Source organism: Lissotriton helveticus, chromosome 1_1 (assembly GCF_964261635.1).
Source record: "Lissotriton helveticus chromosome 1_1, aLisHel1.1, whole genome shotgun sequence".
Lineage (NCBI taxonomy): Eukaryota > Metazoa > Chordata > Amphibia > Caudata > Salamandridae > Lissotriton > Lissotriton helveticus.
The window spans coordinates 85,617,764-85,906,121 of record NC_136057.1 but is presented as its reverse complement, the minus strand read 5'-3'; the positions used below and the strand labels follow the sequence as shown (position 1 = coordinate 85,906,121).

The 288,358-nt window shown below is 46.7% G+C and overlaps 1 protein-coding gene across 5 annotated transcripts; it reads right to left on the bottom strand.

Annotated features, from left to right (window-relative positions):
• Positions 1–54,175: 54,175 nt before the first annotated feature.
• LOC144752729 (uncharacterized) lies at positions 54,176–189,391 on the bottom strand. 5 transcript variants are annotated; one of them, XR_013594154.1, is made up of 8 exons: positions 189,234–189,370; positions 176,955–177,089; positions 141,491–141,545; positions 138,770–138,903; positions 132,491–132,545; positions 110,616–110,786; positions 64,573–64,664; positions 54,176–54,565 (listed from the first exon to the last, which is right to left on the bottom strand). XR_013594154.1 is itself a non-coding variant. In XM_078640615.1 (6 exons), exon 6 carries the CDS (start codon positions 109,397–109,399, stop codon positions 108,110–108,112), a length of 1,290 nt encoding a protein of 429 aa, XP_078496741.1. In that variant the 5' UTR covers positions 109,400–110,786; positions 132,491–132,545; positions 138,770–138,903; positions 141,491–141,545; positions 176,955–177,089; positions 189,234–189,391; the 3' UTR covers positions 102,524–108,109. The 5 variants fall into 5 exon arrangements, 3 of the variants coding, with proteins under 3 accessions (XP_078496741.1, XP_078496837.1, XP_078496792.1); XR_013594162.1 differs by having other exon boundaries at positions 54,176–54,524; XM_078640615.1 differs by lacking the exons at positions 54,176–54,565; positions 64,573–64,664 and having other exon boundaries at positions 102,524–110,786; positions 189,234–189,391.
• Between the last annotated feature and the right edge of the window lie 98,967 nt (positions 189,392–288,358).

Sequence of the window (288,358 nt, the reverse complement as noted above, 5' to 3'; positions counted from 1 at the left end):
GCCTTTCCTCCTCTGCACCCCTGGACAGGCCTCACGTCCTCTGCACCCATGGACAGGCCTCTCCTCATCTACACCGCTGAACAGGCCTCTCCTCCTCAGCACCCCTGGACAGGCCTCTCCTCCTCTGCACCCCAGGACAGGCCTCTCCTCCTCAGCAACCCTGGACAGGCCTCTCCTCATCTGCACCCCTGGACAGGCCTCCCCTCCTCTGCACCCATGGACAGGCCTCTCCTCCTCTGCACCCCTTGACAGGCCTCACCTCCTCTGCACCCCTGGACAGGCCTCACCTCCTCTGCACCCCTGGACAGGCCTCTCCTTCTCTGCACCCCTGGACAGGCCTCTCCTCCTCTGCACCCCTTGACAGGCCTCACCTGCTCTGCACCCCTGGACAGGCCTCTACTCCTCCGCACCCCTCGACAGGCCTCTCTTCCTCTGCACCCCTTGACAGGCCTCACCTGCTCTGCACCCCTGGACAGGCCACACCTCCTCTGCACCCCAGGACAGGCCTCACCTCTTCTGTCCCTGGACAGGACTCTCCTCCTCTGCACCCCTGGACAGGCCTCACCTCCTCTGCACCCCTGGACAGGGCTCACCTCCTCTGCACCCCTGGACAGACCTCTCCTCCTCTACACCCCTGGACAGGCCTCACCTCCTCTGCCCCTGGACAGGCCTCTCCTCCTCGGCACCCCTGGACAGGCCTCTCCTCCTCTGCACCCCTGGACGGGCCTCTCCTCCTCTGCACCCCTGGTCAGCCCTCTCCTACTCTGCACCCCTGGACAGGCCTCTCCTCCTCTGCACCCCTGGACAGGCCTCACGTCCTCTGCACCCATGGACAGGCCTCACCTCATCTACACCGCTGGACAGGCCTCTCCTCCTCAGCATCCCTGGACAGGCCTCTCCTCCTCTGTACCCCTGGACAGGCCTCTCCTCCTCTGCACCTCTGGACAGGCCTCTCCTCCTCTGCTCCCCTGGACAGGCCTCACCTCCTCTGCACCCCTGGACAGGCCTCTCCTCCGCTCCACCCCTGGACAGGCCTCACCTCCTCTCCACCTCTGGACAGGCCTCTCCTCCTCTGCACCTATGGATAGGCCTCTCCTCCTCTGCACCCCCTGGACAGGCCTCTCCTCCTCTCCATCCCGGGACAGGCCTCTCCTCCTCTGCACCTCTGGACAGGCCTCTCCTCCTTTGCACTCCTGGACAGGCCTCACCTCCTCTGCACCCCTGGACAGGCCTCACCTCCTCTGCACCCCTGGACAGGCCTCACCTCCTCTGCACCCCTGAACAGGTCTCACCTCCTCTGCACCCCTGGACAGATCTCACCTCCTCTGCACCCCTGGACAGGCTTCCACTCTGCTGCACCCCTGGACAGGCCTCTCCTCCTCTGTACCCCTGGACAGGCCTCACCTCTTCTGCCCCCCTGGACAGGCCTCACCTCCTCTGCACCCCTGGACAGGCATCACCTCTTCTGCCCCCCTGGACAGGCCCCTCTTCCGCTGCACCCCTGGACAGGCCTCACCTCCTCTGCACCCCTGGACAGACCTCGCCTCCTCTGCACCCCTGGACAGACCTCTCCTCCTCTGCACCCCTGGACAGGCCTCACCTCCTCTGCCCCTGGACAGGCCTCTCTTCCTCGGCACCCCTGGACATGCTTCTCCTCCTCTGCACCCCTGGACGTGCCTCTCCTCCTCTGCACCCCTGGTCAGCCCTCTCCTCCTCTGCACCCCTGGACAGGCCTCTCCTCCTCTGCACCCCTGGACAGTCCTCACCTCCTCTGCACCCATGGACAGGCCTCTCTTCATCTACACCGCTGGACAGGCCTCTCCTCCTCAGCACCCCTGGACAGGCCTCACCTCCTCTGCACCCCTGGACAGGCCTCACCTCCTCTCCACCTCTGGACAGGCCTCTCCTCCTCTGCTCCCCTAGACAGGCCTCACCTCCTCTGCACCCCTGGACAGGCCTCTCCTCATCTGCACCCCTTGACAGGCCTCACCTCCTCTGCACCTATGGACAGGCCTCTCCTCCTGTGCACCCCCTGGACAGGCCTCTCCTCCTCTGCCCCCCTGGACAGGCCTCACCTCCTCTGCACCCCTGGACAGGCCTCACCTCCTCTGCACCCCTCCTCCTCTGCTCCCCTAGACAGGCCTCACCTCCTCTGCACCCCTGGACAGGCCTCACCTCCTCTGCACCCCTGGACAGGCCTCTCCTCCTCTGCACCCCTGGACAGGCCTCACCTCCTCTCCACCTCTGGACACACCTCACCTTCACTGCACCCACCTGGACAGGCCTTTCCTCCTCTGCACCCCTGGACAGGCCTCACCTCCTCTGCACCCCTGAACAGGTCTCACCTCCTCTGCACCCCTGGACAGATCTCACCTCCTCTGCACCCCTGGACAGGCTTCCACTCTGCTGCACCCCTGGACAGGCCTCTCCTCCTCTGTACCCCTGGACAGGCCTCACCTCTTCTGCCCCCCTGGACAGGCCTCACCTCCTCTGCACCCCTGGACAGGCCTCACCTCTTCTGCCCCCCTGGACAGGCCCCTCTTCCGCTGCACCCCTGGACAGGCCTCACCTCCTCTGCACCCCTGGACAGACCTCGCCTCCTCTGCACCCCTGGACAGACCTCTCCTCCTCTGCACCCCTGGACAGGCCTCACCTCCTCTGCCCCTGGACAGGCCTCTCTTCCTCGGCACCCCTGGACATGCTTCTCCTCCTCTGCACCCCTGGACGTGCCTCTCCTCCTCTGCACCCCTGGTCAGCCCTCTCCTCCTCTGCACCCCTGGACAGGCCTCTCCTCCTCTGCACCCCTGCACAGGCCTCACCTCCTCTGCACCCATGGACAGGCCTCTCTTCATCTACACCGCTGGACAGGCCTCTCCTCCTCAGCACCCCTGGACAGGCCTCACCTCCTCTGCACCCCTGGACAGGCCTCACCTCCTCTCCACCTCTGGACAGGCCTCTCCTCCTCTGCTCCCCTAGACAGGCCTCACCTCCTCTGCACCCCTGGACAGGCCTCTCCTCCTCTGCACCCCTTGACAGGCCTCACCTCCTCTGCACCTATGGACAGGCCTCTCCTCCTGTGCACCCCCTGGACAGGCCTCTCCTCCTCTGCCCCCCTGGACAGGCCTCACCTCCTCTGCACCCCTGGACAGGCCTCACCTCCTCTCCACCTCTGGACACACCTCACCTTCACTGCACCCACCTGGACAGGCCTTTCCTCCTCTGCACCCCTGGACAGGCCTCACGTCCTCTGCACCCATGGATAGGCCTCTCCTCATCTACACCGCTGAACAGGCCTCTCCTCCTCAGCACCCCTGGACAGGCCTCTCCTCCTCTGCACCCCAGGACAGGCCTCTCCTCCTCAGCAACCCTGGACAGGCCTCTCCTCATCTGCACCCCTGGACAGGCCTCCCCTCCTCTGCACCCATGGACAGGCCTCTCCTCCTCTGCACCCCTTGACAGGCCTCACCTCCTCTGCACCCCTGGACAGGCCTCACCTCCTCTGCACCCCTGGACAGGCCTCTCCTTCTCTGCACCCCTGGACAGGCCTCTCCTCCTCTGCACCCCTTGACAGGCCTCACCTGCTCTGCACCCCTGGACAGGCCTCTCCTCCTCCGCACCCCTCGACAGGCCTCTCTTCCTCTGCACCCCTTGACAGGCCTCACCTGCTCTGCACCCCTGGACAGGCCACACCTCCTCTGCACCCCAGGACAGGCCTCACCTCTTCTGTCCCTGGACAGGACTCTCCTCCTCTGCACCCCTGGACAGGCCTCACCTCCTCTGCACCCCTGGACAGGGCTCACCTCCTCTGCACCCCTGGACAGACCTCTCCTCCTCTACACCCCTGGACAGGCCTCACCTCCTCTGCCCCTGGACAGGCCTCTCCTCCTCGGCACCCCTGGACAGGCCTCTCCTCCTCTGCACCCCTGGACGGGCCTCTCCTCCTCTGCACCCCTGGTCAGCCCTCTCCTACTCTGCACCCCTGGACAGGCCTCTCCTCCTCTGCACCCCTGGACAGGCCTCACGTCCTCTGCACCCATGGACAGGCCTCACCTCATCTACACCGCTGGACAGGCCCCTCCTCCTCAGCATCCCTGGACAGGCCTCTCCTCCTCTGTACCCCTGGACAGGCCTCTCCTCCTCTGCACCTCTGGACAGGCCTCTCCTCCTCTGCTCCCCTGGACAGGCCTCACCTCCTCTGCACCCCTGGACAGGCCTCTCCTCCGCTACACCCCTGGACAGGCCTCACCTCCTCTCCACCTATGGACAGGCCTCTCCTCCTCTGCACCTATGAATAGGCCTCTCCTCCTCTGCACCCCCTGGACAGGCCTCTCCTCCTCTCCATCCCGGGACAGGCCTCTCCTCCTCAGCATCCCTGGACAGGCCTCTCCTCCTCTGTACCCCTGGACAGGCCTCTCCTCCTCTGCACCTCTGGACAGGCCTCTCCTCCTCTGCTCCCCTGGACAGGCTTCCACTCTGCTGCACCCCTGGACAGGCCTCTCCTCCTCTGTACCCCTGGACAGGCCTCACCTCTTCTGCCCCCCTGGACAGGCCTCACCTCCTCTGCACCCCTGGACAGGCCTCACCTCTTCTGCCCCCCTGGACAGGCCCCTCTTCCGCTGCACCCCTGGACAGGCCTCACCTCCTCTGCAGCCCTGGACAGGCCTCACCTCCACTGCACCCCTGGACAGGCCTTACCTCCTCTGCACCTCTGGACAGGGCTCACCTCTTCTGCATCCCCCTGGACAGGCCTCACCTCCTCTGCACCCCTGGACAGGCCTCACCTCCTCTGCACCCCTGGACAGGGCTCCTTCCTCCTCTGCAGCAGGCTGGTCACACCAGGAGAGGGAGCAAGTGATGTCACCACCGCTGCTGGTGCTGGCTCTGCCACCACTGACCCAGAAGAGGAAACTCTTCTACCTTTCATACAACATGCAGCTCCGTGGGATTCATCAGCAGGCGAGGATCGCCCTCTGGTGGTCGCTGTCGGAACCACCGCTTCTAGGCTCACACAAACAAGCACTGGTGCTTGTAAAGACCTGGGATTTCAGAAGTCACAGATGTGAATGTTTTTAAGGGTCAGACAGTTCAAGTACATGGCCTCACACTTGGCTGCTGCTGTAAAAAAGTATTTATAGCTTCTCTTCAGATTGCATCTTCCAAACACTGACGTAAGGGACTTAAGAGTATTTACAGAAAGGTGACAACTGGAAGTGGCAGTCTGAATTTCAATGAATATATCGGTATTTCAATGAATATATCTGTATTTCAATGAATATATCTGTATTTCAAAGATTATATCAGAATATCAGTCAGTTTTCCAATTAAACTGGGCATCTTATTTATTCTTTTAAATAATGTATTCATATCCACAATGTCCTAGATAGCAAAGTAAACAGAGGTAGATACCATGGAGTTTTAAACACCAGATCAGTGACAATGCGGCATAGGTCATATGTCAAAGCGACAATTGAAGGAACAGCTTATTTATAATTTTCCTGTGTCTATGGCTTATTCCTTATTTTTAATTCGGTTTTATATCCTCGAGCAAGACTGAATTGTAGGTTCTATTTAGGTTTTGAGTTTCTGGTTTAAGAGCACAACTGTCTCCTAAAATATTAAGATAGCGGTCTCTTCCAGGCTTTGTTGTTTTGTTTACAGTAACCACCATCCTCTCTCAACAAAGATTCACTGACACAAAATAAAGCAATTTATCTTTGAAACAATTAATTTCTAAGATAGGGCAACCAAGTATGAACCAGAAATGCCGCACACAGTTTACATTGTATCATAAAAATGAGTGGGTATTACTGGTCTGAGGAACAGGGGAGGGGCATTTCACTACTCTAAAATATTGTACTCCTTCACATAGGCCCCTATATCATAGTACGCTCGTCATCAGTACACCGCTGATTAGTGAGTGCATCAACTCTTTGTAGCATTGTCATGCAAGCAATCTTGAGTGCCTCGACAGTGACATTAGTTCGGACGTGCATATATCAGAGCCTTCAAGCGTCACTCATCACGAGTAACACTAACACATTTGGAGGTCGTGCTGAGGTCTCACACAAACCTGGCCCATTCTTCCAAACTATGGGGATTAACTAGAACTTCACACATGACTATTCGGCACAGAGCAGACCCTCTGTCCCATATTTTGGTAGCAAAACCTTTCCCATATTTCACCATGAGTACTGCACACAGTTCAGTAGAATGTTAAATTGAATGTCTATTTTAGTGAGACTTGGTTGTTAATTTTATCACTTTACATGTGTGCTTATCAGGTCTATAAATTCAGTAATGTCTCTTTCATTGGTATTGTCAAAGTCAAATGTTAAGTGACAGTACTCCCTGTGTCTTTTGTAAATTCCTCAATTCTTTATTGATTTTTCATATAAAATGAGCATATAACAGGTATGAAAGTTTATCGATTCAGCAGAGTCCAAGATACTGTGTAAACTAGAACTTGTGAGAAGACATTGAAAACAGGAAAAACAATAAATAAAATAACCCCTCCAGATAGAGTTGATGTGGCCCAGAAGATCCCGCAGATTATCAAGGAAGGAGGACGAGGGGGAACACGAGGTGAAGGGACATGGGAACAGGAGAGAAAAGTCAGTGTGCCAGGCCCCATGGTCACCCCCCAAAAAGCCAACTCCCATTACGAAGGCCGTATCCAGATAACTCTTACAATGGTGTGTTAAATCCTAGAATATTGACATTTTGTGAAGCAAGGTCAGACGGGTCATCAATTGTTGTGCCAGACCTAGATTAGTCATCAAAATATCCTAAACAGAGCCCCAGTAGCACAAAGTACTGTACAGTCTACAGGAAATGCAAAATGTCATAGGCGAGTGCGCCACACTGTCAACACATCCAGCACTTGGAATCGTCTGTGTATGTGCTTTATAGATCCACTCCAACGTCCAGTGCTAGTTGTGTAGGAACTTGAAATAACTGAATTTCAACCTGACCTCCTGGGGGAAACTGCCATGGTCTTTCCAAAGGTTGTGCCAGTCCTCTTCGGAGAGTGAGAGGCACAGTCTCTGCTCCACAAACAGCATAAATTGTGGGCAGTGGTGCTCGAAAAAAGGCTGTCAGCAGCTGTAACATACAACCTCACCATAGTGTCCTTGTATCCTTTCAGCATCAGGATATAATGAAACATTGGGTCAGTATTAGACCTGGCACCTTTGGCGTGGGTTGTCCTTCCATTTTTCGCTTTTGTCTCCTCTGTGTTTGCTGGTGTTAGATGCTCTGGACGCTGTGTCACTGCCATAAAGTGCCACAGCGCGAATGCTCCCTATTGTAAATTGCCTGTATGAATTAGTATAATCCTAATTGACCCAAGGAACATGATAAGAAAGTCGAATTTAGTATGCCTGAGCTCCGAATATTAAAGTGCATCTTTTAGTGATGATTATCTTTATATTCTGTGATTGAGAATACCACTTTTAGGAAGACGGTAATTTCTTGCCTAAACCTTCCAGTGTGCTCTGCTGTTATGTGTATTGGCTGTCTGGTTTTGGAGGGTCAGGGCAGGCTGATCCCGACCTGGATTGAATAGAGATATATGCAGTTGGAGTATGGGGAGGGGTGACCCTTTGATCTGAGCAGGGCTGTGCCTGGCAAGGTGAATGATGGCTCCACCTCCCACTGTGCGTCTGATAGCAGACCCCCTCTTCCTAAAAGGCAGTATGTTATGTTATGTTATATGTAAAAGAAAGCTTGTATCGCGCACTAATACTCTAGAGTGTCCTGGCGCGGAAGTGAACTGGGGCGGAACAGATGGAAACCAATTAAGGGAGCTGACTAAACAGGTGTGTCTTTAGGCGTTTTTAAAAAAGTTGGAAGTCTTGAGTATCTGAAGATCTGCAGGGAGAAAATTCCAAGCCACTGCTGTTTACACAGAAAGAGACTGGCCTCCCAAGGGAGCTCTGCGGAAACGCAGCATTATCATCCGGCTTAATGAGGCAGACCGCAGAGATCGATTGGGTACATTCAGGGCGAAGAGCCTCCTTAGATACAAAGGACCACGTCCATGAAGGGCCCTGTGCGCGAGAGTGAGAGCTTTGAATTGTACTCGCTGGGCCACAGGCAGCCAGTGCAGATCCCGCAAATGCTGTTGAACACTAGATCTCCTAGAGATGTTAAAAAGGAGTCTAGCTATTGCATTCTGTATAGATTACAGTTTTTTCAGAAAATACCCGGGAATGCCAATGAACAAGGCATTGGCATAATCAGGACGGAAGAGAATCAAAGCATGGGCTACCGTCTCTTTGGCCTCTCTAGGGAGCAGGGGAAAGAACTTTCTAAGTGCCTTGAGGGTGCCAAAAAAGACACCAGTCAGTTTTTTTAAAATGGTCAGCGAACCGAAGATCCTCACTAAACCATACCCCTAAGTTCTTTGTTGGGGCTCCCACAGAGCTAGGACACAGGAAATCAGGGGGCCACAGAGATTGTCTAAAGGCCAGAGGGAACTGACCATACAAGAGGACCTCCGATTTTCCCTCATTGCGCTTCAGAGAGGCATGGGCAAGCCAGCGAAATACGGACGCTAGGCATGTCTGGGCGATGTTGTTGTCCAGATCCGAGCCCCTCCAGGTAAATAACAACTGGGTGTCGTCGCATACACTATGATTTTAGCCCCAACCTCCTCTGACAGATAAATCCAAGGGGTCCGATAAACATTGAAAAGCAGAGGGCTCAGAGTAGAGCCCTGTGGCACCCCCGTAGCGAGTTTCCTGACAGAGGATATCAGCAGACCTGCTGCGTGCGAGCATTCAAAAAATATTAAATCCACTCCCAAGCCAGGCCCGTAATGCCAATAGAAGAGAGCTGGGCAAGAAGCATCTGGTGAGGCACCGTATCGAAGGCGGCAGAGAGGTCAAGTAAAATCAGGGCCACCCTGCCGCCCCCGTCCAGGCACTCCCTGATCGCCTCTGACATCTCCACCAAAGCGGTCTCCATGCTGTAGGTAGTTCTAAACCCGGACTGGGCTGTGTAGAAAGCACCCAAGAATTCGACAAAAGTCCCAAGCTGCCGAAAAACAACCTTCTCGCAAACTTTGGCTAAGGCAGGTAAAAGAGAAATGGGCCGATAATTAGCTGGCACCAAAGGGTCCAGCGAAAGTTTCTTGAGCAGGGGTAACAGTTTGGCCTTTTTCCATCTCACAGGAACTGTGGCCGTCTGAAGGAAGAGATTGGCAATCGCCACTACTTCGGGACAAACCTCCTTGGCAACCCCAGCAAGTACACGTGCTGGACATGGATCAGTGGGTGAGCCAGACTTCAGAGATCTGAGGATGGCCAAAATGTCGGACTCGCCGGAAGACAAGAATGATGTGAACCGAGGGATAGATAGGGAAGGATGCAGCCTTGTAAACAAATTGCTCCAGGACGACACCAAACTGGTTCTGGCTGGGTTCAGTGATTTGTGACTTTTTGAGAACAAAGACTTTTGGGGTATAAAGATCTGTGCAAAAACCCCTACACGATGTCAAGACAAACCCCTGTCCGTATAACGAGAGGGAAAGGACTTTGAAACTTTCACCCATCTTGCTGAAACAACTACCCGAGGGCCTGATTTGAGATTGCCTCCTGCCAAAGTCTCAAGGACATTAGACTTCACCCATCAGCAGTCCGGGATTCCTATTTGAGGGAAGATTCTACTCGCAGGTGAGGCCTCTTTTGAGAATTCCAGAGCCTCTGGTTCTACTGCGGGGAATGCGGGCTGAAAGTCATTGCATCACTATTGTGGGCCGCAGCAGCTGAGGAGCTGTTGCCGCTGAGAACCCGCATTTGCCTGTGTTACCAAAGTCATTGTGATGGCTGTTGTGGGCCTCCGCAGCTGAGGAGCTGTTGCCGCTGAGAGCCCGCGTTTGCTTCCTTTCCCAAAGTCATTGTGATCGCTATTGTGGGCCGCCGCAGCTGAGGAGCTGTTGCTGCTGAGAGACCGCATTTGCCTGTGTTACCAAAATCATCACAATCACTATTGTGGGCAGCTGCAGCTGAGGAGCTGTGCTGCTGGGTGCCCGCATTTTCCGTCCTACGAGAATCATCGCAATCGCTATTGTGGGCCACTACAGCTGAGGAGCTGTGCTGCTGAGTGCCCGCATTTGCCGACCTACGAGAATCATCGAAATCGCTATTGCGGGAAGCTGCAGCTGAGGAGCTGTGCTGCAGAGTGCCCGCATTAGTCCCCACTTTGAGGGTCTTGTTACCACCTGCGTGTGTTACTGGGTGCCCGCCTTTAAGCCCCGTCACAGGATTATTGTGAGTGCATGCCGCGGACCGCTACAGCTGGGAGCTGTGGCCGCTGCGAGTCCGCCTGTCATCACCGCAACTTCGTTGTGAGACTGCATGCTGTGCCCCTTTAAATCTCAGGTACATTGTGCACCACCGGGTCGCGTGGACCCCGGCCTCGAACCAAGTTCGTTCCACATGCTTTTTGAGTGCCTTTATTGCTTTTGAAGTGAATCTGTAATTATGTGCATTGTGGCTCCTTGAGCGCTTTAATGCCCCGTGTTCAGTCTATATAAAGATAACTATTTTTCTATAACTGCTTGTGGTGTCTGTTTGTAGCATCTTCCCTGCGTTATTGTGTATGGTCATCAATGCTTCACACACTGCCTCTGAGATAGGCCTGTCTGCTCGTGCTACGTTACCACAGGGTTGAGCAGGGGTTATCAAAGGGTATAGCCCCCCTACTCTGGTTTAGGAAGAAGGGTCCCTATTTGGACCTCGGTGCCAGCCGCTGACAACTAGAGATCCCCATTTCTAACAGTCAGTCTCTGGATCGTAAGGGGGAGCACCCAGCATGTGCCGCAGGCTCTGCATGAGCTGTCGGTACTGTCAGTGCTGCGATTGTGGCAGCCAATCATCAAGCGTGAAGGGTGTTCAGCCTGCGCCGTTTCAACTCAAGGTATATTTCTTAGCTTAAGGCTATTCAAAATATGTATACCTAAACCATAGATAGACCACCGGGTGGTTGTACATTCTTTAGCACCCACTATTGCCGAACTTGATCTCTCCTTCTGATCATTTTTTATTTTCTTGTCTAGACCTTTTTTCTTTATTATCAGATGAATGCATGTTGTTCGACCTTAGGGATTCCAGTTCTTTATGACCCTATTGGGCTTGTCGTTTATCAGAAAGGGCATTGTTTTGAAAATGCCTTGAATCATATTATGTTATGCATTGCTTTGAACTCGCTGAAATTCTCTCTGTGAACTGAACAATATTTGTTTACAATATGACTGCAATCATGATAACTACGGAGTAATGTGACTTGATTCTTAATACAAATAGCATAATATGTATACAACAGTGCCATCCTGATGGAAAGATGAAAAGGAAAAAGAAAATGCAATTGTATAATGTGATTCTAAAACGTGTTTCTTTTGTTCATCACAGAGCTGTCAAGGCTGCAAAATTGTGTTGCCCCCGTTGTGCACCCCTCTTGTACATGCCCTGATGAAGGTGCCGCCGTAGATCGGGCCTGGCACCGAAACGCGCGTTGGCGTGGTGAACATCTGTTCTGCTAATAACATCATATCTCTACCCAGCAAGTTGCTGAGAGGAGACCGCATAACTACCTCAGTGTATTTGTCGGCGATAGGTTTTGAGGTTTTTTGATTGTGTTAATGTGAATGAATGGACCGAATGTGTGAGTTTTGTTTAGTGGAATGAGTCTGTAAATTTGAATGAAAGATGAGAAGGTGCCCAGGGGTTGTGTATTTTCCTTGATTGTGATTATATTATTGTGTTATGTATATATTTAAACGATGATGTTTTTGCACACCTTTTTCATCACTTTTATATCTTGAAAAATGAAAATAAAATATATTTATTCTGAAGTTGTGTGGAAAATTTAAATGTGTAGGCTGTGACAAGTGAGCTCAAAGCTGTGCATGTTAATATTGTAGGACTCTGTATGAGCCTTTAAATTGAAACATATAGGGCAGAAGTACCGATTTCTGTTTTGGAGCCAATCATCAAGCATAAGAGTAGCAAAGGGGGCCAACTCACCATCCCCTACTATATCGTCCACAGAGCGTATCCCTCTGGCCCTCCACTGTGTAATGAGAGTTAAGATAATACTTGGCCCCAAGCAGCTCCTTGAGAAGAGCAGGTGTCAGCAGTGCGTTATACGTCTGAGCCAGGTGAAACGTGGGGTCAGTCAACCAACACTATTATGCCTCACAGCGGCACTTATAGGCAGCCAAATCATTCATCAAATTGCCTCTCAGAGGCAATCCTGCCCTCTCACAGCACCTGTGCACAGGAGATGGAGCCAACGTTCTCCTCCAAGTACTTGCTCAGATATTGGCACCGTCCGTGCTTGTCTTCAGGGGCTTTTTTACCGTGCTGTATGCATACACCAACGGGCCTGAGGGGTTTGCAACAATCAAAGATTATGGTCGGTTTGGGAGGATCAAGGCATAAACGTTTGCAATGGACGCAGGAGGTGAAAGTATAGTCCGCGTCCCTTAGGTGCGTCAATCACCATGGATCCATCAAGGCATGATCATCAATAATGTCAGAGAAGATGAACCGGTCTCGAGTCTGCCTGGTCGTATTGTTTCTGGACTTGTCAAGGTGCCATATTCCAGCACCCCCCCCATGAATACCCTGGCTGTCCCAAAAAAGAACAGGAGTTTGGTCAGCCGCCGGGGCATAGATAGACCCACACACAAAGACTCATTGAGCATCTGAACCGTGGCAAAAATATATCTGCCCTGGGGGTCCCGCCATGTCCGCAGTGTGCAAACCTCCAGGAATTTGTAAAATAAGATGCCCAACCCACTCTCCCTGTGTTCCAAAGGAGTAGATGGCTGTGTAAGGGTATTCTGGATCCCATGGCATGTAGTACCGTACTCATCCAATCCCTTCTGAGTTTATCATGTTCAATAGGTGACAGGTGTGTGTCCTGGAGCAATGCTACATCAACGCGGTGCATATTCTGAGATTAGAGGATTTTCTGCCTCTTGATAAAATGGGTCAGGCTGTTGTCATTAAGGGGCATATTTACAAGGAAGTGGTGGAGCACGGCGTTGGCCTCCTTGGCTTAATGCCACACTCTCCACTTCTGAAATGCAGGGCTACACCGTATTTACAAGAATACGGTGCAGCCTTGCATTTCTCCCTGTGCTGGTGCTGAATTTAGCTGCCTAGCGCCAAAGCAGGCAGCCTTGCACCATACTGCAAGGGTGCCTGCATTGAGGGGAGCAGGCCTGACAAGTATCATGCATCAGGGGTTAAAGTAACACATGTCAATGTGGTGGTCCGCATCACCGTACTGAAATGCAAAGTCACACATTTTTATGGCTTCCTGAGCCGTCAAGTGCTGGAGCGATGCTATAATAATTAGAAGTCAAACTGAGCAAAGCTGGCAGCGCACATTTAGGGGTTCTCGTTTAGCTACATTCAGGCAGGGCACTCCTATCTGTCACGTGGGACATCCTGTGATTCTGGACAAATCATTCAATATCTCCGTGCCTAACAAAAATGAATGTGTCCATCTGTAACGCAACTGGGGCTCATATACAGCACTATGATCCCCGATACCTCTGGGTCGAGTGCGAGCTTAATAAAACTCCAAAACAAATGCAGGGGAAATTCTTATTTCAACTCTAATGCTAACCCTATGAAACACCCTACATCTTTAGGGCTACTTACACAAAGACGGACTGTAATCCAAGTCACAGTTTCAAACCCACTACTTCCTGAAGTAAGCCTAAAGGAGGTTCTGGCAGTGCCCTACCAAAAGATCCAGTGGATGCGAAGTAGCATGAAGTTTCGGTGGTTTTCTAGGGTCAGCTCAAACTGCAGCGGTTTAGGGAACGTGACTCTTCCCTCATCAAGAGTTTGACACCAGCCGCTCTACTAGTGCTGTGTGTACTGTCTAATTATTTTAAGGGACTGTGCAACCCCTGGTCATGAGCACTGAATGCCCATGCTCTTCCAGAACAAGGGCTGCCTGTCCCCTGTCAACACTCAGCATTTCTGTAAGGAACCGGTTACGTTTCAGCCCCACACAGGACCAAACTAGTCCTCGTGGATCTCTAGGACCAAACACTCTGGTCCTGTGATCTTGGTTGATCAGCAGCCCTAGTTTTGTTGTTTTTGCCTGAAGTGCTCCCCCCTATGTCTGCTAGAGGTGGGTTTATGAGAGAGAGAGTTTAGTGTTCACTTACCAGCCGCCCACAGGTGCAGCTGGAGAGGGTCTAGAATCGGTTGGGTTTGCAGGTATGATGAGGGACGGCTGACCTTGGCCATGGAGCGGCGCTGTTAGCAGATAAATGTACACACTCTCGCTAGCAGTTCTAACGGTGTCACACAGGGCTTGGCATCACCATCATCGTTCATTTGTAAAGTTTACATGTTTCTATTACTTTCATGTTTTACATCTCAAACCTTGATTTCCAAACCTGTGCTGAATATACTCGGCCAGCAGCCCATCTGGACATGGGAGGAGGGGGCCTGATCCAGTCACTTTTTGCAATTGGGAGGATGATTAAGTGGTGATAAACAGGTTTGACATTGAAATCCATCGGCTTTGAGTCTCTGTGCCCTCCCCTTTAAGATTTGACTAACCAACAGTGTTACATCAGGCCCCTCACACCTCTCCGATGAGGAACACCCTAGACCAGTGGTCTTAAAACCTTTTAATGCCATGCCCCCAACCCAACAGCGATCGTCGGGCACCCCTCAGAAGTTTTCACAATTATTCTATTCAATTGACAATGTTTAAATATGTCTAGACTTATTTAAACATTGCAGTTAAGTACTGTTTTAAGAATGCAATCAAATACATGATTGGCAAACATACTATTCTGGTCAGGCAGGCTTTAATATAGCCTTATGGCCCGCTGACGAGGGCATGCGTCTCGGGCCTGTAATAGGTTCAGGGCCTTTAACGACTGGTATATCCAGAGGCAGAAGGGCTATAAGGCAATCAGAAGATTCCACCCACTAAGGGTAGATTGTTCTAAATTAAAAAGAGAAAAACATGAAGACAAACATTGGAATGTCGGAGCTCCGGACTTATGCCAGCAATTACAAGCCATTTAAGGGCTTTCATACAGTGAAAATGTATCTCAATACATAACTGTTGGCTAATTGCCACTTTGTTATCATTTTATCCTCCCCTCCAGAGTCAGCAACTAGGTGTTTCAGAAATGTATGACCTTTTTATTCTGTACACTGCAGTAAAAGCTAGGGACAGCTGTCTTGTTCATCAACCAAACTACCTTTTAAATTAGTTTGAGTGCCCTCCGCCAGGCTTGAGAAGCCAGTTCTCGGTGAACACCCACCATGTCATACAGGACAGGTAGCCAAGTCGATAGGGAATCATCTTTCTTTACTTGAATATCTTTGGTTCACAAATCCTTCCATACCAAAAGTGCCATGGTGGACGGAAGTCTGGTTCTGTGGATGTGCTATTCTCTTTCTGGCATTTTACGGTAACTAAAGGTTTCATTTGCAAGTTCTGAAAGTGACCTCGTCCTAGTCTACTGGACATTGACCTAGTGTGCTAGCTTAATAGGCTTATCGGCTAGCACCTGTTTTAAAGAGAACCAGGGGCAGAAAAAGGTTTATACAATCAAAAGAACAAAATACAATCAATTTCATATCACCATTTTTTGTGTCCATTGTTTTGGTTCTCTTAAATTTCCAAATGACTCAGCCTCACTAGTATATATATTCAATTGTATGAATATTTAGATATGGTGTCCTGGCTTTAGAAGTACTGGAGTGAATATGTGCACAAAATGAGGACATTTTAACACAATTCCATACACAGATTTGAGCTGGATAAACTGTGTGATGACAGCGATCCTTGTGCCAATCATCTACACTCGAGCTCGTTAGGTAATAAAGACAATCATCAGTACAGGCTACTTACGTATCCCTATCTTGGCTAAGTCCAGGAGGGCTTTCAGTTCCATTATAGTCAATTATACATTTAAAGTTAAGCTTCCGTAGGACTATGGAATTATTATTCCCCAGAGGAACCCACAGAATTCTCTTTTACAAGTTACATACAACAACAGCTCAAGCAGGTACTGCTCAGTAACACCAGCGGAGGGCTTCATAGATTGCTTTTGCTCAAACTTTAGCACTGTATGTTCTTACAGGGGCTTTAAGGAACAGCTCACCTCCCATACTAAGAAAAAGCTTAAAACACTCAGTTAGTCCTGGACACAGGAAGACCGACATTCTGGATATGATTGTGGCACACAGATTTTAAAATAAAAGCCAACCTTTAAATAAGCTTAGCTTTATAACTGATCAAAAACAACAAGGGCGCCCAAACGAGTCAGCACAGGACCTCGGGGAACATATTTCTCAAACAACAATGGTTCCATGCATAATTGAATTCAAAGGAAAATAAATATAGACAATATGTTTTGATTATCTAATTATATAGTAAAGATGTGTGATCCCTGTCCGGCTGGACAAATAACCTTACTTAATATAGGTCCACTGTGTCTATATTTATTTTCCTTTGAATTCAATTATGCATGGGACCATTGTTGTTTGAGAAATAGCTTTATAACTGTTCACCCTTTGAAGGTGCTCACAGCTTTCTGAGAAACTCTTTGTACTCGGCTCCTTTATTCCACGTCCATCACAGACACCGTTGTTCTAGATATAGCACAATCTAACACCCAGTATATAAAGTTGCACTAAATAAGAACCTTAAAAAAAGTCTCTTTGGAATATGACAAATCTATGTCTACATCCCTCTTGTAGCCGAATATTACAAGTACTGACAATTTATGGCATTTTTATGGATTATTAACAAGGGGAGTGCCAAGCCACAGACACATTTTTAGCTTTCCATAGAAATGATACATTGGTTGGACAAAAATGACTGAATTAAAAGAAGTGCATCCCAGGTCTTCATATCACAAGTAGCACTTCTCTCTCCATCAACACAGGAGAGCTAGTCCCATCTCAAAGAAACCTTGTCAGTCATGTGAACGCCGAAAGCAGAGCCATTCTGAGAACAGTCACACTGTCGAGACAGGACCCCCTCAAATGCCACCTGTGCCAGACTCCCTGCTGACAGCAGTCACACTGTCGAGACAGGACCCCCTTCTAATGCCACCTCTACTAGACTACCTGCTAAGAGCAGTCACACTGTCGAGACAGGACCCCCTTTGAACGCCACCTCTGCCAGACTACCTGCTGAGAGCAGTCACACTGTCGAGACAGGACCCCCTTCTAATGCCACCTCTAACAGACTCCCTACTGACAGCAGTCACATTGACAAGACAGGACCCCCTTCTAACGCCACCTCTGCCAGACTCCCTGGTGACAGCAGTCACACTGTCGAGACGTGAACCCCTTCTAAAGTCACCTCTGCCAGACTACCTGCTGACAACAGTCATAATGTCGAGACAGGACCCCCCTCTAATGTCACCTCTGCCAGCCTCTGCTGACAGCAGTCACACTGTCGAGACAGGACCCTCTTCTAATGCCGCCTGTGCCAGACTACCTGCTGACAGCAGTCACACTGTCGAGACGTGAACCCATTCTAATGCCACCTCTGCCAGACTACCTGCTGACAACAGTCACACTGTCGAGACAGGACCCCCCTCTAATGCCACCTCTGCCAGACTCTGCTGACAGCAGTTACACTGTTGAGACAGGACCCCCCTCTAATGCCACCTCTGCCAGACTCAGTGCTGACAGCAGTCACACTGTCGAGACAGGACCCCCTTCTAACGCCACCTCTGCCAGACACCGGCTGACAGCAGTCACACAATTGAGACAGGACCCCCTTCTAATGCCACCCCAGGGGTGTACACACGAAGCCTCCTATTCCAGCTCGTGGGATCGCGTCTCATTGTTGACGTTCGATCCAATCCCCATTGCGGGCTTTAAACACGGATTACTGCGGTCCCCTCGGGTAAGCTTTGGGCTGCCCTGAAGTGTTGGGGTGTACACACGAAGCCTCCTATTCTGGCTCGTGGGATCGCGTCTCATTGTTGACGTTCGATCCAATCCCCATTGCGGGCTTTAAACACGGATTACTGCGGTCCCCTCGGGTAAGCTTTGGGCTGCCCTGAAGTGTTGGTGCCTTCCAAACAACCCCCCTTGCGGACCCATTCCTCCTTTGCCGCGCTCCAAACGGAGCAGTCCTGTTCCTTCGTGATTCTGCGACCCTCAGTTTTTACTTCATCCGAACCCTGGCACCTACAATACAGCATCCCACTGTGGTTGATGCCGTGAAGTAATTCTCTCACCCTGCTCTACGTGACCACCACTTCTACCAGGCTATTGTGTCCAACACCCTTTAGGCAAAATCTTTGTCCTGATGATGATCCCATGAATTTTGTAAAAGGGATCGAAACGCCGTTGATTTGTTGAAACACCATATATCTAAATGTATACCAAATGTGATATGCGTATAATGGTGTAATGGAATTTCTGTCATTTTTTCACTTTCAGAAATCGTTCACTCTTTGCCTAAAAAACTCTTCCCTCTGTCTCTTTACTACCCTATCACTTTGCCAATCTGTAAGCGTGAGGGCAGGGTGTACACACGAAGCCTCCTATTCCGGCTCGTGGGATCGCGTCTCATTGTTGACGTTCGATCCAATCCCCATTGCGTGCTTTAAACACGGATTACTGCGGTCCCCTCGGGTAAGCTTTGGGCTGCCCTGAAGTGTTGGTGCCTTCCAAACAACCCCCCTTGCGGCCCCTTTCCTCCTTTGCCGCGCTCAAAACGGAGCAGTCCTGATCCTTCGTGATTCTGCGACCCTCAGTTTTTACTTCATCCGAACCCTGGCACCTACAATACGGCGACCCACTGTGGTTGATGCCGTGAAGTAATTCTCTCACCCTGCTCTACGTGACCACCACTTCTACCAGGCTATTGTGTCCAACACCCTTTAGGCAAAATCTTTGTCCTGATGATGATCCCATGAATTTTGTAAAAGGGATCGAAACGCCGTTGACTTGTTGAAACACCATATATCTAAATGTATACCAAATGTGATATGCGTATAATGGTGTAATGGAATTTCTGTCATTTTTTCACTTTCAGAAATCGTTCACTCTTTGCCTAAAAAACTCTTCCCTCTGTCTCTTTACTACCCTATCACTTTGCCAATCTGTAAGCGTGAGGGCACAGGCTTGTGTCTCACTCTAATGAATGTAAGGTATTGTTTTGATTATCTAATTATATAGTAAAGATTTGTGATCCCTGTCCGGCTGGACAAATAACCTTACTTAATATAGGTCCACTGTGTCTATATTTATTTTCCTTTGAATTCAATTATGCATGGGACCATTGTTGTTTGAGAAATAGCTTTATAACTGTTCACCCTTTGAAGGTGCTCACAGCTTTCTGAGAAACTCTTTGTACTCGGCTCCTTTATTCCACGTCCATCACAGACACCGTTGTTCTAGATATAGCACAATCTAACACCCAGTATATAAAGTTGCACTAAATAAGAACCTTAAAAAAAGTCTCTTTGGAATATGACAAATCTATGTCTACATCCCTCTTGTAGCAGAATACATACAAGTACTGACAATTTATGGCATTTTTATGGATTATTAACAAGGGGAGTGCCAAGCCACAGACACATTTTTAGCTTTCCATAGAAATGATACATTGGTTGGACAAAAATGACTGAATTAAAAGAAGTGCATCCCAGGTCTTCATATCACAAGTAGCACTTCTCTCTCCATCAACACAGGAGAGCTAGTCCCATCTCAAAGAAACCTTGTCAGTCATGTGAACGCCGAAAGCAGAGCCATTCTGAGAACAGTCACACTGTCGAGACAGGACCCCCTCAAATGCCACCTGTGCCAGACTCCCTGCTGACAGCAGTCACACTGTCGAGACAGGACCCCCTTCTAATGCCACCTTGTGAGAAGTTGGCCTGATAGGTGATGTTTCCAATTCTGGAACCACCTATTATCAGACCAAACAATCCCTTATGGTGTCAGGTTGTAAGTCAACCTTATTAGACAAGCTATCCTAGGGGTAGCATGGACTAAGCAGCCTAAAGGCTTAACTTAAGAGGTCGTGTTAAGCAAGCTGTTTTACCACATACAATCCTGTAATATCAAATGAAAGGACACCACACAAGTATATATTATAAAAATATATGTGTTTATTACTAAAAACAATCCCCAGTATTCTTTATGAATAAAGGGGCACAAGCGTTAAATCAAAAGCACAGTTTAAACATACAAAGTTGCACAATTATGGATGAGGGCGGGTGGCCACTCAAACCATATACTAAACAAGTGGTATAAGAGATACCAATCGAACAGTGGTTAGGCCTAGGGCCTAGGGAATCGCTGGGAGCAGTCAGGACAAGCAGTGCTGAAGTCGGGAGAGGCCCACGGGATTCGGGAGCAGTGCGGAAAGCGCACGCATGCACCAATGTTAACCAATGGTGCGTAAAAGTTGTAAAGTTAAAGTTTAAGGACACTTCCGCTGAACCTAGAGGAACAAAACTTAAGACACAGACCCTAGTGATGTGTACCAGTGTGGGAACACCGGCGGAGCAAAGTTACCTCACCCACAGGAAGCGGGTGCACAGGGTCGAAGTTGAGTCAGGTTTCGTCACGCAGGCTCTTGGTGCTTGAAGCTGAAAGGGCTGCAGGCGGGGTGAAAGAGAAGTGTCCGGTGGAGTCCAAGGGTGGACTCGAGTCGAAAAGTACCTGAAAGCAGAGGGGACAGAGTCTGGGTCACTCAGCAGTGACCAGGGTGGAACCAGGACGGAACCAGGCAATGTTGGGCGCAATCAGGTCGCTGTCGAGGAGCTTCTCTCCGCTGTCACGTGGGCTCTGGGGCATCTACGACGTCCAGGAGCGGGTCACGATCTGTCCCACGCAGGCTCTCGCCGTCGGCGCTGTCGGCTTCAAGATTGGAGCAAACAACACTTGGCAAAAGCAATCCACGCGGAACCGGGAGATTGCTTCTCACTCGAACCAGGAGGGTCAGAGTGGGGGCTCCTTTTCAGGGGAGCTGGTGCAGATCTGGAGCAACTAGATTCGCAGGTCGATTTCAAGTTTTCTTTGGCACAGGGGCCACTAGCCGGCTGGCAAGTGACCGGGCCAATGCGTTGAGCCAAAAGTAGCAGAAGGGCCCCACGCAGCACTCGATGAGTGTAGAGGGGTGAACTTAGGTGCAAGAGTGGCTCAGGGTTGGGGCTTCTCAAACCCCGGTGTACAGCTTCGAGGGTCACTCGTGGGCTGCATGGTCAGCGTCTCGTGGTCAATTCAAGATGGCGTGCCCCACGCTTCCGGTCGCCTCCACGGGTCTCAGCTCTGCAGGGACTGTGGATCGGGCTGTTGGAAAGCAGGCAGGCTTGATCTCGTTGATCTCTGTCGCTCGAGTTCCGGCGGGAACTGCAACAAAGTAGACGTCGATAGCTGGATGGTGCCTGTTTGCACGGGGTGGTCACTCCTTGACCACAAGGGAGATTATTCGGGCTTCTACGTCGAGTAGGATGTCGAAGGGTCCAGAATTCGTTTCTTATGTTTCTTCAGGATAATCTGAAGTGCATTGGCACTGCTCCCAGTCTTATACTAATGTTGGGGGCTGGATTACCTGCTAGGTCCCCTCCTATGGGTGGGACCCAGGAAGTGGGTGGATACACCCCCTTCCTTTGATCCAGGCCGCCCTGGCATGAGGGCTGGAGTGCCCCAGAACCGGTTTGGCCGGATTATGCAAGGGGCAGCCTTGTGCGCCCCAGGCAGTGTCTGGTTTCTTTCAGACCTCCCTGCTACAATCCACTATCTCCTGTCTGGAGGGTGGTAACACCCTCCTGCGACAGGAAACCCTTTGTCCAGGCCCCATTTGGCTGAGTTTCGGTCAGCTTCAGGGGGTCAGACTCTTGTCTGTGGCAGAGGCATCCATTTTGTGGATCTAAGGCCCTTTTAGAAATTAACCGCATTTAAGTAAAGTAACATGTCTTACCCCTCTAGAGGGGTGGAATGCTATCCCCGTCGCCAGAACTGGCGAGGGGATAGTATTCCAAATCGTATGACACCTTACACGACATGTTTTGATAAAGCCAAACCAAAGTTGCTATATAACCGCGAGGATTATAAGGCACTTAAGAGTATATGGTATGGCATTATCCTGAAACAGCTTAGGGAGTTGTTCCCGACAGCTGCAGACAGGCTCAGCTCATGCTAGAGCTCTATCTCACATGAAACCACGCACTCTGCCTCCAGGATTGATGAGGCCTCCCATAGGAGTGGCTCACAGGTTAATATGTGTCCAGATATAGGTTTAGATATAGGTATACTATATCTAAGCAAGGGGTGATTACACCACCTTACCCCAGCTGAGTGATCAGCCAGTTGTGTCAATTTAAGAACCAGCCAGGGGTGGCAAAAGATATGCTGCAGCCTCTGGTAGGCCTTGGTGGCCCCTATGCCCTGGGCACCTATAGTGCATTATACAGGGGCTGACAAGGAGTCCATTTCCAATTGTGGTATGTACCTAGGGTACATGGAATCCATTTTACAGAGAGAGCAGATGGCCTGGGGCCCTGATTAGCAGGGAACCAGGTCAACTAAGTCAAAAAACCAGCTAAACACAGGCAAAAAATCTGGGGTAACCATAGTCAGGTAGCCACCTTCCTACATAACCCCCCCCCCCCCCCCAAACGAAAGGAGATAAGGCTATCCTTGGCCAGGTAAGCCTATATTGCCTGAGTGGCCATATAAGGAAGTACCTGCACTAGCATGGGTACCCCCTGTCTCATGGTCCACTAAGCAGTCCCTCACCCTTTGGGTATTAGAGGGTCTCCACCATAGGGAATCACTACCTTGGGTGTGTTTATGCAAAGTTAAAGGCTGGTTTGGATATGGAGTATTGAAGTCAGGCTCTACTAAGTTAGGGCTTGGCTTCCTCCAATTATCTTCCACCATGTGTGCCTTTCTTTCTTTAACTGAGTTGCACTGTGCTCTCAGGGTCAACCTCTGGCTACCTAAAGCTGGAGGCTGGGTCCCTCTGTTTGGCTTGCTGGAGGGACAGTTCAGGTTTGGGCCCTTTGGGTCCCAGGTTTGGCTGTGCCCAACAGAATCCATCTGTGGGAGGTCCCTAACTGTTTTTAAGGGGGCTCCCTCAGGAGTTTTTAAAGTTTTCACCTCACTAGGGCTACTAGTTTTGGTGCCCCTAATCTGTTGATGGGGGTGCTTTATTTGACAAGGGGCCCTCTGGGTCTCACTGTCCTTCTTGTCCTCTGCAGCCCTGGGCTGGCTAAGGCAAGGGAGAGAGGGGCAGGTTACCTGCTCCAGACTGGGTCCCACCTGAGAAGGGTCCACCGCCATCAGAGGCTCTGTCAGGCCAGGCCTAACAACCTCTGGGGCAGTTCCTTCATCAGGGGTAAGATCAGTTCCCTGAGGAGGCTGATCCTGTCCTAAAGTCTGGTGAGGGGGAGATTTCTCTTCCTCCTCCATGCTCTCAGTTTGTGTGGAGTTATCCATCATTTCAGGCTTCACAACACACATATCAGTTTGAGTTTGGGCTGTGGCCATCACAGCCCCACCAACCTTTTCAGGAGGAGACTCAGTTTGGGTTTCTGCTGTTATCATAACAGCTTTGCTATTCTGTTCAGGAAGAGCTTTTGCTAAAGATGGGGCAGAGAGTTTCTCAGCCCTACCAACCTTTTCAGGAAGGACATCTTGAATTGGGGCTGTAGCCATTACAGCCCCACTAACCTTTCCATTGGAATTTACCATTCTAGAATGGATTTCCTGTTCAACCTCAGCCCAGGCTGAGATTTCCAAATCATTACCAAGTAGGCAGTCTACAGGCAAGTTTGATGACACTGCCACTCTCTTTGGGCCAATGACACCTCCCCAGCTGAGACTTACTACTGCCATGGGATGATTTGTTTTGATGCCATCAATGTTTGTTACCTGGTATGTGGCACCAGGTAAAAGTTGCTTAGAGGGGACTATACAGTCAGCCACCATGGTGATGCTAGCCCCTGTGTCTCTAAAAGCTTCAACTTTCAAACCATTGATGATGGGTTCTTGTCTATATTTGCTCAAAGTATTTGGGCAATCAGAGAAGTTGGTAAACCCCCTGCCAGTCTCATAAACAAGATCATTTGGGGATGGGGACCTGGTTAGGCCAGGGTCCTCCTGGGCTCCAAAAGTAAACCCACCCAGATTCCTGGGTGTGCTCCCACTTCCTGGGGGATTACTGCTGACAGTAACAGGAGGTGTTAGAGCTGGCTTTGGAGGTATATTCTCTTTATTGTTATTCTTGGGACAACAGTTGTCTGTTTTGTAATGCCCAACCTGTTTACAGGCATAACAATAAGGCTTTTTCTCAGTTGAAGAAGTGTCTTGGGACCCACCCCCATTCTTGGAGTTTTGAGGCCCTGGGGAAGTCTTTTCTTTATTTTTATCCCCACCCTTATCTTGAGGCTTGGTAGACTCCTTCTTCTGGTTACTGTCCTGATTCTTAGGCCTAATCCTGGTTCTGACCCACTTGTCTGCCTTCTTTCCCAATTCTTGGGGAGAGGTCAGATCAGAGTCCACCAGGTGCTGGTGTAAGAGCTGGTTCTGACAATTACTTAGGATCTGCTCCCTCATAATCAAATTATACAATCCTGTAAAGTCATGTACTTTGCTGCCATGTAGCCAACCCTCCAGAGCCTTAGTAGCACAATCTACAAAATCAGTCCAGTCCTGTGTCTGTGTCTTCTGGGTGTCTCTGAACTTCAACCTGTACTGTTCAGTGGTTAAGCCAAACCCATCTATTAGGACACTCTTCAGGACTTTGTAATTGTTTGCATCCTCATGTCTGACAGTGAGGAGCTTATCTCTCCCTTTCTCTGAAAAGGAGTACCATAAGATTGCTGCCCACTGTTCCTCAGGAACCTGCTGTACCATGCAGGCTCTCTCAAGAGCAGTTATCCACTTGTGGATGTCATCCCCTTCCTTGTAGGGGGGCACAATCTTTGTCAGGTTTCTACTATCATAGGACCTGGGTTTCTCTTTAGGAATATTGCTGCCACCAGTGGCATCTAAGCCACACAATGTTTGCTCTCTTGCCAAGGCAAGTCTAGCTTGAGCCAAGGCTACCTCCTCCCTCTCTATTTGGAGTTTGACAGCCCTCATTCTGGCCTTATGCTCTAGCTTTTGAGAAGCAGTCATGCCTCTCTGAGATTCTCTTGAGGCACTAGAAATATGAGAGTCCCCTGAGGGAGATCTCACTCTTCTGTTGCCTGGGAGAATGATATGGTGGGATCTGGGGAGGTGCTGGCCCTCTCCATTTCCCAGTAGGTCTAAGTTGGCCTGGTTAAGCCTGGCAACTAGGACCTGGCTACCCCTCTGATCCTGATCTTCTGGGTCCTCTACATCTGAGTCCTCTTCCCCCTCCTCTCCTTCTTCTCCTTCTTCCTCCTGAGGGGTACCAGTTACAGGGGGGTTCACTCCATCTCCTGACTCTAAGGTAACTTCATTCACCTTCTCTAAGTCATCCTGCTCTAGAATGGCTATCAGGATAGGACAGGTGGGACTTCTGCCCCTTTTTAACCCTCTTGATATGCACAAGGCAATCAAGTCCTTTCGGGTTAGTTTGTCATAGCTGGAAGTTGCCTTGGTAAGGTCAACTGTCACAGGAGCAGACCCTGAGGCTTTTCCTGTGTCAGACATGACTGCCAGTGAGGTGTAAGTGGTGCACTTACCTACACTAAGTGTTTTCCTACTGTACCTTGCTAGTGAGTTGTAGTCAGGGTGTGCTAATCCCTTTAATCTACAACTACTAAGTTCAGTAGAACTTAATATGCTAAGCTTTTGATTTTATATGTACCTAGAGGTACTTGATGTGATCTTTCAATTTGATAAAAGATTGCAATGGTAAAACAACAGCAAGCTCAAATCCGCACCGCTGCTCACCAATGTGAGAAGTTGGCCTGATAGGTGATGTTTCCAATTCTGGAACCACCTATTATCAGACCAAACAATCCCTTATGGTGTCAGGTTGTAAGTCAACCTTATTAGACAAGCTATCCTAGGGATAGCATGGACTAAGCAGCCTAAAGGCTTAACTTAAGAGGTCGTGTTAAGCGAGCTGTTTTACCACATACAATCCTGTAATATCAAATGAAAGGACACCACACAAGTATATATTATAAAAATATATGTGTTTATTACTAAAAACAATCCCCAGTATTCTTTATGAATAAAGGGGCACAAGCGTTAAATCAAAAGCACAGTTTAAACATACAAAGTTGCACAATTATGGATGAGGGCGGGTGGCCACTCAAACCATATACTAAACAAGTGGTATAAGAGATACCAATCGAACAGTGGTTAGGCCTAGGGAATCGCTGGGAGCAGTCAGGACAAGCAGTGCTGAGCTCGGGAGAGGCCCACGGGATTCGGGAGCAGTGCGGAAAGCGCACGCATGCACCAATGTTAACCAATGGTGCGTAAAAGTTGTAAAGTTAAAGTTTAAGGACACTTCCGCTGAACCTAGAGGAACAAAACTTAAGACACAGACCCTAGTGATGTGTACCAGTGTGGGAACACCGGCGGAGCAAAGTTACCTCACCCACAGGAAGCGGGTGCACAGGGTCGAAGTTGAGTCGGGTTTCGTCACGCAGGCTCTTGGTGCTTGAAGCTGAAAGGGCTGCAGGCGGGGTGAAAGAGAAGTGTCCGGTGGAGTCCAAGGGTGGACTCGAGTTGAAAAGTACCTGAAAGCAGAGGGGACAGAGTCTGGGTCACTCAGCAGTGACCAGGGTGGAACCAGGACGGAACCAGGCAATGTCGGGCGCAATCAGGTCGCTGTCAAGGAGCTTCTCTCCGCTGTCACGTGGGCTCTGGGGCATCTACGACGTCCAGGAGTGGGTCACGATCTGTCCCACGCAGGCTCTCGCCGTCGGCGCTGTCGGCTTCAAGATTGGAGCAAACAACACTTGGCAAAAGCAATCCATGCGGAACCGGGAGATTGCTTCTCACTCGAACCAGGAGGGTCATAGTGGGGGCTCCTTTTCAGGGGAGCTGGTGCAGATCTGGAGCAACCAGATTCGCAGGTCGATTTCAAGTTTTCGTTGGCACAGGGGCCACTAGCCGGCTGGCAAGTGACCGGGCCAACGCATTGAGCCAAAAGTAGCAGAAGGGCCCCACGCAGCACTCGATGAGTGTAGAGGGGTGAGCTTCGGTGCAAGAGTGGCTCAGGGTTGGGGCTTCTCAAACCCCGGTGTACAGCTTCGAGGGTCACTCGTGGGCTGCATGGTCAGCGTCTCGTGGTCAATTCAAGATGGCGTGCCCCACGCTTCCGGTCGCCTCCACGGGTCTCAGCTCTGCAGGGACTGTGGATCGGGCTGTTGGAAAGCAGGCAGGCTTGATCTCCTCGATCTCTGTCGCTCGAGTTCCGACGGGAACTGCAACAAAGTAGACGTCGATAGCTGGATGGTGCCTGTTTGCACAGGGTGGTCACTCCTTGACCACAAGGGAGATTCTTCGGGCTTCTACGTCGAGTAGGATGTGGAAGGGTCCAGAATTCGTTTCTTATGTTTCTTCAGGATAATCTGAAGTGCATTGGCACTGCTCCCAGTCTTATACTAATTTTGGGGGCTGGATTACCTGCTAGGTCCCCTCCTATGGGTGGGACCCAGGAAGTGGGTGGATACACCCCCTTCCTTTGATCCAGGACGCCCTGGCACGAGGGCTGGAGTGCCCCAGAACCGGTTTTAGCCGGATTATGCAAGGGGCAGCCTTGTGCGCCCCAGGCAGTGTCTGGTTTCTTTCAGACCTCCCTGCTACAATCCACTATCTCCTGTCTGGAGGGTGGTAACACCCTCCTGCGACAGGAAACCCTTTGTCCAGGCCCCATTTGGCTGAGTTTCGGTCAGCTTCAGGGGGTCAGACTCTTGTCTGTGGCAGAGGCATCCATTTTGTGGATCTAAGGCCCTTTTAGAAATTAACCGCATTTAAGTAAAGTAACATGTCTTACCCCTCTAGAGGGGTGGAATGCTATCCCCGTCGCCAGAACTGGCGAGGGGATAGTATTCCAAATCGTATGACACCTTACACGACATGTTTTGATAAAGCCAAACCAAAGTTGCTATATAACCGCGAGGATTATAAGGCACTTAAGAGTATATGGTATGGCATTATCCTGAAACAGCTCAGGGAGTTGTTCCCGACAGCTGCAGACAGGCTCAGCTCATGCTAGAGCTCCATCTCACATGAAACCACACACTCTGCCTCCAGGATTGATGAGGCCTCCCATAGGAGTGGCTCACAGGTTAATATGTGTCCAGATATAGGTTTAGATATAGGTATACTATATCTAAGCAAAGGGTGATTACACCACCTTACCCCAGCTGAGTGATCAGCCAGTTGTGTCAATTTAAGAACCAGCCAGGGGTGGCAAAAGATATGCTGCAGCCCCTGGTAGGCCTTGGTGGCCCCTATGCCCTGGGCACCTATAGTGCATTATACAGGGGCTGACAAGGAGTCCATTTCCAATTGTGGTATGTACCTAGGGTACATGGAATCCATTTTACAGTGAGAGCAGATGGCCTGGGGCCCTGATTAGCAGGGAACCAGGTCAACTAAGTCAAAAAACCAGCTAAACACAGGCAAAAAATCTGGGGTAACCATAGTCAGGTAGCCACCTTCCTACATACGATTGGTATCTCTTATACCACTTGTTTAGTATATGGTTTGAGTGGCCACCCGCCCTCATCCATAATTGTGCAACTTTGTATGTTTAAACTGTGCTTTTGATTTAACGCTTGTGCCCCTTTATTCATAAAGAATACTGGGGATTGTTTTTAGTAATAAACACATATATTTTTATAATATATACTTGTGTGGTGTCCTTTCATTTGATATTACAGGATTGTATGTGGTAAAACAGCTCGCTTAACATGACCTCTTAAGTTAAGCCTTTAGGCTGCTTAGTCCATGCTACCCCTAGGATAGCTTGTCTAACAAGGTTGACTTACAACCTGACACCATAAGGGATTGTTTGGTCTGATAATAGGTGGTTCCAGAATTGGAAACATCACCTATCAGGCCAACTTCTCACACACCTCTACTAGACTACCTGCTAAGAGCAGTCACACTGTCGAGACAGGACCCCCTTTGAACGCCACCTCTGCCAGACTACCTGCTGAGAGCAGTCACACTGTCGAGACAGGACCCCTTTCTAATGCCACCTCTAACAGACTCCCTACTGACAGCAGTCACATTGACAAGACCGGACCCCCTTCTAATGCCACCTCTGCCAGACTCCCTGGTGACAGCAGTCACACTGTCGAGACGTGAACCCCTTCTAAAGTCACCTCTGCCAGACTACCTGCTGAATGTGGAAAAGTAAATTTTGCCATGTTCTGTGTCCCTACGCCTCCTCCATCATATGTTATGTGTGCATGATTAATATGCATATGTATTCCCCATGTTCGATTCAAGACGCAATTATAGTTGTGTCCACCTCTAGTATGCCAGTTTCCAGTTCTCGTGAATACTACGAATATCAGGTCTATGTAAAGCTACGTTGCCACGTTTCTCAGTGTGCACGTTATTCCATTATAAAGTCCCCGTTTCTAGGCCTCAAAAGGGCCTGGACACCAGATTCAGCTCCTGTCTCTTGAAACTTCGCTGAGGAGCGATACAGCCCCCACCTGTATCCTCGACCCTTCACTTACTTCCTGCCACGCCGTGCCCGGTTCAGCCTGGCTCTGCCTCTGAGTCTGCCAAAAGTATGTTATAGTTCCAGTTATCAGTTCAGTCCTCCTTCTCTGCATTCCTAAGCTACTGAACCGCATCAATAGTTTCCGTCATTGTCTAGCCTTTCCGGCTCCATATAAGAGAAATACTGTATTTAATGGTCATTTCATATTCTTCATCACGCACTATATGTAGAATAATGCATGGTCCAGTCTTAGAATCAAGTTAGCCTTTCCCCTCCTGACTTCTAGTTTATATCAACATGTTCTCTAAACATCAGATACTAGATACTGCTTAGGTACATGTCGCCCTGACTCTCCAGACTTCAGTCTCTGCTCCTAGCACAGAGTTCATAGCCCCCAGCTTCTCCTAGTAACACGTCATTGCCAGTTTGCGCGCACCATCAGGTTAGAGGTCCCGGCTCCTCAGGTAGCCCCCTCCATGGTTTCCGCCCCATTCATGACATATTCTGTTACGTTTGCATCACATGTCTATGTATACGCCCCGTTACACCTCTTTTCACCCTTATCTTTCGCGACTGCTACACGTCACGCCTTTTTGCTCCACCCACTGCTACGCCTATTGCAATGTAATGCTATGTGTTTGCGTTATGTATATATGCTCATGCACTGTTATTAAAAAAGTCATCCTTTCCCTTGTCCCGATCCTGACACCAGCAGCGCTGCTGGGCCCTGCCATCCTATTCCTATGCAGGTTGTCCTGTTCCTGTCCTTTATGCTGTAATAAACCTGCGAAACTCCTACTACCTCGAATTTTGACTCTTATTTATTGAGCTATCTGTTATTCATTTATACATTCAAAAATAGGGTATTATTTATTTATTTACCACATAATGGCGCCCGAACAGGGACTTGCCCTTTCCCCACGCGTCGGTGAAGCCACGCCGACCCCCTGACCCTCTGCAGTCGTGACGGAACTCTTCTGCGCACCGGCAGATATTTCTGCTTCAAGTATCCCTCAGGCCCACGGAGGAGACGGAGGAGGCGGTCCAGCATCCAAACGAGACGGTGGAGGAACGCGGCGAGTCCCGACCAGAGCCCAAGCCGAGAGTCCAAGGTCCGAGGTATCCGGAGGTCCACCCGTAACTGAAGTCCGAAGTTCGCCCGTCCGGCGTCCAAGCAGTCCCGTCCAGTCTGAGGCCTTCCGTTCTTGCTGCCCGGTGAGTACCGTTACTGGGGTAGTATCTAGACAGGGTCAATTTAATTGACTCTGGTCCGTGGGTTGGTGGTACACAGACCCACAAACGAAGTGTCCACTTCGGTGGATGCGGGTCCTGACGTGTCTCTTTATGAGACCGGTAAGTTTCGTACTGTTTCAGCAGTGCATCTAGTTCCTGTTCTAGTCAGTTCTGTTCTCGAGAAAATTCATGTATTCTGTGTTCCGTATTCCAGGTAGTATTCTGTTCGAACTGTTATTTTAAATGTTCTTCATGTATTTTAATGTCGTGGTATGAATGGGAATAAGTATCGTGTTCATTGTGTATTGTATTGTGTCTAGATTATAGTTCAGTCATGCCGCTCTTTTCGAAATTACGTCAGTTAAAAACTAGAAAGGGTCTGCTGGAAGCAGCAGTTCCAGTTCCGCCTAGGGACAGTCCAGGTCATTTTATGTATCAGAAGCATGGCATAAGCGCCATATTGTATCTAGATTTATGGGTAGAGTATACCAAACAGTTAGAAGAAAAGTATAGATGGCCCGTATCGGGCACATGGGATGCCGAGTGCATCATGCGAGTAGAAGAGGCATTATGGAAAAAGAAAGCCAGACAGTCACAGAAAGATGCCATCGAGTTATGGCGCAAAGAAGCTCATAAAAGAACTGAAAAGGAAATCAGAAAGTCAGAATTAAGTAGAGAATCCTTAGAACGAGCACAAGAAAAAGAACTAATCGAGATAGGTGAACAAGTCAAAGCCGAACAGTCAGACAGACAGAGGCATGCCCTTATTAGGGGTATGTATCCTCTCCTTGCCGAGGGCTTGCCAAAAGCGACCCCAGAGGCATCCAGTAATTTCCCGCCACCATTAGTTCCGACCAAGCTACGTCACAAACAGACCGCAGCTGATATTTTTATTTCGTCCTATTTGGACGACACAGTCCCAGAATATGCAAATCCTGTTCGCGCTCCGCCAGTCCCTGTAAATCAGGCACTTCCCGCTCCTCCAGACACCGGAGTACCTGTTACGGTACCCCCGGTCCAGCCCGCCATACAAGTCCAACCTACATTTCCATTTCCCACTCTGCCAGGACGAAGAGCCTCAGTAGACGACTCTAGTTTAGGGGCCGCAGGGGGAGGTACTCCTCAAACCCCGCCGCCACACAAGCGTTTAACGACAGCCGAATTACATGCACAAGCGTCACAGCGTACGCCCAGACATCAGACTGTAGCAGAAATAAGAAAATCCCTTGCCGAATGCGGCTATGATCCAGTCCCAGGCGAGGATAATATGGTTTTATATTCATTCCGCGTAAGAAAGGTGGCCGAGTATCTAGTCACCTTACCGAATATGAAAGAAGATCTAGACAGAATATATCGTTTCATCCGTACAGGGGATGATCCAGAAAGCATTAGCGAGGCCATGTCTCAAAGGAAAGCCGAGATCCAGCTCATGATATTAAAGTTTCTGATTAACTGTCTAATAAGAGAACAAGATTACCCGTCTAAAGATCAAGCCGAAATGAGAACCCTGACAAGGTGGAGTGATAATATAGCCGAGGGTAAGCACAAGACCGTCGGTGCTATGGAGAGTATGTACAAGAAAATCCGTAAAGAAATAATAAAGTTACACGAACAGCGTAAAGCAGCACAAGTAAGCGAGAAAGAAAGTAACTCTGATCCTGAAGAGTTAGACGACGAGAATTCCGACAGAATAGCGTATGTAGGAAAATCTAGATTTCCAGATCGCCATTTACGCCTAGAACACAAGTCTATTTTTCATTCTCCAGCACCAGAACAAGGTTCACTAGAACAAGTGTTTCAAGCTACCGATCACATTCTGAAATCACGAATCGGTTACGGTGAGTTAAGTACCATGCATGAACAAGAACTAGCCCGATCAGCAGTCCGATGGATTACTGATTCTACCACTTTTCCAGACGAAATAGTGGCACAGATGTTTCTGAAACTGCCCCCAGCCGAGCAACGACTGGTGGGTATGTATATGATCCAGCACCTCATTACATTGTATGAAGGTCAACACTCTGATCCAGGCCCGTTACATGATATCCTGGACGAGTTACTCCAGTATAGATGGAAAGGTCTAGGTACCGATTTAATTAGTGTCATTCTAGAACAGCGTCACAAATATAGAACGTTTCTGAACCCGCATTTTGTTCATGTCTCACCCCCAGAAGGTAAACCATTTTACATGGAGAGACAGAATCCGTTACGAGAAGTCCACCCAGTTAGAGGAGTGTTTACACTCCGATTACAAAGATGGAACTCCTCGAGATGAAGAAATTAATTCCCTGTCATGACAAAGATCCAGCAGGGTTCCATAGAGAATTAAAAGACATGCTCCGTATGGGAGAATACACGTATCCAGATATAATTAAAATGTTAAAAGTTCTGCTGCCCGCAGGGGTGTATGAAAAGCTCAAGGAAAAAGAATGGGAGGTGGGAGAGAAAAAGATCGATTGGGCAGTTCTAGAAGCTGAAGATAAGGCATGAGTACCAGGTACCGGTCTTGGAGCAAAATGTAAAGAATTACCAGAATTATTAATACAAGTTTTACCTAGATTATTGACAACTAGAAAAGAAGACTGGGATGCAATCTCAGCCTGTAAACAGAAACAAGACGAAGATATTAGTGATTTTTATTCTAGATTCGAGAAATGTTTTAGCATCAACAGTGGCCTCAAGACAAGTAGTGAGTCATACCCTCACCTTTTTGTTACTAAATTAGTCGAGAATTCAAGCCCACAAATTAAAAATCGAGTTCTGAAAGTCGAAAGTACCTGGCAAGCTAATACCCCGTCCCAGATGTTGCAGATGCTCCAATACCACCAGAATAGAATCAGGGAAGAGCAAGAACACGAGAGAAAACGTATGAAAGACACGAAAATGAAAGTACTAGTTGCACAATCTGTTCCTCAAGACAGTCAGAAGAGGGGTCCAAATCAAGCCAGTCATCCTGCAGCTCCCGTTAAAGGGAACTGCAATTATTGTAAACAACCAGGTCATTTTATAAATGAGTGTGCAGTTCTGAAACACAACATAGCTACCGGTAAGACTAAAGAAAGACCACGTCCGCCTAGACAAGAACAAGTTTCACAGATTCCTCAGCCACAGAATGCACCACAGACAGTTACAGCACCGCAGCCTATTGCTGCAACACAGCACGTCACACAGCAGATGTACCAGTATGCACAGTCTGAGTATCCAGAGTACCAACAGTATTCATGAAACAGCCTAGAGAGGGAGGTAGGCTTGCCTCTCATCGAGATACCTGTAGATCAAGAAGGTCCCTATGTTCATAGTCAAGTATTAGGGAAAGACAGAAAGTTTTTGATCGATACGGGGGCAAGTAGGACCACAATTAGTCACGCCGAAGTTCCAGGGGCTCCGCTCTCAGGCTCAAGAAATGTTTCCCTTGGATTTTCAGGAAAGCCTATCGTAAATGAGATTTCAAAGCCAGTTACTCTAGAAGTAGGTCCATTGTCCCGCACTACTGATCTGTTACTTACTAAGTCATGTCCAGAAAACCTACTAGGCATTAAGACACTGAAAGAGTTAGGTGCAGTTATATGCTGTTCCCCAGAGGGAATACGATTGTTCCTACGTGACTTCAAGGGTCACTATGTATTACGAGATTTTGATTCAAGACTGTCTAATGTTCCGCAGCACTTATGGGCGCAAGGTCCAACTGATGTAGGTTACATGCAAATCACACCCCATCGTGTGACTCTCAAGCCAGGTGTAGTGTTACCACGAATCAGACAGTACAGATTGCCACCTGAGGCTGTAGCAGCCTTATCCAAAATTATTGACGAGCTCATGGCTCAAGGAGTGGTTGTAGAAACTGACTCCAATATATGTAATTCTCCGATCATTCCAGTCATGAAACGTACTGATCCAAATGCACCCCCAGTATATCGATTAGTGATTGACCTACGAGAACTTAATAAATGTATTATTCCTCAGTACCCAGTCGTTCCAGATATCTCTTCCCTATTGACAGCCATTGATTCCGAAGCCACGTTCTTTACTGTAATCGACCTCAAGAACGCGTTTTTCAGTGTCCCTATTCATCCAGACAGCCAGTTCCTTTTCGGATTTTGTTTAAATGGAAGGAGCTATAAATTCACACGAGCTCCTCAAGGTTTCACAGAAAGTCCTAGTATTTACAGTCAAGCACTCAAGAGACAACTAGACAATATTCACATGCCAACTGACACTGCCCTGCTCCAGTATGTCGATGATCTCCTGATCACAGCCCGTTCTGAACGTGCTTGCGAGCAAGCATCCCTTACAGTCTTGTATTTCCTAGCCGAGATGGGGCACAAGGTGTCCCCTTCTAAGCTTCAATTCTGTGTACAGCAAGTGGTCTACTTAGGACACTTACTGTCCAAGAGGGGTAGGCAGTTGACACCAGACCGTATCCAGTTAATAGCGAGTCTTCCTCAGCCCAAGACCCAGAAGGAGGTACATGCTTTTATCGGCCTCACTTCTTACTGTAGACAATGGATTCCTCAGTATGCATTTCTAGCCAAGCCACTGATACAGTTAACGACACAGGAGGCAGCCGTATCGACTGTCCTCCCTTGGACATCTGAACATACACTTAGTTTCAATGAGTTAAAGAAAGCCCTATGCCAAGCTCCAGTTCTAGCGACACCGAACTACAGTAAGCCTTTTACACTTTTCGTCACTGAACGTGAAGGTACAGCATTATCTGTTATCACACAAGATCAAGCAGGACAATACAAGCCCTGTGCTTATTTTTCGAGCACGTTAGATCCTGTAGCCCAGGCTCTGCCTGCGTGCCTCAAGTCAGTTGCAGCCACAGCACTAGCTATCAGGCAAAGTGATTCCATAGTCTTAGGACATACCTTGACAGTACAAGTTCCACATTCCGTGGAAGTTCTTTTAAACCGAACACAAACTCAGCACTTGACAATTGCACGTTTAACAGGTTATGAATTGACACTGTTCCAGCCACACATAGAAATCAGACGCTGCAACATCCTGAACCCTGCTACACTGTTACCATCAGTTAATTCAAATCCAGCCACACATGATTGCGTGGAAGTAGTTAACATTACGACAAAGCCAAGACAAGATCTGACAGATAATCCGTTACCAGACCCCGACCTGACACTTTATGTGGATGGTTCATGTATGAGAACAAGTACAGGAGAACTAGTCGCCGCGTATGCAGTGACTACTGACACCGAAGTTATTGAAACACACCGTATTGACACCCTGTCCGCTCAAGCAGCAGAGCTAGTTGCTCTGACACAAGCCTGCATACACGCCAAGAACTTGAAAGTTAATGTTTACACAGATTCACGTTACGCATTTGGAGTTGTACACGACTTCGGAGTGCTCTGGCAGGAGAGAGGTTTCCTGACTTCTCATGGAACCAAGATTCAGCATGGTCTCCTTATTCAAGCTCTGTTAGATGCCATACATTTACCGACATCTATCGCTATCATGAAGTGCAAAGCACATACGAAAGTTACTGACATTATTTCCCAAGGTAACGATCTAGCAGATCGCACAGCCAAGCTTACAGCACAGACTCCAGACATTCCAGTTAACATGACACATACTCCAGATCCGACTACATGTATGACAGTTAAGGACCCTACACAAGATGTCATAGACATACAGTTACACGCTACTCCCGAAGAAATCAAGAAATGGTCCGAACAAGGAGGGGTCCAGACAGATCAAGGATGGTTAACGAAGGGTAGAGCCACATGGTTTCTCCCCGACTCTATGGTTCAAGTCATTATTAATACCGCACATAGTCCAGCACATTTAGGAGAAAAAGCTATGTTAGACAGTATCCAGAATATCTGGTTCAACAAACATTTACGAGCTGCAGCCAAGCAGAAAGTCCGTACCTGTATGATATGTTGTCAGTTTAATCCAGGTAAAAGTGTCCCGGTGGAACAAGGTGGATTCCAGCCCCCTGACCACCCTTTTGAAGTCCTCCAGATGGATTATATTCAGATGGAGCGATGTCGAGGTTTCAAGTATGTCCTTGTAGTTGTATGCGCTTTGTCCAGGTGGACAGAAGCATATCCAGTCCCAGATTACACAGCCGCGACCACTGCCAAGCAGTTGGTTCGTGAGTTTTTCCCTCGTTATGGACTCCCTAGAGTCGTATATTCTGATAACGGTCAGCCATTCTCATCTGAACTCATGAAGCATGTTTCCCTTTTGTTGGGGTACCAGTGGAAGTTTCATTGTGTACGCCATCCTGAAGCAGCCGGTCTCGTAGAGAGACATAACCAGACTCTGAAAATCCGAATCGCCAAAGTATGTAAAGAGAAAGGTGTGGACTGGCTGGTAGCTCTACCAGTCGCTTTATTTTATATGCGCATGGTCGCACATTCCAGATCAGGTCTGTCCCCGTATGAGGTCGTTTTCGGCCGCCCCCCTAACATGTGGGGTACTCCTAGACCCCGAAGTATTACCGATGTTTCAAGTAATATGCTGACAGATTACCTAGCTTCCTTGATGTCTGCCCTCAACTCATGTCGTTCACAGGTTGCCGCCGCATTTCCAGACAATACCGAGGTGGCACCGCATGAAATCGTTCCAGGATCCATGGTGATGTTGAGGAATTTTGACAGATCAAGTCCGCTGGAGCCTCGCTGGAAAGAGCCCCGACAGGTCCTCCTCACCACCCGTACAGCCGTGAAGTTGGAAGGTCGCAAAGGCTGGGTGCACCTTTCTCATGTAAAACAGTTTAATAGACTGAAACCCGTTTTAAAGAACATTTCCCAGGATTTGAAGGATTGCCAAAATATTGTTCTCAAGGACTGTCCCGCAAAAGACATTGCTACAAACCCTCCCCTGTTAGAGAAAACTCCGCAACAGGAGTATAAACTCAAGTTAAGGTCTAGTAAAATAAGTCAGCCAGTTTGATTGTCTAAGTCCTCCCCTAGGTGAAACGGTTAGACTGTTTCTGACATGTATAAAATAGACCCCCATAGTGAGAGAGTTAGTCAGAACTCAATCCGATGTATCATTTTTCTATGTTTCATATTATTTCTCAGCATTATGGTTTCCTGCACCAGTTATGCATTTTACCTGTATCTTCCAGTTCCTCATGTAAATATGTCTTCTAATGCTACAGTAGAGCATATGTTTAGTGATCTGCCTCCTCATGAACTCTCTTACCGCCTCGCTATGCGAAATAATTCCTTTATCCGCATGTTACATTACTCACATCAGACCAGCAATGCCACTAATTGTTGGGTGTGTGGTCGACTCCCCCCTTTCCAGATACCGAAGGGAGTTCTGCCACTTTTTCCTTATCCATTTTCACATAATGGTTCGTGTGGAGCATGGTCCACGTTAACGTCATCCTCAACAGATATGTCTTTTCTTAACAGTACATGTTTCCCAGACAAGCAAGGTCTCCCCCACAGAACAGGTTTAGATCTAGAAAATGAAGTGTATAATTTAGGTAATTATTCGTCGAATTTCATGGTCCTGAATGTCCAGTCTGATTCTACTCCAGACCTACCTGCTATTTCAGTACTACCAGTCAAAGGCGAATTATGTGTCCGAAATAATGGTTCCATACATGTAGGACATAGTGATTGTACTACTATTGTCAAGTATAGTGACAGTGGGAAATCTATCTTCAAAGCCTCACGTCATTCTTATTTTATTTGTGGTCAAACTGCATATGTTCGTCTGCCCCTCGATTGGGAGGGAACCTGTTACATTGCCTTCCTACTGCCACCAGTTTTCCTAGCCCCACCTGATTATCATAGAAATACACATCTAGTACACATTAGACATAGAAGGGAGTCCCCCATTGTCGATTATACTGAAACTGCCCTAGAACAGTATACAGATTTCAATAGAGGTTTCTTCTTCTTTATAGGACCTATCCAGAATAGTAAGCTAATCCGTAGGTTAACAAGAACTCTCGAAGCTGTGGTAAATGAGACTGCCTCTGCTCTAGGTAACTTAACAGAAGAGCAATCTGCTATGAGATTTGTCGTTTTACAGAATCGTCTCGTCCTTGACGTCATACTGGCCGATAGGGGCGGGGCCTGTAGAGTCATCGGATCTAGTTGCTGCATTTTCATTCCAAATAACGCGCCGTCTGTTTATTCAGCTATAACCAGACTCCATAAAATTGCCCATCTGATACACCAAGATCCAGGCACCTGGACATGGTCCGGTTGGTTCTGGAATATAATTTCCGCCTGGGGATGGAAAGTCTTGTCCTTTCTAGGTATTGCAGTAGCGATCATATTCAGCTGCTGCCTCTGTATACAATGTGGCCCTGCGATTTGCGGCATTTGTGCTACCTCTTGTATTCCTAGTCCCAAGCCCCGTTCTAAATCCCGTTCCAGGATAATTCGAGATGAGCAAATGATACTGTATGAAATGATAGATGGTATCATGAATATTGATGTTTCCTGATGGAAACGTAGTGACAAGGAGGGAATGTGGAAAAGTAAATTTTGCCATGTTCTGTGTCCCTACGCCTCCTCCATCATATGTTATGTGTGCATGATTAATATGCATATGTATTCCCCATGTTCGATTCAAGACGCAATTATAGTTGTGTCCACCTCTAGTATGCCAGTTTCCAGTTCTCGTGAATACTACGAATATCAGGTCTATGTAAAGCTACGTTGCCACGTTTCTCAGTGTGCACGTTATTCCATTATAAAGTCCCCGTTTCTAGGCCTCAAAAGGGCCTGGACACCAGATTCAGCTCCTGTCTCTTGAAACTTCGCTGAGGAGCGATACAGCCCCCACCTGTATCCTCGACCCTTCACTTACTTCCTGCCACGCCGTGCCCGGTTCAGCCTGGCTCTGCCTCTGAGTCTGCCAAAAGTATGTTATAGTTCCAGTTATCAGTTCAGTCCTCCTTCTCTGCATTCCTAAGCTACTGAACCGCATCAATAGTTTCCGTCATTGTCTAGCCTTTCCGGCTCCATATAAGAGAAATAAAGTATTTAATGGTCATTTCATATTCTTCATCACGCACTATATGTAGAATAATGCATGGTCCAGTCTTAGAATCAAGTTAGCCTTTCCCCTCCTGACTTCTAGTTTATATCAACATGTTCTCTAAACATCAGATACTAGATACTGCTTAGGTACATGTCGCCCTGACTCTCCAGACTTCAGTCTCTGCTCCTAGCACAGAGTTCATAGCCCCCAGCTTCTCCTAGTAACACGTCATTGCCAGTTTGCGCGCACCATCAGGTTAGAGGTCCCGGCTCCTCAGGTAGCCCCCTCCATGGTTTCCGCCCCATTCATGACATATTCTGTTACGTTTGCATCACATGTCTATGTATACGCCCCGTTACACCTCTTTTCACCCTTATCTTTCGCGACTGCTACACGTCACGCCTTTTTGCTCCACCCACTGCTACGCCTATTGCAATGTAATGCTATGTGTTTGCGTTATGTATATATGCTCATGCACTGTTATTAAAAAAGTCATCCTTTCCCTTGTCCCGATCCTGACACCAGCAGCGCTGCTGGGCCCTGCCATCCTATTCCTATGCAGGTTGTCCTGTTCCTGTCCTTTATGCTGTAATAAACCTGCGAAACTCCTACTACCTCGAATTTTGACTCTTATTTATTGAGCTATCTGTTATTCATTTATACATTAAAAAATAGGGTATTATTTATTTATTTACCACATGACAACAGTCATAATGTCGAGACAGGACCCCCCTCTAATGCCACCTCTGCCAGCCTCTGCTGACAGCAGTCACACTGTCGAGACAGGACCCTCTTCTAATGCCGCCTGTGCCAGACTACCTGCTGACAGCAGTCACACTGTCGAGACGTGAACCCATTCTAATGCCACCTCTGCCAGACTACCTGCTGACAACAGTCACACTGTCGAGACAGGACCCCCCTCTAATGCCACCTCTGCCAGACTCTGCTGACAGCAGTCACACTGTCGAGACAGGACCCCCTTCTAACGCCACCTCTGCCAGACACCGGCTGACAGCAGTCACACAATTGAACCAGGACCCCCTTCTAATGCCACCTGTGCCACACTCCCTGCTGACAGTAGTCACACTGTCGAGATGGGACCCCCTTCTAACGCCACCTCTGCCAGACCACCTGCTGACAGCAGTCACACTGTCGAAACAGGACCCCCATCTAATGCCGCCTGTGCCAGACTCCCTGCTGACAGCACAAATTATCTTGAGTTTAAGGGCGCAATATCATTTCTTTACAATCAGCAGTAAAATGCCAAAATCCAAATCATTTTTTATTCTATTACATATCTTAAAAACATGCCTTTCTTTTTAATATGTAAAACTTAGTCATTATTGTGTACATTTTATAGCATCGTGATTGGTTCTACCTTTATATTATTTTTATACAATCAATCTTTTTTTTAATTTCTTTTGTGGAACAATCATGTCAAAATCCAGCTCCATTAGCCATCAAAAAATCGTCGTCCAAGAATGTAAAATGGTGATTTTGCTTAACTATCACACAGTTAGTGTCAACTATCAGTGACTTTTATAAATGATTCCTCACTCTCCTGAAGAGAAGCCGCGTGCTCACCCTGTCTATCACACAGCATGCAGGTTGGAGACTTTCATTAATAATCTGTATCTGGTGAACAGACACTGTGTGCTCAGCCTGGATATCACACAGCTGCAGCTCTGCGACCTTCATTATTGATCCTGGACGTTTCTGAAGTGTGGTCTACCTGCCTATCACACAGCTGCAGCTCTGTGACCTTCATTATTGATTCTGCACTCTTCTGAAGTGTGCTCGACATGGCTATCACACAGCAGCAGCTCTGAGACCTTCAGTATTGAACCTGCACTCTCTGAAGTGAAGCCTTGTGCTCGGCCAGGCAATCACACAGCTGCAGCTCTGTGACCTTCATTATTGATCCTGCATTCTTCTGAAGTGTGCTCGGCCTGGCTGTCACACAGCTGCAGCTCCGTGACCTTCATTATTGATCCTGCACTCTTCTAAAGTGTGCTCGGCCTGGCTATCACACAGCTGCAGCTCTGTGACTTTCATTATTGATCCTGCAGTCTTCTGAAGTGTACTCGGCCTGGCTATCACACAGCTGCAGCTCTGTGACCTTCATTATTGATCCTGCACTCTTCTGAAGTGTGCTTGGCCTGGCTATCACACAGCTGCAGCTCTGTGACCTTCATTATTGATCCTGCACTCTTCTGAAGTGTGCTCGGCCTGGCTATCACACAGCTGCAGCTTGTGACCTTCATTATTGATCATGCACTCTTCTAAAGTGTGCTCGGCCTGGCTATCACGCAGCTGCAGCTCTGTGACTTTCATTATTGATCCTGCAGTCTTCTGAAGTGAGCTTGGCCTGGCTATCACACAGCTGTAGCTCTGTGACCTTCATTATTGATCCTGCACTCTTCTAAAGTGTGATCGGCCTAGCTATCACACAGCTGCAGCTCTGTGACCTTCATTATTGATCCTGCACTCTTCTGAAGTGTGCTCGGCCTGGCTGTCACACAGTTGCAGGTCTGTGACCCTCATTATTGATCCTGCACTCTTCTGAAGTGTGCTCGGCCTGGCTATCACACAGCTGCACCTCTGAGACCTTCATTATTGATCCTGCACGCTTCTGAAGTGAAGCTGCGTGCTCGCCCTGGCGATCACACAGCTGCTGCTCTGTGACCTTCATTATTGATCCTGCACTCTTCTGAAGTGTGCGCGGCCTGGCTATCACACAGCTGCAGCTCTGTGACTATCATTATTGATCCTGCACTCTTCTAAAGAGAGGCTGACGTCTTTGTAGCTTTGAAAGTTGACAAAAGATCTTCACACATTAACTGCAATGACATGGCTTTTCACGCGTGTGTTTGCTGGCCAGTACTTAATATTGAATATACATAACATCTAGTTCAACATTCACTGCACTGGAATGATTCCTGTGTGTGTTTGCTGATGCCTTTTTTGACCTGATATATATATATATATGTATGTATATATATCCATTGTCACATTCCTTGCACTTGAATGGTTTTTACAGTGTGAATTCGCTGATATTTTCTTAATGTTAATGATTCACTAAAACTACTTTTACATTCATAGCAATGATATGGTTTTTCCCCTGTGTGTGTTCTCTGATGCTGTTTTAGTTGTGATAATCGACTAAACCTCTTCAAACATTCTCTGCAATTATATGGTTTTTCTCCTGTGTGTGTTCGCAGATGTTTTCTTAATGTTGATGAATCACTAAAACTTCTTCCACATTCACTGCACTGGAATGGTTTTCCCCCAGTGTGTATTCGCTGATGCTGTTTTAGGTGTGATAAATGATTAAACCTCTTCACACATTCAGTGCAATTATATGGTTTTTCTCCTGTGTGTTCTCAGTAAGGGTGGGCGGCCAGCTACGCTCCGTGCACGGAGTGCACGTAGTGCCGTCTCCTACGCATTTTGCGTAGCGGGCGTAGCCAGGCGGCACTACGCGCGCTCCGCAGACGGTGCGTAGCCGGCCGCCACCCGCCTCCCTCCCGCCCTCCCTAAATACTTAAATAAAAGGATAGAAAGCTTTTAAAAACACTTACCTTGTCTGCCGCGTCCCCGGGGCTCCCTCTCGCCGTCCCGCGATTCGCGCCGCCATTTCAGATACTAATGCGCATGCGCGGGCGGCCGCGCATGCACATTTCTCATGAGAAATGCGCATGCGCGGGTGCCCGCGCATGCGCATTAGTATCTGAATCAGTGGCGGCGCGAATCGCGGGACGGCGAGAGGGAGCCCCGGGGACGCAGCAGACAAGGTAAGTGTTTTTAAAAGCTTTCTATCCTTTTAATTAAGTATTTAGGGAGGGCGGGAGGGAGGCGGGCGGCGCATAGTGGGGCTACGCGGAGTGCGCGGGTGGGCGTAGTTCTGTGCCCACTTCGCGTAGCTCCGCGGAGCCCCACTCCGCACACTACGCCCAGGGTTAGTTCTCAGATGGTATTTTAGGTCTGATAATCGACTAAAGCTCTTAAACATTTACTGCACTTGAACGGTTTTTCCCCTGTGTGGGTTCTCGGATGAATCCTTAATGTTGATGAATTACTAAAACTTCTTTCACATTCACTGCACTGGAATGGTTTTTCCCCAGTGTGTGTTCGCTGATGCTGTTTTAGGTGTGATAAATGATTAAACCTCTTCACACATTCAGTGCAATTATATGGTTTTTCTCCTGTGTGTGTTCTCAGATGGTATTCTAGGTCTGATAATCGACTAAAGCTCTTCAAACATTCACTGCACTTGAATGGTTTTTCCCCTGTGTGTGTTCACTGATGAATCCTTAATGTTGAAGATTCACTAAAACTACTTTCACATTCACTGCACTAGAATCGTTTTCCCCCTGTGTGTGTTCGCAGATGTTTCCTTAATGCTGATGAATCGCTAAAACTTCTTCCACAATCACTGCACTGGAATGGTTTTTCCCCAGTGTGTGTTCGCAGATGTTTCCTTAATGCGGATGAATAACTAAAACTTCTTCCACATTCACTGCACTGGAATGGTTTTTCCCCAGTGTGTGTTCGCAGATGTTTCCTTAATGCTGATGAATCACTAAAACTTCTTCCACATTCACTGCACTGGAATGGTTTTTCCCCAGTGTGTGTTCGCAGATGTTTCCTTAATGCGGATGAATAACTAAAACTTCTTCCACATTCACTGCACTGGAATGGTTTTTCCCCAGTGTGTGTTCGCAGATGTTTCCTTAATGCTGATGAATCACTAAAACTTCTTCCACATTCACTGCACTGGAATGGTTTTTCCCCAGTGTGTATTCGCTGATGCTGTTTTAGGTGTGATAATTGATTAAACCTCTTCACACATCCACTGCACTTGAATGGTTTTTCCCCTGTGTGTGTTCGCTGATGCTGTTTTAGGCCTGATAACTGAATAAAGCTCTTTACACATTCAGTGCATTTGAATAGTTTTTTTCCCTGTGTGTGCTTGCTGATGGGGTTTTAATATTGATGACAAACTAAAGCCCTCACTGCATGTGTCTGAGACTTCTCTCTTGGTTAGCGTCTCTGGCTCTGGTATATACTTGTTTACATCCATTGACTGTACTTCCTGAAGGGCCAACATGACTGATAAAGCACTTGTGTTATTCTTGCATTCCCTGTATGAGTCATATTTTGCACGTTTGTTTTCCGATTAAAGAATAAAGTGCAATGGTCACCAACTACTTTCCAATCTCATAACGTGTGTAAGGCTTCTTCGTGGGTGATTGTGTCTTTTGACTGGATAATGGTTCTGCATGCTTGCGGGTAAAGATTCATTGTCCTTCTGGCCGGGCACACTGGGACAGTGCTCTGTATTTTAGACAGCAGAACCCCTATTTCTTTTAACCTTCAGTTGTCTGACTCCACTCCGTTGCGCTTTTCAATGCTTGCTGTGGATTGGTCTGAAACAGTTTGCAATACACCTCTAGCACAGAATGGTGGCCTGGTATTTTAGGAAGCAGAGCACTGCTGTAACCACCTCATACCGACCTCATGATCAAAGCTGTTATTGGACATGTTTACACAAGAGGAGGTTTATCAGTGTTGTCTTCATTTTCTAGAGGTTATTTCTTCGTTTTGAGGCATGGAGGTGCACAGCTGAGACTCGTGGAATCACTGAATTTCTCGTGTCCCTTGTCCCTTCTTTCAGGATGTCTCAGTTTATGTTCGGGTTTGCTGGCTCTGACGGCACTTATGTTTTCCTGAATACTGGAACTCAATATTTCAGGCTTCGTCTTTGCAGATTTACAGTGTTATCTTCCTTATTTTGAAACATTTCGTACAATCAAAGATTGTTTTCTGTCAGATGTAAAAAGATTTAAAATTACTTAAAGGGAAACATAACGGAATGTGCACACACAATTTTTAATTGATTGTATAAATATATCTTGATTACCATTTCTGAAACTTATGAAGGCATATTTAACCATACACAGAAATTTACATAAAAGTTGCTTTGACTTTCACATCTTACTTATTTCAGCAAAGGTGTTCATGAGTAAGTTAGTAAAAAAAAGGGCGCTCGCATAGCACTCATACACTAGTTACAGCTTTAGGTAGTGGCATATGGTCAAGGTTTTGTAAAACAAGAACAGCTCTTTGAGTAAGAGATGTGAGATGGATCAGGAAGACTCGAGACAGAAGGGTGGACATCAGGATGTTGCGCCATGAATCAAATATTGCTGCTCGCAGAGGTGCCTGGCTTCATCCACTACACCCACAATATGCAGTAGAGCAGCAGTTTCATGATTGTATTTACTTTGTGGTTTTACTTCTCTCAAATATTTTTAAGTTTGTCAGTATTATCCACGTGGGTGGGAATTCCCAGCTGGACGAGGAGATTGAGCTGGGCTGCTCTGTTGTTTAGTTGCCCCACCTCTAGCTTTAGAGCTTGAGATAGCACACCAGCCTGGCGGCCTGCTAGTAGACAACTGTGGTGCATCAGCGTAGCAAGAGCACAGATGGTGCACCAAAGCCAAAGCCTGTTAGCACCCTTTCACCTCTGGATCTTGCTCAGCACCTGAAATAATCTTAAAAACATCTCTTAAGTCAAACTGCTCTGTCCATATCTCCTACATCTCTGCTGCCCTCCACACAAGGAAGGGCCTGTTCTCAAATGTATTCACCTGCACCTCACATGCATAGACCTGCTTTCAACATTCCTTTTCCAGCCCAAAACCTGCAAACAACATTTTCTAACCATGTAATTCCCATGACTTTTCATGGATCCCTCCTCCTTTTGTTTTGTAAATATAGTTTTTATTGGCATTTTTCATCAAAGGGAACATCTTGTACCACAGTACAGTTATGCTCATCAGTCCCATAATACAACATAATCAATGATAGTCATGCCGTTTATGCAACAAATTCTTCATACCCACCCCCCAACGGCCCTCCCCACCCCTGACAGTATGCCCCGTTCAACTCATACAAATGCAACAACCATGAGTACCCTCCTTCGAACAATGTGCTCCATCGTATCCAATAGTATTAGGGGGACAACGTCCGTGTATGCCCACCAGTCCTGCGCTAAGAACCAGTCCGCTGCAAAAGCGGGCTATCCATCCAGTCCCCAGCTCTATAGCACTTCCTCCTCTTCATCACTCGAACTATCCACCGGCCGCTGCAGCTCTGTCACCAACGCCTCCCATGCCCTTGCCACCTCCATTGCCTTGTCGTTATCTAGTCGCCTGGCCTGTTGCAGCCGGAGAGAGCTCTCAGTACGCGCCCAGCGCAGGAAGCCCGCCTTCCATCGCGCATAAGTGGGGCCACGGCACGATTTCCAATGTAAGGTGAGTTCTCGTTTGGCTAGAATTAAGCCCAAATCACAAAACTTACTAGTGACTTTTGTCCGGGGGGTGTGCGGAAACCAGAGCAACAAGCAAGCGCCCATGTCTACCTCTATCCGCCGATCCGTGACAGCGTTCAAACAAGCTACCACCGCGATCCAATAATCCGCTAGCGTTGCGCATGACCAGAACATGTGGGTGAAGTCAGCCCCGTCCGTACCGCATCTTGGGCAGAGGGACGTGGTGCCCCCAAAGTATTGTGAAATCTTGACCGGTGTCAGATACGCTCTGTGAAGCGTGAAAAACTGGACCAATTGGAACCTGGTGTTCCGCGTGCCCTTCCAGGCGCGCCAAACCAGTTGAGGCCACGTTGTCTCAGGGATGGGCCTCCCAAGATCCAGCTCCCATCTGCCACGCAGCCCGTCCAAAGGTAACATGGCCTCTGTCGAAAGCCTCCGGTAGAGACAGGTAACGGCTTTGAATGGATCCCTCCTCCTACTCATGCAATTCAACATCACCTGTACAAACCACTGTGGCCACATTTAATGGAACAATACTGAGGTGCGCTCAGTCTTTCCACAAGATGGAGAATGCACCAGAACAGCACACACTGCACATACGATAAAGATAAAGTGCCTTCTGCGACTCTCACACATGCCTGGCAATGACACAGTCCCTACACAGCTTTCACAAAGGGCCACAAGCTTAGCACTGCTTTTCAAATACACACAAAATGCCATAGGCACAGTGTGAAATGCACCGCCAAATGATCCAAAGCGTGCTGCATGCCACCAAGGTTCTTTACTATCTCAACTGCGTTATGCAGCAGTAAAGTTTGCTGTCACCAAAGTGTTCTTCCTTTGAAAAAGGTGCTATGCATGTGGTGTTTGTACAGCACAAACCTAACCAAAAAGAAGCTGAGCTCCCTACCAATCCAAGGCAGGGACAGAGTCAACGAGTGATAGGTGAGGCGGCGGGATAGTGGATTGTTACTGCATTGTGATGGAAGATCCTGAAACTTGCAGCTTGTGTGATAATTCCTAAGAAGCTTTCCCTCTATAACATGTAGAGCGGGACCAGGCCAAGATCAGACAGACATAAAACATTTATAGCTCAGTAATATTCAGAGATATAGAAGCGGACAGTAGGATGCTGGCTTCCAATAACACAGCACTGAGCACTCCGCCTCAGCCAATCTTTAACGATTGTTTGAAGAACAGAGCAACAGGAAGGTGTTTTAAATGCCGACCATCGACCTTTCACCAGCTGCACACGGGGGACTGCAATGGCTAGATGAACGCTGTGCTCCCGCAACCGCTCAAGTCATGCATACAGGTGCTACAACATGTTAGACAAGTGTCCTGGAACCCTCGATTCCAATTCACTCAATTTAACTACACACATTACAGTTAACTCTACCCCCACCGTATCAAGAGCGCGTTTCCTGATTCGACACCAGAGTGTCCGTGCTGTAAACTGGCTGATGCTGGTTTCTAACATATGGTATGGGAATGCCCACCACTACAGGTGTCATGGCTCGAGGTTACAGCCACCATAGCGGAACTCACAGACCATACACTGTCAACTATCCCTGAATCCTGCCTGCTAGGCCTTCACCCTAAAGCAAAGAGGGGGCAAACACTTTCACAGGTTCATAGACCTTGCATACATATTTTTCAAGTGACAAATAGCAATGTCTTGGAAAGCGGCCTCTGTGCCGGACACTAAGAGGTGGCTGCATACTCCCCAGTACTGTGCACGAGCAGAGGACAACACACTACACATGCTACTCTCTAGAGGAGTGGGGAGAAGGGGTGGAGGTGTGGGAAAGTAGGATCTGCTTTCATGGTTACCCCCACTTTTTGCTGGTGTCATACTGTATTTCTGACGAGTCTGACTGAGATCCTGCTGCTCAGTGCCTCAGTCACTGTGCTTCCTTCCTAAATTGGCTATGGTGAGTACCTTGTTACATTCCTAATTGGTTGCTGGTGTACCCTTGTGCGTCCCTAGTATATGGTACTAGGTACCTAGGGCCTAGGTACTCCAGGGGACCCCCATAGGCTGCACGATGTGTTATGCCACCCATAAGGGTCCCTCCTAACTCTGACTACAGGCATGCCATTGCAGCCTGTGTGAGTTGGTGCATGTACAATTGTACCCAAGTATGATGTATACCCTCCTGTTCATGTGATCTCTGGTCCCCTGTGGACAGTGGGGCCGGGAGCCGCGCTGGCAGATTGCGTGGATTAGACATTATGTTGATCTACACTTAAGTGTTCCCGGCAGCCTCCTCCATGCATCCTACTTCCTTATAATGTATTGTTTTATTGACGCACTGTCTGCTATTAGGATTGGCATGTTTCATAGTCCTCACCATCCTCCTTGCCCTGTGGTCACCCTTTACCTTAGCCCCCTCGCTGCCAGGCCTTTTGTCCCCCTGTTCCACTCCCTTTTTTGGTTAAAATCACGATCTTCCCAGCTTTCACGAACAGGCAAATATTTGTCAGAAAACCAAAATGTTCTACAAGGTTTTGGCATTTTATTAGGAAATAAGCTATTTTCCTATTTTTTGTGCTTTCAACCGCCTTCCAGTTAGTGGTAGAAATGGGTGTAAAACCAATAATGGATTCCGGAAAGCAATAGATTTATGAAAAAAGACATAATTCTGAATTTAGCAAAGGGTCAAATTGTGTAGATCCTTCAAGGTTTTCCTACAGAAAGTAATAGTTGAAATAAAAAAAATATTGAAAATGAGTTCAAAACAACAGTCATTTATGCCTACATTTAACTTCTTCCAACTATGCTAGATTTTTTAAAGCAATATACCGTTATGTTTGCAGGACCCTTCTGTTAGCAGGGATATATCGAGATACCCAAAGCCAATAACTGAGCTGCGCCTTGCAATGGTTATTCATTGTGTACCGGGGAAACAGCAATTCATTTGGTAAAATATAAAGAGTGAAAAATAGGTATCAAGGAAACCTACGTATTTCTCATATTGGGAACAAGATAAGGAGTTTTGAAGCAGTGGTTATTTGCACATCTCGGAATTTGTGGATAGCCATACCAGCATGTGTTTTCAAAATGTCTTCTTTTTTACACACTGTCTTACATTTGGAAGACAGAAATGCTTAGAAAAACAACTGGTAATAACACGGGTTCTACTCTTCTGGGTTCCCCTAAGTCTACTGATAAAAACGGTACCTCACTTGTGTGGGTACGTTTAGTGCCCGTGACAGGTAATGGGTTAAAACGCAACATGGGCATTTTTTGAAAACTAGACACCCAGGGGAATCCAGGATGGGGGCACTTGTGTGGCTCTCACCAGGTTCTGTTACCCAGAAACCCTTGCAAACTTTGTAAAACAAAAAATATTTTCCTCACATTTCTGGGATGGAAAGTTGTGGAATCTGTGGGGAGTCACAACATTCCAACCACCCAGCATTCCGCTAAGTCTCTTGATAAAATTGGTACCCACTTTTGTGGGTAGGTTTAGAGCCTGCAACAGGAAACAGTCCAAAATAAAAGAAATGTGGTCACATAATTTTTTACAAGGAAAATGGACCCTTCTTTCGCAACGTGCCTACCTGTGGATTTTAGACCCTAGTTCAGCCGGCACGAAGGGAAACATAGCAACAGGAAATTGCCCAAAATGTACTGTGGACACTTCAAAATTATTGATCACAAAAAAACATGGTTTTGCGAGGGAGTCACCTGTGCTTTTGGTCACAGGCTTGGCAGCCATCTAGGGAAACCTACCAAACCCAGACATTTCTAAAAAATAGACACCTGGGAGAGTCCAGGGAGGTGTGGCTTGCATGGATTTCCCAATGTTTTCTTACCAAGAATCCCCTACAAACCTCAAATTTTGCTAATCAAAATTATATTATCTTCACATTTCTGTTTGAGATCACCATGCCGGCACAAATTTCCTACCACCCAGAGTGCCCCTTAAAAAATAAAAATGACACCTCACTTGTTTGGGTGTCCAATGCAGAATCGCCTAAAAAAAATAAAAATAAATAGGGTGCTTAGACCTTTCTGTGCTATTTTCTCAGTCTCTACGTTTTTGGCCTTTCCCAGTCGCAGACCCTTGGCCACCCAAACAAGTGAAGCATCATTTTTATTGGGAGACCGAGAGGAATGCCGGGTGGTAGGAAATTTGTGCCAGCATGGTGCACCCACACAGAACTGTGAGAAAAATTTAATTGTTTAGCTAAATTTGAGATTTGCAGGGAATTCTGGGTAAGGCAACTTTGGGGAACCCATGCAAACCACACATCCTTGGACTCCCTAGGTGTCTAGTTTTCAGAAATGTCTGAGTTTGGTAGGTTTCCCTAAATAGCCACAGAGCCAGGGACCAAAAATGCAGATGCCCACATTGCAAAACAAGGTAATTTTGTGATAAATAATTCTGATGTCTTCACAATGTGTTTTGGGACCCTCCCTGTTGCAGGCCCTTAGCCTTCCCACACAAGTGAGGGAGCATTTTTATCAGGAGAGCTGGGAGAACTTTGGGTGGTAGGAAATGTGTGAGTGCTTGGTAACAAAATTCCCTTCGCAAAAATAGGTTGTTTTGTGATAGATTGGGAGCACCTGCGTTTTTGGGCCCTGGCTTGCATGCCATCAATGGAAACCTACTAAACATAGACATTTCTGAAAACTAGACACCTGGTGGAGTCCAGGGATGTGTGGCATGCATGGATCTCCCAAAGTTTTCTTATCCAGAATCCCCTGCAAAGCTCAAATTTAGCTAAAAGGTCACATTTTCCTCTCATTTCTGTGTGCCAAGTTTGTGAGATCACTGCCCGGCACACATTTCCCACCACCCATTGTCTCCTCAGTCTCCTGATAAAAATGATACCTCACTTGTGTGGGTGCCCAAAGCAGAGTCAGCCTAATAACTTATATAAAAAACTGCCCTTTTGGACCCTCTTTGGTCCCCATCAGTGTTTCATTTTATACGTTTTTAAGTTCTCTGTTTTGGGCAGCGACACAATTGAGGTATCATTTTTATCAGGAAACTGAGGAGTACGCTGGGCGGTGGGAAATTTGTGCCGGCACGATGATCCCACAACTTTTCCACACAGAAATGTGAGGAAAGTGTGACTTTTTATCTAAATTGACATTTTGCAGGAGCTTCTGGGTAGCAAAATGCTGGAGGTTTCACGCAACCCACACCACCAGCCAAGCACCATCCATGCATACCACCAGCCAAGCACAATCCATGCACACCACCAGCCAAGGACCATCCATGCACACCACCAACCAAGCACAATCCATGCACACCACCAGCCTAGGACCATCCATGCACACCACCAGCCAAGCGCCATCCATGCACACCACCAGCCAAGCATCATCCATGTACACCACCAGCAAAGCACAATCCATGCACACCACCAGCCAAGGACCATCCATGCACACCACCAACCAAGCACAATCCATGCACACCACCAGCCTAGGACCATCCATGCACACCACCAGCCAAGCGCCATCCATGCACACCACCAGCCAAGCATCATCCATGTACACCACCAGCTAAGCACCATCCATGCACACCACCAACCAAGGACCATCCATACACACCACCAACCAAGTGCCATCCATGCACACCACCAGCCAAGCATCATCCATGTACACCACCAGCCAAGCATCATCCATGTACACCACCAGCCAAGCACCATCCATGTACACCATCAACCAAGCACCATCCATGTACACCGCCAGCAACACAACATCCACGCACATCGCCAGCCAAGTGACAGCCCACACATACCACAAGCAAAGCTGAAGTCCACACACACACCTCAAGACATGGTCCATCCATGCAGACCAATAGCCAAGCAACAATCCACGCACACTGCCAACCAAGCACTAGTCCACACACACTGCTAGCTAAGCGCAAGCCCACACACACCACCAGCAAAATGCAGGTTCACACACAGTCAGCCAAACGCCAGTAAACACCGACCATCAGCCGCACTCCAGTTCACACACAGAAGCTAGTGTCTAGAGGTTTTCAGCAGATTAGGCTAAAAATATTGCTGATCTGTCCCCAAGAGTGTGGAGGGGGACAGAAGCAGCAAAGATTTGTTCACAAAAAAAGGGGACCGGCCCAGCCTAAGCCTATAAACATTTCTCTGGTTCCTGGTGGGCTTTCTGCACCCCAGGGAGCAGATCAGGGGCTATTGCCCCTTTGGGGGAGGGTGCATTAGCATCACACCCATCTTTTACTAAAACAAATCCTGGTGTCTAATAGGCTTTCTGCCCCCAGGGGCAAATCAAGGGCAATTACCCCCATCTGCCCCCTGAAGGCGGGCAGAAAGACTATCCCATTTTTTGTTTGGAGGTGGGGGCATTGGCATACATATTAAAAACAAGAAATCCTTGGGGCCTAGTGGGCCTTCTGCCCCCATGGGGGCATAGCGGGGGCTAGTACCCTCAATTAAACCTGAGGAGGGGCAGAAAGACTTCTATTTTTATAATTGTGAATGGCGGCATGGCTTTGCTCATTGTGGGTAGCCCCTCATCCCTCTTTTCTAATAAAAATGAAATCCCTGGTGTCTAGTGGGCTCCCCCCTGGGGGGCAGAGATCAGGGGTAATATCCCCCATCTGCCCCAGGGAGGGACAGAAAGACTGTCCCTTTAGTTTTGGGGTGTAGAGACATTAGCATGCCCATTCGGGGAAGCCCCCACTCCTCTTTCAGAGAGGGAAAAAAAACCTTGGCGTCTAGTGGGCTTTCTGCCCCCCTGGGGGGGCTGATCGGGGGTAATAATCCCTGTTAGATTTGGCTGTCTCTGGTTGGCAGAGGTAGTTACTTCTGACTAAGCAGGGACCCACCTCCTCTAGTTAGGGTAGAAGGTTACCCCCATAGTAGTGTTACCGAGCGGTTAGACTTATCTTCGAGGAAAGGCATTTATGACCATGTACAGTAATATCTTGACACTCTACAAATGGACACCACACCAGTTGTATATGAAAATATAGTGTTCTTTATATAATCTTTATCATCAGGCCAATAACGGTAAAAAAGAATCCAAAATAAGTTAGAAGAAAAAGATGATTGTAAGTGCCTTGCAACAAGACTCAGTTCAGTTCGGTTTCGAGTGGCTGGGGCGACTCGGATACTCACAGTCGACAGGGCTGTGATGTGGAATCATCTAGTACGATGTGTTCGATAGTACGAGTCGGTTCTGGGGAACCGCGATGAGAAGCTGCTGGACTGTAGACGTTGGTACGAGGCGTACTTGATGTTCGGCTCAAGGCGTACGAGCCGCGCTGAAATACTGCTGGGCTGTAGATGTCGGTACGAGGCGTACGAGCCGCGCTAAAATACTGCTGGGCTGTAGATGTTGTTGTTGTATAAGCTTTATTCGAGACAATTCTCATAAAAGCACATGAAGTTAAAACAGTTACACAATAATACATAATAACAGTAAAAAAACATTAAACATAAAGTGCAGCTCATACAATATTGCATACAAAAACCGTTAGTATAACAAATATGTTACATTTAACCATTATTAAAAAAAATGCCTGATTACCTAATTTCCCCCAGTGCCCGTCGTCTAATTGCCCAGGCCCAGCCTAGATATTTGGCCACCCCTATGACTATCGAATCCTGAGTAGTTGTACATAAGATTCTTAAAGCCACTGTGCTATCGCGTGTCCCCAGGTTTTTGCATACCGGCGTGAGCCATTTTATCCTTGGTTTTTTATAGGCTTGACATACAAATAGGAAATGGCCTATGCTCTCTTCGGCATTTTCACATGCTGGGCATAAGTTGTTGATCGATTTATTCCAGCCAGCTGTCATTTTCTTCAGGGGGATAGATCCTGATCTTAACTGAAAGACCAGTTTCCTATCCATTGGTACCGTGATGTTATCCCAGTAGTTTTCTAGGGCAGGTAGAATTTTTGTCTCCAGGAAGCGGCCAGACATAGAGTCGGCCCTTGTGTCTTTCAGCAATTTGACAGTCACCCAATCCCAGTACTGTTTTTTTAAGTTTTCCTTGCTGGGGAAGATCTCTCCCACAGGATTGTTCCAAAGATTTGAGAACCCTAGGTTAACTAACATAGACTTCAGATGTTTTAGCCATGTTATCTTGTGGAAGGTATCTTCCTGGATTATCCATAGAAAGCCCTCCGCGTATTGTCTTATTTCTGGAGTCGTCCAAAGGCGCCTCCAGTAAAGGACTGGGCGCAATCGGGCTCTATCTATAATGGAGCGCCTACCCAATTCCAGAAGCAATGGAGTTAACGGGGTGCTCTGTGGAAGTCCTGTGATCCCTCGCAAAAACATATTCTCAGAAGTCTGCAGTGCCGCGATTCTATCCCAGGCCCATAGCTCTGCGCCATATAATGTGGCACCCAAGACCTTTGCGTCATACACCATAAGTGCGGGTTTTATAGGCTTTGTTTTAGATTTGCGGTGTTCGCCCCTTAGGGCACCTGAGAGCTGCTGGTGTTTAAGGACTACTTTATCTACATGATGCGCCCAGCCAGTGCCCTCTGCGATCTGTACCCCCAAGTACGTGAATTCCTCGACAGTATCTAGCCTGCTGTTATTTAAGGTTACTTTGGGGTAGTTCCTACGGCCTGGGGAAAAGGCCATTAGTTTTGTTTTTCCTACGTTCACCTCTAGGCCATGTTCAACGCAAAAAGCATCGAAAATGTTCAATGCACGTTGCAGCCCCATAGGGGTCTTAGATAAGATAAGAGTGTCGTCAGCGAACATCAGGATCGGAACCCTGATGTCCGCTAACGATGGGGCATCAACACTGGCCTTCAACATTCTCTCAACAATCCCGTTAATAAATAACGAGAACAATAAGGGGGCCATGGAACAGCCCTGCCGGACGCCCCTTTCCACTGGGAAGTCCATAGTTGTCTCCCCACTTCCACCCCACTGGACTCTTGCAAAGTTGGACTCGTGCAGTCGCATGATTAATGTAAGCAGGTCTGCAGGAATCCCCATCTTTTGCAGAACCGACCATAGCTTACACCGAGGGACTAGGTCGAATGCCGCCCGCAGGTCGACAAACGCGACGTACAGGCAGCCCCTTCCCAGTACAACAGTCTTCCACCGCAATATGGTAAACCGGAAGACCTGGTCAATGGTACTGGTTGCTCGCCTAAATCCAGCTTGGTATGGGGAAAGGGCATTGTTGTTATCAACCCAGTCCATAAGCTGATTTGTTATCATTCTCCCAACTACTTTCTGCATAGTAGCTATTAAGCTTATAGGCCTATAATTGGCAGGCAGCGAACGATCGCCCTTCTTGTGTATGGGGATAATGGTTGCACCTTTCCAGAGGTCTGGGACCACTTCCCCCTTCGCTAGGGCATTTGCTACGAGGAAGGTGTACCTCGCCCATCTAGTCACATCATATTTAAAGATGTCAGGGGGAATCCCATCTGGACCTGGGGCCCTCCCACATTTCGCGGTGTTGATGGCAATTTCCGCCTCTCTAAGAGAAAACAGATTGTCAGTTGCGTAAACAGGTATTATACTGCCCACCACCATAGGACGATTAACATTGGCATACTGTGGTCTAAAGTAATCGACCCAAGCGTCTTCTGCCACGTTGTTATCAGGCTTCGCGGGGCCAGCTCCTCTACCCCACTTAATGATTTCCCAAAATGTCCTGGAGTCTTTATTACCCGAGGCCTCTTTTAATTCGGCCCAGTGGTCTTCATCCCATTTCTTTTTAGCTAAATGGATAGCCCTCTTATACAGTTTCCTATTCTCTGTTACTGCTTCACGGTCCCTATTCCTTATGGCTTGTCCCAGTTCAAGTCGTGCCAATCTACATTGACTATCAAACCACCTTCCCACCTCTTTGGCTTTCTTCCCTTTCCTATTTTTGGTGAAGAAGCACGGTCTTAGGAGGGAAAATAACTCGTTGTGAATTTCCGTGATACCACTATCTCCTGGTACCACAGGGGCCGCTGCTTCCATTGCAGAAATTGCGCTATCGACCACATTATTAATAAAGGTCATAGTAGCCTCATTTGCCAGTACTTTTGGCCACTTTAACCTGCGTTCATCGTTACTCAAGACCGGGATATCATCATTGGTTTCGGAAGAGTTTCCCACACCTGCATTCCACCACCTGTGAATCACACAGAGGGGGTTGTGATCACTTTCGACCCTGGGCCTAATGGTCATGTCGACGACCCCCTTCCACAGCTGGAGACTACACAATATGTAGTCAATTCTGCTCCTGTTAATACCATTATCATAGGTGTACCCACCCTCCTTGTCCCCTAGTGTCCTCCCATTGAGTGCTCTTAGACCGTGTTCCATACAAATACCATTCAGTAATAAAATCTCTTTTGTCCATCTCTTAACAGGTTTTAAACATAGATAGGGTACTCCCCAAAGATTGTCCTCTTCGCTCCCTAAGGGATCGTTGGTACAGTCCAAGGGTTCAAAGGTCCTGTTGAGGTCTCCTGCTATTATCAACATACTTTCTTGAGACGTAGCCTCTATGGCAGCAGATAACAGCTCTATGGTAGGTGTGTTACTTACATTATTACCTCTCGCATAGACATTATACAAATCTATTGGGGGACCCTTGCCTGTAGAGATTCTTAATAATTGAAGATCATTACTACCCAGGTCCAACATTTTGATATTGATATGCAAATCTTGTTTAACCCATACAGTAAGGCCTCCCTTTGGCCGCCCTCTTCCACCTTTTTGGGCTGGTATACAATAGTTTAGGTAACCAAAGCAAAAAAGGGGATCACAAGCCCAGGTTTCTTGGAAACAGCAGATATCATACCCACTTATAAAATTCGCCCAGAATTGGGAATCCATCTTGCTGCCCAGCCCCGCAATATTCCAGGATAGAAGTGTACCGATGCTAGCCACAGAACCATCAAAGTTGTTGGTTTTAAGGGATGCTCGAAATGGCGTTAGACTTTCAATAGAATTGATTGGCCTTTCCCCAGCATCCATGCGGTCTACAATCATGTTAACAATCTTTGGCGGTGGTACATTTACATTAGTGTTTAAAATTTCTAAACTAGAACCACCTTCTTCAGCCAAACTCCCCGTCTCCATATTATTGGCCGTTTCGTTTGCACTTATAATATCAACGTTAACATCCCCAACCCCTTTTGGCACGTTATAACTCTCCCACTTCCTAACTGTGCTGGTTTGTCAATATCCCCGTCCAGGGTCCTGCCATCCTACACAGGAATTATAATTTATGAATGTATTATGGTTGTGACCAACTGAAGGAGGTAATAGAGAATTAACTGACCATGATACAGTAGGGGGGATTAGGGGTTCGCTGAGCAGGCTAGTTGTTACGCTAGCTGATCTGGGGTAAAAAAAGGTAAGGTCTACAATTCCAATACCTCCCTTATTTGTTCCCCACCCCTGCCTAGTTATCCATCCCGCCACCCTTGGGTCCTGGAAATTAACCACTATACAGTCCCCACCCAAAGTTTTCGCTGTGTATCCCATCCAGTCTATCCTTCTTACCCCTATGATTAACCCGTCGATATCACCAGGCAGAGGACGATTTTCCTTTAGCCAGTGCATGGTCTTGTTTTTAAGCGTCTGGAAAGTTTCTCTCTGCCCTGGCGGCAATGATGGTACATTTATAAGGACTGCCACATAGGGGAAGGAATCAGGAGTTAGATTAATCGGGGGTTTTCTGTAGGGTGGCTTTACCAAGGGTGGTGGGATTGATTTAGGAACTTGGGGGACGGGTTGGGAGGGGGGCTTCAACGCCTGTTGTTTGTTATTTTGTTGGATCGGTACTAGAATTTTATCTACCACAGGACGAACATTAGCCCTGTTCCCTCCCACCGGAATGTTTGAGGCTACCTGCATGTTAGTAGTTACTTCTGCAGTTGTTAGTGCTTTGTCCACTTGGGGACAAGCTGTGGCCTCTACACTCTTAGCAATTGGGGGATTTAATACCTGCTGAGTTGAGGACTGTATAGGGTGTATGATAGTCGTCTGTGTCAAAACAGAGCCGACCTTCGATTTGTCCAATTTTTCAGAGGGTTTTGTGGTTACTTTAACTGAGGATTTGCTTTGCTTTAGGGGTGAAGGAAAATTATTTTGGGGCCTTCTTCCCTTTTCCTGGGTAGCAGGGTTATTAAGGACCTGAGAATTTATTCTTGCATCCACCCCAGCATTCGTTTTAATCAGCGATTTCGTGGAATAGAAATTGTCTAATGTTGACTGCTCAAAATGATTTAGCCTTTCTATGAGCTTGTCAATTCTATCCTCAATAGGGTTAAGCAAAGATCTAAATAGTTTTTCCAACTCAGGGAGCACATTTACAAGTGATAGCACATTATCCTTAATTGGTACAGTGGAGTCAGTACAAGAATTGGCTTCTTTGTCTTGACTGTCCGAAAAGGGCCAGATTGGTGTGTAAAACATTTTCTACACTCTGAATTTCTTCAGTAACAACCTCACCAGTGTTCACGAGTTTTTGTAGCTTCCTGTGCTTTTGGGGTGGTTTGACTGCCATTTTACATCTCCTTGCTGGGGCTGATCTTTTCCTTTTAGACCCCAGCTTAGGTTGGGCCAATATGGCCTGGGCACCAGAATCAGGGAGCATAGTAGATTGAGTATTACTCCCACAAAGATTATTCAATTCTGTTGCAACATCCTTGTTTATTGTTTGAGCTTGGCCCTCAAGGTAGTCAGTTGCAACAGGGAGGTTCAATGATGACAAGGGGGTCACCAGGGTGGGGTACACTAGATTTGGGAGCTTGTCTACAGAATTCTTGAGTAACTCTATGGACAATCTGCGCTCTGCGCGCCTCTCTGCCAGTGATAACTCCTTGTCAATTGACAGTGAACGGCTAAAAAAGAATTTATCTAGGGGGCCAATGGCTGGAGGTCCAGTCTCGACCGGGGGAGTTATTAAGTGACTAGATACAGGACTTGTCAATGTAGACATTGCCATAGTCATTATCAAGCTCAACCACAATGTCACTTACTGTAAAAGATACAGTCTATAAGAAATAAGGGGGGTGGCCCAGCCCGGCCTCCGTCGGCCCCGGACGGCCACAGACGGTCCCACCCTTGTCCCGGGCTTCTCCCGGCGCGCTCCCGCTCGCTCCCGCGCAGCGGGTATGTCCACTCCTCTTTGTAGGTGTACTTGATTCGGAAAGGGGGCGGTGCCGGCAGGGAGAGGAGCCCAGCTGGGAACGGGCGCGCGGGGACTCCTGGTCCGTGGAGTCCACCCGCAGTTCCCTTGCAGCCCCGCCAGTCACCAGGTGATACCCCTTGCAGCAATTTAGCAGCCGCCAAGACCGCGAAGCGGGACCCGCGCAGCGGGTCCGGCGAGCAGCAGCGGCTCAGCAGGCTGGATGAAGATGAGGATCCCCTGAAGTAAGTGGCGTGGCGTGGCGTCCGAGGTTAGCAACAGCAAACAACAAGTCCGCCGATGGAAGGGCAGGGGCGCCTTTTCAGCACGCTATGATGGGGGCGGTGCCGGCAGGGAGAGGAGCCCAGCTGGGAACGGGCGCGCGGGGACTCCTGGTCCGTGGAGTCCACCCGCAGTTCCCTCGCAGCCCCGCCGGTCACCAGGTGATACCCCTTGCAGCAATTTAGCAGCCGCCAAGACCGCGAAGCGGGACCCGCGCAGCGGGTCCGGCGAGCAGCAGCGGCTCAGCAGGCTGGATGAAGATGAGGATCCCCTGAAGTAAGTGGCGTGGCGTGGCGTCCGAGGTTAGCAACAGCAAACAACAAGTCCGCCGATGGAAGGGCAGGGGCGCCTTTTCAGCACGCTATGATGGGGGCGGTGCCGGCAGGGAGAGGAGCCCAGCTGGGAACGGGCGCGCGGGGACTCCTGGTCCGTGGAGTCCACCCGCAGTTCCCTCGCAGCCCCGCCGGTCACCAGATGATACCCCTTGCAGCAATTTAGCAGCCGCCAAGACCGCGAAGCGGGACCCGCGCAGCGGGTCCGGCGAGCAGCAGCTGCTCAGCAGGCTGGATGAAGATGAGGATCCCCTGAAGTAAGTGGCGTGGCGTGGCGTCCGAGGTTAGCAACAGCAAACAACAAGTCCGCCGATGGAAGGGCAGGGGCGCCTTTTCAGCACGCTATGATGGGGGCGGTGCCGGCAGGGAGAGGAGCCCAGCTGGGAACGGGCGCGCGGGGACTCCTGGTCCGTGGAGTCCACCCGCAGTTCCCTCGCAGCCCCGCCGGTCACCAGGTGATACCCCTTGCAGCAATTTAGCAGCCGCCAAGACCGCGAAGCGGGACCCGCGCAGCGGGTCCGGCGAGCAGCAGCGGCTCAGCAGGCTGGATGAAGATGAGGATCCCCTGAAGTAAGTGGCGTGGCGTGGCGTCCGAGGTTAGCAACAGCAAACAACAAGTCCGCCGATGGAAGGGCAGGGGCGCCTTTTCAGCACGCTATGATGGGGGCGGTGCCGGCAGGGAGAGGAGCCCAGCTGGGAACGGGCGCGCGGGGACTCCTGGTCCGTGGAGTCCACCCGCAGTTCCCTCGCAGCCCCGCCGGTCACCAGGTGATACCCCTTGCAGCAATTTAGCAGCCGCCAAGACCGCGAAGCGGGACCCGCGCAGCGGGTCCGGCGAGCAGCAGCGGCTCAGCAGGCTGGATGAAGATGAGGATCCCCTGAAGTAAGTGGCGTGGCGTGGCGTCCGAGGTTAGCAACAGCAAACAACAAGTCCGCCGATGGAAGGGCAGGGGCGCCTTTTCAGCACGCTATGATGGGGGCGGTGCCGGCAGGGAGAGGAGCCCAGCTGGGAACGGGCGCGCGGGGACTCCTGGTCCGTGGAGTCCACCCGCAGTTCCCTCGCAGCCCCGCCGGTCACCAGGTGATACCCCTTGCAGCAATTTAGCAGCCGCCAAGACCGCGAAGCGGGACCCGCGCAGCGGGTCCGGCGAGCAGCAGCGGCTCAGCAGGCTGGATGAAGATGAGGATCCCCTGAAGTAAGTGGCGTGGCGTGGCGTCCGAGGTTAGCAACAGCAAACAACAAGTACTGCTGGGCTGTAGATGTGCAATGCGATGCGTACAGGAGGTACGGTTCATAGGGTGTGAGCCGGGACTAAGTCAGCAGAGCTCGCAGATGCGTTGCAATGCGTACAGGAGGTACGGTTTGCAGGGTGTGAGCCGCGACGAAGTCAGCAGGGCTCGTCACTTGCGTTGCAATGCATACAGGAGGTACGGTTTGCAGGGTGTGAGCCGCGACGAAGTCAGCAGGGCTCGTCACTTGCGTTGCAATGCATACAGGAGGTACGGTTCGTAGAGTGTGAACCGCAACGCAGTCAGCAGGGCTCGTCAGATGCGATGCAATGCGTACAGGGGGTACGGTTCGTAGGGTGTGAGCCGCGACAAAGTCAGCAGGGCTCGGCAGATGCAATGCAATGCGTACAGGAGTTACGGTTCATAGGGTGTGAGCCGCAACAAAGTCAGCAGAGCTCGCAGATGCATTGCAATGCGTACAGGAGGTACGGTTTGTAGGGTGTGAGCCGCGACGAAGTCAGCAGGGCTCGTCAGTTGCGTTGCAATGCATATAGGAGGTACGGTTCTTAGAGTGTGAGCCGCAACGCAGTCAGCAGGGCTCGTCAGATGCGATGCAATGCGTACAGGGGGTACGGTTCGTAGGGTGTGAGCCGCGGCGAAGTCAGCAGGGCTCGTCAGTTGCGTTGCAATGCATACAGGAGGTACGGTTCGTAGAGTGTGAGCCGCAACGCAGTCAGCATGGCACGTCAGATGCGATGCAATGCGTACAGGGGGTACGGTTCGTAGGGTGTGAGCCGCGACGAAGTCAGCAGGGCTCGTCAGATGCGTTGCAATGCGTGCAGGAGGTACGGTTCGTAGGGTGTGAGCCGCGACGAAGTCAGCAGGGCTTGTCAGATGCGATGCAATGCATACAGGAGGTACGGTTCATAGGGTGTGAGCCACGACAATGTCAGCAGGGCTCAACAGATAAGATGCGATGCGTACAGAAGGTACGGTTCGTAGGGTGTGAGCCGCGACGAATTCAGCAGGGCTCTTCTTAGTCCAAAGCAATCTAAACTACAGCCAAAAAGGCCCCTAGATGTAGGGCAAAAGGGGTCTTTTGAAGTTGTTTGATCCGGCAGGGGGTTCCCCGGTACCTAGGTCCTTGTTGTGGGTGTTTCCTGCCAGATGACACCTCTTTCCTTTGAAAGAGGGAGGCAGGGTCGCCAGACGCTCAGCGGGAAGTGGGGCCGGCAATGTGGAAGGCAGGATGCTCAACAGAAACTACGCCACCCCTCCCATCTAAATGCAGCCAGCTAACACCAGGCTCTGGAGACGGCCCAGACCCTGTCACTTTTCCCAGACGTCTGACTACACATCTTCGGCAGCACACAGCAAGGTTTGGGTAAGAAAATAGTCACTTTCTAAAAGTACTATTTCCAAGCATCTAAAAATCATTCCCCTAAAAGAATGCATTACGAACTTCTGAGTTCAGGGACAGTCGTCTGGGATCTCTACCATTTTCACTGGGTCAGATACGAATATAAGATGTCATATTTATCAGAAGGAGCACTTGCACTGTGGCACTGATCAGCAGTGGCACAGTGCTCAGAGCATCTTGTCCAGCACAAAAATAGGTCATACACGTAGGAGGCATAATGAAAATGGAAAGGGAGACCTCCGCCAAGGATGCCAGGTCTAACAATCCCCATCTACCTCCCAGAGGGGCAAGCAGACTGTCGCTGTTGTGGTTGGGGTATGGGGATAGACATGCCCATTGTGGGCAGCCTCCACCTCTCTATTATTAAAAAAAGACAATAATCCCTGGTGCCTAGTTGGCTTTCTGTGACAGTTAGGGGCATTATAATGCCCATTTTGGGCAGCCCGCACCCGGGGGGAGGGGGGCGGAAAGACGGAATATGGCCAAATTATTATGGGGGAGCAAATGCTCCTGCCCAAGGGGCCAATCCCGCCTCTCTGGTGTCTAGTGGTGGATCCCTGCTAGGGGATCGCCCTCTTGCGGTGCCAAGAGCATACAGGTAGTGGAAATGAAATGAACCGATCAGCTAATTTCACTTTCACTATAAGGAAGTCAGCACGCCATGCACGCCGATTGTCAGTATACTGGAAAAAAGTGCCTTGGGCAGCTAGATTTCAAAATAGTGGGCCTTGGACGTAATGGTTCAATCCATGGCACCGGAGCACCACAAACCTAGACGTAACCGTTATGTCCAAGGCTTGGAAGGGGTTAGTAGATCTAGCTCTGACACTGATGTAACTGGAAATGCTTCTCAACCATGATGTGCTCTACATCTGCCACATATATTATGTAATTGAGCCTCCCTGCAACCAATATTGCTCAAAGAGTTTTCTCTTGTTGATGTTTGACAAGAATAAAACATGCAATCAAATATTTATGAGATAATGAGATGCAAACATACCTCCATCCTGCACATCCTGGGACAAGACTGCTGGAAAGAGATCGATGGGAAATGAGAAAGGTTTGGAGGTGAGCAAAACACTGAAACATTGCCTGAAAGAACAAATTAAAAAATAATTGTAAGGAGGAGATAGATGGATATTAGAAATTACAATAGGGACAAGCAAGATAAGGAAATAAACTCACTTGCCCTGTGATTTTTTTATAGAGCAAAAAAAGTTAAAGTTAGCAAAGTACAGAAAAAAACACAATTTAGAACCTATAGAAACTGAAAACAGAAAAGCCTATGCATCTTGTTTTCAATGCCTATGATCAGAGAAGAGGACTTGCTGTATGCATGGGAGGATTAACTAAGAGATCTAGTGTGCCATGACGGTGCACCAGGTGCAGTTTTCTGTAGTCATGAATTCCAATGGTCACCGGGAAGTGTAGTCTTTTTATAGTCTTTTTTATAACTGTGCTTAACGTGGATGCTGATAAAGCAAGGGATGAAATGCATAATAGTTGAGATTTTCTGAATCTTTACACTTAGGAAAATCTCAATTCTGAGCATGCATACAACACATAATGTGAAGTGTGTACTTGGATTAAAACAAACAGATGGCAGGCAAGAAAAGAAGTCGAGAAGGGCAAAATAGAAAGGGCGAGAAAGACGCACATTGGTTGTGGCACTCTTCCTGATAGCCTTAGAGCCCCTCACATTCACCATATGCTGCACAGAAGACATTTGGGAAACTGAAATCATAGCCAGCGACCTGAAAATTAAGCTGTATGCGGACATCATACTCCTCACTTTACGCTCTCCAAAACGTTCGCTGTCAGCACCAACGTTTACCATATCAGACTTTACAGTATTTTCCAGGTACAAAATGAACTAGACCAAAAGTGAAGTCTTACCCTTGATGGTCTATACCATGAGGGAAGCCCTCCGTGCACATCCATTGCGGTAAATCGACACAAAAATGAAATATTATAAGTATTGATTACTACCGATTTTCCAATGATGATCAAAGACAATATGACTGCACTGACTGATCAAATGCACAGGGATTTCACTAAATTGATCAAATGGCAATTGTCGCTGTGGGGACGAGTCTAAACTGGAAACATGGTGGTAGTCCAAGGTTTAACTACATTTGCAGCATGCTGACTATACTGGTCCTGGCATCAGAACTATGCGTAATAGACGCAGCCCTTATAACATACTTCCGGCAAGGTGAGACACGCGGACTGGCCATGTCGAAACTCCAAGCCGCTACTTCAGGCGGACTGAGACTTCCAAAGATGGAAATATATCATATGGCGCATCAGGTCTCACATCAAGCATATCATTCTGCCACATATCTGGTACGCACCAATTGGATACTCCTAAAACAGCAATTGTGGGTGGGCACGGGGACCGCAGGTGGTATAGCTGCATCATCCCTCACAGATACCTCAAATAGAACTGCTTTGTGGGCCGAGCGCTGCAGAAGCGATGACGGGGAGAAATCTTTGCCACCATGTACTCCGCCTTGCTAGGGAGTGCTGGTTTGTTTCCTTGTTTCCCTGTTTCTCTCGAGCTCGAGATCATAGACCCAGAAGGTCACTACGTTATATTAACAGGAAAACTGGATGGCAAAGATATATAGCCTGTGTAAATATTTATGCCCCCAATGTGGGCCAAACTATCATTCCTATTCTCCCTAATTTTCTCGTCACCCGAATACATCATTACCCTATGTTACTTGGAGGAGATTTTAACTGCATGGCTGGTGTAACTTTAGATAGATCACACCCCCACTGCTCACATCCCCACTACATAAAACTGCCCACGCATTTCGATGTTGGATTAACGATTGAGTATTTGTTGATACCTGGAGAACCTTAACTTCGGAGGGCGGCTTCGATTCTTATTGCTTGGGTACACACAAGCTATCAGTACACTTAAATGCTTTCTTTTGCTCGGGTAGCGTACATGCAAGAGCTAGAAGGGTTGAATATCTGGTGAAAAATACTGCGACCACCATCCGTTATTACTGATTCTGGCCTGGGCGCTGTCCAGACCCCGCACTGCGACATGGAAGCTCAATACTGCGAAGCTGATGACCCAGTCTTCAGATCTACCCTAGGGAACGTGATCAGTTATTACTTTAATGAAAATACGTGTACGACTTCCTCCCCACTAGCGGAGTGGGAGGCATTCAAAATAGTGGTACGTGGTCGCAGCATCTCAGCAGTAGTAGGGACTCGGTCCCAGCTTCATACTGAGATCAAACACTTGGAGCACCTCTTAATAAAACTGTATCTACCGTTGGAGGGAGCACAGGTGCTGCATGACACACTGAGAGCAGAAAGGGAAAAACTCCTCAAACTAAAGACGGATGCCACACAGGGTTGCCCGCTGTCGCCAGTGCCATTTGCCTTGACTGTTGAGCCTCTGGCCCTGATACTCTGCACCACCCATCATTATCGAGGAACAGTGATTGACGAACACCCCATCTATATATCCCTATACGGGGATGATCTATAAGTGTACCAGCGTGAGGAAGACGCAAATGTGGATCACGCATTTAGAGCTTTGGATGATTTTAGCCAGACGTCGGGAGTCCAGGTGAATTGGAATAAGTCAAATGCATTCTCGATACTTGCTCCGACACCAGCCACTATTCTGCCAGATGTGGCGCAGGATCTCTGCTCGGAACCAGTCACATTATGCTTCCTGGGCATTCATATTTACTACAACTTGGCCGATCTTGAGCAATCTTCAACTGGCAATGATTTTTTCAGACTTCCATAAATTTCTGGCTAATGCTTCCTCTATCTGTCGCAGGCAGGGTCATACTGCAAAGATGGTTTTCCTTCCCAGTCTCTTTCATTACTTTGCCACTCGCCCAATTTGGCTCACAAAATACATCTTTTAGGAGATTAACAGCCTATTGATATACCTCATATAAGGCACAGGATGCCGTAGACTGGCATTAACCAAACTATGGCTCCGCACTGATGGAGGTGGGTTAGCGGTCCCTGACTTGGAGCTTTATTGCCTGGCGGCGCACCTGAAATGGCCAGCTTACTGAAGACATTGTTGATGAGGGAGGTGGCGTGATAGTGACTGCCCTACACTTTCTCTCCACTAGTACCATGCCATAGGCCAGATTAATTAGCCCTAACGCTCAAAAAGGCGTTAAATATTCTTGTCTCTTGCTGGATACCCTGCAATTTTAATGGGCCTGGGTCTTGCACCGAACACAAATGATGGTTCTGTATGCGAAGTACCTAACACGGTCGGCATTACTACAAGTCTTGGATGAGGGATATTGGGCTGGGTTGCGGGAGAGAAAGGGTAGGAAAGTGCTATGGAGCTGGTAACAGGTGGAAAACTAAGGAGCTTTGTGGAACTCGTAAACAAATATAAGTAAAGTATAAGTAAACAAATATACTCTACCCTCCCACCACTATTTACTGTATGGGTCAGTGGCGACAAACATGCGGAGGCCATGGGGGAGGACAGGCAAGAACCCCCAGAACAGAGCGGTAGAAACAATGTGGAAGTAACTCCAATCCACAAGGTGGGGTGGGTGGGGGACGGGATAGAGTTCTGAGATGTTCCAGTAGAGCCAGTTACAGATATGTAGAAGGCCAGCGGATCCTTGCATCTGTAAAACTATTCAAACCATCACATAAGAAATTCCATAACAGAACACAACATGACCAATGTCTGTACACTGCAGTATTACATCATATAACAATAAACAGTAAAGGCATCCTATCTGCAGAGGCTACACATCTTCTCCCCTTTTTAACACCACACACACACACACACACACACACACACAGAACCACAGAGACAAAACCACACACAAATCAGGACAATAAATCAACCCAGAGAACCACAGAAGAGCAATACCCAAAGTAAATATGAAAAACTAACCAGACGCCACTCAACATGTAAGAGGAGAGTATCTTTTAGGTACTTTGATAACACGAGAACTCCCTCTTAACCAAGAACTCTGGACCATTCCCTGCAACAGACACTTGTTTGTCACTTACATGTTTTTTCACTTTCATTATCACATTTTCCATTTCTAGCAACTCTTGCCATATTGCACCATTGCCCATTCGAAACACAAACAGCAATGTCTCTAACCTTGATGACTCTAACAGGATCTCAAAATTTCGAAGATGCCGTTCTTAACAAAATGGTGTCTTCCTGATACGTGCCAAATCACCCATTTCAAATTTGACCTCCTGGACATATTTTTCCTTACACCTCACGTCCCTCTGACACCGAGCAACACTGTTTGTCTCTCAATTTCCCGGCATCATCACTTGCTGTAGACATTCATCACAGCCTTGACCCATCACCTCCATCTTCAGGACACCTCTTTCCTCCCCCTTATGAGTGTAAAAGCTGCTTTACCAGAGATCAAATGAGGGAAACATAGGGGACATCTCTTTTCTCCCCCCATGAGTTTAAAAGGTGTTTTACCAGAGATCGAATGAGGTGTAGATCTATAGCCCACCCTAAATCGCTGGTTGTTACTTCACAGTCAACTCTGAATGTCACCGCGCTCTGGATACACTCCACTAGAAACCTGTTGAATCCCTCCACTTTTAGTTGGCCAGAGGGTGGTACAATGGCGTGCATAAATGTTTCAGTCCACATTTGCCTAAAAACTCTGTCATGGTGGAAGAAGTAAATTGAAATCCATTGTCAGTGAGCAGCACCTCGGGAATCCCTTCTTTAGCAAACACTTCACAACCAAAAGGAATCACAGAGTTTGTGTTGGGTTCGGCTATACCACGTACATCCACCCGCCTGGAAAGATGATCCATCATGACAATAAAGTGTCTCATATTGGAAGGTAATACATGAAAAGGGTCGGGGAAAAAATCAACCATAACTCTCTGCCACACCTTACCAGGACATGAAACAGGCCCATCAGAAGGCACAGAGGTCACCAAATGTTTATCATTCAAACATCACAGTACACAATTTCTCACTAATCCTTCTACATCCACATCCACTCCAGGCCACCAGAATTCATTTCTTATCCTGCACTCAGTGGCACTCATACCCAGATGGCCTACATGAGCTGTATCCAAAATCTTTTGGTGGAAACATCCTTGTGGAATTAACTTATCACCTCTTACCAACAATCCTCCTCACAAAGATAACTCATCTGCCACCTTGCAATAAGATTGCAAAGAAGTCTCCAAAGTTTTTCCCTCAGCCCCCCAAATTTCCCAAAATTCATGACCTTGTTCAATACAGTATCCTCCCTCAACCGAACACACAATACCATTATTTCGGAACAAATTTCCAAATCTTCAACTTATGCAATGATACATGCCTCAATTTCTTCCTGTAAATCTACTTAACACAAATCTAATTGTAATCAAGCCTGAAAGTCCATTCTAATGTCCTTTCCTCCTGTAATATGAAGCACACTAAAACTCAAATAATTTGATAGATAATCTGGCTGAGGATCTTAATCTGGATCCTCGACAAAATAGCAACGAGTGGTCTGTGATCGGTCCTCAAGCTAAATTTTCTTCCCAAGAGATAAGGCTTAAACTTGCCGACACCCCAAACGCATTCCAACATTTCACTTTCTATTACAGAATACTGTGTTTCCAAATCCTTCATGCTTCTGGAAGCAAACCTTACAGAGACTTCCGTCCCATCCATCACTTGTAGCAAAAACACTCAATGCCAAAATGTAGGAAACTGGCTCTATATATACTGCACCAAAATGAGGTGTAGTGTGTATAGAGACCAAATTAACCCAGAGGTAGGCAGAGGTTAAAGTTAGATAGAACCTAACTCTCTAATTGTGGTAGCTTGGTCGAGCAGTAAGGCAGTATCAGAGGACAGTGTTAAGCATTTGATGTACACACTAAGTCAGCAAATGAATTCGCGCACTCAATAACTGAACTCTAGGCCAATTGTATTTGTATAAAAATATATACTGTTGTTTTATTTTTAGAACCAAGTAAGCCTGGCACAGGTATGCATTAAATACTTTTCAGAAATAAGTTACTGGATATAGAACAGTTTGAAAATGCAATAGAAATTGTACTTTGTTTGATTTACAGGGTATGCAGAAGGATACAACAGTTAGCAAATACAGTACATTGAAATGAATATGCTTTTTCAGGTAAGTTACTTTCTACGTTACTTTTTTTACTCAGTGCTGGATACCTAGATTCAGCACTGGGACATTTCCTGGAAACATGTACGTAAATACGTTTTGGTTATTCGCATGGTTTTTAAAGAATATTTTTAGGTTTCAAAACTCCACACTTAAGAAACTTTTTGGAGAAAAAGTATCAATGTTATCCTATGGAGAGAAAACAGGTTAACGGTCCATAGGTAAGTAATCGACTGTGGGAGCTAAGGTTCTGGGGTTAAACTCAGGGGTCCCCCAGGGTCAGTGATGCACTGTTGTTGCGCCCTCAGCGGCACTAGGGCAGCCGGGTGCGGAGTGTTGAGGCCCACTGTTATCCAAAGGGGGACAGGGAGTCTCCGGTTGGTGGCTGCTGGCAAGCAGGTCACTGGGTTGTGAGAGCAAAGCTCCTAGGGTTAAGGTCAGGGCAAATGGGGAAACAAAGTAGCAAAAAAGGTGCACCCTCAGCGGCACTGGGGCGGACGGGTGCAGAGTGCTGATTCGACGTTGGGTGCCCTGTTGTTTTCTATGTAGAACCTTAGGCAGGGAGACAAAGGACTTCTGGGTTCGACCACCACTAGGAGAGGTAAGTTGGGAAGTTAAGGATTGATTAGGCACCGTAGGTTTGGGCACACACGGCCGCGGGGCGTCGGGTGCAGGGGTGACTTCTGGGGTCAGATCTTCTTACCAGCTCCTGGTCGTGATTAGGGGGCCTTCTGGATTTAGGCTGCATTCGTTGGCTGGAGGTTTGAGGCAGGTCAGGGGTCACTGGATCTCATGTCAAGATCGCCGGGTTGACCTCCTTGTGGTGTTTTTCCACTTGAGTCCGGGCCTGGTTCGGCGGGTGCAGAGTGGGCTGTATTCGCAGTCCCTGGCTGCTGCTAGGGGTTGCTGTTTGAACAAGTCCGGTGTTCACAGGAGATTCAGTCTTTAAAGTGAAATCAGGCAGGTCCTCCGTGGTTTTTGAGGTTGCTGGCTGCAGGACACACCGGGATTTCGCAGGAGAAGGTACATGGGGAGACAAGCCTGTAGGACTGGGGCAAGTTAGTGGGCGCTGTCCTCTTGTTAGTTCTGCACGGCTCTTCGGTCCTTCTTCTTATCTTCTTTTCTTGTCGTTTCTGGATCTGAGGAAGCGAGGTTCAGGGTGCCCCCTTAATACTAGATTTAGGGATATTACAGGTAGGTAAAGGGCATGGATCATTGGGTCCATTCCCTGGGGTGGGTACACCCCCTATTCTGCCACTCTCCAGTGGGAAGGCGGCTGGAGCCTGTCCCTGGTTGGCTGGGTCCCCCATCCTCAAGATGTTGGGGACTCGAGGCTGTTCTTCAACCCGCTTCACCCACCTCAGAGGTGGAGTTGGCAACACCCCTGTTCCTCACTTGTTTTTCCCACCCAAAGTCGGGGGAAGAACCACTAGGGACCAGTTGCTGAACGCAGCAAATTGTCTGGAGAGGCTCACATAGGCGGTATGCCTTTGAATCTTCTCCTTCGTGAACCCTGCCCATCCTGGGGGAGGAGGCTTGGTATCTCGTCCCAGGATGTGCATTGTTTCAGGTCCCCGAGAGCAGCAAGCTCTCGACCCAGGGGTCCGAAACATGTCAATTGGTGGCAGCCTAAGCAGCCACTCAGTCAGGTCACTAGGAGTTGGTCGAGTTTCAGGGGCATCTCTAGGATTCCCTCAGTGGTGCATTTTACATTAAATCCCACACTGGCATCAGTGTGGGTTTTATGTGCTGAGAAGTTTGGTAACAAACCTCTGAGTCTATAGTGTAGCCATTATGGTGTTGTGGATTTCGTGATGACAAACTCCTAGCACCATATACTCTTAATGGCAGCACTGCACTTACAGTGCCCTGGAATGGCCCTGGGTACTGTAGGGGCACAGGGCTCATGCACTTGTACCCTCACCACTGGCATAGGGCAGCCAGCTAGAGGGGTGAGTGATCTATGCCAGGGCTATGGTTTGTGAGCATGGCACACAGGGATGTGTGCCATATCGACTCTTCACTTTGTTCTGCACCAAGACACGCAGACTGCAAGGGCAGTATGTGAGTGTCAGGATAAAGGGCCTCTAAGGGTAGCACAATAAGTGCTGCAGCCCTTAGGGGTCTTTTCTGGTCACAGTGCCCTTGGTACCTGTGGTACCATTTACTAGGGGCGGACATGTGGCCAGAGATGCCAATTTGGGTTAGGCTTCAAAACAGTTTTAGGGAAGAAACATAGGCCCTGGGTACCTGATTAGCAGGAGCCCAGGGCACACTCAGTCAAAGAACATCAGCAATTCATCAAAAAGTGGGGGCATACCATGCAAGAAAGAGGGCACGTTCTCACACAACCACCCCCAAACGAAAGAATATTAGACTAACTTTTCTCTAGAGAGTCTTCATTGTGTAAGTGGAAGAACCTGGAAAGTCCATCTGCAATAGCATTGGCAGTTCCAGGTCTGTGTTCCACTTCAAAGTCCATTCCCTGTAGGGAGATGGACCACCTCAACATTTTAGGAATTTCTCCTTTTATTTGCATTAGCCATCTGAGAGGTCTGTGATCAGTTTGAACTAGGAAGTGAGTACCAAACAAGAATGGTCTCAACTTCTTCAGGGACCAAACCACAGCAAAGGCTTCCCTCTCAAAGCCACTCCAATGCTGCTCCGTGGGAGACGCCTTCTACTTATAAAAGCAACAGGTTGGTCTTGGCCTTCATCATTGGTCTGGGGTAGGACCGCTCCTATCCCTGGCTCAGAGGCATCAGTCTGCACTATGAACTGCTGGTCATAATCTGGAGGCTTCAGAATAGGTGCTGAGCACATTGCTTCTTTCAGGGTGTCAAAAGCCTTTTGACAACTAACTGTCCAGTTTACCTTTATGGGCATTTCCTTGGAGGTGAGTTCTGTGAGGGGGGTCACAACGGACCCATATCCCTTCACAACCCTCCTGCAGTACCCAGTCAAGCCAAGGAATGCCCTGACTTGGGCCTGGGTTGTTGGAGATGCCCAGTCCAGGATAACCTGGCTCTTGGGCTGTAAAGGTTGTACCTGGCCTCCACCAACAAGGTGGCCCAACTACACCACAGTGCCCGGCCCTAGCTGGCATTCGGATGCCTTGATGGTTAGGCCTGCAGTTTGCAGGGCTTTTAAAACCTTCCCAAGGTGGATCAGGTGATCCTGCCAGGTGGAACTAAAGACAGCAATATCATCAAGATAGGCTGCACTAAAGGACTCCAACCCAGTCAGGACTTGATTCACCAACCTCTGGAAGGTGACAAGGGCATTTTTTAAACCAAAGGGCGTAACAGACTTCTCATAGTGCTAATAGTGCTCCAACAGTGTAGCAGAAAAGCAGTGAGGTACACACACATTACTAATTGATCAGGACAAATTTCAGTTGTGTTAAAAGATTTTTTAAAGTGTATTAAACAGCAGTTCAGAATGCACAATCCATTGTGCACATATCTTTCATACAGCAGTGTTGTGTGTACAGATTCCAGAGTACAGTAAACATCACTGAAGTGTACACAGATTTTTCCTTGAGTAGTAAAAAGCCGTGCAGCGTCCCATTATTCCTCAAGGTGTAGCAAACAGTAGTGCAGTGCGCACATATTGCTCATAGTGCAGTAAACAGCAGCATGCAATGCTTTATCATAGTCAATTACAAGTAATGAAGTGTGTACACAGAGCATAGTAAAAAGCAGTGCAGTGTGCACAGATTCGTCAGTGCAGCAAAAAGCAATGCAGCCCATATATTGCCGTCACAGAAAAAACAGTGTGGTGTGAACAGATTACTCAGTGTAGTAAATGCAGTACAGTGTGCACAGATCCCTCATATTGCAGTATGATGCAGTGCAGCATGCACAGATTTCTTATAGTGCGGTAAGATGCAGTGCAGTGTGCACAGATTTCTTAACGTGTAGTAAGATGCAGTACAGAGTGCACAGATTCCTCATATTGCAGTATGATGCAGTGCAGCGTGTTCATATTTAGTAAAGTGTAGTAAAAGCAGGGTGGACAGATTCCTCAATGTAGGAAAAAGCAGCGCAGCATGTACAGGTGTCTCACAGTGCAGTAGGATGCGTGTAGAATGCATGGATAGTGCAGTACAGATCAGTGCAGTGGCACAGTTTCCTCACAGTGCAGTAAGATGCAGTGCAACAGTGCAAGGATCCCCTCTTTAACACAAATGATGCCCACAAACACCCCCAGGGCCGGAAGGAAAGCCCCCAGACTGAAGAGCCCAGCTCAGCCCCAGGAGCCCCTGGATAGAAGAGCCCTGCTCAGCCCCAGGGGCCCCTGGACAGAAGAGCCCAGCTCAGCCCCAGGGGCCCCTGGACAGAAGAGCCCAGCTCAGCCCCAGGGGCCCCCGGATAGAAGAGCCCAGTTCAGCCCCAGGGGCCCCGGATAGAAGAGCCCAGCTCAGCCCCAGGGGCCCCCGGATAGAAGAGCCCAGGTCAGCCTCAGGGGCCCCCAGATAGAAGAGCCCAGCTCAGCCCCAGGGGCCCCCGGATAGAAGAGCCCAGGTCAGCCTCAGGGGCCCCCGGATAGAAGAGCCCAGCTCAGCCCCTGGGTCCCCTGTATAGAAGAGCCCGGCCCTCCCCAGGGGCCCAGATAGAAGAGCCCAGCTCAGCCCCCCCCAGGGGCCCCCGGATAGAAGAGTCCAGCTCAGCCCGGCTCCTGCAGAGATTCCCTCCAGGGTTATTCAGTCTATTTCTACAAACACAGCAGAAGGTGCTGACAATCTCCTACCTGAGCAGAGACCTATGCAGACATGTCCAGGCTCTCTTCTCCTCCTGGGGGGCCGCAGGGGGGGGGGGGCAGAGCTGGAGTCTGATGGGGGGGGCAGCTCTGGATTCTGAAGGGGGGAAAGGGGCAGATCAGGGGTCTGAGGGGGGGTCTGAAGATGAAGGTAACTGCTCACCAGACAGGCCTCCTTCCTCCTCTGCAGCAGGCTGCACACCTCAGTAGAGGCCGGAAGTGATGTCAGCACCGCTGCTGGTGCTGTCTCTGCCGCCGCTGACCCAGAAGAAGAAACCCTTCTCCCTTTCATACAATGTGCAGCTCAGTGGCCTCCAGGCTCCAGCAGTAAATACATTTCACACAAACAAGCATTTATACCGGTAAAGACCTGGGATTTCAGATGTCACAGACGGGAATGATTTTAAGGGTCAGACAGTTCAATTAGAGGGCCTCACACTTGGCTGCTGCTGTAAAAAAGCATTTGTGGCTTTACTTCAGATGAGCATCTTCCAAACACGGATGTAAAGGACTTAAGAGTATTTACAGAAAGGTGACAACTGGAAGTGATAGTCCGTATTTCAATGAATATATCTGTATTTCAATGAATATATCTGTATTTCAATGAATATATCAGTATTTCAATGAATATATAAGTATTTTGGTTAGTTTTGCAATTAAACTGGACAGTGTATACATTTTTTAAAATTACTTATTTGCAGTTTTTTTCAAATCCACAGCGTGGGACCTAGTAAAGTAAACAGAGGAAAATACCATGGAGGTTTAAACACCAGATCAGTGACAATGCAGCATAGGTCATGTGTCAAAGCGACAATTAAAGAACATAGCTGCCAAGGTTTCATATTGCTATGTGTGACATTTTCATAATTTCAGTGTGTTTATGAGTGGCATTTCAATGACAATGAGTGACACTTTTTTCGCGAGAAAAAATCAAGCAATGAAGACGAGGGAAACATATTTAATTGAATTAAATTTGAGCAACAAAAAAACTTTAAACTGCTACAAAGCACTTGAAACGCATTAAGCCTCAGGCTGAGGCGCAGAGAAGTCTCAGGCATAGCCAACAGCTAGTGCGCTGTAGTGTTTATAATTTTATAAATGAGTCTCCCTCAACATTTACACAGTTGTTTCGAAGTATTTCAAGGAATGGTTCGTTCAACTCGAGGCAGCTCAGCACGGATTAGTAAATATACAAAATAAACGACCTGTTCTATTTTCCATCCACATGCTCCAATAATTGGTGTATTTTTGCTGCACTTTAGTTTAGCTAACATTCATGTACCACACGTATACATTCGGGTACGAGCTGCCTCACAAACATGGGTACTACCATCGAGAGACACCTACCAGCCTCTTGAGAGCGCTGAATTTAATTTCCTATCATCACCCAAGTAAAGCACAATTTTGCTATTGGCTCACCAGGATAAAGTCAAGTGAAAACTAAGGGGGGGGGGGACAGACTGGAGCAGTAGCACGCACCCCAGGCATTTTGGTCGAGGCATTACCATAAATATGGGACCCCCTCTATATTTACTTTACAGGTCAGGGAAAGAGAGGAACAAAAATACATAAAGATTAGCAATATTCCCCCGCGACCTCCACAATTTTGAAAGTGACAACTTCTACACTTTAACCATTATTATTTAACACATATTGGCAACATCAACTTTTTTCATTTATAATTTTTATTATTTTTTAGAGTAAAAAATATCACTCATCAATTTATCATTTTAACTTGTACATTTTCAAAATTCATTTAGTGAAACACATAGTAGTTCATTTAAGACAATAAAAGACATAACCATTCCATGCAGAGAAACCATATGAAACTAAACAATTTTTACAAATGAACACAACAAACTCTCTCATTCATACTCCATTCACTCTTTATTCTGCGTCTGAGGGATCGCAGGTTGAAGTGCGAAATTATACGCAAGGTCGACGCGTTTCGGCGGTGTAAAACCACCTTCCTCAGGACCTTTCTGGCAGAATAATCAGATATTCACAAAATGAATTATAACCACTGCATGGTAGGGTATCTGTAACGATAAATAACATTTATTTGTATCATATACCTCATTGATTTCTTCAGAGTGATCGTACTTTACATCAAATTCTGTAATTTAAGTTGCCCTGTGTTTACAACAATGCCTGCTACTTCACACATTTTATTCTAGTACTTTATATCTTGCAAGGTTGATCCAAAACCAGTAGCAATACATCTGTATTATTCTCCCAAAAATAACCAAAACCCTTTTTGGTTTTTAGAAAAAGAAAAGAATAGATGGAAAAAGAGAGAAAGTTCATAAAGTTTTATACTAAAACCTATTCAATAAAACGTTTTTATCTAGTCTGACCTATTTTTGGAATACATTGCTTGCATGTCAACACTTCTATCGTTGAAAACCAGACCTTGAAAGTTTTTACCAAAGGGGTTATTGCGAGTTATTACCTTAAAATTTTCACTAGGGTGGACCCCTGCTTCGGTCACAAGTTCATTACATTTTGAAATTTCATTTTTAGTTGTCCCTATATTAGATCAAAAACAAGTTGCATCACATAACTGTTGATATAGAGACATTTAAAAAGTCTATATCCAATTTAAATATAAATGCTTACCGAACATTAAGGCTAACTATTCATCAGGCGATTACAGTTACGAGGGTTTTCTGGAATTATATACCTTCTTCCAACGAGTCATGGTTTTCTGAAAAAACCAATAGCAGTTCCTAGTCTTAGAAATATATATCGCTGTTTGTAATATTTACATATTTCGTAAGCATGAAATGTTACTACTGACCTTCTTTGAGCTCTTTGAGCCTTCAAAAAGGAAAGCTTCTTCTGTCAACTAGTTTTGTTAGAGTAAATCACGCCTGCAATATGTCAGGTTAGGTTTTGGATTTGTTTGCCATTAACTGCGAACAAAAAACAAAAGAGACTTTCTTGAATATATTTATAGTCAATATTTAAATTGGATATAGACTTTTTAAATGTCTCTATATCAACAGTTATGTGATGCAACTTGTTTTTGATCTAATATAGGGACAATAACCCCTTTGGTAAAAACTTTCAAGGTCTGGTTTTCAACAATAGAAGTGTTGACATGCAAGCAATGTATTCCAAAAATAGGTCAGACTAGATAAAAACTTTTTATTGAATAGGTTTTAGTATAAAACTTTATGAACTTTCTCTCTTTTTCCATCTATTCTTTTCTTTTTCTAAAAACCAAAAAGGGTTTTGGTTATTTTTGGGAGAATATTACAGATGTATTCCTACTGGTTTTGGATCAACCTTGCAAGATATAAAGTACTAGAATAAAATGTGTGAAGTAGCAGGCATTGTTGTAAACACAGGGCAACTTAAATTACAGAATTTGATGTAAAGTACGATCACTCTGAAGAAATCAATGAGGTATATGATACAAATAAATGTTATTTATCGTTACAGATACCCTACTATGCAGTGGTTATAATTCATTTTGTGAATATCTGATTATTCTGCCAGAAAGGTCCTGAGGAAGGTGGTTTTACACCGCCGAAACGCGTCGACCTTGCGTATAATTTCGCGCTTCAACCTGCGATCCCTCAGACGCAGAATAAAGAGTGAATGGAGTATGAATGAGAGAGTTTGTTGTGTTCATTTGTAAAAATTGTTTAGTTTCATATGGTTTCTCTGCATGGAATGGTTATGTCTTTTATTGTCTTAAATGAACTACTATGTGTTTCACTAAATGAATTTTGAAAATGTACAAGTTAAAATGATAAATTGATGAGTGATATTTTGTACTCTAAAAAATAATAAAAATTATAAATGAAAAAAGTTGATGTTGCCAATATGTGTTAAATAATAATGGTTAAAGTGTAGAAGTTGTCACTTTCAAAATTGTGGAGGTCGCGGGGGAATATTGCTAATCTTTATGTATTTTGGTCGAGGCAGCCTCAGGCTCTTTGAAGCACACACTTAGAGGCTCATTATGATGGCGGGAGGATCGCCACCTCCGGGACGGCGGTGGCAATCCTTCCGCCTTCAAATGTCGATTTACCCACCTCCAAGTTAAGACGGCGGTGGGTACCGTGGTGGACGGAAAGTCCGTCCGCTGCATTTCTGCCGGTGGCAGTCATCACAATTGTCTGGCAGCTGGAGCAGGGGCACTAATATGGTGGCAGTGCCTATCAGGCACCGTCCGCCATATTAGGGTGTGGGAAATTAAAGGCCTTCCCATGGCGGCATCGGGGATTGGGTCTAGGGGCCCGTTGAGGGCCCCCCCATGTATCTGGGGGAGGTGGGGTGCACTTGGGGCTATCTATAGTACCCCCCTACATTTCACTGCACCTGGTGCCAGGCACCGTGTGGTGCCTGCAATGTGGTGCAGGGAAATGTTAGACATGCGATTTTAACATCGCGGTGGGTACTGCTGTCAGCAGCACCCACCGCAATGTTAAATTGCGGAATGCAACCGCCATGGTGGCGGTAGCAAACTAATTTGCGGTGTGGGACTGCCGCAGGTCTGGCGGCCGGTCCCAAAACCGCAGGGATGGCTGGCAGATAAAGTGTAGTTGCATTAGTAAACAGTGTCAAGTGAGCGTTCAGGCCAGAGAAATCATGTTAAATCAGTCGGCCTGCGAAAGGTGTTGTGCCGTACATGTGTGTGCGTTTCACTGACTGGCCGCTAGAGGCAAGTTTGTGTTTGACTGCAAGTGTGGGTGTGACTCGTGTGTGTGTGGCACATGGAGGTCAGAAGGCAAGTCAAGCACAGATTTGCAAATTGGTTACTGGCAACAAGTGTTATTTTATGGCCCTCACTGACTCCTAGCAGGGTTGAGCAAACACTTACTTGAAATTAATTCAGTGGTGGCCAGCTCAAGAGCAGCTGCATTTCACTTGATGCCCGCCGCCTGGCTTCCCTCTCTCGGGCAGTAGACTCAACTTCACAGTCAGGGGTCCCAGTGATCTGGGACCTCGAACTAACCACTCCATCAACTGCAGTCAGTCCGAATGTTCTAAGTGACTCCGCTGCCGCCCCTGGGGATGTGGTGAGACGGCTGAGAGTTGGTCAATCGCAATGCAGCGAGCCGCCGAGTTTCATTACCGCACCAGCAGCAGAGAGCACGTGCCACGGGAGGCAGCCCATGACAAGTGAAAGTAAGCCGCGTTACTGCGCAGTGATTTAAACCAGTCTGTACATTGTAGCAAGCAGGCAGCTCAGAGCCCAGCTCCCAAGCAGTCTTCTGAATAGCGCGGGCTGCCTGCCTGGCCCGCTAACACTAGTATTATTATAAGACCAGCCTCCACTCGGTCCACGGCGCTTGACTGGCACTGGCGCTTTATGCGTGACTTCACATTCCAGTGCGGTGATGCGGACCACCACACTGAAATGCGTTAGTCTAGCACCTGATGCATAGTACTTGGCAGGACTGAAAGGAACAGCTTATTTCTAATTTTCCTGTGTCTTTGGCTTATTCCTTATATTTGATACAGTTTTATATCCTCGCACAAGACTGAAATTTAGGCACTAATTAGGTTTTGAATTTCTGATTTAAGAGTACAACTGTCTCCTAAATTATCAAGATAGCGGCCTCTTCCATGCTTTTTTGTTTTGTTTACAGTAACCACCTCCCTCTCTCAACAAAGATTCACTGACAAACAATAAAGCAATTTATATTTGAAACAATTAATTCCTAAGATAGAGATATCAAATATGAACCAGAAATGTCTAAACACTTTGCATTGTATCATAAAAATGAGTGGGTATTACGGGTCTGAAGAACAGGGGAGGGGCATTTAATAACTCGAAAATATTGTACTCCTTCACATAGGCTCCTATATCACAGTACACTCGTCATCAATACACCGTTGATTAGTGAGTGTGTCAACTCTTTGTAGCATTGTCATGCAAGCAGCCTTGAATGCCTCGACAGCAACATTAGTTTGGACGTGCATACATCAGAGCCCTCAAGAATCACACACCACGAGTGACATTAACCCACTTGAAGGTAGGTCTGAAGTCTCACTCAAACCTGGCCCATTCTTCAAAACTATGAGGATTAACTAGAACTTCCCACTTAACTACGTAGCACAGAGCAGACCCTCTGTCCCACATTTGGTTGGCAAAACTTTTCTCATATTTCACCATGAGTACTGCACACAGTTCAGTAGAATGTTACATTGAATGTCTATTTTAGTGATACTTGGTTGTCAATCGTATCACTTTGCATGTGTTCTGATCGTGTCTATAAATTCAGTAATGTCTCTTACTTTGGAATTGTCAAAGTCAAATGTTAAGCGACAGCACTCCCTGTGTATATTTTTTATACCTCATTTCATTATTGATTTTTCATATACAATGAGCATATAACAGGTATGAAAGTTTATCAATTCAGCAGAGTCCAAGATACTTTGTAAACTAGAACTTGTGAGAAGACATTGAAAACAGGAAAAACAATAAATGAAATAACCCCTCTAGATTCAGGTGATCTGGCTCAGAAGATCTCACAGATGATCAGGGAAGGAGGATGAGGGGGAGCACAAGGGAATGCACATGGGAACAGGAAAATAAAATGTCAGGGTGCCGGGCCCCATGGTCGCCCCCAAAAAGACAACTTCCACTATGAAGGCCATAGACAGCTAACTCTTACAGTGGTGTGATAAATACTGGATTATTTACATTTTGTGAAGCAAGGTCAGACGGGCCATGAATTTCGGTGCCACCCCAAGGTTGGTGATTAAGGTATCCGAAATGGAGCCCCAGTAGCACAAAGTACTGTACAGTCCGGAGGAAATGCAAAATGTCACAGGCCGTGCACCACACTTTCAGCACCTCCAGGACTTGGAATTGTCTGCCGTATGTGCTTTATAGATCCACTCCAATGTCCAGTGCCAGTGGTGTAGGACCTTGAAATAAATGCATTTCAACCTGACCTCCTCGAGGAATCTGCCATGGTCTTTCCAAAGGTCGTGCCAGACCTGCTCAGACAGTGAGAGGCACAATCAATTGTGGGTGGTGATGCTCGAAAAAAGGCTGTCCACAGCTGTAACATACACTCCCACCATGGTGTCCTTATATCATTTCCACATCTGGATATAATGCAACATTGGGGCAGTCTCAAGATCATAAGGGGGAGCACCCAGCATGTGTCACAGGCTCTGCAGGAGCTGTTGGTACTGTCAGTGATGCGACTGTGGCAGCCCATAATCACGCATGAGAGTAGCAGCAAAGGGGGCCAACTCACCGTCCCTTACTATATCGTCAGCAGAGCGTATCCCTCTGGTCCTCCACTGTGTAATTGGAGTTCAGATCATACTTTGTTCCAAGCAGCTCCTTGAGAAGAGCAGGTGTCAGCAATGCGTTATACGTCTGAGTCAGGTGAAGCGGGAGGTCGGTCAACCATCACTGTTATTCCTCACAGTGGCACTTGCAGGCAGCCAAATCGTTCATCGAATTACATCTCAAGGGCCTTCCTGCCCTCCCACAGCACCTGTGCATAGGAGATGGACCCAACGTTCTCCTCCAAGTTAGGGGAGAAGAGTTGGCCTAACGGCTAGGGCGGTCGACCTCGAACCTAGGGAAATGGGTTCTAGGCTCGGCAATGCGCTGAACATCCTGTGATTCTGGGATAATCACTTAATCTCCCCGTGCCTAACAAAAATGAATGTGTCCTAATGTAACTCAACTGGTGCTAGGTAATTCGCTCTGATCCCATATTCTGGTCAAGTTCGCACTATATAAGTACTGGCTCAGATATTGGCACCATCTGTGCTTGTTTTCAGGGGCTTTATACCATGCTGTATGCATAGTCCAACGGGCCTGAGAGGTTTGCAACCGTCGAAGTTTATGGTCGAGTTCCAGAAGATCATGATCAGAGGTACTGTAGGAGGATCAAGGCGTAAACGTTTACAATGGATGCAGGAGGTGAAAGTATAGTCCACGTCCCTCAGGTGCATCAATCACCATGGATCCATCAAGGAATGATCATCAATAATGTCAGTGAGGATGAACCGGTCTCGGGGCTGCCTGGTCGTATGGTTTCTGGACTTGTTAAGGTGCCATATTCCAGCCCTCCCCTCCCCCCATGAATACCCTGGCTGTCCAAAAGAGAGCAGGAGTTTGATCAGCCGCCGGGGCATAGATAGAGCCCACACACAAAGACTCATTGAGAATCTGAACCTTGGCAAAAATATATCTGCCCAGAGGGGTCCCGCCATGTCTGCAGTGTGCAAACCCCCAAGGATTTGTGAAAACAGATGTCCAACCCACTCTCCCTATGTTCCAAAGGAGTGGATGGCTGTGTAAGCTTAGTCAGGATCCTGCTGGCATGTAGTACCATACTCATCCAATCCCTTCTGAATGTATCATGTTCAATAGGTGACAGGTGTGTGTCCTGGAGCAATGCTACATCAAGGCGGTGCATCTTCTGAAATGAGAGGATTTTCTGTCTCTGGATAAAATGAGTCAGGCTGTTGTCATTAAGGGGCATATTTACAAGGAAGTGGTGGAGCACGGCGTTGGCCTCCTTGGCTTAACGCCACGCTCTCCACTTCTGAAATGCAGGACTACACTGTATTTACAAGAATACGGTGCAGCCCTGCATTTCTCCCTGTGCTGGTGCTGAATTTAGCTGCCTAGCACCAATACAGGCAGCCTTGCACCATACTGCAAGGGTGCCTGCATTGAGGGGAACAGGCCTGACAAGTACCACGCATCAGGTGTTAGACTAACACATTTCAATGTGGTGGTCCTCATCACCGTACTGAAATGCAAAGTCACACATTTTTATGGCTTTCTGAGCTGTCAAGTGCTGAAGCGCTGCTATAATAATTAGAAGTCAAACTGAGCAAAGCTGGCAGCGCACATTTATGGATTCTGGTTTAGCTACATTCAGACATGTTATGTATGTTGTTATGTTAAGTTAATTTCTATAGCGCATGACTAACCCGAGGCATCTCAGCGCTCGCCTAGACATTTGGCCCGAGGACTGAAAGTCAGAACAGAGTTAGAACAGGAATGCTTTTAGTTGTTTCCTAACGGTGCTGTATATGGAAATTTAGTTTAGGGACAGCAGTAGTTTATTCCAGTATCTTGGGGCCAGATACGAAAAAGCTTTTCCACCAGTCTGACTCAAACGTATACGAGGAACCTGTAGAAGGCCTAGAGTACTGGATCTGAGATTTCTGTTCGGTGCATGAAAGGTGAGTTTCTTTTGTAGATAGTAAGGGCCTCTGCCATTCAGCGCATTGTAAGTGAGACAACAGATTTTGAAAAAGGATCTCTTCCTTACAGGTAACCAATGCAGCTCTCTCAGCAAGGGAGCAGAAGGGGAGCCAGCAGGGCGGTTCAGTAACATTCTGGCCGCCGTGTTCTGAATCACTTGTAATTTAGTAAGCAGGGTCTCTCCCACTTCCGCCAACAGAGCATTACCATAGTCTAACTGGCTGATGACCAAGGCTTGAACTAAGGTTCTGTGGTGATTAGTGGGCAAGTAGGGAAGAAGTTTGCAGAGTAAACGCATACTATAGTAGCAGGAGCTAGTAGTGGCAGCAATGTGGTCTTTCATAGGTAATAACTGATCTAATTTTAGGCCTAGATTTTTAACACATGTTTTAGGAACAGGAGCTGGTCCCAATTATGAGGGCCACCATTCACCAGACCAGCTAGCTGAGGCTTTCCCCGTTAGCATGACCTCGGTTTTTCCAGGATTTAACTGGAGGCAGTTCTGTGTCATCCAGCTAGAGATTACAAGCATTCTGCTGGAGAACCGCAATTTCTCTGCTTCTATCTGTGGGCCAATAGTAAATATAAGCTGAGTATCATCAGCATATGAAATTATCTCAAAACCTAGCTGTTCTACAAATTTTTATAACAGATATGGCCCTAGCATGATAGTTTGCGTTCTGTCTGACAAAGTTCTGCAACCACTTCAAGGCTGTCCCGTGAATGCCACATGAAGCTAGTCTCTCTGCGAGCACTAAATGTGAGATGGTATTAAAGCCGCAGAGAGATCTAGAAGGATCAGTACTGCCGATCCTCCAATGTCTATTTTCTGTCTGAGCGAGAAAGTTACAGCGAGCTTGGCAGTCTCTGTACTGAAGCCCGGTTGAAACCCGGATTGGGATTGATCCAGAATTTCGTTGGACTCCAGGCATAGACTTAGTTGCTTGTTAATTATACTTTCCAGCAGCTTGCCCAATAAGGGTACCAAAGAAATAGGGCGGTAGTTGCTTAGTTCTCGGGGATCCGCAGTTGGTTTCTTCAATATTGGACGTACGAATGCTTCCTTCCATGTTATTGGAATGGTACCTGATTGTATTGAATAGTTATTGATATTTAGAAATTGCTGGCACGCAACGAGTGGCTAATAGGGCCATTGTTTTTGGAGGACAAAGATCTTGGGGTGAGCCAGATTTTGAGAAGGAGAGAGCATTGGAAACTTCCTCAAGCGTGGTTAACTCGAAACAATCTAAGGTGCTAGCTGCCATTTTTTCTAAGCCCTCTGTTCTAATAGAGCCTTCAAGGTCTTGAGAGGTGATCGATGAAAAGTTAGCATAAATATCAATTATCGTTTCTTGAAAAAAGATTGCTAACGAATTATAAAAATCTTGTTTTTCCATAGGCACTTGTCTACAGACATGAAGAGATACAAAGTCTTTTACTATATTAAAAAGGGCCTTTGGGACGTTACTGGCACGTTCAATTTGGTTAATAATAAATAGACGTCTGGCTGATTTTAAATTCAGATTATAGCTAGACAAGAATTCTTTAAACCGTAGTTTGTTTTGTGGGTCTTTACTAACTCGCCAAAGTCTCTCCAATCTCTTGCATTTGGATTTTTCAATCTTTAGCTCCAAAGTGCACCAGGGGGCTAATGGTGGACATTGGGGAGAATCCAAAACTGTCACAAAGGTGGTATTAAATTCTTTCAACGTCGTAGGAGCATCCTTATCCTTCTTCGGTGATTCCAGGTAAAAATCCTCATTAAAGGCTTCTACAGAAAAATTTCGCCAAGGTCTTGCGCCACTTGTTTTTTCCCTACACTTAAGTCTGAGCTCTTAGGGAATGGCTGTTGGATAGAGAACTTAATCATTGAATGATCGGTCCAAGTGAGAGTGTCTGGGAGGTTACAAGTTAGATGATCAATATTAGAAAAGATTAGGTCTAGCGAGTGGCCAGCTGGATGAGTTGGGCCTGTAACTCTTTGGGTGAGTTCAATCATGTCAAGAGTAGAGAGGAGTTTATTAACCTCAGGGTTCGTATGATTTTCACCATGAAAATTAAAATCCCCCAACAGAAGAAATGTATTTGAGGAGAGCACATATATAGCAATTAGATCTATCAGTTGGTCCGTGAAATTGGTCTTAGGAGAGCTCTTCCGGGGAACCCTCCCTGCTCCCGGGACCGACGTTACAGAGCCTAACAGCAACCTAGGTCTGCTGCCGATGCCAGACACAATTCTGCCCTCCTGCTGCTGGGCCATGGCCGAGCAGGAGAAGGTAGTACAATAGGTTTCCTGTCACAGGGAGGTCGCTCCCCACACTGCAACAGCATCACCTCTCTGTCCGTGTCTCCCAGCTCGCTGCTGTTGCCTCGGACACGAGTTCAAGGCCCTCCTCCACCCGCAGGCTACCACCTGTGCCTCATCCCTGGTGGCCAGTGGTAGGTTGCTTTGCGTAATTGTATTGCTTGTTGTATTGTTTATTTTGTTTGCTTCATACCCCCTGTTACCTCTTGCGCTACTTCTGTGCCCTGTGCCCTTCTGCCTTCTCGCCGTTCCTCCTGTGGCCTCCCCGCCGCTGCGTCCCCTGCGGCCTGCCCCCGGCTCGCTACACTTCACCTTAGTGTATTTTGCATTGCATTTTGTTGGATTGTTAGTTGTTTTCCTTTCCATTCCTCCTTTTCCTCTTGTGCCATTTCTGTGCCCTTTTTGCCTTCTGTACTCTCGCCATTCCCCATTTTCCCGCCGCTACGCCGCCTGCGGGCCCCAACCCCCCGCTCGCCCATTCATGCGCCCCCACCTCCCAGATGCTCCTCCCTCCCCTCTTCCCTTCTTATGGCGGCTGCTGCACTTTGAAGAGAACGACCCTTGACCCTTTCACAGGCAGGTGGCTCTCCACGCCGCAACAGCACCACCTGTCTGCCCGTGTCTCCCAGCTCGCTGCAGCTGCCTTGGATGCGAGTTTGGGCCCTCCTCCACCTGCAGGCTACCACCTGTGCCCCATCCCTGGTGACCAGTGGTAGGTTGCTTTGTGTCATTGTATTGCGTGTTGTATTGTTTATTTTGTTTATTTCATTCCCCCTGTTGCCTCTTGCGCTACTACTGAGCCCAGTGCCCTTCTGCCTTCTGCCGTTCCTCCCATGGTTTCTCCGTCGCTGCGTCCCCTCCGGCCCGACCCCCCACTAGTGTATTTTGTATTGCATTTTGTTGGATTGTTAGTTGTTTTCCTTCCCATTCCTCCTTTTCCTCTTGTGCCATTTTTTGTGCCCTTTCTGCCTTCTGTACCCTCACCGTTCCTCCCCAGTTTTCCTGCAGCTGCGCCCCCGCTCCCCCGTTCGCCCATTCATCTGCCCCCACCACCCAGCTGCTCCTCCCTTCTACCTCCCCTTCTTATGGCGTCCACGCCTGGACCGCGCCCAGAGCCAGAACACCTGGCCCCCGTGAACGCCACGACACCCGTCTCTGCAACTACTTTAGCTCCCTCCACGCACTCAACCCCGGACGATCATGCACCTGCTGCCTGGCTGCCCCGAAACGCACCCAAGGACCCTTCTCCTGCCAGAACTGCAGCTTCACCAGCATCTGGCCCGCCAACCCTCCTACCAGGAAAGAACCCAACTACCTTAGATGCATTCATCTCAACACTCGCAACACTAGAAAGCATGTTAAGACTCACTTACCAGCCGGGATGAGATGAAAACTGTGGATCAATGTTTTGTCCACGGGGCAAAGTAACATAATTAGGAAAATTGGTTAAATTAGGATTGCTATATAAGATACAGTGCCAAAGTTCATAATGCCATCTTTGATGTAATCTTTTCTAGTTTTTCAGTGCAGGGCAGTAGAAAAAACGAATTTACAGGAAGTCGCTCTGAGTGTGGCACTTCTTTACGATCCCAAAGGGATTAAAGGACAGTATCCACTTGTCCTAGCTCAAATTTACATTTTGTTACAATCAGTCAGGGAACTTAGAGTCAAAGAACGTAAAGTATAAGTAAAAGATTCATATATTCATTTGAAATTTCAATGCTCCACGTTAGATTTCTGAAGAACGAATAAATTATTGTGGCTTCTCTCCGCGCTTCTGGTTAACGAAACACGGCAGAGAAGACCTACAACATAAACGGGATGCAGCTGGCAGCCGCAGCATGTGCATGCAGTGTTCAAAGGCCTCGTGTAAGATGGCCGATCATTTGAGTGGCGGTTTAGCTGCCGCTTGCTGTATAGTACAAGTGGGATTATACGAAGTATGCATCTAAGACTACCCAAGGTTACAGTCCTATTTTTCTATTACAAACTTACTTCAAATGTTTTGTTTGATTTAAGTTATTCCTGTAACTGTTCAAAACGAAGAGATTGATATTGAGAACACAATTTGTCACAAGGGTAGGCTGAGAATTAAGAAAAACAACAAATCTCCTGGTTTTATAGATGCCATCTTGTTTTTTAGTGATGTCACTGTCTGTGATGGTGAGACCGGGACTGTTCTTATCATGGAAATGCCACTGAGTGCAAGCTGCCCAGACCTTGAATAGAGAGTTCTCAACCACAATATTTTGGCAAAGAGGTTAAGCCACAAATAAATGAGTGAGGTTTGTGGCTGCCCAAATCAGTGAACACCTTGTTGGGGGGTGGGAGGGAGGGAGATTCACAAGGATTTTTTTTTAAGCACTCGCTACTTTAACAGAGCCAGTTTCCAAGCACTCAAAGTGTTTACCGATAAGAGACTAAGGGCCAGATGTAGGAAGCTAAATACCGAATCTGTGAACTTTCCGTTACAGACCGGTATTTAGCCCTTTCCAATGTAGGAGGCTGTAAATAAGGATTCGGTAATTTACCGATTCGTTATTTTAAGGAATCAGTATAATACTGATTCCTTATTTTAAGGCATCAGTAAATTACCGAATCCTTAAAACCTATGTAGGCAGCACCTCAGTGAGTGCATTTTTGCTTTAGGGATTCTCTATTTACCACCAATTACAAGTTGGTGGTAAATACCGAATACCTTTAAAAAGCAATTATTTGCTTTTTTCAAAGTGCCATGTGGCAGACATACATGCCCTTAGGGCATGTATGTGCACCACATGTGCACACATGCACGATTCAGGGGTGTAACAGGGTGTCAATGTGACACCCTGCCACCCTTGAATATGCTCCCGCTATTACCGATTCGGTATTTACAGAATCGGTAATAGTGAATGGCTTCCTACTCATTCCAGGGCCATAGGAATAAATGGGAAGGTATTCCTCATTACCAAATCGGTATTACTGATTCGGTAATAAGGAATATTACCGAATCGGTAAATTTTACCTATTTTTTACCTACATCATATTTACTGATTCTTAAATACCGAATCAGTAAAATTCGGTATTTAAGAATCGGTAAATTGAGATTACCTACAACGGGCCCTAAAGGTATCATAAGGAGATAGCGATGCCGAAGATTTTATTTCATATCAATCAAGTTACTTCCTGTGTAGACTTGGCTCACCAAATGCAGCAATAGCAGGCAGAAAAGGCTTACTTTAAGGTCCAGTACTGTCTAATCTATGTTTCTTCTAAACACTAGGGGATTCAACAAACTTTATTTTCGGTTTTAGAAATGGAAAAAACCATAAAAGTCATACATAGGACGCTTTTTGTAGCATGCTGCTGGGGTTCTGGACAAGGAGATTGAATTGGCTATTAGACGATTATCTCGCTCACCCTCCCACCCTTCCCTAGTGGTTTCGTCTGTTGCTCCATATGCTGGTTCCCATACTCAGTACCCTCAAGTAGGCTTGGTGGACAAATCTCAAGATATGCCTCAAGACCAGGCTGGGGGTATCGTCCCCCTTACACCAGTTGTTGTCACATGGGTCGGTGCCCAGTCGTCAATTTTTAGGTCAGCCCCTGACATGACCCCTGGCAATGGGTGGGGCCCAGGAGGTGCTAAGAGGAAGCGCCCCTCCGTTGGGGGCCCTTTTAAACGCAAAAAGAACATTGGATCACAGTCATCTTCAGCAGTCCACCCAGAAGTGCCTAACCTGGAAGCTATTTCGTTAGACATGCTCACAACAGCCTTGCTGTCAGCACTTGGAACTAAATTGGACCCCATCCCACTTCGACTTTCTGCACTGGAAAGCAAACTGTCTGCACTGATAGCCACTTGCAAAGGGCCCGTGTCCTTGTCTCCACAAGTATCCCTCCTACAAGGCCTATGATCTCGGCCACCATTTCCAGTCGCAGTAGTAATGGCACAGGAGCAGGAGACAGAGCATTGTCTATCACGAAGAAGCCTAGTCACATGGTAGGAGATACAACGGCACCTATTGCCCAGGACTGACCCTCAGCACCATCCAGCCAACCGGAGGGGGGCGGGGGCACCCAGAACACAGTATCTTTTCAGTCTCTGCAATCTCAGGGTTTTGAAGTGGGCGGATTGTACAGTTCCGATGATAGGTGGGAAGGGCTGGAAGCCATGCCCCCGGGGACTAGAATAACTATTATCCTAGTTTGGGCTCTATTCATCTCCTACCAGAGTCCACGACGCTTGTTTTTGACTTTTACCAGCTGAAAAATAAGGTGGTGCACTGGCTCAATTAAAACATTGCCCCTGGGCTTAGGGTGGAAAACCAAATTCTCATGGTGCGCCAGACACAGTGGGTTGGTAGCGCCAAGAAATCGTGGCTGGGGGACTGCATTATCGTCAATTTTAACAATCCAGTCATGGTAAACCGAATCTTAAGCACGGTTGCCCAGTCTAACTACAGCAATCTTGACACTCTCACTTGTATACTTCTACAGACCCAATTATTACCAACTACGGACCAGGTGCAAGCGGCTCCAAGAGGTGGGCCATAGGGGTCGTGTAGAGGGGATTATAGTGGTAAGCACAGCAAATAGGTTTACTCCTCTGAGCTCATAGGAAGATTGCGATTGACGATGTGTGGGTCCCTCGAACCCTGTGGCACCCGCATCCCAGGGAAATGTATCACCCCCGGAACAGGTATCGAGTGTGAATGGAGGGTGTAAATTTCTTTCTTGAAATATCGTGGGGCTGGAGAGTAAGATTGGGAACACCGAATGGTTGGCCCTTGTTAAGAGTTTTGATGTGATGTGCCTCCAGGAAACTTGGGCTGGAGACAATAATTAGCACCTGGATGGCTATAAAACCCTCTTTGTTCCAGCTACCCCATCTAGGTCAGGGAGAGCCAAGAGGGGGCTTATCACCTTTGTTTCTCTAGCTGTCCTTGGCATCTCCGCTCCCTGTAGGAAGGAAAATGCTACTTACCAGTGTGCGTCTGTTCTTGGCATGTAGAGCTGCAGAGATTCACACTCTGTGCATAGATCGCCATCTGGTGTGGGGCTCGGATGCTTGCACCTTGTTGTTGTCTTGGAAGAAGTCTTTTTAGTCACAAGATAGGTGACTTCTCCCTTGGACGATAGTGCGCATGGGCATCAACTCCATTCTCAGATTGTTTTTCGCCATGAAGGGAAATGATGGAGTTTGTAAGAAACAGAGATGTCCATGAGAATGTATCTAAGATAACACTGGAAGAGATACAGGTTCCGGGGAGGTGGGGGGCTTGTGAATCTCTGCAGCTATACATGCCAAGAACAGATGCATACTGGTAAGTAGCATTTTCCGTTCAAGGCATACGAGTCGCAGAATTCACACTCTGTGCATAGACTGACAGCTGTGTCTCCCCTAGCGGTGGTTGCCTGTATCTGTTGCAGTGGTTTGAAAAAGTGTTTGCCTGCACATCTACACAATAGTGTTTGGTGAAGGTGTATGTAGTGAAACATGTTGCTGCCTTACACATGTCTTCTAGGGGAATGTTCCATAAGAATGCCGTGGAAGCACCTAGTTGGCATGTTGAGTGCGCTCTAGGGGGAATTGTTAACATGCATTTTGATTTCTGATAGCATATTTGAATGCATTTTACTATCCACCTGGAAATTCCAGCATTGAAAATTGGGTTGCCTTTATGAGGTGGTGAGAAAGCCACAAACAGTTGTTTTGTTTTCCTAATGGCTTTAGTCCTGTCTATGTAATAAAGTAAAGCTCTTTCGACATTAAGCATGTGAAGACCTCTTTCCGCTACAGAATCAGAGTTTTGGAAAAATACTGGTAACTCTACTGATTGATTAAGATGGAATGGAGAAATCACCTTTGGAAGAACTGTTGGGTTTGTACTGAGAACCACTTTGTTGCGATGTATTTGTAAAAATGGTTCTTGTTCGGTTAAAGCCAGAATCTCACTTACTTTCCTGAGAGAGGTGATTGCGACAAGGAAAGCTACTTTCCATGTAAGGAATTGTAATTCACCTTTGTGTAAAGGCTCAAACGGGGGACCCATGAGCCTAGTAAGAACATTGTTTAGGTTCCACACTGGAGATGGTGGCAGTCTGGTTGGAATTATTCTTTTAAGGCCTTCCATGAAGGCTTTGATAGCAGGTACCCTAAACAATGACAAATGTTGCCTGTTTTGTAAGTAGGCTGCAAGAGCAGCTAGATGTAATCTGATTGATGAGTATGCAAGATTTCATCTTTGTAGATGCAGTAAATAGCAAATAATGTTCTGAATTGAAGCATCTAATGGGTCAATTTTGTTGTTATTGTAGTAAATGACAAATCTGTTCCATGTAGCTGCATAGCAAGCTCTAGTAGTCGGGTGTTTGGCTTCTTATTCATACAGTCCGTGGGAGGTTCAGGTAACCGAACTCTAAGATTTCCAGAGCCAGATTGCTAGATTCAATTGAGCTGGATCTGGGTGCCTTATCTCCCCATGGTTCTGCGTCAGCAGTTTTGGGGACAGATGTAGTTTTTGGTGTGGAACTATTGAGAGTTCCAGGAGTGTTGTGAACCATGGTTACCGTGCCCATGTGGGAGCAACCAGGATCATCTTGAGAGACTAATGTTTGAGCTGCGTATTACTAGTGGGATGAGTGGGAGTGGCGGAAAAGCGTACGCAAATCTCCCTGACCAGTTCATCTATATTGCATTGCCCTTGGACAATCGGTTTGGGAACCTGGCAGCGAAGGTGTGGCATTTTGCGTTTGAGTGTGTGGCGAACAGATCTATGTCTGGTTGGCCCCACATTTTGAAGAAAGGTTGAAGGACTTGTGGATGAAGTTCCCATTCGTGTATTTGTTGAGTCTCACGACTTAACAGATCCGCTATCTGATTGTTTACTCATGGAAGATGTTCTGCCAGGAGATATATGTTTTGTGTAATGGCCCACCTCCATATACTTTGCGCTAGGTGAGACAGTTGCAAAGAATGTGTTCCTCCTTGCTTTTGTATGTAGTACATTGCTGTCATATTATCCATCCGGACGTAGGCAGCCTTGTTGAGAAGATGTACTTGGAACTAGAAATGTTGTCAGTGGTTCTAGGTGATTGATGTGGAGCGCTTTTTGTTGAGTGGTCCACTTGCCCTGAATTGTGTGATTTAGGAGATGGGCTCCCCAGCCGGTGAGTGATGCGTCTGTTGTTAGCACTATTTGGGAAACTGGCTCTAAGAACGGCCGCCCTTTGGAAAGGTTTTTTGTGTTCCACCACTTCAGAGAGCGCTGTGTGCAGCTGTCTACCAACATCAGATCTGTAAGTTGTCCCTGAGCCTGATTCCACTGACATGCCAAACATGCTTGTAAAGGGCGAATAAGAAGTCTTGCGTGAGGTACGATGAAAATGCAAGAGGCCATCATCCCTATTAGCTGCATAAACACTTGTGCTTAGAGAGAGTGTTGAGGCTGAAACTGGGTGATGAGGGTTTGCATGCTGGCTATCCTGGCTGGATTGGGGTATGCTAGAGCTTTGCAAGTGTCTATTGTAGCTCCTAGATACTGATGTACCTAGGAGGGTTGAAGGTGTGACTTGGTGTAGTTTAGTGAGATCCCTAAGTCGTGTAATAGCTGGATCATTTGATAAGTGTGATGAACACACTGAGGTATGACTTGGCATTTAAGAGCCAGTCGTCCAGGTATGGAAATGCGTGGATTTGCTGCCTTCTTAAGTGCGCTGCTACTACTGCAAGGCACTTTGTGAACACCCTGAGTGCTGTGGTCACCCCAAATGGATGGACCTTGAACTGATAATGCTGGCCGTCCACTGTGAATCTTAGGTATTTTCTGTGAGCAGGGTGAATGGGAATTTGGAAGTAGGAGTCCTTGAGATCTAGTGTGGCAAGGAAGTCGCTTCTTTGAAGCAGTGGAAGGATCTGCTGAAGAGTGATCATGTGAAAATGATCTGATTGAACGTAGAAATTGAGAGGTCTGAGGTCCAGTATTGGTCTTAGAGTCCCGTCTTTTTTGGGGATTAGGAAATACAGGGAGTAAACCCATGTTCCTTGATGTTGTATGGGAACTGGTTATATTGCGTGCTTTTGAAGCAGTGAAAGAACTTCTTGTTTGAGGAGTGTTAGATGTTCCCCGGACATTGGACGCTGTTTGGGTGGTAAGTTGAGTGGAGTAGCAGAAAGTTCCAGGCAGTAACCATACCGGACAATATGTCTTACCCACTTGTCCATAGTGATGGAATTCCAGACAGGTAGGAACTGTGATAGCCTCCCTCCGACCGGAGTGGAATGGGCTGGAGGGAAGTCACTGCTTCCTAGCGGGGGAGGTGCGAGTGTTGTTGTTACCTCGACCTCTCCCTTTGTTGTTACTTTCCCTCCTCTTACTTTACCTCTAAAATATCCCCTACTGGGAGATGTTTGTGTGGTGTTTTTGTATGAAGAGGAAGCAGTGTCTGTACCAATGTTCTTGGATTATCCTCTGTAGAAGGAGCGGCGAAAGGAACCACGTATGGATGGAGAGACTGTAATGCTCCTATGGATTTAGCAGTCGCCGTGTCCGTTTTTATTTTTTGGTGTCTACAGCCGGTCCAAAAAGTTGTTGCTGATTGAACAGCTGGTTGAGGATAGTTGTTTGTACCTCCTGTTTGAAGCCAGAAATGTGCAACCAAGCATGTTGTCTGAGTAACATGCTAGTGTTAAAGGCCCTAGTGGCGGTCTCTGCTACATCAAGGGCACACTTGATTGATGCATTGGTTATTAATTTTCCCTCTTGGATGAGATCATTGGCCTTGGTCTTGTACTGATCTGGTAAATGTTGCAATAGGGTTTCTAGTTGGTTATAGTGAGCCCTATCATACCTAGCAAGTAATGCTTGTGTGTTGGCTATCCGCCAGTGATTAGCTGCTTGAGCAGCAACTCGTTTGCCGGAAGCATCTAATAATTTATACTTCTTGTCCGGAGGTTGTGCCTCACCAGAGGTCTGAGAATTAGCCCGTTTTCTAGCATTAGCTACCACCAGGGAATCTTAAGGGAGTTGACTTTTGATGTAGGCGGGATCATTGAGAGGAGGTTTATATTTTTTGTCAATTCTCAGATTGAGAATTCTAGCCCTAACAGGGTCTTTAAATATGTCAGGGGCATGTTTAATGACCCCTTTTAACATTGGCAGGGTTTGTACAGTCTTTAGTGACTGCTCAAAAGTGTCTGAATGCATTGAAACACCATGGTATGTAGCTGCCCTATTTACCAGCTTACTAAAACCAATATTGTCATCTGAGGGAGATGGCTACGTGGGGTATGCCTGGGGATCAGGGAGGTCTGCAGGGTCGACCGGGTCATCATAATCGTCCCAGTCGTACTGTGGTACGTCTGTTGGTATCAGGGTCTGTAAAAGGGTCATTGTTGCCTCTCCCATCCCCTAAATCATCATCGACCTGTGGTAATGGTGAGTTTGGTGGAAGTATAGGACAGTGTGGAGGAGAGATAGGATTGGTAGGAAGAACAGGAGAAGAGGGTTGTATAGGTTAAGTAGCACCGTTTTTTTACTTAACAGGCACTACAGGAATGCCTGGTGTATCCAGTTTCCTCTTCTTGTGTGGAACAGTAGACACATGTCCGGTTTCGGGTCTATGTGGAGTGTTTTTTTATTTGGATCGATAGGATCCGGTCGAAAAAGTTCTTCCTCTTCGGTAGACGCTTTCGGTGCCGATCTTTTCGGGTCCAAGCGAGGTTTGGATTTCTGCTCCGGAGCCTTGGAAGGTATTTTTGGATCCTTCTGCTTCGATGTGGAGGCGGAAATCTTTTTTGGTTCCAAATGTGTTGATTTCGGATCAGATGCCTTTTCTTTCGGCGTAGGGGTGGTCGACTACAGATGAAACAATACATGAAAAAAATGAAAAAACGGGCTGAATGGCAAGTTAAATATAAAATAGAGATTTTCATTGCTGTTGTATTCGTGGCTTTTACAGAACGCGAGAACCACACCGGATTTCCGCTCTGAGACTGGCGTCCTGATTGACTACAACAGTGGGGCATGGAGCAAATTCCATATTAAAGGTACATTGTCGCCCCTCGTGTTTAAATGTTCAATCATTCCGTTTGGGGCCAGATAGTGATTCATATTGTTTCTGTATTTGTGGCTTTTTACAGAACGCGAGAATTATTTTCGCACCGCTCGCGACTGACTTTACACCCATGTTAGGAGAAGAGGTTTCCATGCGAGCTTTTCAGTAATTATTGGCACGCTCAGCCCGAGCATAAGTAAGATTTCAACTTGCCATTCAGCCTGTTTTTTCATTTTTTTCATCTGTTGTTTCATCTGTAGTCAAGCCCGGAGCTAAAACTCTCTTTTTCCTCCACAGCCACGGTTCCAAACCTCGAGCCCCAATACAACCCTGTCTCGCCGACAGCCCTAAACTACAGCTGGATTAAAACACTTTTCCCACACCCCTCCAATTCGATTGAGGTAATTTCTCGTTTAGGGGGGGTGGCTTGGACTGAGGCTTTTAGAACAGACCGACAAGCACGGACAGAGGGGCAGTTACTAAACCTTGTTTGTATAATCGTTGTCCACAGATGCACACGTCTTCTTTTTTGATCGACTGAAACCATATCTGAAATAAGGTAGGAGGCGTCTAGGCGTGGCCTGATGCTTTTTTCGTTTCTTTGAATTTGTACATAATCTTAAGGATCTCCCTTGTATCCTCCTCCAGGTTTCTTCTGGTCCTGATGAGAACCGGAGAAAGCGTCCGGTTCAAAACGCGTCAACCTTTTTTGTTGTGGCCTGCGTTTTAATATAGTTGCATTTTCCCAGAAATTTTCATTGTCAAAATATAATTAAAATGTGTACAGGCAGAGGGATTTTGTTAAATTACTTTCAGGTCTGCCACACATCTTACGCTTAAATCCAAGTTAAGATTGCCCTTATTCATCCCGCAGGCCCTATATATATTTTTTATGTTATTCTCACTTTACGCTTTGGCACTATTTACCTTGGAGTATGTCTGTGTGTGTTTGTAGGCAAGTGTGAATTGTATCAGGTTTTGAGTCAGGTAACGAATGTGAAGGAGGGTGTTTATATTGGATTTCATTGTTCTGTCATTTGTGTGTCTACGTCGGTTCTTTCTTTTCACAATTAATGTCTTGTCACACATATCTAATATATTATCTTGGATGTTGTTCTTTTTGAAAATCTGAAAATAAAAAATAAATTTGACGGATTTATTCCATCGCAGGACTATAAATTGATGATTCTAGTCTGTTGACCAATTGTTTCAAGTTTATTCCTGGGCATTGTAAGTGCAGTGCTGCCATTAAGAATATATGGTGCTGGGAGCTTGTCATTACGAACTCCACAGCACCATAATGGCTACACTGAAGACTGGGAAGTTTGGTATCAAACTTCTCAGCACATTAAACCACACTGATGCCAGTGTGGTATTTAATGTAAAATGCACAACAGAGGGCATCTTAGAGATGCCCCTTGAAACTCGACCAACTCCTAGTGACCTGACTGAGTGGCTGCTTAGGCTGCCACCACCAGACATGTCTGTGGACCCCTGCGTTGAGAGCTTGCTGCTCTCGGGGGCCTGAAACAATGCACATCCTGGGAAGAGGTGCCAAGCTTCCTCCCCCAGGATAGGTAGGGTTCACGAAGGGGAAGCTTCAAAGGCATGCCACTTTTATGAGACTCTCCAGACCATTTGCCACATTTGGCAATGGGTCCCCAGTAGTTCTACACCCCACTTTGGGTGGGAGAACCAGCGGGAAAAACAAGTGCGAACGAGAGGTGTGCCTACCTCTGCCAACTCCACCCCTAATGTGGGGGACGCGAGGAGAAGCAAACCTTGAGTCCCCACCATCTTGAGGATGGGGGACCCAGCCAACCAGGGACAGGCTCCTGCCCCCCCCACTGGAGAGTGACAGAATAAGGGGTGTACCCACCCCAGGGAAGGGACCCATTGGTCCCTGCCCTTTACCTACCTGTAACGCCCCTAAATTTTGAATTTAGTGGCAGCCTGAACCTTCCTTCCTCAGATCCAGCAACAACAAGAAAAGAAGAGAAGAAGGATGAGAAGCCGTGCAGAGCTAACAAGAGGACGACGCCCACTGACTTGGCCCCAGCCCTACAGGCCTGTCTCCCCTTGCACCTGCTCCTGCGAAACCCCGGCCTTTCCAGCAGGCAGCACACTCACAAACCCCAGAGGACCTGCCTACCTTCACTTTCAAGACTGTTTCTCCTGTGAACACCGGACGTGTTTAAACTGCAGCTTCTGGTGCCAGCCAGAAACCGAGAATCCATCCCACGCCGCACCCGCCGCACCCGACCCGAGCTCGAGTGGAAAAACACCACAAGGAGGTACCCCCGGCGATCCTGACCCGAGATCCGGTGACCCATGACTTGCCTCAAGCCTCCAGAAGACGTCTGTAGCCTCAATCAAGAGGACTCCCCCTACCGTGACCGGAGCGGGTAAGAAAATCTGACGTCCAAAGGCACCCCTACATCTGACGCCCCACGGCCTTGTGTGCCTAACCCAGAGGTGCCTAACCAACCTACAAGATCCCAACTTACCACTCGAAGTGGTGGTCACTCCTGGAAGATCCTCGTCCACAAGCCTGCAGTGTTTCTTTGTCCCGGAGAATCTCCATTGAAATCAACAGGGCACCCGACCTCAAAACAGCCCCTGCGCCCGGCCGCCCCAGTGCCGCTGAGGGTGCACCTTTGGTTCCCAACTTGCCCTGAGCTAAACACTAGGAGCTTTGCTCTCACAATCCTGTGGCCTGCTTGCCAGGTGCCACCAAACGAAGCCCCCCTATCCTCCTTAGGATAACATTGGGCCTCAACACTCTGCACCCGGTCGTCCTAGTGCCGCTGAGGTGCAACAACAGTGCATCACTGACCCTGGGAGACCCCCTGAGTCTAACCCCAGAACCTTAACTACCACAGTCAATTACTTACCTGAGAACCGTTAACCTGGTTTCTCTCCATAGGATAACATGGACACTTTTTCTCCAAAATGTTTCAAAGTGTGGAGTTTTGAAATCTAAAAATATTTTTTTAAATGCACAAATAACCAAAACGTGTTTACTTACCTGTTTCAAGGGAATGTCCCAGTGCTGAATCTAGGTATCCCCAGCGATACAAAAGGGGATGATGGACGGAGCATTTGAGCAAATCAAACACTCACCCCCAGTCAACTGAGCTGGGTTTAATCCATCACCGTCTTTAGCTCACTCCACCACCCCGTTCAGACATGGCCATATGCAAATCAATATGACCCTGTGCCTCATGGGAACAGTCTTGATCTGTGTTCATACAAGTAAATTATTACCGCAAAGTATTTTTATGCTTACCTGTGCCAGGCTTGCTTGGTTCTAGAAATAAAACAACAGTATATTTTTTTATACAAAAACAATTGGTCTAGAGTTCAGTTCTTGGGTGTGTGAATTCATTGGCTGACTGAGTGGGTACATCAAATGCTTAACACAGTCCTGATACTGCCTTACTGCCCGACCAAGCTACCACTTTAGAGAGTAAGGTTCTATCTAACTTTAACCTCTGCCTACCTCTGGAGACCCTTGGACTCTATACACACTATACCTCACTTTGGTGCAGTATACAGATCCAGTTTCTTACAATACCTCACTGTGTGTCTCTCTCAATTTACATGTGATGTTGTTGCCTAGTGGAAGGAGCAAGCTGCTCTGGTAACTTCTTCAATGCGGGAGTTACACACCCGGATGAGGGAAATATAACTCTGCTGGGGTCTGTACTTCAGCATAGCATCTTGAAAGGTCAGAGTTATCACTACAATTTTTTTAACAGGGGATTTTAACACTCATGTGTAGGGACATCATGCAAGGAGGAGTGGAAGCTATAGGCTGTGCTCGACAAGCAGGCTTACACATGGAACATACTCCCAAGGGTATTGAGCTTAACTCCGTCTTGCTTGAATTTGATCTAACATCTGTAATAAATAAGCTGCCTCCGGGGAAAACAGACATTACTCCCACCTTTATTGGGAGAGGGTGTGAGACCGTTATTGAGTTCACCTTTGTATATACCCCCTTTTACTCTCTGATTACCGATTTTTCTGTGCAGGCGAGTGAATGTAGTGACCACAACCCCATTTGTGTCTCAACTTGCTGGACCCTAACACTAGGACAAACCAAGATGGGCGGGGGGCTAGTGTCCCCCTTAACAAGGTGGAAGCGGGAAAGAGCGTAAAGTGGGGGTGTATTGTCCCAGAGCTACTCCACGAGTCCCTTTTAACTCGCTGTCACAGCAAGTTTGCCACCAGCCTCGACGATGAAGCAAGTGCTCCCGACATCATGGGTGCATTTGGATCCATGTCTACTGTCATAAGGAACTTTCTACGGGGCCTGTTAACAACCAGGTCCAAGATGGTTTGACTCTGCGTGCTCCCAGGCTTCCAGGAACCTGAGACAGGCCTTGGGTGTTAAGCCCTGAGACCGGGTGGCAGTCAACGGACTACGAAGAGCATAAAAGGCTGCTCTAGCAACTCGCGAGTCTGTCCTGAAGGAGGAGGCCTGGATCAATTTGGTGGAGGCTAGTACACTGCGTAATAGCTCAAAGTTCTGGGGCATTATTAACAGCCCATTTCTATCTGGAAATAATGCTAATTTACTGGATGCCCAAATCACAGAGGACGATTGGGTACATAATTTCGAGGGTATATTCCAGTCGGATACCCCTCCAATTGAGGGGCAGGAAAGGGTGGAAGGCAAGTCGGAACTTATTTTCACCATGCAAGAGGTGAGAGGCGGTATTCTGGGTCTCTCTAAAAACAAGGCCACCGCGCAGGATGGGATCCCACCAGATCTCTACATCGCCCACTTAAAAACCTGGCTGCCTGTCCTCACAGCTGTTATCAATGCTGCAGTCCAGATTGGCCGCACAGATTCTTGGGCTTTATCGATTATAGTCCCGGCATTTAAAAAGAGAGATCGGTACAGTACCTATTGTTATAGGCCCATTTCTCTGCTGGACTCTGTGGTGAAGGTGGTGGGCCGCATGGTACATGACACACTTGCATCATGGGTTGAGGAAAACAACTTTTTATCCGATATCCAAAACGGCATTTGCCCAGGTCGTTCCACTGTGGAACAGTGTTTAAACCTGTACATGGTTCTGAACAAATACACCGTGGCTCGTTCCAGCCCCATATACCTAGCCTTCATGGACCAGTTCTCAGCATTCGACTGTGTCAATAGGTCCAAGCTGTGGCAGTTGATGTCCTCCATTGGCATAGACAGTAACATAATTTTATTTCTGAGGGATCTTCACCGTGATAATAATCACTAGGGGATTCATTTACAGGGTAGCATAGTATCCCTTACAATAACTCCAGGAGTCACAGTCCACACAATGTACATGCGTTGTTTCCCCCTAATTCCAACTTAACATGTATCCCCAATCACCTGCCCAAACCTCTCCCTGCTGATGCCAATGTGGTCCTCCGTCATCCCACAGACCATATTTTTGGCCCCTTTGAAACTGACCCATAGTATAAAAATGCTGCAGTTGTAAATACATATCAACTACCATTTGTTGTGATTGAAACATTTTATTGAATAATAAAACCTAATAAACATAAGCTGATTTTTAAAGCAAAACAAAACATCAGTTGCCATACACATAAGAGACAAACGTTGTACATAGAAGTCAACAAACTGTAACACAGAAAAGTTATGTAGAGCACAATTCTTAATTTCGGGCAATCTTTAAAGTTCAACAATAGAAACGTTCATAAAGAACAGGAAAGGAAACAAAGAAGGTAGGATACAGTGGTTTCATTAATGTAATGCTTCCTACATATAGAAAAAGAAATACTAATTATTTTCCTTAAGTAATACAGTCCTCACATTAAAATACTAAGAGAAATATATTGAACAATGAACATTTCAGGTGTAATTAGAATTCAATTTGAATATTTTAACCTCCTCAGCATTATTTGACTCATGATTACAACCTGAAGGCTTTCTGGAAAGGAACCGCCTCATGGGGTTAAAAATCACATATTTTCCAACAATAGGATTACAATGAAAAACATGAATTTCAATTCAATTTATTGATTTAGGCCTTTTTGGAGATCAACAATTTTAAATAAATTTTAAATCAAGCGCACGATTACCAAAAAGGCGTCCTGGCACTAGTTGAAACCTGACAGTACGGGATATAAAATACCTAAACATTGGCCTAGCAGTTAGATGAGAACATTAAACTATGGGCTGAAAAGAAAAGACTTATGTTCCTTCCTGAACTTCAATAGTTTAGGCTGACCTCAAATGATTGGATAGAGTTCCACCATTTGGAGGCGGAGTAGGAGAAACGTCTCCCTCCCCAATGGACACTTTTTATTCTGGGTACACATACATGCCTTGTATTGCTGGACCATAGAGTACGAGAAGGGGCATATCATTTGAACATCTTGTAGGAAGCGAGGGCCAACCTGATGCAGTGCCTTATGGGCACAAAAAACACAGTTGATGGACAGAATGTAGAACAATGTCATTCATTCACCCCAGTACAAGGATCTGGGCCTAAATCCATCGTTTTTTTGCACTCCACACCACCCTGGGTTAGACACTGGCTATATGCAAATCAGCTCTGACCCTGTGCCTCATGGGAACAGTCCAGTCCGAACTACCAAGCCATGTCTTTCCCAGACCGGAATCAAGCATCCAAGGACCGGTTTCTGGCTATCAGCCTTTATCAGCCTGGATAGCTTGACTCCAGTAGTGTGGAGAGCCTGGGACTCACGTCTGAGCATACCCAGCACACTCGGGGTGAAAATTGCAAAAAACACAGTTGATGGACAGAATGTAGAACAATGTCATTCATTCACCCCAGTACAAGGATCTGGGCCTAAATCCATCATTTTTTTGCACTCCACACCACCCTGGGTTAGACACTGGCTATATGCAAATCAGCTCTGACCCTGTGCCTCATGGGAACAGTCCAGTCCGAACTACCAAGCCATGTCTTTCCCAGACCGGAATCAAGCATCCAAGGACCGGTTTCTGGCTATCAGCCTTCATCAGCTTGATAGCTTGACTCCAGTAGTGTGGAGAGCCTGGGACTCACGTCTGAGCATACCCAGCACACTCGGGGTGAAAATTGCAAAAAACACAGTTGATGGACAGAATGTAGAACAATGTCATTCATTCACCCCAGTACAAGGATCTGGGCCTAAATCCATCGTTTTTTTGCACTCCACACCACCCTGGGTTAGACACTGGCTATATGCAAATCAGCTCTGACCCTGTGCCTCATGGGAACAGTCCAGTCCGAACTACCAAGCCATGTCTTTCCCAGACCGGAATCAAGCATCCAAGGACCGGTTTCTGGCTATCAGCCTTCATCAGCCTGGATAGCTTGACTCCAGTAGTGTGGAGAGCCTGGGACTCACGTCTGAGCATACCCAGCACACTCGGGGTGAAAATTGCAAAAAACACAGTTGATGGACAGAATGTAGAACAATGTCATTCATTCACCCCAGTACAAGGATCTGGGCCTAAATCCATTGTTTTTTTGCACTCCACACCACCCTGGGTTAGACACTGGCTATATGCAAATCAGCTCTGACCCTGTGCCTCATGGGAACAGTCCAGTCCGAACTACCAAGCCATGTCTTTCCCAGACCGGAATCAAGCATCCAAGGACCGGTTTCTGGCTATCAGCCTTCATCAGCCTGGATAGCTTGACTCCAGTAGTGTGGAGAGCCTGGGACTCACGTCTGAGCATACCCAGCACACTCGGGGTGAAAATTGCAAAAAGCACAGTTGATGGACAGAATGTAGAACAATGTCATTCATTCACCCCAGTACAAGGATCTGGGCCTAAATCCATCGTTTTTTTGCACTCCACACCACCCTGGGTTAGACACTGGCTATATGCAAATCAGCTCTGACCCTGTGCCTCATGGGAACAGTCCAGTCCGAACTACCAAGCCATGTCTTTCCCAGACCGGAATCAAGCATCCAAGGACCGGTTTCTGGCTATCAGCCTTCATCAGCCTGGATAGCTTGACTCCAGTAGTGTGGAGAGCCTGGGACTCACGTCTGAGCATACCCAGCACACTCGGGGTGAAAATTGCAAAAAACACAGTTGATGGACAGAATGTAGAACAATGTCATTCATTCACCCAAGTACAAGGATCTGGGCCTAAATCCATCGTTTTTTTGCACTCCACACCACCCTGGGTTAGACACTGGCTATATGCAAATCAGCTCTGACCCTGTGCCTCATGGGAACAGTCCAGTCCGAACTACCAAGCCATGTCTTTCCCAGACCGGAATCAAGCCTCCAAGGACCGGTTTCTGGCTATCAGCCTTCATCAGCCTGGATAGCTTGACTCCAGTAGTGTGGAGAGCCTGGGACTCACGTCTGAGCATACCCAGCACACTCGGGGTGAAAATTGCAAAAAACACAGTTGATGGACAGAATGTAGAACAATGTCATTCATTCACCCCAGTACAAGGATCTGGGCCTAAATCCATAGTTTTTTTGCACTCCACACCACCCTGGGTTAGACACTGGCTATATGCAAATCAGCTCTGACCCTGTGCCTCATGGGAACAGTCCAGTCCGAACTACCAAGCCATGTCTTTCCCAGACCGGAATCAAGCATCCAAGGACCGGTTTCTGGCTATCAGCCTTCATCAGCCTGGATAGCTTGACTCCAGTAGTGTGGAGAGCCTGGGACTCACGTCTGAGCATACCCAGCACACTCGGGGTGAAAATTGCAAAAAACACAGTTGATGGACAGAATGTAGAACAATGTCATTCATTCACCCCAGTACAAGGATCTGGGCCTAAATCCATCGTTTTTTTGCACTCCACACCACCCTGGGTTAGACACTGGCTATATGCAAATCAGCTCTGACCCTGTGCCTCATGGGAACAGTCCAGTCCGAACTACCAAGCCATGTCTTTACCAGACCGGAATCAAGCATCCAAGGAGAAGCGGCGATATACCATCCTGATAAGACCATGGTAATTAACTGGAACGGTTGAAACATTGACTATACAGGGACTATTTCATATAAATGATATCTTCTAAGAATCGCCTTTGCTTAACTTGTATTGTACAAAAGTATTTACACCCCTGTTTCTGTGTGAAAAATGTGGATCGGACTGTTTTATTATCATATCACTTTCAACTTTAGCACTGCGCAGTCATCCCTCAACGATTTATATATACACTTGCTGCTGAGAACACAATTAGAATTTTTGGAATTGAAAAGACTTCATCTGAATTCTAATCTTGATAAAAATGGTGAATTAATATCTGCCCAGGGCCTGCATATGTGATACAGACCTCTGAGATAATGAACTCACAGACCTTTGTAGTTGTTCACAGTGCACATGGGAAGTGCTTCTATGCATCTACGCTTGTCACTTCTGGAGCAGGATGATGGGACACTGAGCTGCATGATGTTTCCTACTGTGTGCAGCAGGACTACTTTAAAGTTTGAGGATCCAGTCTGGCGTGTGGGGAATATTCACACGGTAAGGAATCTGTAGGTAAAGGAGTATCCACCAGAAAGAGCGTTACTGAAGGCAAGTAACTGGTTTGTTATGTTTTCCTGCTGTTGTATATTATCTAATTCCGGGTGGTGAATTCCGCTTGCAGAGTTTCGCGTACTCCGCGGAGCTCGCGGAGTTCCTAAAAACTCTGCACCGTGGAGCGTAGCAAGGTTTTTTTTCACGCTTGCGCTCTTCAACGTCATGTACTGGAGCGAGGAAAATCCACCTCCTGATGAGATTTTCCTTGCTCACGCTCGCCAAGGTCTAGTTGGCGAGCAAAATCCACTTCCTGGCGAGATTCGTTGTCGGATTTCTCAACGCGAAAGGTCGCGGCAGGTCACTAGCACCTGCGTTGAGAAACCTTCCTTCGCATTGACAAAGCTGCCGCTCGAGTAAAGCAGTTGCACCCTCTTGCGCTGCACATGATGCCATTCACGATTAATTTTACAGGGCATGACAAACAATCGGAGATCAAAATCACCACGAACGGCATGACCCTAACACACTATGCTGCTCGTAGAACTCCACGTAGAGCGGCGGAGTTTTTTTTTACACTTCGCGGAGTTCTTCATTGAGGAACACCGCCTAGGTTTAATCTTATCATGAAAATATAGATTTCAGTCATATGTTAAGAAACAAGGGTGAGTAGAAACCTTTTGAGTGGAGAAAATTTAAGGCATTAATATTGTGAATTTTTTGGTAATTAGTTGATTTTTGCAAGTACTAACACTTCTCTGTGTGAAGTAAAGACCTTGAGAGTTTTGTAACTTTAAGATACTTAAATTGTGGATTCTGTTGCAATTAAAACATTTTCAAGACCTGAAATTTCTTTGGAGGTTGCATGCGGGCAGCCTAAGTTATCCTGCAAGAGTTTCTTGATGAATCCTATTGCAACTACAACATGTGCTCTCTCATGTAAAGTAAGGTTGTTAGAAGCTTTTCTGCAACTCAAGATACGCCTCACTTTTCACCTCATGTGGATGCATTTCTCATGTTTAGTGAAATCTCCTTTCTGAGTATAACGTTTCTGGCTTTCCCCTCCTGCATAAGGCTTTAGTCCGGTGTGAATTCTCTCACGTGAAGTGACATTGTATTCAAGACTAAACCTTATCTGACATTCAGAACACACAAGGCTTTTTCCCCCCATGTGAGTTGGTTCATGTCAAGTGAGAAGTAATTTGTAACCAAAACTTTGCTTGCATTTCGAGCACTCATAAGGTTTTTCCCCAGAGTGGGATCTCTCATAAAGCATAACTCTGTCTTTCAGATTCAACCTTTATGGCATAAGGATTTTCTCCAGTGTGGAGTTTCTCATGGTGAGATAGCGTTTTTCTCTGTAGCTTTTCTGGCATTCAGAGCACTCAGGAGGTTTTTCATCAGTATGGAGTTGCTTATGGTTAGAGAGGCTGTGCCTATCAAATAGGAATTTCTGGCATTCACAGAAATTGGTAATGTTTTTCCCCTGAGTGCGTCTGCTCATGTAGTGTGAGATTGTGTTTAAAACTGATGCTTTTCTGGCATTTGGAGCACTGAATAATTTTTGATGGTGCGTTTTCTTAAGGTGCATGTAACTATCTCTACCTCTGAATCTTTTCTGACATTTAGAGCACTGATGTTTTTCCCTCAGTGTGGATTCTCACATGTGCAGTGAGATCAGGTTTACGGATGAAACATTTTTGGCATTCGGAACACTGATAAGGTTTTTCCCCAGTGTGGGTTCTTATATGCTGAGTGAGATTGCGTTTATCACTGAAACATTTGTTGCATTCAATGCACTGATAAGGTTTTTCCCCAGTGTGGGTCCAAGTATGTTTAGTGAGTCTTCTTTTGTCATAGAAACATTTCTGGCATTCAGAGCACTGATAAGGTTTTTCCCCAGTGTGGGTTCTTATATGATGAGTGAGACGGCTTTTATTACTGAAACATTTGTCGCATTCAATGCACTGATAAGGTTTTTCCCCAGTGTGGGTCCTAGTATGTTTAGTGAGTCTTCCTTTGTGACAGAAAAATTTCGGGCATTCAGAGCACTGATAAGGTTTTTCCCCAGTGTGCGTTTTTATATGCAGCGTGAGCCTGTTTCTGTCAATGAAACATTTCTGGCATTCAGAGCACTGATAAGGTTTTTCCCCAGTGTGGAATCTCAAATGTGCAGTTAGAAGTGATTTAAGTTTGAAATGTTTTGGGCATTCAGAGCACTGATAAGGGTTTTCCACAGAGTGGGTTAATGCATGTCGATATAGACTCCGTTTGATACTAAACCTTTTCTGGCATTCAGAGCACTGATAAGGTTTTTCCCCAGTGTGGATTCTCATATGCTCAGTGAGATAAGATTTACTGCTGAAACGTTTTGGGCACACTGAGCACTGAGAGAGGTTTTTCCCAGTGTGGATTATCATATGTTCAGTGAGATTAGATTCACAGCTGAAACTTTTTGGGCACACTGAGCACTGAGAGAGGTTTTTCCCAGTGTGGATTCTCATATGTTCAGTGAGATAAGATTTACGGTTGAAACCTTTTGGGCATTCAGAGCACTGGTAAGGTTTTTCCACAGAGTGGGTTAATGCATGTCGATATAGACTTGGTTTGATACTAAACCTTTTCTGGCATTCAGAGCACTGATAAGGTTTTTCCCCAGTGTGGATTCTCACATGTTCAGTGAGATGAGATTTCCAGCTGAAACTTTTTGGGCATTCAGAGCACTGATGCTTTTCCCCAGTGTGGATTCTCACATGTGCAGTGAGACTAGATTTAAGGCTGAAACATTTTTGGCATTCAGAGCACTGATAAGGTTTTTCCCCAGTGTGGATTCTTATATGCTCAGTGAGATAATATTTACTGCTGAAACTTTTTTGGCATTCAGAGCACTGAGAGATGTTTTTCCCAGTGTGCATTCTCTCAAATTCAGTAAGATGAGATTGATGGCTGAATCTTTTTTGGCACAGGTAACTTATTTCCCCAACTTGGGTTATTTTGCTTTGATTGAGGCGGGTTTGAACACTGAATTTGTTCTCACAGCATGTGTTTTTATAAGGTGTATTCCTAGAGTTACATTTAGTTTTCTCTTGCTTATATGCCACGGTACGAGTGAACCCGATTTTAGAGTCGGGCTTGTTTAGATAATGTTCAGTATTTATCTCTAAAAGAAATTGTGTGTAATCTTGTTAACACTTGAATTGAGCAAAATATGTCTCGATGCAGCCCTCTAACACCTGTCGAAATGTTTCTAGCCGATAATAGTCTCTTGGTTATAGCCTCTCCGGCAGCAACTTATTTTGTGACTGAAGTTTTTCTCAAATCTATTTGTATAGGTTCTTAGCAATGCAGTGATAAGGTGTTAGTCAGATATTTAATGATTAAACTGAGAAGTACCTTTTTGCACTGGCGTAATGGCAGTAACTGAGAACATTAGAACATGCACAGTACTATTGTGGCTCACCAGTCGCAGAAAATCAGTTCCGTTTACCCTTTCTATGTTTGGTGTAAGGTGTAGTTCTGAAGACGAGGATTTATTTACATTAGCTATAGCGCAATGGTGCTCATTTAATCCATTTTTATATTTAACAGTTTTACATATCACTCCTGCACAACAGAATGTTGAGGCGATTTACATAGAATTACAGAACAGTACACATTAAAAAGGAAACAATCTGAGATGGTCATGAAAACAATAAAGTGGTGAATTTTTAAGGTTTTCGCAAGAGTAAGCAGAGTGGGTCAAGGTATACTATCCAGAGGCAGATAGTCTCAAACTTGTGTAACTGGTTAAAAACGGTTCTTGAACAAAGGCGATTTTCCAATCTTTTGGTTGTTAACGTGTCAGCTTCGGAGTCTCCTTTTAGAGTCTTTTCTTTGATGGTTTGCAGAAGAAACCTTTTGTTATATCTTTCTTTTATGCAGTGTGTGCTTCCTCTCTGGAATTACATGATGCTTTAGATCATGTGTGCTTTAGATGTACGTTATTCTGTCATGCTGAAGCAATTTGTCTTTCTGATAATATTTCAGATGAGGATGTTGTGATTGGTCTTTCTGGGAATATTTCTGATGCTGTGTGGACAGATATGACTTTGCTCTGGGTTAATGAAATGCTAAATTTGAGACTTCACTTACAGGTATAGAACTTTCCTCAGCTCCCACTTCCTCGCCACACCTAGATTTTGGAAATTGTTTAAACGTAGAATGCTGCATGTCCTTCAGTTTTTCAAAATAATCCTTCTTATGGCACTAACATTCAGTTGCCTGGTGCTAAATCTTGCTTTCTTCGTCCGTAATTTCAATCACCTATAGTATTAAAATTAAATAGTTAATACATAATACATGTAAATTTCCCCATAAATAATTTACAAGCCACATCAATGCAGAATTGCAGAAATTTGAAAATGTTGAGCTGTTCTTCAGACAGAGCAGAGTGTAGAATGGTAGCCTGCGAGTACTTTGATGTAGGAGTGAGGATTTGTAGAATTTCCAACATTTTATTAAGCTCACAAAGGATACATGTACCCTATGGACTTGTAACATAGAATCCCAAAGCAGAAATTAAAGTCATATGGACTGGCACCAAACAGATATTTAAAAAAGAATACGGACACGGACAACAGGTGTTTTCCCCTGCCCTGAGTTACCACCTACTGGTATCAGGTATCCTGACTTTTGAGTTCTGGCCTCTGCCGCACACAAATCTATTGTGTGCTGCGAGGACTATGCCTAGACCTATCCCTCAACTATGGTCCAGAGTATGAATCAAGGGCAATGAAATTAAGGCGTTCTTTCATGTGTTCATTTTATTCCACCTGATTATCAGTTGGTAGGTTTTTTTCCCCCCGTTATCTGGGGATTCGCCTGTATCGTTCACCCGCCGACATCTTTGAGGGCAATCATGGCAAGGTTCTCGCTGGCATCCGCGCCTCAGTGGGCTTCTGGAAACACTTCCCACTAGCCGCCATCGGGCGAGTAGCCCTGGCAAAAATGATCATTGTCCCTCGCTTACTGTATTATTTCACCAACCACCCGGTGGTGCCTCCCAGAAGTTTTTTCCGCGAACTGGACTCGCTGCTCTGCACCCTTATATGGGGAAATGGTCGGCATAGAATAGCCCTCGCCAAACTTAGACTATCCACCACACAGGGGGGCCTGGGTGCCCCCTACTTCGAATCGTACTTCCTAGCAGCGCAACTTCAGTGGCTTTCGTATTGGACTCCTGGGAGGCAGTCCCCCTGGGGACATTCCACAGGCCAAAAACACACAAGGTGCAGTTCAGATATGCTGCGCTATCCTTGCTTCTAGCCAAAAGGAACATAGCCATGCAATGGCGCGCGCCAGCTGGACCCTCACTAGAGACGTGGGCGGGCGCAGTGAGAAAGTGGACTGCAGCGGAAGAGGATGCCCTTCGGGAGGAGGAAGCTACAGGTCAGCGCAAGCGTCCTATCTCCCTAGAATGGGCCACGCTATCCCACGAATCTCTGTCAGATCAACAGCGTGATACCCCAAGCCCCTCCCAACACGCCCGCGCCCCGGACGGCATCGATGCCCTCATAGGGAATAATCGACATGCCCCCCCCCCCATTTCCGAATCCACCCCTCCGGCCTCCGCTCTGTTCTACTCCACTCTTCCCCCCCCCCACGATTTTTTTACTCCGTAGATGCGCTCAGTGCAATTCGCCTGCCCAGCTCCCTTGGCTCAGTCCACATCCCTCTCGCCCACCCTCCTCCCCAGTTAGTTCATTCCCCTCCGGGGCTTTCTCTTTTCTCTTTTCTCTCTCCCTCCCTTCGCAGGGACACTGCTCTCTTTACCAAGTTCCCTCACCCCACACGTAGTCCCCCTGTTTCTTTCCACCAAATTCTCCTTGCGCTCAAGCTACATCAGTTCTAAGCAGTCCATGCCCCTACTCCACGCGCCTGTGGAATATTGTATACATCTAACGGGCATGTCTGTACTATTGTATCACCTTCGTCGCATTATTATGTACTGTGAACATTATTTCCATTAACAAAAATCAATAAAAAGGTTTTACAAAAAAAAAAATCAGTTGTTGGGTTTTTCTGCACCTGGATGTAATCGGGTGCAGAAAAACAGGACACCATTTTTTTCCAGACAGAAAAATTAGACTGAAAAGACGCACAAGACTCTGGGTGCAGCAGAAGCAGCCAAGGCTTATCCTGGTTTTTTTACTAACTGGGGGAAACCCACAATTCTTCCCTCTGTTAGAAAATGCTTTCCTCTTCCCTCCCCTGCTTCACCCATCTCCCCCCAACCAAACACATGCATATATCTACCACCTGCTTAAAACAAGTGGTAAATAAAAGAAGAAAAACACTATGAAATAGTGAATGGCATGTGGTATGACGGGCAGGAGAATCTGTTCCTCGTGGCAACTCCCCAGTCCATAGCGCCAAACTAGTAACTGTACGTTACTGGGGTAAATCTACCACAAAACAATTACATGAGATTTTTCTGCCACCCCAGTACTGTGCAACTTCTAACAAGGGACTATGAGAGGTTTTGGAACGGTCCTGGGACCTGGAGGGTCACACCAAGTGTGCCCTCATTTAAGGCAGAGGACTGTCATGGGTTTACCAGATAGAGCAGTGGTGGCAATGCACCCTGTTGTAAGGATCAATAGCCTGATAAGATCTTTGCATCATGGTCAGTGGAGGGGCTTTCTACTGACACACCCATGTTATGCTCCATTTCTATGCCTGTGCACAGACTTTGCACTAGCATCAAGTGCGTGATTAGGGTGTTGGTGTGCGTAGCATAAATGCAATGTGAGAGTGCGACAGAGTAAACTGCATCTCCTGCCTGCCAGTTGTGTATACAAGTGGGACCATCTATCCCTCATTTATACCCGAGTTCAAAGTCCTCTGTTACCAAGGAATAATGTGCTCTACAAAGTACTCAGGTGCCTGCTGTGACACCAGGGATGGTGTCAGCCTGACAGTTTATCTAAGTTGAAGGGACATCATCTGAAGGCTGAATTACTTAATGGAGAAGCTGTGTACCTGTCCTGAAGAGCCTAGAAGTCTGCCTAGAAGCCTGCCTGTCTGGTAAGAAAGGGAAGGGAGTTTGACTATCCTCGTTCTCTGTAGGGCGAGCCGGAAAGCCATCCAGCAGGACCAGCTAGTCTGAGGGATGCCAAGACTCTCCCAAAAGTTCAAGGCAGAAAATAAAACGTAACGACAACATGATTGTCGAGGTCCAGTAGGACGATTGTGTGCTGCCAATAGGCATTTCAAGGTTGCATTTGCCAAATTCCTAACACAACAGAGTCTGAATCTACTGACTTCCTGTAGAGCCTGTGCTGGGCTTTTAGCTGCTGGATTTCTGACTACTCTGTGTCAGAGGCCCATGAGGGATTACAACTACTCCAGTGTCGAACACCCTATCTGAGCTTACGCCTGTGGTCCAGCCGGCCACAGTGTGGGCTCAATTGCTGATGGTCGGGCCTCCAGAGGGGCTGCACTTACGGACAGGCCAGGTGTGACTGCTACCTTGGGACTGCTGATCTTCTGGCAACTGCAAAGAAAAGACAGAGTGGGTGCCCTACTGAATAAAGCACTATATCCAGGACAAAAGCGCTCCACCAAAGCCTGCCGGTGGGTCAATGCTCTCTCGAGTCTTCGGGCGTGCCATTCAAGTGCCGGGAAACAGGAAAGAGACCCAGACAAGACTGACTCATCTTGTGAAAGGGTAAGATGCTTACGACAGGGCATATACGCATTGGGGTGACTGGAGTGACAGAACTGACCCTATACTATATTCATGATACTCCTAAATGCCCCTCGAGGGGAAGAGGGTATCAGAACCGGACGCACCTGTCTGCAGCACATGGTAGTCTGGCATGCCTGCACCATCCTTTCACCCAGACTGTCAATAAAGATGATTTTAGAGCTGCTATGCACATAGCAGGAAGAATCTCAGACCTTTCGCTGGTGGAGGTGCAACTCGATGGTCTGGTTGTTGACTTCATGCTACCCCCAAGGGTTGATCTGTGATATTTAAAAGACAAGACGTTCAAAGCTCGTATTTGAGATGGAGCAGACTTCTATTTTAAGGAGAATGGGCGGCCTGTTGAATCAGCTTGCGTGCTATAGCCAGTGATCCTTGAGGACACTGACAACAAGGGTAAGGAAATACTGGGAGGAACTTCCTGAAAGACCTGACTCGGCCAATGCTAATGAATGAGGACCGAGACGCACTAGACCACGAACTGACAGAAGACTAAATAAATAAGACAATAAGAACCTTGCAAACAGGGCAAGCAACAGGGCCTAATGAGCTCCCCTTAGAATTATATAAAAGCATGAAGGATAAAATCAGGGAGTGCCTCCAGAGGAGGTTTCAGACTGCCTGAAAATAAGGGTGTCTCCCAGAGGACCAAAGAACATCTGAGGTGGTGTCATCCCAAAAAAGGACAAACCAGCAACTGAGTGTGGGTCTTATAGACCTATCTCCCGGCTTAATTTTGAGACTAAGGTCCTTGCGTAGGCCCTGGCGATCTGCCTGCAGACAGTAATTGCACAGTGGTTCATCCTGATCAATCAGGATTTATGCCACACCAAGGAACGCGCTTATATCTCCGACACCTTGAAGGCTTATCACATCCAACAGGGGATTCCTTTGCTGAACCAGTGGTGTTGCTGTCAATCTCTTGTATGTGGCCCCTCTAGCGTGCATGCGCGCCAATAAAACAGTCTCCCGAGTCTTTGCCGTCCGACAGGGATGTTCCTTGTCTCCTATGCTCTTCACGCGTGCGTGGGTTCGCCAGGACCTCTCATATGGGGTATTCCAGTTGATCAGGAGTGGGATGAGAGAATCTCCCTCTACGCTGACATTTTGCTGTAGGACACGTAATCAGCCTTCTCGGTGAACGAATCCTATGCATTTTTCACATATTTAGAGATTATTCAGGATATAAGATCAACTGGCAGAAGTCCTTAACATTCCTACTGGTGGCAGGGACCCTGCGGCTGCACTCTAGGTGCACAGTTCGGATGACACTACATGGCTTTAAATATTTGGGCGTGTTTATTACAAGAGAGCCACAGGCAGAAACATACTTCCGAAATTAGACCAGCTTTGCTGGAAAGCCCCACACTTGCGGGCGCTCCCGCTTTCCTTACTGGGTAGGGTGGTCCTATTTAAAGTGATGACCCTCGAGGGTCTCCTGTACATTGTGAAAAAAACGTCCTTTAAGATCCCACCAAACATTTTCTTTCAAAGGGTAGACCGAGAACTTTGGCTCCTGTTGTGGGATGGTGGCACTTCGCGCTGAGTAAGGTGCAGAGGGGAATTTATTAAGGTGGACCGGCGGTTCGGAGCATTCTCAAGTATTACTGGGCCACGCAACTGATGGCTGTCAACAACTGGGTTTTTGTGGACCGTGAGGATCCTGCTTACCGGGTAGATAGATTGACCATGGGCAAGAGAGGTTACCCCACCCTGGTGCTGTATCAAAGAAAGTATGAGTGCGCCCTACCTACTCATACCTAAACAGTGGTAAGGGTGTGGAGAGAGGCTACCAAGTGTTTAGGCTGAGAAGGTAAGCTGACTGAAATTATTCCACTGTATGGTGGTGATCTCTTAAGTGCAGTGGGAGGATTGCAGGGCTTCACAAAATGGGGATTGATTAGCTTAGAGCGGCCGGGCGATGTGTGGAGGGGACAGGCGTCTGTGTCCTTCACGATCCTACAACAAAAGTTTGAATTAGGTGACTAAAAACGGTTCTGACATTTGTAGGAGGGTCACGCTCTGCATGGTCACATCTGGGAAGGGGAGAAGTTGCCTGATGCATCCCCACTGGAGGACCAGCTGCTAACTAATCCCCTAACCGAAAAAGCAATCTCAACCATCTATAGGAAGTTGATCTACGGTGTTATGTGGTGTTGTCACACCCTTGTAATTATAACAAGCATTATAACAAGCATTTGCAATGCAATAAGTCTCGCATTAGGAAAGTTTGAGCTATTGGTATTGTAAATGACACATTTTTTATTTATGTGTTGGTTTTGAAAATAGCGAAATTAATAGCTTTGTCATTTACAATGCCAGTAGTTTTAACTTTCGCAAATGTGACACCTATCGCATTTGTAATGCAATATGTGTTGTATTTAAACGACTTAGATGTACTGATATTACAAATAACAATGGCTTTTAATTAGATAGATAGAGTGAGGGCAATACATACAGAGAGTGAGGGCGATAGAGTGAGGGCAATACATAGAGAGAGTGAGGGAGATAGATAGATAGATAGATAGATAGATAGATAGATAGATAGATAGATAGATAGATAGATAGATAGATAGATAGATAGATAGATAGATAGATAGATAGATAGATAGATATAATGAGGGCGATAGATAGCTAGATAGAGTGAGGGCAATAGAGAGAGTGAGGGCGATAGATAGAGTGAGGGCGTTAGATAGAGTGAGGGCAATAGATAGATAGTGTGGGGGCGAAAGATAGAGTGAGGGGGAAAGAAAGATAGAGTGAGGGCAATAGATAGATAGAGTGAGGGAGATAGTGTGAGGGCGATAGAGAGAGTGAGGGCGATAGAGAGAGTGAGGGCGATAGATAGATAGATAGAGTGTGGGCGATAGATAGATAGAGTGCAAGCTCTTCGTCTGGGGTGTCACACTGTCACTCCTACTGTCAGTATTTTGATCTGTAAGATCAGAGTCATCCTCTGGATGCTCTTTGTCATATTCTGCCAAAAGATCCTGGAGCTTTGCTTTGGTAGGGTTTAACCCAGTCCTGAGGCTATAGGTTTTACCCAAGCCTCTGAGCTATTTTAGACATAAGGTGTGAGGTCGATTTCCTTCACCTGTATCAGGTCTTCCGGGTGACTACTTCTAGCAATCATTGTCTTTACAAAGTTGGCAACCTTTTTGGAAAGGAAAAAACCCTAATACTGGTTTCCTAACTACAGCAAGAGTTTGACTTTTGAAACAGCTGTACTCAAGGGGACCGAACCAGGGCCCTGACATATTTCAAAATTTGGAAAAATAGTCAATTTGCAAAACTACAATTTAACGAAAGGCAATTTCTGGATTGAATCTTGTTGTCACTTATTGTCAGAGTGGTCCAGCAAACGCAAAGTCGTGTACCCTACCACTGCGCCACCAGTGTAGGAAGCTGTCTCTCTATATACTATACCAAAAAGAGGTAGAGTGTGCAGAGAGTCCAGTGGATCCCCAATGGCTTTACAGAGGCTAAAGTAGATAATAACATTGCTCTCTTTTGTAGTAGTGTGAAAGAGCAGTTAGGCTTATCCGAGGGTAGTCGTAAGCATTTGTTGTACACACAGTGGCAATAAAAGAGACACACACGCAATGATTTAATCTGAGACCAATTCATAACAAGCATTTACAATGCAACGGTTTAGTCTTTGGAAAAGTTAGAGCTATTGGCATTGTAAATGACAAAATTTGTATTTATGTGTTGGTTTTGAAAACAGATAAATAAATGGATTGTCATTTACATTGCCAATAGCTTAATCTCTCGCAAATGTGAGACCTATTGTACCCTACGGATGAGCTCAGCAGACTGCAATTACTACCACACACACACACACCCAGAGCCACACACACACACCCAGAGCCACACACACCCCCAGAGCCACACACACCCACCCAGAGCCACACACACCCACCCAGAACGTAAAGGGCATCACCCTAAACCGGTAGAGTACCAGGGTATGAGAATTGCATCTCTTTTTAGGCTCAACGCAGTGCTTTAATCTGCAGGTGTTGACTGCCTGCACAATTTACATCTGAAAGTGAGTGTACGTGCCCTTCACAACACTGCTACAGGACATTTTGTACCGACACTACGAGTAGCAAGGAAGTGATTGCCTGGATGAAGTTTGCTGTGTGCATTAGTCGGGCTAACTTGTTGTGTGACATAGATGGTAAGAGAAAAACTATGCGTAGAAAAACTCTCTATTTTCTTGTCAATCTGAGGCCACAAATGCAGTGGCCAAACATGATATTCTTGTCAAGCTGAGGCCACCAATGCAGTGGCCAAACATGATATAAAAGCGCCCAAGGACCAGTGCCTTCCTGCTGTGCGTCAGTCGGGTCTGAGGCAAGGCTGACCGACCTACCTGCCTGAGACGCAGTTCTCAGATGCATGTTGAGGGTTAGGAAGGGGCTCGCGCTTTGCATCCTCACGAGTGGGCGTACGGAGTGATGCCTTAACTTCCGGCCGGAGGTATTGCTTGATCCAGGTCACGTGTTTGGAAGTTTTTGCGGGGTTGTAATACAAATAGTAAAATGGCTGCACCATTTGTCTCTCTAAGCTTGCAGACTATCTAGTTTGAGAACCAGAATATCCTGGTAGCCACAAAAGTTTGATTTCTGGCGAAAACATCCCTTTAGCAGAGAAGGGGACCATTAAGGGAGCGAAAGCACGGGCACACGGACAGCGGAAGGGGGGACGGGCTCCCGGTCAGCAGGAGGGGGGACGGGCTCACGGACAGCGGCGCAGAAAGGTGGCTTCATGCGCTGCATGATAATTTGATAAATATGCCCCTGTCTTTATAGTACAAACACACATGCACTCATGTGATCTATTAGCGATATCTCATGCCTCCCTACACCTGCCATGGTGCCCATCTGCACGAGTATTTGCGCGTCAATAGCAGGCAGCATGGAGAGCCACTCAAAAGATTTACTCCCTGTATTTTACCCTTTTTAGAGGTAATTACAGCCAGGTCAAGAGTCCGTCGTCTGCCTGTGCTTGAGTATAAATCAGTAAATCCAGAAAACTGGACTCCTTGTGGATTACATATTGACATTTGGTTCACTGTCAGGGTTATCCTTTTGAATGGCTGACTTCCCTTTACGTCCGCCTTTTTATTTTTACGATAATCTCAAACTGATGGTGTTATGTGATGCAAGGTTTACATTTCATTTTACACACCCTTAGCCGTAGAGGGAAAAGACAAGAGATTACTTTAGCATACCCAGTGCACATTTGTGAAGATAGTCCACAGTGAGAAAGTAAACTGCGAAAAATGCCTCACGCAGAATAACAGGAAACAGCAAAACGAGAAGAAACGAGCCAGGGTGTAAGGGAAGAAAAAGGAACGGTGGGAAGGGGGAGGGAGGAATTCCGTGAAAGAGCTTTAGAGGAAGGCAACCCATAATACACAGTACTAAAAAAAAGGATACAGACACAAACATATATATTTCGAAACTGGAAGGGGGGACGGGCTCGCGGACAGCGGGAGGGGGGACGGGCTCACGGACAGCGGGAGGGGGGACAGGCTCACGGACAGCGGGAGGGGGGACGGGCTCACGGACAGCGGGAGGGGGGACGGGCACACTGACAGCGGGAGGGGGGACAGGCTCACGGACAGCGGGAGGGGGGACGGGCTCACGGACAGCAGGAGGGGGGACGGGCACACAGACAGCGGGAGGGGGCGGGGACGGGCACACGGACAGTGGGAAGGGGGGCGGGAACGGGCTCACGGACAGCAGGAGGGGGGCGGGAACGGGATAAAAAAAGTTGTAAAATATGGCGCTTATCTGCTAGTAACTCAAGGAGAGTGAAATCACGTAGCCCACCCCTTCAAAGCACATGTTGGAAATGAAACAAACATGCCGATACGAAGAAAAAAACAACAACCACCCACCGCCGCATGACGCACGAAAATGGGCGGGATGAGTAAAAATCGCCGGAGCGTCCACGAATCTGCTCGGGGAATGAGTGACGCATCTCTGTTCCAATGGCTAGCCTCCATTTATGGAGCTAGCCAATGGAACAGAGAGGCGGGACAAAGCCCCAGACTGTTCTCAAAAGATTTCGCCTGCGCGAACGCTGCTGCACAGCGCATCGCCAGGCGAAACCTAAAAATGACACTTGGTTGGATTTATTTTGCAGAACCACAGAACTTTGTCTTAGGTAAATACTTTTCGCAATAGAAATACATTTTCAATATAAAAAGTGAACACAGCGCAATTTTCAGACTTTGCAATGTTAAGCAATGGGAGGAAAAAAACATTAAACATACGTATACGCAACATTGACTTACAAGACCAGTCTTCGGAAGTTAAGGTCAGTACAGGGCAAGGTTCAGTTCAGCACCAACAGTGCACCACAAGCGACAAAGGGGTGGGCGGGTACATGGTGAAAGTTCAAGGTCAGTCACAGAATACAAATTAAAGGAGACTGGGGCAATCGGACAAAGGGTGCTTACAGGTAAGAAGCTAGTAAAGGCTTACAGGAGTGTGACCCATATACCCGATTAGGACTGGGTAAGGAAGGTATATAAAAAAAACATTGTCCCAATAGGTAAAACTGATATAGTCAATTAATCAAGCATGCACATCGCATTGCTAGCAGGGAAGAAAAGGAGAACACTCATTTTGTTTTAGAGCAAGATATTCAATCATCTTCTTTTATAATTCATTCATGGTCGGTAATATACAGTTAAAGGCAGCACTGCATAAATTGAATTAAATGACAACCAAAAGGACTTGGTGCTCTAGAAAAGGTGACTGTGGTGGTAGTGGCGACGCAAGTGCAATAGTGAACAGCATGAAACGGCGCACTGTAACTCTGGTGCATATAATATACAGTGAGTGGTTCAAATCATGTGACTGAGTGGTATCGCAGATTAAAACGATTCATTTCCATTGTATGAACCACAATTAGAAGAGTACGCCTATTAATAAGCTGTGGAGTCGACGGCGTTTCGATCCATGTAAATCAGGATCGTCATCAGGACAGGGTTGTCCAACTTGGGGCGTGCTGCAAGGGAACAAGAGTGTATCAGGCCAGTGAACAGGGGGGTGGGTGGGCGGGGGGGGAAGGAAGGGGAAGGGGAGGGGGTGTTGCTGGAAGTAAGAGGGTGAGGAAAGGAACAGTCGTTACCTGGGGATTACCGTTGTAATAAGCGACCGAGGGAGGTCATCAGAAATGTTTCCAAACCTGCGTGGGGGCACTGTAATGGAAATAGAGGGTATCATAGGCTGTACATGCATAGATGTTCAAACTAATTGAGTAAATAAGGCATCTAGTGTTACTGACCAGCAGGGTGCACCAGGCGGCCGAGTTCAGTTCGCCGTAGTTCGGCGCGAGTTCTATGAAAGAGAAGGGGGGGATCGGGCAATCAATAATGTGCTCGTTCGATCAGAGGGAAGGCAAGGGGGCAACATCGAAATGGAGAGCCCGGGGGTACTAACCTTGGTGATCTCGCGCCGCGCAGGAACGAATCCTGTGGTCTGGTGAACGGGATCGCTAGTGTGAAGGTGGTTACTTCCGCGTCTAGGCGGGGCCTGGGGAGGATCAAGGTGGATGACGGCTAGGATAAGGGGCGTGGTTTGGACTGGGGCGGACCTAACATGTCATACCATGGAAAGGGAAGAGAAACTGGAGGCGAGTACGGAGTTGGGCCAAGTTTGTTACAGGAAAAGCAGCGGAATTGATTAAATCAATGACAGTGTATTGAGAAACGATAAGTTATACGTGGTAAAAATACCTAAATACATAGACGAATGCGTAATAACATGACAATGAATTTAGACATGAAGGTATAATGTTCGTACTAGTGGAGTGGTAGCTAATTACATAGGCATTGTTTGAAGACATAATTCGGAGCGTCTCATCATTAATTACAGATTACATACTTTTGTGGAGGTACCGATATACATGATGAGACTGATGCATTATGCAGAATGGGGGGAGTGGAAAAATAAGTCATGCCCTGTGCTGACTATATGAAGGAGACAGTACGGTTAGCAGCATCAGGGAGGTGGTTAGCAGGGATATACACAGTGTTTATGTACATCATTTGAAGAGTTTCATCATTATTTACAGTTTACATGTATTTGTGGTGATATTGATCTACATGGTGAGAATGTTACGTTGTGCAGATTAATTAGCAGTAAGAGGTAGCAAATAATGCCCTGTGCTAACCATGTAAAGGAGACAATATGGTTACCAGTATCAGGGAGGTGGTTAGCAGGGATAGTAACATAATTAGGTAGAGACAGTGCTATTCCACTCATCGATTGTGTTAAGGCCATTGTTGACAGAGTCACAGAGGGTCATCCATTTGCATTCAGCTTTATTCAGTAAGGATTTAATGTTACCACCTCGAATTGGTATGGTGGGTTTCTCGACCACTTGCCATACAATGTCTGTGTCTGAGTGTCCCTGTTCTAGGTAGTGTCCCACTAGAGGTGCTGTCAGTGTTTTACAATTGATCCTGCTTTTATGCTGAATGATGCGATCCTTTATCATCTGTGTTGTTTGGCCGATGTACAAGAGCTCACACGGGCATCTGATTGCATAGATGACATTATGCGATCTGCAGTTTGTATGATTTTTCAGTTTGTGTGAGCGTCCTTTGTATTTGAATTCTTTGGTATTCGATGTTAGGCTGCATACGCTGCAATTTTGACATTTGTAGTGTCCCACAATAGGGTCAAGGCCCCATGCTGCTGTTATAGTATTCTTCTTTTCAGTGGATTTTGGCCAGGTGATGGCATGTACCAGGTGGCTAGCCAAATTGTCACCCCGCTGGTAGGACAGTAAAGGGGCTTCCTGGAAATGTTCAAATGGGCGAAGAAGGGACCAATTCTTTTTGATGATGGTACTGACCTTGATACTATGGGGACTGAATTTAGAGACGAATGGAATCCTGGTCATGGATTTCTTGGGCTGAGTGGTGAGGAGGTGGTCTCGATGGCAGTACCAAGCTCTTTTTTTGGATCTGGTCACCAAACGTCTGGGGTAGCCTCGATGTATCAGCTTTTGACATAGAACGTCTGCTTCTTTGAAGAAGTCTTTGCGCCATTTACAATTACGGCGTATCCGCAAGAACTGGCCGTATGGCAATCCATTGCGTAGGCTACGAGGATGGTAGCTGGAGTAGAGAAGCAAGGTGTTCTTCTCGGTGGGTTTTCTGTACAAGGTGGTGCCGAGAAGTCCCTCTTCAGCACGAATAGTAACGTCCAGGAACGGGAGATCGTTATTTCTACATTCACTAGTAAACTTCAGATGTTCTTGGCATTGGTTGAGCCAGGTGATAAAGGGACCGAGGGTTATAGACGTACCATTCCATAGTAGCAGCACATCATCTATATATCTTCGCCATAGATAGATCTGTTGGAAAAAAGGATTAGTTGGTGTCAAAATCAAGGATTTCTCAAGGTTGTGCACAAACAGGATGGCGAAATTTGGGGCAAAGCAAGCTCCCATTGAGACTCCCTTGATTTGAAGATAGAATTTATCCCGGTATAGGAAGTAGTTGTTTTGGAGTGCTATTCGGAGTAGATTCATTATGAAGTCTGTAGGGATGCGTGTAGGTTGAGGTCTTGACATTAGAAGAGACTGGATTACTTGTAGCCCCTCGTCATGTGGAATATTGGTATACAAAGACTCGATATCCAATCCTGCCATAACTTGAGTACTGGTGTCAAATGGTAAATCCTCTATTGTATTGATGAGGTCCATGGTATCCCGAATGTAAGTGTCTGTTTCTGGGACAAATTCTTTGATTATTGAGTCCACATATTTGCCCAGGGGTTCTAGTATGGACCCGCACCCAGAAACAATGGGTCTGCCTGGTGGTTGTTGGCTGTTTTTATGGATCTTGGGCAAGACGTATAATACCGGTGTACGAGGACTTGGGTTGTTGAGGAACTCAAATTCTTTCTTGGTAATGATATCCCGGTCTCTGGCTTCGTTGGTGATATTATATATTTTAATGCGAATATCTTCCAAAGGATCCTTGGGGAGGGGCCGGTAGTGGAGCCCGTTCGACAGCTGTCTTTGAATTTCCAGGTCATATTTAGTGGTATCCATAATCACTATTCCACCCCCTTTGTCCGCCGGCTTAATGATGATATCATTCTTTTTTGCTAGTGTTTTTAAGGCCTCCCTCTCCGCCATCGGTAGGTTGTATGGGATGAAGGTGGAACAGTTTTTTAGGTCCATAGTATCTCTCAATACTAGCCGTTCGAATGCTAAGATTTCTGGTGGCATGGCATGTGACGGCGGGTTGAAAGTGGAGGGAGGGCGGAAGGGAGATTGGGTGATGGCAATGCCGTCAAAAAGAACTGGTCCCTTCTTCGCCCATTTGAACATTTCCTGGAAGCCCCTTTACTCTCCTACCAGCGGGGTGACAATTTGGCTAGCCACCTGGTACATGCCATCACCTGGCCAAAATCCACTGAAAAGAAGAATACTATAACAGCAGCATGGGGCCTTGACCCTATTGTGGGACACTACAAATGTCAAAATTGCAGCGTATGCAGCCTAACATCGAATACCAAAGAATTCAAATACAAAGGACGCTCACACACACTGAAAAATCATACAAACTGCAGATCGCATAATGTCATCTATGCAATCAGATGCCCGTGTGAGCTCTTGTACATCGGCCAAACAACACAGATGATAAAGGATCGCATCATTCAGCATAAAAGCAGGATCAATTGTAAAACACTGACAGCACCTCTAGTGGGACACTACCTAGAACAGGGACACTCAGACACAGACATTGTATGGCAAGTGGTCGAGAAACCCACCATACCAATTCGAGGTGGTAACATTAAATCCTTACTGAATAAAGCTGAATGCAAATGGATGACCCTCTGTGACTCGGTCAACAATGGCCTTAACACAATCCACCCATCTCGCCGCCCTCTCTTTACGGCTAAGCCACGCTAAAAGTTTGCCCGACTTATCCCCTACGTCATACAGCCGATGAAGTGTGGCCAGGTTTTGCGTTCGTGCCTCCTCTGAGACCAGTTCCCTATATCGCCTCTGGGTGTCTAGAAGTTTGCGCAGCGTTGTGGTGTTTTTTGTACGAAGGTGTTCTCTCTCCAGCTCCACTATATCTCGCTCAACTTTCCCCACCTCCTCCTGCTGTTTTCTCTTCTCCTCCCCTAATCTTCCGTTTATTCTGTCCCTCATTACTGGCTTCAGTGCTTCCCATAGGGTCACGGCTGAATCTACCGGACCGTCATTGTCGGCCAAGTAAACCCGGACGTCAGCTCTAACGCCTTTAAGTACTGTTTTGTTCGTGAGGTCCCAGGTGGCAAGGCTCCACGAGGCCTCTCCTCTGCATCCAGAGCGGCCCACCGAGACTAGGAGTGGCGAGTGATCAGAGAGACCCCATGCCAAGTATTCTGCTGTGTCATCCATGGTTAGTTCCTGTCTGTGTATGAATACATAATCCAGCCTAGAGAACACCTTGTGTGCAGCTGAGTAAAAGGAGTATGCAGTAGCTTCTGGGTGTAGCAGTCGCCAGACATCAGTCAAGCCTATTTCAGACATTGTGCGGGCGAGAGGGGTCAGCAGGCCATGAGTGATGGGCCTCCCTGATCTACCCAAACCCTTGTCCATCACATCATTAAAATCTACACCCACTAACTGGATAGAGTACGAGATGTCTAGGAGTATGGTCGCCAGTTTCTTCAACGCCGCTGCCTGCAACTTCGGAGGCGCAAACACTGAGACAAGAGTGTAGGTGCGTCTACGCCAGGTCCCCTGTACCCCCACACACGTTCCCAGTGGGTCCCCCCATGTACGGGTGACACGAAATGGGGAGGTATTCTTAACAATGATCGCTACCCCCATGGAGCCAGTCGTGTACCCCGCATGTCCCAGCACTTTATACCTACCCCTCGCTATGAATGCACAGGCCGTGCCCTTAAGGTGAGTCTCCTGTAGGAATACGATGTCTGGGCCTATTCTCTTTAGATAGTTACTCACCAGTCCCCTTTTTATTTTGTCCCCCAGACCATTTACGTTCCATGTCAGGACCTGTATTTTTCCAGTATCCATATCTGTTGCCAATAGTGTATTTGCCATCCGGGCGTTGAGGTCGGGAGAACTCCGGTGTGAACGTACTGCACATAATACCAGGCCGCTTGACTGCAGATAACCAACTCAACCCTCCTACCCCCAACCAAGACCCCCCCCCGCAAAAAACTGTATCAACTGTCTCCCCCCTTCCATCCCCCGCCCCACCTTTTCCCCCCATCCAGCCCATCCATGAAACCATGTACAACTGGGACTTTCAGGCGGTAAAGGTCTGTCGCCCCCCCACTAGATCCAATATCAAACTAGCCCCAGGGCGCAAACAGTGAGTACCACAAGGGCTGCCAATTCCGTGAGTGTGTTGTGGTCCAAGTCCTGTTGTATCTGGAGCAAATCAGACCACAAGTCCCACAGCAGCACCCCTCAAGTACCTAATTGAGTCTATGGAAAGAAAAGAAGGAAAGTAAGTACAACTTGCATGGTATCAGCAGCGGCACGCTGCCGACACGGATGTTGGTCCCAAACCTCATCACGACTGCGAGTCCTGTGTATCAATGTCCTGATCCTCTGTTCCACCGGTCGCCCCCTGCTCCATCTCCCGGATCAGCACCTCCAGCGGGTGTGTTGAGCGGTCTGTTGCTTCATCCACCTCCGATAGTGTCCCATTGTCCAGTACTCCCTCCTCAGTGGAGCGCAGAGAAGTTTGGCCTCCGGTGCTCGTCTCATGATTTCCCATGGTAATGGAGGGAACACCGCAGTCCACCATTCCGCTGCCATTCAAACGGGGATTCATATAGGGTGACGATTGTGAGCCTCGCCGCATTCGCGGAATCTGGGATCTCGGTGGTTTCGGTGAGTTCCTCCGAAAGTTACCTGCCGCGAGCTCCGTTCTGATCCTGCGGCCCTCCTCCTCCGCCTCCCGAAGTAGGGGTCTCTCCTCCAGCCATTGCCAGGCCTCTTCTGGGCGGCTGAAGAAATGCGACTTGCCTTTGAACATCACCTTTAGCTTAGCCGGGAAGAGCAGCATATACGAGATATGTAGGTCTCGGAGTTTCGCCTTGACCGAATCATACGACCTTCTCATCTTCTGGACATCCTGGCTATAGTCCGGGAAAATCATGATGTGCGAGTTTTCAAAGTTCAGCTCACCCGCCTTCCTGGCTTCACGGAGAATGAGGTCTCTGTCTGCGTAATTCAGAAAGCGCGCGATGATCGGCCGTGGCCTCGCCCCCTCCGGCGGTCTCGCCAACAGTGCCCTGTGCGCTCTTTCGATAACAAAACAGTTAGAGAACTGGGCCTGCGGGAAGGTGGTACTCAGCCAATCTCGAAGGAAGGCTGCTGTGTCAGTCCGTTCAATGCCCTCCCTAAAGCCCACGAAGCCGAGGTTATTCCGTCGTGCTCTATTTTCGGCGGCGTCCACCCTCCACAGCAATTGCCTGTGTGACGCCTGTAGTTCCGCCATTTCTTTGCGGAGGGTGGTGACAGAGTCTTCCGTTTCACTGATTCTGGATTCCGCTGTAGTTACCCTCTCAGTGAGGTTGCGAAAGTCCTGGCGCAACAGCAGCACTTCGGATCCCACTTCGCCTATTTTAGTTTCCAGCGCTGCTCTAGAGTCCTTGATATCAATTCTAGATGCCTGGATCGCCTCTAGGAGCGCGGCCATATCAGCGTGTTTTTCCGGGGGATTCTGGGGCATCTCTTTCTGCGTTTTTGCCAAGGTATAGGTCTCAATGGATTCCTGTCGGGCAGCTCGAGCAGGCGGGTCCCTTTTCCCCATGGCTTCCCACGTGCCAAGTACAGATGGTCAGAAGGGAGTAATTCACAGCAGGTGTGGGGGCCAGTTCCAGAGATTCCCTCGGAACGTGCCCGATCCGCACACAATGTTCGAAAATCAGGCACCACCTGCAGCACACAGGGGAAATCAGGAGTCAGGTCCTCACGCAGATGAGCCTATCTGGTAGCTCTTATGCCGTAGCGCAGGGGGCCCCGGTCAGTCAAGCCCACCCCGGTATCCAGGCGCCGTCCGTGGCGTCGCAGGGTCCCAGGCAGTTCCGCTCTGGCGGGGGCCGTTGTAGAAGCAAAGCCCTCCTCACCCCCACCTCGACGGGTCTTCCGTCGCGCTCCGGGCCGCTCCACCGACGACAATCACCGGAGGAGGGGGGAAGAGGGGGCCAGGGAAACGCCGCTCCCGCGCAGCTTTCTCGGTGTCTCTACTGAGCCCAGATCCGGGTTCCCCTCTCCGAGGCTGACGGGCCGATCCTCCACACCACGCAGGCAGGCACTCACTGGGTGTGGGAGCGCCAAGCGGGCGCCCGACTCCCTCTTCTCCGGGTCTCTCCGCCCCACGACACCGACCGCCGGTGAGCTCTCGGGCCGACACGCCGCGCGTAGCTCGGATCAGGGCTGGGCAGGCCGTTTCCCCACAGGCGCCATCTTGCGCTCCAGCCTCCGCTCTTCTTTAGGCAGGTTTCGGGCTCCGATCGGCAGAAAAGCCGGCTCAGTCGCGGTCAGTACAACCGCAAGGCTTCCGGGTAATTTTTTGCCGGTTTTGTACGTGATTTGGGACAGAAATGATTGCCGGATTTAAGCAGCGGGCCGGGAGCCGAGCCGATGCACGTCTCACTCCTTCATGCCGCTAGCCACGCCCCCCCTAGTTTTAGCATTGTTATCTTTTATACTCTGCATACCAAGTTGCTGATTTTTTTTCACGCATCCCTCATTTCCCCGAACGGGAAACGTCTGGGGGTGGGGTGTGTCAGGTAGCCCCTGTGGTAGACGATTGGATAGAGGATAAGGAGTGCCATGCCATCCCTTCATATATTTCTCCCCTCCTATATTCACAGTCCCCTTTTACCAGTTGTCCGCTTTGCTGTCATCAAGAAGTGGAGAGAGGGAAATCGGCAGGCGGCCCTTTTAAGCCTTAGCTGAGGACGGACATCAGAGGATACACACTTGAAGAAGGCGGGGGCGGAGAGCGCGTCAGGTTGGGCAGTAGTTGGTCCAGCTACACACGGCATGGGAACGCGAGGCGGAGAAACCAGCGGGGGAATGTGAATGAATGTATGTGTCTTGTTAAGCGCACTGCTGCCCTGAGGCGTCGTGACGCTGTAGACCGCTGGGGAACCCGTTCTGGCTATCCCTGTGAGATGGTTCCTACTGGGTAACTCCAAGGTGAAACCAGGCATCCCCGGCGAATGTGGGGGGCCGTTGTAGAGATGAGGCAAGCTAATGCCCAGAGTTGCCGAGTGTGATCCCTGGTTAGAGTAGGCACAGAGGCGAGAATTATCGAGTTCGCTGACCCTGGTCCACGACCCTGGCGCGTCGGGAATTGAACCCTGGTCCCGGGCCGTTCTCTGCTTCCGGGTCTGCCGCCTCTAACCAGTGAGCCACACCACTCCACGGGAAGACCGGAAAGACAGAGAAGGACTAACAGCTTTACGAGAGAGCGAACCGGAGCCCAGGGGAGGTCACAGCTTGTCTGCGCTTTAAGGCTGTAACTGCCGCCTACCTTCATATTGGGGTCGAAACGTCGACTTTTGTTTTCACCTCAACAACGGCTTACGCTAACAGTTAACCTGATACATGCAGGAGCTTTTTGAGCATGTTGTCTAACTAAATGGTCATGAACAGTTGATGTCGTTCTTCATAACTGGCTCACATTTGAAGCCAGGGCTATTACGGACTGTTTTATAAACTATGAAGAAATGTTTACTCTTTAGATAGGAGTTAAGATCTGCTATATTTTACCTTCACCCTGCACTGCCTCCCCTTCTCCCCTCTTCCCTTGGGGCACACATTTTTCTATGATGATTATGAAATGCCTTTATTGGTTTTGTAATTTGTGTAATCCTTTGCTATGTTATCACACTGTGAGTAAAAACAAGTGTGATAAAACTTCAGTTTAGTTGTATTTTCATTTAGTATTCAATTGTTTGTTTGTTATCTGTACTGGGACCCCCTGTATATGTAACAGCTTGTCGGCGGGCAGAACACCCGAACCTGGCGGTGGAGGGAAAGCCGAAGCAGAAGACCAGACCTCACTGAAGGACGCAGAGTCACCACGCCACGGCCCCGGAGTGACGTGGCTCTTCCAGGTGCGTGGGCGTCTACAGGGCTTATGGAAAGGGGCTGAGTAAGAGAGGGACGGGAGGGGAGGCTGAGGGATGAAAGGGACCAAGGGAAAAGGAAATAAGTGAGACGGAAACAGAGACAAGAGCAGAAATCATCGGCTACTCTTTTTCTTTTAGTTGCTCCAACCTCTACACCACAGCTTTCCAAACTATGTGGCGCGACCCATATGCAGGTGTGTCGCATCGGCAGAGTTGAGCTGCAGGGGCTCTTAGAAGGGGCGAAGCAACAACAAAGTCCTATTAACATGCACAAGGTCTTAAAGACCTGTGAAGTGCTCGGGTGCGGCTGTGAGCGGTCCCGGGCTGCCACACACGACGGGGCGGGGGGGGGGGTGTTGAAGTAGGGTGACCACCGTTTTTGGCGGAGTGTCCCAGTGTCCCGACACTTTTCTCCAAAGTAGAGAAATGTCCGGGTTTTACAACAGTGTCCGGGTAAAACATCCAAATGTCCCGGTTTTAGTATGCTGTTTAGATCACCCCCGCGGGCCTTCCAGCAACAGGCAGAGAGGTGCTGCAGGAGCTCTTATATGAATAACAACAAAGCCTTATTAGCACGTTAAATGGTCTTCATTTGTGGATAATCCATTTGGCAAAGGGCCCTTCAATGAGTGAATACGGTGGGTTATTGGGTCCAGGGGGTTGACCTGGGGTTTGGGGCAGCCCCGGGATCGCGGTGCATTGGGAAGAAAAGCTGCCAAGAAGCCCTATAGAAGCTTCAACATTTACATGATACTGCACGCTGCGGCTTGTAACCTTACGAAAACAAAAACATAAACAATTCGGTTCAATGGAGAATGCCCGTGTGAGCCTTGGGCATGGAGGAGTGCGGGGGAGGGAGTGGGTAGGGGCGCTGCGCACCTGGGCACCACCAATACAGGAAAATATAAAAAAGATTTAAGAATGAAAGCAACATTTTTTCCTCTTTGTCACAGACTCTTATGGAACCCACAGAATATGTTGGTCGGGGGAGAGGGATAGAGTGAGACAGAGAGAGAGAGAGTGAGACAGAGAGGGAGGGAGTGAGATAGACAGGGAGGGAGACAGAGAGTGAAACAGAGAGAGTGAGACAGAGGGAGACGGAGGGAGAGACAGAGGGAGACGGAGGGAGAGACAGAGTGAGACAGAGGCAGAGACAGAGGGAGAGGGAAGGAGGGAGAGATAGAGAGAGAGGGAGGGAGACAGAGAGGTAGGGAGACAGAGAGGAAGGGAGACAGAGAGGGAGGGAGACAGAGAGGGAGGGAGGGAGACAGAGAGGGAGGGAGATAGAGAGGGAAGGAGACAGAGAGGGAGTGAGACAGAGGGAGGGAGACGGTCGGCGCGAGAAGGAGTGAGACAGAGAGGGAGTGAGACAGAGAGGGAGGGAGACAGAGAGGGAGTGAGAGAGAGGGAGTGAGACAGAGAGGGAGTGAGACAGAGAGGGAATGAGACAGAGAGGGAGTGAGACAGGGAGGGAGTGAGACAGGGAGGGAGGGTGGAAGACAGAGGGAGGGAGAAAGTCTGAGGGAGAGGGAGTGAGACAGAGGGAGGAAGACAGAGAGGGAGGGAGACAGAGAAGGAGTGAGACAGAGAGGGATTGAGACAGAGAGGGAGGGAGGGAGACAGATGGAGGGTACGGCCACCTCTGCCACTGATTCCCTCACTAGTACCCTTTAACAGTGCCCCTCAAGTCTCTCTGTGTGGGGTGTGTGTGTGTGTGGGGTGTGTGTGTGGGGGGTGGGGTGGGGTGTGTGTGGGGGCTGTGTGTGTGTGGGGGTGGGGGGAGGGGTGGGGTTGGTGTTGGGTGTGTGGGGTTGTGTGTGTGGGGGGTGTGTGTGGGGTGGTGAGTCTGTGGGGTGGTGTGTGTGGGGTGTGTGTGTGGGGTGGGGTGTGTATGTGTGGTGCCCGAACCCACCATAGGTGGTTCGGACTCGCTCGCTGCTCTTTCTCGTGTTACCCTGTCCCTGAAAATATTTTCACAAAAGGGTGTGTCACCAAGAAAAATTTGGAAAGCTGTGCTCTACACCCTCCCTTCACATTTATGCATAGTTATTATTTATCCCTCACATCCTCCCTTGACTAAACCATGAAGCAAAAACACTTACCTGAGTCTTTTCCTTCTGTCCGAGGGACGGCGGCGGCCAAGGCACACCTAAGGGACTGAAGAATATAACAGAGACAATCAATCATTGTGATTTCCTGTAATACTAATATAAAGTGCATACCAAGAAATTATTCAATGCAGTGTGCTCCTTCTTGACCGACTCTTCTACAACGGGGAGCTACATACTTTCCCTACAGGGAATGGGAGACAGAAACACAGAGACCAACAGACACACACATACGGGAAAGCATAGTAGGAAAACGCTATATACAGTTTTTATATGCTTGCATATGTACATTGTTAGGTCTCGCTATTATATCCCGCAGGGAATAATAGCTAGAGTATATAGTAGGCGAAACAAACTCTTGACCAAGCGCAGATTACGTCCAGTTCAAGTGAACCAGTCGTGTGAGACGCGCGTGCACGTCAAACCCATCAGCCTCGCACCGCAATGGAATGCTGCCTCCCAAGCTGCTCACCCGCCATCAGACTTCAAAGCAATGCGCTCCCGCCCCGCCCCCCCACAGCAATGCCAAGAGCTTGTTTTACAAAAGCGAACGGTGCCGCTGGTTTCATTCATGCAGTCTGAATTAGGAAAACTCTGGTCGTGCAATCTATGTTCTAGTTGTGTTTACAACACAAACCGCAGTGGTGAGAGACAGTTTCTTTTTCTTGCCTTCTGCTCCCCTGATTGTACTCGTTTTTCTTGCCTCAGCCCCCCTGATTGTGCCCGTTCTCTTGCCTTCTGCTCCCTTGATTGCACTCATTCTTCTTGCCTTCTGCTCTACTGATTGTGCCCGTTCTCTTGCCTTCTGCTCCCCTAATTGTACTCGTTCTCTTGCCTCCTGCTCCTCTGAATGCACTCGTTTTTCTTGCCTTCTGCTCCCGATTGTGCCCGTTCTCTTGCCTTCTGCTCCCCTGATTGCTTTTGTTCTTTGTGCCTCTGCTCCCCTGATTGCACTCGTTCTTCTTGCCTTCTGCTCCCCTGATTGCACTCCTTTTTCTTGCCTTCTGCTCCCCTGATTGTGCCCGTTCTCATGCCTTTTGCTCCCCAGATTGTACTCGTTCTCTAGCCTTCAGCTCCCCTGATTGCACTAGTTTTTCTTGCCTTCTGCTCCCCTGATTGTGCCCGTTCTCTTGCCTTCTGCTCCCCTGATTGCACTCGTTCTTCTTGCCTCTGCTCCCCTGATTGCACTCCTTCTTCTTGCCTTCTGCTCCCCTGATTGCACTCGTTTTTCTTGCCTTCTGCTCCCCTGATTGTGTCCGTTCTCTTGCCTTCTGCTCCCCTGATTGTGCCCGTTCTCTTGCCTTCTGCTCCCCTGATTGCACTCGTTTTCTTGCTTTCTGCTCCCCTGATTGTGCCTGTTCTCTTGCCTTCTGCTCCCCTAATTGCACTCCTTTTTCTTGCCTTCTGCTTCCCTGATTGTGCCCGTTCTCTTGCCTTCTGCTCCCCTGATTGCACTCGTTTTCTTGCCTTCTGCTCCCCTGATTGTGTCCGTTCTCTTGCCTTCTGCTCCCCTGATTGTACTCGTTCTCTTGCCTTCTGCTTCCCTGATTGCACTAGCTATCCTTGCCTTCTGCTCCCCTGATTGTGCCCGTTCTCTTGCCTTCTGCTCCCCTGATTGCACTAGTTTTTCTTGCCTTCTGCTCCCCTGATTGTGCCCGTTCTCTTGCCTTCTGCTCCCCTGATTGCACTCCTTTTTCTTGCCTTCTGCTTTCCTGATTGTGCCCGTTCTCTTGCCTTCTGCTCCCCTGATTGCACTCGTTTTCTTGCTTTCTGCTCCCCTGATTGTGCCTGTTCTCTTGCCTTCTGCTCCCCTGATTGCACTCGTTTTTCTTGCCTTCTGCTCCGCTGATAGTGCCCGTTGACCCACACCCTCACACCCCCTCACCCTCACACCCCCACCCCCTCACACCACCACACCCACTCACCCTCACACACACCCTCACCCTCACACACCCCATCACCCTCACACACCCCCTCACCCTCACACACTCCCTCACCCTCACACACCCTCACACACACACCCTCACCACTCTACCACGCTACCGCCCTCACTCTACCGCCCTCACTCTACCACCATCTTGCCCTCACTCTACCGCCCTCACTCTACAACTCTACCGCCCTCACGCTACTGCCCTCACTCTACCACTCTACCGTCCTCACTCTACCACTCTACCGCCCTCACTCTACTGCCCTCACTCTACCGCCCTCACACCCTCACTCTACCGCCCTCACTCTACCACTCTACCGCCCTCACTCTACCACTCTACCACACTCACTCTACTGCCCTCACTCTACCGCCCTCCCCCTACCACTCTACTGCCCTCACTCTACCGCCCTCACTCTACAGCCCTCACTCTACCACTCTACTACCCTCACTCTACCACCCTCACTCTACCACTCTACCGCCCTCACTCTACCGCCCTCTCTACCACTCTACCGCCCTCACTCTACCGCCCTCACTTTACCACTCTACTGTCCTCACTTTACCACTCTACTGCCCTCACTCTACCACTCTACTGCCCTCACTCTACCGCCCTCACTCTACCCCTCTACCACCCTCACTCTAACACTATACCGCCCTCACTCTACCGCCCTCACTCTACCACTGTAAGTTCGATCAGGTCACGAGAGTCGACCGATGGGAAAAGGAAGTCTCATTCTGGTATTGGACCTTGATTGAGGCGGATGAAAAGATCGAGATTGAAATCTCAAATTTATGTGCAAAGGATCTTGGGGATGGACATTTGAAGCAAATGTCGCTGGACTCTGGTAAAACCTGCCTCGCTTAAACGTAATCATCTGTTTTCCACCCATAGAGTTTATTGGTCCCCAGCGAAGCTATCAAAGGTCACAGGTAATATCTACAACTTCCCAAGGTGTATGCTTCCATCAGCAGATGAACTGCATGTTTATGTTGTGTCCGAAGATCGCTTCTTACTGGACCTCGGTGTGTGATTTTCTTGGGGAAGTAATAGGTAAACAGATTAAGGTAAACCCTCTTCTTGTTTTCTTTGGACTCAACCAAGAGGAAGATGTACGAATACATTCTGCTGTTCCCAATTTTATTTTCTATGTGGTTTTGGTGGCGAGGCGGGAGATATGTAGGCTTTGGAAGTCTGAAAATCCCCCATCTTTTTCTGAGTGCCTCAAAATTCTCATCTATACGAGCCAGTCTGATATGGCCTGTGACCCAAGGAGTCAGGATAAGATCTGGACAATGTTGGTAAATTGGAGAGATAACATTAGTGGGTCCAATGATTAAAACAAACATGATGTGGGTCCTGGCCTCTCCTATGTTGTGGTCCCCTTTTCGTAAAGGAGTTGGAAGTGGAACCAGCAGTATTCTTCTGCAGAGATGTACTCCGTCCCCTCCCGGACATTTGTGGGGTAAGATCAACCCTAGCAAGAGAGTTGGCAAGATGAGGACAAAAAACAAAAATCCTGATCAGGTAGTCCAGCTTTCAGTGTAATACATATACCGATGGCCCCCACACGCTGATCAATCTCGATTTGTTATATGTTATGTTATCAGCATCTGTCTAACACCTTCTTCCTCCACTATTACATCAAAACGATTTCTTAATAATGCCACATGCCCATGAACGTCTGGCAATGATGACAATAAAAAAGCACTTCATACAGCCTACAGTTTTCAAATATCTTTTATATTCATCGGCATTGAGTCAGATTTTGAACATATATGTTTGTCTTATGATATAAATTCCAATAGGGGAAATATGTGCCTCTTTTATTACGTGTGACTGACTGAAGTTGCTGCCTCCCTCCCACAAGTGATTTTCTACTTTAGAGTTTATAACGTAATAGTGTTATTCTTGCCTTCCCAAGGTAGGGTTTATAGAAATATAAACTGGCAGAACACCAGTCAGCTCGGTATGACTGACTCAGCCTTTCTTCCATCTATGTTTCGTACAATGAGTATCAGGAAATTTGATGGTAACAGCACTCTTCATTAAAGAGAGACACGAGTGAGTGAGTGGTTGATTGAATTATTTAGTGTAGAGAACAAAAACTATGCTCATATCTAGCTTTTATCCTAGGATATTGTTTGATAAATGTTGTCAGTAGCTTGCCTATTTTGCATGTTGTGCGTCAGCCTGTGCTTGTCACTCCCCTGGAGTAAAACCTCTTTACCATCAGATTGGATGACATGTATACTACACTGTTCACTATTAGGAACTACCTTTGACTTTTGGATGAGCATTCCATGGGAGTACATTTGTTTTGGGTTTATGGCTTAACGGGTTTTTATCACTAATCCCTAAATTTAGCTGAAAATACCCATGAGTCCAAGTATTGTTCATAGTGTTGCTTTAACCAGTAGCGTGATCAGTTGTGCTTGGATGCTTTTCTTTCTGTCTGTTTCACTCGAAAAGATACAATGTTTCTTTTCTTTTATTCCACATTATGCTAGTCTCCCAATAAGCTTCCTGGTACTTCTTGGTTTTTCCTCCATGTAGAGAAATGAACATTTGCTGAGAATAGACACTTTCATAATACCACAAATATCTCCGTTTTATTTCTTTCCTTCTAGTCAAGTCTTCCATCACACTAACTGCACTTTTATGTTCCTGTGTGTGTCCACAAATGGGTCAGTATTATTGTTGATGTGTTTAGGGTCTTGCCAGATTCTCTGCATCTCTTGGATTATTTCCATGTGTGTTCAATGAAGGGGTGTTTTTGCTTATGGTGGTGTAGAACTGATGAGCGACTAAAGCCTTTCCTGCATTCAGTGCACTTGTATGGCTTTCCCCCGTGTGTGTCCTCTGATGCATCCTTAGGTTTTAGCAGTTACTAAAACTACTTCCGCATTCACTGCAATGGAATGGTTTTGCCCGTGTGTGTTCTCTGATGACTCTGCAGGATTGATAGCTGACTAAAGCTTTTCACACATTCACTGCACTGGAAAGGCTTTTCCCCTGTGTGATTTTGCTGATGAATCCTTAATGCGGAAGAGTCATGAAAACTACTTCCACATACATTACAATGGTATGGTTTTTCCCCCGTGTGTGTTTGCTGATGCCTTTTTAAGACTGATGATTGACTAGCTGCACTTAAAGGGTTTTTCCTCTGTATGTGTTCACTGATGTTTTTGTAGATATGATTACTGCACATTGGAGGTAAGTCTTTGCATATGGGAGCACAACAGTGGGATATGGGAGCGGGGCAGCCATGATCAAATGCTGGTCCTGACATGCTCGAGATATTTTTTAACATATAGGGGCCCTAGATCACATTTTGAAACAATGGGGTCGATTGGCTTAGCATAATAGGAAAAGACATGAATATTTAATGAGAGCCCTTTTTAGCTAATCTATTTGAAAAATGTGCTTTACAATGCACTATTTGACCCAATACTTAAACACATTTCCTCAGTTTCTGAACCTCTCTGCACAGTTCATAGAGGAGGTTTGGCTCATTTGCTTCACTTTCTACAATTCAGAGCTAGTATTATTTCCCACCACTTTCGAAGATCATATCAGCACCATAATACAGGTGGAAATTAAAACAGACATTTGTTTAACTTGTATTTTCATAATAATGATGCAGTTATTATAGAATGTTAGTGATGTCAATGATTGTGATGTCCTAAGGATTAAGGTTATATGACTTCACCTCCTGGAAAGACTCAGGATTAAAGGTCATATGATATAACTTACTCTGATTCTCAACACCCGCTCTGCCCGCAAACACGCCGTTGAACTCTGAGACCTACTCGACTCAACCACCCCAGACGTCACCTTCCTAACGGAGACCTAGCTGAACCCCTCCTCGGCACCTGACATCGCCATAGCCATCCCGGAAGGCTACAATATCACCAGCAGGGACCGCACCAACGGAGTAGGAGGAGGAATCGCCCAACACCGAAGAAGCCCTCAGAACCACCGAACACCTCCACTTCCAGATCCACGCCGACCCCAACACCACTCTCAGAGGAACCCTCGTCTATAAACCCGAGTAAGTAGTGCGCTTTACAAATGCTATGATTCATTAAGGTCAAAGGCTGTGTGATGTCACTTCTGCTACCCCTGGCATTTTGGTGAATCGATGTCCATGCAAAACCTAACAGGGGACCAGAAAAAAGTTACAGACAGGAGAAAGTCAGCTGCACAAGATAGAAAAACACTGGAAAATGAAGGGATAAAAAACCTTTGATAGTAAAGTTGAAGAAAAGTAAATAGTATAAATGTACAAGGCCATACTTTTACTAGTGGGAATAGTTACAAGTTAGAAATAATAATAAACATGATTTACTGGGGTCGGCAGAACCATCTGCCAAGGCTGCAGAGCTGGTGGTGGGAGTCGACCTGGTTGTGGTTGTCTTCAAACGTTCTGCGGCGCTGGTGGTGGTGGCATCTGTTTATGAAGGTGCCCTCTTCCCTTGGGTGCTTATGAAAGGAATAAAGATAAAAGGAACAATGATTGGTGGTACTCTCTTTACAAAAAACTGTTTGACAGACACAGTATTGATTATTTTAAATCAGATAACCTATTCCTAGATTCCTAATCTAAAATTACATTTTGAACTATTAATTCATTTCCATGAATGATCTTTGCTTCTCCAACCTCTTTTGATGGGTCAAGTTGATCTCCCTTTGCATAGTACAGTACGTACATCAGGGAGATTAGGACTGTATGAGCTACATAAAGCCACAAGGAAGACGCTAACACCCCTGGTATACTACTATCATAATAGTAGTAGCATCCCCTAAATGTTCCCAAGCGAACACCTAGCTGGCTAACACTGGAACAGAATCCTGGCAGTGTCAATCACTCTCTGATGCAAAGCGTGCATTTATGTGAGTGAGGCACACTAAATCTCCATAGCTGCCAAGGTTTCAGATTGCTTATGTGTGACATTTTCTTAGTTTCAGTGTACTTATGAATGACTTCCAACGACCAAATGTGTGACACTTAGAGTGACACTTTCTCGCTATCAAAATTAAGTTATGAAAATGGAAGGGTACTTACCTTCTCATATACGTTTTATTTGTTTTATAGAGCTGCTCATAACAACGTAGAGTGTCAGAGATCGATACATCACACACACATTATACAGAGACAATTAATCATATCTGTGTAAATGTAGTCTATAGGAAATGTTACATATGACGGTGAGGATTGCAGGTTGTAGGAATCACGTCATAAATACTAGTATGCAGTATATTTTAAGAGTATATGGTCTAGAGAAGCATAAACTCAGGATTTAAAACATACCACAGTAATTGGCATAAGTAAAAAGAATGCTCATCTACGCAAACTAACCCTTTTTTAGCAACATTAGGATAATGAAAGACTGGGGGAGAAAAGAATGTTCTAACCTATACACACAGTTTGAATGCAGGTTCTTGAAGACAGTTCATACCTAACTGTTCCATTTTAGGATTGTAACTAATGAAATGCAAGTAACAAAAGGACCTCTGTGACAAGCTGTAACTCATTGAGCTAGCCACATAAAATGCCGTTAAGTGGTCTGCATAGTACACGTTCTTTGCAGTAGTCACATTAACCCTTTCCGCTACTTCATGATGAGGAAAAACAGGCACAAGACAAAATGCCGATCTCTCTCCAGCTGGAACATTATTCACAGGAGGTATGTTTACATTTTTATTGTCGAGAACTCTTGGACACAAAAGGAATTCGTCAGCAGGTGGTTTTAAACCCATGTTATTTCTGAATAAACAGCACCTGACCCTCCACTCTCCCAGCTCAGTGCTAGGTGCTGTAGTGCATCAGACATTGCACGAATAGCAAAAGGATCTCTATGACAAAACCAGTAACTCGTTGCTATAATCCTCATAAAATACAGTCATTTCTGTGATAAAAGTGTGGTACGCATTCTTTGGAGCTGGATAATTAACAATCAGAGCTACTAGCCATGTTGGTCAGTTAAAACTGCCAATACACAACAAAACTCCAATCTCTCCGCAGAAACATTAGTATCACCAGCCGCATTATTTGATGTACATGTGTGTCTCAATTCCGATGGGGAGCAGCAATTCCTGAATACATACAGCAGTTGCAATCAATGTATTTCACATTTCTTGCAGATATTCTAGTTTCGTTCCCAGACCCAATGGATTTGACACAGTAACAAATTAGAAGAGACTGAGAGGGAGGGAGACAATCGGAGGGAGAGGGAGTGAGACAGAGAGGGAGTGAGACAGAGAGGGAGTGAGACAGAGAGGGAGTGAGAGAGAGGGAGTGAGAGAGAGGGAGTGAGACAGGGAGGGAGGAATACAGGGAGGGAGGGAGACAGGGAGGGAGGGAGGGAGACAGTCTGAGGGAGAGGGAGTGAGACAGAGGGAGGAAGACAGAGAGGGAGGGAGACAGAGAAGGAGTGAGACAGAGAGGGATTGAGACAGAGAGGGAGGGAGGGAGACCGATGGAGGGAGACAGATGGAGGGAAAGGCCACCTCTGCCACTGATTCCCCTCACTAGTACCCTTTAACAGTGCCCCTCAACCCCTCAAGTCTCTCTGTGTGGAGTGTGTGTGTGGGGGGGTGGGGGTGTGTGTGGGGTGTGTGTGTGTGTGGGGGGGGTGTGTGTGTGGGGGTGTGTGTGTGCGGGGGTGTGTGTGGGGTGTGGGGGTGTGGGGTTGGTGTTGGGTGTGTGGGGTTGGTGTTGGGTGAGTGGGGTTGTGTGTGTGGGGGTTTGTGTGTGGGGAGTGTGTGTGGGGTGGTGTGTCTGTGGGGTGGTGTCTGTGGGGTGGTGTGTGTGGGGTGTGGTGTGTGGGGTGGGGTGTGTGGGGTGGGGTGTGTATGTGTGGGGCCCGAACACACCATAGGTGGTTCGGGCTCGCTCGCTGCGCTTTCTCGTGTTACCGTGTCCCTGAAAATATTTTCACAAAAGGGTGTGTCACCAACAAGAAAAATTTGGAAAGCTGTGCTCTACACCCTCCCTTCACATTTATGCATAGTTATTATTTATCCCTCACATCTTCCCTTGACTAAACCATAAAGCAAAAACACTTACCTGACTCTTTTCCTTCTGTCCGAGGGACGGCGGCGCCCAAGGCACACCTAAGGGACTGAAGAATATAACAGAGACAATCAATCATTGTGATTTCCTGTAATACTAATAAAAAGTGCATACCAAGAAATTATTCAATGCAGTGTGCTCCTTATTGACCGACTCTTCTACAAAGGGGAGCTACATACTTTCCCTACAGGGAATGGGAGACAGAAACACAGAGACCAACAGACACACACATACGGGAAAGCATAGTAGGAAAACGCTATATACAGTTTTTATATGCTTGCATATGTACATTGTTAGGTCTCGCTATTATATCCCGCTGGGATTAATAGCGAGAGTATATAGTAGGCAAAACAAACTCTTGACCAAGCACAGATTACGTCCAGTTCATGTGAACCAGTCGTGTGAGACGCGCGTGCACGTCAAACCCATCAGCCTCGCACCGCAATGGAATGCTGCCTCCCAAGCTGCTCCCCCGCCATCAGACTTCAAAGCAATGCGCTCCCGCCCCGCACCCCCACAGCAATGCCAAGAGCTTGTTTGACAAAAGAGAACAGTGCCGCTGGTTTCATTTATGCAGTCTGCATTAGGAAAACTCTGGTCGTGCAATCTATGTCCTAGTTGTGTTTAAAACACAAAACCGCAGTGGTGTGAGACAGTTTCTTTTTCTTGCCTTCTGCTCCCCTGATTGTACTAGTTTTTCTAGCCTCTGCCCCCCTGATTGTGCCCATTCTCTTGCCTTCTGCTCCCCTGATTGTGCCCGTTCTCGTGCCTTCTGCTCCCCAGATTGTACTCGTTCTCTTGCCTTCAGCTCCCCTGATTGCACTCGTTTTTCTTGCGTTCTGCTCCCCTGATTGTGCCTGTTCTCTTGCCTTCTGCTCCCCTGATTGCACTCGTTCTTCTTGCCTCTGCTCCCCTGATTGCACTCCTTCTTCTTGCCTTCTGCTCCCCTGATTGCACTCCTTCTTCTTGCCTTCTGCTCCCCTGATTGTGCCCGTTCTCTTGCCTTCTGCTCCCCTGATTGCACTCGTTTTCTTGCCTTCTGCTCCCCTGATTGTGCCCGTTCTCTTGCCTTCTGCTCCCCTGATTGTACTTGTTCTCTTGCCTTCTGCTCCCCTGATTGCACTAGTTTTTCTAGCCTTCTGCTCCCCTGATTGTGCCTGTTCTCTTGCCTTCTGCTCCCCTGATTGCACTCGTTTTTCTTGCCTTCTGCTCCCCTGATTGTGCCCGTTCTCTTGCCTTCTGCTCCTCTGATTGCACTCCTTTTTCTTGCCTTCTGCTACCCTGATTGTGCCCGTTCTCTTGCCTTCTGCCCCCTGATTGCACTCGTTTTTCTTGCCTTCTGCTCTGCTGATTGTGCCTGTTCTCTTGCCTTCTGCTCCCCTGATTGCACTCGTTTTTCTTGCCTTCTGCTCCGCTGATAGTGGCTGTTCACCCACACCCTCACCCTCACCCCCCCTCACCCTCACACCCCCACCCCCTCACACCACCACACCCACTCACCCTCACACACACCCTCACCCTCACACACCCCTTCACCCTCACACACCCCCTCACCCTCACACACCCCCTCACCCTCCCACACCCTCACACACACACACCCTCACCACTCTATCTAATAATGCCACATGCCCATGAACGTCTGGAAGTGATGACACTAAAAAAGCACTTCATACAGTCTACAGTTTTCAAATATCTTTTATATTCATCGGCATTGAGTCAGATTTTGAACATATATGTTTGTCTTATGATATAAATTCCAATAGGGGAAATATGTGCCTCTTTTATTACGTGTGACTGACTCAAGTTGCTGCCTCCCTCCCACAAGTGATTTTCTACTTTAGAGTTTATAGCGTAATAGTGATATTCTTGCCTTCCCAAGGTAGGGTTTATAGAAATATAAACTGGCAGAACACCAGTCAGCTCGGTATGACTGACTCAGCCTTTCTTCCATCTATGTTTCGTACAATGAGTATCAGGAAATTTGATGGTAACAGCACTCTTCATTAAAGAGAGACACGAGTGAGTGAGTGGTTGTTTGTATTATTTAGTGCAGAGAACAAAAACTATGCTCATATCTAGCTTTTATCCTAGGATATTGTTTGATAAATGTTGTCAGTAGCTTGCCTATTTTGCATGTTGTGCGTCAGCCTGTGTTGGCTCTTCTTGTGCTTGTCACTCCCTTGGATTAAAGCCTCTTTACCATCCTTCAGATTGGATGACGTGTATACTACACTGTTCACTATTAGGAACTACCTTTGACTTTTGGATGAGCATTCCATGGGAGTACATTTGTTTTGGGTTTATGGGTTATTGGGTTTTTATCACTAATCCCTAAATTTAGCTGAAAATACCCAGGAGTCCAAGTATTGTTCATAGTGTTGCTTTAACCAGTAGTGTGATCAGTTGTGCTTGGGTGCTTTTCTTTCTGTCTGTTTCACTCGAAAAGATACAATGTTTCTTTTCTTTTATTCCACATTATGCTAGTCTCCCAATAAGCTTCCTGGTACTTCTTGGTTTTTCCTCCATGTAGAGAAATGAACATTTGCTGAGAATAGACACTTTCATGATACCACAAATTTCTCCGTTTTATTTCTTTCCTTCTAGTCAAGTCTTCCATCACACTAACTGCACTTTTATGTTCCTGTGTGTGTCCTCAAATGGGTCAGTATTATTGTTGATGTGTTTAGGGTCTTGCCAGATTCTCTGCATCTCTTGGATTATTTCCATGTGTGTTCAATGAAGGTGTGTTTTTGCTTATGGTGGTGATGAGCGACTAAAGCCTTTCCTGCATTCAGTGCACTTGTATGGCTTTCCCCCGTGTGTGTCCTCCGATGCATCCTTAGGTTTTAGCAGTTACTAAAACTACTTCCGCATTCACTGCAATGGTATGGTTTTGCCGTGTTCTCTGATGACTCTGCAGGATTGATAGCTGACTAAAGCTTTTCACACATTCACTGCACTGGAAAGGCTTTTCCCCTGTGTGATTTTGCTGATGAATCCTTAATGCGGAAGAGTCATGAAAACTTGTCGTGTATTTCTATAGGTTCTGAATCGATCCCCCTATTCCTGACCCTATTCTGGTTAAACTACCTAGCTAGTTAACTAACAGTCAGCCCATGAGGCAAGAAAACCCCCATGATGCAGATACCGTTATCTGACGCAGTCACACTACGGCACAGGAACGTGTTATCTGATTAGGTCATAACGCTTGAGATCTAATTAGACAAGCGACATTCCTCCAGCCCCTGATAAGGCATACGACGTTCTCATAACAAATCAAACCTATGACAACCTGGATAATCCGTGCGGCCATTGTTTTGATTTCACAGAGAACTTTAGTAAAGAATGTGCTAACGAGCAAGTCGTATGACATCTTTATTGACGTACCTATGTCCATCCTTACGTCAATCCCGGCACCTTTAAGGTATAAATATTGCCGACCTTGCCCTATGCAAACACACGCGTGGTGACAAGACGGAGCAGCCATACTTGCCGAAGCCGAGAGCAGAAGCAGACCCCGCTGGCAGCAGCCCCGCCTTCCTGACGCGCTGAGAGACGCGCTGCTATCTCAAGCCGAGAGACCCAGCACCGGCGCTTCCGGGTAGCCCTCGCAGGCAGCCTGGAATATCGAGAGCAGAGAAAGAGATACCATTCCTCATTCATCCTAAATTCCAGGTACAGAACTGAATAACCCCTCACAGAGAATTCTTTAGTTATTCACTTGGCAAAAACAAACTTAACTTAAAACTGTAACTTTCTATTCCCGCCCACGCATTAGACTTAGGTCAGGTACACGGGGTAGGCGTATTTAGAAACACCAGTTGAGTACGTTTAGTCAAATGTATATGTGTATGTAAATATATTTTAATCATTTTAAACATCATATGGCTCAGAAACCATATCAATGTTTTTACAGTATTATTTTATACTATTGCTTCTAATGTATGCACTTTACTTAACTATAAGTATTGCAATAATATCGATCCATTTCTCTTGTACGAGAAAAGAGACTGATCAATAAATAACATCTTTTATTGAACACGCCCGTCTCTTCCTTTTCTCTACATTCTGATGAGACTAAGAATGCACGTACTGACTGAGTAAAATAATTGCCTTGTGCTCACACGACTCTCGAGATTGACTCTTGATTAGGGGAGAGCAAAGTTGTCATGTTCTATGGTTGTCAGAAACTAAATCCCTTCTTGTCTAATCAGGGAAGTTAATCCTTCCTTGAACATTCGAGAAAGTTTCTAGCGAACTCTGAGCTTAGCTGGCAAACCCAAAAATTAAGTCTAGTATCGACAGTAGTAGACCTAGTTAACGTCTGGCCTAGGCCTTTACTGCTGTAGGTACTATTCCAATGCGCAGAGCCTATTGGGAAAATAGGAGCTACACTACATGGCGCCCAACGTGTTTGGAAAGGGCGATAAAACTAACGTAAGACATTTAGAGTAACTCAGTCGTGCTTTCTCACTCAGACCCCTTTTCCCAAATACTCCAAAGACGTCTGGAGTGGGTGAAAGGTTATTATATCCTCCAAAACCTCGCAGGAGGGAACTCCTATGTATGGTTCTTGGTCTAGTCAACGTTGAAGGATAAAACAGTTCCAGAATATTGTGCATCTAATCTCTGTTTCCATAAGAAACCTGATCTGCAAATAAAAATAATACCATCCTGTCTGTAAAATGGCAGAGAGTGATGATGAAAGAGAGGCAATTAGATTAGCTACTGAAATAGCAGATGCTGATGCTACCATGCAAGCAGCAGACGCGGATATAATACTCATTCCGGTCATTAAAAGGAGATCTATAACCTTAAAACTTATAGAAAATGGACTGACACCTAGAGGTGGCACAGTCATATTCGTAATTGAGGCACACGAATATCGGCAGACAGAGGTATACTATACATGGATACATTTTCCAGCAGCAAATGCTGTAACAAAGTACTTCCACTATTACAAAGTAGAGGAACCTCCTGAAACGTACACTCCTTTCGAGGAGGTGGAAGTACCACTCAAATTCCAAGAGCATTTGCTCTTATTTGATGGCGCCCTAATACATAACAATCACATTACAAGGCTCGGTCCTTTAGGAAGACCAGGAGCAACGTGGCCGGTCTTAGCCGGATACACACCACATCCAGACATCGAAAGAATGCCTGCAGCAGAGCTGTTAATACAGCTAAAACAACTACTAAAAATTCACAGACAATTAGTTCAGTATGTAATGCGGACTTCAACAATTCAGCCAGCGATTAAACTTCCACAGCTGACCCCTCACCAGGGGAACACAAATAAAATTACACCACAGAACATCCAATCCTGCCTAGGTAAAGTTCCAGCTAAACGGGAACAGATACCATTCTGGTTGGCACAGAAAATTACCCAAATAGAGGCGGTGTTTCCTGACACCACCCCGCTGGAAAAACACAGGATTCTGACTATATGTCTCCCAATGGGAATCGCACCACACATTGAGGACTGTGACACTTGGGGTACAGTCTTTGCTTCCATCTATACAAAAACGCACGGTGTTCCATCCATTTCGGTGATACCAGATGTGCTAAAACAAATTCAAGATGAATACGGTCCAGAACCTGCTTTAACTCTTGGTATGAAATTACTAAAAGACTTCAAACAGGTTTCGGCTATATTACTAGCCAACATAAAGGGTGAAGCAGCAAACGTGGCGATCCGCCAGAGGTTAAAAGAGACAGATATAGCAGACCAACCAGCTGAAATTGCCAGAATCATAGAAAAATCCTATGAAGAACTAGGCAGAGATAGTCTAGGTGGAATACCAGTAAAACCGCAACTGACTACAAGTCCAGAAAAAATGTTTTTTAATAATAATAATAATTCACCAAAAAAGAACTGGGATGGAAATAAACAATCCAATCCTAAAGAAAAGAAATTCCAGTCCAGAGGAAGGTCTCCTAGGCGAAGAGAGAAATCTCCAAACCCGAGACAAAGGTCACCCCAGAGTGACCCCTCTGGGAATAGATATAACCTTAGAAATAGGGATAATATTAAAAAACCTGATAGATATCAAGACATTGATACACGTCCCTCTCAATCTTTTCAGAATTCCTTGCAGAAATCGGAAAGAAGAGGACGATCAGAAGAGCACGCCAAGTCCAAAGACAAGGAACCTGCTCAACTGAAAAAGAAATCACAATTTCCAAAAAAGAAGGTAGCCAGTATCAAGGTAGTTAACAATGCCGAGAATACTGAGGACACAACTGAAAAACGGAGAGTGGGCTCAGACAATGCTAGACAGCGCAGCAGAGGTGAGCATAGCTCGCAAAGTCCTTATGAATCATCTGGAGACAGTGGACACGAATGAATACCTTCAAGTGGAAACTGCAGATACCAGAGTTAGCAAGCCCCACAAAATATACGAGATAACATTACGTATAGAGGGAGATAAGACTAGGAAAATTAGGGGACTATTTTGGGATAACCTCTCCAAAGGCTATGACATCCTTCTAGCTGAAAAAGACTGGCCACCAGAGTTTGTCAGGGAGTGCCCTCATGGCGAAGAAGTAATTATGCCTGCCTTCTCGAATCAAATACCGATTCATAAAAAATATACACTTGCTAGAAAGTGGGCAGTGGCCTTAGCACCTGCTTTATATAAAAATCATGTAGGATGGGATGAGGATTCTCCTCCTCACAAAGTCCAGTTAAAATCACAACCAACTGCACAAAGGCAGTACCCAATTAAGCAAGAAGCTAAAAAACAAGTAAATGAAATACTAGATCAGCTAGAATACCAGGGGGTGATTGAAACTTGCACCTCACAAATGAACAATCCTTTGTTTCCGGTCGCCAAACCAGACAACTCATATCGTCTAGTTTTGGATTACCGACACCTTAACACATGTTGCAAAACCTTTGCAGTGCAAAACTCACACAGTGCTGCACTAATGAATAACATAGTGCGCAAAAAATACAAAACAACCTTGGACATCTCCAATGGATTCATTTGTCAAAACATAGCACCAGAGAGCAGATATTTAACAGCTTTCTCAGTAAATGGCACTCAAAAACAATTCTGTCGGTTAGCCCAGGGGTACAAGAACAGCCCGGGGGTATTCTCAGCGAGAGTAACAGAATTACTACAACTATATGATGATGAAGCATAATCTTATGTCGATGACATTTACTTAACAGATGATGACTTGGAGACTCACTTGAAAAGAGTGAACACCATAATACTTGGTTTCGCTGCAGAGGGTTACAAATTCAACTTCAAAAAGTCCAGAATTGCCCATCTGACGGTCCTATTCTTAGGATATGAGTTATCAAGTGAAGGTAAAAGCCTGGCAGACAATTTCCTAGAGAAATGTGCCGTAATCCAAGCTCCTAAAACACTAAAAAACCTACAGTCAATTCTAGGCTTCCTAAATTTCGGAAGAACATACATTGCAAATTACGCAGAAAGGGTCAAACCCCTTTATGATCTAATTAAACCAGACTTTAAAAGATCCAGTTGGACTCAAGCACACACAGAAATTTTGAGATCCTTACAAACAGACATGCTAATTAAAACAAAATTAGAAACCCGTGATAATACACGCAACCTTGTGATCCGAGTCATCCCAGGGAGATGCGGATTCACATACCTAACCTCTAATGAGGGAGATAAGGTACCAATTGCATTCAAATCACACTTGTACACTAAGGCTGAAATGAAATTTAGCCCAACGGAAAAAATTCTTACAGCAACACAGACAGCTATAGCAAAAGAACGAGCCCTGGCACAAGGTAAACGAATAGTAATCGTGACACCAATACCAGCCTTAGAGGCGGTAACAAAGGCAAGCATTCCAAATGCTAAAGCACTCCATCCGAGATGGATACAATGGGCTAACTCTCTTGCTGCAACAGACGTGGTGTACGAATTTGATCCTTACTTAAAAACACAAGAATTTCTCCAATATGAATTTGAATGTCCTCCGCCAACCGAAATTCTGCCTCTAGAACACTACGGCTGTATAATATATACAGACGGATCAGCACAACCCGCAGTAGGGGGTAAACAAGCTTACAGTGCTGCGTGCGCGATTGTTAAAGGTCGTTGGCACGAAGGGAAATTTAAACCAACCCTCACTAAAACACAATCTCTAGGAGATTGCACAGCTCAGCGAGCTGAACTACTAGCATTCAAGATGGCGCTTGAAAATACCGATCGAGAATTCCCCACACTTATAGTGTGCGATTCGTATTATTGCGTTCAGTCTTATAATGAATACTTGCAGATCTGGCTTCAGAACGGTTTCAAGGATGCGAAAGGTGGCACAATCAAGCATAAAATGCTCTGGGAACAAGTAGCTCTTTTACAAAAAGAACTACCAAAGACTCACGTGATACATACACTGAGTCATCAACGTGATGGCGTTCACGTTGCAGGGAATTCATTGGCTGATGAGGCCGCGAAAGCAGCTGTGCAAACGGCTTCCGTAGCAGCCGTCACCCGGTCAAAAACAAAAATAGACAGCGAAATATTACAAGCTGTCAGCGCTTCAGAAAAGGATTCGATAGAACCACTCCCTAAAGGCTTTCCAGTAAAATACTCATACATAACTGATGAAAACAATGTTCCTTTTGCTCGAATCCCTGGAGTGGGGGATAGGGCAATTCCAAACATGGAACACAGATTAGGACTAATAATAGCGGCACACGAAGGGCTTGCTTCTACCCATGCTGGCGTCTCAGCCACAGTATCATTATTAAAACAGAGATACTGGTGGCCACAAATGAGAAGACAAACAAGGAACTATGTTCTAGCATGTGAAATAATTCAAAAAATTAAAGTATCAACTGTGAGACGTCCAGCACAGACGCCCCTTCTAATCTCGGATAAACCATTAGCATGTGTTTATCTAGACCACTGCGGTCCCTTACAAAGGGATGGTAACTATAAATATATCTTGGTCGCAGTGGACTCATGCACGAGATTCATATGGATGTGGCCCCAGCGAACGGCTGACGCCAGAACTGTTATAAAAGATTTGCGGGTCTTTATCGGCACATACGCAATTGGCATTCTGCATTCGGACAATGGTCCTGCTTTTAGCTCTCGGGCTTATAAGGAGGCCATGATCAGCATGGGCGTGCAATTGCGGTACTCTTGTCCATTTCACCCTGAGGGGAACGGAATTGTTGAAAGAAAAAACCGTGACATAAAGCAATCTATAACGGCAAAGGTATTAGGTTCGGGAGCTGGGTGGGTCAAACATCTAATAAGTGTCCAACGTAGTCTAAATAACTTGCCAAGAAATTCTCTGAAGGGATTCAGTCCGTACGAATTATTATTCGGAACTAGGATGTTGATCTCTGACCTTGATAGTCAGACTTCAGTGGTAATAGAAAAAACCTTTGATGTCAAAGACCGTTTGGCTATTTTGCAGGACTTAAACAAAACAAGAAAAGACCTGAGCAACATACAGTTGAAACAACAGCCAACGACCACTGAAGATTCACCACCTGTCCCAGCAAGACCTGTCTGGATTCCAAAAGTCGGGGATCTAGTCAGGGAGAAGATCGCGGTAAAGAAGGAATTTGGGCCTTCTTACAGAAAAGCAGTTCCTGTCTTGTCTGTCAACGGGACAAGATCAGTTGTACTACCGCCACTTGCTGGAAAAAAGGAGAACCGAGTTGTATCCATCGACCTGGTAAAACCACAACATGTGGCCGATAACAAACAGTAGGCCAAGTGGACTCCCAATAAGTAGCAGAACACCAAGGTTTGCTACCAGTACAGAGGTCCTAACAAAGAGGCTCATCACATTCGAAACGCCTAAAGAAGAACAACAAGGACTATGCAACAATGCAATAGAACTCAGACCTCTGAAAACCCAAATAAAGACATTTAGCAGAGACACACCAATCTACAATGAAGTTCCAAATGAAAATGCAAGAAACAAAAATCCTGAACCAATTGGAACAATTGACAGAACTGCATCTGGTTACTTCATCAACTTCGATGATTCCTCTGAAGGTTTCAGCGAACAAAAAGACACAGCCATCATCAAAATCCTTTAAAAACAAAGCTAAGGAACTTTTGAAACAACTGAAAGAAACATATCTGGTTACTCCATGGATTGAATTTTGGGTGGGTTTTGGTGCATTTATCCTCATACTTTGGCTCATCATGGTATTTACCTTGGGACGCTTCATTGAGGGAAAATATGCTAAAATGGACACAGCAAGTCAGAACATCAACTTGGTCCTCAAACCACACACATCTTCACACGTCGAGAAACGAGAACTTTCTTCAGAACTTTCTTCAGCCAACTTCACAGCAATTCCAATACCTGGTGGGGTAGCCTGGGACAACACTGACTATGAAATTTATGGTCCGGTCGAGATCCTGAAATATCCACACCAAATCAAGATCTCCTTGAGTGATTGTGCAAAACCAAACTCATTTGCTGATGATTGGGACTTTGAAAGTATAAACAATATGATGTCTGACTTAGTAATGTCTGCTAAATTTACAAAACATGATTATTTGCAAGGTTCTGCAAATTATGATAGTATGTATTGCTATAACCATTATGGTAACAGTTTTTTGCATAAATCTGCACAACCAAGAAATGTTTTAAATTATAATCAATGGGAACATTGTGCTACACCTCCAAAAGGGAGCTCTAGAACCGTTTATGACAAATATTCATACTTTCAAGGTTTTAACACTAGTAATGCTGAAACATTTTATTACAAATTGTCAAACAAGACAGGGATGAAAACCATGATAACCAACACAAAATTGATTTATTCTGATTCGTTCTTTGAAAAAATGAATACTTTTGGATTTGATTATTGGGACAAAAATGTTGATTTGAAAAGTGTTTGGGGTACAAAAGAATGGCAAGTACAGGGTTTAGAAGCTTTGTTTAGAGCCTGCATGATCCCAGAACAAATGATATTTTTAAATGACACTGTTCAACAAACCACCTGTCTTGGCTTAGCCAAAATCAAAGATTTAAATAACCTCTCTATTCCAAAGCCAACAATGTTTAGCAATAGCTCTGAAACAGATAAAGAAATAGACATAAACCATATACTTAACCAAAACAGAACACATCCTGATTGGAAACAATGGTTGATCTGGCCCACAGATACAAATAACTGTCAAGATAGATTCCTGAATAAAACACAGGGTTTCAAAATGACCAGGCCAGACCCTAGATATCCCCAAAGACATCACCCAGGGATAATAACAACCTACAGTGTGGGCAAATTATGCCTTCAATGGCTACAAACTTCCACACTGCCTGAAATTAAGCAACACCTAACTTTACTTACTGATGGTGCTGACTTGCGTGATTTCATATTGGGACCACGCAAACAGCGTCAAAAGCGTTTCATAGCAGCCTCTGTATATGCAGCATACAATGAGGCCTGGAAGGTTACTCAAATTGAAACAGCAGAAAGAATACGGGAAATTGACCGTATTAATTTGGAAAAATCACTTTCTGTAGTGGACAATGGGTTAATGACTCTGTCCTCCAGAATTTTTTCATTGGACAGCATTGTGTCTTCAGCAATCGATATATTATCGCAAGACTTACTGTTATTACAACATGGACAGTCACAATTGCGTTCCATTGTACAGCTTGGCTGGACGTTACAAAATCTGCGTTCAGGCTATGTGCCTTGGCGTTTAATCAACACAACGTCACTATTCCAAATCTTTAACCTTACTGATAGACAAATCGGTATGGCGCAGAAGGGTGCTGATTATACAATCTTGAGCATTGAAAAACTAGAAAGATTACCAATGACAATGTCAGAACGACCTGTCAGTGAATGGATAATCCACGGAATCATAAATATTCCAATCTCAACCTTCAGGTTTCAATACTGCCAAAAATATATACAGGCTGGCATGTACGAGAAATTGGGAAAGGGGTACCTTAAAACAACTTGGAACCTGCCCTATTCACATGCATGTGTCAGTAACAAAGGACAGAAAGTGTTTCTTAGTGGCAACAATTGTGCTATGTCACTAAGCGGCACGCTTCTGTGTAACGGTATTAGTTTGCACGGAGCCTGTGAAGGGAATTCATACAACCTTTCATGTCACCAGCAAGGCGCACCTGCAACTGAAATAGAACCATTCTTTCAAAGACTCTATAATGGGAGTTACATTCTTATTGTAGACCGCAGATGTTGTAGTCTTATGCCCGGGACTCCTTATCTCGTCACTACGACGGCGAAGGTCAAGTGCTGTGGACGTTCTTTGTTCCCCAGCTCCTTTCCAGACAGGGAGGCAAGGGCATGGCCCGGTTTGAAAATTACTTCTATTCGAATAGATACTTTAAGCAGAATGAAAACAGTGCTTCTTCAGACGCCTACAAGGCTCACGTCATCTAAAGAAACGTATGATCTACAAGTCGCAAGGACGACTGCAGAGATACATACATTATTATCAACTAATTCCCCCGTACATTTCGCGGAAATCCTGAGCGAAATCTTAAATATTTCTGATACCACTGGGGTCTCAAAGGTATTTAAGACAGTATTTTCGATGGCATTAACACCATTCAAAGCCATACTGGGTATTTTTCCAGATTTCGTCCATTCGATTTTTGGCGGACTTCCCCTGATCCTGGGACTAATTGCAGGAATCCTATTCCTAGTCCTTATTTTCCGTTATGGCAACCCATGTCACAGATCAAACTCTCGCGACAATGGAAGATACGATCCTAGCCATTGGATACCGGGACCGGATATCAAAAATCCTGGGACTCTCCCGGCTTAGAGACCTAAACATGACTTGGTTTCTATCATTTCGACCAATGTGGCAAAGGTGTGTTTTACCTGTACTAAGGTGTCTGCTATGCGGAGAAGAATGCGTGTTAGACACCTGTCTGATGCTACAATCGGATGCGCCGGTGGATGCAGATACACTGTTGGTTCCTACCAAGGTTCACGCACTGTGCTGCCCTCAAAGGCTGCCAATTCTGATGACGGCATTCCTGGAATCTTCACCACTACGATTGAAGGGTAGTGAAGTTCGAGATGAAAGCAGCATCGAACAGGTACGACCTTCTGTCAGCAATGCAAATCAGAATGTCAATGGAGACAATCATGCACACGAATGCATGGTTACCCCTATTTCCGACTTAGTGGAACTTTCCCATGAAGCTGTTGACAGTTTTTTCGAAAGCCTGAATGATATGATGTTCTCTCCGGAACAGAAATAGAGACTTTTGAGTAAACTCGCACACGGCGTTCCCTGAATTCGGCCTTCAACTTTAAAAATAAAGTCACATGAACAATTACAATCCAGTTCATGGACAGCAACTTTTTTCAGCAAGCCCTTAAAAAAATGTTCTATATATTTTTTCCCCGGGACACTGATCTTCTGCTTAAAGTAAGAAACTATTCCTAGAGAACTAAGATTTCTATTTTAGATACTTTATATAGACTTTAGCTGCCCGCTGGTATGTTCACAAATATTTTATTATGTGATGAAATGGTCTCGACCTTACTTTCTGTATAGCTATATTAAGAGCCATTTCATGTGTATTTCTCATATACCAAAAAGCAATAATGCATAACAATGCGTGTTTAATTTTGCATTTAATTCATAGCTTAAGTGCATACAATATATATGACTGCAATTTTTCAGTATATTTGAAAATTTCAAAATGCATTTATGTATTTTGGGGTGGTAAGGTATACACTATACTCTATAGTATGTTGTACTATGTTATACTATGCATAGATTAGTAGATATGACCATAGTTAGCGTGGAGTGGGTGTCGTGTATTTCTATAGGTTCTGAATCGATCCCCCTATTCCTGACCCTATTCTGGTTAAACTACCTAGCTAGTTAACTAACAGTCAGCCCATGAGGCAAGAAAACCCCCATGATGCAGATACCGTTATCTGACGCAGTCACACTACGGCACAGGAACGTGTTATCTGATTAGGTCATAACGCTTGAGATCTAATTAGACAAGCGACATTCCTCCAGCCCCTGATAAGGCATACGACGTTCTCATAACAAATCAAACCTATGACAACCTGGATAATCCGTGCGGCCATTGTTTTGATTTCACAGAGAACTTTAGTAAAGAATGTGCTAACGAGCAAGTCGTATGACATCTTTATTGACGTACCTATGTCCATCCTTACGTCAATCCCGGCACCTTTAAGGTATAAATATTGCCGACCTTGCCCTATGCAAACACACGCGTGGTGACAAGACGGAGCAGCCATACTTGCCGAAGCCGAGAGCAGAAGCAGACCCCGCTGGCAGCAGCCCCGCCTTCCTGACGCGCTGAGAGACGCGCTGCTATCTCAAGCCGAGAGACCCAGCACCGGCGCTTCCGGGTAGCCCTCGCAGGCAGCCTGGAATATCGAGAGCAGAGAAAGAGATACCATTCCTCATTCATCCTAAATTCCAGGTACAGAACTGAATAACCCCTCACAGAGAATTCTTTAGTTATTCACTTGGCAAAAACAAACTTAACTTAAAACTGTAACTTTCTATTCCCGCCCACGCATTAGACTTAGGTCAGGTACACGGGGTAGGCGTATTTAGAAACACCAGTTGAGTACGTTTAGTCAAATGTATATGTGTATGTAAATATATTTTAATCATTTTAAACATCATATGGCTCAGAAACCATATCAATGTTTTTACAGTATTATTTTATACTATTGCTTCTAATGTATGCACTTTACTTAACTATAAGTATTGCAATAATATCGATCCATTTCTCTTGTACGAGAAAAGAGACTGATCAATAAATAACATCTTTTATTGAACACGCCCGTCTCTTCCTTTTCTCTACATTCTGATGAGACTAAGAATGCACGTACTGACTGAGTAAAATAATTGCCTTGTGCTCACACGACTCTCGAGATTGACTCTTGATTAGGGTAGAGCAAAGTTGTCATGTTCTATGGTTGTCAGAAACTAAATCCCTTCTTGTCTAATCAGGGAAGTTAATCCTTCCTTGAACATTCGAGAAAGTTTCTAGCGAACTCTGAGCTTAGCTGGCAAACCCAAAAATTAAGTCTAGTATCGACAGTAGTAGACCTAGTTAACGTCTGGCCTAGGCCTTTACTCTTTACTGCTGTAGGTACTATTCCAATGCGCAGAGCCTATTGGGAAAATAGGAGCTACACTACAAACTACTTCCACATTCATTACAATGGTATAGTTTTTCCCCAGTGTGTGTTTGCTGATGCCTTTTTAAGACTGATGATTGACTAGATGCACTTAAAGGGTTTTTCCTCTGTATGTGTTCGCTGATGTTTTTGTAGATATGATTACTGCACATTGGAGGGAAGTCTTTGCATATGGGAGCACAACAGTGGGATATGGGAGCACAACAGTGGGATATGGGAGCGGGGCAGCCATGATCAAATGCCCACCACTTTCGAAGATCATATCAGCACCATAATACAGGTGGAAATTAAAACAGACATTTGTTTAACTTGTATCTTCATAATATTGATGCAGTTATTATAGAAAGTTAGTGATGTCAATTCTTGTGATGTCCTAAGGATTAAGGTTATATGACTTCACCTCCTGGAAAGACTCAGGATTAAAGGTCATATGATATAACTTCCTCTGATTCTCAACACCTGCTCTGACCGCAAACATGCGGTTGAACTCTGAGACCTACTCGACTCAACCACCCAGACGTCACCTTCCTGACGGAGACCTAGCTGAACCCCTCCTCGGCACCCGACATCGCCATAGCCATCCCGGAAGGCTACAAGATCACCAGCAGGGACCGCACCAACGGAGTAGGAGGAGGAATCGCCCAACACCGACGAAGCCCTCAGCACCACCGAACATCTCCACTTCCAGATCCACACCGACCCCAATACCACTCTCAGAGGAACCCTCGTCTATAAACCCGAGTAAGTAGTGCGCTTTACAAATGCTATGATTCATTAAGGTCAAAGGCTGTGTGATGTGACTTCTGATACCCCTAGCATTTTGGTGAATCGATGTGCATGCAAAACCTAACAGGGGACCAGAAAAAAAGTTACAGACAGGAGAAAGTCAGCCGCACAAGATAGAAAAACACTGGAAAATGAAGGGATAAAAAACCTTTGATAGTAAAGTTGAAGAAAAGTAAATAGTATAAATGTACAAGGGCATACTTTTACTAGTGGGAATAGTTACACGTTAGAAATAATAATAAACAATGGCCGGCAAGATGGCCGCCGAGACGCTGTAGAGGAGAGTCGCATCTGACCTCCCTCCTGTTGAGAAGTTGTACGCAGCAAATTGGCGCCCTCTTTTTTGGAAAAACGAATCGTTCCAGTATGGATGCTTTTCTCCGGCAAAATCATCACTAAAAACTCAACTTTGGGTGGCCATGAGAGAAGGACAGGTGAAATCAAGGAACAACTAACGCAATATAAGAGAGCATATGAGAGCAGCCAAAGGAGGCAATGATTGGATCGGTATCACTGTGGCTACGAACTGAATTCGTCTCCCAGCTCAAGGAGAAGACTTTTTCTAAAATAAACTCCCTGTTTTTTGCAGCGGTTCAGGCGAGACGACCTGATTGGAGGGTCCTGTTAAAATCAATGGCGCCTAAACTTTTGCGGTCGCCTAAAAAAACTCGTGATCCTCAAGGCAGATGTGGGAACGAAAAAGATGAGGAAGTCCTTACAGATGGCTCAGGGGCCCCCGCTTCTAATTTGAGAGGCAAAGTACGAACAAAAGCGCAGCAGAGGCGGGAGGCTGCTAAAGAAAACAAAATACGTAAGCTCCGTGAAAAAGAAGCGGAAAGGAAAAAAATGATATTGGCTCCCAACAAATGCAACGAGACGCAATTCCTCGTTAATGAGGCAACAGGGAGAGAGACACTATTCCGTCAAACTACCATAGTGGAAACATTTTCGCCACTACCCTTATCGAGTGCCTTACCGAGTGCCTTGCAGGTATTGAAGCCGGCTCTGTCCCGAGGACTCGAGATACCATCTTTGGCTTCCCTCTGCGGTGTGGCTGCTGGGGGGAGACGGCTGGATGGCGTGACGAGTGGGATGGGCGCGATGAGCAGAGCGAGCGCATTTGGAGAGATGACTCTTCCGACCATGTCTGGGAGCGGTATGGAAGTTACAGAGCCCCTGAGACCGGCGGGCTTTTCTACGGGTCCCGCCGGGGACAGAGAGTTTAAAGACAGGAGGTATGGAAGCTGAAGCCGAAGGATTTCTTAAAGGTACAGTGCTCGAGGCTGGCACATCATCTCTCACTGAACAAGGCAGTAATGACACTCGTGTGGATCTCCAATGTACTGATAATATTACTGCTGGTTCCGAACTGGTATCAGACTCACCTCAGCAGAGTGGGGGAAATGATATAAATGTGGATCTGTCAAATTCAAGCACAACGCCCAACCCCAACCCGGCTAAAAATATACTAGCATCAATGGGAGTAACTTTGGCTTCTCCAAGCGAGGATGTTTTCTATACTGGCAATGATGAGGCCGATGAAGAGGATGAGGTAGTAAGTACCAACTCGGATAGTATATCTGCTTCAGATTCAGATCTGGAAACGTCTCTGGGTCCCGAATCTGGTAATGATTCAGATACAGATAAAGAGACAGAAGGCGACAGCGTCTCTTCTATTACAGATAAGGAGTTGGGAACCACTGATTTGGAGTGTGAAACAGTACAAAAGGGCCCCAAAGCATTTCAAAGTTCTACTACCGGAGTGCCAGTTAAACCAGTGCTCAAGATTAAATCTATGTGTAGGAGTAACAGGAGGGGACCCATAAACCAGGTTGGGATGGGTATATAATGTAAAAAGAAACAATTCCCAACAGGTATTATTTAAGAGACAAGTCTCAAAACGTGTGCAATAAGCATTACTAGTAATAACCAACAAGGAGTCACTTGAATTCTTTTGAAAACGGTATTATTCACCATTAATAAACAAGTAAGAAAACAAGGAAATAATTTCCAGGGTCATACAGTTCAACAGCACTGCACAGAAGGAATCATGTGACAACCCAGTGGCACTTGGTACGTGGTGATATATACAATAGGTAACTGTGAAGGTGCAAGTGCTAAAGTGAGCAGCGTGATCGGCGCATAGTGACAAATATTAAAACAGTGGTGGCTCCAAAGTAGAATCAAGTTGTAATCACTTAAAACATGATTTGAAACAATTTAACAGGAGCACCAAGTTTGATATGCGTCTTAAGATTATGCTGTAAGGTCGACGGCGTTTCGATCCCTCTGAGTTGGGATCATCATCAGGACGGGGTTGTCGATGTGGGCAGTGCTGTAGGGGGGGAGAAAAGGGAGGGCCATTGAGAGGAGCGCAGCCGGTGGGCGCAGGGGGAAGGCGGGGGGCAAGGGGCGGGCCGGTACAAGAGAAGCGCTACTTAGTGACTAACAGGCTGGAGGTGGTGAGGTGAAGGAGGCTAGCCATGTAAGATGGCAGGAAAGAGTCTGCGCAAGTGCAAAGTAGGCGTATGTGCAATTTCAGTCATTCAAGGAAGTATCCTGATGATGTTAATGGCCAGAGAGGAAGAGTAGTATTGGATGTGTCAATAAAGTGACTAAGGGTCAGAGCCGGGCAATGGATGCGTGCGCTAGGTGAATTACGCGAGGGCAGATGCTAAGAACATCGTCAACTTACAGCGTCAGCCCGGTGGGGAACTCGTGGGCTTGGCGGCTGTTTGGCAGAGGCTCAGGGATAGTTTTCTGCGAGGGAGTAAGGAGTAGCATGTTAATGAAAATATCGTGGGATTTTACCGTCTGGGTGCGGACATAATCACAATGACAGTAAAGAAATTACCTGGATGTCCAAGTGGTTGGAACAGGGCAGCGGGGGTTTGGTAGGGCGCCTGTGGAGAAATTAAAAGTAGCGGGGGTCAAGGACCGGTAATGGCGGGAGATGGGGGCAATCAGGGTCATGGAGAGATCGCCCGTCGTGGGCGAGGTTTAAGCATACCTGTGTGAATCCAGGCAGCGTCTGGCGATGAGGGCTCGGTTCTGTTGCTTCAAACGGGCAATGAATGCCGGAGCTGTCAGGGGCCCGCTGTCCTCGGTCGGCAGATAAGTGGGCCGAATGGGCTCGAGGAGCGGGGCGTGGAGCGATTCGAGGGGCGGGAGCGGGGCGTGCCTGGCTGGTTGCGTGGCAACCATCTCAAACAGGAAATTGCAGCGCTCGGCGGCGCGGATGACAGGCTGAAAGAGCGCGCGGCATCTTCAACCTTAAAGGGCCATTCGTAAACAACATTATTAACCGTGAAAGAATACAGATCGCATGGTACATGTTATAATACAGCAGGAATGCCTGAAGCAATTAATACAACTTAAGTCAATTCAGTATTTGTGACAGCATCTAGATTAATGCAGGGTGCATACATTGCTTATTAGACAGCTGTCGTGGCATGTGGATGCAAGGCTGATTTACATGAGAGTGGGGTCCAGCTAGGTGTATGGTATGAAACCGGTGGATTATTTTACATAAAGTTCTAGGGGTGGATAGGTAACATACAGTGGAGGTGGTTACATAGGTAAGTGCCTAGCTGGTCATCTGGTCTAAAACCGGACGGTTAAATACATCAGGTTATATATGTGGGCGTTTTCAGAAAAGCTGCCATTAGACTGTAATGGTACTGGTTCACTCATCAAGAGTGTTCAGCCCATGGTTGACCGAGTCAACGCGTGAGATCCATTTGCATTCTGCTCTTCCTAGAAGGGCGGCCATGTTACCCCCCCTGAGAGGCAGTGTGGGTTTTTCGATGACCATCCATCTGAGATCTGTATCAACATGGGACATTTCTAAGAAGTGTGTGACCAAGGGAGCAGTAAGGACTTTACAGTTAATTCTACTCTTATGTTGGATTATCCGTTGTTTCACCATTTGGGTGGTTTGACCGATGTAAATGAGGTTGCAGGGGCATCTTATGGCATAGATGACATTTTGAGTTTTACAATTGGAGTGGTGAGTGAGGGGATGCGTTTGTCCATTGTAATTGAACTCTTTCGTTTCGATCGTCAGCTCGCAGACACTGCAGGACTGACATTTGAAGTGTCCGGTCACTGGGCTGAGGCCCCACGCGGCTGTGATGGTATGCTTTTTAGCTTCTGGGGCTGGCCAGGTGATGGCGTGGACCAGATGGTTAGAGATGTTTTTGCCCTTTTGGTATGAAAATAAGGGCGGTTCATGAAATTTTTCGTTAGATCGTAGAATTGGCCAGTTTCTTTTGATAATTTTGGCAATTTTGTTGCTGTCTGGGCTGAAGACAGAGACGAAAGGGATTCTTGTCATTGGTTGTTTGTCATTTTTGGGAAGTAGTAGATCTTCACGGTGATTGTACCAAGCCCGTTTCTTTGCTTTTGTTACCAGCCTCCGTGGATAGCCTCTGTTGGTAAGTTTGTTGACCAATATATCCGCTTCCCGGAAATAATCTTTCCGCCATTTGCAGTTCCGGCGGATTCGCAAGAACTGGCCATAGGGAAGTCCATCACGTAGGCCTCGCGGGTGGTGGCTGGAGTAATGCAGCAAGGTGTTGCGTTCCGTCGGTTTACGGAAGAGCGAAGTGCCAAGCGCGCCATCTTCAGAGTGAATGGTGACATCCAGGAATGGTAGATCATTGGATTTGTAATCGCTGGTGAATTTGAGGTGTTCCTGGGCGGCGTTGAGCCAATCTACAAAAGGAAGGAGGGTATCGGAGGTTCCATTCCAGATCAATAGAATGTCATCTATATACCGGCACCATAGATGGATTTTGGGCCGGTATGGGTTGATGTCGTTCAGGATCAAGCTCTTTTCCATATAATGTACAAACAATATAGCAAAATTGGGGGCGAAGCAAGCGCCCATAGATACTCCCTTGATCTGTAAATAGTAGTTACTTTTGTACATGAAATAGTTGTTTTGTAGGGCCACACGGAGGAGATCCATTACAAATTCAGTGGGGATTCTAGTTGGTTGAGGCCTGGAGAGAAGGAGGTTCTTTATCACTTCGAGGCCTTCACGATGGGGGATGTTGGTATAAAGGGACTCGATGTCCATGCTTACCAACAGTTGATCAAGTGGGTCAAAGGGTTGATCTTCTATGGTGTTGATGAGGTCCATAGTGTCCCGTATGTATGTATCGGTGATAGGGACGAACTCCTTAATGATCGAGTCCAAGTATTTACCCAGAGGTTCCAGAATGGAGCCACATCCCGATACAATCGGGCGTCCGGGGGGATTCCTGGCGTCCTTGTGTATTTTAGGGAGGACGTATAGGACCGGTGTCCTGGGGTGTGGATTATTCAGAAATTCAAATTATTTTTTGCTTATGATGTTACGGTCTCTGGCTCCAGTTGTAATTGAGAGAATCTTCTGTCTGATGTCAGATAAGGGGTCTTTCGAGAGAATCCGATAATGTTCAATGTTCGTGAGTTGGCGTTCGATCTCTTGGTCATACTGGGTGTTATTTAGAATGACGATGCCACCCCCCTTGTCCGCGGGTTTGATGACAATCTCGGAGTTGGCTTGGAGGGAGTTAAGAGCTTCTTTTTCAATGAATGGTAGATTGTAGGGGATGAACCGTGGTGTAGTTTTTAGGTCCATTACTTCCTTCATGACTAGACGTTCAAAGGCTAGGATTTCAGGTGTCATTTGGTTGGAAGGGGGGTTGAAGGTAGAGGGTAGACGAAAAGGAGAGATTTGGTCCGTTCTATGATCAGCTTTATCAGCGAAGAACTGTCTCAACCGGATTCTTCTGAAGAATTTCAGAAGGTTAGATTGTAGCTCCAAGAAGTTAGTTCTCACAGTGGGTACAAATGAAAGACCTCGGGACAAGAGGGTAGTTTCCTCATGTGTTAGAATGTGGTTGGACAAATTAAAGATGGGAATGGTCATTCCTGTGTTATCAACAGCTTGGTCATCCATTCTTGGAGTACTTATGGCTTCCGCATCTCCAGTTATTGTGGAGGGCCCCATTGATAATATCGATTGCGGGTCTGACGGTTGCCTGGTACTGGTGGTTGGTATTGCCTGGCCCTGGTTTGGCGGTTTTGTGGTGGCGGTTGTCCGCGTCCTCGAGCTAAAAAACCAGGTGGCAAGAGGGGTTGTGGTCCAGATGTGGAGGCAGACGTAGATGCGTCTGTCTCGTCTGCAGAACTATTGGAGGACACAGAAAAAGTAACACGTTGGTTGTTTCTATATCTGCCCCAGTTTTGAGTTCTGGGAGGGTTTTGTTGAGTGTTGAAAAACTCCTCGTTGAGGTATGGATATGTATTCTCTACTTTGTAGTTTTTGATGTCTTTCTCTATTTTATTGTCTTTTTTATTGACTTCGAAGGTGTTGAATGTAGCGATGGTCCCGTTGATCTTCTCTAAGAGGTTTTTGGCATCAGTTATGGTGGTGTCAGCTAAGATCAGTTTCTCAAAATCGTCGATTTCTTGTAATTCTGTTCGGCTGTGTTCAATAGCTGTGTCAATGCCAAGGACCATCCAGTGGCGGGAGCAGGTCGTCGCCAGATAGCTAAAGTTGGTTCTGAACTTGGGGTCCTGTGTAAAAATGGCCGGGGTATTACGGATTTGGAGGCCTAAAGGGATGACGCCAGAGCGTAGATAGTCCGTCAGCATACGAGCGTGCAGATCAGTCCTGATCTGTTTTTTCTTCAGTTTCTCTAGTTTGTCCAGCAGGGCACGGGAGGTGTTGGGAGCAGTGGGTGTAGTCGACGACTGTCCCGTTCCCGACAATAATGAAGGACCGGTCAGTCGTGACTGAATGTATTCTTCTGAATAGGTAAGGGACTCCTTGGACATCTTGTGTAGGCCAAGGGGGTCATACACAGATGCTAGCCTTATTTCTATAGGCGCTCTGAGTAAGGTACACCGAGGTACAACTCTCGCAGCTATGCAGCTGCTCGTAATACGTGTAGGAGTAACAGGAGGGGACCCATAAACCAGGTTGGGATGGGTATATAATGTAAAAAGAAACAATTCCCAACAGGTATTATTTAAGAGACAAGTCTCAAAACGTATGCAATAAGCATTACTAGTAATAACCAACAAGGAGTCACTTGAATTCTTTTGAAAACGGTATTATTCACCATTAATAAACAAGTAAGAAAACAAGGAAATAATTTCCAGGGTCATACAGTTCAACAGCACTGTACAGAAGGAATCATGTGACGACCCAGTGGCACTTGGTACGTGGTGATATATACAATAGGTAACTGTGAAGGTGCAAGTGCTAAAGTGAGCAGCGTGATCGGCGCATAGTGACAAATAATAAAACAGTGGTGGCTCCAAAGTAGAATCAAGTTGTAATCACTTAAAACATGATTTGAAACAATTTAACAGGAGCACCAAGTTTGATATGCGTCTTAAGATTATGCTGTAAGGTCGACGGCGTTTCGATCCCTCTGAGTTGGGATCATCATCAGGACGGGGTTGTCGATGTGGGCAGTGCTGTAGTGGGGGAGAAAAGGGAGGGCCATTGAGAGGAGCGCAGCCGGTGGGCGCAGGGGGAAGGCGGGGGCAAGGAGCGGGCCGGTACAAGAGAAGCGCTACTTAGTGACTAACAGGCTGGAGGTGGTGAGGTGAAGGAGGCTAGCCATGTAAGATGGCAGGAAAGAGTCTGCGCAAGTGCAAAGAAGGCGTATGTGCAATTTCAGTCATTCAAGGAAGTATCCTGATGATGTTAATGGCCAGAGAGGAAGAGTAGTATTGGATGTGTCAATAAAGTGACTAAGGGTCAGAGCCGGGCAATGGATGCGTGCGCTAGGTGAATTACGCGAGGGCAGATGCTAAGAACATCGTCAACTTACAGCGTCAGCCCGGTGGGGAACTCGTGGGCTTGGCGGCTGTTTGGCAGAGGCTCAGGGATAGTTTTCTGCGAGGGAGTAAGGAGTAGCATGTTAATGAAAATATTGTGGGATTTTACCGTCTGGGTGCGGACATAATCACAATGACAGTAAAGAAATTACCTGGATGTCCAAGTGGTCGGAACAGGGCAGCGGGGGTTTGGTAGGGCGCCTGTGGAGAAATTAAAAGTAGCGGGGGTCAAGGACCGGTAATAGCGGGAGATGGGGGCAATCAGGGTCATGGAGAGATCGCCCGTCGTGGGCGAGGTTTAAGCATACCTGTGTGAATCCAGGCAGCGTCTGGCGATGAGGGCTCGGTTCTGTTGCTTCAAACGGGCAATGAATGCCGGAGCTGTCAGGGGCCCGCTGTCCTCGGTCGGCAGATAAGTGGGCCGAATGGGCTCGAGGAGCGGGGCGTGGAGCGATTCGAGGGGCGGGAACGGGGCGTGCCTGGCTGGTTGCGTGGCAACCATCTCAAACAGGAAATTGCAGCGCTCGGCGGCGCGGATGACAGGCTGAAAGAGCGCGCGGCATCTTCAACCTTAAAGGGCCATTCGTTTTGAGACTTGTCTCTTAAATAATACCTGTTGGGAATTGTTTCTTTTTACATTATATACCCATCCCAACCTGGTTTATGGGTCCCCTCCTGTTACTCCTACACGTATTACGAGCAGCTGCATAGCTGCGAGAGTTGTACCTCAGTGTACCTTACTCAGAGCGCCTATAGAAATAAGGCTAGCATCTGTGTATGACCCCCTTGGCCTACACAAGATGTCCAAGGAGTCCCTTACCTATTCAGAAGAATACATTCAGTCACGACTGACCGGTCCTTCATTATTGTCGGGAACGGGACAGTCGTCGACTACACCCACTGCTCCCAACACCTCCCGTGCCCTGCTGGACAAACTAGAGAAACTGAAGAAAAAACAGATCAGGACTGATCTGCACGCTCGTATGCTGACGGACTATCTACGCTCTGGCGTCATCCCTTTAGGCCTCCAAATCCGTAACACCCCGGCCATTTTTACACAGGACCCCAAGTTCAGAACCAACTTTAGCTATCTGGCGACGACCTGCTCCCGCCACTGGATGGTCCTTGGCATTGACACAGCTATTGAACACAGCCGAACAGAATTACAAGAAATCGACGAATTGGAGAAACTGATCTTAGCTGACACCACCATAACTGATGCCAAAAACCTCTTAGAGAAGATCAACGGGACCATCGCTACATTCAACACCTTCGAAGTCAATAAAAAAGTCAATAAAATAGAGAAAGACATCAAAAACTACAAAGTAGAGAATACATATCCATACCTCAACGAGGAGTTTTTCAACACTCAACAAAACCCTCCCAGAACTCAAAACTGGGGCAGATATAGAAACAACCAACGTGTTACTTTTTCTGTGTCCTCCAATAGTTCTGCAGACGAGACAGACGCATCTACGTCTGCCTCCACATCTGGACCACAACCCCTCTTGCCACCTGGTTTTTTAGCTCGAGGCCGAGGACGCGGACAACCGCCACCACAAAACCGCCAAACCAGGGCCAGGCAATACCAACCACCAGTACCAGGCAACCGTCAGACCCGCAATCGATATTACCAATGGGGCCCTCCACAATAACTGGAGATGCGGAAGCCATAAGTACTCCAAGAATGGATGACCAAGCTGTTGATAACACAGGAATGACCATTCCCATCTTTAATTTGTCCAACCACATTCTAACACATGAGGAAACTACCCTCTTGTCCCGAGGTCTTTCATTTGTACCCACTGTGAGAACTAACTTCTTGGAGCTACAATCTAACCTTCTGAAATTCTTCAGAAGAATCCGGTTGAGACAGTTCTTCGCTGATAAAGCTGATCATAGAACGGACCAAATCTCTCCTTTTCGTCTACCCTCTACCTTCAACCCCCCTTCCAACCAAATGACACCTGAAATCCTAGCCTTTGAACGTCTAGTCATGAAGGGAGTAATGGACCTAAAAACTACACCACGGTTCATCCCCTACAATCTACCATTCATTGAAAAAGAAGCTCTTAACTCCCTCCAAGCCAACTCCGAGATTGTCATCAAACCCGCGGACAAGGGGGGTGGCATCGTCATTCTAAATAACACCCAGTATGACCAAGAGATCGAACGCCAACTCACGAACATTGAACATTATCGGATTCTCTCGAAAGACCCCTTATCTGACATCAGACAGAAGATTCTCTCAATTACAACTGGAGCCAGAGACCGTAACATCATAAGCAAAAAAGAATTTGAATTTCTGAATAATCCACACCCCAGGACACCGGTCCTATACGTCCTCCCTAAAATACACAAGGACGCCAGGAATCCCCCCGGACGCCCGATTGTATCGGGATGTGGCTCCATTCTGGAACCTCTGGGTAAATACTTGGACTCGATCATTAAGGAGTTCGTCCCTATCACCGATACATACATACGGGACACTATGGACCTCATCAACACCATAGAAGATCAACCCTTTGACCCACTTGATCAACTGTTGGTAAGCATGGACATCGAGTCCCTTTATACCAACATCCCCCATCGTGAAGGCCTCGAAGTGATAAAGAACCTCCTTCTCTCCAGGCCTCAACCAACTAGAATCCCCACTGAATTTGTAATGGATCTCCTCCGTGTGGCCCTACAAAACAACTATTTCATGTACAAAAGTAACTACTATTTACAGATCAAGGGAGTATCTATGGGCGCTTGCTTCGCCCCCAATTTTGCTATATTGTTTGTACATCATATGGAAAAGAGCTTGATCCTGAACGACATCAACCCATACCGGCCCAAAATCCATCTATGGCGCCGGTATATAGATGACATTCTATTGATCTGGAATGGAGCCTCCGATACCCTCCTTCCTTTTGTAGATTGGCTCAACGCCGCCCAGGAACACCTCAAATTCACCAGCGATTACAGATCCAATGATCTACCATTCCTGGATGTCACCATTCACTCTGAAGATGGCGCGCTTGGCACTTCGCTCTTCCGTAAACCGACGGAACGCAACACCTTGCTGTATTACTCCAGCCACCACCCGCGAGGCCTACGTGATGGACTTCCCTATGGCCAGTTCTTGCGAATCCGCCGGAACTGCAAATGGCGGAAAGATTATTTCCGGGAAGCGGATATATTGGTCAACAAACTTACCAACAGAGGCTATCCACGGAGGCTGGTAACAAAAGCAAAGAAACGGGCTTGGTACAATCACCGTGAAGATCTACTACTTCCCAAAAATGACAAACAACCAATGACAAGAATCCCTTTCGTCTCTGTCTTCAGCCCAGACAGCAACAAAATTGCCAAAATTATCAAAAGAAACTGGCCAATTCTACGATCTAACGAAAAATTTCATGAACCGCCCTTATTTTCATACCAAAAGGGCAAAAACATCTCTAACCATCTGGTCCACGCCATCACCTGGCCAGCCCCAGAAGCTAAAAAGCATACCATCACAGCCACGTGGGGCCTCAGCCCAGTGACCGGACACTTCAAATGTCAGTCCTGCAGTGTCTGCGAGCTGACGATCGAAACGAAAGAGTTCAATTACAATGGACAAACGCATCCCCTCACTCACCACTCCAATTGTAAAACTCAAAATGTCATCTATGCCATAAGATGCCCCTGCAACCTCATTTACATCGGTCAAACCACCCAAATGGTGAAACAACGGATAATCCAACATAAGAGTAGAATTAACTGTAAAGTCCTTACTGCTCCCTTGGTCACACACTTCTTAGAAATGTCCCATGTTGATACAGATCTCAGATGGATGGTCATCGAAAAACCCACACTGCCTCTCAGGGGGGGTAACATGGCCGCCCTTCTAGGAAGAGCAGAATGCAAATGGATCTCACGCGTTGACTCGGTCAACCATGGGCTGAACACTCTTGATGAGTGAACCAGTACCATTACAGTCTAATGGCAGCTTTTCTGAAAACGCCCACATATATAACCTGATGTATTTAACCGTCCGGTTTTAGACCAGATGACCAGCTAGGCACTTACCTATGTAACCACCTCCACTGTATGTTACATATCCACCCCTAGAACTTTATGTAAAATAATCCACCGGTTTCATACCATACACCTAGCTGGACCCCACTCTCATGTAAATCAGCCTTGCATCCACATGCCACGACAGCTGTCTAATAAGCAATGTATGCACCCTGCATTAATCTAGATGCTGTCACAAATACTGAATTGACTTAAGTTGTATTAATTGCTTCAGGCATTCCTGCTGTATTATAACATGTACCATGCGATCTGTATTCTTTCACGGTTAATAATGTTGTTTACTAATGGCCCTTTAAGGTTGAAGATGCCGCGCGCTCTTTCAGCCTGTCATCTGCGCCGCCGAGCGCTGCAATTTCCTGTTTGAGATGGTTGCCACGCAAGCAGCCAGACACGCCCCGTTCCCGCCCCTCGAATCGCTCCACGCCCCGCTCCTCGAGCCCATTCGGCCCACTTATCTGCCGACCGAGGACAGCGGGCCCCTGACAGCTCCGGCATTCATTGCCCGTTTGAAGCAACAGAACCGAGCCCTCATCGCCAGACGCTGCCTGGATTCACACAGGTATGCTTAAAACTCGCCCACGACGGGCGATCTCTCCATGACCCTGATTGCCCCCATCTCCCGCCATTACCGGTCCTTGACCCCCGCTACTTTTAATTTCTCCACAGGCGCCCTACCAAACCCCCGCTGCCCTGTTCCAACCACTTGGACATCCAGGTAATTTCTTTACTGTCATTGTGATTATGTCCGCACCCAGACGGTAAAATCCCACGATATTTTCATTAACATGCTACTCCTTACTCCCTCGCAGAAAACTATCCCTGAGCCTCTGCCAAACAGCCGCCAAGCCCACGAGTTCCCCACCGGGCTGACGCTGTAAGTTGACGATGTTCTTAGCATCTGCCCTCGCGTAATTCACCTAGCGCACGCATGCATTGCCCGGCTCTGACCCTTAGTCACTTTATTGACACATGCAATACTACTCTTCCTCTCTGGCCATTAACATCATCAGGATACTTCCTTGAATGACTGAAATTGCACATACGCCTTCTTTGCACTTGCGCAGACTCTTTCCTGCCATCTTACATGGCTAGCCTCCTTCACCTCACCACCTCCAGCCTGTTAGTCACTAAGTAGCGCTTCTCTTGTACCGGCCCGCCCCTTGCCCCCGCCTTCCCCCTGCGCCCACCGGCTACGCTCCTCTCAATGGCCCTCCCTTTTCTCCCCCACTACAGCACTGCCCACATCGACAACCCCGTCCTGATGATGATCCCAACTCAGAGGGATCGAAACGCCGTCGACCTTACAGCATAATCTTAAGACGCATATCAAACTTGGTGCTCCTGTTAAATTGTTTCAAATCATGTTTTAAGTGATTACAACTTGATTCTACTTTGGAGCCACCACTGTTTTATTATTTGTCACTATGCGCCGATCACGCTGCTCACTTTAGCACTTGCACCTTCACAGTTACCTATTGTATATATCACCACGTACCAAGTGCCACTGGGTTGTCACATGATTCCTTCTGTACAGTGCTGTTGAACTGTATGACCCTGGAAATTATTTCCTTGTTTTCTTACTTGTTTATTAATGGTGAATAATACCGTTTTCAAAAGAATTCAAGTGACTCCTTGTTGGTTATTACTAGTAATGCTTATTGCATACGTTTTGAGACTTGTCTCTTAAATAATACCTGTTGGGAATTGTTTCTTTTTACAAGATTAAATCTAAGCGTAGGAGAAAGACCAGGAGTAAGACAGAAAAAAATATGCCTAAGCAAAAACACTTAACCAGTGCAACGTATGGGGGTTCGGCAAAATCGGTTGCAAAAAAACTCGAGTACAATGCACAAGAAAGCTGTACACCACCTATGACGGGAGCAGCCAATATAGTCAGGAGCATGACAGAAATCGATACTCGGAGTCCTGAAACAAACCCCTCCAATTTTGAAGTCTTATTATCAACTCTAAAACAAATGCAGGATGAGGCACGCATTGAGAGCCAAAGGGCTAGTAAAAGAGCCAAGCATGCTAACAAAAAAATACAATCCTCACTCCACAAGATAAATAAAATGTACGAGGAAGTAGTTGGGAGGGTGTTTGAGGTGGAGATGAGAACGGGCAAGTTGGAGGATGATCTGGTGAAATTACAAGATGACAAGAGAGATCAGGATAAGACCACAACAGACATACTCTGGAAGTTGGAGGAATCTGAGAATAGGCAGAGACGTAATAACGTAAGGATACTTGGCGTACAGGAAGGGAAGGAAGGTGGTGACATGCGAAAATTTGTGATTGACCAATTGAAAGGGAGCCTTCCCCAAGATGGCTAAAGTCCACATTTTGTAAAGCGCACAATCACCCGTAAGGGTCTCTAGGCGCTGGAGGGCCGTCGGGAAGATTAAGCGAGCTATTGCCCAGAGTCACATGGTGCTGGGCTGACCTGCCGCCGGAGCCGGGGATCGAACCGTGGTCCCCAGATTCCAGTGTCAGTCGCCCTGGCCGCGGCGCCACACCTCTGGCTACATGGGACTGGGAGCACGAGATTCAGCGTGCTCACCGGTTCCCGATGATGCGGAAAGAATCACAGATCAAACCACGTGCTATTTTGATATATGTGGGAAATTTCTTATTACGTGAAGAGATTATGACCAAGGCAAAACCGCAGGCTAGATGTACGTACAAGGACATTGTCTTTTTCGCTCGTCCTGACTTTTGTCACACCACAGTAGAAAGGCGTTGGAGGATGAGGCAAATGATCACCCCCTTTCAGAACTTGGGGTGTGAGGTTTATCTTTTATTTCCGACACGTCTGAAGATTGGGTTAAACGGAATTTTCAAGGTTTTCCATTCTGAAATTATGGCTCAGGAGTACCTAAGCTTCTTACGTGAGACCAGGAGTAAACATAAGGCACAAGATAAAGAACTGGGAGAGCAAGTCTCACAGGTGGTGGCTACCCGAGATATTTCTCGAAAGAAATAGAGAGGGAAAAGACATAACATTCTTTTAGGCAAAAGTAATGTTTATTGCTCCCCCACCCTCCTTTTTTGATTTTGTGTGTCACTTAGATTTGTAGGTGTTCTCACACCTTGCAAGGGAAAAATATTTGATGTCTGTATCTTCACTCACTCGCACAAATTGATGAATTAAGGATATATATGAATAATTGTAGTAGGAATATATTGCACAGTGTTAGCGGAGGTAAGGGGTGTAGACCAGGAGTCACTACATGAGGGATTAGAGGGAGAAAGCTTCGAGGCTTATCAGTATCGCAGCATCGTTGTGAGAGCACCAACTGAGAAATTTCTGGTATGTGAATATCAGGGGGGGGGGGAGGATGGGACACCCTGTTGGCATCGTCGGTCAGACATAGGTCCTTTTGACCTAATTGCTTGTAGGGGGGGTGGGGTTCTGTGGGTGGGTAGTCAGGGGTGGGGGAGGGAGGGGAAATGGGCAGGGCACATGAGGTTCGTAGAAAAAAAAGAAAAATTCGACATAGGCAGAAATCTGTTGTACTATGTTTTATGTTTTGAATTGAAAGGTATAAGGTATAAGAATGTCAAGAATGTTAAGATAGTATTGGAAACTAAAGCAAGAGAAAACACACATTTACTAATTATTCGTTGTTATTTAGCGGCTACCTTTAAACTTAGCTATGACACTTAGATTTGTAACATGGAATGTGTGTGGTCTAAATGATGTTCAAAAAAGACAAAAGATAGCTACTCGACTACGCCAGATGAATGTGGACTATATTTTCTTACAGGAAACTCATATAATGAGCACACAGGAGTTTTGTCTCAATCAGTTAGGGTTTCATTTAATAGCAAGATCTAGGCTTGGGGCAAAGAATAGAGGGGTAGCTATTCTTTCAAGAAGTAAGAACGTGGTAACTGGTAGAAAATTAGAGGATAAATGGGGTAGATGGGCAATAGCAGAGGTATTAATAGATGGAGTATGGACAACCCTGGTGACAGTCTACGGTTCAACCCAGGACGACCCAGAAATCTTGCAGTTTTTAGATGCAGAATTAGCAGGATGGCCACCACAGGTAGTTATAGGAGGCGATTTAAACATTAACGGGGCAGATGGGTTAGAGATAGGGTCCTATAAAGGCAGAAAGAAAAGAGTGCATAAGGCATTGATCAAACTTTTAGAGAATAATACTCAGCAAGATGTATGGGGTAGTACTAGAACGGACCAAGCAGGATTTACGTATTATTCTGCACCACATTGTATCTGTGTTCGATTAGATTATTTTCTAGTATCCAATGATTTATTGTCTAGAGTAGAAATCGAAAGGCTATCACGAATTTTCAGTGACCACAACCCTTTACTCTTAACGATTAATGTAGGAGGAAGAACTAGACTAAGTAGGACCTGGACTTTCGAAAGAGCACTTCTTTTAGACGATAACTATCTACAACATATGTCTAAATGGATTAGCGATTTTTTTGAAAATAATAGAGGGAGCGCCCCTGTAGGGGTTGTATGGGACGCATTTAAGTCTGGTGCCCGTGGAGAGACATGCAGCTTTAGTGTGTACAAACGAAAAGCAGTACGTATTAGAAATAGTAACTTGGAGAGGGCCGTATTCGAGGCAGAGGAACAGTTTCATAATTGTGTAATAAGGGGTGAATCGATTGAACAACCAAGAATAGATTTGATGAAGGCAAAAAGTGAAGCTGAGGAGGAGTTGGCGAATAGGGCAGCACAGTATTATACTATAAAAAGGGAAAGATGCTATGAGTATAGTGAAAAAGTTGGTCATGTTTTAGCTATGCGGACCAGACAGATAGCTGCATCTGGCACAGTTAGGGAGATTAGGGACGAGCATGGAAGGATACACTCAGACTCGACCAAAATAAGGGAAGTCTTTAGGAAATTTTATCAGAAATTATATGATCAGCAACATTTTTGTAAACCAGAAGAGATAAGCGATTATCTCCAGTATATCCCGTTTGAAGGGGTGGATACTGAAGACGCAGAAGGCCTGGAGAAATTGCTGGATAAAATAGAAATTCAAGAAGCCATGGCCAACCTCCCATCTGGAAAGGCTGCCGGCCCGGATCAACTCCCTTTGGAGTTTTATAAAACATTTTGGGGGAGCTTAGGCCAAGACTTAACTAATATGTTCCAAACTGCACAAACTGGGGAGTCTATTCCCAAATCTTGGGGAGCTGCAGATATTGTCTTAATATTAAAAAAGGGAAAAAAAGAGACTGAGCCAGGGTCTTATAGACCTATTACATTGATGAACAACGATACGAAAATATACTCGAAAGTACTAGCAACAAGATTTGCAGGGATAAATCGGCACTTTAGTTAGTAACAACCAACACGGGTTTATCCCTGGTAGAGGGACGACTCACCACACCAGGAAAGTTATAACCCCGTTCGATGCTGCCGAGGTCACAGGAGACCCGATGGCCGTAATGTTGTTAGACGCAGAGAAAGCGTTCGATTGGGTCTCCTGGGACTATCTTTGGCACATCTTAATAAGAGCAGGTATAAAGGGCGGTTTTGTGAAAGCCTTACAGTCTTTATACAAGGACCCGGTTGCAGCCTTGAGAGTTGATGGGGGGACTACGGATCAATTTCATATTAAGAGAGGCACACGACAGGGGTGTCCTTGCTCCCCTCTCTTATTTGCCATGTATATGGACCCGTTAATCCGTAGGATAGAGCTATCTCCAGATATTTCCCCACTGAATACATTACTTGGCCCTTGTAAAATTCTAGCTTACGCTGATGACGTGGTGGTGGTAACACCAAACCCCACGGAGGCGATAGAGAAGTTAGAGGCGGAAGCCCGTAAATTTGGGCACATATCGGGTTATGCCCTGAATACCACAAAGACACAGATTATTAAAAACTCTATGATAGTTTGCTGAGATAATCGAGTGGTCCAGGAAGGACTTTATTTAGGTATTATTATCTCAGCTGACCTAAATAACCTCGTGGAAAAAAATATAGCTCCAATAATAGAGAAGGTTAAAAAAGATCTAGATCGGTATGAGAATCTACATCTATCATTAGTTGGACGTGTCAATATTATTAAAATGATGGTCTTGCCGAAATTTTTGTATATATTTAGAGCAATTCCACTAGCTATAGATAATAAGTGGTTCAAAACTTGCGAGCAAATGATCAACCGCTTTATCTGGGCAAAAGGCAAGACGCGGAGGGCGCTGAGATTCATGTCACTCCCACGGGAAAGAGGAGGTTGGTCACTACCAGATTTAAAGTTATATTATTGGGTTGCAGCAATGCAATACATGGGAGGTTTGATTGGAGGGGCTGAAGTGGAGGGTTGGGATAAGTTAGGATCACTGGCAATATATGGTCTGGTTCTTGGTATGAATGCTGAAAATGTGTTCTTAAGATTTACAGAGGGCAGTTATTTCAAAAGAACACGTTTTAAGACAGTAATAGCAGCACATAATATATGGAAAGGGTTTTCAAAGAAGGTGGGACTTGGGAAGTTCAATTTCTATACCAGATTGAAGGATAACCCTTCCTTACCTAGTGAGGTTTTCTCAGGAGCTGTTTTTAAAGAGTGGAATAGTCATGGGATAAGAAAAGTCGGTGATCTGATGGGTCCACAGGGTATTCTGCAATTTGTGGATTTACAAAACAGTTTTTCATTAGACACAAAACATTTTTTTAAATATCTCCAAATAAGAAGTTGCCTCTTGAAAAAACAGGGGGGTACATTGGGCTTTGGAACAAGCATATTGTTGGATCTTATAGAGAGTGGTTCTGACTGCACTATTAAAAGATATTATCTAGAAATGACAACTTTAAAGAAAGATGACTTAGAGAAATGGATAGACAGATGGTCACTAGATCTGGAATTGGACGGGGATACCTTTACTGAGTCGTTGGAAATGGGGAAAACAATGTTATGTTCATCATCCCTCCAGGCCCAGCATTATAAGATGTTATACCACTTATACTATACACCATTGAAGATTGCTCAGTGGGGCGGCATATCAGGTATTACTTGCTTTAGATGCGGAAGTACAAACGCTGATTTGGCACATATCTTCGCATCTTGCCCACATCTAGATAAATTGAAACGGGACATTGTGGAATTCTTTCAAAGGGCAATGTCAATAACAATAGAACTAACACCGGCCACTATGTTATTGGGGATTAGCTCAGAACAAACGAGCTGTAAAAACTTTATATTTGTGTCAATGGCGATTTTGAGGCTGTTACTGGCTTCTACCTGGTTGGACCCTAATCCACCAACATATCACCAATTGCTAGGAAAAATAATGTCAATACAAAAATTGGAAACTGCCATATATACTAGGAAGGGAAAAAAGGGGAAGAAATTGGGTATGCAAATCTGGGAACCATTCATACGATGGAAGTATGGACTAGCCACTTAAGATATTAAGAAATTACTTATATTGCCTATATTGCTTATATCTTGTTTATTGTTCATTGATTTGTATATGTATGAATATGCTTATGTCTTTATGGTATTGCATTCATTGTGTCCTGCCCATGTCATTACAAAATAGGGGAAAAAACTCTCAATAAAAAAGAAAATAATAATAATAATAATAATAATAAACATGATTTACTGGGGTCGGCAGAACCATCTGCCAAGGCTGCAGAGCTGGTGGTGGGAGTCGACCTGGTTGTGGTTGTCTTCAAACGTTCCACGGCGCTGGTGGTGGTGGCAGCTGCTTATGAAGGTGCCCTCTTGCCCTTGGGTGCTTATGAAAGGAATAAAGATAAAAAGAACAATGATTGGTGGTACTCTCTTCACAAAAAACAGTTTGACAGACACAGTATTGATTATTTTAAATCAGATAACCTATTCCTAGATTCCTAATCTAAAATTACATTTTGAACTATTAATTCATTTCCATGAATGATCTTTGCTACTCCAACCTCTTTTGATGGGTCAAGTTGGTCTCCCTTTGCATAGTACAGTACGTACATCAGGGAGATTAGGACTGTATGAGCTACATAAAGCCACAAAGAAGACGCTTACACCCCTGGTATACTACTATCATAATAGTAGTAGCATCCCCTAAATGTTCCCAAGCGAACACCTAGCTGGCTAACACTGGAACAGAATCCTGGCAGTGTCAATCACTCTCTGATGCAAAACGTGCATTTATGTGAGTGAGGCACACTAAATCTCCATAGCTGCCAAGGTTTCAGATTGCTTATGTGTGACATTTTCTTAGTTTCAGTGTACTTATGAATGACTTCCAACGACCAAATGTGTGACACTTAGAGTGACACTTTCTCGCTATCAAAATTAAGTTATGAAAATGGAAGGGTACTTACCTTCTCATATACGTTTTATTTGTTCTATAGAGCGGCTCATAACAACGTAGAGTGTCAGAGATCGATACATCACACACACATTATACAGAGACAATTAATCATATCTGTGTAAATGTAGTCTATAGGAAATGTTACATATGACGGTGAGGATTGCAGGTTGTAGGAATCACGTCATAAATACTAGTATGCAGTATATTTTAAGAGTATATGGTCTGGAGAAGCATAAACTCAGGATTTAAAACATACCACAGTAATTGGCATAAGTAAAAAGAATGCTCATCTACGTAAACTAACCCTTTTTTAGCAACATTAGGATAATGAAAGACTGGGGGAGAAAAGAATGTTCTAACCTATACACACAGTTTGAATGCAGGTTCTTGAAGACAGTTCATACCTAACTGTTCCATTTTAGGATTGTAACTAATGAAATGCAAGTAACAAAAGGACCTCTGTGACAAGCTGTAACTCATTGAGCTAGCCACATAAAATGCCGTTAAGTGGTCTGCATAGTACACGTTCTTTGCAGTAGTCACATTAACCCTTTCCACGACTTCATGATGAGGAAAAACAGGCACAAGACAAAATGCCGATCTCTCTCCAGCTGGAACATTATTCACAGGAAGTATGTTTACATTTTTATTGTCGAGAACTCTTGGACACAAAAGGAATTCGTCAGCAGGTGGTTTTAAACCCATGTTATTTCTGAATAAACAGCACCTGACCCTCCACTATCCCAGCTCAGTGATAGGTGCTGTAGTGCATCAGACATTGCACGAATAGCAAAAGGATCTCTATGACAAAACCAGTAACTCGTTGCTATAATCCTCATAAAATACAGTCATTTCTGTGATAAAAGTGTGGTACGCATTCTTTGGAGCTGGATAATTAACAATCAGAGCTACTAGCCATGTTGGTCAGTTAAAACTGCCAATACACAACAAAACTCCAATCTCTCCGCAGAAACATTAGTATCACCAGCCGCATTATTTGATGTACATGTGTGTCTCAATTCCGATGGAGAGCAGCAATTCCTGAATACATACAGCAGTTGCAATCAATGTATTTCACATTTCTTGCAGATATTCTAGTTTCGTTCCCAGACCCAATGGATTTGACACAGTAACAAATTAGAAGCCTCGTCATTGAAAGAGCCCTGCTGGAATCAAAGCCTGTGGCTTGACTCTTTGGGGAATGACCTACCACTTCCACACACAAAAGTAGACTACTACTTTCTATGAGAAAAGCTGGGATGATTTTATCCTGGATGGATTATGGCACTCTCAGATCTTTCGGCAATATTGGGTTACTGGAGATTATTTGTTTTATTGGGTGGTTAGGGAGGGCCAATCATCCAAAATCCCCTAAAATAGATCCGCAGATCTCAAACGTACATGTAAAGCCCTATCACACCAAAGTAGACTTTTTCATTTTAAATTACTTTCAAGTTACAGAATGAGCACAATAGTTAGACAAGATACTTTTAATGTTAGTATCTTGCTCAGAATCCAGCCTACACGTGTTTCGTCGTATGGGGTAGGGCCCAGGACTTCCTCAGGGCTGGGAAAGAAAAACAGAAAACATCATGTAATCCCGCAATTCCTCGGGCATTGTTACATTAAAATCACTTTAGCAGAATCCATGCTATGACATTTCCAAAGTTGTGATACAACATCACAAATCCCACCAGCACTTGGAGGTAGCAGATGGGGAAAAAAAGGGTGAGGGACAGGAAGAGACAAAAGCCCCCAATATCCTGGGTTAAAGGTTGAAGTATAAGCAACAGATCAAGAACATCACAAAGAAAAGCCATGGTGCTCGAGGTGGAAAGTGTAGGAAGGGTCAAGCGCATTACTATACTTAATAATATACGTCAGTGAGAATACACACACTGAGCAGAAAAGCTCAGGCCTACCTTGTAAAGTACAACTTCTCTTTGTATGCCCAAAGAGGGTAGCCAGATGTGACCATATTTAGTAATTGCTCATTATCCCAAGATTGTGAATTTATTTAATACCAGGAGGTAAGAAACATAGCTTCTGGCTGGTTATAGTTCCGACCCAGCCTAAGATCGGCTGGGTGATAAACGTAAATCTTGAACGTCAATCTTGTTAAATTCTCTGTACAAAGATGATGGGTACTATCATTATCATACAAGTGTAAATGTAGCCCTTACATCATACTTATATAGCATCTATTATGTGAGTATATGGTAAGTGCTCATATCCGGTGACATACATCAACTTCTAGTGTTGGGGTTTGTGGCTTTAATTACGTGCTCGGCAATCATTAGTCTACAGAGGGTTTCACCTTCCCTATTTATACCGTGTGTATTGATTAGAAGCAGAAATGACGCTTACCCCAAAATCAGCGCACGATATGTGTGCGCGTTGTAAAGATCCTTCTATTTTCAAAAAGCACGGTTTGGTATGCGTGCTGCTTCGCGAACTGTATTATAGTCTGTGCTTGGATGCTACAAGGCAAATACAAAAACAAACGGGGACTACCATTAGTACCCGAGCAAACATCCATATCTAGGAAGAAAAAGGGCGCGTGGTGCGAGTTAACTCTAACCAGCGTCACTTCTAACCTGTATGCCGCATCCTCTATGATCCTCACTCGTCACCCGGCAACTCAGTATGGTCGAGAGTTCAGAGCCGGATGCCAGAAGCACTGTAAAAGAGTGCCAACCGTGCAATAGCTAGACCGTTTCACCCGATTCGACGGTTTAGTAAACTCCGCCATTTTGGATGAGTGTGTGTGCCCAAATCTGGTATGATAACTGGAAATACCCAGCTTTCAGTCCGGGGCCCCATATAATCGGTGCAAGTGTATTATAGTTAAGAGAAAGAGTAACTCAATACAGTAATTATTAGTCCACTTAATAGTATGTTCGGCCATGTCGACAAACACACATTCGTGCCCTCCGAATATGTATTGCTTAAATTACACTAATTTTACACAGGTATAGGCACATATCCAGCCCATATCTTAGTATCATCATCCTAATGGCACTGCAGGAGTATCTGGTGCAGTTCTGCCAAGTATCACGCATCAGGCGTGATTCTAACGCATTTCAGTGTGGTGATCCGCATCACCGCACTGAAATACGAGGTCACGCATATTAGGGCTCATGGTTCTCAGCTGTCAAGCGCTGCGGTGGAGCCCTGTCCTGTTTAATTACCAATAAGGTATAGCAGCCGGCCGCGCAGCATGTGCAGCTCCACACACTTAGAGGGCGGCCTGGGTAAGCCCACATCATGCATTCGATTGTTGAAATAATCACCGCGCAGCAGCGCGCATTCCGCACTGTCCTGACGTCACAGCTACTTCCGCCAATCATTGGTAGACACCGGGCGGGCAGCAGTTAATTCTCCACTGAGCCCGGTCGCTGTGAAATGAGGATTGCTGTGGTTCTGAAATTAAGCATGAGTCCGAACCCCATGGACGACACCACAGGGGGCACAGTGATCTTGATACCGCCTGAGCAAACCGGCCCGGCACCCCTGTCTGTAGCTCTCAGCTGACACTGAGCCGGCCCTAGCGAGCTCGGGAAGTCAGGCATCAGACAAGCGAGGCCGACATGGAAAATGCAGCTGTACTCTCTTGGCCATCACTGCATAATTAAGTAAGTATATGCGGAAGGCAATTCCTGGACGCATAACAAATGTTGAGGCTCCCATAATTTAGAGCCTCTGCCTGCCAGCAGTGTCTTATTTAGTGATAAGAATTGTTTACCAAATGTCCTGGATAGTGTTGGGGTAACCATAAACATGCCTTGTATCATCGGAGCGAACACTTTTGTTTAGAAACGCACATATCTGACAGTACCAGCTTCAAGAGAACAGCTTGTGTCCGATAAAGCTTTGAATTGTCTAGTCTCTGCTTTTTCCTCAGGGCACTCTGTTCCTCTTTTCTGGTCTCTTGGCCTCTGGAAGATACCCTCGGGCGCCTTCAGAGCCATATCTAAATATCCATAAATGTATGAGACTTTTACTCTAGTGTTTACAAGGCTCGAGCTCTAATACGGTAACTGTGGATGGCAGCACTTGGTCAATGGAGCACGATTACAGTCTATTCTGAGCAAATATCTTAATGATAACTACAAGTAGTGTTCACCATGTTTGTAAGTATTTAAGTTTAAGAAGCACAATCAATCAATCAATCAATCAATCAATCAGAGCATTTATATAGCGCACTACTCACCCGGAGGGTCTCAAGGCGCTGGGGGGGGGGGGTCCGCTACTGCTCGAACAGCCAGGTCTTGAGCTGCTTCCTGAAGGCAAGGTGGTCCTGGGTCAGGCGGAGGTGGGTCGGCAGGGAGTTCCAAGTCTTGGCGGCCAGGTAGGAGAAGGACCTTCCTCCTGTGGTGGCTCTTCGGATGCGGGGGACGGCGGCGAGGGCGTGGCCGGTCGATCGAAGCTGGAGTGTGGGAGCGTATAAGTTGAGGCGGCTGTTGAGGTATCCTGGGCCTTGGTTGTGTAGGGCTTTGTGTGCGTGGGTGAGGAGACGGAAGGTGATTCTCTTGTTGACCGGGAGCCAGTGCAGATCTCTCAGGTGTCAGGAGATGTGGCTGCGACGGGGGATGTCCAGGATGAGTCGTGCTGAGGCGTTCTGAATCCGCTGAAGTCTCTTCTGGAGTTTGGCGGTGCTTCCGGCGTAGAGGGAGTTGCCGTAGTCCAGACGGCTGGTGACGAGGGCCTGGGTGACCGTCTTCCTGGTCTCGGGGGGGATCCACCGGAAGATCTTACGTAGCATGCGCAGGATGTTGAAGCACGACAAGGAGACGTCGTTGACTTGTCTGGTCATGGAGAGGGAGGAGTCCAGGATGAAGCCCAGGTTGCGTGCGTGGTCTGTTGGTTTGGGTGCGCTGCCCAGGGCGGTGGGCCACCAGGAGTCGTCCCAGGCGGAGGGTGAGGATCCCAGGATGAGGACTTCCGTCTTGTCCGAGTTCAGTTTCAGGCGGCTGTTCATCATCCACTTGGCTACGTCTGTCATCCCTTTGTGTAGGTTGGCTCTGGCGGTGGTGGGGTCATTGGTGAGGGAGAGGATCAGCTGGGTGTCGTCGGCGTAGGAGATGATGTTGAGGTTGTGTTGGCGTGCGATGGCTGCGAGGGGGCTCATGTAGACGTTGAAGAGAGTTGGGCTGAGCGAGGAGCCTTGAGGAACGCCGCAGATGACTTCGGTGGCTTCTGATCTGAACGGGGGGAGGCGGACTCTCTGTGTCCTTCCGGCGAGGAACGAGATGATCCATTCCAGTGCCTTCTCCTGGATTCCGACGTTGCTGAGGCGCTGCACTAGGGTGCAGTGGCAGACAGTGTCGAAGGCCGCGGAGAGGTCTAGGAGGATGAGGGCCGCTGTTTCTCCGTTGTCGAGCAGGGCTCGAATGTCATCGGTGGCTGCGATCAGGGCGGTCTCGGTGCTGTGGTTGGCCCGGAAGCCAGACTGCGAGAGGTCGAGGGATCCGTTCGTCTCGAGGAAGGCGGCCAGCTGCTTGTTGACGGTCTTCTCGATGACTTTTGCAGGAAACGGGAGCAGCGAGATGGGGCGGTAGTTCTTGAGGTCGGTGGGGTCGGCTGATGGCTTCTTTAGTAGAGCGCTGAGTTCGGCGTGCTTCCAGCTCTCCGGGAAGGTAGCGGTGTCGAAGGAGGTGTTGATGATGTCCCGCAGGTAGGGTGCGATGACAGCGTCAGCCTTGTTGAAGACGTGGTGAGGGCAAGGGTCGGTCGGAGATCCGGAGTGGATGGAGTTCATCGCGCGGACGGTGTCTTCGGTGCTGATCGGGGTCCAGGCGCGGAGGGTGGTGGTGGGGGGCGGTGGTTCAGTCGTGGCATGCGTCGGTTGAGTGCTGAAGCTGTTGTGTATGTCCGCGATCTTGTTGTGGAAGTAGGAGGCGAGGGAGTTGCAGAGGTCTTGTGAAGGGGTGATGTCGTTGTTTCCGGCGTTGGGGTTGGAGAGCTCTTTAACGATGTTGAAGAGTTCCTTACTGTTGTGGGCGTTGTTGTCCAGTCGTTCCTTGAATGCAGTTTTCTTGGTGGCGTGGATCAGTTTGTGGTGTTTACGGGTGGCGAGCTTGAGGGCAGTTATGTTGTTCGGTGTTGGGTCTCTGCGCCAGGCTTTCTCGAGGGCTCGGCAGTTCTTCTTGGAGCTCTTGAGTTCGTCTGTGAACCATGGGGCTTTCTTGCTGCCGGGTCTGCTAGGCGGGGTCATCAGAGGGGCGAGGTCGTCTGCGCAGTTGCTGATCCACTTCGCGAGGTTGGTGGCCGCCTGGCTTGGGTTCGTTGCGCTGGTGGGGGGTTTATGCTCAGGGACCTCGCGAGCTGGTCGGCTGTGATCTTGTTCCAGCTTCTGCGTGCAACCTGTTGCTGGTGGTGGTGGGTCGTGGTGCTTTTGAAGCTGAAGTGGACGCAGCTGTGGTCCGTCCAGTGGAGTCCGGTGGCGTGGCTGAAGGTGACGTCCTTGCTGGATGAGAACACAGGGTCGAGTGTGTGACCGGCGTAGTGGGTGGGGGTGGTCACCAGCTGCTTGAGACCGAGGTTGGCGAGGTTGTCCAGCAGGGTCGTGGTGTTGCGGTCGTTGTTGTTCTCCAGGTGGAAGTTGAGGTCCCCGAGGAGGATGTAGTCAGCGGAGAGGAAGGCGTGCGGGCTGATGAAGTCGGCGATGTCTTCGCTGAATTGTGTGCGTGGTCCCGGGGGTCTGTAGATGAGGGTGCCTCTGAGGGTGGTCTTGGGGTTGATGTGAATCTGGAAGTGCAGGTGTTCGGCGGGAGCGAGGGTGTCGTCGGTGTTGGTCGTGACGCGGATGGTGTTCCTGTGGATGATGACGATGCCTCCTCCTGTCTGGTTGACGCGGTCCCTCCAGATGATCTTGTAGCCGTCCGGGATGGCGATGGCGATGTCGGGCGCTGAGGAGGCGTTCATCCAGGTTTCCGTGAGGAAGGCGACGTCTGGGGCTGTGGTGTCGAGCAGGTTCCAGAGCTCAACGGCGTGTCTGTGGATGGAGCGGGTGTTGAGCAGGATGCACTTGAGGTGGTTGCTGATGGTGCTTGGCTTGGTCGGTGCTCGTGTAGTGCAGGTCCGGATGCAGGTGAACTTGCAGGAGTGGCAGCAGAAGGGTCCGTGGGTGTGTCTCGGGGTGGCTCGATAGCAGCCCGAGATTCGACCGGCGTTGAGTGCGTAGAGGTCGGTGGCGTTGTAGGTCCGGCGGGTGGGCTGGTGTCGGCGGGAGCCAGGGGTCCTGGCACTGGGCGCGGTCCAGGCGCGGACGGGTGCAGACGGGCTTACCTTTGGCGCACAATCGGCGCGCCCGCTGCGCGTCAACGCTGCGCGTGCGCACGGTCGCCATTTATGGCGAAGTGCAGGGAGGGAGGAGCAGCTGGAAGGCGGCGGGGAGCGGGCGGGTGGGCGCGGGGGAAACTGCACAGGGGGGGCAACAACACAAGAAAAAGGCAAATAAAGGATATGAATACAATTACAATACCATTAAACAATACAGCACAATACAGCACAATAGCAAACAAATGCGGGAGAGCAATGAGCGGCGGCGGGGGGCGTGGCCAGAAGAAGGAAGGCTTCAGCGAGGCTGAGAGCAGTGGCAGGCGGGGGGCACACGCGACAGTTGGTGGCCGTGCGGCGCGGGGGTGTCCAAAGGATAGGTCACACTCACCTGTGCCGCACGGTCGCCATTTATGGCCAAGTGCAGGGAGGGAGGAGAAGCTGGGAGGCGGGAGCGGGGAGGGCACAGAAGGAAGGGGGCGTGTCCACACTCCCGGCGGCAGGGTTGGGAGCGGGGCGGGTGGGGGCGGGGGAGACTGCACAGGGGGGCAACAACACAAGAAAAAGGCAAATAAAGGATATGAATACAATTACAATACCATTAAACAATACAGCACAATAGCAAACAAATGCGGGAGAGCAACGAGCGGCGGCGGGGGGCGTGGCCAGAAGGGAGGAAGGCTTCAGCTGTCGCTTTCATTTCCTCCTAAAATGTTCATACAACAATAAAAATGGCACAATAACTCTGATTAATGTTCTTCTTGGAGTACGATCATTTTCTCCAATGGAAGTTTTGACTGATTACAAAGTAGCACAGTAGATTAATATAATACGTGATCCATGCGGATCAGGCAGTGCATATATGGAAAATAGGTCAGTGCTTTAGTTAGAGAGGTCATTTTTTACTTGAAATGTAAAAGTTAAAATCCCAGTTTAGAACAGGGAACTAATAACTGTCATAAAAGAGCTGGAAATAAACTGGAAGGTACAGATTAGGGAGCTATGATCCCCCACTCAGTCTTTCATTATTATAATGTTGCAGAAAGGGGTCATTTCGATAAAAAAATAAACAGTTACATAGCTGCCAAGGTTTCAGATTGCTATGTGTGACATTTTCATAAATTCAGTGTAATTATGAGTGACATTCAATGACTATGAGTGACACTTTCTCACAAGCAGAAATCAAGCAGTGAACATGAGGGAAACATAAACATCAGAAATGACACCCATTTGTGCAACCAGAAAATATAAAGATCTTATACCGCTGCACTAGTGCCGCTGAGAAATCCCATCAGTAACTGGCTCTGTGTGAGACTGCGATTGTACCAAGCAGCGCACCTACCTGCCCCACCCACTGCTTTAATGGTCTCAAAAAGATAGAATATATGGTAGTGGAGAGCTGTAAAGCTCTGCAGACCAATGGTTTGTCAAATTTCCAGGTTTTCCAAATTAGACTAAAAAGTTCCCAGATGCATTTTAGCTTGCAACACAGCGCTATAAAAAGTTCTCAAATAAAATAAATACAGTCAACAAAAGGGTATCATAATCTTGTTGGGAAATATTAATTCCAAATAAAACATTAATATGAGGCAGGGCAATATATGAAGTTCAGGCAAAAAGCAACTGGTAGCGCTGTGGTTTGCGTTTTTGCTCCTTATGCCCGACCCCTTTCCTAGATACAGACAGCCCCTTCAAGAGAAGACAGAGTACGCCCACAGCGCCTAGAAGAAGTGGAGGATTTAAAACTAACAATATTAAAAGACAGACAATAAGTAATACACACAAACGGTTTACGGTGCAGTCAGGAAACTGCAGGGAATAAACATGTCTTGCATGGGCACGCTCCCGCTTCAGCTTAAGTCCGTGCTCCCAGGCCATACGCAGCTCTAGATTGCTCATTAAGTGGTTATGCCTATTTCTTGGTGAATTTTCAACCAGCACTTCCTGATATCCCCTCGGCCCCACAGACCTATATAGTGCCCCATTGTGTCTCTGAGGTTGCTGGCCCGGGCGGCACTTCAGGCAGGAAGCGGGCAATCAGGCTATGGTGGAGTTAGTGTTAGGGTTACGCACCCCAGGAGAGTGGCGCGTCCCTGACGTGAAGTTTTGCTTGTGCGCCTGCTTATTCCTCAGCTTTAATGGCGGGTGCTGCTTCTACTGGCTCACCCCACTCCCGCCGTTATTCTCCAGGTTCCCCCGAGCCTCCTCTGAGTGCAGCCCTTCCTGGGCCACCCCTGATGGCATATGCCCAAAAGCTGACTGTTTTTACCACCGGTAGCTCACCGGAGCATGGCGGCCGTGATGTAGTTAGTATAATAATATTATAACTTACTTGAAGTGGTCAACTTTAGAAAGGTTTCCCGGTCCGTCTGGAGGCAGCGGGCGCACAGGGACCCCCTGCTGTGGCCGCCCAGCTCAGCTGCAGCACTGACTGCTCTGGAGCACCATGCACTCTGCCGGACGGGACAGCATCAGTCATGCCGACCCAGTGGCTGCTGTGAGTCGTCAGACTTGGCCGCAGTTTAGTTTGCGCCGCCTGCACCACCCGCAATCATTAATGCATCTTCTAGCGGTGCGGCGGGCGCTGGCGGCGAGTGAGCGAGTCATGGGGGGTCACTGACAGTCCCCGCCGGGTCTCCTCTCGGCAATGCCGACGGCCAGCGCGGTTTTATTTGTGGCCGGTGCACAGCTGCGCATGAGACAGTGCAGCACGCCAGCCACTACCGACGCGAGGACTCCCACTAGATTTGAGTGGCCCGCCTTTCTGCCTCACAGTAGTGTGCTACACTACTTCCTCGGGCCTGACGGCAGGTTACCTTCACATCCGTATTATCGCAAGTGATTGTGAATTGAGACTAATAATGAACTAGAGTACCTGCTCAGTGCTGGCACAGGCTGCAGCACACTTTCGGACTCGGAGAGAAGCAGGAGACGTACACAGGTGCCGCAAGTGGCGAGAGTCGGCAAAATGCGTGACAATGCATTTCAGTGCGGTGATGCGGAACACCGCACTGAAATGCGTGAGTGTCACACCCGTTGCGTGATACTTGACAGGACTGGAGTTATAATTAAAGAGAACCCCCCAACCACGGAGTAAGATGTTGAATTATGAGTTTGTTGCTTCTCCAGACCAAGTCCTCCTAAACTATATTGTCTATCAGTATGGATGCTTGTAGTTCTCTGTCTTAAGTAACATTCCTATACACTGATTTACACATTTTGAATGAGTGTGTGTGTGTAATGTAAAGTGCTCTAACACCCTACACTGGTATGAGCGGCGCTATAAACCTAGTTAAATGCATCCGAGCTACAGTGGTTATGGAGAATTGAGGGGACTGTTAAAGGGGTGGTAGTAAGGGAATCCGCAGCAAAGGTGGTCATTGGGGATCCCGCTAACAAACAAACCGGCCCTGGATATAATAATATACGTACAGCTGACAACAAGGTGAGTGCTTTTCTGCAATGGTCAAAGTCATACAACTGAATTGAATTACCACCTATCTTAGTGACTCCACAGTTGACTAAGCGTTCGTCCAGTTTTAACAGGCTTGAGAGCAGCAATGAGCCTGGCTGACTGTAACTTATGTGCGCCTCAGTCTCACTCTCCTGAGGCTTGCCTGATGCGGAGAGTCTTTGACCGCTGACCGAACAGGTTACAAGGGCACCTTCAATTTCTGGTGCTTAGCAGATACATTTTAAGATCTTTTTAGGAGTTTCTCGTTGCTCAAATGGGTGTCATTTCTTATAATTGTATGTTTCCCTCTTCTTCATTGCTTGATTTTGCTTGTGAGAAAGTGTCACTCATAGTGGTTTAAATGTCACTCACAATTACACTGAAATTAAGAAAATGTCACACATAGCAATGTGAAACCTTGGCAGCTCTGCTGGTGTATGACAAATGCGGCATCTTGCAGGGGGTTTTGGTTTCCTCAGAAAAGATAATCTGCAAAACCATCAAATGACTGACCCTCTTATGATGACTCGGAGGGTCTGTACAAGTGGTGACCGATGACTGACTCAGCTTCTTCAACACTTCAATGCTTCCCCCGCCCGTCCCATGACGCGCTGGCAGCAGCAGCTCCACACTCCTCCCAGCCCCAGCGGCGGTTTACATGCCCCAGATACAAAGCTACCAACGCACCTTAGAAACGGGGATGACTGCAGCCAGGCTTAAAATAGTCAGGCTCACGCGCCGAGCAACTGCGCATGCGCGGAAAACAGACACTGTCTCCAGCACGCGCAAAGAGTACAGTACCAATGGAGCTTGGAACTGGGATTACAGTGCCTCACCTCTCCTTGTGCACCGCTCAGTGGAGGCTGCAGGGCCTGGGGGAGAGGTGGGGGCAGCCCCGCTGAGCCCGGCTGCCTGTAAGGAGTGTGTCCCGGTGTGTTATGGACCCCAGATTGACGCGCGCGCTCACGCCGAGCCACAAGCGCGCGAACAAAACATGACGTCTCCCGGCTGCGCACGCGCAGGACCGCTCGTCACTGCTGCGCATGTGCGGAGCGAAGACACACTTCCTAACGCCGAGTTGGGACTGCAGCCTGTGAACTGCCCTGGACCGAGGACGCTCAGCCTCACTGCGCCTGCGCAGAGGAAAGACACTCTCTCCAATAGAGGAGGCGAACCGAGGAGCTTTGCACTGAAACACATCTCTCCCTGTGCTGTGGCGCGAGGCGCCTCGTGCTCCCTGGCGTGAGGCATTTGTATCTCATTCATTGTGTCACCGCGAGGACACTGTCATTCTTGTCCCTGCGAGGACCCCGTCCCACCTGTGCTATAGCGCCCTGAGCTGTCGCCCTTTACTGCGCGCCGAGCTGTCGGGGCCTGTGCTGCGCTCCGTGCTTGTAGTGTTGGGTTGGGCCCTAGGCCCACATGGTGTAAGGAATCATGACACACGGACACCAGTTAGGGATAGCAGATCTGGCCTCAAGCACGTGCGCTCAGGGTCTTTTATTAACAGCGTCACCCAGGGCTTTAAGTGGGCCGGGTCTCAAGGGGTCTGAGCTAGGGTGACCAACCGTCCGTAAATTTCACGGACTTATTTGGGCCTCTTGTCCGTTGTCCGTCAGGAAATCTTTTACGGACGCCTTTTGTCCGTAATTCTGGCCGTTGGTGTAAGCTGTTCCTCTGCAAGCAGCCTGCGACTTCTCTTACTTTCACTGCAGGGCCAGCTCGCACTGCTGTGAACTAAAGGGCCTGCAGCAGCAGCCCCTCCACACCTGGCGCAGACTGCTATCGGTCATTATTCTTCTTTTATCTGCCTAATTATCAAACACGGAATGATAATGGCCCCCCCGCTGTACAGATACAGCATTTGCTGGGTCTCCTCCTGCCAGAGGACTTCATACTGTGCGGTGCGCCCCCCTAAGGGTCAGTGACTGCATTCCCAGGGGGGTGCATAGGCCTTTGCAAAGAAGTGCAAATCAAGACGGCCTGGAAGTGTGCCCTTCTTTATTTGGCGCAATTCCAGGCGGTTTTCATTTACAGACTTGAAGTGTAAAATATACACATCGTCCTGCTATGGGGGCTGGGGTCATTGAGTGTGATGACAGGGTCAAACAAACTATTCTGAAAGGACTTTATTTAATATCCAGTTATGAAGGGAAAAAAGTAACCCACACACTATGAAATAAAAAATAAATTTAGGTTTAAACATCGTGTTATTCTGGCAAATCCCTCAATCCCCGGTGCCTACAAACTAATGTGACCTTGTGTAATGTAATGGGTGCTTATGGCATTCTGCTTTTGTTTAGAAAGTAGTGATAAATGAAGGCGTCCAAAGGTATTAATGTAAGACGTAGGTACACTGAAATAACCTGGAAGGCTCCAAAAATATACCAATGAAAAAAATCCAAATTGGTATAACATACATTATGTTTGTGAACAGTGTGGCAAATTCACCAAATGCGTTTGCCAGGGTCAGTTCACCCAAACGGATTTCAGTGTTCCTGAGCGTCTGCATGATGCTGGTGTCTCATCTCTCGCACAATTGACAGGATTCCTCTCTGTTCATAACAAGTAGTGCTGCCTGCAATAGATTTACTCAAAACACAGCTTTGATAGAACTGGCTCTGGTCTAATACCACCGAGGTAGTTGAGCCTGGGGATGAGTGTTCTCAAGTGAATTTAAGAAACTTAAAATCGGAGGTCAGATTTTCATTATTCGCCATAGTCCTTTCCCTATGCTGCAAAAGCGCTCCATTTTCCAAAGTCTTTTGCCTTCATTTTATTAGGGACTTTTGCCGAAGTGTACACCACATCCAGAGCGGGGAAAGTGTCTTATTTTTTTTTAGACTGGGTGGGCTGCCTGCTCTTCTGCCACTGCAAAATGCTGACTCAGCAAATATAGGAGTTAATAACAAAGGTTTTACGGATCCAAACATTTTCACATGGTTTAAGCATATGTGATTTTAATTTATGGTTTGCGACGGTGAGAGGTATGCGTGTTTGTGTTGTTTTGGCAACATGTGATGTCATTGGATTTATGTGAGTTCCTACTCTGTGCTTATGATGTGGCATGTGTGCGTGATGGTCTGTGTGTGTGTATGTGAGGGTGCATCTTTATGTGATTATGTATGATGTAGGGTGACCAACCGTCCGTAAATTTCACGGTCCGTCCGTAATTTGGACCTCACGTCCGTTATCCGTGAGGATCCTTTTTACATACGCCTTTTGTCCGTAATTTTGGGCATTGCAGGGAACCTGCATGAAGCCTCAACTCGCTGATGGTGGCACCTCGGACTCCTCCTCGGAGCACAAGAGCAGCCCCACCCGCCCAGTGTCTTGCTGTATGCCGGCTGATTGTCACATACAGGACGCCATTGGAGCAGTCTGGCTGGTAAAGCATGTGGTGGCCTCCTACTGCCTCGGTCTAGGTCAGGGCATTCTATCAGACAGAAGAAATGTGCAAAAACGCCAATGTTGCTACATGAGAATCCAGCTCAAAGGAGCTGGTGAAAAGTTAAAAAGAAGGGGCTAGAGTTCTTTCACAGGCTCGTCATTTTCGAACGGATGCATTTTCAATATTTTATTCATGGAAGCCATGATTGCAACTTTTTTATTTTATGCAACTAACAACCATTGACAAAACCAATAGTTCTGGCTTGTTGCAGGCGTTACGTTACTTGTAGTTCTATATCTGGATACATTGACAGAAGAGGCAAAATACCAGTCAAGCAGCACACTATACTAAGCACAGATTTCTAGCTTACGTGTTTTAAGCCACGCCTTTAATTACAACTAACACCCCCTTTGGAGAGACTCCCCAGTTTTTTCATCCCACTTAAAGCCCTGGAAACAACACCATGTCACAGTCACCACATGGCCTGGCACTGTGCATCATACATGACTCAGATTGCCCATGTACAGGGGCATAGTGAGCCCTCCCCCACCCCACCCATTGCTTTAGGAACTACAGCAGGGGTGAGATTCTTGATGGGCCTCTTCGGTCTGCAACTCTGCAGACAAATGCTCAGCTCATAATTAATATGAAAAGGTGGGTGAGTGAGTAAATGAAGGGATGGGTGGATGGCTGGATAGATTAGTGAAAGGATGAATGAAAGGGTGAATGAATGGATAATGAGAGAATGGATGGATGGATGAGTGAGTGTAAGGATGGATGAGAGAAACGGAAAAAGAATGTATGTATGGGTGGAAGGGTAGATCGATGGGTAAAAGAGTGGCTGGGTGAGTGAAAGGATGGATGAGTGAAATAATGGATGGATTGACGAATTGATGAGTGAAAGAGTGAATGGATGCACAGATGAGTAAACAGGTGGATGTAAGGATGGATGAGTGAAAGGAAGGATAGATGGACAAAAGGATGGATAGATGAGTGAAGGAGTGAAATGGTGGATGGATGACTGATAGGGTCAATGGATGGATTCATGAGTGCATGAGTTGATGGATGGGTGGAAGTAGGGGGTGGCTAATTGAAAGGGTCGATAGAGAGAGAGGAAGGATGGATTGATGACTGAAAGGGTGAATGGGTGGAAGGATAAGTGACTGGGCGGATAGATGAGTAAGTGAAAGGATGGCTGAATGGGTGAAAGGATAAAAGGCTGGATGGATGAGTGTACAGATGGATAGAGTGAAAGGGTGGATGGATGGATGGATAATGGATTGATGAGTGAAATGATAGATGGAAGGATACATGATGGATAGGTTTGCAAATGATTGAATATATTTGGATATAGATGGGCTTAATTATATTCTATTGCGCAACCTCCTCTTATGTGTCTGTTAAACTTTTGTCCCGAAGTTTGTCCTAAATTTTCACCTCCTGTCCTGAATTTTTGTCCTGAATTTTGACCCTTTGTCCTGAATTTTTACACTCCCCGTCCTGAATTTGCACCCATGCCAGTTGGTCACCCTAGTCTGAGCACCGGTAGTTTTTTTCAGGGGGCCTCGAAACGGGTCTCTATCGGGCTCTGTTTTGAGCCCTGGCACAGGCGGTCCGTTTTTTTTCCCCGGACTGCCTGTGCCAGGTGTCACTGCTGTCTGGAAAAAAGTGCCAGGGTGCCAGAGCCCGATAGAGACCCGTTTCTAGACAGCGTGCACATGGATGTGCGCTGCCCACACAGCTTACTTCTCAACTAGTGGAGAAGTTACTACATGACGCCATGCAAGGTGAGCTGTAGGGGAAGGGAAATCCTTAAAGAGAGTCACTTTCTCTCTGGATTTCCCTTCTCTTTTTTAAACTGCAGGAGCAGCAACATTGTGTTAGGGTCACCAGAGCTTTAAGTGGAAGTGTTTTCAATATTGTATGTAACACGTCATAGTTGCAACTTATTTATCTTATGCAACTAATAACCATTGACAAAGCCAATAGCCCTGACTTGTTCTAGGTATGATGTTACTTGTTGTATCTTACATCTGGATGCAATGACAGAAACAGCAAAATACATGTTGGGCGGCACACTATGCTAAGCACCGATTTTGAACATAAGTGTTTTAAAGCCACGCCCCTAATTGCACTGGACACGCCCCTTTGAGAGACCCCCCAGTTTTTTCATCCCACTTAAAGCCCTGGCGTCACCTGACCCAGTGACGTCTGTGGTGGGTGGGTGTTTAGTGTAGGGTTACACATACAACAACTAGACTGTGTCCTAGCAGGACACTACATTCCTCCCAAAATCTAATGAAAGAAAAAGCGAATGTCCAACCTGCAAGAAAACAGAACAATAACATTTGATAGCCCCAACAGATCTTCTTCAGGCGATCAGCTGGGAGAATGTTGAAAGTTCCAGGACTACAAAGTCAGTCAGATGAGCTTCACCTCGGCGGTGTACTTCAGATCATCCTTGTCTTGTTGTGTTGACGCTTATATATAATGTTCATCACTTGGAGCATTGGGAGCAGAATGGGTGTGACCCTTGAGGGGTCTCGCAGGTGTTCCAAGTCCGGTGGATGACAACGCTTGTTGGTTGTGGGAGACGACTATGGTACGAGAGGTCTTTCTTTGGATTCGCTGATCTTGATGCCTCCACATCTCCGTCCGGCCAAGTAACTTCCGACTTGCCTTTCTTGCCAGACTCCTCTCTCACTGGAGCCTCGAAGACTGGCCTCTCCTGCTTGGACTCTTCTCTCACTAGAGACGCTGGGAGGACCCTCTTGCCGGACACGATCGGACCGGGTGGGCCGTGCGGGCTTCGCATGAGCCGCGCAAAGGCGTCGCTGCCGAACTGCCAACGGACTCACCGCCAAGTCTCTCATGATGTCCTCGGGGGTGTTGATGTCATCCGCCAGGATGGTCTTGCCGTTAGGACATGGGTTCAGTGTCTTCAACAGACCGTTTCTCGGTGCCGGGTGTTTACCTGGGGCCTTCATGCTTCCTGTTGCCTGTCGTGGAGCTGCCACTGCTGCACCTCTCCCATCCGGATTTGATATTTGATATTTTGAAGGAGTATTTCTAAAGCGCGGCGGTCGCTCCGGAGGGAGCATCATGGCGCTGAAAATCCCTGAGGCCAGGACAAAGAGTGGAAAGGGGGAGGCTAGATGGCTGCTTTGGCCCAGTCGTCGGGGAGGTTAAAAATCCACGTTTTGAGAAGTTTTCTAAAAGGTTTCTCTAGGGTCTGTTGTCTTAGGTGTTTGGGCATGCTATTCCAGGCTTTGATAGCAAGGTAGCTTAAGGTTTTCCCCCCTTTTGACTTCAGGTTAAACCTGGTGGCGGACATGAGATTTTCTTGTGCGGAGCGAAGCGCACGGCTCGGGTAGTAGTGTGGGAAGCGTCTGATTAAATATTTAGGGCCCGTTTTGTTAAAGGCCCGAAAGGCAACAATGAGTATCTTAAAAAGTATTCTCTTGTGCAGGGGTAGCCAGTGTAGGATTTTAAGGGCTGCCGAGATTGAGGATTTGCGGGGTAATTTTAGGACAAGGCGGGCGGCGGTGTGTAAGATACTTTGGAGTTTGGAAAGAGTGGACTTCTTGGTCCCAGCCAGGAGGCCGTTACAGTAGTCCACACGCAAGATAATGAGGGCCACTGTTACCGTTCTTCTGGCCTCAAGGGGGAGAAAGTCAAAAAACTTTCTGAGAGATTTGATTATACCGAAGCATCTGCCGGCCACTGTCGTGACATGTTGGTCAAATGAAAGATCAGCGTCAAAAAGTACACCAAGGTTCCTAGCAGTGGTGACGGTCTGGGGGGGATTCCTTTTTCACAGGACATGCGGGCGAGGCCCTTGTCCCCTGGACTGCCACATGATCGCGTGGGCTGTGCGGGTCGCTGCCGAACTTCGGACATGGCCACAGTCGAGTCTTGTGTAGTCCACAAGGGTTGATTGTCTAGTGCTCGGGTATGCTCTGCTTCGGCAAGCTTCAGGTTCACGGGGCACCCATGCAGTTCTTCACTGGTTGGTCTCCTCGAATGCAGGTTGTAGGGATTACTGGGATCCACACGGATGTTGCGATGTTTCTTGGCCAGCACCGATGTTTCTGTGTGCTGACTGTTGCGATGCTCCTGGGACAGCACCGATGTTCTTGTGTGCTGTGGTTCTCTCTTCTTCTCTGTGGAGTGATGTTGTGTTACTCCATTCTTCCTCTTCGTTCACTTCCTCGACGCGGTCCGGTCTTCTTCCTTGCTTACTCATGCTAACCAGGCTTCTCCATGTAGCGGGCCCTCTACATGTCGTCTCCTTAGTCTTGTCCATGTGGTAGGACACTGTCTTCACTTGGCTTGGTGACTAGACCTGTCGTCACATCTTCCTTTTCTTCATGGCGTCGCGCCCTTCCTTTCCTTGTTGGTCAGTTTTCATCTTGGGCATGAGTTGTCATGCTGTGCTATTTTCTTTGTGGTCGCTATTCACCGTCACAGTGTTTTGGCGTTGGCGCGCTTTGTCTGCGCGGAGGAGGGTTGCGTCACCGCTCCTGGTGCAACTCTGGTGCATGCTGCCATGCGTGCTGACGATGGCGCTCCGGTTGCTGCGAGACATCGCTGTCTCTGTTGGGGACTTTTGTGCTCTGTCCCGTGGCGTTGGCGTGTCGCTGTGCAGCGTCACTTTGGCGCTCTTGATTCCTGGCACGTTCCGGCGCAGTGCTGCGCGGTCCTGGCGTGCGGGTGTGGAGTTCTTGGACGCCTGTTGCGTTCTTGCGGCACGGTTCCGTGCTGTTGGCGCGTTCCTGAAGGTTCTGGCGCGGTTCTGTGCTTCTGGCGCGTTTCTGCGTGGTCTCCTGATGTGTTCAGGAGGTTGCATGTTGACGTGGCATCATTCGGGCGTGGCAGTGTCCTTGTGCTTGGACAGATTCTCCTGTTGCTGTGTGGCGCGTTTCTGCGCACTTACTGTTCAGGGTTCTTGGACGCCTGTTGCGTGACGTTGGGTACGTGCTGCTTTGGCTGTCGTCAGGTACTTGCTGCTTTGGACCGTTGGCGGGAGTGGTTGATGCTGCTGTGAACACCTGTGGCCACAAGGCGTCGCTGCTCTCTCCGTCGTTTGATCTCGGCACTCGTTTTCCCTGGACGTTCTTCCCGTGTTTGGCAGTCGTTTCCTCCAGACGTTGCCAGTGCTTGGAAGCTTAGTGAGGCGTTCGTGCCTCTTTCCCACGTCGCGCTGGAAGTGGCATCTGCAGACTCCTTGCTGGTGTGTGTGGGTGTCTTCTGCGTGGTTGCGTACTTACTTGCTGCGTGGTAGTAGATTCTAGTTGTGGTTGCGTTGTGTTGCGTTGCGTTGCGCATTTACTTGCTGCTTGTAAGTAGATTCTCTTTGGGGGCGCTATTCAGCCTGTTGCCCCTTGCTGCTGCTGATTGATCTTGTGTTGTGCAATGCTTGTTCTATTTCTTATTGATGCAGGTGCACTTTTGCTTTCGGCCACTGGGTGGCAGTGATGCTGGATGCTTCCCTCCAGCAGCAGCCTGCTTTGTCCCGGGACGTTCTTTCCTAGTTGCCTTCCCACTTTACTGTCCCTGCTACTCTCGGGCTGCATCGGGGGCTGGAGTCACTGACCTCACCTCTTCCTTCGGTGAGTGTTTGTTCGCTTCACTTGTGTTCCTGGCAGGCAGGAGGGCATGTGTGTGAGGGTGAGGCACTGCTCCGTGTCTGTGCACAGGGGGGAAATGCTCTGTGTGTTGCTGGGTTCACCAACACATTTCACTTTCTCCTGTTCGTGAGCGTTCTGGCAGCCAGTGTCCCTGGGGCACAGTTACAGTTAATTTCGGCGGCGCTGGCCGCTTATAGGCACTTTGTTCCTCCCATGGAGCCCAGGAGGTGGAGGCACATGAGATATTGGCGGCGCTAGCCGCATGCAGGCGCTTCATTGTTCTGCCGGGGAACCGAGGAGGTGGGGGCATGCTCCTGTTGCCGGCGCCCGTCCTGCCTTCACTTCTCTAAGCCCTCCCGGCCCGCGGCAGCCTTCTGCAGTCCTCGCGCGGGCAGGGGGGGGTCGGTGTGCTGGGCGATGTGCGGGGGGCAGGGCGGGTGAGCCCCGTGTGTGGTGCTCGACTCCGGGCACCGAGAGGCGGTGGTTTCTTTTCCTTTTGCGGCGCTGTGGCCGTGCGGGGCGGCCCCTGCTTTGGGAACGTTAAAGCTGGTACTCCCGGCGCTTGTGTGCGGGTAGGCTCCGCTTTCGCCACGCCTCATTAGACTGCCTAAGCTGCGGGCAGGGTCAGGCAGGGTCGCTACTCACCCGGCAGGGCGCCATTATCTTGCGGGGGGGCTCCGCTGCCAGTTGGGCTTCACACTCGTCACGAGGGGGTCGCTTCCTGCATGCGCGGCCGCGGGTGGGCTCCGCGAGTCGTGCTTCACTTATTCATGCCCGGCAGGGCGTCGCTGGACTTGCGGGTGGGCTCCGCTGCCAGATGGGCTTCACTCTCGTCGCGAGGGGGTCGGGAGGTGGTTAGCTACGCCACTCCCTCCCCTCATTGTTTAGTGAGAGTCACGGAGGCGGGGTGGACTTCCGCGGACCTCCGGCCGCCCTGGTGAACGTCGGGCAGCCTGCAGGCTCACCTTCAGAGTGGCTGGCGTCGCTGCTGTCGCGGTTGGGCTCCGCTGTGTCGCGACGACCTGCTGCTTCTCTGCTGGGCACTTTGATGCGGGTAGGCACCGCTGGGCTCACTCTTCTTCCCCCAGGCACTCTCGGGCAGGGGCGGCTCACGGTGGGCCTCCGGTCACTGCGGGCTGTGGCGCGGACCTCCGACGTGCCCACTGGCTTCTGGGCGCGTTGCGCTGTGTTGCAGGGGGTGCCCTTTAGGCGGGCAGCTCTCTCCCCCTTTCCATCCAATTTTGGGCAGTGGCACGCATGGGCACACGTACCGACCTCGTCGCCAGTGTAGTGTTGGGCCCTAGGCCCACATGGTGTAAGGAATCATGACACACGGACACCAGTTAGGGATAGCAGATCTGGCCTCGAGCACGTGGCTCAGGGTCTTTTATTAACAGCGTCACCTGACCCAGTGACGTCTGTGGTGGGTGGGTGTTTAGTGTAGGGTTACACATACAACAACTAGACTGTGTCCTAGCAGGACACTACAGTGCAGTCGGGGCCTCAGCTGCGCTCCGTGTGCGCTCCAAGCTGTCGGGGCCCGTGCTGCGCTCCGAGCTATCGGGGCCTGTGCTGCGCTCCGTGCTGTCGGAGCCTGTGCTGTGAATCTTTCTTGCATCGATCGTTTTCTGGAGTGGGATTGTAGAAACAGCGGAGTCTGTTCTCCACGCATGCGCAGTTATTCAAAGGCCTCTAACCCGTGCTATGGGAGGCAGTGTCTGTCCTCGGTGCATGAGCAGTTAGTTCAAGGCCTTCCTGAACTCACGCTCCGCGGCGGGTGGCAGTGTTGGTCCTCAGCGCATGCGCAGTTGTCCATCTACGGTCCTCTAACTCGCGCTCATAGTTCAGTCCTGGGGTTACACAGGCCTCAGAAAGCTCAGCCAGACCCACAGCAGGGCCCAGAGGACCCGCATGAAACCCCAGGTGAGGCCAAGAGATACAAAGACTGTCTGCTGCTGGAGGGTCTCGGGACTGCTCTCCGGGGTTCATTTGTTGTTGTTGTTGCATCGATCGATGATTATTTTGTCTCAACAATGCTCATTGGCCCTCACTGCTGGGGTTGGGCCGCTCTTTTGAAGGCCTCTGCAAACGGTGACATTTGTGTCGCCTGAAAAGTCTGAGATGAGAAGATCGACTTGAATTCCGTTTGTGTCTTTCACCAGAGTGAAGGGGGGCAGCCCCACCAATCGAAAGTGAAAGAACTCACTCCCAGGCAGCAGCGACTGCGCCTCATTGTACCGGGGCCTGGGCCTGCACAGCATCATCTGATGAGGCTAAAACTCCCCCAAATATGGAAAAGGAAGGTCTTAAGTTGTTTCCGAAACATAAGATGGTTTGGTTGAAGTCGGATGCTCTCAGTAAGATTGTTCCAGAATTTAGCAGTTTGCAAAGAAAACAGCCGTCCCCCCATTCGGGTTCTTTTGATCCTTGGGACTGTCAAAAGATTAAGTTCACTCGACCTAAGGGTTCTAGAGGGTCGATATGGGCAGAAGAGTTGGCACAGAATAGCAGGACCGTTATTTGTGATGGATTTATGGACCATGCACATGGCCTTGAATCCTATCCTCTCCTGAATCGGTAGCCAGTGTAGAGCACGCAGAGCAGGCTTAACCGAGCTGTGTCTGGGTACTTTGACCAATAGTCGAGCAGCGCAGTTCTGGACTGACTGCAGAATTTTGATAGTGCCCATCGGAGCTCCAAGATAGAGTGCCTTAGAATAGTCCAATCGAGAGATGATCAAGGACTGGACCAGGAGCCGTCTGGAATCCGGTGGGAGGAGGTTCAGAACCTTCCTTAGTACCTTAATCAGGCCAAAACATGTTGCGGCTACCTTCCTTACCTGCACTTGAAAACCGAGAGAGGGGTCAAGCCAGCCTCCCAAACTCTTGATTAGTTTTTTGGGGGTCGGGGGAGGACCCAGGCAACTCGGCCACCATGGATTGAGGTTCATGGGGGCCTTGTACCCCATGATCATGATCTCAGTTTTTGTCCCATTCAGTTTCAGAAATGAGGCTTCCATCCAGTCACAAACCCTAGTGAGACAGGGGGAAAGATTGTTAGGTCCAGCGGTCCCATCCTCAGACCTCGTTAGTGAGACCACTAACTGAGTGTCATCGGCGTATGTGACCAATTTAATTCCCCAGGGAAGCACCACCTCGGCCGAAGGCCTCATGTAGATATTAAATAAGGTGGGACTTAATGAGGATCCCTGGGGAACGCCGTAATGTAGGGGGAGCTGTCTAGATGTAAACTCCCCTTCAAAAACAGAGAATGTTCTGTCTGCTAGGAAGGATTGTAGCCATTTAAGGGCCATCCCGGAGATGCCAGCCTCGTAGAGACGGTGGATCAACAAGGAGTGATTAACCGTATCGAAGGCTGCGCTGAGGTCCAAAAGGACCACCGCAGCGCAGCCTCCTGCATCTACAATCTTCCTCGCTTCCTCCACTACAAAAACCAGAGCGGTCTCAGTGCTCTGTTTGGTTCTAAAACCAGTTTGAATAGGGTGAAGCACTGCCTCATTTTCAATAAAGGCGGATAGGGCTAGATTTACATGCTTCTCCGTGATTTTACTCATCCCTGGCAACAGGGAGATAGGGCGGTAGTTTGACCAATCCTCAGGGTCTAGAGTAGCTTTTTTTAATAGAGCTTTAACTTTGGCCTGTTTCCATAGTGGGGGGACCACTCCGGTGGAAAGGGGGGAGTTAATCACATCCCTCATGATGGGTACCACCACCTCAGAAACTTGTTTCAAGACAGAGGGCGGAGCCATATCCGATGGAGAGCCTGACTTAAGATTCTCCAAGAGTTTTTCTACTGTGGAGTGATCCATCAGGGGCAGAATATCCAAAGTAGGTGAGGAGACCACTCGATGAATGAGCTCAGTAGGGTGCCCAGAATCATTTACAGCTTCCTTCACACAGAAGGAAGAATAGATGGTAGCCACCTTTGAGCTAAAAAAATTGGCTAAATCTTCACACCGTTTTAGAGGATAGACCACTTCATTCAGGGGACTAGACAGAGTGACCAATGACTTGAAGATCTTATACATTTCCCTGGGGGAGTTAGCGGCTTTAGAGATCTCATGCTGGTAGAATAAAGCTTGGGCTGATTCTAATTGGGTTTTATAAACCCTAAGTGTTGCTCTATATTCCATTTTATCCTCCAGGGTAAAATTCTTTCTCCATTTCCTCTCTAGCCTCTTACAATTCCGTTTGAGACATTTCAATTCTGCGGTGTACCAAGGCATTTTATTAGAACCTCCACGGTGCACCACTTTGCGTTTAGGAAGGGTAAGATCGAGGGAGGACTCTAGCCACTTGTTAAAAGCACTATAAGCTTCTATCGGGTTATCCTTCTTAATTAACGGAAGAGAATCCTTTAAGGAGGAGACCAACTCTGTCACCGGAAGTTTTGACCAGATCCGACCTATCTTATTGGTTGTTATAGAAGGCTGGAAGACATCAGCAGGCGTCCATGTAAATGAAAGTAGCGCATGATCTGACCATGGAATAAATTGAGACTCCTTCCACTGCATGTCAGTAAGATTGGTATAGAAATGGTCAATCAAATGGCCAGCAGAGTGAGTAGGTCTCTCCACAATTTGTTTCAGTGCTAAAGTCCCCAAACCATCTAAAAGATTTTGAGAAGTCAGAGCTTCAGAGTCATCAATATGAATGTTAAAATCCCCGATAATAGAGAAATTAGGGGAAGTACTGCTAAGGTGAAATTTGTTTTCAAGGAGGGCATTACAAAAGCTATTGTGGGATCCTGGTGGACGATACAACAGGGTACCCGAAAGTGTACAGGTTGGGGAGAAGGAAACAGCAAATTCCAGACTTTCGCAGTTTGATAGCGGGTCGTCAAAAGTGCGACACTTAAATGAGTCCTTACAAATGATTGCTATACCTCCGCCCTGGCCCTTAGGACGATCGCGCCTGCTTATCACGTAACCACGGGGCAAGGCCCTGACAATATCCGGGCCTGAGACCTCTGAGAGCCATGTCTCAGTAAGAAATAAAACATCCGGACTATGTTCCTCTAGCAGCAGGTGGATTTCGACGCTATGTTTCGGTAGCGAACGACAGTTCAGGAGCATTAGGGAATATATGTTCAGATTGCAAGTATATGTAGGGGGGGGACCCTCCTGCTTGTCTCCACAGTGCGGACAGGGAGTCAGAGGAAGATTACACAGAGTTATAGGTGGGCAGGACTGACCCCTGCCATCACTAAGTGCCAACAGTTGGTTCCTACCGTATATCAGATCTTCTTCTTTCCTGAAGTCTGTCCCCCTACCCCCTGGTCCCGTCCTGTCACGGATGGGCACAGACGGGCTTTCCTTAGGCGCTCCTTCGGCGCGGGACTGGCGCATCCGCTGCTCACGTCTGCTGCGCGGAGGAGTAGCCATCTTAATTTATACGATGCAGCCTACCTCCTTCCCCACCCTAGAACGCTGACCTGCCTCAACCCAATATGGCCGCCTCCGCGTCCCAACACCACTCAGCTACCAAATAGGCTGAGAGTGGTCACACTAGTCCAGATATACGGCGCAAGTGAACTAAATGCGTGCGATTTAAAATCAGGACTGTACAATTTTTTTAATCAAATTATGTAGCGTGACGAGAAAATTAAAATATTGCTACATGTGGCAACACAGTATTACGATATTTAAAAAAAGACGAGCTAACTCCCGGCTTCCGACTCAGGAGTGGGATGATGTGCAAGGGTCTAACCAGAGCGTTTCACAGGGCTCAATTTATACGATTCAGCCTACCTCCTTTCCCACCCTAGAACGCTGACCTGCCTCCACCCAATATGGCCGTCTCCACGTCCCAACACCACTCAGCTACCAAATAGGCTGAGAGGGGTCACACTAGTCCAGATATATGGCGCAAGTGAACTAAATGGGTGCGATTTAAAATCAGGACTGTACAATTTTTTAAATCAAATTATGCAGCGTGACGAGAAAATTAAAACATTGCTACATGTGGCAACACAGTATTACGATATTTAAAAAAGGACCAGCTAACTCCCGGCTTCCGCCTCAGGAGTGGGATGATGTTACAATAATTAAAAACATCAACTGTTGCATGTTAAACACTTATAAGGTCCCAAAGGCGCAACCTATTGGCTATGCCAGTGCTTGTTTTCATTGGTTCCTGTTTGAGCCTTTTAGAGATACAAGCTTCTGTTTCGTCCTCGTGTCTAACTACTCCCGCATTTTGTTGATCTAGGTCACGGGTACTCATAAAAAATTTCTCGGGGGCCGCAAAGTTTGGTCTGTGGTGTGACCGAGGCCCGCACTGATGCCAGCGGGGTGTAATGTTTGGGATGGGGAAACAAAGCATGTATATCTAGTGGCTGCCTTTAAGAATGAAGGTGTTCCTAAAGTTAAAGGCCTAGTTATTTCCTTTTCCTAACTGCAATTAACCTTTAAATAAGTGTTTGCTATATATGTACGTTTCTTTTTCATGTTAGTTCTGAGTCGAGTAAACGGCAGCCCAGTACTACTGCTGCCCAGGGGTCCGCATGTATAGACCTGGAGGGCTTTATGCGGCCCCCTGGACGTACTTTGAGTATCACTGATCTAGATCCTCCCGTCGACCACTCCAGCTACATGTGTATTTCCATGTTCTTCAAAAAGGGGTCACAGTTGAGCCGGGGCCGCTGAATCTCCTTTGCTCTTGGTGGTCCCTTGGGAGTAAAAGCTGCTCATTCTGCTAATCCTTCCCTAACTTTCCAGAAGTGTCAGAGCAGACAGGCTCGTCACGTCTTCAAGGACGTGTGAGTGTGACGAGGCTGGTGTACTTATTCACTACTTAACTAATCAGTCTCCTGTCCCTCCGTCCTCACATAAGCCACAATTTGTGACCCATTTGCTATTTTAAGGATTGTAATAACATCACTTTTATATATGTGGTGATGGACGTAGTGGTGGATTCGGTGGTGGTGGACATGGTGGTGGTGGTGGACGGGGTGGTGGATGTAGTGTTGGTGGATGTGGTGGTGGTGGACGTGGTGGACATGGTGGTGGACGTGGTGATGGTGGTGGAAGTGGTGGTGGTGGACGTGGTGATGGTGGTGGACATGGTGGTGGTGGACATGGTGGTGGTGGTAGATGTGGTGGACGTGGTGGACATGGTGGTGGTGGACGTGGTGGAGGTGGACGTGGTGGTGGAGGTGGATGTGGTGGTGGTGGTGCACGTGGTTGTGGTGGACATGGTGGTGGAGGACGTAGTGGTGGTGGTGGATGTGGTGGTGGATGTGGTGATGGACGTGGCGGTGGTGGACATGGACATGGTGGTTTTGGACATGGTGGTCATGGACGTGGTGGTGATGGATGTGGTGGTGGTGGATATGGTGATGGTGGATGTGGTGGTGGTAGGTGTGGTGATGGTGGACGTGGTGGTGGAGGTGGGTGTGGTGCTGGACGTGGTGGTGGTGGACATGGTGGTGGACGTAATGGTGGTGGACGTGGTGGTGGTGGACGTGGTGGAGGTGGTGGTGGATGTGGTGGTGTTGGTGGTGGACATGGTAGTGGTGGATGTGGTGGTGGAGGACATGGATGTGGTGGTGGTGGACGTGGTGGTGTAGGTAGATGCGGTGTATGTGGTAGACATTGTGGTGGTGGAGGTGATGGTGATGGTGGTGGACGTGGTGGTGGTGGATGTGGTGGTGGTGGATGTGGTGGTGGTGGATGTGGTGGTGTGGTGGTGGTGGACGTGGACATGGTGGTTTTGGACATGGCGGTGATGGACGTGGTGGTGATGGATATGGTGGTGGTGGACATGGTGGTGGTGGATGTGGTGATGGTGGTAGTGGTGCTGGACGTGGTGGTGGTGGGTGTGGTGGCGGACAAGGTGGTGGTGGACATGTTGGTGGACGTAGTGGTGCTGGACATGATGGTGGTGGTGGACGTGGTGGACATGGTGGTGGATGTGGTGGTGGTTGGGGTGGTGGATGTGGTGGTGTTGGTGGTGGACATGGTAGTGGTGGATGTGGTGGTGGCGGACATGGATGTGGGGGTGGTGGATGTGGTGGTGGGTGTGGTGATGGTGGACGTGGTGATGGTGGAAGTGGTGGTGGTTGTGGACATGATGGTGGTGGACATAGTGGTGGTGGACGTGGTGGTGGTGGTGGACATGGTGGTGGTAGATGTGGTGGTGTTGGTGGTGGACATGGTAGTGGTGGATGTGGTGGTGGAGGACATGGATGTAGTGGTGGTGGTGGTGGACGTGGTGGTGGTGGTAGATGTGGTGGACGTGGTAGACATGGTGGTGGTGGACGTAGTGGTGGTGGATGTGGTAGTGGTGGTGGACGTGTTGGAGGTGGATGTGGTGGTGGTGGATGTGGTGATGGTGGTGTTGGATGTGGTGGTGGTGGTAGAGGTGGTGGAGGTGGGTGTGGTGATGGTGGACGTGGTGCTGGAGGAGGTCGGTGTGGTGGTGGACTTGGTGGTGGTGGACGTAGTGGTGGTGGACATAATGGTTATGGACGTAGTGGTGGTGGACGTGATGGAGGTGACCGTGGTGGTTGTGGTGGATGTGGTGGACATGGTGGTGGTGGATGTGGTGGTATTGGTGGTGGACATGATAGTGGTGGTGGTGGAGGACATGGATGTGGTGGTGGTGGACGTGGTGATGGTGGTGAACATGGTGGTGGTGGGCTTGGTGGACATGGTGGTGGTGGACGTGGTGGTGGTGGGTGTGGTGGTGGTGGACATGGTAGACATGGTGGTGGTTGAGGTGGAGGGTGGTGGTGGTGGACGTGGTGGTGATGGACATGGTGGTGATGGACGCAGTGGTGTTGAACGCGGTGGTGGGGGACGCGGTGGTGGATGTTGGGGTGGTGGTTGACGTGGATGTGGTGGGGGTGGTAGACGTGGTGGTGGCCTCGTGGTGGACGTGGTGGTGATGGACATGGTGGTGGTGGACATGGTGGTGGACATTGTGGCGTGGAACATAGGGTATATCCTGAGCTCAAATTCCAAGTAAACAGTTCATAGAGACAAGATGTTCTTCACAGACTTCTTCTTTATTCCAACGATTATGTATTTTTTCAGAGGAACAGAATTAGCTGCCACTAGCCAACACGTGTTTCGTCCTGTGTTCAATCAACCACGGACTTCCTCAGGGCTAGAATTTATTAAATAGTCTAATTACTGTTTAAGACAACATATACGACTGTATTATGAGATGTAACAATGTTACAGTCATCAAAAACAATGTCTCAAAGCATTCCAGTGAACTACTAAAGAAGAGACAAAGTGTTTCCAGGGACATTCCTATCCCATATAGTCATATCCTTCCAAAAAGTTGTGTGTAGAAAAAATAGAACCAAACACCACACACCAACAGTGGTCATAAAATCTAGGAACACCCATCAGCATAAGTAAAACGAGAGAAAGGAAAAAAAGAAAAAGAGGAAATAAAACAAAAAACAGAACATTTAACAAAAAGGCCGTTTTATAGAGCATTCAAAGACGCCAACCTATCCTAGAAACCAACCAAGGTAACCACCAGTACGTAAATAGCATCACTCACCAATTCATTATAAGTTCCCATGTCCAAATCAAGTTAAAAATTGTTGAATATCCAATCCTTAAGATCAAAATTATAATGTAGATTTAGTAATCATCATTGTCAATCTACAGTTTACTCGTATCAATTGTACGTAAATAAATAAATACACTCACTCGAATGTTGTTCTAAAAACGAACGTGGATCTGGTATCTTCTTCCAACCGTCCGATGCAAATGTTAATTCAGTGTCAACATACCTACAATGTAAACTTAGTCTCACTCTATTTCTCAAAAGTCACCACTTGTTGGTACATTATTCATCTTATGTGAACATTTCATCTCTTTAACTTGTAAATACTCCTGAGCCTCCATTGGCCAAATAGCAAACATAGGACGTATAAACCAGAGGTTAAGACCCCAAATCCAACACGCAAACCTCAACTTCGTCAACAAATTCTATAAAGGTTTTTACCTGAAAAAAAAGTGAGAAAGAGAGTAACCACCAATGTGACAATGTAATTTCACTCAATCATATTGGAATCATTCTAAAATGTATACATGCGTATGTATATCAAACGAAATTCACATGAATTAAACGAATTTATGTTTTTGAATACATTAAATAGGTAATTCAAAGTTATCCAACCATAGGCTGAGCAAAGTCAACATTCACATATCAGTAACACCAGCATAGTTGTGTCACATAAGGATTCTCTCCGCTTGTCTCATTACTCTATAGGCGCCCTTACTCTAAGGCAAAATTTAAATTAATGCGACTCCTCATATGTTTGTCGACGCCGTCGCGGTAGCGTTTCAGCCAATCATTTCTTTCGGCTTCATCAGGACAAGGGTATAACCATATCTACAATATAATGAAAAAAGCATAACTATACATTCTTTTCTACCCGAAAAAATCTCCCTATCCCATCAGTGCCCATGCAGTGCTTAGAAAGTCAAGAGACCACGTGAGATCAGAAAGAGCCAAAAAAGGGGAGGGGATCAAGACGGTGCCACACGTGAAGCAAAACTCTACACTCACCCACTCAAATATCCACCCAAGCCTGGGTGTATGGTGCAAGTACCACCGGGTCGGTGTTAACCCCAACGACACACGGGGGCATAGAAAAGGTACTTAAACCAAAGGGCAGCCAAAGAAGTACCTGGAGTGAAGTCTTCACTCTCGAGTTCACAGACACATTTATACTTCAGGGGTACAGAGATACCCACATCGCCTGAATCCTAAAACAACTCGAATCCTAAAGTGATAATGAAAAACGGGGGGCAGGAGTCATTCATCACAAAGCTTCATCCTGTATCTGATTCTACCTGAGTGTGGTACAACACATGTAAAACACATACCAATCAGGCATACTTCCGAAATCACGCTATTAATACTGGTCAGAGCAGCCACCAACGTTCTCTCGTTCTGTCGGCAAGCTGGGGGTCGCATAACTAATTCCTACACCTCACTTCCTACAGTACAAAATATTCAGAAATTATCTCCCCATTTCTCCCCACCAAATGCTCTTACTGTATGGTTCAGATAACTATTTTATAATAGTACACAACATTTACCGGTATATCGGGGCCCCGTCAGCAAAAGGTCCTAAATCTTCCATCATGCTCACAGAATTGAAAACGCCACAACACTGGGTTGGGCACAGTTAATTGTTTTAGTTTTAGTTTCAGGAGGACGGTTGACAAAAGGTGCTATAACAGGATTTAGACCAAAAGACATAAAACTGCATTATGTAGAGCCCAAGGAGTGCTAAACTTCAAGGATGCTTATCATTCACACAAATTCGGAGAGTAGTGACGGGGATCCCCAGGCACAGGCCTCCAGACCATCCGGTCTCCCGTTGAGGGTACTATCCTGGAATGTTAATGAGCTGGGGGATAAAATCAAGCGAGCCTGGTCTTGCATTACCTTAGGCCAGCAGTTCCCAAACTGTGCACCGCGGCACCCCGGTGCGCCGTAACGAGGTGCCAGGGGCGCCACGCGCACAATGTGGGAAATTGCAGCAGCGTGTTTGCTGGCCGCCGTGCTCTGCCGTGCCTCGTGGGACCCTCTGCACAAGGAAGTAGGTAAGTGAAGTCCACCTAATGCCAAGAATTAGCTGCAGCACGTTAGCCAGTAATGGGCAGGGAATGAGTGGGTACGTGTAATAGGGGATGGAAACACAGTGCTGGGGGAGGTCATGTTACAGGATGGTCGAGCGTTATGTTGGTCAGGCAACAGCTGCTAAAATCTGCGTGCAGTGTAAAAGCATAGCAACGGGCCAGCCTGGATTTTTTAGTGACGTCATCCTTGTTATTATACCTCTGTGCAGTATTCGTTTGTTGATACAGACAGTGGGTCTGCCAGCACGGCAAACAGATGACCGCAAACAAAACATGGAGAGGGCGTTGCACATGATGCGGATTATGTAAAGTATCTCTTGCAAAACTTCAACTAGAGAAGTGCTGACATTTAAAAGAACTGTTTGCAGATTTGGACTTCCCATGAGACCGCGCAACAGTTTTTAAACTCTGCTCAATATTTTTGAATGTTTTTATAGCCCCTGGCGAACAAGTAGAGCCAGGACCTTGCCAATTTGCTATATTAATTAATTATTTGTATATCTAGCTCATGCACATACCCTGAAAATATGTCTGGATCCAGCCTTCCAGGGCCTGTGTTGGACACACCTGCACTAACAGATGTTATGTTATGATCCCGGGGTGTGAGAAATTGCGTTTATGTGACATGTTTATGATATTTATTTATTTTTGTCCTTATCTCATCAATAAGCTGCTGCAGATCTTTCAAAGCCATCAATTTCGAACTGGGCACCCTTAGGCTTCCTGCACTTGCTTAGGTCACCCGACCAGCCCCTTTTTTCGGGTTTTGGTGTAATTAATCATAGGACCAGTTGATGTTTACCTTAGATGTCATAATAATCTTAAGTCTCGGCCTATGATGATAAAAGTTTGCCAAATATTCGTTGATCTATCACTGGTTGCTGCAGGTTCAAGGCGAGCCATTGCAAGTGAGGATTTTAGCCAATCTTCTGTTTTAGGAGGGTGGGGATCTTTCCATTTTATACATATTTCCTTGCGGGCAAGCAAAATCAGACATAACAACAACCCTCTGTGTGTCTGTGTTAAGTCTGCTGTGGAAAGACCGTCATTAATGAAAAACCCCAATGAACCATTAACCTCAATGTTAACTTTGAAGATGTTACGCAGATAGTCTCCTACCCCCTTCCAAAACCGCTCTAACTCGGGGCACTCGTAGAACATATGGATATCATTGGCTTTAGGTGCCATGCATCTGGGACATTTTGGCTCAGGAAGTGAGGCGAATTTAGCAATTCTGGCGGGTGTATAATAAATGCGGTTAGTGACAAAAAAGTGATTTTTCTTAAGACTAGCTGGTTTAATAAACTTATACATTAGTTTTAAAGATGATTCTAGGTGGTCACCCATGATGGATTCGATGGGGGATTGGTTCCAAGACGATGACTGTGGTGGAATTCCTAGATCATTTGCATCCAAAAGCTTTTTATACCAGATGGAAATTTCATGCTTGAATGGCTGGACAGATTGAAAGAGGATCTCTATATCCCAGATGCCTCTTATGCCCCCATTGTCTGCCTCAAACCAAGATTTAAGTAGTAGGTAATTAAACTTTGAGAAACAAGAACCTATCTTGGCTCTTAAGAATTCCCACAGATGGATTCCGTTTACATCCCCCAGATCAGACCATATGGAGATTCCCGCTCTCTTAATGGGGCCAGCTAAACCATCTTGAAGGCAGGGCGGTGTCCCCGGGGAGTCCCATATAGGTGCAAAATCAGAATAGTAGCCAATTTCCCATTTAGGGCTAAATGTAGGTAATTTCTATTTACCGATTCCTAAGTACCGAATTTTACCGATTCGGTATTTAGGAATCAGTAAATAGAATGTAGGTATACAATCAGTAAATTTTACTGATTCGGTAATATTCGTTATTACCGATTTGGTATTTACCGAATCAGTAATAAGGAATGCCTCCCCATTCATTCCTATGGGCCTGGAGGTCTTATAGAGTAGTGTCGGTTACACCAGTCCAGGCAGCGTGTAGCCTACCCCGGCGCTCCTTCCAGTCTGGGATCTCCGCTAAGTAGGCCCCTTTCAGGGTGCCTGATCGGGTATTGCACCGCCGACCCGAGTAGGAGCAGGCCCAATGATGAAGCAAGACACCCGCTTGTTGGGTGTGTGAGGGTCTTTTTCAGAATAGGAGGAACCCTTCCTCCATGTTTGGTTTTGCACTGACAATGGGGTTCACTGATCCTCGCAATACATACCTAGTTTCCACCTGCTCCCCTTTCTTTCTCTACTATTCCCCCTCAGGAACTTCATACTAATCTTGTTACACTAGTTTGTGGGCCTGTATGTTGGACCTTCATAGCCCATCGTTCCCTCTCATTGATATAATTAATACCGTGAGGACCTATCAGGTTCAAAAGCTAGTGTCTTTGGTTGGGCCCGAGCAAAGGACGTTGCCATCTCCACAGCTTGATCTACAGAGAGATGTGGCTGTTGACATAGCCACCTCTGGGTGGGTGTTGGTAAGGCCTCAAGAAACTGCTCCAGATAAATGACCACCAATATGTGTTCCTTGCTGTTCTCTTTGGGTCTTAACCATGTATCCGCAGCCGCCTTTAACTTTAAAAATATTGTCTTTGGGTTATCTCCAGGGTTACCTCGTTCCTTTCTGAATCTTGACCAATATGCTTCGGGATCCATTCCCAAATGGTCCAATATGACAGTCTTAATGTCCTTGTAAGGAGTGTTTTCTGTGGAGTTAGCCACCTGGTACACAGCATGGGCCTCCCCTGTCAATAGCGGTGCAAAAAAGAAAGGCCACTTCCCCTCCGGCCATCCACAGCTTGGGCAGCCCTTTCGAAATTCGTAAGGAAGGCATCCGGTTCCTCTCCCGGTTGATATTTCTAGAGGGATATGTTGGGGTTCCCCCGCATGTACCCCTTGGTGGCTCTGTTTACTCGTGGTTTAGTGCGTTTGACTGTCAGCAACCTTATGTATGCATTCAACCTGCTGAGTGAGCGAAGCCTTGTACATTTCCCTGCCCACTTGGGCCGTCGTCATCTATCTCTCTATGGCCCATTCCAATTTTTCTTGACCACAAATTAGTTGTTGCATTAGGCTTTCCATTATCTTGGACTAATGGAATTATGCCCACATTCTACACCAAGTATGTAGAAGAGTCGGTCAAGAAGGAGCTCATTGCATTGAATAATTTCTTAGTATGCACTTTTTTTTAGTATTACAGGAAATCACAGTAATTGATTGTCTCTTTTGTATTCTTCTTTCCCACAGAATCTTCCACTTCAGTCCCTTAGGTGAGCCTCGGCCACCGTCGTCCCTCGGACAGAAGGAAAAGGCTCAGGTAAGTGTTTTTGCTTTATGGTTTAGTCAAGGGAGGATGTGAAGGATAAATAATAGCTATGCATACATGTGAAGGAAGGGGGTAGAGATTGGAGTAACAAAAAAGAAAAAGAGTAGCCAATGATTTCTGCTCTTGTCTGTCTTTTCCGTCTCACTTATTTCCTTTTCCCTGGGTCCCTTTCACCCCTTAGCTTCCCCTCCCTCTTTGACTCAGCCCCTTTCTAAAAAAGCCCCGTAGACGCCCACGCACCTGGCCGTGGCGTAGTGACTACGCGTCCTTCATTGAGGTCTGGTCTCCTTCTGCTCCAGCTTTCCCTCCTCCGCCAGGTTCGGGTGTTCCGTTCACGGACCAGCTGTGACCTCCCTGGGCTCCGGTTCTCTCTCTCGGAAGGTTGTTAGGTCTTCTCCGTCTTCCCAGTCTTCCCCGCTGGTTTCTTTGCCTCGCGCTCCCTTGCTGTGTTTAGCTGGACCAACTACTGACCAACCTGACAGGCTCTCCGCCCCACCTTCTTGAATCATGTATCGTCTGAAGTCTGTCCTCATCTCTGCCTTGTCGTGCACGCCTCAGCTAGACCCGCTAGTGCAAGTGGTTCGCCCTTCTGCGCACGAAGTCCTCAGACCCAAAAGGAAAAAGTTGGCACGGAAACTGGAAATGCAAAACATAAAGTTTATTACACCTCATGATGTGGTGCTAAAATTCAGACAGTACCCTTCGGCACTGCGAGAAGTAGTAAAAAGGGCTACTGAATGCATGGTTTATTTATACCCACACAGGGGCTCAGAAGAAGGCAGTACAAAGCATAAGAGCACATTTTATGTCCATACAAGGTAATATCGAGAAGCACAATCGATCAGTGGGAGGAGTTAACAGTCGGCTAACATATTTCAATCTAAGGCTAACCATTAACAGATGCGGACCCTAACGGTCAGCGGCAAAACACAGAGCTGCTATTATTAGCATATTGCCGGGCAGATTCAAAGGCCACGAGCAGAAAGGTAGGACAACGCACATGGTTGACACGAGGCAACGTGTGGCAGACAAAATGGTTGTCGTGAATCCAAAATGGATGCCGCTAAATGTCAAGATAACGGCCAGAACTATGATGTCTTTTGCTAACGCTCAATTTAATCGCTGCTAAATTACAACAGACAACCTTTTTAGCGTTAGCTAAAGACATATGCTCTTTTAGGGTAATCTGTGCATTCATCCTGTATATCTATGCACATTATATTTGTCACTTCTTTATCCAACGATTGTTGCGCTTTTACGGCATTTCGTTTCGATGGTAGACAGGCATTTATGCACATAGAACATAGCATTGGGCCACAGTAGATACACATACAAACAAGTGAAAATCAATGCAACTGCAATACATGGAACAGTCAGTAACTTCCAACCCCAGGCGGAAACCAAAGCCCAAAACCATCCAGCAAAAGTCCAAGTGCCATTTTTCTCATGAATATCGGCAGCTATTTTATGTAGCTTAAGAATTGCTTCATATACAGAAGGCGAATTGTCAGGGATAAATACACAATAACTACTTCCGATGACTTTACATGCTCCTCCTCTATCTGCTAACATAACGTCCAGAACCATCCGGTTCTGAAGAGTTACAATTCTGGCAATTTGTAGTTCTTCGGTGATATTACCAAGACCTACAGCAGTTTAATTGGTGACAGCTTCTACAACTCTAGTCAATCGTCGTATTTTCCTACTATTTAATGCAGTACCTACAAAAGGAAACAGGCCTAAATTGAAATCAACATATTGCTGCAGACTAGTGTCTGTTTGGTCAATGTCCTCAATCCATTTACTGAAGGCGCAAACCACCTCTAGGACATACTTTAAATTATTACACCGCTCAAGCTGAATGTAGTCCATTTGAAGGACTTCAAAAGGTGCAGTTGGTGTAACAAAACCTCCAGATGGAACTCGTGTCCCTTTTCCAGTATTGTATTGCAAACAAATCAAGCAAGACTGTACTACTCTCTTAGCTGTGCAAGCAATCTCTGGATGCTCCCAAACCTACATTAGTATTTTCGTTATTGCGGAAGCTCCAACATATGCTAGCCCATGTGCCATCTGAACCATAAGTTGTACGAAAGCTATAGGCAGCTTCCATCAATCCATCTGCTTATTTCTCCAACAACCTTCATGATCTAACTCTCCTTCTTTAGACCACTGTTCACGTTCTTTGTCAGAAGCTGTCTTCTGTATCTCTCGCACTTCCTGCCTAGCATCGTGCCATCTTTCAGCTTGTGACTTCACTACGTACATAGAAGTGGTATTTCTCTGCATCGCAGTTTCACGTGCTATACGGTCTACAAAGGCATTTCCCTGTCCAATCTTGTCTGTTACTTTCTTGTGTGCACTGCACTTCACTATAGCAATTTTCTTCGGATATGTCAATGCAGTCAAAAGATTATGCACTAAGTCTCCGTGCATTATCTTTATTCCGTGAGATGTAAGAAAGCTTCTTTCCTTCCAGAGTAGGCCGAAATCATGCGCTACTCCAAAAGCATGGCGGCTATCTGTATAAATGTTCACACACAAACCAGCACTAAGCTCACATGCTCGTGTCAAAGCTATCAATTCAGCTGCTTGAGCCGATTTCTGTGGTATGCGGGCTGCCTCCACTATTGTCTCAAGCGTGGTAATTGCATATGCGGCTGAAGTCGTACCATCTGGTAATTTCAAACAAGACCCATCAACCCACCATTCACCATCTACATCTGGAAGGGGCGTATCCTGCAAATCAATGCGACCCTTTGTCTGTTCTTCAGTCAGAAAAATACAATCGTGCGTTTCTTGTGACTGAGGCTGAGGCACCGGATATGGCAACAAAGTAGCTGGATTCAAAGTTGCACATCTCTTCAATGTAATGTGGGGGGCTAGCAATGTCAGTTCATATCCTGTAAGACGAGCGCTAGTCAAATGCTGCGTCTTTGTCTGATTCAAAAGAACATCAACAGCATGAGGTACTAGCACTAACAATTTGTGTGACAAAACTATTCCCTCACTCTGTCGAATTGACACCGCTGTTGCTGCAACTGAGCGAAAGCATCCAGGTAATGCTCTAGCAACGGGATCAAGAACTGCTAAAAAATATGTACACAGGCGTTGCTTATCGCCGTGTAACTGAACCAACACTGACAATGCACATCCATCTTTCTCGTGCACGTAAAGTGTGAAAAGCTTCGTGTAATCTGGTGTGCCTAACACTGGTGCTGAACAAAGGGCTTGTCGTAACTGTCGAAAAGCACTTTCACATTCTTCTGTCCATGGAAGGGGTACTGGAGTATCTTTCGTCAAAAGTGCTAACAAAGGCTTAACAATGTGTGAAAACCCCAAAATCCACTGTCTAGAAAAGGAAGTAAGACCCAAGAATGCACGTACTCCTTTCTGTGTGGTAGGAACTGGTGTGTCTAAAATTGCTTGTATGCGATCTGATGTCAGTGCACGTCCCTCCTTAGACTAAAGATGACCTAAGTAGGTTACCTTTGTTCTACAATATTGCAGCTTCTTTCGAGAGACTTTGTGATGATGTGAAGCAAGAAAAGAAAGCAAAGATAGAATACATTTTTCACAATGTTCCGGAGTGTCGGCTGCCAGCAAGATGTTATCGACATATTGTATGAGAGCCACACCTTCGGGCAATGAAAAAGAATCAAGTTCCCTTTTCAATGCTTGACTGTAAATACTCGGACTCTCAGTATAGCCTCGAGGAACTCTACAAAATCGATACGATCGATTATTCAAAGTGAAACCGAACAAATATCGGCTATCAGGATGAATAGGGATCGAAAAGAAAGCGTTCTTCAAGTCTATCACAGTAAATGTAGTGGCAGTCGGAGGAACCAAAGTAAGGAGTGTTGTGATGTCAGAAACCACGGGATACTGTAGTACTATGATTTTATTCACTTCCCTCAAATCAATAATGAATCTGTAAACTCGTGTGTCAGTATCTCTTTTCAGAATCGGAAGAATCGGGCTATTGCAAACATTGTATGGAACTTCCTCAACAACCCCTACTCGTATCAAATCATGTACCATTCATATGAGTGCATCTTCCCCCTCCTGTGAGATTCTATATTGTGGCAAACGAGGCAACACAGCTCCCTCCTTGACACTAATCTGAACCGGAGGAATGACTATCTGACCCACATCAGTGTCTGAGGTAGCCCACAAAGATTCAGGAAGTGAGGCTAATGCAATATATTCTGTCAAGTTCAGTGTAATTATCATTTAAAATGACTCGCACCCCTTCAGGAAAACATCGTATCGTGGCTCGAAAGTGCTTCAACATATCAAGACCCAGAATGTTATCTGGTGTGTTAGGGGAAAGCAAAAACGGACATGGAGCAGTGAATTTATCAACAGAGAATGAGAGTGGTTGTGACAATGGGCTAAGGGAAGGTGTTCCATCGAAATCTATCGAAGTAATAGTTATGCCAGACAGGGGAGCCCTCAGAACCAATTGTTTAGACAAAGCGCTACGTGTAGCTCCTGTATCAACCAGAAACCGATCAGTAGAGCCCAAAACATGTGCTGTAACATGGGGACCCGTCTGATCTACTGGAACTTCAACTGATTCCTTACCCCATCCTAGGCAATCCTATGCATGAGCAGAATCGTACAGATCAGGCTGAACATAATCGGACACTTGATGTTGATTCCGCCTATCGAAAGTGTTCTGTCTCCGCTGTGGGCGTGTATTTGTGTCGGATCGGGCACGATCATTCATAATTCCCCGAGGCTCCGAGGAACCTGAACCAGTTCTCCCTTGGCCCGCCCCCTGGCATCCTGTTGAGGACGTAGCAACGGGCAATTACGCATCCAATGGCCTAGCTGCTTACAATATGCACATTGATTGAGAGATGAATCCGTACGACCGTAAGGAGTATTGGGAGGTGCTCGTCCACCTCTATCATAATTTCTATCAGGGCCCCTATCGTAACCTCTAGAAGGCGGACCATAAACCTGGGCCAACATAACTTTCGTTTTTAACTCTTTTGATTTCTTGTCCTCATTCCCCTTCGCCTCCGCCTCCTGGCGCTCATAATACTGAGTCATCTTCAAAACAGAGGCCAGAGAGGACGTAGTCAAAGAACTTTCGCTAGCTTTTAGACGGCTGGCTATCCCTGGTAACAGATTCGTAACATATTTATCAACAAACAAATGCCTACCGGTATCATCTGTTAAAGACTGGCCACTAAAATCATGAAAAGCTTCCTCGAAGCGAGTAAAGAAATCAGAAACCGATTCATCTATCTTTAGTATACATGATGCTAAAACAGTCCAATCGATCTTTTTAGGGGGGATAATCGTTTTAAGTTTAGTCAAAATGGCTGCAGGAAGATCTAAAATTAACCGATGTGGTTTTTGGGTGGGCTCTCTGTCCGCATCTAAACGTTCTAAATCTTTCCATTCAGCACCAAAAATAGCCCGGTCATCAATTTTACGAACAGTCCTCCACATGTCAGGGGGCAAAATTAAACCGAAAAACAATCAAATCTATATCACATAAGTGTTGGACCTGGCCCTTTTGGCAGGTTCACCCCAAAACTTTTGTGCTTTTTCCTAGCCTGTTTCTGGAACCTGGTGTTGGTGATTTTAGGCCTTGGCGCACTTTTTCACTGTGGTACAGTGTAAAGTGCGTGAGCTCTCTGTGTATGTGTGGTGAGTGACCTGCCCTCCCATAGGAATGCATGGGGAATATGTGTGACGATGGTAGTTCCTGATGTCTGGGGAGTGCAGGCTCGAGTTTGGTATGTACGAACTCGTGAGATTGAATGCTGCGCAATGGTATATGCGGCATGATTGTGTCTAGTGTAGAAGTGCCACTTTTAGAAGTTGGCATATTTGTGTAATTTGTGTCTGGCGTGTGATTGGCTGAGGCTGGCTGGTGAGCCTGGCTCCAAGAGTCTGGGAGGGTCTGCCCCACTGGTGAATGGAGTGTTTAGCATGCTGATGTGAGGGGAGGAGTGAGCCTGGGCCTGCTTGTGGATTGACTGTCTGGTCTGAGGGTCCTGAGTGAGGCTGGGTTTTCCCCACACAATGCTGGCTCCACCCCCTGGGGTGCGTCTGATGTCCCTAGCCTGGTCAGTGAAAGGAGTTCCCTATAACCAGTTCTAGCTGGTTCTCACACTGCCTGCACCTTGCTAGACAAAGGATTTCTCTGTATAAAAAGGGGCTGTGTCCCCTTCCAAAATGTTCTTGTTTTCTGACTTGAATCCTACCAGGGGCGTGCTGCTGCTTGGGCCCAGGGGAATCACTGGGCCCTGCCCAGCCCCTGGATATCTGATGGACTTTCCTTTTCTGGGAGCTGCTGTGCTCCACATTATGTCCTGGACTGCGGAGGTCCTGGACTCCTGAGGTCCTTGTTGCTGGGTCCCTGCTCTCTGAGGAGGGGCCATTCCTGAGGAGCCTCGTGCTGTCTGTGCCCCTCAGCGCTTGGAGGCGCTGCAATTTGTGCCTTAGCGCTGAAAAGCGCTTTATTCTTGTCTAGCGCTTGGGAGCGCCTCATTTCTGCTGTATCGCTGAGAGTACTGGTTTATCGAGCCGTGCCCACCCGGCATTTGCCCCGTCATGCGTAGGTCTCCTGGTCTCCCAGCGAGTGCCTACCTCACTGCATTCTTATATTTTTAATCTATCGCGAGGGAGCCTACCCCTCGGATAGTGATACCCCGCCTGCAAGTGCCTGAAACGGCCCGCCGCGCTGCCCGCGACGACCCGGAAGTGTGCTCCCGGCCGGCCAATCCCTGCGTGGCCCGACCGGGAGAAGGAGCGGAAGTCCCGCCCTCGGCGCCGCAGCGCGAGGACAGGCAGCACCAGAACAGGACCGGAGCAACGAGAGGATTCCCCCCCCACAGAAGCCGGTGAGTCGAAGCCGGCTGGGAGGGAGAGGGAGTGAGGAGGCACTCTGCCGGTGCCGTCACCCTGAGCGGCCCCACTTGGTAGCGGGCCGCTCCCACGGTTGCGGGGCATAGCTGTTCCTTGAGCCCTGAGAGGGCTCCGAGGGCCACTGTCATTTCGAGTCCCCAGGAGGGGGACTCCGCCGACTGTCCCGCATATTGGTGTACAGAGTCCACGAGGGACTCCAACGACGGGCGCATTCTTCAGTGAGAGGCTCCATCCAGGCGGCATTTCTTTGTTAGAGCCGCGAAGGCTCCCCGGGGACAATTGTGATTAAGAGCCCAGCGAGGATCCGACCTGGGGCATTGTTGATTTTGGGCCCCGAGGCTCCGGGGGCCATTTTAGTTAGAGGGGGCGTCGGGGCACATTGCCGGTGCCCGCCCCCTCCTGCCTGCGAGCATTTGTTCAGAGCCGAGCGAGGCTCGTGGCCGCAGGTACTTTATTTGGAGCCCAGTGAGGCCCTGGAGGGCATTTTATATTTGGAGTCCAGAGGGGCTCACCGCCCACATGATGTTTAGAGCCCCATGAGGCTCTTGGGGGACACAAGTGGTTTCAGAGCCTGTGTGGCTCCCACAGTTGACACAGTTCTGTTCTAGGGTCAGTGAGGGCCCTGGCGCAGTTTTATTGATTCCCAGCTGCCCAGCAATTAGTGGGCAGCTGCACCGTTTAGGTCTTGTGATGTTCCCAGGTGCCCAGCAAGTAGTGGGCACCTGCAACGTTTAGGTTTTGCTCTGGTGGCGCACCCCTGACTGGCGCTGCATTGGCAGCACGCCCTGACATTCAGGACACAGGGCTCTTTAGTCCCTTTATTAGATGGGGGCTGGTATGTGATTTTATTTAGGCGCAATGTGATTATCTATGTGACAGGTAGTGGTTAATGTGAGTTTTGCGCAATGTGATATGGTGCTAGGAAATGTAATGCATTTAATATGATTACGCACCTTGATCTTACACCTCTGAATGTTTTTGGGCATCATGTGTTTTTGCGCTATTGAGATATGTTCTGGCTCCTCTGAATGTTTTTATGCATCATGTGTCTTCCTTGATTTTACACCTCTGAATGTGGTGGTTTATGCATCATGTGTTTTTCCTTCCCTGCACCTCTGAATGTGTTGTTGATGCATCATGTGCCTTGTTATTACACCGCTGAATGTGTTGGTTTATGCATCATGTGTTTTTCCTTCCCTACACCTCTGAATGTTTGATGCATCATGTGTAATGTGTTCTTGCTGATACCCCTAAATGTATTTTATTCTTAGGTGGTTGTTCTTTCCAGTACAGGTGGTCCTAGTGAGGTCCTGGTTCCCTGCGTGACATTCTCCTAAGGTGGTTAGGGTTGCGTAGGTGGTACTTACCTGTTACCAGTAGTTACTGGTTGTGATTTATAACTGTTATTTTGTGCTATACTTATTCTAAGTTCTAGAAGTGCTATTTCTACTAAGTGCTGATTCTGACAGGGGCCCATGTGGCCCTGTTCTGTACGTAATCCCTTGTGAATATTGCCCGTGCCAGTTGGCACAATGTACATGTGTGACTTCTATCTGATGTGTTTTTACAATACAGAAGTTATTTTTATATAACCTTGTGTGGAGTTCCTTTTGTGGTGTGCCTTGGATGTTGTTGCTGTTGTGTGCTGGCGCAAATGCTTTACACATTGCCTCCGAGTTTAGCCTTACTGCTCGTGCCAAGCTACCAAGGGGGTGAGCAGGGGTTATCTTGGCGTGTGACCCCCTTGCCCTGGCTAGAACGGTGGTTTCTGCCTGGCTTTAGCGTCAGCCTTAGCCTACCAGAAATAGCCAGTTCTAACAAAAAGGTCATAGTACAAGAATTTAAAGCGCCTTCGACTTCCTCATAAAAGGCGGCTGGATTTTTACGCGGATCAGGTAATGCTGTTTTAAGCGCCATTACATCTGCTCTATTCCAAGGAGTGTACACCCAATTATAAATGAAATATCCCTTAGAATCAACCGAACTTTTGTCATCACTATCACCCGTTCTCTTAGGAGGAACATACATACTTCCCGCATAGGTCTCATGTCAGCAGGTTTTATCTTATCTGTCTCGAAGAGGGAGGACTGCGACTCTCCAGGCGGATTGGACTGGGGAACGTTGTCCTCAATCTTTTTCTGCTCCTGTAGGTGGGACGCCTTGTTTCGTAATTTAATCAGTCGTCTAACCGTGTCGTTTACCTGGGAAAAGAACAAAAGAACCATCACGTAACTGTTTACGATCACTTGCGATATCATTAGGTTCTAAGACTGTAGAGTATTTTCGAAACTTTTCTACAACTTCATCAGCATATGTTGTAAGAAAATATAACTGTTCTTTTTCCGACCAATCTGTCATAATATTCAAAAGTTCAAGAGCAGATTCAGTGTTAGGTAATGCCAAACGAGCAGCCTGCCGAAGTCCGGTCGCGCGTGCAGTAGTCAACGTGGATCGAGTGTCCCGCGATTTTCGTTGGTCCGAACCAGAGTCCTCGTCGTCTCCGGGCGGACCGGATGGAACGGCATATGGGGGGTGGAGGTCGATCTAATAACAAAAAAATCATCTTGTGGTCTATTAAGGACAGGATAGAGAGGCTGACGGACAGGATATTGGCCAGATATCTGAAACCTACGTTCTTTATCCTCCCGCTCCTGTAATTCTTTCGATTCTTTCTTTCTCAATTCCAGTGCTTTCTCATACACAGTTTTTCGCTGTTCCTTTTCAATCAACTCTTGCTCACGCTTCTCTTGCTGTCGTACTTCTTTCTCCCACATTCGCAAACTCGCAAACATATCTCGTCTAGACTTTCGCTCAAGCAGACATCGTTCCACATACTCAACCTTTCGCGCATCAAATGACCCATGCAGTGGCCAACGTAACTCAGGATCCTTTTTCGTGTATTTGTGCCACAACGTGCTGTATATTATGGCAGAAATACCAAACTTCACATACATATCTCTATTAGGTGTCCCCTCTGGGGGAGCCGGCTGCGATTCCTCAAGTCGTAAACTGGTACCACCAAACAAGCAGCACAACTTTCGAAGTGCGCGAAAAACAGGCATGCTCAAAAATAGTGCAAGATATACACTACTATACGGAAAGAGCGCTTAAGGTACTTTCTTAGTACGTTGCGCTATACAAATCAAAGTGGAGGAAAAGTTCTCGCATGGTCTGCCTATATGAGTTGCAACACATATATTCCCATATTCAAATCAAAAGTCAAACAAAATCCAAAGTAGACAAGTCTATTCCAAAATACAAATATGCCACGGTAAGTGTTCCTAAGACTACCTTACCATACAAGGGCGTCCAAAACCTACAATAGGCGCCGCAAAACGGCTCTTACCAATCATAGGCTGTCCAGATTCCAACTGCCCAGTTCTAAATTCGACCAAACGGTCACTGCACGGCAGACCAGCAGAAGAGATCTCAGTCGAAGACCGGCGCCACCTGGATGGTCAGATCGGAAAGTAGGGAAGAACCACCTCGGGTGCCAAGACTCGGGTCTTCTCTGGCAGCGATCGCGTCCAAAGCGAAGTTCCGAACCTTCGTCACGACCAATCCTTCGGGCATCCGAGTCGTCGATGAGCCCCACGTGCCGGGCGCCAATTTGTCGTGCAGGCCTCAGCCAGACCCGCTAGTGCAAGGGGTTCGACCTTCTGCGCACGAAGTCCTCAGACCCAAAAGGAAAAAGTTGGCACGGAAACTGGAAATACAAAACATAAAGTTTATTACACCTCATGAAGTGGTGCTAAAATTCAGACAGTACCCTTCGGCACTGTGAGAAGTAGCACAAAGGGCTACTGAACGCATGGTTTATTTATACCCACACAGGTGCTCAGAAGAAGGCGGTACAAAGCATAAGAGCACATTTTATGTCCATACAAGGTAATATCGAGAAGCACAATCTACCAGTGGGAGGAGCTAACAGTCTTGGGGTCTCGGCTAACATATTTCAATCTAAGGCTAACTATTAACAGATGCGGACCCTAACGGTCAGCGGCAAAACACAGAGATGCTATTATTAGCCTGTTGCCGGGCAGATTCAAAGGCCATGAGCAGAAAGGTCGGACAACGCACATGGTCGACACAAGGCAACGCGTGGCAGACAAAATGGCTGCCGTGAATCCAAAATGGATGCCGCTAAATGTCAAGATAACGGCCAGAACTAAGATGTCTTTTGCTAACGCTCAATTTAATCGCTGCTAAATTACAACATCCTGCCGATTCCCCTCTCTCCACTTCATGCTGGCAGCAAAACGGCCAACTGGTAACAGGTGACTGTGAATATAGGAGGGGATATGAAGGGATGGCATGGCACTCTTTATCCTCTAACCCATCGTCTACTACAGGGCCTTCCTGACACACGTTTTGCTCACAGGTTAGACATCCCTCCTCGCAGAGTGATTGGCAAGCAGCTGAGTTGAGGTTTTAGCAGGGAGTGACCTTGCAATGACAGCAAGTGCTCCTCTGCCCCAACCCAGAAATGCTTGTTTATTGATAGCAAAAAGCATTCTTGTTTCCAGGCCGAGACCTTATTCAGGCCGCCCTTGTTCATGATCTATTGATAGCTGCTTCGCCTCATGGACGAATAACAAACCGTCTCATCTGCACAATGTATGTTCAGACCTTATGAGTTGGTCAAGGTGTAGTGATAGTGTTCTTACGAAGTGGAATTCGTAAGTAAAGTAGTTTCATGCAAACTAATCCTTCACTTTCACAGATGCAAATGCGTCAAAAGTCATCATGTGAAAAAAGGCAACTTTGTCGAACGTATCCATGTTAAAATGGCAGCGTTTCTCCCTGGGCCTAACTGAGCCATGTGACAAACCGTCACAAGTAAGATTTTGAGAAGCGATAAAACAATAGCAGTTTTGAAGCAGTGAATAGATATTAGTTAAGCTGGAGAGATTTAGTAGTGAGGTTCAGCCGAGAAATGTATTCAATAAGGTGTTTAACATTCACGCCCATGAAGAGGTCAGATGTTGTGCAAGATGGATTGGCTGATTTGAGAATTGCAATGGGTTCTCAAGGTGAAAAAAAAAGAATCAAAGTGAGAGTGTTCAGCAAAGAGATAAAAGAAAGATGAGGTGCAGTAAGTGAAGTAGCGGGGTGCTCCCCAAAGTGGTGATCTTAGAGGAAAGTACGAAGTAAGGTTAGTGGTAGAGAGTGTGGAGTGAATGATGAGTGGGCTTAGTGATCAGATGACATCTTGAAAGTATGTGCACTTGATATTAGCAGCAGCTAGAGACTGTGTGTTTAGTGCATTTATGTTAGTGACAAGATTTTCTTGTTAAATTTGTCGGGAGGTCAGTAGAATGAATATAGAATTTTATAATGGTCTGGCGTAGGCCATATTAATTTGCTGCATGTGCAGTAGCCTACACATGATTCTGTTTTCACCCTGGCATGTGCAGGTTGTCAGCTCATCTAGTTCTGTTTACTGATTATGTCAAATGCATATCTAAATCACTTGTTGATTGGTCCATCCCATATGGTAGATCCTATTTTTTAATCCTCTTTTCTCCAGTGAGTTTGGTCAGTAACATACCAATCCCGGTACAGGAGAGAATCCGCTTTAACGCTCTATGCGTCGCCCATAAATCTCTGAAGGGAAACGGTCCACCCCTCATCAGGGCCCTGGTTAGACCTTACAAGGCCTCCAGAAGACTTCGCTCTGACGAGCTCCACCTGGCAGAGGTTCCTAGAATAATGAGGGCCAGATCAGGTGGTTGCCTCTTCTCATACAATTCGGCCAAGCTTTGGAATTCCTTACCACTCTCTCTCCGGAAAGAATCAAACCACCTGGCTTTCCGGAAACAGCTGAAGACCTGGCTCTTCCCCTAAGGCCCCCCAACCCCCCACCCCCTTTAGTCCTGCCTCTGGGTAGCCAGGCGTTATATAAAAGCCTTTTTCATTTCATTTCAATCCTGCCCCCTGCCCGTGCAGTTTCTTTATTACCTCCACTCTCTGTTTATACTAAGGGTTTCAACCGAGATCTGTGTAACTTTGCAGCTTGTATAACATTTTGCCGACCACTGGTAACTATCAGCTACTCAGCGCTAGCCTTAAAATAGACGCTTCCAATGCTGAGCAAGTGCCTTATTTAGAGTTTGGAGGACAGGGGACTCCTTCATAAGTGTGATGGGTCTCCCATGTTTGAAGTTCTATTAACGTTAACGATGTCCAGACTGCATGAGCAGATATGCCCCAGCAATATCCTTGTCGATTCTTGGATATTGCAAGTGACCAGGGAAGCTCTATAGTAAGTACATTGGCTGGACACTTGTCATTACGAGTCCCCCAGCCTCATGAAGGTTTATCTGAAATACGGGATATTTGATACCAAACATCTCAGCATATTAAACCTGCATTGATTGCAGTGTCCGATTTATAAAAAATTGCACACAGAGTGCCCCTTAGAGGGGTCTCCTAAGATCTACCAATCCTTAGTGTGGGCACCGACTGGCCTGAGCCAGCCTGCTGCCACCAGACAGTATCCTGTCCTCATGGGGAGAGTGCCTGCGCATGCCTTTCCTGGGTGGAGGTATTCACTCCTCCCCCTGGTCAGGCAGAGCCATCTGTGGCAGGGATTTTCAAAGGCCTTGCCGCCTTGGTAATGCGACCCCAGCCTCTTCTGTTAGAGGGAGCAAGCAATCTTCCTGTCCTCACCCACTTTTAGGTGCAAGGACAGGTGGGAAACCTTAGATAGAACAGGAGGTGCAACCCCCGCTCCCTCTGTCAAGTCCACCCCTCAGGTGCTGGAGGCGAGGTGAAGTACACTTTGTAGTGCCCACTATCTTGAAGATGGTGGAACTTATCCAATCAGGGCCAGGACTGTGTCCCCTTCGCACAGGAGGTGGGCATGATAGAGGGTATAGACACCCCAGGAAAGGGGCCCATTAGCCTCTACCTGTCACTCCCTTGTAACACCCTTAAATCAAGATTTTAGGTGGCATCCCCAGACCCTGAATTTCAGTTCTTGGCGACCTAAGAAGAGCCGGGCACTGCAGCCTTCTCTGCTGGTGAGGCTCTGTAGAGAACTATGGACTTGGTCCCAGTCCTACTGGCCTGTCTGCATCCTTGGATGATCCTGAACCAAAAGGCAAGTTGTCTTGCAGCCCAGTGATCTCCAGATCCTTGGGAGGACTACCTGCCTTCGATAAAGGGCAATCTAGTTTTATGTAGTGGGATTCGGCCAGGGAGTGTCAGGACAAGCCAAGCTATGTCACTCACTCTATATTGGCAGACTTTGTGTTTTTAGTCTAATCACTCTCACTAATGTGCACCGTATTTTCGGTGTCAATCCCATCGATTGAGCACTTGTTCAATAAAAAGAGATTTACAAAGTACCTGTGTCTTGGCAAGAAAAGCAGTGTGCTGGTCATTTATTCAATTGAGTCTGTTGTTGAGCTCTGAGTTCATGCTGCCCTTTAATGTAAACAGGGTAATTGATTTGGCAGTATCAGTACCTGCAGTTAAATTAGACAAAAATGAGTTCTAATTGCCAACTCCCTGACACCCTGAATGGCCTCAACACAATCGCCATTGCCAAGCTTTCCTAGATCCCTCTCCCGCACAGCTCTCCGCGTCCCCAAGGCATCCAGAGAATTGTAGTTCAACTTCCTATAGATGGTTGAGATTGCTTTTTTGGTCAGGGGATCAATTAATAGCTGGTCCTCCAGTAGGGATGCATCGGGCAACTGCCCTCCTTCCCGGATGTGACTTTGCAGAGCGTGGCCACCTGCAAATGTCAGAACCGTTTTTAGTCACCTAATTTATACTTTTGTTGTAGGATCGTGAAGGACACAAGTGCCTGTCCCCTCCACATATCGCCAGGCTGTTCTAAGCTAATCAATCCGCATTTTGTGAAGCCCTGCAATCCTCCCACTGCACTTAAGAGATCACCATCTTACAGTGGAGTAATTTCAGTCAGCTTACCTTCTCAGCCTAAACACTTGGTAGCCTCTCTCCACACCCTTACCAATGTTTGGGAATGAGTTGGCAGGGTGCACTCATACTTTCTTCGATACAGCACCAGGGTGGGGTAACCTCTCTTGTCCATGGCCAATCTATCTACCCGGTAAGCAGGATCCTCACAGTCTGCAAAAACCCAGTTGTTGACTGCCACCAGCTGCGTGACCCAGTAATACTTGTGAATGCTCCGGACCGCCAGTCCACCATAATAAACTCCCCTCTGCAACTTACTCAGCGTGACATGCCGCCATCCCACAACAGGAGACGAAGTTCTCAGTCTACCTTTTGAAAAAAAATGTCTTGTGGGATCTTAAAGGAAATTTTTTGCACAATGTACAGGAGACCCTGGAGGGTCATCACTTTAAATAGGGCCACCCGGCCCAGTAAGGAGAGTGGGAGCGCCCGCAAGTGTGGGGCATCCCAGCGAAGACGGTCTAATTTCGGGAGTATGTTCCTGCCTGTGGCTCTCTTGTAATGAACACAACCAAATATTTAAAGCCATGTAGTGCCACCCTAACGGTGCTCCTAGAGTGCAGCCGCAGGGTCCCTGCCACCAGCAGGAATATTAAGGACTTCTTCCAGTTGATATTATATCCTGATCAACAGGAATACCCCATATGAGAGGTCCTGGTGAACCCAAACATGTGTGAAGAGCATAGGAGACAAGGAACAGCCCTGTCAAACGGCAAAGACTCGGTAGACTGTATTATTGACACCCATGCGCGCTAGAGGGGCCACAAACAAGAGCTTAACAGCAGCGCCACTGGTTCAGCAAAGGAATCTCCTATTGCATATGGTACTCCATTAAGGTGTCGGAGATTTAAGCGTGTTCCCTGGTGTGGTATAAAGCCCGATTGATCAGGATGAACCACTGTTGCAATTACTGTCCGCAGGCAGATCGCCAGGGCGTTCGCAAGTACCTTAGTCTCAATATTAAGCGGGGAGATAAGTCTATAAGACCCACACTCAGTTGCTGGTTCGTCCTTTTTGGGATGACCGCCACCTCAGATGTTCTTTGGTCCTCCGGGAGGCACCCTTATTTTCAGGCAGTCTGAAACATACTCTGGAGGTACTCTCTGATTTTATCCATCATGATTTTATATAATTCTAACGGGAGCTCATCAGGTTCCGCTGCTTATTTATTTAGCCTGTCAGGTCTTGGTCTAGTGCGTCTAGGTCCTTATTTGTTAGCATTGGCAGGGTCAGGTCTTTCAGGAAGTCTCTCCCAGTATTTCCGTCCCCTTGTTGTCTGTGTCCTCAAGGATCCAGTTCCGTACTTTGTCATGTCTCTCTAACCATGTAAGCAACTCATTGACTTTATCACCGACATCATAGAGACAATGCTGGGTAGCCAGCGCATGAGTGCACGCTATTTTCCATTAGTGCTCTTAATGTGTGCTGCTTCAGTTGATGGTGTAATGGGAGAGAAACTGATTCCCCACTTGCCACGCGAACCTCCAGGAAAGCACATTCCTTGTCCTGAACCTCGCACTTCAATTTACGTTCCTTCGACATTCTCCCAATCAAGGCTTGTGTCTGGCCTCGAATCACTGGCTTTAATTCACCCTATAGCACGCAAGCTGATTCAACAGGCCGCCCATTTTCCTTAAAATAGAATTCTGCTCTATCTCTCATACAAGCTTTGAACGTCTTGTCTTTTAAATATCACGGATCAACCCTTGGGGGTAGCATGAAGTCCACAACCGGACCATCGAGTTGCACCTCCACCAGCGAATGGTGGTATGTGTGTAGTGGCACTTTAATCAACTTTATGGACAGTCTGGGTGAAAAGATAGTGCAGGCATGCCAGACTACCATGTGCTGCAGACAGGTGCGCTCGGTTCTGATACCCTCTTCCCTCTAGGGGCATTTAGGAGTATCATGAATATAGTCTAGGTGCAGTTCTGTCACTCGAGTCACCCCAATGCTTTTATGCTCTGTCGTAAGCGTCTTACCCTTTCACAGGATGAGTCAGTCTTGTCTGGGTCTCTTTCCTGTTTCCCGGCACTTGAATGGCACGCGCAAACACTCGAGAGAGCAGTGACCCACCAGCAGGCTTTTGTGGAGTGCTTTTGTCCTGGAGGTAGTGCTGCATTCAGTAGGGCGCCCACTCTGTTTTTTCTTTGCAGTTGCCTGAAGATCAGCAGTCTCAGCAGTCCCAAGGTAGCAGTCACACTAGGCCTGTCGGTAAGTGCAGCTCCTCTGGAGGCCCGACCGTCAGCAATTGAGCCCACACTGTGGCCGGCTGGACCACAGGCGTAAGCTCAGACAGGGTGTTCGACACTGGAGTAAGTGTAGTCCCTGATGGGCCTCTGACACAGAGTAGTCTGGAATTCAGCCACTAAAAGCCCAAATCAGGTTTCCAGGAAGCCAGTAGATTCAGACCCTGTTGTGTTAGGAATTTGGCAAATGCAACCTTGAACGGGCCGGTTGGCAGCACACAATCGTCCAACTGGGCCTCAACAATCACGTTGTCGTAGCGTACTATTTTCTGCGCTGAACTGTTGGGAGAGTCTTGGGGGTGGAGGTGGGGGGTGTCCCTTAGACTAGCACTCTCACATTGCATTTATCCTACGCACACCAACGCCCTAAACACGCACTTGATGTTAGCTCAAAGTTTGGGCACATGTATAGAAATGGAGCATTACATGGGTGTGTCAGTAGGACGCCACTCCACTGACCATGATGCAAAGATCACATCAGGCTATTGATCCTTACAACAGGGTGCATTGCCACCACCGCTCTAGCTGTTAAACCCATGACAGTCCTCTGCCTTAAATAAGGGCACAATTGGTGTGACCCTCCAGGTCACAGGACCGGTTCAAGACCTCTCATAGTCCCTTGTTAGTAGTTGCACAGTGCTGGAGTGGCAGAAAAATCTCATGTAATTGGTTTTTTTTTTACTTTGTAGTGGATTTACCCCAGTAACGTCCAGTTACAAGTTTGACGCCATGGACTGGGCAGTTGCCACGAGGAACAGATTCTTCTGCCTGTCAAACCACATGGCATTCACTATTTCATAGTGTTTTTCTGCTTTTATTTACCACTTTTTTTAAGCAGGTGGTAAATATATGCATGTGGTTGGTTGGGGAAGATAGGTGAAGCAGGGGAGGGAAGGGGAAAGCATTTTCTAACAGAGGGAGTAAGGTACATTTTATTTGCACGATTAACAAAAATCTGACGATTACTGCATTCTTAAAGGAAACACACCAATTTAAATACAGACCAACAATTTTAAAATTTCAAAAAATCCAAATTAGTTTTCTTAAATAACATAAACACAATTTATAGACATTACATCAGACCGTCATCTTTCCAGGACTTAATATCAATTGTGTCAATTAATATTTCTGTAATTTATGTGTGACGTCATAAAAATAGTCCTAAATGTTGTCCTTAATTATCTTAGACTTCCAGATTTCCTGTGGGCAACTCACAAGTATCCAACTTCTTTTTAACAAGTATTAAAAATGTAGTAAAATTGGCGTTCATTTTAATACCCGACGGTCTAAAAAAAACTACTATGGCATGTCTGCAGGTGCGAACAACTCTGCCAATGAAGCAGTTTTTCAAATATCGTTTTCTTTCTGCCATCATTACTACACATATACAACAAAATGCAAAATACTTTGGTCCCATAGTTTGCATAGGCTGCACATAGTCTGCTTAGATGTTCTCAACCAGGGCACTAAATGTTTTAAGCCAGGTAAGTTGCCGAATCGTGCGTTCATAAAGGTGTTTTTGGTTTGTAGAGACCATGGTATTTCTAAATATGGTTGGACCTTAAGACTTGTATATTCCTGGACCAACATCCATGCGTGGGATCTCTTAATAAACAGTTCTTTGTCTTTTAAAAGTGACATTTTTTTATTTTTTTTTATTTTCAAAAACCTTTATTAAGGAATATCAACATGGCAGACACAATACACCGTGCAGAACCGCCGCGCGCGGTAGCAAGATAAATTACAATACAGACATTGAGTTGCAATTGGGTTATGTTTACAGCAATTCAGTAAAACCAGGAATGTTAAAGTCACAGAACCACAGTCCAGGGCTACAGCCTCCCAAGGGGAAGCACGCATAGAAGCACAATAACAGATGAAAGTCTAAAGCAGCAGGGGTGATGATGGGAAGTAGGTGAGGTGGGAGCATTCACTAACCAACACCGGCGGCCGCTGCGGACCCAGGGCCGGCGGGGAGCACGGTAGAGGTAGCGCCGCTGGGGTGTGAGCGGGAAAGGAGATAGACGACCAGGGGGGCCCAAATGTCGACAGGACGGGACCTGGCAGGCATTAAATCCCAAAACTCAGAGAGGAGACATCCTCCAACCAACTCTCAACCCTAGGAGCAGGCCACCGACCCCAACACATGGCCACCCTACATCTGGCGAGGACCAAAAGCATCGAAATCAGGCGGCGGGAAGCATCAGGGCAAAACTTAACAAAGCCAAGAAGGCACAGTGGAGGGTCTGGGCGCACTGCAGTACCGGTGATGTCAGAGACGGTGGAGCTCACCGCCTGCTAGAACTCAGAGACCTTGGGGCAGAGCCAAGCAAAATGGGCAAAGTCTGCGGCGGGAGCAGCGCAACGCATACAAGTATCTCCAGGGGTGAGCCCGTACCGGTGGAGCAGCACTGGGGTGCGGTACAGTCTGTGCAATTACTTGAAGTAGATCAGGCGGAGCCGGTAATTCGGGGACAACTTTTTGGTTTGATTACAGCAATACAACCAGTCGGCCTCCGAAATGTCAATTCCAAAGTCTGTGCGATCCGATGAGATGGGGGCAGACCCCAAGGACAAAGCGTACAGTTTGGTGACTAACTTGTTAAGCGACGTGGAAGTATGAATGAAGTCCAGAGCCGGGAGAGTGGGTGGGGGCTGAGGCAATGTGGAGTGCAGTTTCTGGCAAGTGGCACGTAACTGATAAAATAGTAGCATGTCCTGCAACCCCGGAGACTCTGGAAGAGTGTAAAAGGAATTCTCCGGGTAAATATCCGCCACCGTTCTCAGGCCCAAACGTGCCGGGACATGCTGGAAGACTGGAGTGAAGGGAAATCTGGGTGATCCGAAAGTCAGGCGCATCCATCCCACCGGCAGACATAGGGAGGGTGAGGATATCGTAGGCCACCCTGGGTTGTTAACCTGCCCAAATAAGCGAAATGACTAGAGAGCGAAGTTTGCGAAAGAAATAAGAGGTGAGGGGGATAGGTATGTTCAAGAAGAGATAGAGTAATTTAGGCAGGACCACCATTTTTGGTATGGCGATTCGGCCAGCCAAGGATAGCGGCAGTCGGCTCCAAAAAGGGATTCTGGATTCAAGCCAATCAACAGCCCGCCCTAAGTTTGACCTCCACAATTCATCCAAATCCCTAATTAACCAGATGCCCAAATAGCGTGTGGGGCCAGATGCCCACACGAATGGAAAGTCCGGTGTGAAGGGGACAGTAGCATCAGTCAGGGGAAATAGGACCGACTTACTCCAGTTCATCTGGATGCCCGAAAGCCCGCCAAAACGTATGATTTCCCGAACCAGGGGGCTAAGGTTTTCCTGGGGGTGGCTGACATATAGGGTGACGTCATCCGCATACATTTAGACCAGGAGAGAGCGGGAAGAGAAACCAATGCCCCTGTAAAATGTAAATGTAAATGTCGGAATTTGTAAAGCGCACAGCTACCTCCACCGGAGGTGTCCCGGCGCTGTCCGTATACCGCTTAGGAACCCATCCTGGCTTTCCTGGGAAATGTCCACTCCTGGGCACCCCACCAGGCGCAGCCAAGCATCCCAGCGCTTTTGGGGCCGTTGTGGAGACTAAGCAAGCTATTGCCCAGAGTTGCAGCGTGGGACCCATGATCAGAACAGGCACTGAGGTGAGAATATCCAGTCAGGGGAATTAATGAGCCGGAGACCCGCCGAGGTGGGAATCGAACCCTGGTCCCTGGCCAGAGCTCTGCATCAAGGTCTGCCTGCTCTAACCATTGAGCCACACTTCTCCAACACACTTCTGTGTGTATGGTGCTGCCGTAGCCTGGCAGCCAGGGTCTCCATGGCGATGGCAAAAAGCATGGGCGATAACAACACCCCAGGCGAGTGCCACGGGCAATGTTGATCGGGTTGGATACCTGACCATTAATGCGGAGACGTGCGGAGGAACTGGTGTAAAGGAGTTTGATATTACGCAGAAAGTGAGCGCTGAAACCCGTACGCGGTAGAATGCTGAACAGGAACGGCCACTCCAACGTATTGAATGCCTTGGTGGCGTCGAGCAGTGTGGCCACGGACAGCAAGTTAGGGTTAATTTAATGCCGGACAGACAAAATGGTGCGAAGATTATGTGAGGTTGCCCTGCCAGGTATGAAGCCAGATTGATCCGGGAGATTTGGCGAAGGTTTTATTATCTATGTTTATTAGGGAAAGAGGACGGGAGGAGTCATGACGGTCGGCAGGCTTGTCAGGTTTAAGGAGCAAATTTATCAATGCTTCGCGCAGGGACTGCGGGAATAGCCTGGTGTCGAAAGACTCATTATACATGGCCTCCAGATGTGGTTCAAGGATGTCAGCGAACGATTTGTAGAACGAGGCAGGCAGGCCATCCAGGCCAGAGGCCTTGCCACTAGGTAAGCTGTTGATGGCTGCCAATATTTCTTCCCTGGAGAATGGCTCAACAAGAAATGGTAGTCTTCGAGCCAGACGAGGGCGAAGGACTCAAAATATTGGTCGAACTCCTCCCGTGGCAAGGGAGTGCCGACACAATAGAGGTGAGAGTAAAAGTCGAGAAAACGGGATTAAATATCTTCCGGAGAGGTGGTCCTGTCCAGGCTCTATCATTGAGAGCAGTTATATAGGATGCAGCGAGCGGTGGATGTAGGAGGTTAGCAAGGGTACACACAGGGCGGTCTCCCTCCCCAAAGCGGCGCGCTCGACCTTCTCTACCAAGGAAGGACAGTTCACGGCGGGCTTCATCCGAGAATTCGGTATGCTTTTGGCAAAGCAGCGCCAGCGTCTCAGGGCTGGGGCACGCCGCCTGGGCGGCATCAAGCCACGAGTATTTCACTTCCATATACGGCTCGGGAGCAATTTTGATTTTATTACTTTTATTAATGGGGTATAAGTTGGGCCTCCCAAGAAGCTATACAGTAGGCGAAAAGCCCCTTGTAGACTTTTGGCTCTTTCCTTCATCTCCAATTTATGGTATGAAAAAGATCCTTTCTCGTCATACAGTATCCCAAGATATTTATAACACTGAACTTTTTCTAGCTCTCGCTTTTTGTGTGACCATTTGTATTGACTGCCCTTCCGATTCTTGGTACTGACTTCCATTACTTTTGTTTTTGTTTCGTTTATTGTCATTTTGTTCTCAATTGAATACATTGATGTTTTGTTTATTAATTGCTGCAGTCCTACCCTTGTTTGGCTTAGCAGGACGACGTCATCAGCGTATAATAAGTTTGATATTTGTTTCTCAGCCTGCTTTGGTGAGTCTGCTAACTCATTGTTCATTGCAAGGGTAAAGTCTGATAAAAATAGATTAAATAAATATGGAGCTAAAACACACCCTTGCTTTAGGCCTTGAGTTTTTTTAATTTTCCTCGAAAGCTTTGAACCATTCCCTAGCCGGACTCTTGTCCAGGTATCAGTATATAACAATTGTATTGCATTTAAAAGGCTGGAGCTATTGCCATAACGATCCAGTTTCCTCCATAAAATCTGCCTATTTACGCAGTCAACGGCTGCTTTAAAATCAACGAAACATAAATATAAAGGCTGTTTTCTTGTTTTATATTTTTCCATTAAAATTCCCAGTGTTAACACGTTTGTTGTTGTACCTTGACCTTGTACAAAACCTGATTGGTTCGGTGGAATTTAATGGTTTTCTTAGTCCAATCAATTAACTCCGATGCAACTCATTTAGCTTCGATATCTTGGATCGTAATTAATCTGTAATTGGATGGGAGGGACCAGTCCCCACTTTTTTATATAGGAGAAATTATAGATCCGTTCCATGCCTCCGGGACTGTTCTTTATTGGAGAGCATGATTAAATACTGGTGTTCGATAGCTCGACCAATATGATGCTTTCTCCTAATCAACACAGCGGGAATCCCATGTGGGCCGGGGGCACCATTGGATCTTTGATTCTTTATTAATTTACATACTTGGTTTTCTGTTATCTCTGTTCAGTTATTATTCTTTTCTCCTCCTATTCTATTTATAGCCCAATCAGTAGAATTCACAGCCAAGTTAGGAGTAGGATCAAATGCATATCTATAAACGATACCCATTCAGATTCAGTTACTGTTGATGAAGTAGATTTCCTACTAGATCTACTCAGTTTGTTTACTAGAATCTAGAAGCCTCTTGACTTACTCTTTTTGCAAGCATATAGAGCTTTTGCCCACAACTATTGGTTTTTTTGCATTTTGTCCTTCCAGACCATTTTCCTTACTCCTGTATTTATCTTTTTAAGTTTTACTCTGTAAATTAAATTAACTGGGAACTGTTTTTACCAATTTCAGGATTCTGTTACATCCTTTTTTTATTTGATGGCTTTCAAATGACATTTTCACCAATGAACATGCTTTTTCCTCCACTGACCTTTATTAGCATATTATTGAGATTGTGGTAATTAATTGCTTTGTGAAGAGAGACCATTTTTCGACAGCATTCAAATAATCTCCTTCGAAGTGAAAATCGACAATTGCCTGCGCAGAGTTTGTAATAGAATCTTTGGTGTTATCTGACCAATAAAGTTTCTTATAATTTACTGTTGTTATTTCTCCCGGAAGTGACCTATAGTTTTCAAATCTTAGGCCATTTAGGTTTAACTCAATTATTTGTTGATCGTGGTCATTTATATATATTCCCTCTTTCCGATAAGACAACATTTAATTAAATAGATTCACGATGCTATTGTATAATCTATTCTAGCACTATGATCCCCTGCCTGAAAAGTCCATGCTTTTGGCGAATCTTGAGGAAATCGCCCATTTTGCCATCTTAGACCTATGGTTTCTAATTCTTATACAAGAGTCTTGCCGATGTTTTCATTCTTTTGTTCCCTCATACCCATTGTTGATGAAAAACTTGGAATTGACCATAAGTAATTTTGCCATTGTATTTCAACATCTCTATCGTAAGACCATAGCATATTCATGTTATAATCACCGGTAATAATAATCTCAGGTTAGGTGTCATTGTCCAGTTTCTGCAATATCATAATTATCAAATTGGTCGCCATTGTTCTTTGTAATTATATACGTTGATTACTACAAGAGATGTAATTATATTTTGTTCCTTGTATCGTATTTTGACAATTAGATAATCCTTTTGACTTGGGACATCCATTTCACTTTCCATTTTTAGCTCAGTTGATATAAAAAAAGCCAAACCCCCACAAGGTCTGCCATAGTTACTTGTTCTCTTAGCTAATGAGTAATAACCCTATACCCTTCCAATCTAAAAAGAACTAAAGCCCAAGTCTCTTGTAAACAAATTATTTGAAAACAGCACAAAGTAGCGAGTTGGTTATTCTGAATCTTTGCTTGAACCCCATTTATATTCCACGAACATAATCTGACCCTTTTATTCATAATTGTTGGCCCCCTTAAAGAAACTTCAAATTGTAGATGTCAATCCTGCCTGACATTATGGAGGGCTGCTGTTAGCCAACCTAATTTGACAGTGTCAAATAATAGGTCTACTTTTTTTGCCTCTAATAATTTTAAAAGATGCCCGTTGGTCATACCTGTGGGTTTTTTAATATTGAGTATTTCTTATTATTATCGGTTCTCATTGGTTATGATTTTGTAATTTTGTTACAACAAAACGGCTAGGATAGGAAAGTTGCAGGGGAGTTGTTATTTTTATTCCCCAGTCCTGAAAGAGATTATGTTCTTGCATAATAAGGCTGGCGGCAGTAGAAGATGTCCAAATTACTAATGTTGATTTGCGATTATTATTCTTGATGTGTGGAATTCAATTGATTCTATGTCGGTACATTTATTTTCTTTAATGAGGGTACTGCATTTTAATATGTTCCCACGAGTCATGATATCATTATTACCCCTAGATTTATATTCCGGCGTAGAAATTACCTGCACCACTCCTTCTTTTTGATCTGGGTTATTTAATTTAAATTGTTGCAGGCTATTTTCACCTTGAGTATGCTCAATTAACCTTCCATTATGATTATTAACAGTTTGAGACCATGATAGTCGATGTTTATGTAACTGCTTCATTTTGGTTCCCAGATCTTGTGGTAATTTAATATCCTTCCAGGTTTTTAACAAATCTCTATTTGTTTCATCCCCTCTGATACTCTCACTCTTTGCTCTATTCGTTTCCAATTGTGATGGCTTATTCTCCACCTGTTTATTACATTCCTCCACTTGCAGCATTTCTAAGGACTGAATTTTCCCATACTCTATCATTTTTATATTATCAGCTTGCTTGTTTAGGCATTTATTTTTCATAACTGCTTGTACCTCCGATAGCTCTTTATTAAATAGAGGGTAAAAGGGTTTTGTTGGAGACATTTGTTTACCCTCACCTTCACAATATGATATTTGGTCATGGTTGTTTCCAGTGTTCAATCTCACTATATCTGATGCATTTGTATTTTTTTTTTATACTTTTAGAAGCTTTATTTCTTGCTTTCCATTGTTTTTTCCTCTGACTTTTTGATAGTTAAACTTCCGGAGCTGCGTCTGTTATTGTTGATTGTGTCGAGCATAGGTTTATCACTTCTTGATCTTTTGTTTTATCATCTATTTTATCTTTAACAACAACAGTATTGTCTTTACATTTTATTGTATCTTTAGAAGGGCAGTCGGTCTTGATGGGTTGAATTCCCACATTAGGAAAATTCCCTTTTACATCGTCAATTATTGTTTTTAAAATATCCGGAATGGTAGCCAGTTTGTTAATTAGTGGGGCACAACTACACTCTGCATATGTAGATATTGGCTGAGATTGTGCCCTTACTATTAGATTATTTTGTGTTGTTATCTTCTGCTCAGTTCCGGCAACAGAGGATGCCGTAGCACTCAAGAGATCTATTTGGACCTCCTTTTTGTTGGACTTCTATGTTAAAGCTTCCAGAGTTAATTGCAAGGTTTTGAAGAATAAATCCCAAATTGCTCCTGCGTTCCCACTTCCTGGTACCTGAGTACCTGGGTTATGGTGTTGCCCATTTATGAATGATAGGTCCTTATACTTCTCTTTTTGTGGTCCTTGAAAATCATGTCCCTCGTCACAAGAATTAATGAATTGTGGACTACTATTCAAAACGTCTTATTGATACAGAGTACTCCAACGCTGCAGAGTTTCTGGGTTGCTGTTGTATTCGTCCTTATTAATTTGAGATCCGTTATTTTGATTACATTTCGGCTGGTCCTGTTTTTTAACTGAATTTATTTTAGATAGAGTAAGATCCGATTTCAGTGGGGTATTGGCTTCCCTTATGATTTTCACCCCACCATTTAGTTCATTTGGAGCTTCTTGCTCTCGTTGATTTATTTGTCCCAAATTAGATGGTTCCCCTATCCCGTTAGCTGTTCTGATTTTTACTTGCACTTCTATTGGCATTGGATGCCTAGTTGGTAGTAATTGCTGAGTATCTCCCATTGTTAGATTTGTGCATTTTGCGTCCTCTTGTTGTGAACGACCACTAAGTGGAATAGTTAACATCTCTAGGTCCGTTATTTGACCCCAATGGTTGACTTGGTCCTTAGTTGAATTTGACATTCGTTCGACTTCAGCTTCAGACTCAGGGTGGCCTGGTTCACTTACTCCGTGCTTAGGGGATATAATATTTTTTCTACTCAGTGGTTTAATCGGAGTTTGAAGATCACATGGGTTAGTTAGCAATGTTAGCATAGCACCAGTTGGATCTTTCATAAAATCAAACTTTGACGGCGACTTTCCCAGTTTCCTAAATGTATGGACCATAGATGATTAAAGGACTATACGTCACCTGTCTGTTTTATTTTAAACATATCTAATATTAGTGTTTGTTGTATTTTTCTTTTCCTTTTGATAGGAGGGAAAGGTGGCCACTCTTTTCCTGACCTCTTAATACACCCTCCAAGGTGAAGTCTTGCTTCTTTCAGAGAATCAAACGGGCCAGTGACAAGACCAAATGGTGCTTTGATTGGAAAAAAACACCTCCTAACACCTCCTAGGGGAAAACATGCCCAAAGCACACCTCAGTACAGAATCCGCCGGTGCTGCTGGTTACTTATTTAATGAACTAATTCATTAATCAATTGATTAATATCCGGGCTCCGGGTAGGGCTGTAGTCTAGGCATGCAGAGTAATTCAGGGGTCGAGGGGTGCTTCAACAGGATCAAAGTCTATTGTCACTTTCCCCATTGCATAATTTCTCAGATTTTGTATTACAGACATATTACAGACTGAAATGACTTACGGACCGATCAACCTTAACTACTCGCCACATGCCACACACCTTTTGCCACTTGTCGCTCACCACTCACTGTTCATTGCTTGTTCGTTGCTATTCATCGCTGTCACGAGTACAAGGGAGAATGCTGGCAATCGTTTAGGAGCAGAAGCGGGATCCAGAGCCAGTCCACCTACAGACGGCAGATGTAGGCACTTCCCTCCACTCCTCTACTCAGCACTGGTCTGCTCAATGCTTGGTGTATACGTAAAATCAGGCGTCAGTTCCCTGAGTTCTGAGGAATGATTGAAGCGTGCGATGTCGGACCATAGATGCGTCCATTCCTCATTGGAAATAGGACGGTGAATTAAGTCTTCCCACATAGACTTATACCGGGGGCGTGTAGAAAGCACTGTTTTAAGGAGGAAGCTATAGATAAATGAGATCACCCCTTTCATGTTAGCAGTCTTGGTGAGAAAGGCCTCAAATTTTGTGAGAGGTCGAGTAGCAGCCTCCCGTATCTGAGGTGTGAGTGCCCAGTGCATTAATTGGATATACTGATATCTTTCTGTGTTCTTCAATACAAAGTCCCTTTGACATTGATCAAAAGTAAGGGGATCAAAATTGTGGAACGAATGTATTAGAGCTAAGCAGCCTCCCCTTCTCCAGGCATCAAAGGATCCCTCATGTTGGGCCGGGGAGAAAGCTGGATTGAAATGGATTGGAGTGAATGGGGGTGGAAAAGAAGTCGACCTGTCATCGCCCGAAATTGAGTCCCATGCTTTAAGAGTGGTGCGTGTGAGGCAGCTAAGGTCACTCTGGCAGCCGCCTGAAAGAGAAGGGAGGCTCCAGCTATATCCCTATGGCACTCTCGTCTTTGGAGACTGCTTAGCCTAGAACGTATGGCTGATATTTTCAGGGATAATGCTAAGAATTTCGAATTTAAATGGGGCCCCCTTGTCTCCTTCCTCTCCCAGGGCCGTCCGTCTGCGGTGTGTCCCTCCACCATCAGAGCCCGCCATCTCTTCCAGTTTTGATCACAATCCCAGTGTCGACCAACCTCTCATTAGTATGAACACGCCGCCACCATGGGTGGGGTGGGAAGTGTTTTTATTTTTTTACATTTTCAAAAACCTTTATTGTGTCAAGACAGTTTCATACATACAGTACAGTGCATAGGTACATGTCATGATTATTTAGGGACTACTTCAGTTACAATAAAGGCCAGCCAGTGGTATCATCACACATCAGCTGTACGTGTGTAACTGTCATGCCGTGCTATTGCATGCCGAGCCCTTTAGTGTACATGTGTAGTTAGGGACTGACCTCTGGGGAGGGGATCTGTAAAGGAGGTTCACATATGTTCCCACGAATTCGTTCCATTTACCCCATATTCTAGTCCATTTCTTGGGACAGCCCCAGTGCGTGTAAACCGCCCTCTCAGCCACCATCGCAATATCCATGTCTCGTTCCCATTGTGTACGTGTAGGTGTTATCGCGGAGCCCCAGTATTTTGCTATGTTTCGCTTTGCGATTGTCGCCCCCAATGTAGCCCAGTTCTGTTAGGCTAGGTTTAAGTCGGTGGGCTGCCAGATATTGAGGAGGCAACACCTGGGATCACAGGGAACTTTTGCTCCTCCCACCTCTGAAATTATCGCTAATACTGTTGACCAATAGCGGTTTATGATAGGGCATTCCCATATTATATGGTAAAATGTTCCAATACCTCCACACCCTCTGAGGCAAAGGTGATCTAGTGTGTGTCCCAGCTTAAATATCGTGGTGCGAGGATAATATGTTCGGTGTAATATTTTCAGTTGAATGAGTTTAAGTCGGGATGGGATCGCTGCCTCTCGGGCTGATGCTAGGGCGTCCATCCAATCAGATTCCTCGATATCTCCCAATTCAGTCTCCCATTTTCCCTTTAGTGCTATCAGGGGGTCTGGTTGATTATTGATCAGTTTCTTGTATGTGTAGGAGGTTGCCTTTTTTTCCATGTAGTCCGTGAGGAGCCTATCCTCCAGAGGGGAGGATTCCACCAATTTGGTCTCTGGGTGAATTGCACTTTGTAATGCGTGTCGTATCTTTATGTACCTCGCTTGCAAGTTTTCAAATGATATTATCTCTCCTTTCGCCCATAGGTGGCCTATTTTAGAGATACCAATTAGGTCCCATTCTTTGAATCCCTTTGTGTTCGCCAGTATGCCCAGTTTTCTCGTGACCCAGAGGGTAGGGGCTTGTGTCAACACTCCCTCCCATCCCAAGGCCCTCTGTGCGGCGTGCCATATTTTAATCGTGTGTGCCGTTGGTCCTGTAAGTCCTTCCTGTTTTCCGTTGGTGTAAAGAGCCCTCATCAGTCGATCTGCCAGCAGGAGGCTCCGGTCCAACCTGTATGCTGGTTCGTCATGTGGGACGTGCAACCATTGATTTATTGTCATCAGTTGTGATGCCCAGTAGTAGAGTTTAACATTCGGTAGAGCAATACCACTGTCATACCAACCAGTTTGTGTTGTGCTATCCGGGGGGTTTACCGTCCCACAATAGGGTTGTTACTTCCGCTTCAATGGATTTGAAATACTTAGGGGGGACAGGAAATGGGGTATTTTGTAGGGCATATAGGAATCTCGGAAGGGCTAGCATTTTAAATCGTGCAGCTCTACCCAGGAGCGTCAGCGGGAGGGATCTCAAGTGTTTTACGTCCGCTCGGAGTCGTTCCAGGGGCCTCATTAAATTTTCTTCCATGAATATGGACTCTGATGGGGTGACATATATTCCTAAGTACTTGAAACCTCTGGTCACGATCTGCAGTTCGCATCCCACCGGGATTTTGGGTGTAGGCCCGTGCAATACATAGAGTAGCGATTTCGTCCAGTTAATAGTGTAGCCGGATACTTTTACCGTATGCAGTAAAAATGTCTAGTAGGAACACTAATGATCTCGCCGGGGATGTTAAATATACGAGCACGTCGTCCGCATATAGCGAGATACGATCCTCCCAGTCCTCCTCCCATCTCATTCCATGAATGGAGACGTCCTGCCTGATCCATGCAGCGAGCGGTACCAGCACTAGGGTGAATAGCAGCGGCGACAGCGGACATCCCTGCCTGGTACCCCTTCATAGTTTGAATTCTCTTGATATTCCTCCATTTGCTACTACTTGCGCGAGGAGTTCCGTATATAAAAGTTGTATCAATGCACAGAATTTCGGGCCAAGTCCCAGCTTCCGAAGTACCGCAAAGAGGAACAGCCATTCCACTAAATCGAAGGCCATAGTGGCGTCCAAGGAAAGGTTGGCTGCATCTTTCTGTATCTCTGGTGTACGGGCTATAACGGCATGCACCCTCCGTAGATTAAGGGAGATGTTACGTCCCGGCATGAACCCTAATCGGTCCGGGTGAACCAAGTCCTTGAGGTGTGGCTGTAGTCGGAGTGCCAACGCTTTGGCCAGTATTTTGGCTTCCGCATTCATTAGCGATATTGGGTGGTAAGAGGCTGCCAAATGCGCAGGTTTGCCCGGTTTGTGCACTGCCACAATTGTGGATATTCGCTGATCCCGAGGCAGCCTGCCATCCTCCAGGCAGTCATTGTACATGTTAAGTGAGGTGTGATCAGACCCGACACTTTTTTGTACAGCTCTACTGGTAGCCCGTTTGGACCCATTGCTTTCCCTGTGTTGAGTGCCGCCAGTGCCCGCCCCAATTATTCAGACGAGAGGTCAGCATCTAGGTCTTCCCTGGCTTCCGGGGAAAGCGTAGGCATCCTAATGTCTTGCAAGAAATGTGTATTGTCCTCTATTGTGGTTACCGCCTGCGGTGTGTATATTGATTCAAAATGCGTAGCTAATTGTTCGACAATACGTTCGGGGTCTGTTGTGAGAGTACCGTCCTATAGACAAATTTGTGCTATCCATCTACTTGCTTTTTCGCGTTTATCTATCCATGCCAGCATTTTCCCTGTTTTGTCTCCCAATTCGTGAAGTCTGTGGAAGGTATCGGTACTTTTGGCCTTTGATGTTTCCCATGCATAAGTCTTAAATTCTTGGTTAGCCAGCGCCACAGCGTGTGCCGTAACCTCAGTGGGGTCTGTGGCGTGAGCTTTCTCCGCTTGCTGGGTGGCCTCCTCTAATTCTTCTTTGGTCTCTCTTTGTGAGCGTTTGTGTCTCGTGATCGTCGAGATGGCCTGCCCTCTAATAACGGTTTTATATGCCTCCCATAGTGTGCTGGGGGATTGAACTGACTGAACATTTTCTGAAAAGTATTGTGTAGTGGATTTAACTAGGTCCCTTGCAATCTTGGCATTTTTCAGGAACCCAGGATAAAGCGGATAGATCCTCCGTCTGCCAGGGATATGGGCGGTGTATATGAGTTGGACTGGAGAGTGATCTGATATGCCCCTCGGTAGATGCTCTACCTGTTTCACTTTCTCAGGCGTAATACCCAGTGTCAATATAAAATCTATTCGGGAGATGCTCCTGTGTGCCCCGGAGAGAAATGTGTATTGACGCTCTGTTGGGTGCTTAAGTCGCCAAATGTCAGTCACTCCCATTGCGTGTATGAAATCTTGCAGGGCTTGATTGGAGCGGCTTGCTTCCCTGGACGGGTGGCGGTCGATGGTCGGATCCATTACTGTATTAAAGTCTCAACCCATGATCAGTTCTCCCTCTGGAAGGTCCAGCAGGAGCCTCCTGAGGTCCTGAAATGCTTGCTGGTGAAGTGTAGGGGGAACATAAAAGGAGAGCACGTGATACAACCTACCTTCCCACTGCCCAGTTAGTACCGCAAATCGTCCCTGTGCATCAGTCCAAGTGTTCTTAATCATGAATGTGGAGCTCTTATGGACCTGGATTCCCACCCCTCTAGAGCCACATGTGAACTCCGTGTGAGCTGCCATTTTAAAGCCCCATCTATCTAGTGCCTTGCATGTTGTTCCTGTCAAATGTGTTTCCTGGAGTAGAACAATCGAGGGCTCCTTGCGCTTCAGGTACTGTAGGACTAGCCCTCGTTTAATCATATATGACCCAACCCATTCACGTTCCACGAAATTATGGACAAGGGGGGGCCCTGCTGAAGTGGTAACTGAGTGTTGGTCTCCCGCCCCTCATGTGGTGTCACGTCGTGCTTGATATGTATATCCTATGGTCAGTGACTACTGTTGATACCTGCTGTACATGACCTGCCCTGTGTGCGCATAGATTGTATAGTTGACACGTAAACTTGTTCCTTGAAATAACGTAACATATTAAACATAAACATTGTAAGAGTTGCTTCAAGAATCCTTGGCCCCTAATCCCAAACCCTGCCCTCCCCCCCATCGGATCTGTGACTGTCCCCATCTCCAATTGCTCATTATGGCCCCGATAAACAATTGTAGTCCCTGAAGAAAGTGTTCATTGTTCACCAGAGACCAAAACAAACCAAAATCCAAACTCCCCACCCTGCCTCCCTGCCCGGCGGATACAGAACCATCCACCACCCCCAACTGAGCAGAGTGCTTACTTCCCAGAACAAAATGTAGTGTTCGTGATGGTGAGACTACCGTGACTGTTATAGCCTCCTTCCCACCCATAAATGTCCATGCAGCGATACCAACATCACGGTAGGTCCTACCTGTAGGAGTCTTCATAACTTGCCTGTGTATCACGTCCTTAATCGACCCATTGTAAGGAAGGTCAATGTAACAGTACCCACCACCCTGCGCTCACCGCCCAATCTCGGGCCGTGTCCATATCATAGTCTCCTACTGCGGTGTTGTGAAGCGTGGCAGCCTGTGAGGTCCTTAATCCTTAAAAAGCCAAGTCATAGCGTTGCTTCAGTGATGCAGTTTGTTGTGGGCTTCTGACTTTTCCATTATCGGTTATTATGTCTTGCGTCCCGGTTCCTGGGTTTCCCTGTCTGCCGCCAGCCCTCCAACCAGTCTTGCGCATCTTTGGGCGATTAAAAAAAACAAGTTTTTCCCTCTGCTTCAACACGCAGCTTCGCTGGGAAGAGCATTGAGTATTTGAGTTCTCTAGAACGGAGTTCCCTTTTCACTTCCGTGAAATTTCGTCGTTGTTGTGCTTCCGCTGCCGTCTGGATAGAAGGTGACCTCTGCGTTGTCAATTTTGACTGGTGGAGCCATTCGATCTGTCTGCAGGATGGCATCGCGGTCGCGAAAGTTGAAGATCCTCGCTAAGATTGGACGCGGTGGTGCCCCTGGTTTCGGTTTCCCCTCTGGCACCCGGTGGGCACGTTCTACTGAGAAATAATTTGACAGGCCCTTCGGTTGCAGCTTGGTTTGGATCAAATCTTCTACGAATAGGTCCAACGCAGGGCCCCCTGTTGTTCCTGTTCGTCAAGTTTCGCCTTTAATAGCAGATTGTCATCTTCCAGTTTCTGTACTTTGTGTTTCAAGGCCGCCGTGTCGTCAGTTAGCCCCGATGTAGCTTTTTCCACCTCAATCAAACGGTCTGACAACTTGGAGAAGTCCGCCCTTATCAGGGAGATATCGGTGGAGATAGTGCCCATTGAAGTTTGCATTGTGTGCAATGCCGCCATGACGTCTTTCAGGGTGACCTGTTCGGCATCACCAGGCGGGTTGGTCGTCTGGGATGATGTGCGTGGCGCTTTGCTTTCGGGTGACCATTCTGGGGTTCTTTTACATAGGCGTATTTTTCCAAGCGTGGAGGCTGTTGCACCTTGGGCCCCCTGCCCGTCATGGTACTTGATCGCAGTGGACACGCACCCAAAAATTTGTGAGGACAGTAGAAGAGCCCTGTTTGCCAACTGTTCCTCGATGTGTTGTACAGTGTGTTCCTTGGTGACTCCGGGAATGCGTATGGGCCTGCATTGCGGAATGCCTGTGGTACCTCCAGCTCCTGTCTTTCAGCCGTGGAACTGCTCCCTATAGCTCCCGCTAAGCTCGTGAGACAGCGTGGGGTGTCTTCGCACATTGCTATCTAGGGTATGCCCCTTAAAATGTCTGCTGGGGTCACTGATTTGCAGCTAGTGCTGCGTGTGGGGCAGGTGAGCGGGCTGGTGTGCTCAGCGGCGGTAACAGAGAGGCCGGTGGTTCCAGGATTAAGCCGCCATTTTGTGCCGCCGTACTGCGGCGTCCCCAGTCCACAGTCCCTGCCCGCTAACATCAGGTTTTCACTCAGAGCCCTCTCGCTGCCTCCTCCAGCAGTCGCCAGTACCTTGTAGTCCGAGGATGTCCTGTGCGCGTAGCCGCGTCCATTTTGGTTTTCGCCGCCTTTATTCTGTGTCCAGGAGCAGTTCTTGTCGGGTCATCTGTATGCCGGCCGCCGTGAAACTTTAGTCCCCGGCTTCCGTAGTGCTGTTAGGCCCCGGTTGCACTGTCTCGTAGCCGCTTGAGTTTTAGAAGTCTGGAGTAGCGGATTGCTTCACTGGGAACCGGAAGTTCTCCCGTTTTTATACAGCCGTAGCAGCGCCTGCTGAAGTCAGGATTATTGTGCGGATTGTCGGGGAAGGTGCCTGTGACGGGCGCAGGATGAAAGGGTAACACATGGGGTTTAGTCTTTTTGGGCTTTATTTTGCTATACAACAAATCAGAACTCTTCTGCTTTAAATGCACAGTCCGACGCGGTGAACGGCTTCGCTCGGCTCTTCGTGGACAGCGCTCTGTAGTTTCCGGTTGACGGGTTCTGTCCGGGTTCTGTCGGGGTGTAGTCTCGTCCGATTCCGTCGTGCCGCTCGGTACAAACAGAATGAGATAATATGGTATAAGTCAAATGTCCTCTTGATTTCACCACTCTAGGGGGAAAGGAGTGAGGGAACAGCAACCCGTGCAACACAACTATATACAGTGCCGAAGTGAGGGGTCAGTGCTCAGGGTAGGGGGCACAAAAACCGGGGATGTGTGAATACCCAGGCTATGCGGTAGAAACACTCCTACGACTGACCCAGCCCTTGATTTTGTTTCGTACCTGTGTGAGCCATACACCTCCCCCGGGTGTATGACTGGGCGACTCATGATATCGGTGGACTCCTGGCTTCTCCTTCTCCGATTCCGCTTCTCCGCCTCCCGTCTCGTCTTCCTCAACTTCTCCCGCTCTCTCCTCCGCTTTGCTTCTTCCGTTCTCCTCGCTCCGCTCGACAACTCTCTCCCTCCGGGTGAAAAAACACACTGCTGATTCGTCGTTCTCCGTATATGACGTCTCTACGTCCGGCTGTGACTCCTCCCACTCGTTGTTCCAGTCCGAATTAAAGGGCCACTGTATTGTCTCCTTCTCTTGTTCTTCAAAGTCAATATCGACGTTCTGTGGGAAGTATAAAGAAGGAGAGGAGATAGTGGACATATGGTGAAGTGAACCCTGGTCATACCCCTGAACCTGTGATGGACCCACGCCGTTACACACCTCCCCTTCAGGACACTCACGAACGGGGAGTGGGTGACGTGATAGGAAGTCTGCCCCAACATTATCTGTGCCTTTGCGGTGATGAATAGAGAAGGAGTATGGTTGCAGAGACAGGAACCAACGTAGGACTCTAGCTTTATTTGCTTTGTTGCGAGCCATCCACAGTAGTGGAGCATGATCAGTAAAAAGGTCAAATCGACGGCCCTCAAGATAGTAAGCCAATTTGTCAACAGCCCATTTTATGGCGAGGCATTCTTTCTCAATTGTTGCATATTTCAGTTCACGTGGGAACAACTTCCTGCTGACATACAGTATAGGATGATCGTGGCCATCAACACCTATTTGAGACAGCACAGCCCCAATGCCATCATCTGATGCATCCGTATGTAGAGAAGAAGGGCGAGAGAAGTCGGGGGATGATAGTACAGGCGTAGATGTGATAATAGACTTCAATAATCTAAAGGCCTCAAGCATTTGTTCAGTAGGAAGCACAGGCGTGGAGGGTTTTCCCACGTTTCTCAGGGCATCCGTAAGGGGGGCGGCCAAATCTGCAAATTGTGGAATAAACCGTCGGTAATAACCAACAAGTCCCAAGAAGGACCTAATTTCCTTCCTAGTAGATGGAAATCGAGTTTCAGCAATTGCACGTACTTTCTCAATCTGTGGTTCAATTAATCCGTGTCCCAATATGTAACCCAGATATTTAACCTTCTGAAAGGCGACTTTACATTTTTTTGCGTTAACCGTAAGCCCAGCATTTCGGAGAGCCGCCAGTACTTTACGAAGATGACAGAGATGAGTTGGCCAATCCGGACTGTATATGACAATGTCGTCCAGATAGGCAGATGTGAAATCAGACAAACCGGATAGGACAGTGTTCATTAGGCGCTGGAACGTCGCTGGTGCTCCATGCAGCCCAAAGGGAAGTACGGTAAATTCAAAATGTCCTTCATCCGTAGAAAAGGCAGTTTTTTTCATATCTTAAGGCCTAAGGGGAACCTGCCAATACCCTTTGGTCAAGTCGAGGGTAGTGATATATTTCGAGTTTCCCAGTTTTTCAATGAGCTCGTCCACTCTAGGTAAAGGATACGCATCAAAGAGCGAAATGTCATTTAGTGCTCGAAAGTCCATGCAGAAACGTCTGCTGCCGTCAGGTTTAGGTGCCATGACTATGGGGCTAGACCAATCACTTTTGGAAGGTTGTATTACCCCAAGGCGGAGCATCTCGTCAATTTCAGTTTTGATAGCTGATCTCCGAGCTTCAGGAACCCGATATGGCCTAATCCTTACCTTCTTGCCTGGGGGAGTCACAATCCAATGTTCTGCCAGAGACATTCTCCCTGGAAGATTAGAAAAGACATCACCATGTTTTTCCAGCGTTTCTTTAAGTTCTTTTTGTTGGAGTGCAGTTAGTTCATCATTATGGAAAAGCTGGTCACAGGTAGACACTGCCGATCGTGTCGAATCAGTCAGATGAATCTCGGACGGAGGAGGACTCAACCATTTTTTTAAAAGATTGATATGGTAGGACTGCTGCTTGTGAGGAGAAACATGCAATTTGTAACTAGTTCGACCTATTACCCCGATCACTTTATAGGGACCCATCCATTCCGCCTTGAATTTGTGCGTGGAGGAGGGTAGGAGAACCAAGGCCCAGTCATTGATTTGTAGCTGCCTCCATTTCTTTCCTCGATCATAAGCAACTTTCTATCTATGTTGGCTAGTTTCAAGGTGAGCTAAAGCCAAATCTCTCAATTTCCCAATTTTCGATTTAAGACTGTTAGCATAGTCCAGGGTCGCAGCAGTTTCCTCGGGTGTTTCATTTATCCATGCGTCTTTAGTCATCTCTAAAAGGGAGCGGGGTTGACGCCCGTACAGCAGCTCAAAGGCTGATACACACATGCTGCTCTGTTTCTGAGCTCTTATGGCGTATAAAGCAAGTGGTAACATCCTATCCCATTCGGCCCCACTAACTTCCATCATCTTGCGGAGGGTAGATTTGAGAGTACGGTTATATCTCTCCACCAGACCGTCCGTCTGAGGATGGTAGACAGAGGTACGAATCTGGTGAATGTCCAATGTACGGCATATGTCTTTCATCAATTTGGAAATGAACGGTGTACCTTGGTCCGTCAAAATCTCTTTTGGAAATCCGACTCTACTAAACAGTTCCACCATTTTATGTTATGTTATGTTATGTTATGGATTATTTGTACAGCGCCTATCACCGCCGGTCTCTAAGCGCTTAACAGAGAAAACATAACACACTGGTATCCAAGAACCGTCAGTTGTTTCGCCGCCTAAACTGTTATGAAAGCCTTTTTAAATAGATGGGTCTTCAGTTTTTTTCTGAAGGGTAGTAGCTGGAGTTCCTCCTTCAGGGTAGACGGGAGCTCATTCCAGAGTTGCGGGAGAAGCACAGACAGGGCCCTGCCTCCTCTGGTTTTTAGTTTGAACCTAGGTTGAGTCAGATTGGAGGTTGTTCCTGAGTGCAAGGATCTTCCAGGAATGTACCTCTTCAGACGTTGCTTGATGTACTCTGGGGCTTTCCCAAAGAGTGCCTTATGGGCCACACAGAGACATTTAAATTGAACTCGAAGTTTCACTGGAAGCCAGTGCAGCTTTTGAAGCAGGGGGGTTACATGCGAGTTTCTGGGCAGGGAGTGGATCAGCCTAGCTGCATCATTTTGAACCACCTGCAGCTTCCTCAACAGCTTACGTGGCAAGCCAAGATATAAGGCATTGCCATAGTCGAGTCTCGAGATAACTGTGGCAGATACGATCGATTGCAGGGTGGAGGCAGATAAGATGGGAACTAGCTTTCGCAGTTGCCTCAACACACCTATGCAAGATCCAACGACTGCTGAGACTTGGGGGGCCATTGAGAGATCCGCATCGATCCTTAAACCCAGGCTTTTTACCACAGTACCAGGAGAAGGAGTAGTTCCTAGCTCAGGAGGCCAATACAGGTCATTCCAAGGATCCTCTCCATTGCTGATTACCAGCACCTCCGTTTTATCAGCATTCACTTTCAACAGATTGTTAGTCATCCAGTTGACCGTGAAGCTGAGCAAACTCCTTACTGATTCCTGGGCCTCTCTAGTGACATCCAGCTGGACCAGTAGCTGGGTATCGTCAGCGTAATTGAAAACTTCACAGTTCATACGCATGAGCTCCTCTACCAACGGTTGTAGATAGATATTAAAAAGCAGGGGGATAGAGCTGACCCCTGGGGCACCCCCCAGGCTACCTCACTGATCCCGGACAGCTGGTTTCCTAGCTGCACTCTCTGGGTGCGACCCGTCAGGAAGGATTCTAGCCACATTAGCACCTGGCCTGAGATCCCCAGTTTCGCGATCCGGTCCAGCAAAATGGTGTGGCTGACCGTATTAAAAGCCGCCGATAAGTCTAAGAGAATCAGGGCGCATGGCTGTTTATTATCAGCCCTGATTCTCAGCTCATCGGCGACCGAGGCCATGACCAATTCTGTGCTATGTTGGGGCCGAAACCCAGCTTGTCTGGCATGAAGGAGGTTGTGTTCCTCAAGATGGTTAGTTAGAGTGCTGAGAACATGCTTTTCCAGGATCTTGCTTAACAAAGGTAGCTGCGAGATCGGCCTGTAGTTTTTTAAGGCTTTCGTATCCGTTCCTGCTTTCTTTAAAAGTGGGGAGAGTCTGGCTTCTTTCATTTGAGTTGGCAGATAAACTGTATTCAGGGAGTTATTCAGTAAACTCAACACCTGGGGCTGAATGCCTGGCAGGGCCATTTTGAAAATGTTTGGGGGACATGGATCGATATTTGAGCCTGACTTGATTTGTCCGACCAATTCCGCTAGGCATTTGTCATCTATGGGGGGGAAGCTGTTCAAAGTCATAGGTAGCACCTGAACCGACTGACTAAGCAGCATGATTGGAGCTGGCCGTGTCTTGATGTCGGTGATAATATCCTGTACCTTCTGAAGGAAGAAATTTTGGAAGGAATCACAGTCTGGTTGGTCGTCCGAGGAGATTTTCCCTTCTCGTTGGGTGAGTTCCCTTAATATCGTAAAGGTCTCTCGCTGTATATTTGTCGCATCCCTAATTCTTCCCTCATAAAAAGCAGCCTTTCTTTCCAAGATGGCTGCCTTGTATTTAGAGAGCAAGGTTTCACCAACTTGTTTCGAATTGGCTGCAGATAATGGAAAAGCCTCAGGGAATCTCGTGGCATAGTCGACCACGACCAAGATGTGCTGAAAGCCTTTTCGAGTTTTGGGCAATGGACCAATAAGGTCCATGCCAACCCTTTTGAACGGCTTCCCAATAATGGGCAAAGGCTGAAGCGGAACAGCCGGCGGTTTAACCATGTTCAACCTCTGGCATATTTCACACTTACTACAGTACGTCTCAGTGTCCTTATATATTCCTGGCCAGAAAAAATGTTTGATGATATTTTGAGTTGTCTTTTCGGCCCCTGCATGGCCAGCAATCAGATGGCTATGGCCAAAAAAAAGTACCTGATCTCGGAAAGAGACGGGCACTAGGAGTTGAGGTGAATCTCCCTGCTTTCCTATTCTGTAAAGCAGATCATCCCGAATCAAACTTCTGGGATAACCATCGGAACCCTCAGGCCTCTGGTTGGCTTGTTCCCATGCATTGAAAAGAGTGGAGTCACTAGTTTGTGCAAATCTAAAACTCCTATCGAGAACCGATGGATCAGGCGAGAGCAGAGCTGGTATCGGCTCTCCGTGTAGGTCTGTAGACCCAAAACCCCCAGCCCCACGATCTATGTAATCCAATTTATCTAGTTCACGTAATGTGGGGGAGGCTATCCGTTCACAGAGCAACTGTGCCACTCGGTCCCCTTTCCGGACCATAAAAGCCTCTGTCCCCAAGTTAAAAAGGAGAATTATCACATTTCCTCTATAGTCCTCATCAATAACACCGGCTCCGATGTCAATAAAGTGCTTAGCAGCTAGACCGGAGCGAGGAGCAATCCTGCCATAGCAACCGGGCGGAATTGCGATTTGAATGTCCGTTTTTATCAAAGCCTTTTCCCTGGCGGGTATTTTATAGTCATATGCGCTATACAAGTCATATCCCGCTGCCTTGGTGGAACCGCGGGTGGGAGATGTTGCATGTGTTGATAATTTTGTAAAGTTTAGGATAGCCACCTCAGGACGGGCAGATACCTCTCGGACATTTGTGTCCGACCGGCCGTTGTCGGTGAGTTTTACATCAGGAACATGTTCCAAAGTTTTTTTAAACATTTGCAGGAAGCCGGGATTATCGGTCCCAATGATTAAATCTTCGGTTAACGAGGACATCACGCCTACCTTTATCACATGTGGAGTCCCTGATGTTGGTTCTATGGAAATGTTGGCTATAGGGTATGGTTTTATATCTCCGTGAACACACTTAATGTTAACGGAACCCCGGGGAATGTATTGGGATGAGGCCACATGTTATGATTGTATGACCGACTGGCGACAGCCGGAGTCTAACAAGGCTTGCAGAGAATACCCATTAACTTTCAAACTTACTCGAAAAGCGCCACTCATTTCCGCTGAGTAGAGAACTGTTTTTGGAAGGTACCCGACCTCCATAGGCTCCTCATCGACTCTCTTTTTGGGACATGAGCGGGCTATATGGCCCCAATGTCCGCAATCAAAACATTGTGGCCCCGACGGCCCACCGTTATCTGTTCTCCATGTACGTGGTCATGGGGTTTCTTTTATTCTAGAAAAAAACATTTCAGGTCGTGTCACCATTTTTTTCTCTCTCTCAAAATCATAATTGGGATTTTTCGGTTGTGCTCGAGAAAACGAGGACGCCATCTCTACTGCTTGAGTAGTGGTTAAATTGTGATGTTGTCTAAGCCACTTTTGCGTGGCATATGGGAGTGCCTCGAGAAATTGCTCTAAATATATGCGGTCGAGGATGTCTTCTCTGCTACTAGTAGAGGGTGAAAGCCATTTGTCGGCGGCCATCTTTAGTCTTACGAACAATGTTTTAGGGTTTTCTCCGATGGTGCCTCTCTCCTTTCGAAACCGTAGCAGATATGCCTCCGGATCTAGCCCCAAATGGTCTAGTATGATTCTTTTTATTTCTGCATAAGTGGTATCTCCGTTAGGATTTGCTACTTGGTAAGCGGCCTGAGCTTCTCCTCCCAGTAGGGGCGCTAAGAAGAAAGGCCACTTAGTTACGGGCCAGCCACAAGCTCTAGCCGCCCTCTCAAAATTTAGTAAAAATGAGTCGGGATCTTCCCCCGTTCTATATTTCTGGAGAGACACGGCCGGTGCCCCATGTGACAGGGGTCTTTCGGTTGTTCCTCCCCTTGCAATGGGATCAACCCAGGTTTGTGCTGGTTTTTCTTCAATCGCTTTCTTTATTATTTCTCTGTCTGCTTGGGCGGATACTAAATGTTGTTCTATGACCCATTCAATTCTCTCCTGTCCTTTCACGAGTTGTTCAACGACTGTTTCCATCTTTTCTCCAGAGATGGTCGTTAAGCCCGCATTCTCCACCACTGTGACGGGCGCAGGATGAAAGGGTAACACATGGATTTTAGTCTTTTTGGCCTTTATTTTTCTATACAACAAATCAGAACTCTTCTGCTTGAAATGCACAGTCCGACGCGGTGAACGGCTTCGCTCGGCTCTTCGTGGACAGCGCTCTGTAGTTTCCGGTTGACGGGTTCCGTCGGGGTGTAGTCTCGTCCGATTCCGTCGTGCCGCTCGGTACAAACAGAATGAGATAATATGGTATAAGTCAAATGTCCTCTTGATTTTACTACTCTAGGGGGAAAGGAGTGAGGGAACAGCAACCCGTGCAACACAACTATATACAGTGCCGAAGTGAGGGGTCAGTGCTCAGGGAGGGGGCACAAAAACCGGGGATGTGTGAATACCCAGGCTATGCGGTAGAAACACTCCTACGACTGACCCAGCCCTTGATTTTGTTTCGTACCTGTGTGAGCCATACACCTCCCCCGGGTGTATGGCTGGGCGACTCGTGATATCGGTGGCCTCCTGGCTTCTCCTTCTCCGATTCCGCTTCTCCGCCTCCCGTGTCCTATTCCTCAACTTCTCCCGCTCTCTCCTCCGCTTTGCTTCTTCCGTTCTCCTCGCTCCGCTCGACAACTCTCTCCCTCCGGGTGAAAAAACACACTGCTGATTCGTCGTTCTCCGCATATGACGTCTCTACGTCCGGCTGTGACTCCTCCCACTCGTTGTTCCAGTCCGAATTAAAGGGCCACTGTATTTTCTCCTTCTCTTGTTCTTCAAAGTCAATATCGTCGTTCTGTGGGAAGTATAAAGAAGGAGAGGAGATAGTGGACATCTGGTGAAGTGAACCCTGGTCATACCCCTGAACCTGTGATGGACCCACGCCGTTACAGTGCCCTGCAGTCACGGAGCTCTGCTAGAACGCGGCCATCTTTCTCGGCCGGTAGCCACGCCGGGAAGTGGTTTTTTATTAGTTTTTTTTCTTTGTTCCTTGTTAGATTCATAATTACTTATCCCATATTAGGATGAGTTTGTCCACGCTATTTGGCTATTCCGCATACAACACCTCGGTGGAGCAACCTGGAGAAATTACCGTTTCAGAAGGCCGTTGAGTTTTCTTTAGACCTATCTGCTGGCTTAGCAAAGTTGCATGATCTTCTTTTTTTTCTTTTTTATCTCTCTCTCTAAGCTCCGGGACACTTAGAAGCTGTATCTTTCATTTGGCTTATCTAATAAGAGGAGGAGCTGATTTATATTGATCAATGCACTTTGTCCACCTGTTATAATTCTATTGAGGCTTTCTGATCCCCTGCGTGGGACCAAGTGATGATGTCATTTTTGCCTGTGGGCTGTGGGGAAAAAAATTTATAAACAAATTTTTGACATAAATCAGGTGGCAGGCTAAGGCTCCTCTGTGTTCTGCAGCAGCCGCCGCATGAGCAGCACCAGCAGCGCCTTAGCACCGCGGTGCTGGCAGCGGCCGTTCCTGCCTCCATCGCAGATCCGTAGAACTTAAAGCGCCCGTATAACAGGACGCGGGCGAAGCGGGAACCGGTCACAAAACAAACCCTGGCAGTCGTCCCAGGCTCCGCTCCGCTTGCTCGTCAACTCCTCCTCGGCTCGGGCCCTCGGCTCTAATCGATACGCTCTGCACTCAACACCGAATCACAGGCCGACAACAACTGTGAACACCAACAGAAGGAAGAATTGTGTGTTTCCCCCAGTTAGTGAAAAAAACAGCATAAGTCTTGGCTGCTTCTGCTGCACCCAGAGTCTTGTGCGTCTTTTCAGTCTAAGTTTTCTGTCTGGAAAAAGATTGTGTCCTGGTTTTCTGCACCCAGTTAATCCAGGTGCAGAAAAACCTAACAACTAATGATCAGGTGGAATAAAATGAACACATGAAAGTACGCCTTAATTTCATTGCCCTTGATTCACACTCGGGACCATAGTTATGCCTAGATAGGTCTAGGCATAGTCCTCGCAGCACACAATAGATTTGCTTGAGGCAGAGGCCAAAACTCAAAAGTCAGGAAACCAGATACAAGTAGGTGGTAACTCAGGGCAGGGGAAAACGCCTGTTGTCCGTGGAGGAGTCATTCCCTTCCCAGAAATCTGCATTACAAATTAATTAATAGTATATATTTTTTTAATATCTGTTTGGTGCCAGTCCATATGACTTTCATATCTACCTTTGGGATTCTATGTTGCAACTCCATAGGGTACATGTATCCTTTGTGAGCTTAATAAAATGTTGAAAATTCTACAAAACCTCACTCCTACATCCAAGTACTCTCATGCTACCATTCTACACTCTGCTCTGTCTGAAAAACAGCTCAGCATATTCAAAATTCTGCATTGATTTGCCTTGTAAATTATATTTTTGGAAATGTACATGTATTAACTATTTAATTTTAATACTATAGGTGATTGAAATTACGGACGAAGAAAGCAAGATTTAGCACTAAGCAACTGATGTCAGTGCCATAAGAAGGATTATTTTGAAAAACTGAAGGACATCCAGCATTCTACGTTTAAACAATTTCCAAAAATCTAAGTGTGGCGAGGAAAGTACTATACCTGTGAGTGAAGTCTCTAATTTTGCATTTCATTAACCCAGAGAAAAGCCATATCTGTGCACACAGCATCAGAAATAATGTAGAAAGACCGCTTCAGCATCCTCATCTGAAATATTATCAGAAAGACAAATTGCCTCAGCATGACAGAATAACGTTCATCTAAAACATCATGTAATTCTAGAGAGGAAGCACACACTACATAAAAGAGAGTTACAACTAAAGGTTTCTTCTGGATACCATCAAAGAAAAGACGCTGAAAGAAGACTCCGAAGCTGACACGTTAACAACCAAAAGATTGGAAAATCACCTTTGTTCAACAACCATTTTTAACCAGTTACGCAAGTTTGAGACTATCTGCCTCGGGATATAACACCTTGACCTACTCTGCTCACTCTTGCGAAAACCTTAAACATTCACCACTTTATTGTGTTAATGACCATCTCAGATTGTTTCCTTTTTATTGTGTACTGTTCTGTAATTCTATGTAAATCGCCTCTAAATTATCTATTGTGCAGGAGTGATATGTAAAACTGTTATATATATAAAAATGGATTAAAGGAGCACCGTTGCGCCATATCTAATGTAAATAAATCCTCATCCTCAGAAGTACAAACCTTAACCTTACACCAAACATAGAAAGGGTAGAAGGAACTGATGTTCTGCGACTAATGATCCACAATAGTACTCTGCACTTTCTAACGCCCTCAGTTACTTCCATTACACCAGTGCAAAAAGGTACTTATCAGTCTAATCATTAAATATCAGACTAACACCTTATTACTGCATTGCTAAGAACCTATACAAATAGATTTGAGAAAAACTTCTGTCACAAATTAAGTTGCTGCTGGAGAGGCTATTACCTAAAGACTATTATCTGTTAGAAAAATTTCAACAGGTGTTTACAGGACTGCTTCCCGGCATTTTTTGCTCAATTCAAGTGTTGAGAAGATTACACACAATTTCTTTTAGAGATAAGTGCTGAACATTATCTAAACAAGCCCGACTCTAAAATCGAGGCAAAATAACCGAAGTTAGGGAAAAAAGTTACCTGTGCCCAAAAAGATACAGCCATAAATCTTATCTCACAGAATTTGACAGAATGCACACAGGGGAAAACCACTCTCAGTGCAAAGTATGCCAAAAAAGTTTCAGGCCTAAAACTTATCTCACTGAGCATATGAGAATCCACACTGGGGGAAAACACTCTCCGTGCAAAGTATGCCAAAAAAGTTTCAGCCGTAAATCTTATCTCACTGAGCATATGAGAATCCACACTGGGGAAAAACCTTTTCAGTGCTCTGAATGTCAGAAAAGGTTTAGTATCAAACCTAGTCTATATCGACATGAATTAACCCACTCTGTGGAAAAACCTTTTCAGTGCTCTGAATGCCCAAAACATTTCAAACTTAAATCACTTCTAACTGCACATGTGAGATTCCACACTGGGGAAAAACCTTATCAGTGCTCTGAATGCCAGAAATGTTTCACTGAAAAAAGACATCTCACGCTGCAAATGGGAACCCACACTGGGGAAAAACCTTATCAGTGCTCTGAATGCGACAAATGTTTCAGTCAAAAATGCAATCTCACTGAGCATATAAGAATCCACACTGGGGAAAAACCTTATCAGTGTTCTGAATGCCAGATATGTTTCAGTCAAAAAAGCAATCTCACTGAGCATATAAGAATCCACACTGGGGAAAAACCTTATCAGTGCTCTGAATGCCACAAATGTTTCAGTCAAAAATGCAATCTCACTGAGCATATAAGAATCCACACTGGGGAAAAACCTTATCAGTGTTCTGAATGCCAGATATGTTTCAGTCAAAAAAGCAATCTCACTGAGCATATAAGAATCCACACTGGGGAAAAACCTTATCAGTGCTCTGAATGCCACATATGTTTCAGTGCAAAAAGCAGTCTCACTCTGCATATAAGAATCCACACTGGGGAAAAACCTTATCAGTGTTCTGAATGCCAGATATGTTTCAGTCAAAAAAGCAATCTCACTGAGCATATAAGAATCCACACTGGGGAAAAACCTTATCAGTGCTCTGAATGCCACATATGTTTCAGTGCAAAAAGCAGTCTCACTCTGCATATAAGAATCCACACTGGGGAAAAACCTTATCAGTGCTCCGAATGCCAGATATGTTTCAGTCAAAAAAGCGATCTCACTGAGCATATAAGAATCCACACTGGGGAAAAACCTTATCAGTGCTCCGAATGCCAGGTATGTTTCAGTGTAAAAAGGCGTCTCACCAAGCATATAAGAATCCACACTGGGGAAAAACCTTATCAGTGCTCTGAATGCCAGATATGTTTCAGTCAAAAAAGCAATCTCACTGAGCATATAAGAACCCACACTGGGGAAAAACCTTATCAGTGCTCCGAATGCCAGATATGTTTCAGTCAAAAAAGCGATCTCACTGAGCATATAAGAACCCACACTGGGGAAAAACCTTATCAGTGCTCTGAATGCCACAAATGTTTCAGTCAAAAATGCAATCTCACTGAGCATATAAGAATCCACACTGGGGAAAAACCTTATCAGTGCTCCGAATGCCAGGTATGTTTCAGTGTAAAAAGGCGTCTCACTCAGCATATAAGAATCCACACTGGGGAAAAACCTTATCAGTGCTCTGAATGCCAGATATGTTTCAGTCAAAAAAGCAATCTCACTGAGCATATAAGAACCCACACTGGGGAAAAACCTTATCAGTGCTCTGAATGCCACATATGTTTCAGTGCAAAAAAGCAATCTCACTGAGCATATAAGAATCCACACTGGGGAAAAACCTTATCAGTGTTCTGAATGCCACAAATGTTTCAGACAAAAGTCTCATCTCACTGAACATGTGAGAATCCACACTGGAGAAAAAAAATGATCAGTGCTCTAAATGTCAGTAAAGATTCAGAGGTAGAGATGGTTACAAGCGCCATAAGAAAACACACCATCAGAATAATCAGTTCTCCGAATGCCAGAAAAGCATACATTTTAAACTCAATCTTACTCTACATGAGCAGACGCACACAGGGGAAAAACATTACCAATTTCTGTGAATGCCAGAAATTCCTATTTGATAGGCACAGCCTCACTAACCATAAGCGACTCCATACTGATGAAAAACCTTATGAGTGCTCTGAGGCCAGAAAAGCAGCAGAAAAAAACGCTATTTCACCATGAGAAACTCCACACTAGAGAAAATCCTTATGCCATAAAAGGTTGAATCTGAAAGACAGTGTTATGCTTTATGGGCGATCTCACTCTGAGGAAAAAACTTATGAGTGCTCAAAATGCAAGCAATGTTTTGGGTACAAATTACTTCTCACTTGACATGAGCGAACTCACACGGGGCAAAAAAGCCATATGTGTGTTCTGAATGTCAGATAAGGTTTAGTCTTGAATACAATGTCATTTCACATGAGAGAATCCACACTGGACTAAAGCCATATACAGGAGGGGAAAGCCAGAACCGTTATACTCAGAAAGGAGATATCACTAAACATGAGAAATGCATCCACACCAGGTGAAAAGTAAGGCGTATCTTGAGTTGCAGAAAAGCTTCTAACAACCTGACTTTACATGAGAGAGCACATATTGTAGTTGCAATAGAATTCATCACGAAACTCTTGCAGGATAACTTAGGCTGCCCGCATGCAACCTCCAAAGAAATTTCAGGCCTGGAAATATTTTTCAGTGCAACAGAATCCACAATTTGAGTATCTGAAAGTTACAAAACTCTCAAGGTCTTTACTTGACACAGAGAAGTGTTAGTACTCGCAAAAATCAACTAATTGCCCCAAAAATCACAATAATAATGTCTTAAATTTTACTCCACCCAAAAGGTTTCTATTCACCCTTGTTTCTTAACATATGCCTTATATCTATTTTTTCATGATAAGATTAAGCCTATGCGGAGTTCTTCAGTGAGGAACTCCGTAAAGTGACAACAAAATTCTGGCGGTCTACGCGGAGATCCGCAAGCAGCGGAGTGCGTAAGGGTCATGCAGTTTGTGGTGATTTCATCCCATGTCGGAGGATCATTTGGCCCTTCTCTTCCAGGAAGTTATGGATCTCTTTGTCAAACGCGTCCCTGTGCCAGAAGTAGGTCGGGGTTGCTACTCCCACTACTTCTTGGTACCCAAGAAGGGTACACAGACATAATTTCGATCACACAATTCTCGACAGACAAAATATCGAGTTAAAAATATAGACCAGACAAAATATCGAACAGACATAATATCGACTACAAAAATATCGATTCTATCGATATTAATAGCCAAAATATCGATTCAAAAATATCGACTAGACATAATATCGAGTAGATAGAATATAGACAACAAAAATATGTAAAATTAGGTAAGTGTTTTATATTTTGTAATAATTGTGTAATATGAATCTGTAGCGGGTTGTGGGTTTATAGGGGAATAGGGTGGGAAGTAATTTAAATATAATTATATAAATATGCAATATAATAGTAATTGTTAATTAATTAATAATTGTTAATTAATTAAATTATAATTGGTAATTAATAATAATTGAATAATTGATAAATAATTACTTTTTAATATATTATTTTTTTTGCGGGTTGTGGGTTTATAGGGGAATAGGGTGGGAAGTAATTTAAATTTAATTAATTAAATATGTTAATTAATAATAATTGTTCATTAATTATTATTTGGTAAATAATTAAAATATAATTGGTAATTATAAATATTTAAAGAATAAATAAATAATAATTAGTAAATTAATGTCTGTAGTGGGTTGTAGTAAATTAATGTCTGTAGGGGGATAGGGTGGGGAGTAATTTGATAATAACTAATTAAATATGTTAATTAATTAAATGTGTTAATTAATTTATAATTGACCATTAATTAAAATTTACTTCGTAAATGAAAGTAATTGGTTTTGGAAATTACATTTAAGTTTTGGGTTTTTGGGTAAAGGGGTATTTTTAGGGTTCAGGGTCAGTTTTTAGTTTCTGGGTAAAGGGGTATTTTTAGGGTTCAGGGTCAGTTTTCAGTTTTTGGGTAAAGGGGTATTTTTAGGGTTGAGGGTCAGTTTTTAGTTTTTGGGTAAAGGGGTATTTTTAGGGTTCAGGGTCAGTTTTTAGTTTTTGGGTAAAGTGGTATTTTTAGGGTTCAGGGTCAGTTTTCAGTTTTTGGGTAAAGGGGTAATTTTAGGGTTCAGGGTCAGTTTTTAGTTTCTGGGTAAAGGGGTATTTTTAGGGTTCAGGGTCAGTTTTTAGTTTCTGGGTAAAGGGGTATTTTTAGGGTTCAGGGTCAGTTTTCAGTTTTTGGGTAAAGGGGTATTTTTAGGGTTGAGGGTCAGTTTTTAGTTTTTGGGTAAAGGGGTATTTTTAGGGTTCAGGGTCAGTTTTTGGGTAAAGGGGTATTTTTAGGGTTCAGGGTCAGTTTTCAGTTTTTGGGTAAAGGGGTAATTTTAGGGTTCAGGGTCAGTTTTTAGTTTCTGGGTAAAGGGGTATTTTTAGGGTTCAGGGTCAGTTTTTAGTGTCTGGGTAAAGGGGTATTTTTAGGGTTCAGGGTCAGTTTTTAGTTTTTGGGTAAAGGGGTATTTTTAGGGTTCAGGGTCAGTTTTGGGTTTTTGGGGTATAGGGGTACAGTGTAAAAATTAAGTAAAATTAAATTAATTTAATGAAATTAAATCAAATTAAATTATATTATATTAATATGTTTATTTAATAATATGTTATATATATATATATATATATTTTATTTTTGGTGATATAATTTATTTATTTATATTAATTATTTATTAATATTTCATTTATTTAATAATTATTTCTAAGTTTTCATTAAATATATTTATATATATTATTTTTAACTTAATTTTAAGACATTTAAAAAAATCGATATTTTTACAGTCGATATTTTTGTAGGTCGATATTTTGGTACTTACCTGTTTGAAGATAGGATGTCGATATTTTGTACTTCGATATTTTTGACTCGATATTTTTGTATGTCGAATTTTTTGATTTCGAAATTCTGTCAGTGATCCCCCAAGAAGTACAAAGGCCTGCCTCCTAGCTTAGTCCTCAGGGACATCAACCGCTTTCTCCGAAAGGAGAAGTTCAAGTTGTTAACCTTGGCTCAGGTCTTATCTGCCTTCGACCCTGGAGATTTGATGGTAGCGTTGGACTTGCAGGACACTTACTTTCACATCCACGTCTTGCCTGCCCACCGGCATTACCTACGGTTCACGGTAGGCCACACGCATTTTCAGTTTACTACGCTCCCCATTGACCTTACCAGCCCCCCCCCCCCCTCCCCCGGGTGTTCACGGAAGTGATGGCGGTGGTCGCAGCTCATCTGCGCAGATCAGGGGTTCCAGTCTTCCCCTATCTCGACAACTGGCTGTTGAAGGGGCTCCCACCTCCAGACTACGACGGACTTCCTGTATTTGCTGGGGTTCTCAGTTAACGTGCTGAAGTCGCACCTGATTCCATCCGATAAGCTCCTTTTCATCGGAGCGGTTCTGGACACAGCACAGTTTTGGGTCTATCCTCCCTAGCAGCAAGTCCAGTATATTGGCGCTATGATACCGATGTTTCAGCCTCCTTCCCGGTGTTCGGTGAGAATGACCCTGAGGCTGCTGGGCCTCCTGCATCCTGCTGGTGCATCATGCCAGATGGCATATACGTGCTCTGCAGTGGGACCTGAAGTTTTAGTGGGCGCAGCACCAGGGGAATCTTTCCGATGACGTTCAGATTTCGGAGGTGACTGCAAGTCAGTTGCAGTGGTGGTTCACGAACCAGGATTGGGTCAACAGCAGATCCCTCTACCTTCCCCAACCTGAGTTCACAGTAGTGACGGATGCGTCACTCCTGGGTTGGGGCAGCCATATGGGAATGGTGGAGATCAAAGACCTCTGGTCTCTGGCGGAGTCCAGGCACCACATCAACCCTCTGGAGCTCCGGGCGATTCGTCTTGCACTGAAGGCATTCCTTCTTTCTGTCAAAAGTAAACATAATGAGATTACGTAAAATACACCTTTGCGTGCCTAATGCTGCCATTTGTATTTGAAGCTCAGTGATTAATGTGGCTTTATCAAGTTTAAAGCCATTAGGCGTTTCCGACCTGTCTGATACTTGCATATGGAAAAGATGGGTCATTTGAACCTATAGATAGATAACATATTCATAGGACACGATTTATGTCTTCATCTAATATAAAACTGTAAATTAGGAGAGGCGATAAGTGAGAAGTTTAAGGCAGCCGCTAATCGAGCTGCATTTGTACATAGGCCTTCCTATATTATGATATATTATTCGTGCTTAAGTCTTTAATTCTAATGAATACTTTAATACCCAGGCATGAAGTCATCGTCGAGCTGTTTAGATAATCCACCTGTCTCGCCACTTCTTCCCCACTTCATCCTTAACCAGTGGCCTAGCCAGTGTGCCTTGTGCCCCAAGGCAAGAAAGGAAATGTGACCTCTACCGTTTATTTGGACTGTGGAAAACAGCAATATTCATTGTTCTGTGTAGGCCCCTCAGACCTCTGTTTGAACTGTGACAAACAGCAGTTATCAGGGTTCAGTGGGCCTTTAAGGCATCTGGGAACTGGTGCCACTGCACCTGCTGCACCAATGGGAAGCTAAGCCCCTGCCCTTAACAGCTTCTATTCTAGCCCCACTGGAGAACCGAAACAGCCAAGTACTGATCTGGCCATATATGCAGGCATGCAGCCGCCTCTTCCTCTGAAGGGAGTTAAGTCGCATGAAAGCAGCATGCGGGAAACAACCATTTTCTGAGGTAAAGTCAACCAACACCTCGTCTGTTCCAACCTGAATCCATTTAAAACCAGGGACGAAAAAACGGTTCATCGTCATCCCTTGCTTTTCAGAAGGGTAAAACTGATTCATCTAACATTATAGTGTACCACATAACAAATTGTGATTCTGTTTACAAATTAAAACTAGCATGCATATAGAAAGGGCAGCCTTTGGCCAAATTAGCCTTTTTCCCTACCCATACTTTTAACACATCTTATACAAAAAATGCTAATTACATTGTCATCCGAAAATAGTCATTAGCGCCTACTCATAACCAAATGCCACTTAGAATTGTCTTTCACTTCAAGCTTTCAAAGGTATATTAATATAAAAGCAGTATTGAATTTTTTGACGTTGTGTACTCTTACCAAAATTTAAAGCATCAACTTTATATGACACACCATAGAAAAAAGGAGTTGTTTATATATACTAAACCTCCAGAAACGTTTGATTAACCAGTTAGTTATAAAGTCACGTCTAGCTTAGTTACTTTATAGTCTTCTTTTTTTAATAGTAATTATTTCACATTGTTACTGAATATGCATGGCTAAACACTTATAAGGTCCCAAAGGCGAGACCTATTGGCTATGACAATGCTTGTTATTGATTGAGTACATTGAGCGGCAGAACTTTTGATTAAGTTTTGAAGAATGCCACAAACACCTATTTGGAGGGTTAATAGGCTGAAACATGTTGACCTCTTATTGACTCTAACAGTGCATATATATTTCTCCCACAGTGTCCTATTTTTAATCCTGGCCCAGGGGTGTACAAATAATGGAAACCACATACCATTTAGCAAGTTTTAACTTTCACTCTGCTGCCCCCACTACCCTGAGCTCATTATTGTGGTATTTAGTATACCTTTCTCTATAACAAAATATGCCTGAATTCCTCCCTCTCAGTGAGGAGGTTGTTTCATGGTGCAAGGAGATTCTCAATAAGGAAGCATGCCAACTATGGTGGGTGAGGGAAATTGTCATTTTAAAGGGATATTTCATCTTAGCCAAGTCTTCATTTGCAACAGTAATCCTCAGAGACCCAAGGGCTTCTTGATTGTGGTAGAAATGCATTTTTACCCCTTCATTTTACATTCAAGCACACACCATTGCATGAAATGTGATCTATGTAGGGAAAATACTCTGAGCACTGACAAAATGTGTTAAAATAACAGAAAGTTGATCATCGCAAATATAACTAGAATGTTAATTCTAGCATATTTTTGATACCAGAAGGTATACGAAATTTGGGGATCTTTATCTGATATCTTTATCAGTAAGTTATATGAAATTATTGAACATAAACTTTTCCAAGTATTATTTTGAAAGATTAAGGAATTGGTCTTTTCTAAACTAATCCCAGTGCGTATGACTATAATAATCACCTCTCTCAAATCAATATTGTGCTTGTTTAAGTGAGAAAGCTAAATGATCTAGGAGAAACCAGGAACTGGCGTCAGTATTTTTCTTAGGAAGCTTCAAGTTAGAGAGTGAAAACACTTTTTAGAATGCCCCAAAAATTGTGATAAAGATATTTCAATATGTTTGACAAAAAAAATAGGTACATTTCATGACAATATTGAAATGGGAACTAACAGGAACAAATATTTACACGACATTACAAAAATATTAGAGACTAAATTTCTGAAATATAGGAAATGCTGAGGTTCATGTACTAATAATCCATTAGGTAAAAAGTGGTTGCTTGTAGAGTCAGCACACTACTTTGTCTGTGATAGCTTTTAAATAAAGGTATTTTTTAATGCACCCCATTTTACTTTCAGATTCACAAATGTCCCCTTGGGTTACTACCTCCTGTTACTGTTTTTTCAGTCCACATATGGTTTCAAAGCTCAATACATATCTTAACAATGTATTAAATATTCAGAAGGGAAACTATTAACATTCCCGTTCCAAATTCTGAATTGTTAAATGGACTTAGTACATTTCAAAAAGGGGTTTAGCATTTGCAAACTCTGTAAATTACTAAACCAGTGGATTTTTTTAACAATAAAACATGAGGCAATTTTTCTCAATTCCCTCCAAATTAAGTTTACTAATATTGTTAGTTGAATGATGACTGGTGCATGTACCTATTTAGTGTTAGTGTTGCTTCAGATCAAATAAAAACCATCATACATAACTCTTACACAATACTTAAAGACAGAATTTCTGACATCCAGCGTTAATGTTTTGTTAAATATATTTGCAAATGTTGTCACTTAAACAGGAAAGCAGCTAAAGCAGTCTCTGGACATAAAATAGGATGTAATCATAATCTTTAGATACATTTTCTGAGTTTCAGGAACAATGTGTGTCTTCTGGGTTTACTCTAAACCACTATAATAAACATATTCAATGATTTTAGATTTGATCTGTTTGTACTGGTTTCTATTGCAGACAATAATCTAGATTTAGACCAAGGATCAATTCCATGGTTTTTAAAATCTATTTATCAATCATCTCTATTAGTGTTATCGCAACTAAAACTGTAATAGAACTGATCTGAGAGATGGACCTTCAAGGATTATGCTCAGTCAATTTATTGAACAAACTTATGGAGTTAAAATCTGAATCGATTAGATCCACAAGCATTGCCTGACCACTGTATTTTACATCAATAGATTACTTATCAGCACATTTTCTCTAAGTAAAATTCAGTCATCTTCTATTTTTCACGGAGCTCGTGCTGGGTCTGTTAGAACTCTTTCAAAATTATGGCATTTAAATGTCCAAAAAATCAGGAATTCTAGTTTCAAGCCTGGTCAAACCTTAATGAATGGTACACCAACAGATGCCCTTCTGTTCCTACATTTTATTGTGCACCATGATTCAGAAATGGCATGTTTTTGCTTTTGGAGGTAAAATTCTAAACATATTTATTGTTGTTGCCAGCCGAAAAATTATCACTAATTGGGAAGATAACAACAAGTGGGCTTGTGATGCTTGCTGGAATGGTAAGTTTTTAATCAAAAAGTGGATGGAATTCAAGTTTAGGAGACAATTTTACAAAAGTGTATGGATTTTGTATATATTTCAAATTGTTGATCTCCAAAATGGCCTAAATCAATAAATTGAATTGAAATTCAAGTTTATCATTTGAATCCTATTGTTGGAAAAGATGTTATTTTGAACCCCATGAGGTGGTTCCTTTACAGAAAGCATTCAGGTTGTAATCATGAGTCAAATAATGCTGAGGAGGTTAAAATATTCAAATTGAATTCTAATTACATATGAAATGTTCATTGTTCAATATATTTCTCTTAGTATTTTAATGTGAGGACTTTATTGCTTAAGCAAAATCATTAGTATTTGTTTTTCTAGATGTTGGAAGCATTACATTAATGAAATCACTGTATCCTACCTTCTTTCTTTCCTTTCCTGTTCTTTATGAACTTTTCTATTGTTGAACTTTAAAGATTGCCCGAAATTAGGAATTGTGCTCTACAAAACTTTGCTGTGTTACAGTATGTTGATTTTTATGTATTACTTTTGTCTCTTATGTGTATGGCAACTGATGTTTGTTTTGCTTTAATAATGGTCTTATGTTTATTAGGTTTTATTATTCAATAAAATGTTTCAAACACAACAAATGGTAGTTTATATGTATTTGCAACTGCAGCATTTTTATTGTATGGGCAGTTTCAAAGCAGCCAAAAATATGGTCTGTGGGATGACTGAGGACCACATTGGCATCAGCAGGGAGAGGTTTGGGCAGGTGATTAGGGGTATATGTAAGGTTGGAAGTAGGGGGAACAAAGCATGTACATTGTGTGGACTGTGACTACTGTAGTAATTGTGAGGGATACCATGCTACCCTGTAAATGAATCCCCTAGTGATTATTATCAACAAACTTTATTCGGTTTTATAAAAGAAAAACATCTTCCAAGTTACAGATTGACAAATATAATATGTCCAAGTTAATCAGAACACAAGATAAAAATTCATGAATTACAGCAGTAGCATTTTGCATCTGTGAGATCTCAATGAATGCCGTCATCAGAATCGGTAGCCGCTGGGGACAACACAGTGCATGGGCCGTTACTGGTTCAAGCAAAGTATCAACATCCGTTGGCATGACCGATGGGAGTGTGAGACGTGTCTAACACGCATTCTTCTCCGCATAGCAGGCAGCGTAGAACAGGTAGGATGCAATCTTGCCAAATTGGTCTGAATGACAGAAAGCATGTGGTATTTATTTCTCTTAGACGAGGTAGTCCCAAAATTTGGATGGTGCGCTCACGACACTTCATCACCAGTAGAGTTGTCTCCATGGAGAACTAGGTGTCGTTTGTGAAATGACTTGCCATATCACAGCAATAGAAGCAAAAATAGTATTCCTGCAGCGAGTCCTAAAATGAGAGGCAATCCGCCCAACACAGAGTGCACAAAGTTTGGAAATATTACTAGGACTGCTTCAAAAGGTGCTAACAGTCCAGAAAATACTGTCTTAAATACATGTACAATACCACTCGTATTAGACATGTTTAAGATACGACTTAACATTTCTGAGAAATGTATAGGGCAATATGTAGTTAAGAGGGCATGTATCTCTGCAGAAGTCCTTGCGACTTGCAGATCATAGGTTTCTTTGGCAGAGATCAGTGGCACAGTTTTTTGAAAAAGAATGGCTTTCATTCTGCTTAAAGTATCAATTTGTATGCTCAGACGTAAGTCCCTTGCTCACTTTGCCACTGGATTCAAGCAAGCCGGGCTGAAGACGGCTGAAATGCCGGAAACCGGTCCTCGGAAGCTTGTTTCCGGTCCAGGGAAGGCATGGCTTGGCAGTTCGGGCTGGACTGTTCCCATGAGGCACAGGGTCAGACTGATATGCATATGGCAATGTCTGAAATGGGGTGGCAGAGTGAGCTAAAGAACGGTGATGGATTAATCCCAGATCTGTTGACTGGTTGTGAGTGTTTGATTGCTTCAGATGCTCCATCCATCACCACCCCCTTTTGTAATTTAACCCCAACACGTACTTCAACCTTAACCATAATACTATATCATTAACCAGTAACAATACCAGAACCATACATCTGTAACCCCCTGAGTACCCCGGGGTTGAGAAAACAGCAAGAACACAAATGGTTTGATACTCGGTAGGTTTAATAGCACCAATGAACAAACGAGCACCACAAAAGCTAAAGGGCCAAAGACTTGGGGTGTAACCGTCCTCTGCACAACTGCCGGTCCCGACAGTCACCCAACAGAGGACACCGTGCTAAGCAGTGGCCGAAAATGCCACTCGAACTGAGGAATAGGGGTTTTGAGAATGAGCACTCTCTAATTCGTCCTCTGCATAGATGCCGGTCCCGACACCTCCCAACAGAGGGCAAAAGAAGGATAAACGGAAAACAAAGGTAGAGCCCCACTGTTCGAATACCCTCGAGCGGGGAATGGGGTGAGCCGGCGCTTCAATGCGCCTTAAGTTCAGCTCGAACCCTCAAGCGGGGACTGGGGCGTGCTGGCGCTTCAATGCGCTTAGTGTTCAGCTCGAACCCTCGAGCGGGGACTGGGGGCGTGCTGGCGCTTCAATGCGCGTTGAGTTATGCTCGAACCCTCGAGCGGGGACTGGGGCATGCTGGCGCTTCAATGCGCTTAGAGTTTAGCTCGAACCCTCGAGCGGGGACTGGGGCGTAGTGGAGCTTCAATGCGCTCTGAGTTTTGCTCGAACCCTCGAGTGGGGACTGGGGCGTGGTGGCACTTCAATGCGCTCTGAATCTTGCTCGAACCCTCGAGCGGGGACTGGGGCGTGGTGGCGCTTCAATGCGCTCTGAATCCTGCTCGAACCCTCGAGCGGGGACTGGGGCGTGGTGGCGCTTCAATGCGCTCTGAATCCTGCTTGAACCCTCGAGCGGGGACTGGGGCGTGCTGGCGCTTCAAGCGCGTGGTACAAAAGACGAGAGTTACCTCTCCAGAGGAACTGCTCACCTGGAACTTGAAACACGGACTCCTCGGTGGACCCGATAATATCCGACAGCCTCCTCCTGCTCCCGGTCCGTTTTAAACTGTTTCTTCCGTGTGTTTGGTTCGCGCATGCGCAGCGCGCAGCATGACGGGAGTCGTAGTTCCCACCGGCGTGATTGCGGGGGTTGTAGTCCGGATACGGCGGTGACGGCGCAGTTAGTTCACCGATCTGTGTCCTAACAGTACATCCTCCTCCATCCAACCACCCCTAATCAGGGCCCGGTTTGCCAGGATGCTTCCGGTGGAAGGCCGTCACCAAACGCGGAGCGTGCAACCCCGCCTCCGGTTCCCACGTCTGATCCTCAGGGCCGAACCCCTTCCAAGCCACCAGATACCAAAGCTTGCCTCTGCTCCATTTCGAATCCCGGATGCCCTCCACCTCGTACTCCGTGACGGCTTCCACCATGTTTGCATCAGGGACAGGCCTTCCGACCTTGAGGGCTGGTTTGAGCAGCGACACATGAAACACCGGATGGATCCGCATGGTGTTCGGAAGCTCCAACCGCATCGTCACCGGGCTGAGACAGGCCTTGATCCTGTATGGGCCAATGAACCAAGGGTGGAACACGCTATGCTTGCGGAAGCGCAGGTTTTTGGAGGACACCCAGACGTAATCGCCCCGCCGGTACAATGGCCCCGGCCTCCTTCTCCTATCGGCGCACCTCTTGTAGGCCTCCTTGGCTGTCATCAGACATTGTCGGGCCCTCCCGATCGTTTCCTTGATGTGTGCCACCCTTTTGTTGGTTTCGGGCATCCCTGCTGTGGCCTCTGGATGGGACAACGGAAGGAACCTCGGGTGGTGTCCATAGAAGCAGTAGAAAGGCGACACCTTCGTGGAGCTGTGAGCTGCGTTGTTGTACGCAATTTCCGCAAGCCACAGCAAGTCCACCCACTCCTCCTTGCCCTGGTCGATAAAACAGCGGAGGTACTGCTTCAGGGTCTGGTTCAGGCGTTCCGTCTGGCCATCTGTCTGTGGGTGATAGCTGGTGGATAGTGCCGTTGTCACGTGAAGAGCTGAACACCATGTTTTCCAGAAACGGGCCGTGAATTGGGATCCGCGGTCCGAAACGATCACACTGGGCAGGCTGTGTACCCGTACCACCTCCTTCAGTAGGATGCTTGCCAGTTGTCCCGCTGTGGGTACCCCTTTACAGGCGATAAACCTTCCCATCTTCGTGAGGTAATCCACCACCACGAGAATGGCTGTGCACCCTTTGTCCGTGGGCAAACCCACTATGAAGTCCAATGAAATGCGTTCCCAGGGTCGGACCGGAGTTGGTAGAGGACGCAAGAGCCCCTGGGGCTGCCTGTGGTCAGATTTCATGGTTGCGCATACTGGGCATTCAGCAACCCACCCTCGAACATCCGCTCTTACTGAGGGCCACCAAAACTGACGCAACACATAGTCCAGCGTCTTCTCCAACCCAAAGTGTCCCGCGCTGGGTGATTCGTGACACCACTCAAAGACCTGTTTCCTTAGGGTGGACGTGGGGACAAGGATGCAAGCCCCTTTGACCGGGATCCCATCCTTAACCCTCCATTCCTCGTGTCGTCGAAGCCATGCCTTCCACTCGAAGGTGCGAATCCCTCTCTGGATCCCGAGGAGGAAGGACCCCGGTTGTATGGCTCCTACCACGGCGCTGGGAGAGATGATGGGCCTGATGACTGGTGAGGGGCGATCCCCACCGTTGGACTGCCTCGATAAAGCGTCAGCTTTCTTGTTTTCCGAGCCCGGCCAGTACGTGATGGTGAAATGAAAGCCAGAGAAGAACTGCATCCACCGTAGTTGTCGCGGTGACAGCTGTCTGGCCGATGTCATGAACTGAAGGTTCCGGTGGTCTGTGAACACCTTAACCACATGTCGTGCCCCCATCAGCAAGTGCCTCCATTCCATGAAGGCTTCCCTGATGTCCAACAACTCCTTCTCGGCCACGTGGTAGTTCCTCTCCGCGTGGTTAAGCTTCCTGGACATGAAAGCCACCGGATGGAGTACACCTATTCCGTTCCTCTGCGAGAGGATGGCCCCTACTGCCAAATCGGAGGCATTCGCCTCCACCACGTATGGTAGTTCAGGATCAGGGTGAGCCAACACAGGCGCAGTGATGAAGGCTTGTTTCAACGCCTCGAAGGCTTGCTGAGCACCAGCGTCCCACAAAAAAGGTGTAGCTTTCCTCAGCAGATGGGTGATGGGAGCCACCATTCCGGAAAACCCCTCGATAAACCTCCTGTATAAATTGGCAAAGCCAAGGAAGCTCTGCACTTCTTTAACGTTCGTGGAAGAGGGCCATGCAACAACAGCATTGACTTTCCTTTCTGCCATCGTCTGGCCATTGGGGCTTAACATCACCCCTAAGAACTCCACTGTGGTGACGTGAAAATCGCATTTGCTGAGTTTGCAAAATAAGGAGTTTTCTCTGAGTATCTGTAAGACTGATGATACATGTCTCACATGGTCTTCCGTGTTCTCCGAATACACCAATATGTCGTCTATGTAGACTACCACGTAGACGTCCAGAAGGTCACGGAGGACGTCATTCAGGAAGAATTGGAAGGCAGCGGGGGCGTTACACAGCCCAAAGGGCATTACACGGTATTCAAAGAGGCTGTATCTGGTTTTGAAGGCTGTCTTCCATTCGTCGCCTCCTCGCATCCGTACTAGGTGATATGCCCCCTTCAGATCTAATTTGGTGTACACCTTCGCCCTCCTGACCTGCTCCAATAGTACGTTGATGAGTGGCAGGGGGTAGCTGTTCTTTACTGTTATGGCGTTCAACGCCCTGAAGTCCACGCATGCGCGCAACTCTCCTTTGGCTTTTGGGATAAAGAAAAGAGGAGAAGCCGCTGGGGACTTGGAAGGCCTTATGAACCCCATCCGTAACATGTCATCCAAATAGGACCGGAGGTGAACGTTCTCTGGTTCCGAAAGTGCATATAGTCTTCCGCTGGGTACGGTAGCACCCGGAACCAGATCGATTTGGCAGTCGTATGTGCGGTGTGGAGGAAGGGTTTCCGCCTGCCTGTCATCGAACACGTCCTGGTAAGGGAGGTACTCCGGGGGGAGCGCAACTTCTTTTTCGGCTGCCGTAGCCACCTCATACCCTGTTGATTCCTCCGTGACGGCGTCCCCTGTGGACCTGCAGAAACGGGAACAAAACTGTGAATCCATCTGTATGGTGAGGGACTCCCAATCTATGGAAGGGTTATGTTTCTTCAGCCATGGCAACCCCAAGATGACTCCATACTGCGGGGCACAGATGATATTGAAATCCAGGACTTCCAGATGTTGAGATCCGTAGCGTGCCTCCACATTCCCCGTGTGTTGACTGATGGGCCCAGAAACCAACTGGCGCCCATCCACCGCATACACATCCTCGGGGATCGCACAGGTTAGAAGCGATACCCCTATGCGTTCCGCCTCTTTCTTGTCCATAAACAGCCCTGTGGCCCCTGAATCCACCATGGCGGAAACCGCTACCCAATTCCCCTGTACCTTGACCCGTAGAGGGATGAACAGGTGTTTGGAGCTGTTCACGCCGCGCCTTTGTATGGAAGGGATGTATCCATGACTCCAGGAATCCCCTTCTTTGTTCCGGGAGCTCGTTAGTTTTCCGCCTTCTTCTCCACCGAGGTGGTGGACAGCCGGCTGGATCGTGAGGAACCTGTTCGGGGTTTCACTGGACATTCACGGACGTAGTGCCCCTTCTTTCCACAGTATAGACAAAGGCCCTGTTTCCTTCGGGATTCTTTCTCTACGGCCGTGAGACTGGCTCTGACAGCCCGATATCCATAGGTTCGTTTTTTGGAGTTGTCACGGGGTCGTTGGCACCTGTGTGACCCGAAACGGAGGTAGACTTGTCCTTGCGAGGCCCCACACCCCGGCGTTCGCTTAGTCGATGCTCCAGGCGGAGCGCTAGACTGATAAGGTCTTCACAATGTGCAGGCTGGGGGTCGATTTGCGCGATAACGTCCTTCAGCTCCTCGCTCAGACCCTGGTGGAACAGTGCTGTCTGTTTGGCCGGGGGCCATTTGGTCTCAGCGATGAGTCGCCTGAATGCGTTCAAATACTGAACGAGGCCCGTGGAGCCCTGTTTCAGCTGTAGCAATTCACGGTCAGCTGTATAGGTATCAGCTCTTCTGTCGAAGACCTTGACAAACTCCTCCTGAAAGGCCTCCCAGTCGTATAACAATGGATCGTCTCTGCTCACCAAAGGAACAGCCCATTGAGCCGCGTTTCCTGCCAGATATGATATCATAAACACCACCCTCGCCTGATTTGTAGGAAACGATTTGGGCTTACAGGAGAAGTGCAGGGCCACCTGTGTTATGAACACCTGCACTGTTGCCGGGTCTCCACTGTATCGCTCCGGCGTGGCTAACGGTATGGCTACCGGCATTTCCACCGCAACCGCTGCCTGCGGGCCTCCTCCATGTGCCCCTGCGTTAAAGGGGTTCCGTTGTACCAGGTCCATCCTAGCTTTTAGATCCGCGGTTTCCTGCCGCGATGTAGCTAGCTCTGTTTGTACATCAAGTAAGGCGGCCAACACGTCGTCCATGGCTGCCATTCTCCTTTCTCAACCAGGAGGTGGATTAAGGTGAATCAAGGTCGGATATTCTGTAACCCCCTGAGTACCCCGGGGTTGAGAAAACAGCAAGAACACAAATGGTTTGATACTCGGTAGGTTTAATAGCACCAATGAACAAACGAGCACCACAAAAGCCGAAGGGCCAAAGACTTGGGGTGTAGCCGATGATATGGGCGTCCAACCGTCCTCTGCACAACTGCCGGTCCCGACAGTCACCCAACAGAGGACACCGTGCTAAGCAGTGGCCGAAAATGCCACTCGAACTGAGGAATAGGGGTTTTGAGAATGAGCACTCTCTAATTCGTCCTCTGCATAGATGCCGGTCCCGACACCTCCCAACAGAGGGCAAAAGAAGGATAAACGGAAAACAAAGGTCGAGCCCCACTGTTCGAATACCCTCGAGCGGGGAATGGGGTGAGCCGGCGCTTCAATGCGCCTTAAGTTCAGCTCGAACCCTCGAGCGGGGACTGGGGCGTGCTGGCGCTTCAATGCGCTTAGTGTTCAGCTCGAACCCTCGAGCGGGGACTGGGGGCGTGCTGGCGCTTCAATGCGCGTTGAGTTGTGCTCGAACCCTCGAGCGGGGACTGGGGCGTGCTGGCGCTTCAATGCGCTTAGAGTTTAGCTCGAACCCTCGAGCGGGGACTGGGGCGTAGTGGCGCTTCAATGCGCTCTGAGTTTTGCTCGAACCCTCGAGCGGGGACTGGGGCGTGGTGGCGCTTCAATGCGCTCTGAATCTTGCTCGAACCCTCGAGCGGGGACTGGGGCGTGGTGGCGCTTCAATGCGCTCTGAATCCTGCTCGAACCCTCGAGCGGGGACTGGGGCGTGGTGGCGCTTCAATGCGCTCTGAATCCTGCTCGAACCCTCGAGCGGGGACTGGGGCGTGGTGGCGCTTCAATGCACTCTGAATCCTGCTCGAACCCTCGAGCGGGGACTGGGGCGTGCTGGCGCTTCAAGCGCGTGGTACAAAAGACGAGAGTTACCTCTCCAGAGGAACTGCTCACCTGGAACTTGAAACACGGACTCCTCGGTGGACGCGATAATATCCGACAGCCTCCTCCTGCCCCCGGTCCGTTTTAAACTGTTTCTTCCGTGTGTTTGGTTCGCGCATGCGCAGCGCGCAGCATGACGGGAGTCGTAGTTCCCACCGGCGTGATTGCGGGGGTTGTAGTCCGGATACGGCGGTGACAGCGCAGTTAGTTCACCGATCTGTGTCCTAACAACATCCAACCCAGACCCTAACCGTTACACCAGTTATCACTCTTAAACCCTAACTGTACTCCTAAGTCTGATCTAACACTATAGCCTATTCTAACTCAAACGTAATGCCTCACCCTAACCACATCTCTTACCTTCCAAACCTCACCCTCAACCCTTAAACTAAACCCTTCCCTAATCCCAACTGTAACATGTTTCCTTTCATAGTCCAAATCAAAGTGCAACTAATAAATTATTTTTAAATTAGCTTCAATATGCAAAACATGACAATTTGGGGGGTGGGGGTTTGCCATAATTTTCTTCATAAATAAATAAGTGAACAACTTTTTCTCTTTTTCTTTATTTTATTGTTTTTTTTATTGCAAATCGAATTCTACGTGAACTTTATAGTCAATCTTTGAAACACAATGACATTTAGCAGAAAATGGGATAGCATGTTCAAGTATGAACTTTGCTCACCAACAAACCTTCATGGTGGCTATTTCAGGAGAATTCAGCACAAAAGGTTGTGTGCATAAATGTAGGAGGGTTTAACAAGCAAGAGGGTATGCAACAAAGTTAGAGCTCTAAAGCTCAGTCCAGTCCAGGGAGAGGAGCATGGCATGCCCACGGCTATTCTGTGGTCCCTTCAGAAGGCTGTGCTAAACAGGAAGGCATGCCCATGGCTCTTCTGTGGTCACTTCAGAAGGCTGTGCTAAACAGGAAGGCATGCCCACGGCTCTTCTGTGGTCACTTCAGAAGGCTGTGCTAAACAGGAAGGCATGCCCACGGTTCTTCTATGTCTCACTTCAGCAGGAAGTACAACACAGTTAGAGGTACAATTTTGAAGGGGTGCTGTGCACTCACAGTTTTTCAGAGCACCTACGGAGGTGTGGAATACACACACACAATTTGCCAAAAGTGTGTGCAAAACATACAAGTAATCACACAAGTGTACTGAGCAATCAAGGTGGCTGTGAAACCTTCATAGTTGTAAAGTTTATTGCAGGAGAGAGCACAACACAGGTATACAGCGCAGTTCAGGGTAGTGCACAACACTGGTAGAATGATTTAGAGCAATCCAGGGGTGTACCACCCATACATCTTACAGAGCACCCACTGGAGCATGTGCCAGACAGACACACACACTGAGCATTAATAAAGCTACACTGAGTAGTCCAGGAGGGAGGATGGCATACAGATAGGGTAACGCATCCGATGAAGCCCACCCTAAGGTAGCGTAATGTCCTTACTGACACTTTCTTTTAATTATGAGGCTTTGCCCCATTAGTCCAATGTTGTGCCTGTCGTGGGATCCGCGGATCTGTAAATGTATTTCATGAGGATATCTTGATATTCTGGCATGAGTCTGAGCCTCCTGGGCCTACACCTGATCCGATACACGGAACGCGGTGATCCGGGGAGACAAGACGTGGCTCACACCGCGTCTTGACACTATTTGGGTACTGACTGAGGGTTATCCGCTCCCGGCTGTGCAAGGAGTTTCCCGGGTTTTACGAACAGTCTTACGTATTGCAAGAACGCTACTTACCTCAAGCAGCACCCGAACTACTAATCTACGTAGTCTCCACTTTATCAGGAAGCCCGGAAGATTCACACGCACTGGCTTTTACCACTACGATTTTAGGCGTTACTAACTGGCAAAGAACGGTCACGGGCCCCGCTGGGTCGAAAATATCACCGGTGGAGTGACCTTCACTTGGTTTACGCTGTACAGGCAAGCCCTGAGGAGTCGCGAACACTTTGTTCCTAACGCGACGAAACACGTGTCGGCTGGTTGTGGAACGATTAAAACCTTGAAATTCATGGATACCTAGTGTCAAGGAATCTGATTAATACTGTTGTCTTTGGTTCGACAATTGTGCTTTTGTTGTGTACAGTTACGAATGTAAATGACCATTGCGAGTGTGTGCATAGGCATTTTCTGTATTAACGCATCCGATGAAGCCCACCCTAAGGTAGCTTAATGTCCTTACTGACACTTTCTTTTAAATATGAGGCTTTGCCCCATTAGTCCAATGTTGTGCCTGTCGTGGGATCCGCAGATCTGTAAATGTATTTCATATGGATATCTTGATATTCTGATCAGTATAATTGGATTATTTCCTGCTGATTTTATTTTTGTCTCATTATTCTGGACACAGTAATCAAAATACTGAAGCAAAAGAAAAGGCTACACGGATATTGTATTTGTTAAATGATTTCACTTTATAAAAAATGTCTGTACAATGAGAACAAATCATAAAGGACAAATGGATTAGAAGTAAATGAATTATTCGTGAAATCCACTTGTGTTGTAGTCCACTTTTTAGCGATTATGTTACAATGAATCTTGCAAAACTTCAAACAGTGATTCAATTGTCTAAATTATTACAGTTTAAATAATGTGGACAGAAGGTAGTCGACGTTTCGGCCTTGTAGTTGCTAAATCCTTAAGGCCATCATCAGGACAATTCAATCTTAAAGAGAGTAGAGACCCACTTTGCCTTGTTAACATGTAGGCATTGAAAGATGTTGGAATCACCGTATTAGATATATACGATTACACGTTTTCCCCAGAGTTCTTATCTTGTAAAGATTTGCGCAAACAAGAAATGATGGGACGAGTCTTTTCATTGTTTATCTCCACAGCGTATTTGATATCACTTGTGACTCCTCAAAACGATCAATCTCGTGGAGTAGTCTAGGAGTTATTCTCTCTCGCGAGACTACGCCACGAGATTGATCGTTTTGAGGAGTCACAAGTGATATCAAATACACTGTGGAGATAAACAATCAAAAGACTCATCCCATCATTTCTTGTTTGCGCAAATCTTTACAAGATAAGAACTCTGGGGAAAACGTGTAATCGTACATATCTAATACGGTGATTCCAACATCTTTCAATGCCTACATGTTACCAAGGCAAAGGGGGTCTCTACTCTCTTTAAGATTGAATTGTCCTGATGATGGCCTTAAGGATTTAGCAACTACAAGGCCGAAACGTCGACTATCTTCTGTCCACATTATTTAAACTGTAATAATTTAGACGATTGAATCACTGTTTGACGTTTTGCAAGATTCATTGTAACATAATCGATAAAAAGTGGACTACAGCACAAGTGGATTTCACGAATAATTCATTTACTTCTAATCCATTTGTCCTTTATGATTTGTTCTCATTGTAACAGTACCCTTTTTTTACAAAAAAAATTATAAAGTGAAATCATTTAACAAATACAATATCCGTGTAGCCTTTTCTTTTGCTTCAGTATTTTGATTACTGTGTCCAGAATAATGAGACAAAAATAAAATCAGCAGGAAATAATCCAATTATACTGATCAGATATTCATAAATTGATGTGATCAGTCACCTGTAATTTAATTCTGAATAAATTCCCTTGTAAGCATTTTTATTAAATCAATTTATAGCCCAAGCTCGCAAGGGTTTATTGGGTCACCCACCCTTTTCTAAACTATCTTGATATTCTGGCATGAGCCTGGGCCTCCTGGGCCTACACTGGATACCCCTGAAGTATTCCCTTTGGTACTTTACAGAGTAGCAGGAGATTTGACGCCATCAGTGCCACAAGAGAATCACAATCGCCACCCTCTGTGTGATTGCATGTCTCCTTTGTCAGGGCTCCTGGATCAGTAGTATTCTATATACACCCATTCAAAGCATCCTCCAAAGGCATGGACTAGCCTGTGCCACATACATCTTCACTGAGAAATCACACTATGCGTTTACCAATGTCACAGTCACCACTGAATGTATTACTGCCTGGAGCTCCATGAGTCAGGGGTCAAGGTCTTCAGAGTTCTGTCTCTACATCTATGTCCTTATAATACTGTCTCTACACCATTATCTTTAAGCTAGACTATTCAGTGGGACACATCACCTCATTTTATAACTCCCTTCAGCGGTCTCATTGTTGTTGCCAAACCTTGCCCATCCTCATCACTGGGCTCCTCCTGCCCAGCAGCTGGAGCTGGCAGAACTTGCCAACAGGCATTCCCAAACTAGACCTCGATAGTCCCAGGACCATCTTCCTTCTTCCAGCATGCCTCCTCCACTGCCAGAAATGGTTCTCAACTGACATCAAAGTCTTGCTGCATGCTCCCGTAGGCCCTACAGAAGCCAAAATGTTGAAGGTAGAGCCACTCAGATAAGAGGCAAGTCTTCATTTCCTTACTACACAGAAAGAGCAGGTGGGTCCTGTCAGGGCTTATTCCTCCCTCCAAGCATCTGTATCCCTGTCTTCCACTCCACAGCACACACCAACAATCTCGGACATGGTTTACACTCAGTATTCCAGATGCCAGGGCTCCTGGCAGAGAGGGGCAGCGATAGGGAGATTGTGGTAGAGCGGTCACGTTTCCCAGGTTCTGCGTGGGTAGTTGATCCAGTCCATGTTTTAGCTTTATGTTCTGAGACTTGTAGTCCTCTCTGTCTCTCAAGACTACCAATCCCAGAATGCAAAGCAGAAAGCTGGACTGGATCTTCTACTACGGCATGGACCTGGGAACCTGAGAGCTCTGCCAATGACCCTCGATCACAAGGTCTCTCTGCCGGAAATCCAGACTCCCCCAGTACCCTCTCGCCTCAGTTGGGGGCCTTCACATCAGAGAAGAGTGCAGGTTTTCCCATGATGGGCGTGTAAGACGAGCGTGACGATCACTGTAAGTGACAGGAGTGTCTCCAAACCTCCACAGCTGAAAACAATATTTGTGAAGACAAGGCCGCCAGGACTAGAACATCCAGATCTTCAGATTTTTGTGAAAAATAGTCTGAGAGGAACAGCCTCTTAAACAAGGGTAGTGCATACCACAAATTCGGGACACCGTCACCTAACCATATTGCAAGCTGTGCCCATCACGTGCCACATAGAAGGGATCCTTGCTGCAGCCACCACTCCTAGCCCCAGTATGAGCCACAAGTGACCATGGCCTAGTATCAACAACAGTCAATCATGTGCCATGGGGGACAGGCACCTGGCTGCGGCTACAGCTCACAATCCAGTATCATACACATGCACCATCACCTCACCATACTGCAAGATGTGCCCATCACGTGCCGCAGAGGTGAAGCCTGGCTGCAGCCCCCGCACCTAGTCCCAGTATGAGCCACAACTGGCCATAGCCCAGTATCAACCACATGCCATCACAGCTCAGTATCAACCTCATGCCATCACAGCCCAGTATCAACCATACGCCATCACAGCTCAGTATCAGCCACACGCCATCACAGCTCAGTATCAGCCACACACCATCACAGCCCATGATCAGCCACACGCCATCACAGCTCAGTATCAGCCACAGGACATCACAGCTCAGTATCAGCCACACGCCATCACAGCTCAGTATCAGCCACAAGCCATCACAGCTCAGTATGAGCAAAAAGCCATCATAGCTCAGTAGCAGCCGCATGCCATCACAGCCCAGTATCAGCCATACGCCATCACAGCTCAGTATCAGCCAAACGCCATCACAGCCCAGTATCAGCCATACGCCATCACAGCTCAGTATCAGCCACATGCCATCACAGCTCAGTATCAGCCACACACCATCACAGCCTAGTATCAGTGACACGCCATCACAGCTTAGTATCAGCCACACACCATCACAGCCCAGTATCAGCCACACGCCATCACAGCTCAGTATCAGCCACACGCCATCACAACCCAGTATCAGCCACACGCCATCACAGTTCAGTATCAGCCACACGCCATCACAGCCCAGTATCAGCCATACGCCATCACAGCTCAGTATCAGCCACAAGCCATCACAGCCCAGTTTCAGCCACACACCATTACAGCTCAGTATCAGCCACACGCCATCACAGCTCAGTATCAGCCACACGCCATCACAGCCCAGTATCAGCCATACGCCATCACAGCCCAGTATCAACCATACGCCATCACAGCTCGGTATCAGCCCCATGCCATCGCAGCTCGGTATCAGCCAGACGCCATCACAGCTCGGTATCAGCCACACGCCATCACAGCTCAGTATCAGCCACATGCCATCACAGCCCAGTATCAGCCATACGCCATCACAGCTCAGTGTCAGCCAAACGCCATCACAGCCCAGTATCAGCCATACGCCATCACCTCACAATTCAGCAAACCATGCCTTTTCTGTGCCAGAAAAGGAAGCACAGGTACCTCTACCAGCAGTTTAGAAATACTGGGCAGAATCTGTGGTTAGTACTGGCATTTCTGCCCATTGTCTCCAGGCCCCGGGGAGGTTAGGTTGTAACTCCTAACCAAGACTCCCTTTATTTCCTGGACTCCTCGATGGGAAACGTGCTGCAGTATTCAGGCCTCAGTTTACAAAACAATAGGCATTCACAAATGTCCATTCGGATGGCTGTCTAAGAATAGTCCTATAACAAACGCAAATATTGAGGCAGTTACACAGAACAGATGGTAAAGGGGATTGAGATCTGATCAACCCAAGTCTGGCAACAGTGTTCTCCATAGGGCTGAGTCTCAATGTAGGTCTTTGTTTTTTTCTAAAAGGATTCCGAATGGGTTCAGTGTTACTGCAGCACTTTACAAGCAGACTGGCAGGCATCTGAAGCATAACTAGGTTTGGGTGCCAACCCAACAGGGCTCAGCACCAATGCAAGCCTTTAGACATTCTTTTCATGGGCACTTTGAATGGTCCTGAAAGAGCACTCTGGTGTCTTCTCAGTTCAAGACACCTCAGTTGGCTTTGATCCATGCCGATAAAGAGCACTGGCAAAAAAGTCCAGTCATGTCTGTAACTGAGACAGTCACAAATAATGGGGAAGATTAGAGTTTTTTAGGTCGAGCCAAGAGCAGCGCAAAGTACTAGATGCATGCTCCACCACTACTACGTACTACCTCATGGGCCAGATGTAGGTAGCCCAATACCGGTCGGTAACTGCCGAAATTACCGAATTACTGCCGTTACCGACCGGTTTTAAGCTATTGAGATGTAGGTGGCTTCATTTCAGATTCGGTAATTTACCGAATCGGTAATTTAAGGATTCGGTAAATTACCGATTCCTTAAAATACCGAATCGGTAAATTACTGAATCTGAAATGTAGGAAGCACTCAAATGAGTGCATTGCATGGTTAAGGATTCGGTATTTACCACCAAATAAAAGTTGGTGGTAAATATCGAAAACCTTTGAAAAAGCACATTTGTGCCTTTTTCAAAAGTGCCATGTGGCATACACTATTCAGGGGTGCAACAGGGTGTCAATGTGACACCCTGCCACCCTTGAATGTGTTCCCCTACTACCGAATAGGTAAATACCAATTCGGTAATTCCATTTAATTCCTATGGGCCTTCAGGCCCATAGGAATGAATGTGAATTACCGATTCGGTATTTACCGAATCGGTAATTACCGAATATTACAGATTCGGTAAACTTTACCGAATACTTACCTACATACCATTTACCGATTCTGAAATATCGAATCGGTAAAATTCTGTATTTTAGAATCGGTAAATGGAACTTACCTACATCTGGCCCGTAGTGCTCTGTTTTCTGTGAAGTGAAATATTGCCAAAATCCAGGATTAGCAGAGTGCACTACAAAGTATGTGAAAAAGTACTTCTGAGGCTCAGTAAGAGAACTGGGCAACATGACCCCAGAGCGATGCGCAGCAAAAGTCTAATGGATCATTACACCTATTGCCCTTATTGAAAACAAGATCTAGAAGAGCGACACACCACTGGGCCTGCTCCTGAACCCCCTAAGGGCTCGTGTACGATGAATGTAGTGTCAGGCCTAAATGGTGAACATCCATTTTTTAGGCTGTGCCAAACTGTGATGATTTTTTTTAAAGAATATTTTATCTTCCAAAAGGGAAGCTGTAGCTCCTGGTGCTTCTACATCATGTATTTATTTTGTGTGTTGCCGCTTGTGAGTTGTTTTCAACGCTATGGCAGCTGTTTCCTTACAGCACAGGTTCGCTGCAGAGAAAGTGCTCCTTAAACAAGAGGCCTGTGGTCTGTCCGTCCATTACACTGTTAAGCAATAAGAACGGTATTGACCAATGCAAATGTTGATGCTGTGTGTGGAGACATGTTAATAGCCTTGCCTCACACATTACCAGCTTTCTAGACATTTAAATGCTTAACAAGGGCCTGTCCTCTCCTTTTGGGATAAATTGTGGCTCAAAATTCATAAAACTTCCAGAGCTGCTAATACCTCTCAAACACTCTATTTTGTTTATCAACGTCTTTTATTCACCCCCCCCCCGCAAAATTAGCCTCCTTCCCTGCGAATCTTACCCCTAATTGTTGGTCTTGTCCATGCACAAATGCAGATCTATACCATATGCTTTTTGGCTGCCACCCCTATACATTGTTTTTGGCAATTAGTTTGGTCTCAAATTAACAATATTTTTAAAACTAAAGTTCCCTTTTCTCCCTCCAATGTTTTTCTAGGCTCGCTATCACCCTGTTGGCCACAATTACCCTCTAGTTCCAAAGTCATAGATTTGCTATTGGCGATAACTTTTCACTTAATTACTTCTAATTAGAAACAAGCTGACAAAATCACCTTTACAGCCTGGTGTAATTCAGTCTGTTTCCATCATAGACTTGACACTAATTACGTTCCCCGTTTATCTATCAAAAGAGATCTTTTATGGCACCTTATATCCACATATTTAACTTACATTGCCTCACATAGCACTCTTTCAGTTCAATTCTCTAATGAAGTCTGAAAACCTCTGTGATTTACTAGTTGTTGTTGTTTATTTAAACACAAACTGTTTATTATTCCCTTAGATATTTACCCTTACTGTAACTTGATATTTATATTTCTTACCATTGTTTTTTATGCATATAGAATTGTTTTTTATGTGTAATTCTTTTTACTTAAAGCTAATATAGAGTTCAGATTATAGTAGTATGGATATTCTTCCTTTCCTTACCCCCTTCCTCTCCCCTTTTTAGGTTTTCTTTACCTTCCCTTTCCTCCCCTTTCTCTTTTTTATATTTCTCATATATATCTGATTGCTAGTATATAACGTTCCTTTAATGTAACAAATACCTCGTTTTTATATATTGTATTATTTTGAACTTTGCTAATAAACTTAGATATTAAATAAAAAAAAAAAACAAGGGCCCGTCCTTTACATGCTATCATATAAAATGTGTTATTGGGTAAAATTCAATCTTGTTCAAATTAAGGGATCGAGGATGTTGGTAGGACCCGTTACGGAACTGGCCGGTGTTGCCGGGGCACAAGTCCTATGAAAAGAAGTGGGGGGACTCACCAAGTTAGACACTATGCAAGTGACATCATGACGCATGCAATACAGCACATGACATCTCTACGTAGGGCTACAAAACAAATAAAATAGTGCTATTTGAATTATTTGTGTAAATACTGGGACAGACCACCCCATATGAGTTTTACAGTGTCTGCACTTCTATACAGGAACAGAACAAAGGCAAAAACAATCCTCTCTGAAGTACCTGTGAAGAGATAGCAAGCTGTGTGCCTGTGTTTCCCTTCAGTGGTATTTACATATGTGTGACGTTCCAGGCCGCTTCAAGTCAAGATATTCAAACAAAAGGACGCCTGATGGCCCCTTAACTTCAGCATGTTTGGAGGTAAAAAAAAAGCAAGCATAGACCTAGCCAATAGGTCGCCTTTGGGACCTTATAAGTGTTTAGCCATGCAACAGTTGATGTTGTTGCACCAAGGATATTGTGCTGCATAACTGAATACTTGTAAGGTACCATAAGCGAGACCTATTGGCTATGCCAATTCTTCTTAAAGAGTTAACTACTCTTTTGTATAGCTGACAACCATATTTTTATTGGTTCCTACCTTACTTTACTTTTGTTAGTTTGCTGTAGTAGTTTCATAACTACCCGCCCTCGACGAGTACACTCTTCTTGTGTACCAACTGTAAGCATTCCACAATTTATTCCTGGATTAAGCCATCCACGTAGGAACAACTCTGTTCTAAGAGTGTCCCATAGTGGACTCATGCAGGGAAGTAAGATGGTGGTCGGCTGAGGCAACCGCTTGCAGCTACTCACACCTAGACCAGTTGGGTCCCCCCTGTCATTAGCCCACCGCAGCATGTGAATAATTTTATCGGACATATTGGAGAACTTGCTGAGGCTTTTAAATAAAAAGACAGGCAATTCTGTCCCTGCATGTAAGATCGCGACAGGACAGCAGGAGCTACTACTGGCATGCACAAAGCTGTACAGCGCTCTGACTTACCCCAATTGCTGCCATCTGGGGGTGCACTCATCAACTAGGATGAAGCTAAAAACCCCAGAGGTGGCTTGAGGAAGAGCGACCCGGAACATGAACAGCCCTACAGCAGATGGGATAGCCGCACGTGTCGTGGTGGAGATGGGAGCTGGAGCGGAGACAACGACTTGGCAACATGGATGTCGAGGCCAGACAACAGCCTGGAAGGAAGATGCTCTATAGGCAAATGATGCCATAATAATGGATTTAACCCTAATTGGACTGCAAAGATGACTTGGTGAGTTAATTATGTACACAGAGGATTATTATCTAAAAATACATATTTTAAAAAGCAAAGTTATGATTTTTTCTGATAAAGGATGTAAGGTCAGAAAAAATTTGAATTGGTACCTGGGAAACGAGAAATTGGAAGTAGTAAAATGGTACTTGATGCCTACGGGTTTAGTTGCGCTTTATAAATTTCAATTAATAATAATAATATCCATATTTAGGAAAAATATATATTTGCTCTACAGCGGAAGGGGAAAGGAGGAGCTGCGCCCCAGCAGCGCCTCGCTGGTCCTATGATTGCTTATCTGTTCAGAGGTCCTGTATTGAGGCCTGGACTAGGTCCTGGGACTGGGACCGTGCAGATGCAGGAGCCCCAAGACGAGAACAGAACTAGTGGACATCGGGAGAAGCACGAGGAGAAGCAGGATGAGAGGGGTGAATCTTCCTAAATAGACATTACTGCTAGGAGCAGGGTGAGCAAAAGAGAGCATGAATGTGCAGAATGGGTGTATATGTAAATACCTCAACAGCAAAGGTATTGGCGATACTGCCCAAAGTGAAAATATAGTAAACAATGCTGCAGAAGGTTGGTTTCGAAGATCCCTTTAAAAACTCTCTGCAAAGCTGGAAAACCCCAACACAGGAAGCCTGTTTTGCAGACCTTGTTGCCACCCCACATCCCTGGGCCACAGGACTATAGTGCCCAGCATCCCTTGGGGCCAACGACGGCAGCAGAGCGTGCAAGGACATGCCTAAATTCGCAGCAGGGCTCCTGCAGGGCGGGAAGACCATTTTGAAGACTTTGTTGCCACGGCACTTTCTAGGGCCACAGGACTACAGTGCCCAGCATCCCTTGGGGCAGACGATGGGAGCAGAGCGCGCCAGGAGGCACTTACATTTGCGGCAGGGCTCCCACAGCACCTGAAGCCCATTTGACAGACCTTGCTGCCACTTGGCAGTTCGGGCTGGACTGTTCCCATGAGGCACTGAGGATCGCTGAGTAATAGCGTGCAGGTCAAGCCTAAACCCAGGAGACAATGGGCTCGGCTACTTACGGGCTCCAGTATACCCACATTATTGCCCTGAGTCTTTTCATTGGGTCAGAATGTGGAGGAGAGTTATTCAACCCTCTGTCATCAGCTCCTCGAATCGCTTGACAGGATGATTCCAATGCGCAAGGTGAAGGATAAACCGCAAAAAGTCACTCCCTGGTTTTCCAGTGACCTTCTTCAGCAGAGACATTGTAAACAGGCGGAACGGGTC

Excerpts from the sequence above, each read along its gene's own strand:
- LOC144752729 (XM_078640615.1), bottom strand. The coding sequence starts at position 109,399 with ATGCACACTGGGAAAAACATCTCTCAGTGCTCTGAATGCCAAAAAAGT.